The 247322-nt window shown below is 39.7% G+C and overlaps 4 protein-coding genes, 1 non-coding gene and 1 pseudogene across 17 annotated transcripts; 5 read left to right on the top strand and 1 right to left on the bottom strand.

The window, feature by feature from the left end:
• The first annotated feature begins 21882 nt into the window (after positions 1-21882).
• Positions 21883-110176, top strand: GRAMD1C (GRAM domain containing 1C). Of its 2 annotated transcripts, XM_055316302.1 has the most exons (18): positions 21883-21914; positions 27549-27698; positions 41408-41492; positions 50453-50556; positions 51158-51253; positions 56859-56939; positions 74221-74339; positions 77440-77572; positions 80787-80949; positions 88517-88654; positions 95129-95247; positions 96815-96957; positions 97725-97828; positions 99155-99331; positions 100425-100482; positions 102637-102747; positions 102963-103068; positions 108497-110176. In XM_055316302.1, the coding sequence occupies exons 1-18, from the start codon at positions 21888-21890 to the stop codon at positions 108575-108577; spliced, it is 1995 nt and encodes a 664-aa protein (XP_055172277.1). In that variant the 5' UTR covers positions 21883-21887; the 3' UTR covers positions 108578-110176. The 2 variants fall into 2 exon arrangements, with proteins under 2 accessions (XP_055172277.1, XP_055172278.1); XM_055316303.1 differs by lacking the exons at positions 21883-21914; positions 27549-27698; positions 41408-41492; ... (1 more) ...; positions 51158-51253; positions 56859-56939 and adding an exon at positions 70660-70965.
• LOC129504065 (small nucleolar RNA SNORD16) lies at positions 43761-43859 on the top strand. Its single transcript, XR_008663299.1, has one exon. It is a non-coding gene; the product is annotated as a small nucleolar RNA SNORD16 (small nucleolar RNA).
• A 954-nt stretch (positions 110177-111130) lies between the features above and the next one.
• On the top strand, positions 111131-123431 carry ZDHHC23 (zinc finger DHHC-type palmitoyltransferase 23). Of its 5 annotated transcripts, XR_008663264.1 has the most exons (6): positions 111131-111247; positions 111695-111966; positions 114164-114823; positions 116551-116718; positions 116890-117046; positions 118853-118972. XR_008663264.1 is itself a non-coding variant. In XM_055316477.1 (5 exons), the coding sequence occupies exons 2-5, from the start codon at positions 111806-111808 to the stop codon at positions 119118-119120; spliced, it is 1248 nt and encodes a 415-aa protein (XP_055172452.1). In that variant the 5' UTR covers positions 111131-111247; positions 111695-111805; the 3' UTR covers positions 119121-123431. The 5 variants fall into 5 exon arrangements, 4 of the variants coding, with proteins under 4 accessions (XP_055172452.1, XP_055172449.1, XP_055172451.1 ...); XM_055316477.1 differs by lacking the exon at positions 116890-117046 and having other exon boundaries at positions 116560-116718; positions 118853-123431; XM_055316474.1 differs by lacking the exon at positions 116890-117046 and having other exon boundaries at positions 118853-123431.
• An 821-nt stretch (positions 123432-124252) lies between these two features.
• Positions 124253-213885, bottom strand: CCDC191 (coiled-coil domain containing 191). 4 transcript variants are annotated; one of them, XM_055316479.1, is made up of 17 exons: positions 213750-213885; positions 211354-211392; positions 204089-204230; positions 199693-199836; positions 196356-196534; positions 194695-194918; positions 190247-190400; positions 178498-178688; positions 169861-170110; positions 164811-165250; positions 163920-164032; positions 161769-161851; positions 160733-160834; positions 140920-141063; positions 136833-136985; positions 135942-136087; positions 124253-125330 (listed from the first exon to the last, which is right to left on the bottom strand). In XM_055316479.1, exons 1-17 carry the CDS (start codon positions 213837-213839, stop codon positions 125186-125188), a joined length of 2739 nt encoding a protein of 912 aa, XP_055172454.1. In that variant the 5' UTR covers positions 213840-213885; the 3' UTR covers positions 124253-125185. The 4 variants fall into 4 exon arrangements, with proteins under 4 accessions (XP_055172454.1, XP_055172456.1, XP_055172455.1 ...); XM_055316481.1 differs by lacking the exon at positions 199693-199836; XM_055316480.1 differs by lacking the exon at positions 211354-211392.
• LOC129503960 (tubulin-specific chaperone A-like) lies at positions 144923-145248 on the top strand (annotated as a pseudogene).
• Positions 213886-214153: 268 nt separating the features above from the next.
• Positions 214154-238215, top strand: QTRT2 (queuine tRNA-ribosyltransferase accessory subunit 2). Of its 5 annotated transcripts, none has more exons than XM_055316490.1 (10): positions 214154-214248; positions 215092-215152; positions 219303-219523; positions 220297-220352; positions 222249-222325; positions 224117-224329; positions 229850-230049; positions 232644-232795; positions 235355-235472; positions 236586-238215. In XM_055316490.1, exons 3-10 carry the CDS (start codon positions 219324-219326, stop codon positions 236815-236817), a joined length of 1248 nt encoding a protein of 415 aa, XP_055172465.1. In that variant the 5' UTR covers positions 214154-214248; positions 215092-215152; positions 219303-219323; the 3' UTR covers positions 236818-238215. The 5 variants fall into 5 exon arrangements, with proteins under 5 accessions (XP_055172465.1, XP_055172468.1, XP_055172467.1 ...); XM_055316493.1 differs by having other exon boundaries at positions 214166-214248; positions 219300-219523; XM_055316492.1 differs by lacking the exon at positions 214154-214248 and having other exon boundaries at positions 215118-215152; positions 219303-219344.
• Positions 238216-247322: the final 9107 nt, after the last annotated feature.

Raw genomic sequence — 247322 nt, 5'->3', positions numbered from 1 at the left:
TCAAGTGTCAAGTTTATTTAGAGAAATACTTAAGAATTCACAGGAAAGTTTATTCATTATACAATATTTGGGTAATTTTTAGTCCACTTGGTAATATCCCGATATCTTCGGGTTATCCTTTTGATGTATTGCTACAGTATAAGAACACAAAGAAGGAAAGCAACTTTCTTAAGTGGGCTGTGATAAAATGCCCCTGAAGTTGTTCTAAGGGCCTCCTCTTAGTTCGTGTTGCTCTAGAATTGACTCTGAGAAAGTAGTTGAGTGCAGAGAGTTTATTTGGGATGTGATCTCAGGCACACACCAGGAGGGCAGTAAAGAATTCAGACAGACTGGAAGGAAGCCAATAAAAATTCATTATCAAAAAAGTTAACACTTTAGACTATTAAGCACAATGCTGCTCTAGAGTTTTGAGAACACCTAGCAATCTGCACCTCAGTTATCCCACCTGTGGTACAAGAGAAGTGGAGTACTTTCTGCAGCTCCTGGCAGTCATCCAGGGAAGGCTGTTCCCATAAAGACTGGGAAAGTCAATGCCCAGCACTTGCATAGAGATAGATGGGGCACTGGTGGCCACAGAAAACCCTGCAAAGAGATTTGAGTGCAGGTAGTTGGGAGGTTAGGCTGGTGTCCAGTGAAATGGTGGTCATGGCCAAGGAGATTTAGGTGAGGCGCTACTAGCAACTGCTTCTGGCTTCTTAAGAACCCTGGGGGATAAAAATCAATTAGTAGCTGAAAAGCCATTGTTCCGCAAAATAAGGAAGCACCTTGTAAAAGAATCCCAGGCAACCTGATTCCAGAGAGCATACTCTTAATCACACTACATTCTGCCTCTGTATTTGAAAAGTTTTTTGAAGAGCTGTACTTTAAAGAGGAAATAGTATACTTATTATGGTTATAAATAAGCAGATGTGGGATTTAATACTCAAGAAAATCCACTTCTTAGATTAATGAGGATTTTGGTCATTCATTCCAACCTTCTCATTAATACAGAAGAGGAAATTGAAGTCCCGAGAGGTTAACTGATTTGCCCTATGTCACATTGCCACTTAATATCAGCCTTCAAGTCTCCTGTTTTCTAGTGTCTCTTTGTACTAAATCATACTGTATATCTTTTCCTTATGTATGTTTCTTTCGAAACCAGGAAGCTGGTTTGAATAAATGTGATACAAAGATAAACCAGAAGAAAAGTAGGGAGAAATAACTGGCTGAACAAGGTAGTGTAGTCATAGACACTGTGATGACTCATTTTAAGAAGGAAAATGTGACTGAGAAACAGTTTGAGCCAGAGTTTAGGGAGGTGAGTCCAGAAATAATTTTTATCAAATTTTTTTATCCAAGTTACAAGAAGTCATTAAAGTGTGGAGAACAAGAATATAAACAATGACAACTTAATTAAAGACTTGAATCCAGAATGTGTAAAGAACTACAAGTCAAAAAAAGTATATATTACAGGGGCACCTGGGTAGCTCAGTGGTTGAGTATCTGCCTTTGGCTCAGGTTGTGACCCCATGGTCTTGGGATCAAGTCCTGCATTGGGCTCCCTGTGGGGATCCTGCTTCTCCCTCTGCCTGTGTCTCTGCCTCTCTCTGTGTGTCTCTCATGAATAAATAAAATCTTTTTTAAAAAATTACAGATCTGAGTAAATAAATGGGTAAAAGGCTTGAAAAGGCACCTCACAAAATGGCCCATTAATATATGAAAAAAGATGCTTAGCTTCTAGTCACCAGGGAAATGCAAATTAAAATTACAATGTGATACCATTTCATACACTAGAAGGACTAAAATGGAAAGAACAGGGTGCTAAGTGTTGGTGAGAATGTGGACCAACCAGAACTGTCATACATGTGGGAATATAAATTTGTACAATTTATACATGTGGGTAACTATTCTGGTAGCATCTACAAAGTTGAATTAGGAATACCTAATAACATAGGAGTCCCGGTCATGGGTCTATATGCAACAGAAATGAATACATGCATGTTCACCAAAAGACATGTACCAAAATGTTCATAGAAGCGGCTATCAGGTAATTCTCACCATGGAGCAACTTTTATGAAACCAGTATCTTTATTCGATGCTTAGACATGAAAGATAACAAAGGATACTTAAATAAGTAGTCTCGGAATGTTAACTAGTTGTGCCACAATCTCAGAAAATTTGAACCATGTGTCAAATTTAAGACATCCTTGTTACTGGCCTTGAACACCGCTCTGCTGATTGACATGTATTCTAATTGATTTAGATTCAGAATGGTCTGACAGTAGGACAAAGTATTCCAAAATCATGACCTTTGAACAGTAGTAATTGTTATGTGTATGGATTTCAAGTAGGATTGTTACTGTATTTATTGAATGGACCAGCAGTTTCTCTTCTACCCGTTTCTTTATAGGCAGGCGAACTCAAAAAGGAATCAAAATTCTGTGACATATTTGAATTTTGTCATATACAGGCTCGGTTTGTGAATATAATTATAAGAGTACAATTTAGCTCCATTTTTAAAAAACAGCATTTGTCACGGGATTCGAATTCTTTTTTAAAAAAATCCATTAAGATAATTTTTTAGTTTGATTTTGCAACCATCATCTGAATAGCTCTTGAAAACTTCCAAATAGCTAATGACCTCTAGCATTTACTAGATGACTTAAAATTGCACTAAAAGTTTTGGATACCCTGAATAAAAGCTGAACTGCCTTCAATCACATGAATCATATTCATGGCCTTTGTTTTTAAATTTCATGCTTTATTTTAAAGCCATCATGAAGACCTTTGACACCTGTCCTGAAAACACCATTTAGGACGGTATTTCCTCAAGCATGGTGTTGCAGGTTAGCTTCTCTGGAAACATGCTGAGACGGAGATGGGGATACACATGCCCTCTGAAATTGACCTTGAGAAAAGAAGGGGCAAAACAGGGTGTGCATAGTGGAAATCAAGATACCAAGCAGGCCTAACAAAGCCTTGGCCGCTATTGTGAGGAAGCTCTGGAGCAAATATTGCCAATCAGAGTTGACAGGCATCTGGCTAAAATGGCCAGCCTTTATTACTCCTCCTCCCTTGGACTCCAGGTTGAAGCTGTCCTGTGGGGACATGACCTCAGGAGAGGTGGCATCTGCAGACCAGACCTAGAAGGAGCTAATAGCAGCAGGCTGTCCGCTGAGCACTCCTGGCAGCTGGGCAACACATCATGTGTCTTTCCTCGAAGCACAGCTCTGTGTCCATGAGATGGTTTTCAGAGAAGGACATGAATAGTACACATTTTAATGTATAGAGGCAAATGCTTAGTACTTCATATCCAAGATCTCAAGGATCTGCTTAGGGAGGAAGCCAAACGGTAAATGTTAAAAATGAGTTATTGCTACAGAAAAATATTAGGTATAGAAAGTTATAGACAATAATAAAACATGACAAAAATCGTAAAGGTACTCTCCGAAGCAGAAATTTGAGCCAACAGTGCCTGTAAGTTAAAAGACTGATTATTTTAGTGTCTATTAAAATATAAGTGCTTGCCAAATACTTTTAAAGAGGACCTTTAGTAAATGTTGGCTTGAAACTCCTCATCAAATGCAAAACTCTTCAGGATATGACATTCAAAAAAAAAAAAAATATTTCTTAGCATTTGAATCATGTGACTGTTAACCTACTCAAAAAATTAAAATTAGGGATCCCTGGGTGGCTCAGAGGTTTAGCTCCTGCCTTTGGCTCAGGGCATGGTCCTGGAGACCCAGGATGGAGTCCCACTTCAGGCTCCCTGCATGGAGCCTGCTTCTCCCTCTGCCTGTCTCTGCTCTCTCTCTTTCTCTCTCTCTCTCTCTCTCTCATGAATAAATAAATAAAATCTTTAAAAAAAATTAAAATTAAATAGAATATCTGAACAAAGACACCATTTCAAATAGACTTTTTCCTATACAGCACCTATTGATACTACCTTGTTTAAATTAGTTCTAGGTGAGCTTGAGAGTTCATTCTTACTATGCTCTTTTTAGTGACCATAATTAAATAAACCCCGTTTCTTATAGAGCTGCTCAAGTAAGAAATAACACAATGTACATCTGAAGCTGCTTTGTTTCTTCGAGGAGTCTTTTGGGGTTCTCAATAGGAATTTTGCGTGTGTCACATTGCCTGTATTTTACCCTAAATTCAGTGATCAACTTTCTCAAACCCCTCATTGATTAGATGATAACTTTAGTTATAATTCTTTTTCCATTAAAAAATGGCCTGGGCAGCCTGGGTGGCTCAGTGGTTTAGCCCTGCCTTCGGCCCAGGGCCTAATCCTGGAGACCTCGGATCGAGTCCCATGTGGGGCTCCCCACATAGAGCCTGCTTCTCCCTCTGCCTGTGTCTCTGCCTCTCTCTCTCTCTCTCTCCCTGTCTCTCTCTCTCTCTCTCTCTGTGTGTCTCTCATGAATAAATAAATAATAATAAAATATTTTTTAAAATGGCCTATATGGAATCATTAAATTGTATACCTGGAACTAATATAATTCTGCATGTTAATTATTCTTGCATAAATTTTGTTTTAAAAAAAGACCTCTGTCACTTTACCATACCCTCGAAACATATTTTCATGAGAAGATTAAACTAACACCTAGAAACCTTGTAAACAGAAACATAGGCTATAGAGTCTGTACGTTGAGCAGAAAGGGAGAAATGCACCTGCATTTGACAGTAAATTGGGTTGAAGTATAAGTGATATGACTTTAAATGTTATGAACTGAAGATTAAATTATAGTTCATTGAAATAATTTACTCCACACACATGACAGGAGCTTGCTTTTTTTGAAAAAAGAATTCCTGAATTACAGTTAAAATAATACGTCTAACTAAATGTATGTGTATGTACATTTTTTATTACAGCTTTAAAATACAGCTGTTCTCAATATCATCCCCATCATCAATTGCTCCTGTTCCAGTAGGCTCTCTCCCTTCTGTCTAATAGCAGGGACAAAATATCATGGTCAGTAAGAGCACAAGATCTCAAGTTAGACTGTACAGTTTCAAATCCCAACTCTGCTACATACTAGCTGTGCAACCTTGGACAATTAACTTAGCCTCTTAGTTTTATCATCTGTAAAATAGGGATAATAAAAATAGCTACCTGTTAGGATTAGGTTTAATGTAATAGAAATCCAAAACAATATGATTAAAATTAAGTCAAAGCTTATTTCTTTTACATGAATGTAAGTATCCCAGGACTGGTAAAGTGGATAATGACCTTCAGGTACTCAAGTCTGGTTGTTGTTCTCCATCCTCAATACATGTTTTTCATCTTCAAGTCCAAGATGGCTACTCCAGCTCCTACCATCAATCCTACAAAGCATATTGCATCCATCAGGAATAAGAAGAGTATATCCTTTTCCTTTAAAGGCATTTCTGACATGTAATGGGCCCATACTTAGTGACAGGGTCATATCTATCTGCAAAACAAATTGAGAGATGTAACCCTTATTCCAGGCAGCCATGAACCAAGATCATGAGTTTCTTATGACGGTGATCTCATCATGATCTCAAAGATCAGAGTTTCTCATGATAGTGGCATCATCCCTAGGGACGTTTGGGAAATTTATGAAGGTCTTTAAAATTTGTCACAGTGAACAGGTGTGTGTGTGTGTGTTTGTGTGCGTGTGCATGCATGTTTTGAATGGGTACTACTTTGCCAGTGATACTTAGTGGGCAGGGCCAAAGACACTAGATATTTTGAAATGTGAAGGAATGAAAAGTCACCCTGTATCCTGTGTGAATTTCACATATTCCATCAGACATTCACATAGATTAAGCACTTGTTTATAGTGATCTGTTCCTACATTAATAGAATTTCTGAATTTTAATGTCGAATTTATTCATCCTTCATGATTGTACTTTTTTGTGTCTTGTTTTGAAAATCCTGGAATTCATGAAAGTATTCTCTAATATTATCTTCTGAAAGTTAAATTATTTGTCTTTTACATTTAGGTGTGATGGAAGGTAGAAGAATCCAATTTCATTTTTCCCCATGAATGCCCAATAGTTGCAGAACCAGTTATAGTAAAGCCCATCCTTTCCCCATGGCTATGCAGTATCATTTCTGTCATAAATTGAGTTCACACAAGGGAGGAATTTCTGGATGGTTTTCATTGCTCATATTTGTCTATCTCTGTACTATTCCTACTCTGCTTTTATTACTGCAGTCTTAAATTTTGAAACATAAAAGGACAAGTCTTAACATTTTGCTGTTCTTCAAAGCTTACCACTTTGCTGTTCTTATTTTGGCTGTTTTTAGCAATTCTAGAACAAGATTGTAATTTTAATTGGATTTACATTTAATCTAAAATATTTTTTAAATATTTTATTTTTTTATTTTTTTATTTTTTTTAATAAATTAATTTTTATTGGTGTTCAATTTACCAACATACAGAATAACACCCAGTGCTCATCCCGTCAAGTGTCCCCCTCTGTGCCCGTCACCCATTCACCCCCACCCCCCACCCTCCTCCCCTTCCACCACCCCTAGTTCATTTCCCAGAGTTAGAAGTCTTTATGTTCTGTCTCCCTTTCTGATATCTCCCACACATTTCTTCTCCCTTCCCTTATATTCCCCTTTCACTATTATTCATATTCCCCAAATGAATGAGAACATACACTGTTTGTCCTTCTCCGATTGACTTACTTCACTCAGCATAATACCCTCCAGTTCCATCCACGTTGAAGCAAATGGTGGGTATTTGTCGTTTCTAATGGCTGAGTAATATTCCATTGTATACATAGACCACATCTTCTTTATCCATTCATCTTTCGATGGGCACCGAGGCTCCTTCCACAGTTTGGCTATTGTGGACATGGCTGCTAGAAACATCGGGGTGCAGGTGTCCCGGCGTTTCATTGCATAAAGATTTTATTTTTTTATTTGAGAGAGAGACAGCGCAAATGGGTGGAGGAGCAGAGGGGGAGAGAAAGGGACAAGCAAACTCTGCAATCAGTGTGGAGCTCAATGCAGGGCCCCATCCCAGGTCCCTGAGATCATGACCTGAGCTGAAACCAAGAGTCAGAGGCTTAACCAGCTGACCCACCAGGTGCCCTTACATTTAATCTAAATTTGAGGAATATTTGACATTTTAAAATATTGAGTATTCGAATCTATGAACATGCAACATCGTTTCATTTATGTATTATCTAAAGTTTCTTAATATCAGGGCACATGGGTGGCTCAATCCGTTAAGCTTCTGCCTTTGGCTCAGGTCATGATCTCAAAGTCCTGGGATCAAGCCTAGTATGGGATCCCTGCTCAGTAGGGAGTCTGTTTCTCCCTCTTCCTCTGCCCCTCCTCCACCTGCTCATGCTCTATCTGCACCCCCCTCAAATAAATAAGTAAATAAAATATTAAAATTTTTTTCGTAATATCTATTTTAAAAATTTTTAAAGAAGTCCAGCACAATTCTTGTTAGATTTATTCTTAAGCATTTAATATTTTTACAGGCAATGCATGTATTTTGCTCTTTAAAATTTTTTTTTTTATTGGTACACTTTGGTGGCTCAGCAGTTGAGTGTCTTACCTTCTACTCAGGGCGTGATCCCAGGATCCGGGACCAAATCCCGTATCAGGGCTCCTTGCAGGAGGCCTGCTTCTCCCTCCGCCTGTGTCTCTGTCTCTCTCTCTCTCTCCCTCTGTGTCTCTCATGAATAAATAAACAAAATCTTTAAAAAAATTTTTTTTCATGTGGACATAAGTAACAGGGACTTGAACAGATATTTATTTACATACCTATGTTCATAGCATCATTATTCACAATCACCAAAAGCTTGATGTAGCTCGTGTTCATTGGATGAATGGATAAATAAAACGTGATTGGTATATACAGTAGAATATTATTTAGCCTTAAAAATGAAGGAAATTCTTCGTTTTTTAAAGATTTTATTTATTTATTCATGAGAGACTCAGAGAGAGGCAGAGACATTGGCAGAGGGAGAAGTAGGCTCCCCGCAAGGAGCCTGGTGTGGGGCTTAATCGTGGATCCTGGGAGCACGCCCTGAGCCAGAGGCAGACGCTCAACTGCTCAACCATTGAGCCACCCGGGTGTCCCAAAAATGAAGGAAATTCTGACACATGCTACAACATAAATGAACCTTGAAGACATTTTGCTAAGTGAAATAAGGCAGTCACAAAATGACAAGTACTGTAGCACTCCATTGATGTAAGGTTCTCATAGTAACCAAATTAATAGAAAATATAGTGGTGGTTGCCTAGAGCTGGGGGCAAGAGGTATGGGTGTCATTGTTTAATGGGTATGGAATTTCAGTTTGGGAAGATAAAAAAAATTCTGTAGATGGTTGCACAACAATGTGAATGTACTTAATGTCACAAAATTGTATACTCAAAAAAAGTTAGTGTTAAGAGGTATCTGGCTGGCTCATTTGATAGGATATCTGACTCTTGATCTCAGGGTCATGAGTTCAAGCCTCATGTTGAGTGTAGAGCTTACTTTTTTTTTTCGTTAAAAAAAATAGTTAAGTTTTATGTTATGTATATTTTACCACGACAAAATTTTAACAATGACAAAAACAAAAACAAAACCCTTCCAGAAGTTATACTCCACAAAAGCAATCACTTTTTTTTTTGTTCATACTTCTGGAAATTTCTCATATACACAAATATATACTTAAAAATCCTCAGAAGCATAACATACATGTTATACATCTGGTTTCTTTTTTATTTAATAACACAGGTTGGAGAGCTAACCATTTGCATGCATAAATGTCTATATCACTTTTTTAAGAGCCAAGTCAATGTTATGTTCAATGACATAGTTTTGCAACATAACAGCAACAACAAAAAGACCCAAGATGTCAGTAACTAGATTCAGCAGTTATTTATATTTTGCCACAATTTATTAGTTTTGCTAAACTATTCTGAAGCAAACCATACCTGTCATGACATTTCTCCACTAAATACTTCAAAATCTATCTATAAAAAGTGTTTTTTTACATAATCACAATAACTGACAATTGCATCATGCCATAACCACAATTCTCATGCCTAACAAATCTAATTTCTTAATATTACCTAATACACAGATGGTATTTACATTTCTGCAATTGTTTTTAAACAAACTCTTAGTTTTTTTTTTTTTCAAAACAATCCAAATGAGATCCACAAATCACATTTGGTTCTTATGCCACTTAAGTTTTTTAAAATCTAGGGTAGACCTCCTTTTTATTCATATCATTGATTTATTGATGAAACTGATAGCTTGTCTTCAATCCATATTCTGGATATAATTGCTTCCTCATAGATTGCTTAATTTTCCTTCTTCATCCACTTCGTATTATGCATGTCAGTATATATGGTATATCTTTTAATAAACTTCTTTTATTAAAGTATACAGACAGAAAAGTGCACGAATCTTTTGTGTACAGCTTGAGTTTTCACCAAATCACCACTCATAAGTAACAACCATGCAATTAGATCATTAGGGGCACCCATAAGACCCTCTGAGCCACTAACCCACCCAGAGCTAACCACTATACTGAGATCTAAAGGCACGACATCTACATTTGAAATTTTTTATGAATGGAATTATAAGAATGTTTTTCCTTTTTATCTGGTTTCTTTCATTCTGAATTATATTTGTAAGAAGCATCGTGTTTTTGCAGCTGGCAATTTTTTATTGTTATTTTATTTTCATCTATCTATAAATTTAATTGTGTGGATATATCATCAATTTTGCTGATGATAAATATTGAGTTAGTCCAATTTGGAGGTTACTGCAAATGATATTGCTAAAATATTCTTTCATATGTCTGTTGTTGTACATTTGATTGCATATGTTGGGCATAACCTGAGGAGTGAAAGCACTATGTCACAGGGTGTATTTATGTTCCACTTTAGTAGATGTTGACAGTTTTCCAAGTGATTCTACCAATTTACTCTTCCAACAACAGCAAATGAGAATTCCAGTTCTCTACATTCCATCAACACTTAGGATTGTCAATCTTTGTAATCTAGTACCTCTGTAGTTGGGTGGTGGTGTCTTATTATTTTGATTTGTCTTTGTCTATGGTTAATGACATCGAGTACAATTCCTATGTTTATTGGATATATGAAATACCTGTTCAAATGTTTTGCCTATTTTAAAATTGAGTTATCATGTTTTTTCCTGGTGACTTCTAGTTATTTCAGATTGTGGATGCAAGTCCTATGATGATTATATGCGTTTAAACAAATCCTGTGAGTTGTGATTGTGTATTAAAACCGAACATGGATGGGATGCCTGGGTGGCTCAGCAGTTGAGCGTCTGACTTTGGCTCAAGGTGTGATCCCGGGAGTTCTTGGATTGGGTCCCATGTCTCTGTCTCTCTCATGAATAAATAAATAAAATCTTTTTTAAAAATTTTTAAATTTATGATAGTCACAGAGAGAGAGAGAGAGAGAGAGAGAGAGACACAGGCAGAGGGAGAAGCAAGGCTCCATGCACCGGGAGCCCGACGTGGGATTCGATCCCGGGTCTCCAGGATCGCGCCCTGGGCCAAAGGCAGGCGCCAAACCGCTGCGCCACCCAGGGATCCCAAATAAATAAAATCTTAAAAAAAAATAAAACCGATCATGAGTTTACATGTTGTCAGCCAATCCACTGATTTTAAGGTTCTTATACTTCACCTAATAATCTTAGCAGCCATTGATGATTATTGCCTTGATCAAGATTGCCTAATAGAACTTTCAGTTAATGGAAATGATCTAAATCTGTGCTGTCAGTATGGCAGCTACTCAGTTGAGCCCTTGAAATGTAGTAGTGTCACTGCAGAACTAAATTCTAATATTAATTAATTTAAATTTATTCATTTTTAAAGAGATTTTATTTATTTATTTATTTATTTATTTATTTATTTATTTAGAGCACGCATGTGAGCAGAGGGAGGGGCAAAGGGAGAGAGAGAGAGAGAGAATCACAAGAAGATTCTGTGCTGAGCTCAGAGCCTGACTTGAGGCTCCATGCCATGACCCTGAGATTGTTACCTGAACTGAAATCAAGAGTCCGACGCTTAGTGGACTGAGCCACCCAGGCACCCCTTAATTATTTTAAATTTAGGTAGCAAATTGTGGTTAGCAGTTATTACATAGGAGAGCACAAGTCAAGGTTCATTATTTCATGGTTGTGATATCCAATTTCATCATCCCTTCTATACTTGTTAGCTGAGATTCTTCTAGAGAAAAGGACATCCAACATGGCTTTAAATAAAATTCGCAGTTTGACGTTTCTTTGGACCAATGAGAATGAATGTGGTCTGCAAAGCAGAATAATGATTGGTTTATAATTACAAACTTTCAGGTATGTGCTCCCCAACTACTTTCTAATTTCTTGCAGGTGAGAACATGGGAGGGGTTTTCTTCAAGTTCACCCCCTGCTTTTGCAGGAAGGTGGTTCCCATTAGCGTCTCCACATTGGATTTTATCTTCTGTTGTTCTCCTCACGGGGCCTTGAAAACTGAACCTTAGTGTTTGGTCAGGTTCCGGACAAAAGCAGATTCATTATGAGACTCATTTTTCTGGGTTCCTTAGATATTGGTTTGATAATTCTTACTATCTTGTCAGTTCTTTGATGATTTACAGAATATTTCTGAAAATTTTTCATAATGTATTTTTAGTTATTCCTAGTGAGAAGATTGGTCCAATGAGGTGACCCACTCTAGTTGCAAAACTAGAAATGGAACTCTGGCATACATTCTTTAAACTTTACAACAAGTCTAAGAAGGAGTTACTGTTATTGCTCTTTTTTCCCCAGATAAGTAGATGAGGCATGTAGAAAAACCTTGCACACAATCACACAGCTAGAGGACGTTGGAGCCAGAATTTAAATCCGTTTTTATTTTACTCAAGCCTTTTCCCTTAAACACCTAACTTATTTAGGTTGGATACTCATAGTGGCTTTTATGAAAAATAATTAGTTTTTAATTTTGCTTTTTTAAAGTGTTAGATAACAATGAACCCAGATGTTAAACAAGGAAGTATTTAAATATTAAAATCCAGTTTTATTTTTAACACATTAATGGCTACTACCAAGAAAATTCTGGAGATAAAATATGCAACTGAAATAAATGGTGAGTTGTTAGGGTAAAAGAAAAAAGAGCACAAATGAAAATATTATCTGTAGTTGTCCCAGTTGGTGAACCGGCCATAGCTCCTTTACCAGACCAACTGAGTGTTGGCAGCCAAGAACTCATAGCACATTTGTACTGAAACTTGCCCCCAACCAACAGGAAGTGGCACATCTGGCAATGTCTAGAAGGTTAAGGACTCCGTGTCTGTGCTCTCCCAGCCCCCACATCCAGTAGTCACAAGCCAATATAAGGGTGTCAAAGACCAATCCTCTTGCCTCAAGGAAACACTCTGTGATAATACTCATTCTCTAGAGCTCCCTGTAGGGTGAGGCTAAACATCCCTCATCAGTGTCTCCTCTCCTTCCAGCGTCCCTCACTTCCTTACACATTCCTCCAGAGCAGTACTCTCCTGGGGAAGTCACTCACATGATTCTTCCTCTCACACTCGACTTCCAGGAAACTGAGCTATATACATGACCTTCTGTTTCTTCCCTCTGCTCCGTTTTTCTCTTCCATAGAAATGCTCACTGAGTAGAAATAACTATTGTACTTTAATTTTTCCAGCCATGTTGAATAGGGTCAGACGAGCATCTTGTTCTGAGAATTTTTTCACTCAAAGCAAGCCTTCAAACTGTAGCCTTCCTTTCAAGGGAATTGAGAACTCAAGTCCACATCTTTTTCTTCTATGTTTTTCTTCTGTTCTAGGATGTGAATCACACATACATGCCATTTCCCAAGGGGTTGTACTTACTTGTAAGTGCACTGTTGTGTGGTCCAAGGGTAGTTACCCACTGATATTCTTAGTCTGTTTCCAACAAACATAGCCACACAAAAAAATATTACATATTTTGCAATTTGTTATGTATGTAGCATTGAGTTCTAATCATAATGAGCCGTTTCTACTCTTGTCTTTAGTAGGCAGAATTAACGCTTATCCGTGAATTATACCTGCTAACTTGCAAATGATCTCACTAGAGATTTTTTAAAAAATGTTACTCCTGTGGCCTGTTAGATACAATAAAATGGATAATGTAGTTTCTAAATATGTCTAATTTCCAGGAAGACTATTATATGAAAGAAAACATTATATCCAGATGTTTGATGATCTCTAAATTTAATTATACTATCAATAGTGTAAAACATTTGCTTCTATCTTTGTAAAAGCAAAGCATTCCTACATAAAAGAGCAATGCTCAAATTGCAAAGCTATAGATATAGTTAAGGAATAGGGATAGGAGAGGGATGAGAGGGATGGCAGGTCAAATTCAGGTATATTTATTTATTTAACATCATGGGTTATCATGCTACATTAGATAATTAATATCAGGCATCTCATTTCAGAAATTGGTTCCAGGTAGGTTTAAATAATTCACAGTTTGGTGAAATGCAATCTGGAAACCCAATACCTTTAGCAAATGACATAGCCAGTCTCTCAGTTTGCACTTCTCCCTTTTACCCCAACACTAGCTTCTATTTCACATGTATCCTTCACTTTGACCAGTCTCTGAAGTTGTTTTGTGCAGTGGATCTCTCCCTCCGCTCCCAGGAAATGTTATCCTTGCTCTATCGTAAACTTCTTTTGACTCTCTGTTAAACTTCTCTATTGGCTTTTCCCTTTTCGGTTAAAAATATATTTCAGCCGCTTGCATCTTACAAAAACTATTCAAATCAAAACAAAAACCTTTCTGTCAATCTCACATTTAACAAGCAACATTTAAATAAAAGGATAAGTGTTTTTAATTGTTCTTTTATTTACTTAAAAATACCATGAAACAAATCATACATACAAAAAATATATATAATATTTGATCGCACAATTTAACAATTTAACCATGTATGTATCCCTTACTCAGACTAAGAAATAGAACATTTAAGTAACATAGAAAGCCTTCATGTCCCTCCCTTGGTTGCATCCACCTTCCTTCCCTTAAAGATAAACATTACTCTGAGTTTTGTGTTAATAAGTTCTTTGTTTTAATTTATAGATTTACCCCCTACATATGTATCCCTAAATAATATATTCCTTAGTTAAAACAAAACAAAACCAAACCCAGCTGAGTAGCAAGCAGCAATCTTTCTGTATGAGGAAGGGTGAGGTTGCCACTACCAGATAATGGCTTCTAGGGAAAAATAGACCCCACAGAGCCTATGGGTCATGATTTGGCGTCAGATTCCCTGAGCATTTACAGAAACCTTTTTCTAGGGAAGTCAGTGGGGAAGGGCCTCCTGGCATCCTGGCGAGTGTAGGGCTTACCATAGTTTGGGCCCTTGGACTAGATACCAGTCATTTAGCAAAAGTATGGCCGGAGAGGGGTGCCTGTGTGGCTCGGTTGGGTTAAGTGTCATGATCTCAGGGTCCTGGGATCCAGTCTCACCACTGAGGCTGGGATCCCTGCTCAACAGGGAGCCTTCTTCTCCCTCTCTGCTCCTCCCCACCTCTCCATGCATGTGTGCTCTCTCTCTCAAATAAATGAATAAAATCTCTCTTTTTTTTTTTAAAGGTATGGTCATTGAGAAAGGAGTGCTCTCTGTGTTCTGCTCCTTCCAGTCCTCAAGAGAAAGTCAAAGTAGAAACCTGTGGAGCGAAGCAGCAGAGCTTGGAGAATAGGTCCTTTGCAAGCTAAGTACAGAAAAGAACCCGAGCGTGGCCTGTGAGGGGATTTTGTCCACAGTGAAAAAAGTAGAGGAAGAAGAAGAAGACGAAGACAAAGAAGAAGAAGGAAAGGAGGAGGAAGAAGGTGGCGGCAAATGACAACAAGGATTCTCGGATGCCAGTGCCAGCCCGGTCGTCTCTTGAGCTTCAGGGCCCGGGTATGAACTGGTTGCCTTCTGCATCGGGGCCCCTGCTGTCATTCTGGGATCTGCCTTCAGTCTCCTCTTGGGGAGTCTCCTCAACACTCTTCTCATTCCATTTCTAGTTTTTTTGTATCCCACATTTTGTCTTTACTGGTTTCTTAGTGGGCAGCCTCTCCAGAAGCTTCTTTCTCAGGTAGGGTGGCAAATTTGTTTGAGACATTTGCAATCACAAAGTTGCCCAGCAGCCTGGAGGTACAGAGATGACCTAGGAACCGAACTGCTTCTCAAACAGCCTTCACCCTAGTCCTCCTTATTTTAGTTACTATTCTACTCCTCCTCCCCCTCTTATTTATTACCAGTTCTAGGGGTACTTTGGTGTTACCAATTCCCAAGGCTTTTCAGGATTTTGAGGTGTAAGTTAGGTTGGTCCTCAGTGTTCCCCAATTATCGGTTGAGGACTTGGCTTTCTCATTTTTTGTTTTTAAAGATTTTATTTACTTATTCATGAGAGACGCACAGAGAAAGGCAGAGACACAGGCAGAGAAGAAGCAGGCTCCATGCAGGGAGCCCGGTGTGGGACTCGATCAGGACCTGAGCCAAAGGCAGACCCTCAACCGCTGAGCCACCCAGGCGCCCCTGGCTTTCTCCGTTATATAAATCATTTACCCTTTGTTCCACTGCTTTCTTACTTATGAAAATTCCTTGCCCTGGTGTCCTCTCCTATTCTCCCTATCTGTCCATAATTCTTCTTACTGGGGTTTTGGTGGATTTCAGGAAGAAACAAAATTCGATACGTATGTACAGATACATTGACTCACTATTTATGGGTTAGCAGCTCTAGAAAAAAATGATCGAAACTAAGAGTGGTATTTTTTCCAAGGATCTGTGCTCAAGTCAGTAATACTAAACATCTGAAACAATTGAAAGAATGAAATCTGTAAATTCCTTAAAATCCTAATAATAAAATATAAGTGCAAGAGTTATAATTCAGGAAAATTTCATTTAGCAAAGGGGCGAAAAGTAGCTACTTTCTTTTTTCACTTTCTCTTTTCTTTGTTTCTTTCTTTTCTTTTTTCTTTTTTTTCTTTTTGGCCTGGCCAATAGAACAAAAGTCAGAGAAAGGGAAAATTTGCTTTCTCTGCTTGAATGCTTGAGCTGAAACTTCAGTCTTCTGCTCTTGGACTGCGATTATACTGTTGGCTCTCATATTCTCAGAACTGTACTGCCAGCTTTCCTGGATCTCCAGGCTGCAGAAAGCAAATTGTGTAGTTGGTTTTATATATATATAAATTATATATATATATATATAATTTATATATATAAATGGTTTTATTATATATATAATATATATATAAATGGTTTTATTATATATATATATATATATATATATATATATATATATATATATATATATTCTGTTTCTCTGGAGACTAATATAGCCATCAAGACTAATCTGGTTAAAAAAAAAAAAAGACTAATCAGGTTAGTCTTATAATTTTACTTATGTCAGTCAGTACAAGACACCCAAGGTTTCCAGCTCCCTCCACCCCCAAACTCTCATTACCATGCAGCTCTATCCATCCTCTTGCTGTCTCCCCGACCTGCTCCATCCCCAACTCTCAAATTCCTTCGTGGTGGCTGTGGAATTCAAGATCAATCATTAACAAAATCCCCTATATTCTAAATTCTCAGAGGTGGATTTTTTTATTTTTCCTGAAAATTCTCTAGAACCTCACTTTGCTGTGACTGAAACTTAGTTTTCCCCTGAGGACACTTGTCCTCTCCAGCGGTGGCTCTTTTTCCTCCCACACTGTCACACCACTTGTAGGAGCTTGACTCCCAGAAGGCCCACAATGAGCCTGCCTTCCAGGAGTCATGCCTTGTAGACTACAAGGTCTCTTCCCATAGTGAATCAGACATGACCCTTTAACCCAAAAGAAGGTGGTGTATGTGACACCCACCCAAGGCTAGGTCATGAAAGGCATTGCAACTTTTGGCTTGGTCTTTTGCATCAACATGGTCAGAGCCCTGCCACGCTATGAGAGCTCTAGCAGCCTCTTGGAGAGTCCCCTGCAGAGAGGAACAGAAGCCCCAAAACAACAGCCAGCATTGCTGGTCATGCAAATGAGACGCCTTGAAAGTGGATCCTCCAGTTTCAACCAGACCTTTTGATGCCACGTGGCTACTGAGGGCAACCTCAGAGAGACTGTGATCCAGAACTGCCCAACTAAGCTGCTCCCAAATCCTAGACCCACAGAAAACGTGAGATAATGAATAGTTATTGCTGTTTTCAGCCACTAGGGTTTTAGGTGATGTGTCATGCAGCATAGTAGGTAACTGGAACATGACTGAGACCAGAGAAAGTGATTGACATGATTTTCTCCTGTTACTTCCAGACTCCTATGCTTCACTCTTCCCTAAAACCCAAGCTTCAAATTTCATGTCCGAAAATAATGCCACAGGGGAACCTGGTGGTTCAGTGGTTGAGCGTCTGCCTTTGGCTCAGGTTGTGATCCTAGGATCCTGGGATTGAGTCCTGCATCAGGCTCCCTGTGGGGCCTGTGGGGAGCCTGCTTCTCCCTCTGCCTATGTCTCTGCCTCTGTGTCTCTCATAAATAGATTAAAAAAATTTTTTTTAAATAGAAAACAATGTCACAGACTACCTCTCTTTATTGTAATTGTGTACCAATTCATTCATGTTCGTTTTTTTTTATTGAAGATATTTTTTCCTCGCTCACGGTCACTTTCCTTTATGCAGTTGCTTTTATACTTGGTGTCTTAGTCCTTTTGGGTTGTTATAACAAAATATTACAGGCTCGGTGGCTTATAAACAACAGAAATTTACTTCTCATCTTTCTGGAGGCTGGAAAAGTCCAGGATCAAGGTGCTGGCTTAGTTGTGCTTTGGTGACACCCTCTTCCTGGTTTATCCCTGGCACCCTCTCTCTGGATCCTTACAGGGTGGAAGGGGAAAGAGCTCTTGGAAGTCTCCTTGATAAGAGTACTGATTCCATTCATGAGAGCAGAGCCTTCCAAAGTTCCCATCTCCTGCTACCATCACCTTTAGGGTTTAGGATTGATTCAACACACAGATTTTTGGGGGGACACATTCAGACCATAGCACTTGGTGATTTCAATTTCCACTAAGATTATATCTCCAATCCCTGGCTTCTGAGTTCCTTGACCTCGCCCCCATCATTTTGTCTACTCTAGGCAACAACCCACTCTGAGGCTTATAGCAGAGAATTTATCATTATAACTGCAGTTTGTCCATAATCTCAATTACAAGCACTATTTCCTATTTTTTCTAACTCATCACCTCTAAATTTTTTTTTTAATTTAATGTTCTGGGGCTCCTGGGTGGCTCAGCCGGTTAAGCATCTGACTTCGGCTCAGATCATGATCTTGGGATCCTGGGATTGAGCCCCACATCAGGCTCCCTGCTCAGGTGCCTGCTCAGCGGGGAGTTTGTATCTCTCTCTCTCCTCCTCCTACCTCCCCCCCACTTGTGTGCACTCAATCTCTGTCTCTGTCCCAAGTAAATAAATATAATCCGAAAAAAAATAATGTTCTTATCCAGTGTTATGATGAGCACCAGGTGTTATATGAAGGGTTGAATCACTATATTGTACACTTGAAATTATATTACAGTGTATGTTAACTAAGTGGAATTTAAATAAAAACTTAAAAAAATTAATGTACTTATCCAAATGTATATGGATTTTGCCAGGCGAGAAACAGAATGAGCTTTTTGTGACACTGTTTACATACAGCTGACAACTCGTTTAATTGTAGCTGTCTAGTACCAGTTATCTTTCAACCCCAACTAATCAGCCTTTAATCCTAATATTTTTTTCACTTATCTTTCTTACTCATAACTTTGCTTTGCCTCTTACCCAGTTTAGATTCCAAGGACAATCATTACTGTCTCGCATACATGTACACTCATCTCTGCTCCCCCTTGCTTTAGCATATTCACCTGGTAAAAATCAACTCTAAAACCAACTCAGGGATCCCTGGGTGGCTCAGTGGTTGAGCGTCTGCCTTCGGCTCAGGGCATGATCCTGGAGTCCCGGGATCGAGTCCCACATTGGGCTCCCTGCATGGGGCCTGCTTCTCCCTCTGCCTGTGTCTCTGCTTCTCATGAATAAATAAGTAAAATCTTTAAATAAATAAATAAATAAATAAATAAATAAATAAATAAATAAATAAAACCAACTCAGCCATTTCTGTGCTTGCACTTGTGCAAATGCAGAGAAACACACACCTGTGCAGGTTGGTTTCACTTTATTTTTGACAGGTTAGTTTTTAATTTTATGAAGTAAGGAAAGTTGAAGAATAGTACAAAGGTTTCCCTTATACCCTTGACTTACATTCTCCGATTATTTTTTTTAAGATTTTATTTATTTATTCTTAATTTTTTTTAATTTTTTTTATTTATGATAGAGAGAGAGAGAGAGAGGAGAGCAGAGACACAGGCAGAGGGAGAAGCAGGCTCCATGCAGGGAGCCCGACGTGGGATTCAACCCCTGGACTCCAGGATCGCGCCCTGGGCCAAAGGCAGGCGCTAAACCGCTGAGCCACCGGGGCTGCCCACATTCTCCGATTATTAACAATTCTGTGTTTGCTTTATTTGTTTAATTATTCTCTCTCTCTGCACATGATTTTTTTGAATCATTTGAGAGTGAGTTAAACCTAAATACATGGCTCAAACACAAATAAATATATAGCACTACATTTCCTTGAGCAAGGACATTTTCACTATAGTATAATTATTAAAAATGGAAATTAGGGGATCCCTGGGTGGCGCAGCGGTTTGGCGCCTGCCTTTGGCCCGGGGCGCGATCCTGGAGACCCGGGATCGAGTCCCACGTCGGGCTCCCGGTGCATGGAGCCTGCTTCTCCCTCTGCCTGTGTCTCTGCCTCTTTGTCTCTCTCTGTGTGACCATCATGAATAAATAAAATCTTTAAAAAAAATGGAAATTAGTATTGAATAAATACTATCATCTAATCTGTAGACTTTGTTCAAAGTTTTCCAGTTGTCCCAATAATGTCCTTTACAGCAAATAATAATAAAAGAAAATAAAATCCTGGCTCAGGATCCAATCTAAGATCATACACTGCATTTAGTTGCCATATGTCTTTCATCTTTAATATGGAGCAATAGGAGCTTGATATTTCTGAAGAATTCAAGCCAATTATTTGTAGAATGTCCCTCAATTTAAATTTGTCTGATGTTTTCTCCTGGTTAGATTCATAGCATGCATTTTTGATATAATATGTAGTTTTGTTCTTATAATATATTTTGTAGATCATCCCATAATCAGTACTTAGAGTTTCCTTATTCTTTTTTTAGTCATTATTTTTCAAATATTAGCAACATTAAATTCTTTCAATCCAACGTAGATTTCTTGGCACAACTTCAATTAGAAAAATAGGCATTTTTGATTCAGCCTATTCTTATATACAGCGTTGAAAGAGAATACAACTTATGCTAAGTTTTGCAGGACAAAGACAAGAGTATATCATTTCTGATTTTCTTATTAGGTAATTATTCTTTAACATGTAATACATTTTAAAAATATATGCAGCATGTGACCTTTTGTGGAAGTGGATTTGACTCTCCCTCTTCAACTTCACATTACGATCATTTTCGAACATACAGAAATAGACAAAAAATAACTGAATAGTGGTATACCCTCCACATAGATGGAATAATTATTAACATTTTGCTCTCTTTCTCCTTATGTATAGTCTTAGTTTATTTAGGATGTTAGGACAAACAATACCATAGGTTAGGTGGCTTAAACAACAAACATTTCTCACAGTTCTGGAGTCTGGGAAGTTCAGGATTGAGACACCTGCAGATTTTGTGTTTGGTGAGAACCCACATCCTCTTCCCAGGCTGCAGTATTCTTACAGTGTCTGTATATGGTGGAAGGGAATTATGTGTCAACATATGAATTTGTGGGGGTCACATCAGCTTATTGCATCTGTATTCGTTGAAGCATTTGAAATCAAGTTGTAGGCATCATGACATGTCACTCCTAAATACCCGAGCATGAATTTTTTTTAATAATGAAGACGTTCTACAACATAACCACAAAGTATTAGTCATAAATGAGTATCAATAACTTTATCCACAAATTGTTACTTCTTCCATAACCTGAAGTTTCATATATATATTTCACATTCAATCTTCTTCAGTTGCTTCCGAATGTCTTTCATGGCTCTTTTTTGGGAGGGAGGGGACCTGGATCTGCAACATTCAACAGGTTTCTTTTCTTTTTTTTTTAAAGGTTTTTATTTATTAATGAGAGACAGAGAGAGAGAGAGAGAGAGAGAGAGGCAGAGACAGGCACAGGGAGAAGCAGGCTCCATGCAGGGAGCCCGACGTGGGACTCGATCCCGGGTCTGTAGGATCACGCCCTGGGCTGAAGGCGGCGCTAAAGCGCTGAGCCACCCGGGCTGCCCCACTTAACAGCTTTTTTTTAAATAGCAAATTTATCTATCTATCTTTATTTATTTGTTTGTTTGTTTGTTTGTTTATTTAAAAAAATTTTTATTGGAGTTCAATCTGCCAACATCTAACACCCAGCGCTCATCCCCTCAACAGCTTTTAATCAGCAGCTCCAGGCCCGTATCTGAAGGACCCCGACTGCCGAGCGCTCCACTCCCTTGCACGCCGGGGCGGAGTGTGCAGTGCGGAGAGCAGAGGGCGAGGGGATGCTTTAGGAGGGGCGACCTGTACCGCGAAGCCACTTCAGCACGGGCACCGGAGGCTGAGGTTGGGGGGCAGGCAGGTAAGGACGCCAGGGGCCCCGGGCCAGCGAGCGAACTCGCCCGCCTGCGAGGTAGCCTAACGCAGCTGCCGCCAGGGGGCGCGAGGCGCGGCGGCAGGAGCACAGGTGGCCTCGGCGGTCCGGCGGCGGCGGGGGCGCGCGGGGGGGGGGCGCGCGGGGGGGGGGGGCCCGCAGGGGGCGCGGGGCGCGCGTGCGCAGTTGCGCTGCGGCGGAGGGAGCCGCGATGGAGGGCGCCCCGCCGGCCCGCCAGGTAAGCGGCGCTCCTCTCCGGGCGGCAGGCTCCCTGGCGGTGACCGCGCCGGGCGGCCCTCTGCGCGAGCGAGCTCTGCGCCCTCGCACGGCGTGACGAGTCGTCCCCCCGGCCGTTTCCGTGGTGCCCCCGGGAGCCCTTTGGAAAGTTGTTAGCGAGGAAACGGCCCCCAGAGCTGCCCGCGGGCGGCGGGCGAGGGCGGGGCTGTGGGCGGGGCTGCAGTGTTGTGGGCGGGGCTGCGGGCGGGGCGGGGCGGGTGGGGCGGGGCTGGGGCGGGGTTGCGGGGTTGGGTGTGGGCGGTGCTGCAGGGCTGTGGGCGGGGGCGGGGTTGGGTGTGGGCGGGGCTGTAGGGCTGTGGGCGGGGGGGCTGGGTGTGGGCGGGGCTGGGGCGGGGTTGCGCGGGTTGGGTGTGGGCGGGGCTGCAGGGCTGGGGCGGGGGCTGGGTGTGGGCGGGCGGGCTGTGGAGCGAGGGCGGGGCGGGGCGGGCTGTGGGCGGGGTTGCGGGGTTGGGTGTGGGCGGGGCTGCAGGGCTGGGGCGGGGGCTGGGTGTGGGCGGGGCTGTGGGCGGGGCGGGGCTGTGGAGCGAGGGCGGGGAGGGGCGGGGCTGTGGGCGGGGTTGCGGGGTTGGGTGTGGGCGGGGCTGCAGGGCTGGGGCGGGGGCTGGGTGTGGGCGGGGCTGTGGGCGGGGCGGGGCTGTGGAGCGAGGGCGGGGAGTGGGCGGGGCTGTGGGCGGGGCTGGGGCGGGGTTGCGGGTTTGGGTGTGGGCGGGGCTGCAGGGGCTGTGGGCAGGGAGGGGCGGGTGGTGGGCGGGGCTGTGGGCGGGGAGGGCTGTGGGCGGGGCTGGGTGTGGGCGGGGCGGGGGCGGGGCTGCGGGCTTGCAGTGGCGGGGTCCCGCCGCCTCCCGGGCCCCGCCGCCTCCCGGGCCGCCTCCTCCCCGCCCGCGGGTGCGGAGCTCGCAGCGCTGGGCTGTCAGCCAGGCGTGGGGCTCGGCTGCGTGTGCTCCTCGCTGTTCCCGCCTGAGCTGATGGACGGAGGGAGGGACGAGCGGAGGAGTCCTCGGGAGGGCCTGCGTTTCTCAACACGATGCTCGTGCCTTTCACCTTGGTCGTGGGTGTGCATTTGCCTTTTAGAGGCTTGCAGCCCGTGGGATACGTTTTATGTGAGAGGCATTTTACAGTTTACAAAAAAAACAAAAACAAAACTGTAGAGGCATTCAAAGGATTGCAGGGCAGCCCGGCTGGCCCAGCGGTTTAGCGCCTGCCTCCAGCCCGGGGCGTGACCCTGGAGACTCGGGATCGAGTCCCACGTCGGGCTCCCTGCATGGAGCCTGCTTCTCCCTCTGCCCGTGTCTCTGCCTCTCTCCCTCTCTGTGTCTCTAATAAATAAATAAAAAATCTTTAAAAAAAAGAATTGTTGCACGAATGGACGCACTATTTCAGTGCATTCTCAAAACAGGACTATGAAATAGGCATGATAGGGATGAGTGAACCCAAACAGTTATTTTTTTTTTCCACCCCTGTGGCTGGCTGGCCCTGGGTGTTGAGATAAGATGGTGAGCAACAGAGACATGATCCCTGTCCTCCCTGAGTTGAGTGATCACGCCTACTGTAGAGTGGAGAAAAGAGATTTAGACAGACTGCCAAGGTCACACAATTAAAAGTTAGAGAGCTTGGATTCTGTTGCAGGGACTCTATGAAGCCAGACTGAACCTTCCCCCACCCAAGAACTTGATCTGGATATAGAATGATCACACACACACACACACACACACACACACACATCCCGTGAGTACATGAAAAGGCTTATGACTTACACATAATGGCTTATTATATCCTTACATAATGAAAAGGGAAGAGCAGGACCTAAATGACTTAAAAGCAGATCCTAAACGACTTAAAAGGGCAAGGAAAGGAAGTTAGATCTGGGTTTTTATTGAGGCCAGGGTGAGAGTTCCTGTGTGTGGACTGAGGCTTTCCTGGTTTGACTCTCTTACCCACACCAAAGATGCTTTCTTACCAGCTTGCCCATTTGAGGGAACCAAGAGGAAGAAGGGGGGGGGGCGTAATAGCTGTCAGCAGCTAAACATAACAAAATTGAATGGGACTCCTTATATAAGATGTTCAGCTAATGATGGAATTGTACTATTTTTCGTTTAGTTTTTGAACTTGTGTAAGTGAGCCATCATGGCTCTCTATGAAGCCGGTAGCCTGCACTCAGTAGAATGATGAAAGTTCCATTGATTGCCTTGTTCAAGAGCCCAAAGGCATATTTTGAGAAATAAAATGAGTGCCTTGGTCATTGTTAGTAATGTCTGGAACTCTAACAGGGATAAAGGGTGTTGGGTGAGGCCTTTTATTATGGCTTTGGTATATGTAGAGACATGTGATCTTGATTTATATTTTGAATATCTGTGAAACAAGAGGTTCCCAGAGTTCTTTACCCCAAGGGGTGCAGCTCCTAGGCAATGCTCCAAGAGTCTGTAAAAATGTGCAGATGGAGACAATTGTTGGCCCAAGCGTTCAGTGTTGACTGTAGGAAGTTCAGCCAGTTGTGCTGACCCTTGGGCCCTAGCTTTATCAGGGACATCTTGGTTAAGGGATGAAAAGCAATAAATAACCAAACTCTGTTGTGTATAATTGTGGTGATGCTTTCCACTGAACAGCACATTTGTCCATCAGACTTCAAATGGGAGTTTGAAATGTACAAACTCTGATTGCAGTTCACTTAGTTGAACCCAAGTCACTCAGGTTTTCAAGGGGTTCAGAAGAATGGTGCCTTCGTCCGGCACCATGACACTGACAAAAGAATGAAAGAATGAGGACAAGGGAGAGCATGTCCTTCTTCAGGTGAGATGTGCTATGTGGCCGAGAGTTGGTTTTATCCTGTAGCAAGGAGGCTTGGGTAGTCGTGCTGAGCTGCAAAGTACTGGTTCTAGGACCCAAGGCACGAACAGCTGGGTATGGAGGATCACAGGCTCAGGGCTTGTAGATACTCTATTTCCATGAGAGTCTTTTATGCTGTAACTAATGGCAAATAGTGTAGGTCTAGGGAGCTATTTTCTTGCACCAGAAGCCTCTGGACAACTTATGGCCACTATGGGTGGTCCAGAGATGCAGGAGTCATGGAAAGACGCTGCAAAAGTCTCTATGGTGAAGGATTCTGTGTGTGTGTGTGTTTGGGGGGAGGGGAATAGCACTAATGGGAGTGTCTGTTATAATTTTGACAAATTTTAGTATCTTTTTTGAGACAGGTCCTCATTCAGCATGAATGTTACTCATTTGGAAGTAACAGTGTAAATAGGCGTAAGTAAAATTTGTAAATGAGGAATAGTTGCTCTAGACCCCCAAAATGCCTAATAAATGTTGGGCTTGTTTTAATGTTGTGGATGCTGAGAGGGTCAATAGTAGTTTTCTTGGCATTGTCATGGGTAGAGTGGCCCCTGGTTTACCAAATAATTTTCAGGGATTTAACTAAGGTGGCAGTCCTTAAGCTATATTTGGGGCAATGGTCCATCTACTTTTCGTGAACTCCTTTGTGCATATTTGTAAGTCTTGGATGGCTATGTCAGAAGAATGTCTTCGGAGGAGGAGGTAATCATTGTAATGTCATACTTGTGCTCCTGGAGAAAAATGGATACAATTACAATATTGCCTGTAAAGGTTGCATGTGAAAGCAAGCCTTTTGATGCATCCTGTGGCTAGCCTAGGTAAAGGTATATTGTGTCCTACTAGAGGGGGAGGCAAAGTGTACTTAGAGGTTATTGTAAGACACATTAAACAGAGTATTAGCCAAATTTATAATAACAAATATTTACCAGTTTCTGATTGGATAGAGTCAATAATTTCGATAGTATAGGGGATAGGGACCTTCATGGGTAGGAGCACAGCATCAAGGGGACAGTAATCAACTGTGAGGCACCATTCATTTTTCCAACTTTAACAGGCCACATTAGGCTGTTAAATAGAGAAGCAGTAGAGATAATCACTCTTTCACTAATTAGGTTTTATATAATAACACCCAAACCTCAAAGGCCCTGCCTGTTTTATGTTATATTGAGTTGTATTTACTATTTAATTGGGGATGGGGGCGGGGAGTGGGAGGGTGGTCCATGGCGTTCCACTTTTAAAAAGCCATTTGTAAGCTCCAAAGACTCTATTTAAATTTTTTGTTGGGCCAGAGCAACCATTGCCAATATGGGATATTTTAGGGTGATGTGTACTGTACTCTGTTACCAGGGAGAATTTAGTCAAGGCAGTACTTCTGATGGTTAAAGTGAGGCATATCTATTTATGGTCCATTTTATGTTGAGTAATTCCCTTAAAATTGTAGGAAGTGCCTTGTTTAAATTTAGTGGGATCTTTTCGTGGGATCTGCAGGTGTAACTAGTTTGAGCCCAGTATTGATTAAAGCCATGAAGATATGCCACCTGATGCATTTCAGCAGCTGTTGCAGTTAATAAAAAACCTGTGCTGTAAAGATACAAAAGCCAATCTTTATCTTTTGTGGTATAAATTATTTTAACAAGTTTTCGATTTCCATCTGGGCCAAATTGTAGACTTCCCTCCCAGTTTCTTTTTGTTTTGTTTTGTTTCTTTTTTCTCTCTTAGGTTTTTGCTTTGTTTGTCTCTTTTTCTCTCCTTTTTGATGGTGAGTGAATATACTTCAAGTGGAAGGAGTCCTCTCTACCATTTCATGATTATAAATGTCATCCTTCAGAAAGTCTCAACTCAGTATCACCAGGTTTAGGGGCATATGGTGACTTCATGGAATTTAAAAATCCTGAGCTTAAGTTGAGTTTGGATTATTCCCTCGCTGTGCCACTTGAGTGCCATGGGGGCTTTCCTCTGTAACCCTGAGGATCAGGGTTTTTGCTATAAGTGAGGCATCGGTGGCAACAGCAGCAGGGCAACAGCAGGAAACAACAGGGGTGTTTAAGGGGCCTGGTGAGCTCTATGTGTTCTCATAATGGCTGCTTCCTTCCCTTCTCCTCTTTTCTCTCTCTCTCTCTCTTTTTTTTCTCTCTCTCTCTCTTTTTTTAAACTCTGCAGTAACTGTCTTTCATGAGTGACCACCCATTGGGCATCCTCTTTCCCCAGAATGCTCCTTAGATTTGGGGCCTATGCCTGATTCATTTGTTTTTAACTCCATTGTTTGTGTAAATCAGAGTTAATTTACCAACTTCTCACAAATGGTTGGTAAAGTTGTTTCCACTTTCTTAGTATTCCAAACATTGTTAACTCCATGTACACAGAGTTATAGTTTATACTCATTTTAAACCTTTCTAGGTATTGCAAATGACTGTCCAAAGAGATTGAACTAATGTCACTCCTGTTACTGGTTTTTTGCTGTTTAATTGTTCCTCTAGTGACTAGGAACTTCTGGAGGCTAAAAACTTTGTTTTATTCATTTTTGAATCCCCAGTCCCAACTAAACTACCTAACAAGTACTACTAGTTGGAGAAAATGTGTCTCATATATGAATATATGAACTGTAGGAGAAAAAACATATTAATTACTGTTTCCTAAAAGCTTAAATATTGCTTTCAAGTTAATTTATCTATTTTGAACACTAACTCTTCTTTTTAAAATGAGCATTTCTCAGTAAGTAATTTAAATCGTTTATATTTGTTTCCAGGTAATAAATGAAGGAGATTCAAGCTTTGCCACTGAGCCACAGGAAGAGATAGAGGAGAATCCTAGCCCAGCTGTGGATGAAAATAATATAGTGTCAGCAAAAAAACAGGGGCCGAATTTACATAACTGGAGCAGTGACTGGGGCTTTTGGGTAATATTTTTTACTTCTTATATGTTAATTTTAATCTTTAATCCAAATTTTCTTCAAATTTATAGCAATTCATATAATACTTACGTTGTCTCATTAGCTTCTAGATTTCAGATCTTGAAGTTTTAGACCAGAGTCCAAGATACTTCTGATAATGCTTTCCTTTGGCCACTAGAATGCACTGTTGTCTGGTTTGTGGGAGAGGAATTATCTGCTTCAGTTTCCCTGGGAGAAAACTATACCACAGAATTGGATTCCACTTATGTTGTTGTTCACTGTATTGGCAAGGGACTAACGTTATGCAGGAACCATATTTCTAAACATTACTGAGAAATGAGCCATTTTACATAATTTTGATTTAAATAATTAGTTTCAGTACCTAAAGGAAATTTAACAGTGTTTGACCTATAGTATATAATAATTAAACAGTGTTTGACCTATAGTATATAATAATTATAAGGTAAATTTTAAAGTTAGGAGTTTCATATTCTGTTTGCACTGTACTTTCTTGTTTGCATAACCTGAATATGGCTCAGGTTTCCCTACTGTAAAATGAGACTCCTGCTTGTTGATTAGGTGCATAGAGTCTTTTGGTAAGACCAGCATTTCTATTGCTATATGAATCCTAGCATTTATTATCTTAAAAGGCTTGTTCTAAATCTAGCAATTCCTATGAGATTTATGAGATATTTGACAGAATCAGCTATAATGCAACTATAAGTGAAACTTATATAAAATTATAAGGCATTTATAGTTCCAGTATTAATTCATTAGAAAGCTAATCTCTTGGCAATTAGGTATACTTGGTAGCAAATTTCTTATAATTTTAGAGTAGCCTAAAAAAAGACACGATATTAATAGGTTATAAAGATTAGTACAAGTACTATTATTCTGTTCATAAGTAGTAGTTCAATTATTGAATATTAACATGAATAGCTGTTTCTTTTTTTAAATATTTTATTTATTTATTCATGAGAGAGAGAGAGAGAGAGAGAGAGAGAGAGAGGCAGAGACACAGGCAGAGAGTCCCATGTGGAACTCGATCCTGGGATTCTAGGATCACGCCCTGAGTTGAAGGCAGCACTAAACCGCGAGCCACCCGAGGTTCCCATGAATAGCTATTTCTTAATTTCCTATTAAGAAACGTAACATAAGTTTTTAAAAACATTTTCTAAGGAAAATGTTTAATTGCTAAGAAACATAGCAAATAACTACACATCCTGAAAATTATGTCTTCTATATCAATTATATTATTTTTGGTTACATTCAGAGACAGTTTATGACTATTATAGTGTTTTGGCCCTTCTGCACTATGATTTCTGTATCTTTGTTATAGATTGGAAAACCTTTATAGTTCCAAAGGCTATCTACAGGGCTCAGTAGTCACTGTGGTTATTCTTTGGCAGACTTAAAGCAAAAAGAAGGGTAAAGCAAGAAAAGGAACAAGCAGGGAAATGAGGATTTAGTAATAGGAGAGAGGAAAAAATATGTATGTGTTCTAAAGCTTTGCAACTCCCAAGTGTAGAATGTGGGGCCAACAGACTTGGCATCACCTGTCAGCTAATTAGAAATGCAGAGTCTTGGGGCCCAGCCTCAGACCTACTGAATTAGAATCTTTATTTTACAAGAATTCCAGGCGATGTGTATGCACATTCACCTTTGAGAGGTTCTTGTTCAGAGTGTTTGAAGGTCTGCTTTAGCTCGTTTAGTTCACTATGCTGATTACAAGTACGTTATTTTGAGGAATTTTTTAGAGGAATTTTTATAGGAATTCACATGAAATAGATTTAAAGATAAATACAACATCTTAAAAGTTTTACCGACTTTTTCAGAGGTCACTTACCCAGAAACTGTACTATCAGAACTGAGAAGCAAACAAAAACAAGAAAAGCCTGAACAGTTAAAATCAAAGTTCTTGCTGATGTATCTTGTGGAGGAGAGTTCCTCAAGTCTTCATCTGGAATATTTTTAATAGATCTTTGACATATTTTTATAAGCCTAAATTAGTTGGTTCCTATTTTATAGTTGAATAGAATATTGGAGATAGGGGAATAATTGGTGATAACACATGGACAATAGGACGACATGACATCAGAAGCTCAAAAAGTGAAGCAACCTGGACCTCTTAATGAGGGGGCCAAAGGTCTATGCAGATTACATGGCTCTAATAGTATGGTTATTGGTAGAAGTGATGGTTAAGAAGGCTGCAAAATAATGCACTTTTTCTCTGTCATTTTAAATCCATCTCGTTCTACTGCTGACACCACGCTGTTACTGTTTTCACATTCTTCTGGCAATAAAGTTGGGATTGAATGAGCATAATAAGATGGCTGTGTTCACTGAGGGAATCCAAGATCAACACAAGAAAAACCAATACCAAAGCAGGAAAATATTCATGAGGCACATGACCTGGTAGTTAAACAAAAAATTGAAAAGGTTGTTAGAGCCATTTCACTGGAATACCCAACAGTCTTTTCACTTAGGGAAGGTTTCCACAAAAGGCATTGATAACTTTTTAAAGTTTTGGCCTTTAAAAGAGTTAAGCTGTGAGGACCTGAAAAATTCACTGGTGTAGAATAACTCATATTTTCTGGCTAACTTAGTTGTTCTACAGTAGTGAATATATTTATTTTATTTTTTTATTTTTTCACAGTAGTGAATTTAGAGGGCAGCGTGATATCATTGAATGAATTGGAGATTGGGAACAAAAAAATCTAGGGGAGAGTGTACGCTCTGTCCCTGGTGATTTCACCGTGTGGTGTTCTTGAGTATGTTGTTCAACCTGTCAGGTGCTTCATTTATAAAGTGAGAGATTGGGCCATAGTATTACAACATTGGTGTGTCTTGAATCAATATGAAAAAAAAGGTGGAGGGTGTGTTTGGTTAGCAAATGCTCATAACTTACGTTTCTGATAGCTGTGTGTCAGTCATAAAAAAAGTCTGAGCATATACAGTGGGAGTATGTTACATGGAGAACACCTTTTCCTTAAGAGCGGTTAAAAGAATTGAAAAGTACTGGATCAAAGGACCGTCTATTTGTAATTGGAAAATACGTTTTGATGATTCTCCATAAATAAAAACTGAAAACTTGACAAAATGATACAAGACAGTGAAACAGAGTTTATTAAAGGTTTTTTGCTTCTGAGGCTGGTTTCTTTTTAGACCCTATCCATTTAATCTTCTGCTGAACTGATTGCCTATTAAGTGTCTTTCTGACAGTAGGACTTTATTTATTTGTTTGTTTGCTTGTTTATTTGTTTATTTCCAGGGCAGTTAATAGCTAACAGTAGGACTTTAATTTAAAAGAAGTTGATTAAATCACCATAGCACCTGATAGTGAGATCAACAGCTGCAGATTTTCTATTTCAATCCTGTAATATAGAAATAGGAATCTTGTTATATTTGTTTTCTTTTCTATTTAAAAATGAAAATAGGGCAGCTCGGGTGGCTCAGCGGTTTGGCGCTGCCTTCCACCCAGAGCCTGATCCTGGAGACCCAGATCAGGGAGTCCCACATCGGGCTCCCTGCATGGAGCCTGCTTCTCCCTCTGCCTGTGTCTCTGCCTCTCTCTCTCTGTGTCTCTAATAAATAAATAAATAAATCATAAGAAAAGTCTTAATAACTTTTAAGTCCCAATGGAACAAAAATTATGTGAAAGGAAAAAAAAACTTGAAATAAACTTAATGGCAAATAAATATTTATGCTTTTGCCATTTAACTGTTAGTAAAAATACATAGCAAAAACAACAACAAAACCAAACTCCCAAAACTTATAAGAGAGAAACTCTTTTTTCCCCTGACTAAAATAATGGTATATTCCAGGTGGATTAATGCCCCAAAGGAAAAGCATACAGAGGTTTGCAGCAGATGCACTGATTTAATGTAACTTCTCTTAGTGATGTAGGGCTAGTAACTATTGAGAGTAGAAAAAAGCCTTTGAAATTTTCTGTAGCTTATAATTAGAAAATGACATACACTGGGGTACCTGGGCCGCTCAGTTGTCTAAGCGCCTGACTCTTGATTTCAGCTCAGGTCATGATCTGAAGAGTTGTGAGATCAGACACCACATCAGGCTCCGCACTGGGTGTGGAGCCTGGTTAAGATTCTCTCTCCTTCTCCCTCTGTCCCCAGCACCACCCTCCACACCCCTTGCATGCTCTCTCTTTCTCAAATAAATAAATAAATAAAATAAAAATAAAAAGTATTTTTGTTCTAAAACATTTTAAGAATAAAACAGGCCTAGATTTTGAACTAGTATACTTATGCTTTGTTTGAAAATAGTTTTTCTAGATCATAATCAAGGTTTTTCTAATTATACAAGAAATCATAAGTATTGACTCTATGCTTTATCATCGACTTATAGCATGATGATAGTCGTGTTATTCACAAGTAAACTTTTCTACTTATAAGTAAGGGATAAAACTTGTCACAAACCTGATTTAGAGGTAGGTACATCATGAGGATTAATTAATGTTGTACTGTTAAATAACAAAAACCCAAGAGGATTAATTAGTATATTTGTAACATACTTTGGCAACTTTGGAGAGGCATTTTCTGTAATCATATGTTGTCTTCCCCAGTGTATCTTGAATTTATTCAAGCTAAGAAGGATATTTTAGACTTTCACTTTGGTAACTGATAAGAATAAACTTACTTTCCAATTTCTGTTGGATTTGAAAATCATATTTTATCCAATTAAAATTCAATTATAGAAAGATAGTCTTTAAAAACCTGGATATATTAATACTTTTAGATTCAATAATAAGGAAATAGGAACTAACATTTCTGGCAATATGGAAAGAGGACCATTTAACTTAAAAGCTCTTCTGCTAGGATCCCTGGGTGGCGCAGCGGTTTGGCGCCTGCCTTTGGCCCAGGGCGCGATCCTGGAGACCCGGGATCGAATCCCACGTCAGGCTCCCGGTGCATGGAGCCTGCTTCTCCCTCTGCCTGTGTCTCTGCCTCTCTCTCTCTCTCTCTCTCTGTGACTATCATAAATAAATAAAAATTAAAAAAATTAGAAAAAAAAAGCTCTTCTGCTGCAAAGTACTTACAACTGCTGGATGAAATGTTACAAACATGTTTTTAAAATGAATGTCTGGGCTCACAAAATAGCAAGAGATATACCTAAGGGCTAAAAACGGAGAGGGAACTGATTACCTGAGTTGTAAGCACATGAGCTAATGCTGAGACAGCCCTGAGGAGTTTATTAGCCTCAGTAACAAATGCTTTAATGGCCACCCTGGGATTGGAGATGATTCCTTGGACTTGTATGAATTAGAACTGGGAACTCCTTATAAAGCCATAACTCCTAAAGAGTTATATAGTCTGTGAAAGGTAGACTAGGAAAGAAATTCACTTACATCTGCCCGTTTGAAGACAAGGAAGCTTATTACCTGTCTATAAACTTGTGCTTGGAGTAGTGGGGGAGGGAAATCTTCCTGAGAGTACACAGCTGTAGTCAATTTAGTCATGTAGTCATGAAGTTTTGGGACCTGAATTTAATACTTTATGAGTGAGCAGAAGGAGATTCAATAAATAGCATATTAGACCCTCAAAAGTTAGGATAAAATTACCAGATAAAAGCTATAAAATCATCATTTGATATTAAAGACTTAATAAAATGAATTAAGCATGTGATAAATAGATAAGACCTATTTTTGGACTTTTTTTTAATGGAGAGAGAGAATGTGCGAGCATGTGCAGGGGGAGTGGCAGGGGGTACAGGGAGAGAATCTCAAGCAGAGTTCTGTGCTGCACAGAGCCCAACACAGGACTTGATCTCCTCATGACCCCAAGATCATGATCTGAGCTGAAACTAAGAGTCAGACACTTAAATGACAGCCATCTAGGCACCCCTGGATAAGACATTCTTAAAAACACCATGCAGATTTGGAAAACAATCAAATACAACTTCTAGAAATGGAAAATATGGTCATTGAAATAATTTAAACATTCAAAGGACATAGCTAAAGAGGAAATAGCTAAAGAGAAAATAGCTAAAGAGAAAATCAGTGAACTGATACGTGAGGAAATTATTACATTGTACCACTGAGAGATACAGAAAAATTTGAAAGAGAATGGCTTAAGAGATAAGGAGAAAATTAGAGAAGTCCAATATGAATCTAATAGAAGTTTCAGAAGATCAACATAAAGGCAATATTCAAAAGGAATATGCCTGAAAATTTTCTATTCTTGATGAAAGACCAGAATCAAAAAGTGCAGTGAGTCTCTCACAGGATAAATGAAAAGAATATTGAACAGAGACATTAGTATCAAACAAGTGGCGAAGGCAGATATACATGAATTAAGATAGGAATAGCTTTCTTTAAAAAGTTTATTTATTTTTTAGTCATTTCTACACCCATCAAGGGCCTTGAACTCATGACCCGAGATCAGTAGTTACATGCCCTTCTGACTGAGCCAGCCAGGCACCCCAACAATAGTCTTAATAATTCATTTGAGAGTCTTCTATGCACTAGGCTGTTCTAAGTGTCTCTGCCAGTAGAGCTTCCATGGTGTTGAAAGATGAGTAGATACACATAAACAAATGTGTAATATATGTTTTTGTTTTAAGTTTTTATTTAAATTCTAGTTAACATATAGTATTGTTTTCGGGGTAATTTAGTGATTCATCACGTACATACAATATCCAGTGCTCATCACAAGTGCACTCCTTAATATCCATCCATCATCCACTTAGCCATCCCCTGCCCACCTCCCCTCCAGCAACCCTCAGTTTGTTCTCTATAGTTCATAGTCTCTTACGGGGGATCCCTGGGTGCCGCAGCGGTTTAGCGCCTGCCTTTGGCCCAGGGCGCGATCCTGGAGTCCCGGGATGGATCCTGGAGACATCGGGCTCCCTGCAGGGAGTCTGCTTCTCCCTCTGCCTATGTCTCTGCCTCTCTCTCTCTCTCTGTGACTATTACAAATAAATAAATAAAAATCTTTAAAAAGTCTCTTACGGTTTGCCTGCCCCTCTTCTCTCTTTTTGCAAATGTGTGATATGTCAGGTAGTGACAGAAGGCAAAGAGGACTGTAAGGTTTAGAGAATCACGTGGAAGGGAGTAGCATTTTCAGTTAGGAGGGTCTGGAAAAGCTGCTCTGAGGAAGTGCCATTTGAAAGAGCGGGACAAAAAGAACCCAGATGAATCATGTGAGGAAGAGAAAAGGGAAGTGGTATACTGGGGAAAGGCAAGAGGCAGGAATAAGACTGGCTTGACAGCTTACTGATGGGGTCAGATGTGATGAGTGAGGAAGAAGAAAAAGGTCAAGGATAATAATTCCTCAGTTTCTGATCAGTGCAGATAGGTGCGTAGAAGCATCACTTAGGAGAAGAGAAAAACAGCAGGGAGAAGTAGCTTTGGGGCTTGAGGAAATCAAGTTGGAGATGCATATTTGATATACAAGAAAAGAGTAGTAGGCTGTTGGATTTATGACTTGAATCTCAGGAAAGAGATTGAAGCGGGAAGTAAATTTGGGAGCCTTTGAGTATGGATGCTATTTAAAGACAGATTTATAAAGATTAGATGAGATCACCTAGGGAAAAAATATGGCTAAATAAAAGAAGTGGACTCTCCAATGTTTAGAACCTCTCTTTAATGTTTAGGTGGTGGAGAAGGAACTAGCAAAAGAAATGGATTTGGTTAATGAGATAAAATCTTAGGAAGTGTGGCATCCTCAAAGGCAAATGATGGACGTCTTTTAAGGACAGAATGATCTATTGTGATTAGGTAAAGTAAGGTGAGGCCTAAAAATTGACTACTGGATTTGGAAAGTAGAGGTTGCTAGTGATATTAAAAAGTACGGTTTGGGGCACCTGGGCGGCTCAGTCAGTTAAGCATCTGCCTTTGGCTCATGTCATGATCTCCAGGTCTTGGGATTCCCTGCTCAGCAGGGGGTCTGCTTCTCTCTGTCCTTCTGTCCCTCCCCTCCAGCTCATGCATGCATGCGCGCTCTTTCAAATAAATAAAATCTTTAAAATTTCTCATTGTCCTAGATAATTGAAAGAATATACTTAGGATGGAGTCTTAATTAATATCCCAATAACACATTACTATTTCAATTATTTTCCATATTCTGTCATTTATTAAATATGTTAACCTAGGTTCCCCAACAATGAGAAATTTTAAAGAGCACATAGAAACCATATCTCAAGTAATACAAAAATTCTAGCTCAGCATTCTTTATCTACCTTTCCAAAAAATCTTTTATTATATATGAGACATGAAGTTAGAAGCCATGGCATTGATCCTATGAGCCATATCTAAGAGTGAGTTTCTATTACACTAGTCACATTTTGCTCAATAATTAAATAATTTTACTTTTATTATTTCTCTGGTGATGATGTTATTAATGTAGAGTAGTAAAACTGCCTAAAGATAGTTGGTTGGAGGGAGAACAAAGAAGAATATGAAGATACAAATGGCCAACGGATGCATGAAAACATGCTCAGTGTCACAAGGTATCAGGGAAATACAAATCAAAATCACAATGAGTTATGACCTTGCACTGGCTAAAATTAACAACTCAGGAAACAACAGATGTTGGCAAGGATGTGGAGAAAGGGCTAACCCTCTTACACTGTTGCTGGGAATGCAAACCTGTGCAGCCATTCTGGAAAACAGTATGGAGATTCCTCAAAAAGTTAAAAATAGAACTACCTTATGACCCAGTGATTGTACTTGTAGGGATTTACCCCAAAGATACAAATGTACTGACCCAAAGGGGCACTCGCACCCCAATGTTTATCATAGCAATGTCCACAATAGCCAAACTATGGGAAGAGCTGGATGTCCATCGACAGATGAATGGATAAAGAAGATTTGGTATATATACACAATGGACTACTACTCAGCCATCAAGAAATGAAATCTTGCCATTTGCAATGACGTGGATAGAACTAGAGGGTATTATACTACGTGAAATAAGTCAATCACACAAAGACAATTATCATATGATCTCACTCATATGTGGAATTTAAAAAACAAAACAGGATCATAGGGGAAGGGAGGGAAAAATAAAACAAAACGAAATCAGAGAGGGAGACAAACCATAGACACTCTTAATCATAGGAAACAAACTGAAGGTTCCTGGAGGGGAAGGGAGTGGAGGAATGGGGTAACTGGGGTGGTGAACATTAAAGAGGGCATGATGTAATGAGCACTGGGTGTTATATAAGACCGATGAATCAATGACCTCTACCTCTGAAATTAATAATACATCTATGTTAATTGAATTTAAATAAAAATATTTTTATAAAGAATATGGAGAATGACCTCTGAATCCGCTTTAAAAGCTCTTTAGACATTGCCACTTCTTACGAAGAATTAACACATTTATTCTAACCCTACAAACTTTCTCCTTCTTTTATTTTTTTTTACTTTTAGTTTGAGATAATTTTATATTCACATGCAGTTGTAAGAAACAATACAGATAACCTGTATCCTTTAAACAATTTTCCCCCAATGATAATGTGTTGCAAAAGTATATACAATATCGCATTGATACACATTGATATCACATTGACACAGAACATTTTCATTATAGCAAGAATCCTCTTTATAGACATAGCTTTTTTGTATAGTGTCCCCTCTCCCTACTCAACCCTTGTCAACCACTAATCTATTGTCCATTTTTATAATTATGTCATTTCATTTTTTTAACCAATTTCTATTTATTTATTTATTTATTTATTTATTTATTTATTTATTTATTTATTTTTATTGGAGTTCAGTTTGCCAACATATAGCATAACACCCAGTGTTCATCCTGCCAAGTGCCCCCCTCAGTGCCCGTCACTCAGTCACCCCAAACCCTCGCCCACCTCCCTTTCCACTACCGCTTGTTCATTTCCCAGAGTTAGGAGTCTCTCATGTTTTGCCACCCTCACTGATCTTTTCACTCATTTTCTCTCCTTTTCCCTTTATTCCCTTTCATTAATTTAATTATGTCATTTCAAGGATATTATGTAAATAGTATTATACAGTAGTGACCTTTTCCATTTTTACTCATAATTCCCTGGAGATCCATCTATTTTGTTTTGTGTACCAAGAGTTCATTCCTTTTTAAAGTTTATGTTTGTATGAATATGTGTGTGTGTGTATATATATATATATATATGAATGTATGTACGTATGTGTAGATATACATATATATGTACATATGTGTTTTATTTTTAAAGATTTTGTTTGTTTATTCATGAGAGACACAGAAAAAGAGTCATGGCAGAGGGAAAAGCAGGCTCCCTGTGGGGAGCCTGATGCGTGGGACTCTATCCTAGGACCCTGGTATCATGACCTGAGCCAAAAGCAAGATGCTCAGCCACTGAGCCCTTCAGGTGCCCTATATGTATGTTTTAAAGTAGTCTCTGTACCCAGTATGAGGCTCAAACTCATGACCCAGAGATCAAGAGTCTCACCCTCTTCCAGCTGAGCCAGCCAGTGCCCGAGTTCATTCCATTTTAATGCTGAGTAGTAGTCCATGGTCTGGATGTACCACAGTTTTAACCATATACCCAATGAAGACCATCTGGGCTATCTCCAGTTGGGGGCTATGATGAATAAAACGGCTATAGATATTCTTGTACAGGTTTTTGTGTGATATGTTTTCCTCTCTAGGGGTATGTATCCAGGAATGCAATTGCTGCAGCATCATTAATAGTTGCATATTTAGTTTTTAAGAAATTGCCAATATGTTTTTCAGAGTGGCTTTACCATTTTACGTTCCGACCACAGTCTATTCAGTTTCTCCATATTCTTGCCTTCTTGCTGAGTGTTTTTATCATGAAAGGAGCCCTTCCGTGTAAATTTTGGAATCATCTTGTGTCAGATATTTTTTAGGATTTTTTTTAGGATACCATTTTAATTCTTTTTGATATTTCCATTCTGGTGCTCTTAATTTCTTCTTGTGATTTTGAATAACCATGCTGTCACATTTCTTTGCAGCCTGACGGATTCTTTTTGCAATTCTTTAAAGTAGGTTTGCTGTTTCCATTGTTTATGAGGAGAAGTCCGCCATTAATTGTACTGTTTTTTAATGATTTTTAAAAATTTATTTATTAATGGGAGACAGAGAGAGAGAGACAGAGAGAGAGAGAGAGAGAGAGAGAGAGAGAGAGAGAGAGGCAGAGACACAGGCAGAGGGAGAAGCAGGCTCCATGCAGAGAGCCTGATGTGGGACTCGATCCCGGGTCTCCAGGATCACGCCCTGGGCTAAAGGCAGTGCTAAACTGCTGAGCCACCCGGGCTGCCCCAATCATACTGGTTTTTACCTGTATGTGTGAGTCATTTTTCTCCTGCTGTTTCCATGTTCTCCCTTGTCTTTCAAAAGTTTAACTATGATATAGGTTTTTAAATTTTTAAAATTTTTTAATTAAAATTTTTTTTCAATTTTAATCTACTTTATATATATGTTTTAAGATTTATTTATTTGCTTTAGAGAGAGAGAGCACTCACATGAGTTGTGTAGGGGCACAGGGAGAGTGGGAGAATCTCAAGCAGACTCCCTGCTGAGCGCAGAGCCCAAAGCCTGGCTCTATCTTGTGACCCTGAGATCATGACCTGAACTGATATCAGGAGTTGGGCACTTAACTGAGTCAGCCAGGTATCCCAGAATCTCTTTTCTTTATCCTACTTAGTTAATTGAGCTTCTTCAATTTATCAATTAATGTTTTTCCTCAGGTTTTGAAAGTTTTAACTGTTGTTTCTTCACATGTTTTTCTGGGGATGCCTGGGTGGGTCAGTGGTTGGGCGTCTGCCTTTGGCTTAGGTTGTGATCCCAGGGTCCTGGGATCGAGTCTTGCATCAGGCTCCCCGCAGGGAGCCTGCTTCCCCCTCTGCCTATGTCTCTGCCTCTCTGTGTCTCTCATGAATAAATACCTAAAATCTTTAAAACAAAACAAATGTTTTTCTTCCTCCTTTTTCCCTTTTACTCTCAGTACATTTATTTTGAATCACTTAATGTTATCTTATAGGTCTCTGAGTCTATTCATTTTCTACAGTCTTTTTCATTTCTATTCAAATTGGATAATTTGTGCTAATCTATCTTTAAGTTCACTGATTCTTTCCCTGCCATATTGAATTTTTTTGTTCCTCTGGTGAATTTTTTGTTTCAGTGAATGTAGTTTTCAACTCCAGAATGTTCTGTTTTTCTTAAAATAATTTTATTTATTTATTTATCTATTTATTTATTTATTTATTTATTTATTTATTTATTTATTTATTTATTTTTCTTAAAAGAATTTAAAAAATATATTTGTTGAGATTCTCTACTTGTTGAATCATTGTCATATTTTCCTTTATTTTTTTTTTAAGATTTTATTTATTTATTTGAGAGCGAGTGAGAGAGACAGCATGAGTGGGAAGGGCAGAGGGAGAGAAAGAATCCCAAGCAGACTCTATGCTGAGTGTGGAGCCCAACTTGGGGCTTGATCCCAGGAGTCTGAGATCACAACCTGAACTGAAACCAAGAGTCGGATGCTTAACTGCGCCATTCAGATGCCCCTTCCTTCAGTTCTTTAAGCATGGTTCTCTTTAGTTGTCTGAACATATTTATAATAACTGCTTTGATGTTTTTGTCTGCTAAATCTAGTATCTGAGGACCCTGAAAGACTCTGTTGCCTGCTTTTCTCTTCAGTATAAGTCACATTTTTCTATTTCTTTGCATGTTTCTTAATTTTTATTAAAAATTATACAATTTAGATGATGTAGCAATTGTGGATTCTGATCACATCCTCTCTACCCCTAAAGCTTGTCATCAGTGGTTTTTGTTTAGTAACTTGCCTAGAGTAAATCTGTGAAATCTATTTCTTCTGTTTCTGCTCACCTTATTGTTGTTGTTTTTATTTTTAAAACTGACTGCCCAGTGGCTACCCCATATGTCAGCCGGTGATTGGTCAGAAATTGTGCTTAAATGCATACAGCCAGTAATATTTTTCCCTTCTGCTGAGAGATCTGTGTATAGGTTGGGGAATGCATTCAATGATCAGGATGTTTTCAAGTTTGTCTCAATTTTTGTTTTCTTGAGACTTATTATGTCTCTAGCCAGGAATGGTGGATAGTTTGGAAACGGTCTAGTCTCTACTACACCCGCATGCAGCTTTTCGTTAGCTGGGAATACAGGGGAAGTTTATCAAGCCCGTTTATGGCTGTCTCTCCTCCAAGATCTCTTTGTTAGGTCCCCTGCTGATCTGCTAGGATGCTTGTTTCTTGGCCCAATTGATATTAGCAACCTCACACTCTCATGGATAGTTTCATAATTTTTCCCTCTTACTTCTGGGCATAGCTTTTCTGCTCTCCACTCTGAATCAACTCATCCATCTCTTTCAGCATCCCCTAAGTTCAGTAGATTTTCATGAACAAATACTTCTTAGTTTATTGTATGGCTTTGGTCAGTTTCCAGTAATTTGAGATGGATATTTTTGACAGTTTTTTTTTCCAGTTGTATGTTTGCTTTTGCAGAGAAAATTTGCCAAACTCCTTACTCCAACATGCAGGGAGCTTCCTTTGCCTCATGTGGTGCTTTTTGAAATGTTTATATGTGGTTTTTCATATAAAAACATATGGAATATTGCATAAAAGCATGTTGTTTTACAGCCCATTTAATTTTATTTTTTTACAGCCCATTTTAAATTTATTTTCTAAGATACTACATTTCAGTTAATCTAATGAAGATTATAATAAAATGGAAATTTAATCTTATTTATTATTGCAGATTTCAAGTTCCACCTATAAAGACAGGAATGAGGAATACAAAAGACAGTTCACACATTTACCTGATACAGAGAAGCTGATAGCAGGTAAAAAAGTTGTAAAAAACACTTTTACTACTTCATTATCAAAATAGAACTGATGAGTGACAACATTTTTAGAAAATTTAAGCCTTTATGCTAGACAGAAGATATTTTTTAAGATAAGCAGCATGTTATTATTCATAATTAGACAATGTAAAACTAAGTTGTAATTTAGGGAGGAGTGATTTCTGACATAAAAATATTAAGTACTAGCTAAAAAAAATAGAACTAAAATTTATTGTCACAATTTCTTCTGGTGGTTATTTCATATGGTTTTGTAGGAGAAGTTTAAATTTGATGTTCAATATATATTACCTTTCCCTGGAAAAATGTACTCCTCAACAGATTATAGAGCAATTTTCTAGGGCTCTATTATTTTTGTATAATCTTTCATTTCTTTAAAAGTTTATTTATTTATTTTTCAGTAATCTCTATACCCATTGTATGGCTTGAAAATATGACCTTGAGATCAAGAGTCACATATTCTTCCAATTGAGCCAGTCAGGTGCCCCTTGTTTAATTTTTCAGATAGATTTTGTTTAAAATGGACTTTTAGAGAAAAAATCTAGCCAATTTTTCTTATAAAAGTACTTAATTTTTGATATAAGCTTAATGCAGATTCTGTATAATCAAAATATAGAACTAGGTTTTAATTTTAGTGTATATTTCACTTAAACTATGTATTCATAGAAATTTCTGATTTCTGGTATTGTTGGGCAATATTCAATACAGTGTAACTGAATTTCTAGATAGTTCAGCTTAGTACCTAAATATCATTATAATGAATTAAAACAACTTCTAAGAACATCTAAAGGAATGCATTCTCATGACAAAATATTCAAATGCTATATAAGGGCATTTAATGAGAAGTGAGTGGTCCTTCTGATCAAGATCACTGCAACATTCATCCTGGACTATATAACCACTTTGAGTAATTTCCTGTGTATTTTTCCAGAAATTTTCTTGTAAGTATTTCAAAAGGCATATATGAATATTCTTAACATAATTTTTTAAAAGATTTTATGTATTTGAGAGAGAGTAGAAGCGGGGGAAGGGGAAAGAGAGGGAGAAGCCAGCGCCACACTGAGCAGGGACCCCAATGTGGCGGCTCAATTCCAGGACCCCTGGGATCATGACCTGAGCCGAAGGCAGACTGAGCCACCTGGGCAACTCCCTAAGAGAGTTTAAATGGGAACATATTATGCTTACTCTTTGAACCTGTTTTTAGTTCCTTTTATTGGCATCACTTAAGGATCCACTTCATTCTTTTAATGCCTACCTGGTATTCAATTAAATGATCTTTGTACCGTAATTTATTTAACAAATCCTTTTTGATGGACATTTTGATTGCTTCTTGTCTTTTACTATTTCTGCTAATGTTACATTGAAGCTTTTACATTTGTTTTGACACATATGTGCACGCATATTGTGGGATAAATTTTATGAAGTGGAATTGTGGCAAAAAGGTAATGAATATTTAAAAAATTTATTGTTGCCAAGTTCCCTCCAAAAAAGGCTACACCAATTTGCATTTTCATTAACAGTGTATGTAAATACCTGTTTTGCCACACCTCGAAACTTTGAGTAAAATTTGTTTGATAGAAATGGTACTTAATATTGTTTAAATATGCATTTCTTTAATTATAAAGGAGGTTGAACATCTATTCATATGTTTATAAACCTTTTGTATTTCTTTTCCTGTGAATATTTCTCTTCATAAACTGCCCATTTTTCTGGTGGTTGTTTGTCTTTAATTTGTAGTAGCTTGCTGGGCATTTAAAAATTAGATCTTAAAAAAAATAAAAAATAAAATAAAAATTAGGTCTTTGTCATGTTTGTTGCAAATGTTTGCTAGTTTGTCTGTTGAAGTCAAATACTTATCATGGAAACCTTTATAAAATTTATTATACTTGTCACTGCCATCTTGAAAGAATTTAATCTGATGATAGTGATATATACTCATTATACAACATTAAAGCTATACAGAAAAATATAAAGCAAACAATTGAAAATTATTAATAATCCTAATACTTTGTTGCTTAATATTGTTTGGATAGCTTTCTAGGTGTTTTTCAGTATGTAAATTTGCTTTCAAAAATTTACATTTTGCAGTTTTTTCTCACTGATAACAATAAACCTGTTCATTATGTGAAAATATAGACTTTTACAAAGTAGAAAACTAAAACCACGTATAATTGTACCAAGCTACAGAGAGAAAATAGTTGATTATCCCATCTGATTAAAAAAAAACACTTGAGAATAAAATTATTCTTTTGCAATGATGTTGTAATTTGCGTCTTACTCTCTTCTCAGCGACAGTTGCCTGCTGTCAGTAAGCTGGTTCAGAAGGGTGATGGAAATTCTTACTGAGCAAAAAAATAAAAAAGAAAAAATAGAATAAAACTATTCTTAAAAGCCAACAGTGAGAACACAAACAACCCACCTTAAAAAATGGGTAGACACTTTACAAAGATATATATGGATGGCAAATAAGCATATAAAAAATGCTCAGCATCAATTATTACAGGGAAATGCACATTAAAAGTCAGGTAAGCTACATGCCGATGAGAATTGCTAAAATTAAAAACAATAACAAAACTGACAACACCAAATGATGATGAGGATGCAAAGCTACAGGACTCTCATACATTAGTGGTGGAAATGCAAACTGGGGCAGCTGCTTTGGATGGCAAGTTGACAGTTTCTTGTAAAGTTAAACATACGCTTAATCATATGACCTACAAATCCTAGTTATTTTTTCAAGTGAACTTTAAACTTATGTTCACAAAAGTCCTGTACATGAATGTTCATAGCATATTTATTAACAATTGGGAATAACCAAGATGTCATTCACCTGGTGAATGAATAAACAAACTGTGGTACATCTATATAATGATATACTATTTAGCAATAAAAAGGAGCAAGCTATTAATATGCACAGCAACATGATGATCTTCAATACATTTTTGTATGTGAAAAAAGTAAAACTCAAGGGTTACATATTTTATGATCCCATTTATATGACATCTGGAAAATGCAAATATATAAGGATGAAAAACAGATCTGTGGGTACTAGGAGGGGAGAGTGATTTCACAAAGGAATTTTTACAGTGATGGAATGGTTCTATATGATACTGGGGTGGTGGTTACATAATTGCATGTTAAACCTTTACAGAGGTAACTTTATTGTATAAAAATTAAATCAAGCAGGATATTAAGAGATCCCGGGTTGAAATGCCATTGGCAAAAAAAGAATCTAACTCTATTATAAATGAGTGACATAATTGTACTCAAGGTGGGTTAGCATATATACATCCATTCCCTACTTCTCTCTGTTGCTAGGGCCTAGAAACAGCAATACCCCAGTAAGCAGTGAGCATGTCTAGGACCCAGATAGTGGTCTCTAAATGCCATTCCCCAATAAAAGAAACGAGAGCTCCTTGAAGAAATGGTCCATTCTGGGGCTGGGACAGTGAAAATACAAATAATTAACTGGAGTATCTTATAGTCTTACTATAGTGCCAGAAAGTGATTTCACAAAGAATTTTTACAGTGATGGAATGGTTCTATATGATACTGGGGTAGTGGTTACATAATTGCATGTTAAACCTTTACAGAGGTAACTTTATTGTATAAAAATTAAATCTTCCTTCCCCTTCCCCCCAGCTAAAGAGACTTTGAATTTAGGGGGCCCTTGAGCCTGGAGAGGCCTTAATCCTGTGAGGAAGTGGGGGGAGCCCCCTCCCACCCCCATCCCCTTCTGAGAGTGGTCAATGTTTACAAGCCCCTGAGCCCCCGGGGCCCAGGGACTCCACCCCCATTGCTGTCCTTTTCCATCCGTCTTCCTGGGCCCCAGCTGCTCTCCCACCCTTCCTGGGTTGGGGTGGGTGCAGGGGCTGTTCTGTACTCCTTGTCTGCCTTGGACCCACAATCTCCCCTACTCCCACCCTATGTGACTCCCCTCTCTTCTACCTGCCCCTGTAAATATTCCCCTTCCCTCAATAAAACTTGGTGTGTGTTCTCCAAAAAAAAAAAAGGAAGTGCTTAAAAAAAAAAAAAAAGGAACCAGTTTGAAAGAAATCCCAATGGTCAAAGACAGAATAATTTGAGCAATAAAATGAATAATTGTAATACTGGATTATAATCTGAAGAATAAAATAAATATCCATTACTCTATATTGATATAAATGCTTAAATAATTAAATGCATGGGAGAGAAGACACAAATTTTCCTCCACTAGTATTCCCAGGTAATTTATGTGCACATTAAAGTTTGAGAAGCTTTGATCTAGGATAACACTAACGTGCCATACCTAATGGTGAAAGCTTACTAGGTTCTTATTCTCTGTACATATAATAATGATGATGAAGAGGATCTCTAAAAAATTTTAACCAATCCACGTGTATTTATACAACTGATTTCACCAATGTGACCTCATGTATAGCATCCAATATGCTGATAATAAACAGGCCACTGGTTTTGCTAATGAAAACCCTTTTTTAATGTGTCTATGCTAATTAGCCAAACATTTGTTGTTGAACAATAATAAAGGTAGCAGAAGGGTTTATAGTAGCTAGCCCCTGAAGGAGTGTAGTACTAATTGAATTGTTAGCTGACCTATCCCAAGTGTGAATCCCTGATTAGGACAACTATCTGTAGAATATTTCTGAACATCTGCTTTACCTGGAGTTCACATTTTTTACTCCTAATATTCATTTGTGCCTTCTTTTTTCTTGCTTAAACTTGGCCAAAGAAAATGTTATGTTGGGGTAATATAATTAAAAAGAAAATATCCAGAAAACTTCTCCACAAAGGTAGAAAAGAGAGAAAACAGTTTTATTATTGAATAAGCATTCAACTGGAATGGGATGTGCATCACAGGTAATCTGTAATAGAGATAGTGAAGAGGGACGCCTGGGTGGCTTAGCAGTTGAGTGTCTGCCTTCAGCTCAGGGTGTGATCCTGGAGTCCCTGAATCGAGTTCCACATCGGGCTCCCTGCATGGAGCCTGCTTCTCCCTCTGCCTGTGTCTCTACTGTTCTCTCTCTCTCTCTTTGTTTCTCATAAATAAATAAAGAAAAAAATCTAGGGATCCCTGGGTGGCGCAGCGGTTTGGCGCCTGCCTCTGGCCCAGGGCGCGATCCTGGAGACCCGGGATCGAATCCCACATCGGGCTTCCGGTGCATGGAGCCTGCTTCTCCCTCTGCCTGTGTCTCTGCCTCTCTCTCTCTCTGTGACTATCATAAATAAATAAAAATCAAAAAAAAAATTTAAAAAAAAAAAATCTAAAAAAAAAAAGAGATTGTGAAGACAGAAAGAAATCTCACTCTTTTATATAACCAAGCAGATACAACCCTTTACACATGTCCTAAAGATAAATGATAACTAGTCCTCAAGTAAGAGGACTTGATAGTACTATTTGTCATACACAGTTCACCATAAATTCACCTGATAATTGGGGCTACTATCTGTGTTAGCTAACTAACTTTATGCAAAGGAAAAATAAATCCATATCTTTATGACAAGAGTTAGTTTTGTAACTTGGAGCAAGATGCCCACGAAAGTTAAGCTCCTACCCTCTTACAGAAACTGGGAGATAAGGTTGCTATCTCTCTTGATGTTTACATTTCAGAGATAGGGCTACTTGGTCCTTGAGAAAACATTCCTGGATTGTAAAGCTGGCACGGAGGCTTATTTTGCTTTTTTTTTTTTAATTTTTTATTTATTTATGATAGTCACAGAGAGAGAGAGAGAGGGGCAGAGACATAGGCAGAGGAAGAAGCAGGCTCCATGCACCGGGAGCCCGACGTGGGATTCGATCCCGGGTCTCCAGGATCGCGCCCTGGGCCAAAGGCAGGCGCCAAACCGCTGCGCCACCCAGGGATCCCTTATTTTGCTTTTAAAAAGATTCACATGTATCTTAAAGGAGCAAGAAAGAACTTACAAATTTTCTAAAGAAAATGGTCAATGAGAAGTGAGTGGGGGAGTCTTTTTCCCATCTTGCACCAAGGAAAATAATTTTTTTTCTTTTTCAATTTGTATTTACCCCTACAGTTGTCTCAGGTAAAAAGCAAACAAAATAACACAAAAAATGTAAAGTATAAAAAAGGAGAATGGTTGGGGCACCTAGGTGGCTCAGTCAGTGGGGTGTCTGACTCTTGATTTTGGCTTCGGTCATGGTCCCTGGGTTGTGGGTTGGAGCCCTACCTTGGGCTCCACACTGGGTATGGAGCCTGCTTGGGATGCTTTCTATCCTTTTCCTTCTGCCCCTCCCTGCTCGCTCTGTCTCTAAAAAAATAGAAAACTAAGAATAAGGATAATGGTTTCTTTTATAATATAAATATTAAATTTGAGAACAATCCTAAAAATGTTCCAGAGAGTCTTTTTTAAAGCAATGTTGGCATTATTGGGCTCCCAAAGATGATTGCTGTTAGAAAAGAATACTTTGGGATGTGTGTTTCCTGATATGATTGTTCAAAAACACATTCCTTTAATTGACTGTTATCTCCCTTATGGATAGATATGCCTAAATTCTTTGATAAAACTCTAAATAGGACATCTTGTTTGTTTATTGTGCAATCTTACTCTAGTAGTATATGGTACTGATTCACTCCATCTGTATTTTCATAACACTTGGTACATATTTCTACTATAAATTTGCTGTGTTATAGTTAATAAAATACAACCTTAAGAATTGGAACCATTCAATTGTTCCACAATTGATTATGTAAAAGCTTGTAAGTTGACATCACAATGACCTATGTTGCTTGGTTAATTAATTTTATTCTAACTTTCTAGTCACTAATTTATAAAGTGATAAAATCCATAAAACAATTTTTGATAAACATTTTCTATTCTATTCTAGATGAATCACATTGTTATTTGACTCAAATCAGGTGGAATATTTGCCTTCTAAAATGATACTTATATGTTTGCTTATCAGTAGGGAAATTGGGAGTAAAAAAAGTAAAATCTCTTGGCTTAAAAAAAATTATTTTCCATTTCCTGAATAGGCCATATTGCTAGGAAGCCATTTTTTTAAAAAAAGTTTTTATTCAGGTATAAGTTTATTACAACAAAATATATCGGTCTTAGGACCCCCCCCCAAAAGATTTATTTATCCATCCTAGAGGTGGGGGGGGGGAGGAGCGGAGGGAGAGGGAGAAAGAGAATCTTCAGCAGACTCCTGAGTGTGGAGCAGGATGTGGGGCTTGATCCCACTATACCAAACTATGACCTAAGCCAAAATCAAGAGTCAGATGTTTAACTGACTGAGCCGGGCAGCGCCCCAGGGAAACCCTTTCTCAAACTACTGAAAAAAGTCTGTCAAGCTATGTCAAATAGTCTTCAGTTAAAATAATCAGTTGGTTGCTATAGCTTTGAGCATAGTTAATATAAAATAGTGCAGTGGTTCTCACAGTGTGGTCCATAGACTAGCAATGTTGGTGTTACCTGGGATCATGTTAGACAAGAAACTACAAACTACATCGCTCTATACGTGTTTAGTTAGAAACTCTGGGGAGGGGCCTAGCAATCTGTTTTTAAATAAGTCCACCAGGTTTTTCTGATCTGAAATGAGAGAAGCATTAAATTAATAAAATGTTTCGGTGGCTTAGATAAAAATTTCAGGACACCTCAAGGTGACCTTTAACCTTTAGCCCAATCCCTGTTTTAGAGATGTGTACTAGTAATGAGTAACTTAATATACTTAACTATTTACTAGGATTTTTGTTTGGGGGCATCTCAGTTTTGTTTTGCTGAAGGAAACATTTTGAAACACTGAATTTCTTGGCTCAGTTTTTAATATCTGCTAGAAATTTAACATAATTAAATTTAAATTTTTTGAGGCTCATAACCTCAATAACTTTTTCCTAAAATTACTAGTCACTTCATATAGTTTTGAAATTTGTCAATTAAACTAAATCTCCTCACGCAGCCCTTTATATCTTGAATTATTGATAATTTAGCCATACTATTTCCATTAGCCAAAAAGCCAAGTCTAAACCATGGTATTAATTTACTGGTGCATAGTGACACTTATCAGAGTACCCCTGATTTTGCTGGATTTTAACACTGAGGTAGAGAGGATCAACTTTGAAACTAATTTAAAATATATACAATTTCTGGAATAATTCTTGTCCCCTTCCTCACCCTTTTCCAATGTGTAATTAATTAATCACTAATTTCCCATCAGTACTACCTCTTAAATATCTCTGAATTTAATTACTTCTTTCTCTTAATACTGTCATCTCTTGGTCTGAGCCACTGTCAGTTTTCCCCTGGACTTCCGATTCATAGTTATCTGAATCCATTCTCACAGAGTGAAAAAATTAGTCCTTAATAATATACATCTGATCATGCCTGTTCCACTTAAAATTCGTCAATGTCAACAAAACAAAACAGAACAACTGTCAATGGCTTCTTTGTAAGGTCTACGGTCTACTATAGCCTGTGAACCTTCCATGACCTAGTTTCTTCTGCTTCTGTAGCCCAAGATCTTTGTAAAGTTGCTCAAATGTGCTTTTTCTTTCTACCACACAGTCTTTGCACATACTCTTTCCTCATGGTGCAGCTGAGCGTTTATTGACCTTTAGTTCTCAGTTTAAAGACTACTTTTTCTGGAGAACTTCCTGATATACTCTCTCCCTGCCCGATCCTCTCCTACGTGTTTACTCCTATTATATTCTCTTACACCTGTCTCTCCACTTTGATCATTATACTTATTTTTGTATTTGTTTATTGTATATCTTCCCTTCTAGACTGTGTTCTGCGAGGACAAGGTCCATTTTTGGTAACACTGGTTTCCAGCAAAATATCTGGTATATGGTACCAAAGTATCTGAGTGAAGTGAGTGAATCGACCAACAATAAACAAAGAGTGATGACTTTCCATGTGTTAAAGTAAGATAAGATTATAAAATTGCCAGATTTTTGTGAATAAGCTGTTCCTTCTTCTTGTGTATCTAGATTATGCTTGTGCTCTTCAGAGGGACATTTTGCTGCAGGGACGTCTATATCTTTCAGAAAACTGGCTGTGTTTCTATAGCAACATCTTCAGATGGGAAACTACAGTAAGATTTATTTTGATTTGATTTGTTGATACAAATAATTGCATAGGTAGCAATGTATACAGTCCTCCTAAAAACAATGTATTTTAGATTGCAAAGTAAATTTATATATTTGTGTATTGTACTTGTGTATACCTGTAATATATATATATATAATTTATATTAGAAGTTATAATCTTATTTTCTTAATACATCAAGCTCCATTTGTACATATTTAATGTAGTTGGAGAAAGAGATTTCAGGTTGAAAAAAAGCTTGAACATACATCCATTTGACTGCCAAAATCATGTCTTATGTGACAGACTGTCTGAATTTTGTTTGTGTGTGTATGTGTTAATATGGAACACGAACACCCACATGTCTTTTCACACTCTGTCCTAAACTTAGAGATAAGAGCTGCGGAGGAAATTACCAACGAGAGAGATTGTCTGACTGCTTACCCTGTTTTTCTCAGAGAATGCAAGCATGTGCTTATATTATTACTAACTCCTTCAGGCTTTTCAACAGAATGTTCTGGATTAGATTGATGTAATACTTGATATTTTGTGCTGTACATATTTCTGAAAAATCCATTTAATGATTTTTCATTTTTATGTGTGTTTAGATTTGTATTGCATTAAAGAACATAACCTTCATGACTAAGGAGAAAACTGCTCGACTCATCCCAAATGCTATCCAGATTGTCACGGAGGGTGAAAAGGTGAAAAACTTTTCTTTTTTTTTAATGTTTTTTTAAAATAAATTTATTTTTTATTGGTGTTCAATTTGCCAACATACAGAATAACAACCAGTGCTCATCCCATCAAGTGCCCCCCTCAGTGCCCGTCACCCAGTCACCTTCCACCCCCCGCCTACCTCCCCTTCCAGCACCCCTAGTTCGTTTCCCAGAATTAGGAGTCTCTCATGTTCTGTCTCCCTTTCTGATATTTCCCACTCATCTTTTCTCCTTTCCCCTTTATTCCCTTTCACTATCCTTTATATTCCCCAAATGAATGAGACCATACAATGTTTGTCCTTCACCGATTGACTTATGAAAAACTTTTCTATCTTTGCCATTACATAATGTGGAGAAAATCTGCATCATACTGATTCATCAGTGTTGGTAATGTAGGCAGTTCTTCTTGGAGTTAGGAATTTGTGATAGAGATATATTGTATTTAAAACTAGATTTCTGTATAGTTAAATAATTATTGCTAATTAAATGACTGCTAACATTTTTTGTGCTTTATAGTTCACAGAGAACTTTCTCCCATATATTTTACTTCATTATAAGAGGTAGGTAGGATAAGCATTAGTAAAACATCATAATTCTGAATACCCTAAAAATTCCATATTTAGTCAATAGTGCCTGCACCGTAGTAACTAATAAAAACAAATGGTTTTGGTGAACAAAGAGATTTGGGTAGCATACAGGTAAACACAGAATCACTATAAATTTTTTTTAGGATGGCAGCTAATTGCCATCGTTTTTATTATCTACCTACAATATCTGCCTTTTTTTTGTGGGGATATATGAAGAATCTTTTTGAACCCACCTGGAGGATTGATGAGGGCTCTGTGTGTGTGACATTAGAAGTAGAATGCTGAGAAAGAAGAAGAAATAAGGAAAAGAAGGAAAGTATGGAAGGGAATGAGAAGTAAAGGGAAGGAAGGAAGGAAGCACAGAAGGAAGGGAGGCAGGCAATGAACGAAAAAAGAGAAGCAGGGGAGAGAAACACTATCATGACATTGATTCATTATAATGATACTTCTAAATCTTGTAGTTTCTTTCAAATGTACTTTGCGTTTTATTTTTATTTTTAAATAATCTTACAGAATACTTCCCAGTATGGTACAAAAAGTTTCCCTTCTGAATTATTTGAGAGTAAATTGTCACTTTGAAGCTTCATCACCCCAAATATTCTAGCGTGTATTTTCAACAAAGACGTTCTCCTGCATAAGCATAACCTAACTATCAAAATCAAGAAGTTAACATTGATCATTGCCACTGTTCAGTCCTCACACCTTCTCCTATTCTTCTAATAATATCCTTTATCGCAAATAGGCACAGTTTAGAAATACATAATTACATTTACTTGTCAAGCTCTTTAATTTCCTTATTCTGGAATAGTTCCTCAGTCTTTTTTTGACTTTTGTGCCCTTGACACTTTTAAAGATTACAGGTAAGTTATCTTGTAGGATATCCCTAAATTGTGTTAATCTGATATTTCCTTGTAATTAAACTTAGGGTATGCACTTTTGGCAGAGATGACATGAAAATGATGCTCTGTTCTTTCCATTGCATCCTATCAGATGGCCCGTGATTTCAAAAAAAAAAAAAAAAAAAGATGGCCGGTGATTTCAATTTCTACCCTTGGTGATATTCACTTGGATCACCTGATTCAGGTGGTGTCTGCCAGACTTTACTATAAAGTTAGTCTGTTTTCCTTTGTAATAATATTTTGTGGCCAGCTACTTTGAAACTATGTAAATATATGATTCCTCATCAGACTTTGAATTTATGCATTCATTTACTTATATCAGTATGCCCTCATAGTTGCTTGTTTTATTCAGTGAGTTCTAATCTATTACTATCATTATTTATTTTGATGCTTAAATAGTTCCAAATTTGGGCAACAGGAGGTTGTCAATGTCCTTCTGATTATTCTCAGCATTACTTGAGCATTTCCTTGCTTTTTTTGGCATAAGATGTTACAGGCTTTCCCTACCTAAGCCCTGGAAACAGTCATTTCTCCAAAGAGTCCTGATTCCTTTTAAGGGGAGACTGATATTAGAAGCCAGTATGTTCATTGCTATTGGGGTATTACTATTTCTGAGCCTGCTAAATGGTCAGAATAAGGGTATATGTGATATATATGTAATTACATAATATACACACATAAATACCCACTTGTACATCAATGTCTGTCTAGTTATCTTTCATAAGCCATGAATTTACTGTGATATCTCTAATTCCTATCAAACACCACTTCATTTTTGTTTTCACTTTTTCCTATTTGTAAGTTCCTTCCCTGATTGGGAGAAACCAGGCTCCCATTATCCTCAGTATATTTACTTATTTGATCATTTGGCCTCTATGTAACCAGTATTCCTCTCCTTTGCCACTCCTTCCCCACATGGATGTCCCCCCTCTTTTTGAAAATATTTATTTGAGAGAGAGAAAGAGTCTTAAGTAGACTCTGTGCTCAGCACAGAGCCTGACATGGGGCTTGATCTCATGATCTTGACATCATGACCTGAGCTAAAACCTAGAGTTGGATGTTCAACTGGCTGTGCTACCCAGGTGCCCTGCAACATGGATGCCCTTTTATGTGACTTGGTTTCTGACACTTCAAGTCAGGCTGCTGCCCATCCCATCACAACACAGAAGCTCTCACCAAGTGAAAGCTCCCCTCACTCTACTTAGGCTGACGCTCTGTATTAAGTCCCTTCCTTGTATTCACTTTACCCTCTGCCAAGTCACCTCCTAAAGGGATACCCTCCATTCCCTGCTTGTGCACAATATTCTATGCTAATCTGTCATTGTATGTGGTTGCCCCCTTACCCCTTCATTTTCAGACCCTCCAGCACAAAACCACCCTCATGGACTCCATCACACTTCACCTCATCTGTCATGCTTTTGTAGGCTGCTCCCATTCATGGTCACATTCTTCACCATGCTTGGGCTCTGACACCCATACCAGGCTACCTCTTTACACCATCACATTCCGTGGGCTCTGACTTATGCCCATCACCCTGTTCTTATTCTAACGCCATGCTCCAGATCATCCTCATACATGGAGGCCCATCTTACCTACTTGGTCTCTGACACTCCACATAGGGTGACCCTTCTATGTGGACAACCTCCTGAACTTTTCTGGTTTTGACATTGTTTTGGGCTACTGCAGCTTCTTTCTCCCTATCTTCAACTCTACTGTAGATACCTACTTTTCTCTGTTCCACCAACAGCTTTAGGGCTGAACTGTTCAGGAAGGGAAGAAGAGCTAAAAATACGTATTCTTAATTTTGTAGTCAATACAGGAATACATTGCATTCCCCAACAAAGTCATCAAACAATTCTTAAACTAACATCTTCTTTCCATGCCTGTGGTCCCCAATCATATTGCTTCTCTAGAGGCAAACACTGTTATCAGTTTGGTATGTATCCTTTTGGACTTTTTTCCTTTGTGTGTCTATATGTGTGTGTATACACATATTTAAATGTATATATATATATATATATATATACACACACGCACATAGTTTTGCTTTGTTTTTAAAGTAAATGCTATTTTATATATGTTGTTTTTCAGTTCTCCTTTCTTAAAAAGAACATCTCATCGAGTCACAGGTTAGCACATATAGATGGAGCTATTTCTGTTTATTCATGTGCTATATATATTATTTCATAGAATGAATTTACCATGGTTTCCTTGACCGTTAGTTCACTTGCAATATTTTATTATTATCAACAGTGCTGCAGTGAATAGCCTGACTGTGCCTTCTTAAGCTCATGTGTGACTGTTTCTCACATATGTAGTGAAATTTCAGGGTCAAGCATTTTAATTTTAATAATAACAACAACAACTAGCATTTGCCAAACAAATACTGTTCTAAATACTGTTTTAAATTCTTTACAGATATTTTCCCACTTAATTCTCACAAAAATTTGTTATTATGATTATTCTTATTTTTCTCAGATGAGGAAACTAAAAAGGAAAGTGACCCAAAGTCATAGAGCTAAGTGGTAGAATGTGTACAAGAATGGATAGAATTGATAGCAAGTTGTCTAGCTTAAGAAATGGGAACTGGATGGACTAGGAGATTTTTCTTATCTACATATCTGAACAAAATGTTATAAGAATATTATAATACAAAAAAACAAAACTTTTGGTTTGGTCTAAGAAAAGGAAATAGAGGATAGTAAGTAGTCATCACTAGGCCACATATTATGTATGTAATTATATTTGGAAAATCTCCTAGCTATATCCTTGTTATGAAAAGTTTTGCTTTATGAAGAGTATTACATAGCAACATTTCAATTTATTATTTGGAAAATAGCACTTTAAAGTCTTTCTATAAAAAGTGTAAATACCCAAAATATTATTTCTTTGACATTTTATTTAGCAAATCAAATATATAACTGAGCTTTCTCATCCCTAAAAATAACTACTCAATCATGAAAAGTCACTAACTATGGGGTCGGAAGAGATGATACACTGCGAGACTGTATTTAGTGCTGTCACTTGTCAGATTTTCTCATAAAAGCCTATTTTAAAACATGACTTTGCAAAATCAATTAAATGCAGAGGAAGAGATGGGGCTAAAAGCAAACATAGAATTATAGATTGAAACATGCTATTTTTTTTCTATAGCATTCAAAGCAAAGTTAAGTTTTAACATGGCTGTTTTATATCTATAATTAGTTGAAATTAAGCATTTCTGGATTTTTTTAGAAGACTATGAAAGATGATATGATTTGAAATTAAGATCTGTAAGTTGATCTCTGAAATCCACTTGAATTTTTTAAAAGATTATTCATTTATTTTGAGAGAGAGAGTGTATATGAATGTGTGTGCGAGTAGAGGGATGGGGCAGAGGGAGAGAATCTTCAAGCAGACTCCCTGCTGAGCTTGAAGCCCAAGGCAGGCTCCATCTCATGACCCATGAGATCGTGACCTCAGCTGAAAAACCAAGAGTTGGTCACTTAACCAACAGAGCTACCTATGTGCCCCTACTTGTATTTTAAAAAAATTCTATATGTATACTTGGCTCAAATGATCGCCAAATCCTTTGGAAAGTTCAGAATTAATACAATTTATTTTTTTCATAAGTTTTTAAGATTATTGTAATAGTTAAATTATATCTACATAAATACCTGTTTCAGGCTTCTTGAAAATTAGATTTCCTGTAAGATACAGTTTTTAAAAATTTTATTTTATTTGAGAGAGATAGAGTGTGAGTATGTGGGAGAAGAGGTAGAGGGAGAAGGAGAGAATCTCAAGCCGACTCCATGCTAGTGCAGAGCCCAATGTGGGGCTCAATCTCACAACCCTGAGATTATGACTGGAGCTGAAACCAGAGTCTGATGCTTAACAGACTGAGCCATGCGGGTGATCCTGTAAGATAGTTTTTAAAGACACCTTGTTCATGCACCAATTACCTGTTTTTCTCCTATGGTACCAAAGAGTAAAACAAAAATAATATATGAGGTTGCTTTAACCATAGTAAGTGCCAACAGATTTTCATGATAGACACTCTGCCCTGCCCCCCACACCTGCTTTTTTTTAATGACACTAAAATTATCCTACTATTTTTCTTTGCAGTTTTTCTTTACATCTTTTGGTGCCAGAGATAGAAGTTACCTCAGTATCTTTAGGTTGTGGCAGAATGTACTGTTAGACAAGGTAAGTGTTCATCCCAGAGGCAGGTGCTTCTTATAATAGCAACCTCACAGTCTGTACCTCAACAGTGTGAGTTGAAAAGCTCCTTTTTATTTTTCTGGAGTTCATTTTGACTAGACTGTTCAAATTCTAAGATGAAACATGAAGCAAAACAGAATCCATAGTTAGGGTAAGATGTTAATTTTAGGGCAGCCCGGGTGGCTCAGCGGTTTAGTGCCGCCTTTAGCCCAAGGCATGATCCTGGAGACCCGGGATCGAGTCCCATGTCAGGCTCCCTGCATGGAGCCTGCTTTTCCCTCTGCCTGTGTCTCTACTTCTGTCTCTCTCTCTCTCTCTCTGTTTCTCATGAATAATAAATAAAATCTTTTAAAAAATTGTATAGTCTCCCCTTCAAGACCCACAGTGGATGTCTGAAACTGCAAATAGTACTGAACCCAATATATGTTATGTTTTCTCCTATACATCCATACCTATGATAAAATTTAATTTACAAATGAGGCACAAAAAGAGATTAATAAAAATAATTAATAATAAAATAGAATAACAATATACTGTAATAAAACTTATGTGAATGTGATATCTCTCCCTAAATATTTTATTGTAGTATACTCATCTTTCTTCTTGTGATGATATGAGATGATAAAATGACTGCATGATGAAGTGAAGTGAGGTGAATGACAGGCATTGTGATGTATCTTTAGGCTACTACTGACATTCTGATGGTATGCTGGAAGGAGGACAATCTGCTTCTTGACTGTGTTTGACTGTGGGTAACTAAAACCGGGGCAAATGAATCTGTGGATAAGGGGGAACTACTGCAATCCCCAGGGTAACCACAAGAAAATAACTTTAAATATATGGTAAATGAAATACCAATGTATATAGTACATTAAAATGGTACCCTAGAACTATCTATTTAACATATAAGAAGGCAGTAATGGGGGAATAGAGGGACAAAAAGGCATAAGGTACATCGAAAACAAATAGCAAAATGGCAGACATTATGTTAAATCATTAAGCATAAATAGATTAGGCACTTCAATCAGAAAGCAGAGGTAGGCAGAAAGAATGAAAAAAACATTAACTATATGATGTTTATATGAAACATGTTAGATTTAAAGATACAAACAGATGGGAAAAAATACACCATACAGATAGAAACCAAAAGACAGCAAAAGTGACTGCAGTAGTATCAGACAAAATAAACTTTAAGACAAAACTTTAGTAGTGACAAGGTTATGATATTTCATAATAATAAAAAGGGTCAACCCATTTGGAATTCATAACAATTATAAACTTATATGCACCTAATAACAGAGCCCTAAAATATATTAAACAAAACTAGCACAATTAAAGGGGGGGAATAGAGGATTCAACAATAATAGTTGGAGATTTCAGTACTCCACTTTCAATGATGGATAGTACAACTACAGAGATCAACAAGGAGATAGAAGATTTAAACAAAACTATAAACTAGAACTAAAAAACATCTCTGGGGCACTCCATTCAAAACAAAATATACATCCTTCTCATGTACACATGGAACACTCTCCAGACAGACCATATGCTAGATCATAAAAGAAACCTTAATAGATTCAAGAGGATTGAAATAATTCAATGTCATGAAATTAGAAATCAATAACAGAATTTGGGAAATTCATAAAAAATGAATATTAAACAGCACATTCCTAAATAACCAATGAGTGAAAGAAAAAATCACGAGAGAATTTAGAATATACTTTGAGTTAAATGAAAACAAAAGCACAACATATCAAAACTCATGAGGTACAGTTAAAGCAATACCTAGAGGGGATTTTATAACTATAAATACCCATATTAAAAAAAGAATGACCTCACATCAATAACCTAACTTTCCACTGTAAGAAATTAAAGCAAGGAAAACAAACTAAACATAAAGCAAGTAGAAGCAAGGAAATACTAAATACTAGAACAGAATGAATGTAATAGTAAAAAAAAAAAAAAAACAGAGACAATAAACAGAACCCAAAGTTCTTTCTTTGAAAATATCAATAAAATTGAACTAGACTAAGAAAAAAAAAGATTAAAATTATTGAATTCAGAAATGAAATTGATAACATTATTACTGACCTTTCAAAATGAAAACTGTTCATACTATGAACGTTGTATGCCAACAAATTAGTTAACCTAAGTGAAAGGGACAGATTTGTGACTAGAAAGTTATAAACCATTGCAACGGACTCCTGTAGGAATAAAAAATCTGAATTGACCTATACAAGGAAAGAGATTGAATTAGCAATAAAAAAATCTGCCCACAAAGGAAAGCTCAGGCCTAGATGGTGAATACTGGTAAATGTTTACGGTAGAATTAACATCAGTTCTTCACAGAGTATTCAAAAAATAGAAGAGGAAAGAACACTTCGCTGCAATTCAGTCTATGACGCCACTATTACTTTGATAACCAAGTCCAGACAAAGAACATCACAAGAAACCTACAGGACAATATTTATGTTCACTGTGTCTATGTTCATTTTGTCTATGAATATAGACATAAAAATCCTCAACAAAACCAAACCAATTTAACAAAGCAAATTCAGCAACATTTAAAAAAAGACTTTATGCCATGACTAGGTAGGATTCATACAAGGTTGATTGAACATATGAAAATTAGTATATGTAATATACTATATTAGTAGAATAAGGGACAAAAACCATGTGATCATCTCAGTCAATACAGAAAAGACATGTGACAATATCCAACATCCTCTCATGATAAAAACAAAACAAAGTAGGACTAGCAGGGAATTTCTTTCACATGATAAAGCTCACAGCTGACATACTTAATGCTTCCCCACCTTAGGTCGAGAGCAAGACAAGGATGTCCCTTCTTACCATTTCTATTCAACAGTGTGTTGAAGGTTCTAGCTGGGAAGATAGGGAAGAAAAATAAGTAAAAGACATCCAGATTAAAATTGAAGAAATAAAACTATCTCCACTGGCAGATGATTTGTTTTTGTATATGTAAAATTCTAAGGAAGTCAGTAAAAACCCATTAGAACTAATAAGTTCAGCAAGTTGCAGAATATATGATCAAAATACAGCAATCAGTTATACTTTATGCACTCACAATGAACAATGCAAAAATCAAAAAATTAGTTCACTTATAATAACATCAAGAAGAATAAAATACTTGGAATAAATGTAATAAAAGAACTTTAAGATGAACACTGAAAGCTATTAAATATTGTTAAAAGAAATTAAAGAAGACAAGTGAAAAAAAATCTCATGCTCATGGATCAGAGGACTTGATATTGTTAGGATGGTGATACTTCCCAAATTGATCTGCAGATTCAGTGCATCCCTATCAAAATCCCAACTGGCATTTTTTTTGAAAGAAATTAAAAAGCAGATCCTAAAATTCATATGGAAATGCAAGGTACCCAGAATAGTCAAAACAGTCTTGAAAAAGAAGAACAAAATTGGATTAATTAGTCTGTTATGGCTGCCATAACAAAATACTACAGACTGGTTGGTTTAAACAATGTAAATTTATTTTCTTACACTTCTGGATGCTTAGAGTCCCAGATCATGGACTAGGCAGGGTGAATTTTTGGTGAGACCCCTCTTGTTTTCTTGCAGCTTGCTCACTGTGTCCTCATATGGCTTTCCCTCTGTTCATGCACACTCCTGGTATCTCTTATATAAATACCAGTCCTATTAAGGTAGGGCTCCACCCTCACAACTTCTGTCTTAGCTCAGGCTGCAATAACAAAATGCTGTAGACCCAGCGTCTTAAACTACAGAAATTTATTTCCTCATAGTTCTAGAGGCAGGAAGTCTGAGATTGGGATGTCAACTTTGGTTGGGTTCTGGTGAGAACACTTCCTGGCCTTCTCATTGGGTTCTGACACAGCTTGGGAAGAAAGGAGAGAGCCAGAGCCAGAGCAAGCAAACTCTCTGTTATCTTCTTATAAGTACACTAATTCCATCATGAGAGTCCCACCCTCCTTTGCCTCATCTAAACTTAATTATCTCCCAAAGGCCCCACTTCCAAATACCATTACATGGGGAATTAGGGTTTCAACATAAGAATTTTGAGAGGACATAATCCAGTCCCTAGCAAACTCATTAACGTTAATTTTCTCCTTAAGGCCCCTATCTCCAAATATAGTCACATTGGGGGTTTAGGGCTTCGCATATCAATTTTAGGGGAATGTAATGCAGTCCATAACATTGAAGGACTTGCACTTTTTGTTTTGATGTTTACAAAGCTGCAATAATCAAGGCAGCTGGTATAAGTGTAGACATATACACTAATGAGATAGAATTGAGAGTCCAAAAATAAAATCTTACACTTATCAGCCCTAAATTGATTTTTGACAAGGATGCCAAAAACTGTTCTACAGGGAAAGAAGTCTTTTCACCAAATAGTATTGAGACACATACATTGAATTGACACATACAAAAGAATGAATTTTGATTCCTGCTTCAGACCATATACAAAAATTATTTAAAAATGAATCATAGACCTAAGTGTAAGATCTTAAAGTATAAAACTCTCAGGAGAAACTGTAGCCATAAATCTTCATAACTTTTGGATTTTAGACAGTGGTTTCTTAGATATGACACAAAAGCTCAAGTGACAAAAGAAAAAAATAGATAAATTGGACTTCATCAAAATTAAAAAACTTTTATGCTTGAAAGTATCCATCAAGAAAGTGAAGATAGCTCATGGACTGGGAGAAAATATTTGCAAGTTGTATATCTGATCAGGTATTTGTATTCAGAACATATAAAAAAACTCTTACAACTCGACAAGAAAAAGACAATCCATTAAGAAAAATGGGCAAAGGATTTGAATAGTCATTTCTCCAAAGAAGATACACAAGTGGTCAATAAGTGCATGCAAAGATGTGCAATGCCATTAGCCATTAGGGAAATATAAAACCACAACAAGATACCACTTCACACCCAGTGGGATGGCTGAAATAAAAGACATTAACAAATGTTGAGGATATGGAGAAATGGATTTCTCATGGGGTGAGGTTGTAAAATTTTGAAAACTTTGAAGAACAGTTTGGCAGTTTCTCAAAATGTTAAACAGAGTTATTGCATGACCCAGCAATTCCACTCTTAGGCTTTTACGCAGGAGAATGAAAAGTGTATCTTCACATAGAAACTTGCGCTTGAATATTCTTATTCAGAAAGCCAAAAAGTGGAAACATCCTAAATGTTCATCAATGATGAATGAGCACAATGTATATTGTATTCACACAACGGAGCATTATTCATCAATAAAATGAGTGAAGTACTGATACATGATACATGATGAACCTTGAAGCATTATGCTTTGTGAAGAAAAGTCAGGCCCTAAAGAACATTTATTGAATGATTCTGCTTTTATGAAATGTCCAGAGTGGGCAAATTCATGGAAGTAGAGAGTCAATTTGTTTCCAGGAAGAGGAAGGAATGAAAAGTGACTGCTAATGGATTTGGGTATCTTTTGGGTGGATGAAATATTCCAAAAGTTGTGGTGATAGTTATAAAGCTCAGGATATGCTAAAAACTTCTGAATTGTACACTTAAAGTAAATTTTATGGTATGTGAATTATAGTCCAATAAATCTGTCATTTTAAAAAAAATGGCTTGGTGGGGGTGGAATGGAGATTTTCAGCCAATGACAAAGGCTCCTTTAGGGACACCTGGGTGGCTCAGCGGTTGAGCGGCTGCCTTGGGCCCAGGGCGTGATCCTGGAGTTCCCAGATTGAGTCCCACTTCGGGCTCCCTGCATGGAGCCTGCTTCTCCCTCTGCCTCTGTCTCTGCCTCGCTCTCTGTGTCTCTCATGAATGAATAAATAAAATCTTTAAAAGAAAAAAGAGGGCAGCCCGGGTGGCTCAGCGGTTTAGTGCTGCCTTCAGCCCAGAGCCTGGTGCTGGAGACCCGGGATTGAGTCCCACGTCCGGCTCCCTGCATGGAGCCTGCTTCTTCCTCTGCCTGTGTCTCTGCCTCTCTCTTTCTCTCTCTCTCTCTGTGTGTGTCTCTCTCATGATTAAATAAATAAATTTAAAAAAAAGAAAAAAGAAAGGCTCCTTTGTTGCTGGAATTTAAACACCGCAGGCCAGAACTTTACCTCTTCTCCCCACTCTCCAGCTAAGCCCCTCACTGGAGTGGATAAATTGTGCCTCCATGGCTCTTAGAGTTGAATGGTTTTCAAACTTTGTGGCAGCTGCTCTGGTCAAGGACTTCTGAACAGTGTCCCACTGGGATGCTTTCACTTTCCTGGAGTGCTGGGGAAATGGAGAAGTGGCTTGGATGTCCCCAGATGGAGGAGGAGGTGGGGTGGGGGGTCCCATCCCTCAAGCCCAGTCCCTCCTCTCTCCTTAAGGGAAGAGACAGGCTGGCAGAGAAATACCATGTCCAAGTTTGTCCTACTTTCATGAGTCTTTCTTGGTATTTGGCCACCCTGGCTCCTTGGAGCCCCATGCTCCCAGCCTGGGCAATGCTTAAGGGTGGTGGGCCATGGGGTGCCAGGTCTGGTGGCCTTGGCAGCCACCTACAGGAGTATGGAGTGGCCTCACAAGGTCTTGCTGCCCTAGAGCCCTGCGTTGCCCTTTCCAGGTTGTGCTGGGGGAAGCCTCTTTTCCTACGTTAGGACTGCCATGTTCCGATGCATTGTTACAGTTACAGTGGGCTGCTCTTACTGTTGCCCTAGGGACCTGGCTAATGCTACCCTCCAATGCCAAGTTTTTTTGAGTGCTCTGGAAATCCTCCAGGTGCATTCGCTCATTCTAACAAGGATTTAAAGACTGCTGCTGCATTTGGGTATGCATCTGATCTGTGTGTCCTCCCCAAATCCCACTTAGTTCATCACAGGTGAGAAAGTTGGGATATATCCTTATGAAAACAAGTAACTCCAGGGAAGTGATAAAGTACAGGTTTACAGATGAGTCAAGGAAGAAACTGAAATCTGAACTTTAATGAAAAAAAATTTAAAAGCTCTTTGAAATGGAAGAAAGAAAGGTAATTCCAAGGTACTTCTGAGGCTACCGAAGCATTTACTTGCTGAGAATAAAATCTAACCCTCTTTGAAAAGGTCGTGATGTCACCTGTGTTCTTGGTGTGTACAAGAGGAGTATCACCATCTTTACCATAGTTATCTGTTTCAAATCTTTGATTTGGTTATCTTTCACATTGAACATGCAACTCTTTATCTCAAGTGGACACCATACTCTCATTTTGTTTTATTTATTTATTTTTAGATATTAGTTATTTGAGAGAGAAGGGGAGGGAGAGAGAGAGAGAGAGAGAGCACGGGCGGCAGGAGGAGCAGAGGGAGAAGCAGACTCTCCATTGAGCAGAGAGCCCAACTTGGGACTTAATCCCGGAACTCTAGGATCATGACCTGAGCCAAAGGCAGATGCTTAGCCGACTAAGCCACCCAGGCACCCTCCCCCATACTCTCATTTTAATAAACAGAATGGTAATCATTTTTGCTCTTTGCCAAAATAAAATCAATGTTTAAGCATATTGTATGTTAGTACTATACAGAACATAATGAAAGTTGGAGGTGAGATCTGTTTTAAAACTGCCCTAACTCAATTTTAAACATGTAGAATTCACCCAGAAAAGGAACTAGAAACCAAAAACAAAACTACCCTTCCTGTATTCTCCTAGTGACCTTTGAACATTTTTTTCCCCAAACATACTAATATCTGTAACAATAATAGCAATTCCTGCTTATGAAGTGTTAGGTGTCAGGCACACATGATAGGTGCTTGGTGCAGTTTTAGTATTGTCTGCAGTTTTACAGTCTTCAGTTGCCTTCTTGCTTTTTTTTTTTAAAGATTTTATTTATTTATTTGAGAGAGAGAGAGAGAGAGAGAGAGATGGACAGGGGAAGGGGCAGAGGGAGAGGAGAAGCTCTCAGTGAGGGAGCCTGATGTGGAGCTTGATCTCAGGACCTCAGGGTCATGACCAGAGCCCAAGACAGATGCTTAATCAACTGAGCCACCCAAGTGCCCCATCCTTCTAGTTTTTAAAAGTGATTTCTTGATCTTTTGTAATACTATTAAAAAAAGAAAAGCAAAAAACATAAAATATGCAGCATAACTATAAAGTTCTATAAAACACACAAGTCCTTTGAATACTGTCATATATATTCAAAATATTTTGAGAGTCTAAATTCAGAATATTATATTTATGATTACTTGTAATTCAGAATCTGAGAGTAAGAGTAAATATGGCTTAGCTTATTTCTTACATGAGAAGGTCTTAAAAACAAAGCACATTAATCTAGAAAAAAAATTTAGGTAAATGCAACAAAATGATTTTAAAATCGTGTGTATGTATGTTTTGTGTGTATTTTATTGATTTCTTCAATAAAATAGATCCACAAAAAGAGGGAAAAAAACTGGAGACAAATATGGTGCCTTTGAGAAAGAATGCTTTTAAAAGTACATTTTTTTTTCAGGGTACCTGGGTGGCTCAGTTAGTTAAGCATCTGCCTTTGGCTCAGGTCATGGTCCCAGGGTCCTGCTGAGCAGGGAGTCTGCTTCTCAGTTTCCCTCTCTGCCACCCCCCACCCTCCAACTCATGCTCTCTCTCTCAAATGAATAAATAAAATCTTTTTTTTAAATAAAAGTATATATTTTTTTCATTCATAAGGTTCCTCTGATGCACTGCTTCAGAAAGAACAGTTTATTTCAGATATTTGACTTAGTTTAACATAAATCCTCAATGTTTAGACATGTGTTTAAACTGTCACTGTGGTTATTTGTGCAGTAATTTATAGCTTCAGCTTTGTTCACAACCTTTGAGCTTAGTATTCTCTTTTTAGACAGTATATGGGGTGTCTGGGATTTGTGGGGCGAAAAGACAGTGGCAGCTACATTCTTTGATACAAACAATTCATTGATTCTGTCTTTTGTAAATAGCTATACAACCATGGTTTAAGATAAGACTCTAGGTCCTTCCCCACTCTCAGCAATTTTGTTTAGTTTAAAGTTCTTACTCCTTCCATGCTCTATATCAGAGCCAAACAATCTAGCCACCTGTTTCTGTATGGTCCGCCAAGTACGAATGGCTTTACATTTTTTTTATATTTTTATTTATTATTATTATTTTTTAGGGGTGTGAGGGACAGAGGGAGAGGGAGAGAGAGAATCTTAAGCACTAAGTGTGGAGCCTGATGTGGGGCTTGATCTTGCACCCCTGAGATCATGACCTGAGCTGAAATTAAGAGTTGGACACTTAATCAACTGAGCCACCCAGGGCCCCTGGCTTTACATTTTTAAACCATTTTTTAAAAAATCAAAAAAGGAATAATATTTCATGATAAATTCAAATTTCACTCTCCATGAATAAAATTTTACTGAAACATAGCCCTGCTGATTTGTTTATGTATTATATGGATGGCTGCTTTCACACTGCAGCAGCAGAGTTGAGTAGTTGCAACAGAGACCGAATGATCCAAAAAGCCTAAAATATTTGCTATATTTCACAGAAAGTGAATAATACTACAGCCACATTTATCTTTTTTTTAAAATGTATAACTGCTAATATTAGCTTCCTACTTAATACCCATTTCCCTTGGAATAAAAATCTAAAATTTTTTATAGAGACCCCATGATCTGGCCCCGGGCCACCACTCCAGCTTCATCTCAATACATCTTCCTTGTTCTTAAATGTTCTGCCTTTCCCCCCTACAATAGATCTTCAAACACAGTCTTTGTGCCTGTTTCTTTTGCCACCTCTAGTTTGAAGTGATGCTTATTAATAAAACTAATCAGGTCCATTCCTTCACCTTTCTATATAATATCTTGCACTTTTCCTCTGTAATATTCATTACGCTTATAATTCTTTGTTCTCCTTGCTTGACTATAAACATCTTGAAGATAAGGACCATGTCTGTCTTGTTCATTGTTTTATGTCCAGTGACAAGTGCAGTGTTTACTGTATAGCTGGTTTGCCATACATCTTTATTTACCCACTATCATCTGGCACTCTGTCAATAGTGCCCTTTATTCTCAAAAGTGGACAATAAGTTATAGGGTTATATTATAAATATCTGATGCTCAATAAATACTTTTTGACTCAATTTAGTAAAACCTCCATGATTTAGACTCCAGATAATCATTACATTTAAGTAACAACACTTTTTCAATTCTCTGCTCAAGGAAAATGCAAAATGATGGGGAGAAAACACAGGCATTTAGTTACAGAAACATCATTCAAGGTATGCCCTAAGTTGTTCATTTAACTCAGTTTCTTGAGTTAAGAACAAATGATTATCTTGAAACACTAAAGATTCCTCATTTGCCAAAGGAATGTTATTTTCTGTATACTTGAATTGTTAAGAAAACAGGATTATATATGATTATATATGATTCCTTTTAACAAGGCTTAAAACTTAAAAGTTTTTTTGTTTAAGGCTCAAATCTTAATCCTTTCATTTTCCCAGTGATACTATCATATTATTGGATTTAGGATTATTGATACAATAAAGACAGGATGTGCATAGACTCAAAATCTTTTTTTGACTATTTTTTTCTCAGATAATAATGGTTACTGTTGCCAGTACATGAGGGCTGCTATGAAGCTAGCTCTCCATGCAAATTTAAGAGTACATTTGAGAGTAATTATTGTTATTTTTTCTAGAGAGAGAGTGTGTGTGTGTGCATGAGAGTGGGGAGAGGGGCAGAAGGAGAGGGTGAGAGAAAGAATCCTAAGCAGGCTCCATGCTATGAGTAGAGCCCATCCTGGGGCTCAATCTCATGACCCTGAGATCAAGACCTGAGTCAAAATCAAGAGTGGAGCATTAACCAACTAAGCCCCTGAGGTGCCCTGAGGATGCTTAGAGAGTGGTTATTCAGTATGCTCAAAGGCCTCTTGAGAGCAGAAGTCTGCACCATTTTAAATTCTAAGGCTTAAAAAGAATAGCTTTCAAATTTACTCCTTAAGGGCAGAAGGAGGGGCATGTGTCAGAATTAGGGATGTAGTGATGAGAGGAGCTCTTCAGATGTATACCCACCCTTCCTCTCCAAATTATGATACCTGTCATTCCAGCTTCTGTTTTGGGAATTGCTAATAGGAGAATGACAAAAGGGTGTCCTGTTGCTCAGGTGCATTGGGGAAAAAAATGGGTTTAAAATAGTTGGTTTGACGGGCACTGAGGAGGGCACTTGATGGGATGAGCACTGGGTGTTATACTATATGTTGGCAAATTGAAATCGAACTCCAATAAAATACATATATATATATATATATATATATGTAAAAAACATAAAAAATAAAACAGTTGATTGATTGTGTTAGTATATATAAAGAAAGAATACATCAGTCTGAAAGGGACTTGGCTGGACTTAGGCCAAGACAGAAAAATAGTCACAGAGATGAATCATCAGGCCACACCAACATCACAGTTGGACCTTGAAAACTGTCCACCTTTGCTCAGATTCCATGCTTATCGTGCAAATTTCTGATTACTAATACCTGACTGCCAAGATAGATGTTGAGGCACCCAGTGTGGCAGAAGGAAAGATTTCTGACAATTAGAAAGGACTGTCCCCCTATTGTGCATTAGCCTGTTTACCACTGAGTGAATATATGTATGCAGTCTGTGAGTGTGGCTTGTTACAGTCAGCCACTCTGAGTGCAGCTCCAGGGCGCTGGCATGCTGAGGGCATTCTCAGAAAAGGGGTCACTTTACGAAGTTAATGTCAATTCTGAGACTTTTTGACAGAGTGTTATCCAGCCTTCTCCTGCAGACTCCTCACCCTTATCAAATCCCCTTATTCTTTCTTGTGCCTCTCCCCAGTGATCTCACTTCTTTTGGAATGACTTGGAAATCTAGAAGTTTTCCAGTAGTGCAACATTCACAGACCTACCTGGAAAAAATAAATGTAAAATTACTATTTTAGTCACATTTTCCATATAATAGCCTGGTGATGGAGAAGTGTTTGTATTCTTATATTGTTCCCTCTTTTTTATCTTTTTGATTAGTAGAACTCCTCTACCTATTTTCCTTTGGTCAGTGAAGCGTACCTCCTTCTACCTGGAAGGAAGCCAGAAACCTGGACATATCCTTGCGCCTCACCTCTTCTTTTCCAACCATGTCATGTTTTTCACTAACTAGCTTGAACCACTACAATAATCTCCGAATGATCTGTTTTTAATACTGTAATCTGTTACCAAAGTGATAATAGTTTTAAAGGTGTATCTTTCAAAAATACAGTTTTGGACTTTTTGCTTTTCTGCGTGAAACTAGTAGGTAGCTTTTTATATTTTAACAGTGTAAACTCCATGTTCTTCTGCAGGGAATATGAGGCTCCTGATGCTCTGGCTGCTTCCCCTTCCCCACTGATGCCTTCTTCTCCTTTCCCCACCACCAGTGCTAGTCATGGTGAGCTGGTTTGCCAGGCTGCTTCACTCCTTGGGACACTTGTACTTGCCATCTCTGTGTTCCTTGTACTTGATCTGTCAGCAACATTCCACTCTACTATACACTCCCTCCGTTTTGAAGCACCTTCTTCTCTTGATTTCCATGACATCATTCTTTCTGGACTTCCCTCTTAGCTTTCTGGTATTTCCCTCATTCTGTTTTTGTTGTACACTCCTCTTGTAGCTAGCCTTTTGCATGCCAGGCTTTCTCGGGGCTCACTCTTGGGTTCTACATCCCCCCTTAAATTTAGTACTAAATTTGCTATATACTCATCGTTTACTATAGGGATTTTTATATTTAGCAGAAGTATGTAAAATCATTTCCAGTATAGCTAATGTGTATTTTTCTCATAGCAATTTGGTTACCATAGTAGATAAGGATCTCTACTATAGTTTCAGCCTGTGAGAACTACCATAATATGTCAAAAGCACTAATTTTTAGACAGCGACTCTAGCCCCCATATGTGCCTTCTTCAGTTTGAGGGAGGGGTATTCTCCAGTGTTCTGGTCCCTCATTCTGCTATTGCATAAGATGATTAGGTTTTAGCAACCCCCCCAAAAAGATATCTTTCAGTTCATTGAGTAGCATTTGATGTTGTCTATACACCTTACTAAATTAAATGGAAAAACTAGGTAGAAATTGGGGCAAGCTTTATTTTTCATTTAGAAAATTTTTCTTTAGGGAAATCAGTTGTAATGGGTAGATGAAACTCTCTGTAGTGTTTATTACAGACCAGGTCCCTGCCAGGAAATTATTCTGCAGAAAGTAAAACATATTTTTAAAGGAAAGAACTATTGAGTAATGAAGATGTAAACTTTTCAGTGATGAATAATGTGCCGGGTTCTTATTGGAATGGCTCAATCTGACTGAATAGCTTGCTCTTCCTGCTATATATCCTGCCATTCCAATTTATAATACTCAAGAAATAACAATCTGTGATAGTTGTAAAGGATTAATGCACAAGTCTGATGGAGCTGCTACATCAATACTGAAGAAATGGCATATGAAGAAGTAATGATGACATTGCCAGAGTTGAATAGAGAATGTTAGCATGCAGACAAAAAAATTAACCCTTAATATATTTAATCTCTAAAATGAGATTGAAATAATATTGCAGTAGTCATCTTACATAAGTGAGCACAAGCAAGATATTTTCATTGGCATTTTATGGTTTCTATTGAGAAACTGAGAACTGTCCCTTTAAATAAAACCCTGTTTACCTATCCTCTTCTAGTAGGAGTGGCTTAGGAACCTGTAGAGTGAGGTTTAACTACCACTTGTGCATTCTGACCTGCAACCTTGGAAAGAGTGCTGATACTACCGACCAGGAAGTGACAAATGTGCTCTAAACTCTAGAACTGGTCTTTCATAAGGAAAAGCCTCTCATAACAAAAAGAGAAGATTGAAGCAGTAATTTCACATAGTTGTCATGAAATATTTGGAACTCTACTGCAGATACAGACTTTGCAAAATACTTAGAACACAAAGCTTTCTGGGCCAGAAATTGATCTTCTGACTTTTGAGTCTTATCTGATTGCTGCTCGGTTCATCTTTATTTTGTTCAAGTACTCTCTGCAAGCTGAACTGGGGAGAGTCTCCATTGTTTGCAGGTAGGTGGTCAGCCTTTGTTTAAAATTTAGGTTGTTTTTTAGAACAACCTATTTAGAGAATTATTATTCAGAGAATTATGAATATCAGTCTGGGTATATGTTTTAATGTTTAAATATTCAGCATGACTATAAATAACCACAGTATTTGTCACTTCTGATCAACTTTGTAGGAAAAATTGTTTTTAACAAATGAGCAGATCTATAAGATGGTGAATTTAAAAAAAGATGGTGAACTAAATGAGTTCTATTTTGTTTTCCATTAATTTACATATATACATACTTTATATATACTTTTATATATTCATATTTGTATATATAAATATATACTTTATATATAAAAGGTCATGTATGTATAAACTAATACATAAAATATATTACCCTATTTACTGTTAATTTCTTGATAGTATTTGATAATAGATTTTATTTTTTTTTTTAAATTTTTATTTATTTATGATAGTTACACACACACACAGAGAGAGAGAGAGAGAGAGGCAGAGACATAGGCAGAGGGAGAAGCAGGCTCCATGCACCAGGAGCCCGACGTGGGATTCGATCCTGGGTCTCCAGGATCGCGCCCTGGGCCAAAGGCAGGCGCCAAACCGCTGTGCCACCCAGGGATCCCTGATAATAGATTTTAAACATTTATTTATGTAGTCAAGTATGATTGTGTTTTTGTTAATATTTTACGTCTAAGTTTCATGTCTGTCACTCTTAGGAAGCAGTCTGAATATTTATCATTAGTTTATGTACTTCCTTAGTGCGTTTTTGGAATAGTTTGATATTTATTATTCCAGAGAAGTTTTTATAAAAGGTCAATCTTCCACAAGTATATTGAAATATTTCTTGTTTCTCTTTATAAAGTTAACCATCCATTTATGAACTGAAGGTATTTAAAAGATAATGTCTTTGTGGGATCCCTGGGTGGTGCAGCGGTTTAGCACCTGCCTTTGGCCCAGGGCACAATCCTGGAGACCCAGGATCGAATCCCACGTCGGGCTCCTGGTGCATGGAGCCTGCTTGTGTCTCTGCCTCTCTCTCTCTCTCTCTCTCTCTCTCTCTCTCTGTGTGTGTGTGTGTGTGTGTGTGTGACTATCATGAATAAATAAAAAAAATTAAATTAAAAAAAAAGATAATGTCTTTGAAAAATTGAATTATTGAATATGAACTAATTGCTAATCATAAATGCTTTTCTGGAGTGGGAGTCAGAAAAGAAATGTGTGGGGGATATCTTTAGGATCAAGGACAGTGGTTCCTTAACTTTCACTACCGCTAGTGACCCTTTTTATTTTTCTTTTATGGATGGTAGTCTTCAAAAGACTTTGTCATCAAACAAATGCTGTATACTAAATAATAAAATGTTAGAACATTATTGTTTATTAGACAAATATTATTTCTAATGAGTGTCTTATCAGCCTTAAATAACTACTCAAGGCTAATGTAACTCAGATCCAAAGAGCCTTGACATTTTAGTTAGCTAGAATAACTTTATTGTAGGTAACTGTTTGGATATTTTTGATTTTTTGAAGTATTGATAATAATATCTGAATTTTCATCAACTACTCTTGAGGAATTCTAGTAGTCTGGCTATGGCAAATTCGAAAGTAATGCAGAAATTTTATTCTTAATCTCTTTGAGTTTCCATGAAATATAATGAAGGTCATCTAGGGTAATGTAACAAACAAAGATTCCATAGCCACTAAATAGGGAGAAGAAACAAGGAGAAAGAAAAAAGAAGTGGCATTCATCAAGGGAAGTATCAGGGAGGGATTTAAGGCATATGTATGCTTTGGGTCCATTAAATCTCCCTATCTTTTATCCCTGTTATTTTCTGACTGAAGTTTTTTACTCCAGTTAGATAGAAAAACTATTAACTGACTTCTGAACAAGTATTACCTGGGGCACCTGAGTGGCTCAGTCAGTTAAGTGACTGACTCTTGATTTTGGCTCAGGTCATGATTTCAGAGTCCTGGGATAGAGCCCCAAGTTGGGCTTCACACTCAGTGGGGAGTCCACTTGAGGATTTTATTTCTTTCTCTCTCTCTGCCCCTCTCCCATCCATGCAAGCATGTGCGTGTGTTTTTCTCTCTAAAATAAAAATAAATAAATCTTTTTTTAAAAAGCAAGTATTACCTATGTTCTTTATTTATTCTGTATTTGTATGTTGGTTTCCCTCTCCCAAAATATCATTTCTCCACTTTCCCCATTCATGTCCTTCCTTCAGCTCTGCTGAAAACCCTCTCCAGTGTGAAGCCTTATCTGATCACCCTAATCCACAGTAATATTTCTTGCTTTTAGACTTTTAAAGTATGTGATTCTATCGGTACTTTAGTACTTAATATTATGGCCTATCATATTTAACTTAAAATCTCTCATGTTTCTTCAACTATATTATAAGTTGTTTGAGAGCAGGGAGCTTAACTAGTACATCATTTTTATCTTCCATCTCTAGTGCAGTGATAATGTGTTTGGTAGGTTCTAAATAAATAGTTGTTGAATGAATGAGAGAGATAAAGAATCTTGCCAACAGTTGCCTCAGGTGTTATGCTGTCTCCCTCTACCTTGCTTACTCGTGTATTAACCACCTTAAATGTTTCTAAAAATCAGACCATTGGTTATCATACTATTATTGTTTTTGTTTTGTTATGTGATGCATGAGTCTTTTGTATCAGTTGTTATGATACCTACAAAGAAAGAACACTCTGGATTTTGTTAAAAATAAATCAAAGAAAATACTCGAATTTTAGCCTGCTGCCTTTTATACTTTATGAAAATATAACTTACAGTTTACTGATATATAAGGTTTTTAAAATAGCCAAAATATTCAGATACATTATGAAGTAAGAGGATGGTTCTGAATTGATGATTAGAACTCTGGCTACTGATGCAGTGGTCATGGTAGACTGGTTGAATTGTAGAATTTAAATTGCAGATTAGTGACTGCCAGATAGCATGAACAAACTATTCTATGAAAAGGCCATTTTAAATATCTTACTTCCCATTTACAGTAGTTATTATGTTAAGCACTTTAAAATCAACATTTTGTCTACTCCCACTGTCAACCCTGTCAGATAAGTTTTGTTAACCCATTTTTTATAGATATAGAGAACTGACATCTAGAAAGGTCAAATAACTACCGAAGTTCCACTTTAGAATCTGTACAACAGGTCATTTTGACTTCAAAATTCATGTTTTGAATCACTGTGTTATTCAATCTTGTATTTTCCGATACTCAGTGTAATTTTTCTGTCATTTTAGAGCTTGACCAGACAGGAATTTTGGCAGCTGCTCCAGCAGAACTATGGCAATGAGCTCGGCTTAAATGCTGAAGAGATGGAAAACTTGTCTCTGTCGATTGAGGATAACGTGCAGCCAAGGTAGAGCAAAGTGTCTTGAAATTTCACAATTTATTAATCATTAATTAATGTAGAATCATTTTACACTCACTAACTTAGAATTTCTATTCATTCACCCTTGGGTGGAATTTGCCTCTTTGCAGTAGAATGCAGTGAAAAGTGAAGACGGTGAATAGTTTGCTAAATTGGTAAACAAATACAGGACATATAAGGAAATGTTAGTTTTGTAACTGTCATCTAGGATTTGCTTAAAGTTGTGGTTTTAGTAAAGCGTTTTATTAAGAATCTGGAGAAGTACCTAGTGACATCTCTGATCTAGATAACAATAAAATAAATTAGCTGGTAGGTATTTTGAGGGATACAAAGATAATGTTTCCTCAAGAAAAAGCTAGTGTAATGCTTGACATGTAGTTGGCACTCAGTAAATATTGAATATATTAATGAAAGGAGCTGATAGTACTCTGGGGAATGCAAATGATTGTAGTATGAGGTTGAAAATTAGATAAAGGCCAAAAGGAGCAATATATAATGTTATAAAGGAATTCAGATATGAGAGAGATTTGTGACTCATGGGGATTCATTTAGATGAGTGGACATTTTTATTAACCTGTACAAGTGAAAGTGCATTTTTGTCCAATGGTAATTGAGGTCATAGCAATAAAAACAACTAACGATAAGACATTAAAATTCTATAGTAGTCATTATAAGTGAAAGGAGTAAGTCACTAAAGACCACATGTTGTATGATTCTATTATATGAGATGGAGACCAGAATGAGTAGATCCATAGACACAGACAGTAGATTAGTACTTGCCAGAGTTTGGGGGAAGGGAGAATCAGGAGTTATTGCTAATGGGTATAGGATTTCTTTTTGGGGATGAACATGTTCTAAAACTAGATAGATAGTGGTGATCATGGCTGTGCAACTCTATGAACCACTGTATTGTACACTTTAAAGGGGGTGAATTTTATGATATGTGAATTATATGCTAATAAAACTCTTACTTAAAAATTCTATAGCAAATAGGGATCCCTGGGTGGCGCAGCGGTTTAGCGCCTGCCTTTGGCCCAGGGCACGATCCCGGAGACCTGGGATCTAATCCCACGTCGAGCTCCCTGCATGGAGCCTGCTTCTCCCTCTGCCTATGTCTCTGCCTCTCTCTCTCTGTGACTATCATGAATAAATAAATAAAATCTTTTTTTTAATAAATAAAATCTTAAAAAAATTCTATAGCAAATAAATCTTAAAATGGAAGTCTTTCAGAAGTCTCACTATATACACAATTTTTCCTTTGTTTAGGTAGCCTCTAGTTATGCTGATCTTCTTTCTACCGTTTCAGCCCAGCATCAATATTTTAGTCTTTTTTACATGTTTGCTCATACATATTTTATTAGTTTTCTGTAAAGTTAAAAATTTCCACTGTAATGCTCTTCTTGTAAAGTTTACTAGTCTCTCTTAGGTACTGGAGCTGGGTAGAAAAGCAATTGACATAATGCAGAGAGCCTTGGATTATGGTGAAGAAGATCAGGATTCTAGTCTGGACTTGGCCACCAAGTAGCTGCACAACCTCAACCAAATCTCTTAGCCTTTCTGATCCTCACTCGACTCATCTCTGAAATGAAGCTGTTAAATTAGATGGGCTCCAAGTTCCCTGCCAACTGAAGGAGTTTCTAGTCTTTGAAGAAGAGAATAAATATTTTTAACCAAATACATTATATGCTCTAAAGTCCAGGTTTTTGAAGTCACCAGAGAAGCTGCTGTTTTCTGGTGACTGCTTTCTCAGAGATGTGACCAGATTCTTATTCCCTCTTCTCCTTTTCCCTTTCTTCCCATTACCAAAAGAAGCGTATCTGTCTCAAGGCTTTATTTAATCAGCTCTTCTATCTTCTTTGTCTTCATTTTTAGTCTTTCCATCACTCTTCCTCCTCCTTTTTTCTTTCTGTATTCTCCACAGCTCACTCCCACCCTTAAAATACTCACATGCAGACACTCAGCTGCTGGGAGAGGCTTGAGGGGCCATTTTTCTAGTTTGGTCCTCTCAGCCCTGCTATTCCCTCTGGCCAGGAGTGACTTAGCAGCTAACCTAGATATTATTTGGGTGGGGTAGAGTAGAGGTATTCTTTCCTCGGGATAACATAGCTGAAGATATTAGGCTGCTACTTTATTTTAGAAAAGCTTTAAGTCTCTATGTAGCGATGGTTATGTAGGAATAATTACTTAATAAATTTGAGACCTGGACATTAGATCAGTTGTACTCCTTTTATGTTTAATAGATTTTCCTTTCTTTATGTTCCTCCCTGAGAGAGGAAAAGTAGGTCCCAGGACCTTTGTTGTAGTCACATACCTATGATCATTTGAAAGCTGTTCCTTAAACTTTGTCCTTAGGAATGAGAACAAGAAGGTGGGCATGGACTGATTGAATGGGGTCTGTGCTCAGATACCAGGAGTTACCCCCTCTGGGAGGGACTCACCACGTCAGCTGGAACTGAATCAGAAGGAAGGAGATCTGAAAGTGCCTTCTAGTGTTGACTGTCATTCAACTCAAACATCTACCCTGTACCTTTCAAAGCTTTGTGGTGGTCCATAACTGAAATTTAAACAAACTGTAATATCCATTGCATTAGTTGCTGTTACAGCTGCTTGTACTTGGTTAATTTTTTTAATGGTTTCTGAAGTTTATAAAAATCTCATATTTTGTTTTCAGAAATAAAGTCATTTTGCATGTGATTTAAGGAGATGGGCTTGGGGATCCCTGGGTGGCGCAGTGGTTTGGCGCCTGCCTTTGGCCCAAGGCGTGATCCTAGAGACCCGGGATCGAATCCCACGTTGGGCTCCCGGTGCATGGAGCCTGCTTCTCCCTCTGCCTGTGTCTCTGCCTCTCTCTCTCTCTCTCTCTCTGTGACTATCGTAGATAAGTAAAAAAAAAAAAAATTAAAAAAAAAAGAAGATGGGCTTGTTATAAGTGGGACTTATTTGTTACATTACAAAAAACCATTTGTTGTCGAATGCTTTACAATAGAATGGCAGAGGACCTCAGTGGGGAGACCAAATCACTTACTTGTACAGATGACTGATTATATTTCTAAAATTAAAAAATTTTTTAATGACATGTTTCCTATAGGAGTCCAGGAAGAAGTAGCTTGGATGACTGTGGGGAGAGAGATGAAAAATTTTCCAAGTCCATCAGTTTTACCCGAGAAGCAGTTAATCCGGTTTCAGAAGCAGAATCAATTGATGCAAATCCACCAAAAGGGGTTAGTGCATGATATCCCTTTTAAAATATGTCTGATGCTGCCATGTTTTAATCATAATGTGAGATCAAATAAAAATACACTGTACAAAATGTTTAAAAATTTAAGATGTTAGGCTACTCCTTTATCTTAGAAGAAAGGTTTTAAGTCTATAAGTAGCAGAGATTATATGGGAAAAATATGTGGTTTTGTTAAGAGCTGGATATGGTACAGAATTACCAGTTTCCTGAGCATTAGTCTATAAAGGGAATATACATCATTAAAAATATAATAAGATAGAGGAATTCATAGTTAGCAGAATTTTTCTCAGATTAAGTGGTATGTGTGGTAGAAAGAATCTGTTTTGAAGGGGGAGATGAGAACCCTACACTGCATGCTTTAGTAACAATAGGTGCTTCCTTAGCTGACTATGAAAGCAGGCATGTTTGGTTAATTCATAGTTCTGTTTGATTAATTCATAGTTCAGTTAATTCATAGTTACTTAGTTTCTTCCTTAATTTTTCCAGGTATCATTATAAGTCCATTGCTTTTAAAAAAATGTATTTCAATGAGTTTCTATCATTTGAGTCATTATTTATTTATTTGTTTAAATACTCAGTTTGTCTCCTCTGCCAATGGGAGCCCCTTTAGATTGGCTTCTTTGTTTGTTTGTGTTTTTTTTTAAATGATCAATAATCTTTCATGGGTTCCTTTCTTTCTAGCACAACAATGTGTCCTAGGCTCACTTTGTATACTTACTATCCCAGACTTAGTATCAGCCATTCTCCTAAGGGACCATACTTGTTAGTAAAGAATGGTATTTAGAGACCACATTCTGAGTGCTGAGAGTGCTCCTACTGTAGATTGCAGATGCAAGTCTGAGCCAAAGCTGAATTTCTTGGTTTAAAGCAGAGCTTTGGTTTCAAATCCTACCTCTGCCACGTGCTACCTGAATGCCCTTAAAGAAGTTAAATTAACTTACTTACTTAACATTTCTATGCTTTTTTTTTCAACTATAAGAAGAGGACAGTAATACCCCATAGGATTGTTTTTTTTTAATGAGGATTAAATGAATTAATACATGTGAAGGTGCTTTGAATGATCCCTGTCACACATTAAATATTCAATAACCATAAGCTATTATAATGGAAGGTGAATCTGCATATGGCCAGCAAGGGACCTTTTCTCCCCTCTCCCATGGAGCTCCCAGCATCTGTGAATAAGCGTTGGGAAAACACTGAAGCAGAATATTTAAAAGGCCTAATTTTAAAAAGTTATCAACTTGTTTCAGGCAACTGTCATACATCTATCCCAGTCTAATTTTGTATTGTGGATTTCTTGCAAAACTGTTCCATCTAGAGACCCTTAAGGAATTTACCACAGGGAGGTGATTCTAGATGCTAATTCCTTCATATGTTCTCATGGAGAAAAGCAGACTACTCAATTTTAGAGAGGTAACAGGACAGGAGATCTCTTGCAATCTCTTGATCCTTTTACAAAAGGCTGACTTTGAGGACTGGATTCTGAAAACTACTAATCTTGAGTCTTTCTACAACCACCTTGGCTTTGTCTTCTTCCTGCTCTTGGAATAGTTAATCCATTGGTTCTTGCTTCTAATTTGTCCTTAAAGGATGTTATGTTTCCTTTAAGGAAAAGGAATGGAATGTAGAGGAAGACTTTAATGTTTAAGGTTGATTATACATTCATTGACATTTAGTATAGATGTTTTCAGGTTATGGCATATAAGTAATATATAAATTCACTCTTTTTTTACACTCAAGTACAGTATGGTGAGATTCTCAGATGTCGACAGATATCATATATCACTTACTTTGTTTCATTTTTACTTCCAAGAAAGTTGGAAATAACAAAGGAAAAAATAACATTTTTAACATTTTTAAGATGAAATAGATCTTTCTTACATTATAAAATTAATATTCATTCTAAAAATTCAGGAAATACAGAAAAGAATATGAAGAAATAAAAATTGTCTGGATACCAACCACACAATTACTTTTCCTAAAAGTATCTGTCTGTATTTTTTTATAATAGGAACCATATCTTAATTACAAACAACAGAAGAAATATATGTGGAAACTAACTCTACTTAGCATTTGCTAAAGAGGTTCTGGGTCAGCTAAGTAAGCATGTTGCTTTGTAGTGTCAAATTCCCAAATAAAATCAAATCTCAATTTTAGCAGTAACCTCTGCTTGGAGAATCAATCCTCTGACTGGGGTAGAATAATCCTTTCATAAATTGTGTCCTGGGTCCCACTTGTTATTCTGCTCTCTGAGTGGCAAATAGAAACCTGTCTCCTCCCTGGAGCTTCTGCCCTTCAGTGCTACTCAAAGATCTCATGGGGCAGGAAGTGTAAGAATTAGAAATATGCTCTGTGTCATCTACTTACACACAGATAATGCAAGAAGGTACTTTGCTGCACAGTTTATATTTTTATACTGTTCTATTAAACCTAATTATAATACAGCTCTACTTGAATACTAACATGGCAATAGCATTCATATTTTAATGCCTAACATTAAATTTATTATAGAAATGATGTATCTAGATTCAATTATCCCCAGAAAGTATAGATAGTATCATATATTGAATATATTTTAATCCCCACCTCCTCAGTCCCTTAACAGCAAAACCAACTATGTTCTTACAAATTTGCTGTGAAATTAATGTTTCCTGTTAATCTAATCTCCTCTACTGTATTCTTATATGACTCTTACCTCTCTCTTTTCTTTCCCTTTCCCCTGTAGTTACTGGTCTTGAGAATGGGGGAATTCTCTTCCTTGAGATGATGGGGCAGGTATTGTCTGGGGGCACTAACCGGTTTGATTCCTCTCCTTTGCCCACCCCAAAGCATCTGCTGTTACATTGTCTGGGGGCACTAATCAGGTTTGATTCCTCTCCTTTGCCCACCCCAAAGCATCTGCTGTTACATTATTTTTGTCCTCTGCTCCCCTTTCCCTGTGCTTAAGTGATTCACTTGATGTTAACTGTGAATTCTTATATGATGTTCTTCATAAATTTATTGTTCATTACTATAAAAGAAGATGACTCTAGAATATATTATATTATTATTTACCAATATTTTATGGACTGTATTGGAAATGCGATGCAAACATAAATACATTTTTCAAAGAGCTGTATTTCAAAGCATCTATTAAAGATCTCACTTTAAAATCTAAGCCAATAATCTGTTTTTAAACTGGATTGTTTGCCTTTTAGGGGTTAGGGAAAGAGGAACCTCAAAGTGAGAAACAGATCAAAAAGAGTCCTTTACTAACTTCAGAAAAGAGGTTAAGAAGAATGCCGTCAAAATCACTGGACTTGAATAAAAATGAATATCTTTCTTTGGACAAAAGCAGTACTTCAGATTCTGTTGACGAAGGTAAACAATTTCTTATAAATTTTAATAAAATGTGTCTTTTAATGCTTATCTTTGTATTGGGTGAGTACAGATTGAGAATTTAGTTGTATTAGATACATTCTCACTCTATAAAGAACCAAAAGAAAGGTGGAAGTTAATAGAAAATAGGGGAAAGAAGCTGCTAGGTCTAACCCAGCTCCACTTTTCAGAAGACTAGAATTTGAAGATCTCTATCACATTTACCTTTTAAAGTTCCAAGCCTTAAGTCAGTGAAGATTGAGCAATGGAAAAGCAAATCTGAATACAAATCTGCATATTGTTATAAATACTATAATTATACTTTGAACTACCAAAAAAGAAAGAAAGAAAGAAGTGAAAGAAAGAAAAAAAGGAAGGGAGAGAGAGAGCTACAAAAGTAGAGAATATAATAAACCAAGTTGCTTAAATGAAACTTTATAAAAAATCATGTTCTCCATACTTTCTCTAAGTTAGTACCTGGGGCTTATCAGACTTATTAAGTGGGCATTTTGAAGAATCTTTTTTTTTTTAATTCTAAGATTGTTGACATCTGAAGTCTGTGAAGTGGGGAGACATTGGGAAAGATACAGTGGAGTGACTATTTTCTAATTTCAGGAAAGGGAGCAGTGCCAGTGGTTTTTGCTCTGTTCAGCAATGCTCAGGATATTAGTAATGGGGGACATTATAGTTGTTTGGATCTGTGGGATATGATTGTATTCGCTAGTCTAGTTACTGTTCAGATTAGGCCTGGTGTGGGAACCCCTGAAGTCTTTTACTATAGTGAAAACCAAATCTATAAAAACCAAAACTAAATCCAAGTCAAATTTAAAATCAAATCCAAATCTAAAAGCAAACTGAGGGATCCCTGGGTGGCGCAGCAGTTTGGCGCCTGCCTTTGGCCCAGGGCGCGATCCTGGAGACCTGGGATCAAATCCCACATTGGGCTCCCGGTGCATGGAGCCTGCTTCTCCCTCTGCCTGTGTCTCTGCCTCTCTCTCTCTCCCTGTGTGACTATCATAAATAAATAAAAATTAAAAAATAAATAAATAAATAAATAAAAGCAAACTGAGACCAAATCTATGAAAACCAAATCTAAATCAGCTTTGGTTTGGGAATACTATAGCAAGTATCTTTAATGAAAACTAAATCCATACTCTTTTTTTTTTTTAAATCCATACTCTTGAAAACATATATAAAAATTCAGTAGTTCCTAAAAATCACAGAATGCATTAAGAGACAGTCCTTGAGTTCTTTTGAAAAGATAGTTGAGAGTAAGTTTTTAAAAGGATTGCGCTCCATGAATGACTACACTCTCTTAGTGTCCTAACCATTCATGCTTTGGATGAATTAGTAGGATGAATTAGTAAGTAGCAGGATGAATTAGTAATCTCCTGCCTGTCTAAACCTCTGACTTTAGGAAGATCTACTCTGTCACCCAGTGGCCAGATAGGTAAGTGACGCCAAAACAGGGATTTCTTTTCCTCCTCTTTCTTCCCTGCTTTTTTACAAGAATAGTCCTTAAAAATAAGTTGCCTTATTGATCCTATAAAATTAACATTAATGATAAGCTTCATAAAGGATGATATTAAATCTCATATAAGCTGTGTTCATATCTATAAATAAAGAATGACAGTAGTGTAGTTGTTGTATTGCATGTGAGCCCTGATGGCATTTCCTCCCTTGCTAGTGTCCTTTTAAAGACTGATTTTATGGCAGTAAGACCTTACATGTACTATCCAGCCTTCTTTTGTGGATGTTTTCTTTAAGGTACAGGGAATGATCTTTTTCTTATTTGATTATCATTACATAACAAATCTTTTGCTTTCCCTAAGCAGATTTCAAAATCTCAGGCTTATCATACATATTAAGTGAGTATTATAATGAATCTATTTTTTTTATTTTCTGGAAGTTGTGAGGTTATGAAGACACTTGAAGTCAGTGAACTGGGGAAAATAAGAAAGGTCAAAAGAAAGGAATTTGTGTGTGGATTTAGAGGGAGTTAGGTAAATGGCAGATTATTTTAAACCCAACATCGTTTTTTTAAAACGATAGTATTTTGATCCACCATTGTGAGCATTCTGAGTGAGAAAATGAAAGGATTTCCTTTTTTCCTCTTTTCTGCCATCTATAGATTGTAATCTTCAGGAGGGGGACACTAGACCAGTTTGAAGTAGAGACTCCCTCTAGACTCATGTATCCCAGAGAGGAATCAGCAAAGCAGAGCATCATGAAATATCTCATGGAGGGACCTGAAACAACTAGTTCAGTCTCTTTGATGTGGAGTTTAACTGAAGCCCATACAGGGAAAGTTAGAATCTGCTTTGACTGGCTTCTTTTTTTGATGTTCTTATTCTATAGTAGGCATTTTAAAACCCACCAAGATTGAAGGGTGCCCTTTTAGGGATATTTCTGTACTTCCAGAAATGGGTTCTGGGCCACCAGCTCCTGAGCAAAATGCTAAGCATTATGTTTTAATCTGTTAAACCATATGCAAACTTAAAAATTTGGTATATGATACTTCACAGAATAAGCTGTAGAACCTTGTTTATCTAGAGTGTTGCTGCTGATAAGCTTTCCTCAGCTTAATAACTACATACCTGGTTTTGGGGAGTTCAGAGCATATGAGAAGGTGCTGGGGGTTTCCTGGCAGATGAACATGAGTTGACACAATGTATCCACATCTACAAGTATAAAGTAATTATGGCTATGTTTTTGGCCACAGATATATTTCTGTTGCTGTTAGGATTTACTTCTTTCACCTGCCCTGCTCTATCATATCATGGATAATCTGTGAAACATCTGCCCCGGGGGTACAGCCTTGAGTGGAAGCTGATGAACTGGCTTGATGGCATGAGACACCCGGGCTGTGTCATGACAGAGTTAAGTTTGATTTTATATAGCTAAGATTAGAATTTGGTGTGACAGGATTCCCTAGCCAAAGTCACTTGTGTTGAGAATGGAAGTAAAGTCAGGTAAAGATTAGGCTGGGGGAGGAGCACATAAGAATAGCAAAATTGGAATCCATGACCTGTAGCTGAGAGAACAAGATGAATTGGAAAGTCAGGCAAAGAAAAACAGAAATCAAGTATCAGGTGATGCTTATTAATTACTAAAGGTGAGAACAAGAAGACCTCTATCGAAAGCTGAGAAAGAGCCATGAAATAGTCTAGTATGTCAGGGAAGCAGCCATTAGACTAAACCAGGTAACTCTGACATAGTTACCTGAGTCACGTGTTTGAACAACACTCTCAAATTGAACTTGATCTTTTAGATGCAAAGAAAGCCCTCCATCTGAGTCAAGAAGATAGCAAGTCACCAGTTTTTAGTAGATAGAAGATAAAACAAATGGTGTGTCCTTACTTACTCAAAACCCAAATTATCTGCTGTTCTTGTACACCTACCTAGTACATTTTTCGTGAACCCTCAAAACACTGTCAAACATATGGTTTATTCCTTTATGCCCATGTTCTTCTCATATTTATTTATCTGTCTCATTTTCCCCATCATTTCCACTGACCACTTTCAAACTGATATGTTTGAATATTTTCAATTTAAGAAATATTTCTTATTTACTGGAAATAGTAACCTGCTACCAGGTTGAGTGATGTTCTTTTCCCCACTTGAAATACCACTTGCTAGTTTCATATGTTACAGCAGTATTATTGGTGACGTTACTTGGACAGGAGGCTTGAAAGTACTTGACTCTCATAATTAATGATCCTAGGTGGAAATAGTTTATTTCATGTCCTTACTTCTTTGAATTAATTTACATACAAAAGGTATTATTAATTTCCAATAGTAGTACCATGAATTCTATTTTATCAGTCATAATACAAAACAATTTATCTAACAGTGGAGTTGAAATGAAAAAATGAAAATGTATTGAAATGTTTATATGAGTGTAAGTTCTTTTCTTCATAAATGTGAACAAGAAACTTACTTTTGAAAAATTATAGTTTGAGAACTCCTTAGTGAAATGACTGCTTCTGGGGCTGAGATGGAGAATACACAAAATGAGGCTGGAGTTTTTTGTAGGGCCATAAATAAAGAAATGCTTTTTTTTTTTTTAAAGGAATATCAGAAGGGCATAGGAGTCAACCTGAAAGAGCTCCTAATGGCCAAACTAAAAAAATTTGATCAACAAAACAAATAATGATAGAACTGGTATAAACTAAAGTTAAAATAACTATTCATGAGTTCATACTGATATGAATGATCAAATAAATATGTAAATGAGGGAGAAAGCACGAGTCTTCCTTACAGAGGTTCAAATAATATACATAGATACTTCCCTTTACAGGAGGTGGAACTTAATTCTCCTTCTCTTGAGTATGGACTGAACTTAGTGACTCATTTCTAACAAACAGAACATGGTAACTTTACAGTGGAAGAACCTGCCAGATGCCACCTCAAGTGATCATGGTTACCATTGGTAACCACATAGTTGGTAACCACATAGTATTGTTGCAGGGGAAAGGTAAATCAATATTCTCCTAAATTCCCTGCACCTTTAGCAAAATAGATAGACAGAAATCATTTAATGAGGGAGCAAAAGCAATTATTGGGATAAAGGCAGAGCTAGAAGAATTTACCTGCCTTTACCTGACCAGGCTGCTGACCATAAATCACGTTGATACCCTGGATCCCCAATCCCCTGAGTTTGACGAGAAGGTCACCTTACATTTGTGGGCATTCTTCCCCAAATCCACAACCCCAGTCTAATCATGAAAAAACAGATAACCCTAAGTTGAGGGACATTCTACAAAATACCTGACCAGTGTTCTTCAAGTGTGTAAGGCCATTAAAAAACAAGGAAAGAATGAGAGACTGTCACAATTGGAGGAGAATAGGGAGATAAAAGAACTAAATACATCGTGGTATTTTGGATTTGATCCTTGTACAGAAAAAGGATATTACTGGGAAAGGGCAGGAATAATACCCAGCTTCATTAATTGTAAATCAAAAAATTATTCCCAAATAAAAAGCTAAAATATATGGCTGTAAAATCAAAGTCCTTTAAATAATAATTGATCCTAAGACACTTTTTTTAGCATCTTAAGTAGTTATTCATTCTTTCAAAAATAGTTATTTAACACTTATGTGCCAAATACATAATGTGTACAGGGGTTTAAAATTGACATGGTCCCTACTCACATGGAACTTAGACTCTTACTGGGGAGAGAGGCAATAAATAAGTCAATAAGCCAATAAACATATAATACAACTCAGGTTAAGTTCTGTGAGGAAAATGAGCAGGATCAATAGAATTACCTCTACTTGTTTTCTTTCTTTGTGAATATATAAATTATTTTTACAATGAACATATATTCTGTATCAGAAAAGTCTATTTCTCAAGCCTAATTGGGAAGTTATCTCACAAGACCTTAGCACATTACCTAGTTTCAGTGATTTATTTCTATACCAAAGAGCCATTATTTGAAATTGTCGTGACTGGCTTTTGCCTGCACATAGTATTGTTGCAGGGGAAAGGTAAATCAATATTCTCCTGAGTTCTCTGCACCTGTAGCAAAATAGATAGACAGAAATCATTTAATGAGGGAGAAAAAGCAATCGTTGGGATAAAGGCAGAGCTAGAAGAATTTACCTGCCTTTACCTGACCAGGCTGCTTCCCAATGATTTAATATTGACAGATGCTCTACGCATCTTAGTGCATGATTATCTGTAATAGGGGGAGCTTTTGTCACAGTTTTTATTCTGTATCAATGGAACATAATCCTTGAGACAATAAATAATCCCAGTCCTGAAATCATTAAAATTTCATATTGGATTGGTTTGCTCTATTTCTTTTACCAGACTCTTATTCCTAGCTATCTTATTTCTTCTCAACTTTTTTTCTTCTCTCTTCTTTTCTTTCCTTTTGATTCTTCTAAGTTAAACTCCTAGCAGTATAAAATAGAGGTTAAGTTGGTGTGCCCTGGAGCTGCAGTGAATCCAAGTTCCATTTCAGTCACTCACTAGCTATGGAGCTTTGGAAGTTCTCTCTTTCCCTCATTTTCCTCATCTATATGATGAGATGATGATAATACCATCCATCTTTCAGGATTGCTGTGAGGATAAGAGGAATGAATACCTGTAAGGTGCTTAGTACAGTTCCTGGCTTATATTAAGTACCAAATAAGCATGGGCTATTATATATAATGTTTCCAGGGAACGTGAAGAGAGATGAGCAGATATTGTTTCTTCATTTTCTACCAGCCAGTAGCTTTCAACACTATCATTATCAGGTTCCCAGAGAAATGTAATATTCCTTGACTTGAAGATTATTTTTCTGAAGGGTTTCTTAGTTCTTTTAATGGGTGGTATTGAGAATAGGTTGTAAATATGATGATGCTTATCTTGGGGCAGTCAGCTTTAAATCAGGCTGGAAACATTATTCAGGCTACCGAGTGAGTGAATGAGTTAGAGCCATTCGTGACTTAATATTTACTGAATGTATGAGCATTCAGAAATAGGACCTGCTAATTCCTGTGGTAGATACACCCCTGTGAGTCCCACTGTTATTAACCTTGTCACTTTTGAAATACTCTTTTGAGTGATATATTATGGGAGTTTGATATCATTCAGGTTATATAGTTTTATATCTTTTGGGTTTGATGACTGAAATATTGATCATATATAGTTTAATTAGATATATATTATGTATATTTGTATACAGTGCTTCTGTATATAATGCCAATTTGGAGTTTTAATAAAGTGTGTGGAATGTGCTGATCATTGTAATCACATTTAAAAAAGAATGGGGAAAATTAATAAGGCAGGAAACAACAAATGTTGGAGAGGATGTGGAGAAAAGGGAACCCTCTTACACTGTTGGTGGGAATGTGAACTGGTGCAGCCACTCTGGAAAACTGTGTGGAGGTTCCTCAAAGAATTAAAAATAGACCTGCCCTACGACCCAGCAATTGCACTGTTAGGGATTTACCCCGAAGATTCAGATGCAATGAAACGCCGGGGCACCTGCACCCCGATGTTTCTAGCAGCCATGTCCACAATAGCCAAACTGTGGAAGGAGCCTCGGTGCCCATGGAAAGATGAATGGATAAAGAAGATGTGGTTTATGTATACAATGGAATATTACTCAGCCATTAGAAACAACAAATACCCACCATTTGCTTCAACGTGGATGGAACTGGAGGGTATTATGCTGAGTGAAGTAAGTCAATCGGAGAAGGACAAACAGTGTATGTTCTCACTCATTTGGGGAATATGAATAATAGTGAAGGGGAATATAAGGGAAGGGAGAAGAAATGTGTGGGAGATATCAGAAAGGGACACAGAACATAAAGACTTCTAACTCTGGGAAATGAACTAGGGGTGGTGGAAGGGGAGGAGGGTGGGGGGTGGGGGTGAATGGGTGACGGGCACGGAGGGGGACACTTGACGGGATGAGCACTGGGTGTTATTCTGTATGTTGGTAAATTGAACACCAATAAAAATTAATTTATAATAAAAAAAACCATTTTGTGCAAAAACAAAACAAAATCTTGAAATTACCATTCTTTAGTTTCTCCCCTTTCAGTCCTGTGGTTTTTTTGTTTGTTTCCCCAGAAAATGTTCCTGAGAAAGATCTTCATGGAAGACTTTATATCAACCGTGTTTTTCGTATCAGTGCTGAGAGAATGTTTGAACTGCTCTTCACCAGTTCACGCTTTATGCAGAGATTTGCCAATTCTAGAAATATAATCGGTTGGTCTTGTGTTTACCTAATGATAAATAAGGGAGAATTTTATTATCCTTTAAGAGTTGAGCCTATTTATGCTGCCAGGGGAAAAACTAGGGTTTGATTTTATTTTGGTGATATATAAGCTGGTATTTAAGCATTTCAGTTAAATTTACATGCAAACATTGACTCATTGTTCAGTTAGATCCTACCTACAATTAAGTCAAACTCTTTGAAACTAAAACTCCATTTATTTATTAATGTAGCAGTTTGGTTGGGTGGAACCCATTTAAAAGAATTTCATTGTGGAACAATCGGATTCTAGTGGGGTATAAATTGGTACAGTCACTTTGGAAATGGTTTGGCAGTAAGCAGAACATAAAAAATTCTCTCTGACTCAACAATTCTACTAGTAGGTATATATCCTTCAGAAATGGAAACGTGTACTCTGAATGACATGTACTACAGTGTTCATGGCAGCATGTTTACAATGGTCTCAAAACAAAACAGCCCAAATATCTACCAATTACTAGAATGGATAAACAAATTGTGTATCTTCACACAAAAGAATATTGTACAGCAATGCAAAAGCAGTTGATGCTACTTATAACAATATCAGTAAATCTCACAGATTTAATGTTAAGCCCAAGAAGCCAGACACAAAAGAGTACATACTGTGATTTCTTGATACAAAGTTCTGAACAGGCAAAACTAATTTATGGGCACAGAATCAGCATAGTATTTACTGTACTATGTTGTACATAGTTAGATGGAGAGTTGGATGGGTAAAGAGTGGGAGGAAGCTTCTGGGATGTTGGTAAAGTCTATTTTGATCTGGGTAGTGGTACACATATGTGTTTTTTTTGTGTGTGTGCAAACTCCTGGAGCTATACGCCTCAGATTGCTGTGTCTGTGGTATATCTAATGAAAATACCAAAACAGAAAAAAGATTCCAGTTAGGAAATTAGTTATACTCATAAAAAGGATTTCATTGGTTGTGTGTTAAAAGTTCTGTTTTGGTAAACATCTCAAATGAGCTTATAGTTAGTTTGAAACTTAGTTTATCCTAAATATTCCAAAATATTTTATAAATTTTGGGAGCACATGGTTTAGCTTGCTATATAAAATTATAAAACAGAAGCATCAGAGATTCATATAAGTTGAGTCATTTGATATAGTCAAAGAGAAAGTTATCCTACAATCAATTTATAGTTGAGCCACTTTACTAGTGATGAAATGTTATTGTTTTTTGTGAAACTTTTATGTAAACATAACTACATATTCATAGGTTGTATCATTGATATATACAAAATTTTTTCTTATTCAGAGATAGCAAAGTGATTTCTCATTGATAGCTGTTGAGTCCTGTGATTATGTTAAGAATTTTATGTTTAAAAAATCCTTTTTTTTCTGTTCTAGTTTTAAGAATGTGGAATATCTAAGGGATATAAATTTTCCTCTTCGCTCAATAGCTTGTGTTTAACTGTATCTCTTCTGAATCTATTTTGTATTTTCTTGCTATTCATGTCTGTCTGGAAAACTTGACATTTTAGAAGAGTTGGATATGTTAATTTTCTTAATTTTCTAAAATGATGCCTATTAATATTGCACTGCCATTTTTATGACTGACAAGGCCCAAGAAGAACTAGCATGTTATTCATGCTGGTACAAAATGAAGTTTGTTCTTTTTTCTTTATTTCTTCTTTTTTTAAAGAAATATTTATTAGAGAGGGGAGGGCAGGGGGAGGGGCAAAGGGAAGAGGGGAGAGAGAGAATCTCAAGCAAACTTTGAGTGCAGAACCCAATGTGGTGCTTGATCCCACAACCCTGAGATCATGACCTGAGCCAAAATCAAGAGTAGGACACTTAACTGACTGAGTTAGTTTGTTCTTTGACTCACAACTGTATTAGGTGTCTGATATCATATCTAGCTTCAATGTAGATGACTGTATTTGCTATCTGATGTTCTAAATGGCTTTTGGAAGCAAAGGCTTCTGGCTAATTACAAGTGTAAACAATAATAGGAATGTTGCTATTTAGACTAGAATTAGTCAGGTTTGCTCCCAAAGAGATAATCTGTTTATGATTGATTGCACATCATTCTGCTATCTGCTGAACTTGCTATCTGGTCATCAAAGTTCAATTTCTTGAGAATGGGTTTCAAAAGTTTTTTTTTTTTAAGTTTTTTATTTTTATTTAAAAATTTTTTAATTTTAATTTTTAAAAAAGTTCTTTATTTAGCACAATGAGAGAGAGAGAGAGAGAGAGAGAGAGAAAGAATAAGCAGAGGGAGCAGCAGAGAGAGAGAGAGATTCCCTGTCAAGCAGGGAGCCAAATATGGGACTTGATCCCAGGACCCTGGGATCATGACCTGAGCCAAAGGCAGAAACTTAACCAACTGAGCCACCCAGGTGGCCCACAGAAGCTTGTTTTCAAGAACATTAAGAAATATTTCTTTTTTAACTGAAAGATTCGTGTATAGTCAATTGTTTGTGGGTTTAATCTAATTTCAGCACTAAGATGGTACTATTGGATTTTTTTAATTAGGAGCTTTTAAATAGGTGTTCATTTAAATCTTTGTTTACAGCTCTGTGACACTACTTTTGTAATTCAAAACTCAGTTTTAAGTCTTTCTGTTCAACTTTTTAATTTTGAAAATTGTAAACCTTCACAAAAGTTGCATGAATAGTATAATAAAACCTGCATAGCCATTCCCAAGATACACCAATTTTTTGTGTGTGTGTGTGGCAAAATGTACATAACATAAAATATACCACTTGAACCACTTTTAAGTGTTCAGGTCAGTGGCATTAAGTACATCCACATTATGCAACCATCATCACCGTCCATCTCCAGAACTGTTGCATCTTCCCAAACTGCAGCTCTACCTATTAAACCATAAGTCTCCATTCCCCCCCTTCTCCAACTGCTGATGACTACTATTCTCCTTTCTGTCTCTAGGAACTTGGCTACTTTTGGTGCCTCATGTAAGGGGAATCACCCAACATGTCCCTTTGTGTCTGGCTTATTTCACTTAGCATGTCTTTCAGGGTTTATCTATCTTGTAGCATGTGTCAGACTTTCATTCCTTTTTAAGTTGAATACTATTCCACTGTATATATAAAGCACATGTTGCTTATCCATTCATACATTAATGGAATTTTGAGTTGTGTCTACTTTTTAGTTATTGTGAATAATGCTGCTGTGAACACTGATGTATTTGAGTCCCTGCTTTCAATTCCTATGGGTATATACCTAGAAGTGGAATAACTGGATCATAGGTAATTCTATGGTTAGCTTTTTGAGGAATGGCCATACTGTTTTCCATAGTGGCCACATCATTTTACATCCCGCCCCCCCCCCAGGAATGCATAAAGGTTCCAATTTCTCCGCATCGTTGCCAGCACTTGTTATTTTCAGTAATAGTAACAGCCATTCTGATGGGTGTGAAGACTCAACAATTTAAAAACTTTATTACATCAGAGGATTCATAAAGTATTGTGCAATTCCTGCTTTTTATTACTTTAACTCAATATATCAAAATGGTGCATGTGTCCTTTGTATATTGTTGCCATTTTTCTTATAATTTCATCCCTGATTTTTCCTATCATGATGAGCTTTACTTAGATATTGGGGGTCTTGGCTTTTCCAAAATATTGTTAATTATATGATGTTTTGGTACATGATGTTCAGTAGGTTTGTTGGTGACATTGGTGACAATATAACTGGAAGACATACTTTTATCCTTGTTAATAGTTGCTTTGTTGAATAGTATGCAGGTTTTTTTTTTTAAGATTTTGTTTATTTATTCATGAAAGATACAGAGAGAGAGAGGCAAGTTTCATGCAGGAAGCCCAATGTGGGACTCGATCCCAGAACCCCGGGATCACGCTCCGAGCTAAAGGCAGATGCTCAACCGCTGAGCCACCCAAGCATCCCATATGAAATTTTAAAAGCAGAATTTGATGATATCTTAAAATTATGTTACTAATATTATATTATTACTAATATTTTATATTACTAATAACAATGGATTATTTGTATATTTTTCTGAAACAGACTGACATAGGACCAAAATAATTTTTTGAAAAGTAATTTCAGAATAAATTTTGTATCTTCTTTCATGTACAACTAACTAAATTATTTTTTAGAGCAAATTATATATGGTAGGGATGCCTGGCTGGCTCAGAAAAGCATGCAGCTCTTGATGTTGGGGTCCTGAGTTCAAGCCCCATGTTGGGTGTAGCAATCATAAATAATATATTAAAAAATTATGTATGGTAGATTCCGTGATTCTGCTTTTTTAGTTTAGTTTAAAGATTTTTTCCAGATACTCAAATGGCAGTTTTGGGGTCCCTCAAAAAATCTTGAGGCCTACCTGTATGAAAGAAGTTGAGTAAAATTGGCTGTATCAAAAGGCTTGCTTCATTTTTTTAATGATGGGTAATGGGTTAAAGACTTCTATATTTTAGATGTTGACAAACAGTAGTCAAGCATACTAATTGCTTAAATTCATGAGTGCTAACAGAATTTGGTGATTTAGTCAGATCTTTGAAAAGAGTTCACTATGCTGTTACCTATATATTCCTAGTCTTTGGCTTCTTAAATGATCTTCACTGTATGCTGCTATGTTCTAAAAATGTATTTCTGTACAATGTATATTTTTACTCACTGTGTTATTTTTTTTTTTTAAGATTTTATTTCTTTGAGAAAGAGAGAGAGAGAGAGAGAGCACAAGGTGGGGGCGGGTGGAGGTGAAGGGCAGAGGAAAAGGGCTAAGGAGAACCAAACTTCCTGCTGAGCAGAGAGCCTGAAGCTGGCCAATCTCTGAGGTCATGACCTGAGACCTCCAGATGCCCCTCATTCTGTTATTATTAAGCAAATAAGAGAGATTTTTAAAAAAGATTTTATTTATTTATTCATGAGAAACACGGAGAGAGAGCGAGAGAGGCAGAGAAATAGGCAGAGGGAGAAGTAGGCTCTATGCAGGGAGCCTGATGTGGGACTTGATTCCAGGATCCTGAGATCATAACCTGAGCTGAAGGCAGACACTCAACCACTGAGCCACCCAGGTGCCCCAATAAGAGAGAATTTTAATCAAGATGTTGCCATAAATACAAAGAGATTTTCTTACAGCTTTCTTAATATAGAAATATTATATAGTTATTTATATTCCACAGCCCCCTCCTTGATTAAAGATTTTGACAAATAAGCCATTAACATTACACATTTTCTCATTACATAATTTCTTATTAACATGATTTTTCCACAAGTTGGGATCAAGGTCTTATTTTTGCATAATGGAAAATGTCTTTCAAGGTTTTGTCCTCAATGATGGGAATGTTAAAGTGTTGTTCTGTTTGTGTTTGGTAAGGCAGGTGCCATTACTTCTTTTCACAGGTACTGGGGACTTCAAAATGAAGACTACAGATGAAACACCTTTTAATTTTCTCTTCTAAAGGAAAGAAAAAAAAGCGTATTAATAGACAACAATTTAGAAGTAAATGGATCAAAGTTGGGGAATATGTCACATACAAGAATAGTGCCTCACATTTAATTTTATTTTCCTTTAATGTTGAAATGATAATACAGTCATAACGAAGTTAGGACTGGCCAAAAATAAAAATTTAAATAATTAAAAACTACTTTCCATTAATCATCAGGGAAATGAAAATTAAAAGCACAGTGAGATATTACCTCACACTTGTCAGAATGGCTAGAATAAAAAACACAAAAATAACAAGTGTTGGCAAAGATGTGGAGAAAAAGGAACCATTGTACGCTGTTGGTAGGAATGCAAATTAGTGTAGTAGTCACTGTGGAAAACAGTATGGAAGTTCCTGAAAAAAATTAAAAATAGAATTACCATATGATCCAGTAATTCCATTACTGGATATTTACCCAAATAAAATGACATCAGTAAGTCAAAAAGATATATGCACCCCTGTGTTTACTGCAGCATTATTTACAATAGCAAAGACATGGAAGCCACCCAGGTGTCCATCAATAGATGAATGGATGAAGAAGATGTGGTATGTATGTGTGTAGAAATATATGTGATGGAATATTACCCAGCCTTAAAAAAGGAATGAAAATTTGCCATTTCCAACAACATGGATGGACCTGCGGGATATAATGCAAAGTGAAGTAAGACAGAGAAAAACAAATACCATATAATTTTACTCATATGCAGAATTTAAGAAAACAAAAGAAAAAACAAAGAACAAAAGAGACAATAAACCAGACCCAAATACAGAGAACAAGCTGATGGTTGCCAGAGGGAAGGTGGGGTGTGTGTGTGAAATACATGAAGGGGATTAAGAGTACATTTGTCATGGGTAAAGCATAGACTTGTTGAATCATTATATGGTATACTTGAAACTAATATAACACTGTATGTTAATTATATTTTTTTTAAAAAAATCTACTTCTGATTACATTTTAAATCATACTTTTCAGATTTTTAGAACCAACTCTCTTTTTATATTTGCTGTGATTAGATGTGGTGTCCACCCCTTGGAAAGTAGAACCTGGAGGTGATCAACTGAGAACCATGACCTACACTATAGTCCTTAATAATCCACTTACTGGAAAGTGCACTGCTGCCACTGAAAAGCAGGTATGTCTACTATGTCAGTATTCCTAAATTATCATGTGTGAGAAGAGAGAAGATGCTTGTCACACACACCAGCTTACAAGATAATTTTCAGAAATAAGTGGCAAAAAAATTTTTTAGAAGAGAGGAGAGACTGTCAGATTAAAAAGAGACTTAAGAGACATATCAACCAAATCAACCCAATCCTAATTTAAAGAAACAAACTCAAAAGATAGTTACAAGATTTAAGGAATTAATTTTTACATGTAACTACGGTATTATTTTGTATTATATTTTAAAGAAAAGAGTATTTTTTTAAAGATTTTATTTATTTATTCATGAGAGACACAGAAAGAGGCAGAGACACAGGCAGAGGGAGAAGCAGGCTGTATGCAGGGAGCCCAATGCAGGACTCCAGGATCACGCCCTGAGCCAAAGGCACATGCTAAACCGCTGAGCTACCCAGGCATCCCAAGAAAAGAGTATCTTTTAAAGAGACACAATGAAGAAATTATAAAGAGATACACTGGCATATTTGTGAATAAAATTATACTGATGTCAGGGGTATCCTTTAAAAGTAATCTAGCCAGGCAGAGCATCATGGTGGAGGGAGGGAATGTGGGGATAGGGTACAGATGAAGCAGGACTGGGCAAGGGTTAATGTTGAAGCTGGCTGATGAGTTTTTGAGGATTCATTATACTTCATTACTACTCTTGTGTATGTTTGAACTTTTTCATGATAAATGTTAAAAACACTACTTTGGGATCTGATATACAGGATCATATCAAGAGTTAGGGCCACATAACTAGAGGGCTACAGTAATGTACGGAAGAGATTATAGGACATTCAGTGCTCTGCTCAGTGGCCAGTGTGGTGCTGCCTTTATAGTGGAGTTTGTGTTTGACCAAATTGTGTTGAAGTATAGTGTATCTGTTCTGCAAGTAGTTAGAAAATATCTTAACATCTGAACTAGTTATGTTCTTGTGGCTTTCATTCAGTGTTAAAAAGGAATTAATTTTTTTTCCAAAAGATTTCCAAACATTTAAGAAAAGATTGGTATTTTTATATTGGAGTCTTAGATAAGCTTGACAAGGTATGGTTAAAATGAGGAAGGAATGGCCAGCAGCCACTCCAAATCTTGTTTGGGGAAAGCAGTGTTTTCTTTGTCCTCTTCTTTCACTTTTTTGTGAAGGGAGATTGTTACATTTTTAAGAATTTTGGAGTGGATCTTTGCTTCGTTCAAATTAATTTTGAATTGTTCCTCTATCAGGAACATTTAACATTCTTTATAAACTAAATAACATACACAAGAGACTATACGGTTCCTCTCTCCTCCTCAAACCTAAAAGAAAGAAAAAAAATAATTGTACAATGAAATGACAGAGAAACAGCAAACACTATTTCTGCAGGTCACATCTTCTCAATTCATAGATAGCACAGCCAACAGAGAGGCTCTTCTGGTCTGTATGTAGGTTTTTCATGTCTTTTATTTTTGAGAAGGAATTCTAATTTGTATATATTCTAAATTGGCAAGGAATTTAATATATTAAACTTGTACATGCAAAAATTTTTCTAATCTTATTTTGGCAGACACTGTATAAAGAAAGTCGAGAAGCACAATTTTATCTGGTAGATTCAGAAGTAGTGACACATGATGTTCCCTACCATGATTACTTCTATACCTTAAACAGATACCATATCATCCGATCCTCAAAACAGAAATGCCGGCTGAGGTGAGCTATTGTAAATGAGTGTTTTAGTCAGGCTAGCTGAGATTATATTCTGGAACATATCAATCCTAAAATCTTTGTAGCCTTACACAACCAAGCTTTATTCCTTGCTCAAATTACACGTCCACTAGTGGTCAGTAGAGGGATGGGGTTCCTCACTCGAGGTCGCATGCTGATAAGTGCTTTGACATCCTGGAGCTACACAATCATTCCTGTGTCATTCCTGTTCCTATAGGGAGAGTTGTAGAACTGTGTTCACAGTCCAGTGGCCAGAACTAGTAACAGGACCCTGTTTAAAGCCAAGGTGGCTGTGAGTTCTTGAGAAACACATGGTGAGCACATGGCTGCAATGGGAAATAAGAAATGTTGGTGAATCAAAGATAGTGACAGGCCACCATGTGCTTTGCCTGGTCTTAGCTATTGTAGTTACCCTCACCTAATTTGTGACCACTAGAGATTTTTTGTACAAGGCATTTAGAAAATTTAGAATTTATTTTGAGCTTTTATTGCTACTTAAGTAAAGAGAATTTAGGGCTAGAGAAAGAAATGAATAAAATGCCAAGTACTTAGAAGGAAAATCTCATGAAGTTTTTAGCAGCATGTAGTAATTTTTAAAGAAGTCATAATCAGTGAACAGATTTTCTTTTATAATCTTAATGACTTTGGGTCTTTTTGGCTTCCCATTCAACATAATCTTACACTGAATTGCAATGTTAACAGAACTAAATTCTTTCCTTTAAATAAATATTCTTTCCTCTTTATTATATTAGAGTTTCCACAGATTTGAAATATAGAAAGCAACCATGGGCCATTATCAAATCTCTAATTGAAAAGAATTCCTGGAGTTCATTGGAAGACTATTTCAAACAACTTGGTTTGTAAATTTCTTGATGTATCTATTTTGGTAAAGATAGTATTTATTAACAAAACTGATTGTCCATTTGGGTTAATAGCTGGAACTAGTAGACGATGTTGAATTGACTCCCACTGAAGTGGTTCTAACTATTCCCTACTTGGAATTTGAAAACTTTTCATTTTCATTCGTTTAACAAACACTTGTATTATGTTTATTATGTGCCAGACATGTTCTGTGTGTTTTATAAATGTCAGCCCCTCACAATCCTATGAGGTAGGTACTGATATTTTTTTTCCATTTTAATAAAGAATAAATATTGAAAGAGAAAGAGAGGTTAAGTGGCTTGTCTAAGATCACACAGTAAGGGCCTATCACAGCCTCTTCAAGGAGCCAAGGAAGCTGACTGCCATGAGAGACTGTAACTTCATCACAAATACGCCCTAGTGTTCCTTGGTGCCCGTCCCCCACCGCAATCCTTATGAATGCAGCTTCCTTGGGTTTATGCAGGCACACTTAGCAATGGTAGGTATCATTTACATCTATGGATTTGGTGGTGGTGGGTACTAGCCTGGAGAAGTGATATAGTTCTTTTTTGCATATTTCTTAAAATAAAACATGAGGAAAAAATATATACATACATGAATTTAATTCTGGTTAAAGAAAAGCTAGGGGTCAGTCATTCAGTTCAGGGTAAATTAAGGCTTCATCATTTAATTTGTTGATTATTTTCCTTGCTCTTCTCTCTTGGCTACTCATTATTAAACTCCTAATCAGGAAAAAAGAAAATGAAATTCAGAAATTAGTTTGGCCGCTGGATAATGAGCTTCTAATAAAAAATCTGGTGAAGGAAAGGTTGAAACAAATGACAAAAATGAGGTTTTTAGGTTGTTTGCAGATTTTCCTTAGCAGTATTTCTTTTTTGCAAACCCTTATTGAAAACTAGAACTATTATATGCTACTTCTTCCTTTGATGTTGACAATCAAGTGCCACAATCTATCTTGGAAATCTTTCTAATGATCCAATGTAAGTGGGTAGCCTGTTGTTTCCATAACTGATATCATTATGTTAATATTTAATATAGCACATGGTGAATTTGCTCTGATGATCCCATCATTTATTAATACAGATCATTCTTCCTAGAATAGTGAAGGCTCATTGTAGGATCACTTTACCTTCCAAAACTTTTTATTAAGAGTAAGTTTGAACCTAGGCCATGAGAACCTAAGTAATAAAGAAGGGTACCAAGGGTTGGCTTAAAAAACAAATAACAAAACACCCCTCCCACCCCTGTATCTTATAGTCAAGGTTTCTCTACTATCTAAAGATTTTTTTTTCCTTCTTAGAATCAGACTTGTTAATGGAAGAAACTACGTTAAATCAGTCTATTGAGGACACTGGAAAACTTAGCAGCTTGCGAAGGAGAAGGCGAACATTCAACCGAACAGCAGAGACAGTTCCTAAACTTTCTTCTCAGCGTTCTTCTGGAGATGTGGGCTTAGATGCCAAAGGGGATGTTTCAGGTAGCTGTTACCTGGTAAACAGAGATGGAAGATTTTAGTTTACTTACATGAAGTAGACTATGGGTTATATTTATTGACATGTCAGTTAGGAGGTCTCCCTTTTTCCTCTCCTTTTCTGATCATGTTTATCAAACTCTGCATTCCTTAAAAATAACTAATGAATAAGTGTAAAGAATCAGTTGTAAAAATGGCAGGCATACGGCCATCTAATGTATTTTACTGGGCCCACGTGATATTTTAAAAATTGGACATTTTGATATAAAAACTCAGATCTGACAGCTCTGGACTCAAATCCCTTCACAGCAACAATCAGTTGGAGCTTAGTAGTAGCTGCTCCATCAGACAGAGCATGTGCTTCCCAAGTCCCCAGTCCCAACCACTGTCCCTTGCTGCTGGATGACTCACTCATGAATTTCCTAGTCTTTACAGACATTTTATTTCTACCCTTGAAAGTACTAAACTGATTATATGCTTTAACCTTTATGTACTTTCAGGTCCAGCCCAGCAAATTGCAAAGATAGAATTTGACTTTTATTATCCTCACTCTCAATTTTGAAGACATCTTGCCTCTACTGTTATTCCCTCCCTCTCGGACCTATAAAACTGTTATACTTCTCACCCTTCTACATTATCAAATCCTCTTTTAAGGCTTATATCTTAGTGTGACTATGTATCTGCTACTTTAGCTTAATAACACTTTAGCTTTGGAGTTTATGAATTTGAGCAAAAGAGAACAGGTGAGGATTGTAATGCAAACAATGTACATAAACCCAGCTCAAATATTATTTGCAGAGATGGAACTTAGCTAGAGATCATACATGTTGTATTGAATTGCTTATTTTAGAGTAAATTAATCTGTAACATAGACCAAATTTGCAGGACTCGTGTAGATTTTCTTTTTGTAGATTTTTTTCAAATTAGTCAAGACATTAGAAATCAAAAAAGGGGGCTGGGAATTTACCCTACATCAAGTTGTCTTTACAAATCATGTAAAAAAATTTCTTTTCCAGTTCTTTTCAAATGAAATTAAATCTTAGCCAGTGTTAATCACAGTCCTGTTCTAATAGAGATTTTTGTGTGTTGTGATCTGCAGGAAAGAAAAAGGAAATGGAAAACTGTAACTTTGCCCTTATTGTGGTGATGAGTATTTTGTAAGTATTTTTTTTGAGTGCTTATTTTGGTTGTGTCTTCATTTATCTTTTAATAGTTTCCAAAAGGATTTGATGCATTTGTATGTTATTGTACAGAAATTGCCACTATTTGACCAATTTTGGTCTGCAAAAACATTAATTTTAAATGCTTCAGTCTGATAGTTTTTGGTTTTCAGGAGAATTATTAGATTTGAGGAAATACCCAAGTACACATTCAATAAACGTTTTTTAATTAATTAGCTAATTAATCCACACATGGAGCCCAATGCAGGGCTTGAACTCATGACCCTGAGATCAAGAACTAAGGTGAGATCAAGCATCAGACACTTAACCCACCGAACCACCCAGGCACCCCTATATGGCGGAATTAATCTGACTTATTTCTACCATCATAAGTTTTTATTGGAAGTCCTATAAATTTAAAGAGAGTATTTATATATGCAAGTGGGTGAAATCCCAGTAGTGCTGTTTTGCTCTATTTGATTAGACTAATGATCCTTACCTTTTATGGTTAATTTCCTAAAATGCAGATTTCTACACCCCAGTCCCAGATATTGAGTCAGTAGGCCTTGGGCAGAGATTAAGAATCTCGGAGTAGGGATCCCTGGGTGGCGCAGTGGTTTGGCGCCTGCCTTTGGCCCAGGGCGCGATCCTGGAGACCCGGGATCGAATCCCACGTCAGGCTCCCGGTGCATGGAGCCTGCTTCTCCCTCTGCCTGTGTCTCTGCCTCTCTCTCTCTCTCTGTATGACTATCGTAAATAAATAAAAAAAATTAAAAAAAAAAGAATCTCGGAGTATTCTATAGGAATCAATGCAGGCAATCATATGTAGGCGACTGTTATCTACATGGCTGTATCTGAGTATTGAGGTAGTCTATTAGATTTAATTGAATTGGTTCTGACTGGGGATATACTCTTGGTGAATATTTTCTGGAATGAAGTTCTTTTATCAGCTGCTTTTTCTAATTGTAGATTTCTGAATGTAGAAAACATTTTTTTAAAGATTTTTATTTGTTTATTCATGAGAGACACACAGAGAGAGGCAGAGACATAGGCAGAGGGAGAAGCAGGCTCCATGCAGGGAGCCCAATGTGGGACTTGATCCTGGGACTCTGGGATCATGACCTAAGTTGAAGGCAGATGCTCAACCACTAGCCACCCAGGTGCCCAGAAAATGTTTGATATACCTTTGAGTTTTATAAAAGGTTTTTATATCTGCTTAAGTTGGTTTGCTATGACAGTTTTGAATATGAAATATTATCAGTGATCTTTTGTATTACCATGCAGAAAACTTATAGTCAGATGTTGAAATGTTGGTCTGTATACTATTTCAGTATCATAATAATTTCATAGATTTGATTTTCTTGCTCCTTAGTTTTCATTTTTTAAAAAAATCCTCTTCTGAGTAGGTTAAGATGAATACTATATATTTTTAAGGGCAAGCCAATATTTTAACAGAAAAAATAAGAGAGATATGATGCCACCTATGTATTTGCATATATATGTGCCATAAGAAGTATATCCCTTCAATTGAAAGACTGCTATGAGAACCAATGAGTAGTTCATTTAGCATGTAACATTTTATATATGATACTATTCATATCTATTTGGGATTTGATACTTCCTTTATCTAAGTTGAACTAGAAGAAATTTTTGCTGAATAGTAATGTAAAAAATTTGGTTTTAAGTGGGAGTAAGGTGGATGTTCATCTACATAAGATCAAGTCCATATTGATTTTCATTTCCTTTTTGAAGTGCAGCATTATGGGTGTATATGGCTTAAGCCAGAGGCACCCAAAAATAGATCTCAAAAGCTTTCTTGGTAGATTTCTAAGCTGGTGGTCACACATCAGCACTGGGAAGATTCCTTGCAGAAAGGAGAGATATTAGGAACAATCCCAACCTGTTTTCTTTGAGGACTTTATTGTGACTCTAGTTACTTTCCAACTTTTTCCTCACTGTCCACTTAATTCCTAAAAGTGGTTGTTTCATACAATAAGGTAGGGATAGCTGATTTAAATAATATAGCAATAATTGGAAACTAGGCAACATACAGTTTTAGATTGTATGTACATGTACATTTAGAGTTTTTACCTGTATAGTCTACATGAGCAGTGCTTAAGGAATGGATTAACCAGGTATGCTTTACCCTAGTTTGCTGTTGCTAGTTCTGTTGAATGTGACGCTGTTTCTGAAGCTGTCAAAGATAGAATATGCTGCTCAGTCCTTTTACCGTCTCCACCTCCAAGAAGAGAAATCTTTACAGTAAGTCTGTTTCCCCCAACCTATTATTATTTCAATAATTCTTTTGTCGCAGAAAACTTAATTCTAGTTCAGAGATTTGGATCTGCTAACTGTTTTGTAGTCACAAACTTTTTTGTTTAATATTTTGTTTTGTTTGCAAATTTATAGGACACAGATGATTTCTGTAAATGAAAGATTAGAAGCTGTCCTCCTGATTTTTAAGATTTTTTTTTCAGTTTAACCTCTGATATGGTGTCAGGAGTGGAAAATATTCAGAAGAAAAGAGATCAGGCCCGTCGTTTAAAAGGAGTACTCCGAGACTCCGTCATGATGCTTGAACAGGTAGGCAACTCTGTACCATAGTACTTAGTGTTTTCATAGCACTATGAACCAGGTGCTCCTCTGGCTGTGTACAAATATTTCCTATACCATTATTTGAAGAAACCCCCCTCCTAGAGGCAATTACCCTAGAGTTTCTGTATTATTCAGAATACAGAATTTATGTGTACAGTCACTTGTATTTTTTTTCAAAATGGAAGCATACTATACACTGTTGTACACCTTCATTTTATAATTTGTAATATATATTGAAGATGTTTCCTTATCAGCATGTACATTTGACTCTTAAGTAATGGTGGAATTAGGGGGGCTGACCCTTGTATGGTCGAAAATTGCATGTAACTTTTGACTCCCCAGAAACTTAACAACTTGATAGCCTACTGTTGACTAGAAGCCTTACTGGTAACATAGGTGATTAACACATATTTTGTATATGTATTACATATTTTTATAGCTAGAGAAAGAAAATATTATTAAGAAAATCATAGAGAAAACACATTTACAGTGTTGTCCTGTAAAAAATCTGTGTATAAGTGGTCCCATGCCATTCAAACCCATGTTGTTCAAAGATCAACTGTATATATCTACCTCATTCTTTTTACCGATACTTCTGTATAAAAATTTATGCTTAATATTAACTCTTTTTATAGAGTTTGTAGATATACTATTGATTATTTTATCTATTAACCATGTATTTTGGAGATGCTTCCATATTAGCATATAAAGCACTTCCTCCTCTTTTAACAACTGCATAGAATTCAACTATATAAATGTGCTATAATTAATGATTTTATTAGTTCTCCATTGAAGAATGAACATGCAGATTATTTTGATGTTTTGCTATAGACATTTATCTGTTGAACACAGTGTCATCAATAAGTGCTGCTCAGTTCCATGAACCAACATTTAGGATCCCCTTTGAAAAAGAAAGATTACTGTTTCCATTATAATACGTTATCTGTGTACTTTTCAAGATTGAAAACTAGAGAGTGGTAGAAGAGACATTCAGACAGTCACTGTTAATACTTTGTTTCCTTCCATCCTTTTCTTCTATACATTGATTTGTTTTTTAGAAGATCCAGTTATTGAGCATTTCTCAGGGTATCATGTGGGGCATTCAAGGTGACACCTTCAGCTAGGCATTCTCCAGATGCACATTATCTACAGCTCCTGGTGACGTTCTCCCCCCCCCGCGCTTACCAAGAGTGGGTCTTACTTGCACTTTCCCTTTTTTGCCTCCTATTTCCCCAACTTTCAACTGATAACTCTGCCTCAAGGAGAAAAGAGTTTTCCTCTCCCTCTGCAGATCTTCCGATTGCTGCACCCTGTCCTCTTGTCTGTGCCTGTCAGAGCTTTGCTCTGCCTGTGAGGAGAGCCCAGCATGTGTTGGTGGGAAACTTCCTCCATCACCCTCCAACATCCTATTTTCCATCTCCCTCATTCAGCTGGATCTTTCCTCTCTGCACATGGCCATGCCCGCTGTCCATATCCTCTTCTGTCTGCCTGTCTCTCTCTGCTCACTTTCACAGCCTGGCTCTTTCAGAGTTGTCTGCTGTGGCTGTCCCTAGTTTATCCTTTATAGCCCATTCACTTTTTTAAGGTTTGGTATTCACCAAAGTCACACCTTCACATGGTTAACTTTTTTATAAGGTTTGTTCAGAAAAACAGCAGTCCTACCATATACTTTGCCGAACACAACAACCCTTAATTCTTTTAGTTTCTTTTTTGTGTTTACCCCATTTATAAACAACAAGCATGTATTGATATTTCTTGATTTTTCAGTTTTACATATAATCTTTGACCTCCTATTATGGAAGACAAGGGTTTTCTTTTCTTTCATCTTGTTTTCTTTTCTGATTACCCTATCTTCCCAAGGAAGTTATAATTTTGGTTAGATCAGTGTCCAGTGTTTGCTTTATTTTGACTAAGTTTGCTATCCTGAGCTGAGCCATGGAATAAACCATGACTACCTTTTCTTTTCTGTGCATTTTCTTATCCCTGGAATTATCTTATGATAGTTGATTATTATACTACTTATAAGTATCTCATCTCCTAAAGCTCTGTCTGTCATCTAAGTCTTCTCTCCTAACCTTCATTCACCTCAGGTATTCTGAGTGGAGCCTTCTGACTGGCTCTAGTCAGGACCAGGGACCCTCTCTGCAGGTGCACAGCTCTTGTCCTGGTCACTCCTGTGGAGTACCTCGTCTGTTTCCTATATCCAGCATGTCTTCTGCTTTCTTGGTTTACTCCTTTCTTTTAATGGAGCATATCCTCTAGTAGCTTTCTGAGAAAGAGAGCATGGAGGTAAATATTTTAAGATTTCATTAGTATGAAAAGTTTTTATTCTGTCCTTTCCCTTGATTAATAGTTTGGCTAGGGGGGCCCTGGGTGGCTCAGTGGTTGAGCATCTGCCTTCAGTTCAGGGCATGATCCCAGGATCCTGGGATCGAGTCCCACATCAGGCTCCCCACAGGGAGCCTGCTTCTCCCTCTGCCTATGTCTCTGCCTCTCTCTGTGTGTCTCTCATGAATATATAAATAAAAATCTTTTTTTTTTTAAAGTTTGGGGATAGAATTCTAGCTTGGAAACAGTGTTCCTTCACAGCATTGTTCCATTGTTTTTCAGCTTCTAGTGTTGCTATTGAGAATTTTGAGGCTGTTACCATTCCTCATCCTTGAATCTGGAAACTTGTACCTTTTAGTCCTGGGAAATAGTGACTTACACAATTGATGATCTCCTCCCCTCCAGTCCCTCTCTTCTGATTTTCTGTGGCTCCTGTAATTCAGATGTTGGCCTTCTTTGGGACAGGCTATCTACTCTTACTTTTTCTATCCAGCTTCTATCTCTTTGCCTTTTTGTTCTGCTTCCTCAGAGTTCCTTAACTTAATCTTCACATTCTTCTATTTTTCAATTTTTGCTAACAATTTTTTTAATTTCAAAGACCTATTCTCTGAATTTTTTATGTCATTGTGATCTAAAAAATTAGTATCTTTATCTCTCTGATCATGTTACTAATGCTTAATTTTTTTTTCCCTTCTTGCCCTTTCACTTTCCATCAAGATCCTTTCCTCCTGTTTTGATTTCTATCCTTAGAGCAAGAGGATTCCATTAGATGTCTGTAGTTTTTGGTTGCCTGCTTCTGTGGGTTAGAAGCTCTTATGCTCTTAACGTGGGTTGGGCTGGTGTACCCTGAACTTCTCTCTAGCTCTGGTTCAGCTATTGGTTGAGAAATCCTGATATCACTATCTTTAGGTCTTTCCTCTTAGATTGGTCAATTTCCATAGAGAAAGGCTGTCCAGTTTCCATCTGAAGGATTAAGGGCTGCCAGCATTTTAGGAGCAGAGTGAAAGTAGAGGGATGGAGGAGGGCAGGGCATGGGGGTGGGGGTGATCTCAACACTTTTTTGTATAATCCCCATTTTTAGTCCCCTTCTCTTTATTCCAACTTCCAGAGATTTCTGTCAATTCCCAAGACTTTTGAGGATTCTTCAAGGTAGATTTGGTTGGTTCTCAGCTTTCTCCACAATTAGTTTAGGATTCCACTTTGGTCTGCTAAGTCATCCATCTGCTTTCTTGTTTCTAACATTCTGTTGCCGCTTTTGCCGTTTCTGTTCTCCCTGTCCTCATGAATTTATGCCTTTTAAAAAAATCATTTTATTGTGCTTTTATGGGGTTTCAGGATGGAGGAAATTAGATGCCTGTATTAAGCCACCCAGTTGCTCTTCAGTTCACTCCTGTCTTGTTTTCTTCCCCATATCTTCCAGTGATATTGCTCAAGCTCAAGGTCCCCAGTAACCCCTGGCTTTTAAAATTAATATCCATTTTTTTAAGTTTACGTCTTAGAGTGAGCATTATCTAATTTTGCCTTCTTTTAAACCATAAAAAACCTCCCTTTATTGTGATATAAATGACATACTATAATAAAGAATTAGCATAGTCACAAAATTGTACAACCACCACCACTGTCTAAATCCAGAGCATTTTTATCACCCCCAAATAAGACCCTATACCCATTAGCAGCTCTCAGCTCCTATAATTATTAATCTACTTTTTATTTCTAGGTTTGCCCATTCTGGACATTTCATATAAATGGAATTATACTATATGGTCTTTTGTGACTGGCTTCTTTTACTTAGCATAAAGTAAAACTACCTTTTGCTCGTTAAAATCATCTCCTCTGCTGACCTCTTCCTGGCCTGGTACTCCAGGCTCTCTGTGTTAGATTCTCTTCCCTTCTTCTCTACATCCACTCCTCTAACTTGAGCCACATGTGCCATGAACTCCCAAATCCATCTTTCTTACCCTGACCTCTTCCCAGAGCTTCAGGCTCATGCAGTTACCTGCTGAGTTGGCATCTTCACCTGAATGCTAACAGGCCATCACAGATTGATCATGTCCAAAACATGAATTCAGTTTTCATCCTGAGCCACACTGATTCTCCTCTAACTGATGTATTTCAGAAAGCGATGCTGCCATCCTCCAGTCAAAAAACTTAATCCATTATGAAGTATGTACTTATTTTTGTGATGATTCATTTTAGTTCTTTATTTCTCACTAGTCTGTAAGCTCCACCAAGGCAGGGACAGTGCCTATTTGGTTTACCATTGTATACCCAGTGCTTGGCTTAGTACATACCCAGCATGTAATAGGGAAGTATAATATTTGCTGAATGAATGAACAAATGAATGAATTTAAAGAAGAATAAGACATAATTCTTGCCTTCAAGTTGCCTATAATCTTATTAGAGAAAACAGATGTCCATGTGTATTGTTAAAAACTATTTAGAAAGTACAAAGTTAAATGTCAAGTAAGTAGCAATGCTTTGGGAGTTCAAAGGCAGGATGATTAGGGAAGGCAACAAGAAGAAGGTAAGTTTTAAATGGGTGAAGACAAGCGTGAGCATAATAGCAAGCAAAGGGGGACCCCTGGGTGGCTCAGCGATTTAGCGCCTGCCTTAGGCCCAGGGTGTGATCCTGGAGACCCAGGGTCAAGTCCCACATCGGGCTCCCTGCATGGAGCCTGCTTCTCCCTCTGCCTGTGTCTCTGCTCTCTCTCTCTCTCTCCGTGTGTGTTTCTCATAAATAAATAAAATCTTAAAAAAAAAAAAAAAGCAAGCAAAGGCCTAGAGGTGGAACTTGAGTTGTATAGGAGATAGTAGAGAAACTGCTGCAACTAGAGAAGCCATTTAAGAAAACCACCTGTTGGGAAGCAGACTGTACAGCAGGCCAGTGCAGGGAGAAGTGCAGGACCAGGGCTGACTTCCTGTCAGGCACGCTGACACCCTAAGTAGCTAGGTGTTTTATAGATTCAGTCTTTTATTTGGGTATCGGTATAAACAAAACTATATTGAATATAAATGTAAACTTTTGGCATAAAAATAATCAGAAAAAAAGTTTAAAAAATCTGATTTTGGAAATTAACTTTGTTTGCAGTTGAAGAGCTCACTCATTATGCTTCAGAGAACTTTTGATCTACTAAATAAGAACAAGACTGGTATGACTGTCGAAAGCTAGTGATCTCAAGGCCTGAAATTGTAGAGATACTTGGAACTAAAAGAAAACACCTTAAAGAAAGCCAGAGGATGGAAGATTTTAATTGTCATGGGAACATTTCCACATTTTCTCATTATTGGTACTTCTAATATAAACATTATTTTTAATAACATTAATTTGATAACTAGTTCTGATGGCCTCAACAATCCATTCTTTCACTTCCTATACATAATTCTAAGCAGTGAATTTCTCCAGTGAAGCGTGAAATTTGTGGATTTGAATTTCTGATACAAAAAGAAAATGAGACACTGAATTGAGTAGTGTGGCCTAATTTTTACAGTGAGGTTTGAAGTCTGATGCTTTATCCATTAGCACAGAATCAGTATGTCTCTGGTAGGCTGCTTTCCCAGTTGAGATACATTCAAGAGGCTAAAGAAGACAATAGAAGAATGAACCTCTTTATCATTACTACTTTTGAAGGACCATTTTTCAGGCATATATTCTGACATTTCCAAGTTTGTGTACTGTAAGTATTTTAGTGTCTGAACTTATTCAGCATGCATATTCAATTGTCAACCTTTTGAGTCTGTAAGTTGGTAATTATTATCTGAAACATTCTTGAGCCATGTTGTAACTTTTTGAAGAAATAGTTGTTTCTTCTTTAGGTAGCTATCAGAGGTGAGATTTTCTTGTTTCAAATGGCAGGAGAGACAATTCTGAAAAAGGACACATGTAGGATACCAACAGTCAAAATGAAGAACCATGCTTTCATTTTAAAAACCAGATGATTATGTAAAAATCTGGGCATTTAGTGACATATCAAATGAATACTTGAACTAAGCTTGGCTTCAGCTTAGCACTCTTTCATGGTAGAAGTGAACCACCTTGTTGAAAATTGTGGATTACTTTTTAGTAGCCACATAATGTCTCCATTTATTCACTCATGTGTGTGGCTTGTTTCAGCGGGTAAGTTATAAGCAGACACAAACTTTAGCTCTTCAGTAAAAACTTTTGGGGTCACTTTGTCCCAATACTAGTGCACTGACTGACTGAAGTTTGAAGTCAGACGGAAGTTTTGGCTCTTTGATGAAAAGTTTTTAGGCATATATGTCTCGATACAAGTGATGTCTGGAACAAGAGAAGGACAGTGTGGAATAATTTGTGTGTATTCTTACTGTTTGGACAATGCTTGCCTTTAGTTAAGTGTTTCTTTCTTTCCCCAGAACCCCATGAGATTGCTAAAGTCATTTTTGAAATGCCTGTAGAGAATGACAGTATTGACTTGATTACAGGGAAATGGATTTCTCTGGGTGATTCCCAACAAACCTACCTTGGGGTACCAGTGTACTTACCTGGGAGTTTTCTGATTTATGAAGTGTGGCTGTGATCAAGAGTCACTGGACTATAAACTTGAAGACTTTGTTCTCTGTTAAATTCACAAAAATGATCAGTGGCAAGCTGAGTATTTTGTGATGCTTCTTTAAAAACTTGTACTTCGTAAATATACCTCAAAGACAATTACCAAAGTTGCTTTATAGATTGACTAAACATGTATGTAGGCAGAACTGAGTTAATTGTATGAGCCTGTTATATAAATTGAGTATCAATAAAACCCAAAATGTCTGAGCTGTAGTTTTTCTTTTTCTGTTTAAAAAGGAAAAAAAAGTTTCCCAGCATCTCCACCAAAAAAGCAAAAACAGAAACAAAAACAAAAACAAAAACAAACAAAAACAAAAAAAAAAAGGAAAAAAAACCCCAAGAAACAAAATAAGTAGAAACCATGCAATAGCGAAACCGTGTATATGGGCCTACACTCTTTAAGAAATTTAGTGCAAAAAAAAAAAAAAATTAGTGCAAAAATAAAACCCAAAGAGAACTCCCATTAGGGCAGTTTCATTTCAAATATGCGGTGCGTTGGAACAAAAGTACTAGTAGGCCGGCCGGTCGAGTGTAGAATCTGCTCGCCAGAAATCGTGGAAAGGAACAAGCTTTCCAAACGAACAGCTCAGGGACAGCGATGGGCCTTTAAGGGAAGGCTGGAGGATTTGGGGGCGGTACCCCGGGAACAATCTGCGGTGCAGAGCTCCACCTAAGCCTGTTGCCGGCGTCCGAGCGGGGACCGGCGCCGGGCGAATCCTCGGGCTCCCGGGGTCTCGGTCTCTCCGTCGGGCGCTCGGCTGCCGGGGGGCCTGGGGCCTGGGGTTCCCCGCCCACGTCCCGCCCGCGGGGCCGCTCGGGGGCCGGGCCAGCCCGCAGGTGCGGGTCCTCGGGTCCTCGGGTCCTCGGGTCCTCGGGTCCTCCGGGCGGCGGGGGCGGGGCCCGGGCGGGGCGGGGCCTGGCGGTGGGGGCGGGGCCTGGGCGGCGGGCCCGGCGGGGCGGCGGGCGGCGCACGTGCGGGCCGGCGGGCGGGGATCCCCGGCGGCGGGGGCGGGGCACCCGGAAGCGCGCGGAGCGGCCACGCGGGGCCGGCGGGCGGCGGGAGGGCGGGGAGGCGGGCGGCGGGCGCACCGCCGGGGCCGGGGCCGGGGCCGCGGCCGCCCGTGCGCACAGGTGGGCGGCGGCGCGGAGTCGGGGCCCCCGGAGCCCCGCGGAGCCGAGCTCTGCAGCCGCGGCCGCGCCTCGGGGGGAGCCGGCCGTGGTCGCCTCCACGTCGGCCTCGGGCTGCCGCCGCACCTCGGCCCCGGAGCGCAGGTAACTTCCCTTCCAAGGTCATCCGTGGGGCGGGGCGGGGCGGGGCGGGGCGGCGCTCGCGGGCGGCGGGGGCGGGACAGGGGCGCGGGCCGGACGGAGACCTGGGGAGCTGCGCCGCCGCCCCCGCCGCCCCCGCCGCCCCGGCCGCCCCCGCCGCCCCGGCCGCGCCCCCCGGAGGGCGAGTTTGCACCTGCGCGGGGCCGTCCCCGCCGGCGCCGGCAGGTGAGCTGTGGGGCCCGCGCGGTCGGCCGGCCCCGCGGGGAGCGAGGGAGCCCGGGCGCCGGCGGCCCCGCTGGGAAGGGGCGGCGGGGGGCGGCGGGGGCGGCCGGACCCGGGTCGGGCCGAGCCGAGCCAGGAACGCCTGGCGAACACGAGACCCCCTCCCCCCTCCCGCTCCCCCTCCCGCTCCCCTCCCGCTCCCCCTCCCCCTCCCGGTTGCTCTTTCAGGCGTCGGCGGAGAATCCGGGAGAGGCGTGCGTGTGTGCGAGATAGGAGCCGCGCTCTCGTCACCTGTACCTACTGCGGGCTCCTCGCACCTCGAGGCGGCAGGTGGGGATCATGACACAGAAGGGCGGTGTGAAGCCGGGGAAGAAAAACAAAGCCGAAGAGCCCGAATTGGAGCCCCTGTGCTGCTGCGAGTACATAGATCGAAACGGGGAAAAGAACCACGTGGCTGCTTGTTTGTGTGACTGCCAAGATCTCGATGAGGGATGCGACAGGTAAGGGCAGGGCCGCCCGAAGCTGACCCCGCCGCAAGCTCCCCCCCCCCCCCCCAATGCAGGACGCTGGATTCGCTCTTGAGGCTGTTTGCAGGGATCTAAGATTGAGAGAGAGCTGTGTTCTGCGTCAGGTGTGAGGATCTCATAAAGGTGAATTACTCAGGAGCTCACAACTGCACAGCGGTCTCTTCAGCTCAGTTTAGTAGGACATTATTATTTTTCACGTAAAGGGAGAAGCCGATGGGGAGAACAGGCAAATAAAGGGATAGTGGCAGGTGAAATGTATAAAAAAAGGAAGGGCAGACCAGAATCTGTAAATTTTATTTACCTATCTGTGTCTTTTTTTTTTTTTTAAGATTTTATTTATTTATTAGAGAGCGCGTGTGAGTGCATGGGGAGAGGGAGAAGCAGGCTCGCCTCCTTGAGCAGGGAGCCCGATCCCAGGATCCTGGGATAATGACCTGACAGGAAGGCAGATGCTTAACCACCTGAGCCATGGAGGTGCCCCAGAATCTGTAAATTTAAAATGAACACGTTACTACTAGGAGGTTCCTTCCTTCTCTGTGTTCTCAGCATCTAGGGATCGAGTACTCGAGGCTGGACCGCACCTGACCATAAAAGGCCTTGAGGGTTGAAAGATCATTTTCCTGCTGTTGGAATTGGCCTCACCCTTGTTCCTGGGGAGGCGATCCAGTCCAGAAGTCATGTCCTTGCCGTGGACTGGCTGTTTTCAGCACGAGCAGAAACGCTGTCTTGACCAGTATCATTGCATTTGGCTTTTATTTTCAAATCCATTACTCCAGGTGTTGGAAATTACTATCCAAAAAGGTGATATTTAATATCAGAGAAAAAATTTTGTACCGAACAGGAATAACGAGGTTTGGATCCATTTTCCAAATAATCCTATATCTAAAAATTGTTGCCATATGGAAAGCATAGTGTGGGAGGAAATAAGGATGTTGGGAACTTGCTTTTCCCAATCATAATTACTTCCGGTTACAAAAGCTCACTGTAGTGGCACCTTGCTGACTTAGAGCCCGGTGCATTCATCTAGACGTGAAAAGCACTTGGGACCACTGTAGTTCGCTAGCAGAGCCCTGCAGCCCCTATAGTTCTTTTGTCATTATTCCTTGATTGTGTCTTGAGTCTTTTTTTACAGGTATTTTAAAATTGATTTAGTCTAAAATCCATACGGAGAAAATGGAGCACTCTGCTTTAATGAATGGAAAAATGATGCTGTTTCCGTAACCTCCATCACTCGAGACCACAGCTCTTCCATTAACCTTCTAACTCTCTCTCCCTCCTCGCCCTTGAGACCTGGGCCATCCCTGAGCTCTTGGCTCCCTCCGTACTCTTCTCTGGAGAGAGGCTCCCAGTCCCCCTCTGTCCTGCTGTGGTGTGACTCCCGTGTTCTCGTCTCCCCCCGTGCCCAAGTTGTTGCCTTACTTTTCTGAATTGTTGGTCTACAGTCCAGAGTTACCATTCCTTAAACTGTTCATTGTCTTGTTAGCCTAAATGTGCAAACATGTCAGCAAATCCCGTGTGTCCACGAGGCTCAGGCATTTGGCTCTTCCTAGCTCGCTCTCCCCTCTTCCTTCTGCAGCCCCTGGCCCCGCTACACTGGCTCCTCCCTGGGTGCGGGACAGGTGTGTGCTGCACAGGTGCCGCTCCCCTGGGACGCACCCCCCCCCAATACCCGCCAGCTGTCCAGGTGTGGGGTGCACACCCCACCTTTTTCACAGAGATCCCTCTAATGACTCCACCCCATGGTGTCTCCTCTGAGCGCCTCACAGTGTTTGGCCACAGTAGTTCATGGGGCGGTTTTGCTGCTTTGTCTCTTCTCATATTTCCCAACCTCCCATGTCGTCTTCACGACCAGATGATGAATTGTTCTGAGGATCTTAAGTCTCTATAGTCAGCCGGGTCCGAACAGTACTTGCCCAGGATACGCCTGCATTCCTATGTATCTGCTTCGTGGAGAAATAGTTTTGACTGTTGTATTTCTAAACATCATCTCCCCTTTCGTGTTAAAAAGATGACCTGTGGTCCAAAGAGCTCACGTTTAGTAGTTTGGAAGTAGAGCGCTTGGTCTTCGGCCTCTTTCAGCGTGTGTCCTGCTGTTTGGCCTGCAGTGCTCCGTGGTTTTGAATTTAGCAAACCCAAGTGAAGTGCCTTCTCTTTGTGCTCTTCTGAATAGGTGGGTTACGTGTAAGTCGGTGCAGCCAGAGACCTGCGAGAGAATCATGGACACGGTTTCTGATCGCCTCCGAATTCCTTGGCTGAGGGGGGCCAAGAAAGTTAACATTAGCATCATTCCCCCGCTCATCCTACTGCCCGTCTTCCTCCGCGTGGCCTCCTGGCATTTCCTCCTGGGGGTGGTGGTTTTGACCTCCCTTCCCGTGCTGGCCCTGTGGTACTACTACCTCACTCACCGAAGGAAAGAACAGACTCTGTTTTTCCTGAGCCTCGGACTGTTTTCTCTGGGCTACATGTACTATGTGTTCCTGCAGGAGGTGGTCCCCAGAGGGCGCGTGGGGCCCACTCGGCTGGCTCTTCTTACCTGCGGGTTGTTTCTGATACTCTTAGCCTTGTGCAGAGCCAAGAAGAATCCAGGCTACCTCAGGAGCCCGGCAGGCAGCGAGCGGCCCGGGAGCGGCGGCCAGGACAAGGCCCGGGGGCCTCTCGGCAGCCGCGCGCCGAGGGAGGAGCTTCGGGGCCCCTCCGGGGTGCCGGCCGGGAGCCCCGCCAAGGTGAAGGAGGACTGGTGCGCCAAGTGCCAGCTGGTGCGACCGGCGCGCGCGTGGCACTGCCGGATCTGCGGCATCTGCGTGAGGAGAATGGATCACCACTGTGTCTGGTATGTCGGGAAAACGTGGAGGCTCGCGGAGGGTAAAGCCCCGTCAGCCGCTGGCCGAGCTCGGGCTTCTCCGGCCGCCGCGCCCTCCCAGCCGCACACCTGCACGTAGCCGGCGGCTGCTGGATGTGCCCACCTCGTGGGCAGTTCTCCCACTTCCCACACGTGGGTCGCTCAGTCGTTTCCTGAAGGCTCTTGTGGTGGTCGCTGTCGCTGCTGTCTTGCTCTTCTCTTCCGGGCTGCCCCTCACTCACTTTCTCCTCCGTAGAACGAGTCTCTGCAGTTGAGTGATATATATGTGTGTGTGTGTGTGTATATATATATATATTTTAAGAATGGATCAGAATCAGCCTAGGCATATCCCCCCCCCCCCCCCCCGTGCTGGGCCTTTTGAGCGCAGAGCTCAAGAAAGCATTCCCATATTTGTCGGGGACTTAGTCCCCTCATGTGCGTCCTTCATCACCCTGATGGCTCCCAGTCTGCAGGGTTGAGGTGAGGCCCTGCCACGTAGCTCCTTGTTTTGCTCTTTGCGGAGAAACGGGCTATTTTGGTACCTGCCCACTGGCCAGCGCCAACCCAGGACACAGGAAGGGCCCTGCCCTAGGATATGCAACTTGTAAAGACGATGTTGCTGCTTCACTGAGCAAATCTGAGGGAGGGTATAGTTAATTCAGATGCCAAGGCTGGAAGTAGCGTGCTTGCTACTCTGCAGCTCTTGGCTCTGAAGGCCCTTGTGGTCAGTGAGTTATGCCTTCTGTGGTTAGGATTCTGGTCACATAGCACCCCCCCCCCCCCCGCCGCCAGCCCACAGAAGGGGACGTGGGGGAGGGAGAAGGTGCAGCAAGGCCAGGAGGGCCTTGGAGTGGACCTCAAGGGGGGGCTCAGGCACAGGGATGCTTTTTTCTGGGGCTTGCTTTAGGAGTAAACAGGTATTTTCACTCTCAGATTTTGAGTCTTCGTCATATATTCGTGTGTGCACGTGTGTGTGTGTGTTCGTGTGTTTGTTGGGGGTGGGGGGTGGCCCATCGACAAGTGCTGGATTGTGGATGGCCTGACAGCTCCATGTAAAGGAAGATCTCTGCCCTACAAGTGGCTATGATACAGAACTCTTTCTCCCTGACCAGAGAACTGTTCTTCACCTCACACCCGGTTTCTAACCTCTTGGGAATCTTTGTATTAACATATGTGTTTAACATATATATTAACACACTATGTAATACTTGTGGTTTTAAAGTTTTCCTAACTGATGTCACCCTTTCCTTGTGGTGGTGGCTGCAGCATTAACACACTTCATAATTGGGTAATAGACTCGTTAGGATATAGAAAGATTCTTAGCTGGGTTCTGCTTTTTACTTGGTTACGTCCTTAAAAGTAATGATCTGGTTTCACTTTGGAAAGAGCAGAAAATATAAGGCTACGCCTCTCAGTGGGCAAGTTTTTAATTCCCTAAAGTTGAAAAATAAGAGAACCAACTTTTTAATTACTGAAATTCACGTTATCCCTGTTTTTGAAACTTCCTTGTTTATTATGTGAGTTATATGGAGAACTTTTTTTTTTCTTTTTCGTTGGACTGTAGTTGATCTACAGTGTTCTGTTACTTAACAGGTGCATGGCATAGTCGTTCAACGTGTATATTCATTATGAAATGATCACCGTGATAGCTTTAGCTGCCATCAGTATCAAGAACCTTAAAAAATGTCTGCTTTTTCTTCCCCCTATGCTGTTTTGAGGATAAATAGCTGTGTTGGAGAATCAAATCACCAAGCATTTATACTTGCCCTTTCGGTCTTCTTGCTCACTTCGGTGTATGGGATCACACTGACCTTGGACACCATCTGTAGAGACCGAAGTGTCTTCACAGCTCTCTTCTATTGTCCTGGAGTTTATGCAGATTACAGGTGAGATGCTACCGGGGCACGGAGCACAGAGACGAGGGAATGGGTGGGTGTTGCCGTTACCTAAGGGGCTGTGATTTGCTGCCAGGGTAGGAGTTTCCAACCAAAAGAGAGGACAGGCTGTTGGATGCTGGGTATCCTTGAAATGGCCAACAAAATTGTGCCTTTTTCTAGGGTGATGTCAGAAGGATCGTTGACCCTTACAGAGTGAGGAACTAGTACCCTCCTGCAAGTAGGACCGGGCTCAGTCAGGGACTTCCAGAGTCAGATGGCCACGTGCATGCCCAGGGTGGCAAGAGTGAAACTAAGACCGTAAACGAGCAGTCCCAGGGTACGTGTGCAGTCTGTTTTGTCATAAATCATCTCGGCAAGTCCTCACTTCATTGCAGCTTTCTCGTGCTCTTTAGCCCTATCTTGATTTATTGCTTCTGACCCCTTTGTGGAGCCTCACAGTTTCTATGACATGTCTTTACTTTCTAACCTCCATTGGTTTTTCCTGTTCTACTTTTTGAAAAATCACCACTCATGATTACTGTGGTATCTAGGTCAAAATTTCCTTAGTTAGGCTGGGGCACATTTCTGTATTGTAAAGATCTCTGTGTGCTTTGCTGCGTCAGCCCCAGCCAGCCCCCCCCCCCGCCCCCCAGATGGCTGCGGGCCCCTGCCTCTGTTCTTCATCTCCTCCACGGTCTCCGCTAATGCGGTGCTGTGTAGTATCTGTGCCGTACCCCCCCCCCCACCCCCAACCCGCTCTGAGCTAGGACAGCGCTGCCTTCGTGGTTCTTTTCTCAGAACAATCTCTGCTTTACCCACATAGCACCCCTGTGAAGGTATTTATTAGTCTGTGGACAGATCTCCCATTGCCATTATAGATCTAGATATTTGTGGGCATTATTAGAACAGGTTGGTCCTCCTCCTCAGGGTAAGTTCCTTTTTTTTCTGTATTGAGTGTGCTAGTAGGTTGTGAAATTCTGCAGTCACAACTGTGCATAGTAAATGTCCTCCAGCAGAGCATGACTGTATGTGGTGAAGCATGAGTTTTGTGGGCTTTCTGGGGGCCACTGACATGGAATGAGGAACCCAGGCTGCCATTGGTACCTACCCAGTGTACAGGTGCTTCACGTTGCCTTGTTGAGCCCTGGTGTTTCTCATCTTTATGGTGAGGTCATCACCTCTGGGTCCCTTTCACCTTAACAAATGAAGATTTGGGATAGGTTCATTTCCAGCTAGCTCTTCATTTGCAAATGTTTGAAAATAATCAATTGGCGGACATGAATCAGCAGCCTCTCCTGTCTCAGTAAGGAGCTGAAGGGAGCTTTCTTGTCCTGTGTGATTGTTCCGGTTGAGGAAGCCGGACCTGGAATGTGATTGTGCTTCTACGTAGAAGTGAAGGGAAATATGAAACAAAACGAAATCAGAGAGGGAGACAAGCCATAAGAGACTCTTTATCATAAGAAACAAACTGAAGGTTGCTGGAGGGAAGGGGGATGGAAGGATGGGGTAACCGGGTGATGGGCATTAGGGAGGGTCCTTGACGCAATGAGCACTGGTGAATCACTAAATTCTACCCCTGAAACAAATAATAACACTTCTACATTAACTACATTGAATTTAAATAAAATTAAAAAAAAAAAGAAGTCAAGGACTTGCAGTGTTGGGAGTTGTCTTCTCACTTGTGTTCACCAGCATTGTGCCGAAGAGAGCGGAGACAAATGCTTGAGCACCGTTCCTGGGTCCCCATCCAGGCTTCCTTAAGGATGTGTATAGCAGTGTCCTGGTTCCTTGATTTTCCCCAGTTAAGAATAATTTAAGAATTGTTCGTTCATTTGATAGATTCTAAATGCTGTTATGTCAGCTGCTGTGTTGGTTGTATGGGGGATACAAAATGCAGAAACGTCCTGGCTGTTCTAATGTACTAGAAAAAGAGCCCCCCAATAATTATAGCATGAAAAGGACATGCAAGTAGTCATAAGGTAAGCATTCAGGGTCCTGAGGGTAGAAAAGTATCCTCCGAGTGGGATAATTGGGGAAGGCGCCAGAGTCCTCAGTAATGGGTACCGTGTGTGTCCAGTGTCAGGATGGTGCCAGCTTTCTGACTGGAGAGATGGGCAGTCCTGACCCCCTCTTTGTCCTCCAGCTCGGCTCTGGCCTTCACCTGTGTGTGGTACTCCGTGATCGTCACGGCGGGCATGGCCTACATCTTCCTCATTCAGCTGATTAACATCAGTTACAACGTCACCGAGAGGGAAGTCCAGCAGGCCCTGCGTCAGAAGACGGGGCGCCGGCTCCTCTGCGGGCTCATCGTGGACACAGGCCAGTACAATCGGGGCTTCCTGCGGAACTGGCACCAGTTCTCCACGCTGGGCGCCCCCCCCTTCCACCACCCTGCCGAGGACATTGTCTGAAGTGCCTTCTGTGTGGCTCTGTGAGGGGTGGCCCGCCCTCTGCTCCCGTCCATCGAACACTTCAGTGTCCGCGCAGGATGTTCATTTTTATCCCCAGTTTCTTAAAGGCTATATAGGGCCACGCTCAGGTTTAGACACTGGACTGGGAAGAAATGAATTTTTCTGACTTCAACTTAAGAGATTTTTATATCAAAGCAGTGAAAGTAGAGCCATTCTTTTCCAGTCACCTTGTTAACTCACTCAGTCACCAGGAGTGGAAAAGGATGTGGATTGCTAGTGCACAGATTGATAGAAGCAATGCCCATCCGTTAGGGGAGAAAGAGTTTGCATCAGGAGGGTTTCCAGTCCCTCTTTCAGTTCCTGATAGCCATGTGACCCTCAGTTGAGTCGCTTCCCCAAGTCTCAGGTTCATCCGTAAGTGGGGTGCTGACGCCGGCTCCGGCCACCTCACCGTGTGAGGGTCATGCGAGGGACGCGGTATGTGGGAAGCACTGGGAAGTGACTGCAGCACCCAAGAGGGATGAAGTATTATTAGGAAAACTCAAAGACCGAGAGAAATGTTTGTAGGTCAGAGTACTGAAGCCAAAACTACCAGAGTAATCCATTTTCAGCATTTCAGAATGAAAGATCCTGCGATACCACATTGTACAGTTGCGGGAATCTCTCTTTCTGAAGTATGAGACGTTAACTACTCAGGATGGTCGGATGGACGCACACCGTCCCCTGATCCTGAAGGCACCGTCGATAAGCTACGATCGGTAGGATAATACAGTGGTTGTGAGTTTAGATGATGAGTCCTTATGTTTATCTCTTTGTTTCTATATATTGTTTGGATTTACACTAAATAGCTCCAAACTCCAAAGGCATTACTGTTTATTTCCTCTTTCCGTGTTTCACCTGGGAAGGTGCTAGCACACTTAGGATGAGGCTGGAAGAGGAGAACAGACACCCCTGTGGGGAGCACTTCACTCTCGCTCCTGGGTAATGTGGCTGATTAATAATCAAGGGCTTGATTACCTCCCTGCACCCCCAGGAAGTAATGCAAATGCCGTCAGTTATAGCACTCGGTTGCAAAAACCAGTTTTCTGGCGCAAACTCTCTGAGAAGTTGATTGACCAAGAGGTCAATCCTTGCACATGACTTCTCATTGACCTTTTCCTAGAAATCTCCCTTGGAGAGAAAAAACAGGGTATATGTGCTTTCCGCTAATTCATGGCTTATGGTTCTTCCCTGGCTCTTCCTAAGATCATGTTATTTTAATCATATCTTAAAACTGAAAACATATGAAAGATTAAATATTTGTAGAGAACGGGTCTGTTCTGCCATAGAGGTAAGATGAGGCACTTTTGGATGGGGAAAATACCCTCTTGAAATATTTGGTTTTATACACGTACTAATTTTGCAATCCCAAAGAAAATTCATGAGTCCCTAAATTTGCTTTGGTTTATAGCTTAATGTAGGGGAAATACTGCCAGCTGTTTCAGTCTGTGCGTGCATGCTGCTGTCATAAGAAGTTCATACGTGTTGCGAGGAAGTACTGCTACTTCCTGCAACTCTACCCTCGGTGGCTGGCACCATCCCTAGACCTGCCGCGAAACAAAACTGTCCTCCAGACAGTCACCACATTTTTATACAGGCTTGTCGCTGCTCTCCCCAGAGATGGATTGTTTAACCAGTGAGAGGCTCCGTATTCCACTGGGATGAGCCAAAGAGCAAGTCTGGGGATGTTAGCAGTCTGCGGTTTCTCCAGTGATGCCCTTGCTCTGGCCCAGAGTCAAGCATTCATTTGGAATTAATGTTGGATCCCATAGAACGAGTTCCTTGCTGCTAGGTTTGCGATAAGAGAGGAATAAGGTCAGGGCCAGCACATGTGGCCAGGAATCCCTAGTTGCGGTCTCTCGGATGCCAGATGTACCGCCAACTCTGATCTCCTAACATTAGATGATAGAATTCCTAGGAACAATAAGATAGTGATTTAGCCTCTTGCCGAATCTTTAACAGCCATCAAAACAGGACACGATAAAGATAAGTGGTACCCAGAAGACCACGATCAGGTAGGAGAGCTAGGAACGACTGCCAGTTTTATCACGGCACCCCCCCCCCCGATGGCTTACCTGCAGGAGCCCCGCTCAGATTCCCTCCCCTGTGGGAGGACTCCTTCTATAGGATTCCGGCTGGTTGGAATCAAGGTGCTTGTTTTCAGTTCCTTGAGGTCTTCGCAATTGGCATATGCAGGAGAAAGTCCGAGGGTTTGAAAAGTGCAGTAGCTGTGTGGGGGTAGAAGCCTACTGAAGTATTTGCAACCAACAAGGGGCTGTCTGGGAGCAGGGTTTCTCTAGGCCCTGGGACACCCTCCTACGTCTGCACTTCTAGATTCTTACATCTGTTTATGACCCGGAACGATTTGAGGGATTTTGTCCTTTTAAAGGACAAGGCTTGTGAACGACTGAGTCCCAGAGAAACCAGTGGTGGTGGTGGTGGTGGTGACGACGACGACAGCCGTGGGGACACTGCTTTGCAAACCTATGAGCCAGCAGTTTGTTGGCCATGAGGGCAAGCCCTCCGCCGCCCCCAGCATAGTTCCCTTTCCTCCCCCACCCTCCCCTCCACTTCCTCAGCCTGTTAGTAAACATAGGGATACGGAGCTCGGCAAATGATCTATGTTCTGACCTCCTCCATTACGGTCACGCCATTGTGTATAGTTCCTGGGAAGGAGAAGTGGGTCCTTTTGGAAGATTTAAGGGAAAAATAGTTGACGATCAGGATCGAATGAAAGGAGAAGGTCCTTCAGTATTTAAAATGTTGGTTTTTTTTTTTTTTTAATGATAACCCAAAAAGTACTTTGTGGTCATAGCTGGGCCCACTTGAAATGAAGTGACCAATAAGAAGCCTTAAGTGAGTTTTAGGGACCCTGCTGCTCATGTCACCTCAGCCTCCGCTGTGTTTGCTTAGGATACTGGGAACCTTGGCCATTCAAGTAGTGTTGTCCTTTAGTGAATAAAGTAATTGCTGTCTTCCACTGTGCCACCTGCCTAGCAGAGACTGCTACAGGCCTCCTCTAATGCAATAGCCCTTGGTACTCCTAATATTTTTAGTAAGAGAAAGTTTTCTATACTAGAATCTTCCACTGCCAGAAAACACAATGCCAGGATGGTTTCTCTGTAATACCAACCATCTGCTTCAGAGACTCTCTTTCCTTTGGGTAGGACGTTAGCTTTTTATTACAAAACTCAACTAACATAAGCAAAAATATGAAATCTAGAAGCACAGTTTTAACCAGGATGTTTAACAATGCTTTGTGACGTTTAAGGGTCTCTTTAAACGAAGTAAGTAGGTTTATAGGACTTCATTTTAGCCATATTTAGGTACCCTGCCTTTGCAAAAAAGAGAATTTCCTCAAACAAGCGAGGGATGATAGAGACTTTTGGTCGCAGCACCTGTTTGGAATCTGGTCTTCTCGTCAGCAGCGTGGCAAGTATGCCATTTTATATTAAACACTGCCAAGGTGATGCAGGGGAGAAAGGAGAGCTCTGCTCACCTTCGCGCGGAATAAAATCTCCTGCGTTCTCGTGGGTGTTTGCTGTGATTAATAGAAACGTTTTGCAAAGCCAGCTAAATGTGATCCTGTTGCTAATGGACTGTTACCCCAGTTCAGTTGGCACCAAGTGCTCTCCTGTAGCAGCAGCAGCAGCCAAAGACGGAATGGTTAACGGAGACCAATTTCTTAGAGGTTGTGGCTATTTCCAGCTATTTCTGAGTTGGGCTTTTGACTTACTGCCACTCTAGCCTTCCTGGTGGCACCTTCATGTCTAGAAAATTCATACTTTAAAGGCAAAGCTTTAAAACCAGAGCTTAGTCTATTCTAGTGACTGATGCACCAGACATCCCTCCCGTCTTTCTTCCCGGGGCACCGCTGACATGATGCCATGTTCTAGACCTTGCAAGCTCAGCCTGCTCTGATCCCGTGGCCTGGGGGATTCGATGGCTTACGTTGTTAGGGCTTTTGAAGATTTTCATTTGATTACATTTCTGGGTCTGATGTTAGGCTAAAGGAAGCCCGGGAATATTTAATATTAGATACTTAATGTAACTGGCCCAGCAACACTAAAGGGGATTCCCGACGCCGGCGCTGGAGGCTGCGGGCTAAACGTTTTGCACTGTTTTTATACTTGTATTCATATCCTCTTATCACCTCAGACTCAGACACAAGGCCTTTTAAATGGAGATTTAAAAAATTACTGCCATTTATGTAAAATAACGTACTGTGACCAAGTTGCTTAAATGGAAAATAAAGTGCTTTCTTTAAGGGAAGTAGCTGGTGTTTCTTCGTGCGTCTCCTGAACTCTTGCTTTGAGAGAAGCCTGTTAGAGCCGGGCTGCTCCTCCGCCCACTGGCGCGTCCCCATCCTGTGGATGGACTGCAGTTACCCCTTGCCCTACACTGTGCTTTTCCTGTGGTTGGTTTGCTGGTTTTGCAGGCCAGGGACAGTGCTTATGTGGGCATTTGGTTAGCAGGAATGTCTCCAGTCCTGCCTCTCGGGCAGCCCACCCAGCAACAAGTGCAGGCCGCTGACCGAGGGGATGTTCCTGTGGCTTCAGGAGGTCCCTTAGGGAGGTAAGAGGTCCCCACTGGCCCAGTCAGAATGTGGGTGCTAAAGACACTAACTGATGCTTGAGGTGAAGTAAAAATAAAAGAGCTTGAGAGAGAAAACTTAAGCTTTCTGAGGTTTCTTTAGGCCCCTGGCACATGACGTAAGGGAGCCACCCTTCCTTCTCTGGGGCCTGGCACTGACGTCTGGGTGCTGACGTCGCTGGGTAGCATCTGCTCCAGTAGCATCCTGGCTGTGGGAGGGATAAGCAGAGAGTGATCTGGATGGAAAGGGATTCAAGAGGAATTACTTTTAGTCCTGTTTTCATTAGCAGCTGTTAAATCGTTTTTAGAGGTCAACTGTATCATCCTATGAAAGGAAAAGACGTGTGGGGACAGGATAGAGAGGGAATAAAGTGCAGCTTAGAGTGTGGTGTCCTTTCTGAGTAAATCCTCACACGTGTCCCCCAGAAGGAGGACGTAAGTCACTGCAGATGGCCAGGCTGGATCGCCCTTCTGGGAAGTAAGGACAATCACAATTTATTGAACACACAGCATTTTATTTTACCAACTAGAATGGTCAACTTAGCAAACAATGGTAGTTGCCTCGGGGCTGCAAGGGACTGTGTCATACTGGGTACACTGGTTGGTTATAACAAATTCAACTACTAGACCTGTATTTTGGAATGAGCATTTTTTTTTTCTAGCAGGTAATTCAGACATTTCACAGAAGAGCATTTTGTCAGTCTTTATAGTGATCCGCACCTGAAAGATGGAATCGGTCTTGGAATTCAAGAGAAGTACGTGGAGGCGCGGCTCAAACCGAGCCGAGGACTAGGAGACGGAAGGTGTTGTCTGGAGTAGCGGCTGGGAGCACAGACAGACACCTCTGTGAACTGCTGGACCACCCGGGACAGTCATCAGCCTTTGGACTTCCCTCAGGCCTAGCAGGTTGTGCTGAAGACAGGGGCCTTGGGTGCCACAGTTTCCCTGAAATGAGACGGGGCTGCCCGTAGGTCGTTGGCTCCGTGGTGTCCCGCCTGCCGCGATGCCGAGCTGCTGGATGACTGACCCCCTGTGACTCCCTCTCTGCATACTCGCTGCCTCTAGTTTCTATTAAAATTACATCTGTCAACACCCCATGTTAAGCTGTAAGGACACATTTTCCTTCACAGACTCCGGCAGGCACACACTTGTCCTCTTAAAGTTTATGATGCTGAAAATAGAAGGGATGCATTTGAGTAGTGGAGCTGTACCCTGCTCTTCAAGGGACCGGCGGGGACAGATGCTCTCGTGAATGAATTAGCAATCCAAGAGAAATCAGAGGAGGAAGTCAAAGTCCCTGGAAGATTCCTTTGATCTAAGAAGTAGTGGACACAACGCGGAGCAGGGGGACGCATGCGTATGTGGGTGCCCATCCGGCGCCCCCCTGGTGCCCCACGGGCTCCTCTGGCTCCTCCGACTGTGCCCCCCAAGTCTCACGGTGGGGCGAGCAGCTGGAAGTCTGGGAGAATTTCGGCTACCTTCCTGCGGAGTTGCGCTCGCCTTTCTTCTTTTTTTCTTTCCTCTTTCATAAACTTCACAAACTTCTTCCAGGTCTCAAATGTGATCCAGAGAATCCTCCTTTAAACACAAAAGGAAAAAAAAAAAAGTTAAACACCATGGACTGGTTGATTTTCCGTCTGAGGTACATTAAAAACTGCAGAAGAGTAATTCTTGGAGTAAAAAGATAATGTTCTATAAAAGATGGGGAGACCAAAACTGGGATTCTACGAAGAAAATAAAGCAAAGAGGATGGAGGGACCGACAGGTTACTTTTATTTTCCATCGGGGGGGTCAGAGAAACCCTCCGTGAGGTGACACTGGGGCAGAGCACCCAGGGGCCCCCAGAAATGCAGGCCATGAGGCATCCCCAGGTCATCTGGTCACAGCCTGTACCTGTGCTCAAGACAGGACCAGCGGCCTGGAGGCTCCAGCAGCTGAAGCCCTGAAGGTAGAGATGCTGGGAGAGCAATTGCAGCATCAAGGTCCAGGCACTGGGGCCCAGGTGCTCGGACTTACAGGCATGTTTCACTGTGCTGCACTTCAGACAGCACGTTTTCTAAATTGAGCATTTGCCATAGCAGCCCTGCCTTGAGCAAGTCTATTGGCACCACCTTTCCAATAGCACTTGCTTATTTGGGTTTCTACATTGCAGTTTGGTAGTTCTCCCAATATCTCGGACATTTTCATTATCGTGGTATTTGTTACAGTGATTTGGGATCCGTGACCTTTGATGTGAATACTGTAATTGGGGCCCCACGAACCACACCCATATGAGACAGCAAACTTAAATATGTGTGTCCTGATTGCTCAGCTAGCCCTCCCCCAACTCTCCCCCTCTCCTCAGGCCTCCCTAGCCCCTGAGCTACAACGGTATTGAAATGAGGTCAGTTAATAACCCTGCACTGGCTTCCATGTGTTCAAGTGAAAGGAAGAGTCACACGTCTTTCACTTTATTATTTTTAAAGATTTTATTTGACAGAGTACAAGTAGGCAGAGTGGCAAGCAGAGAGGGGGAGAAGCAGGCTCTCTGCTGAGCAGGGAGCCCAATATGGGGCTCAATACCAGGACCCTGTGATCATGATCTGAGCTTAACCGACTGAGCCACAGCTCTCACTTTATTTTATATTTTATTTACTTTTTCACAGCTCTCACTTTAAATCAAAAGCTGAAAATGATTAAGCTTAGTGAAGAAGGCATGTCAAAAGCCAAGACGGGCCAAAAGCTAGACATCTTTTGCCCAAAAGCCAAACTGAGTGCAAAGGAAAAGTTCTCAAAGGAAATTAAAAGCGTGAATCCAGTGAACACACAAATACTAAGCAAAACAGCCTTATTGCCAATATGGAGAAAATCTGGATAGAAGATTTTCAAACCAGGTACGACATTCTCTTCAGCCAAAGTCTAATCCAGGGCAAGGCCCTAACCAATTCTAGGAAGGCTGAGAGGTGAGGAAGCTGCAGAAGGAAAGTTAGAAGCTAGCAGAGGTTGGTTCATAAGGTCTAAGGAAATGACCAGCTCAGTAAGATCCAAGTGCCCGGTGAAGCAGCAGGTGCTGATGTAGAAGCTGCAGCAAGTTTTCCGGAAGACCCAGCCGAGATAACTCGTGAAGGTGGCTACACTGAACAGTAGGTTTGCAATGTAGATGAAACAGTCTTACTGTGGAAGAAGATGCCAGCTAGGACTTTCTTAGGAGAAGTCAGTGCCTGGCTTCAAAGCTACAAAGAACAGGCTGATCTGTTAGGGGCTAAGGCAGCTAGAGACTTAAAGTTGAAGCCAGTGCTCCTTGATCATTCAAAAAACCAGGGCCCTTAAGAATTCTGCAAAGTCCACTCAGCCTGTGCTCTATACATGGGACAACAAAGCCTGGATGACAGCACATCTGTTTATAACAAGGTTTACTGAATATTTTAAACTCACTGTTGAGACCTATTGCTTGGGGAAAAAAAGATTCCCTGCAAGATAGGACTGCTCACGGATAATGCACCTGGTCACCCGGGAGCTCTGATGAAGATGGACAACGAGATTAAGGTTTTCATGCCTGCTACACAGCATCTGTCCTGCAGCTCATGGGCCAAGGAGTCATTTTGACTTTCAAGTCTTAGTAGATTGAAAACCTTCTGGAAAGGATTCACCATTTAGATGTCATTAAGAACATTCATGATTCATGGGAGGAGGTCAAAATATCAGCATTCACAGGAGTGTGGAAGAAGTTGATTCCAATCCTCGTGGGTTGAAGGGTTCAAGACTTGAGTGGACAAAGTGTGTGCAGATAGGAGGGAAACCGCAAGAGACCTAGAATTAGAAGTGGAGCCTGGAGATGTGACTGATCTGCTGGAGTCTCATGACACAACTTTAATAGATGAACGGTTGCTACTTACAGATGAGCAAAGAAAGTGGTTTCTTGAGATGGAATATACTCCTGGTGAAGATGTGAAGACTGCTGAAGTGACAACAAAGGATTTACAACATTACATAAACTTGACCAAGCAGGGGATGGGAGGATTGATTCCAATTTTAAAAGAAGTTCTGTGGGTAAAGGGCTACCAAATAGTATCATATGCTACAGAGAAACTTTATGAAAGGAAGAGTCAGTTGGGGCAGTAAACTTCGTTGTCTTTCTGAAGAAATTGCAGTCACCTCAACCTTCAGCAACCACCATCGTGGTCAATCAGCAATCATTAATATCAAGGCAAGACCATCGAGCAGCCAAAAGATTGTGACTCCCTGAAAGCTCAGAGGATTGTTAGCCTTTTTGAACAATTAGGTTTTCTTAAGGTATGTATATTGTTTCTTTAGACATAATTCTATCACACATTTAATAGTATAAACAAATTTTGTTAAGTACTGGGAAACCAAAAAATGCAATGGACTCATTATATTGCGATACTCGCTTTACTGCAGTGTTCTGGAACTGAGCCCCCGGTATCTCTGAGGTGCCTGTGTGTTGTTTAAAAAGCCCACTGGTAACATCACCTCCAATAATCCACCACCACCCCTGAATTTTAGTTGGGAAAAGATTACCCTATTGTCAAATTCCGGAATCATGGTTCTAGAGGGTCCCATGTTGAAGCGAGGATCACCTGCTGCCATAGGGAGATCTGCAGAGGCCTTTTAGGATAACAACTACCTTCACTAGGGCTGTGAAGCTAAGGCAGGTGGTCTCTGCACACTGGGAGAGTCAGCCTACTACTAGGCCATCAGGGCTGCCCTATTTTGTGAATCTCTTGACTGGTTTTTATAGATATACTTAATTTTACTGCTTTTATACTTCCTGCTTTTCTTATTCCTGTTTACTCTTGACTTTCCAAAGAGTCCCCTTTAACATTTTTGTAAAGCTGGGGGGCAGCCCTGGTGGCCCAGCAGTTTGACACTGCCTTTGGCCCAGGGGTGTGATCCTGGAGACCCAGGATCAAGTCCTACATCAGGCTCCCTGCATGGAGCCTGCTTCTCTCCTTCTCCCTGTGTCTCTGCCCCCCACCCCATGAATAAATTAAAAAAAAATTTTTTTTAATGTTTTTTGTAAAGCTGGTTTAGTGGTGATGAATTTCTTTAATTTTTGTCTGGGAAACCCTTACTTTCCTATTTTGAATGATAGCCTTGCTGGATATAATATTCATGGCTGCAAGTTTTTTCTTTCAGCACTTTGAATGTATCATGCCATTTTCTTCTGGCCTGCAACATTTCTGTTGAAAAATCAGCTGATAGCTGTAGGGGGTTTCCTTTATATGTAACTGTTTTCTCTGCTATTTTAAAAACTTGCTTTCACTACATTTTTGCCATTTTAATTACCCTGTGTTTTGGTGTAAAAAGACAAAGGAGGAGGACACTATGTAATCATAAAGGGAACAACCCAAAGGAACATAGAACAATTGTAAACAGTTATGTACCCAACTTGAGAACACTCAATACATAAAGCAGCTAATAAAGTAATTGATGGTAGTACAATAATAGGAGAATTTAACATCCCACTTATATCAATAGATCATCCAAACAGAAAATCAACAAGGAAACAGTGGCTTAGAATGACACATTGACCAGATGGGTCTAATAGAACATTCTACCCTAAAACAGGAGAATACACTTTCTTTTCAACTGCACATAGAACATTCTCCAGAACAGATCGGATGTTAGAACACAAACCAGATCTCAACCAATTCAAAAAGATCAAAGTCATGCCATGCATCTTTTTTGATACAATACCATGAAACTGGAAATCAACCCACAAGAAAAAAATCTAGAAATGACAAATACAAAGAGGTTAAATAACATGCTACTAAACAATGAATGGGTCAACCAAGAAATCAAAAAGGAAATAAAAAAATTACATGGAAACAAATGAAAATACAATAGTCCAAAACCTCTGGATGTAGCCAGAGCTGTTCCAAATGGGAAGTTTATAAGCCTACCTCAAGAAGCAAGAAAAATCTCAGAAAAAGAACAAACAAAACCCCAAACCAGTAGAAGGAAGGAAATAATAAAAACTAGAACATAAATAAAACTGAAAAAACAAAAACAAAAAAACTAAACCCCATATCCCCATAATAGAACAATTCAGTGAAACCAAGTTGCTGGTTCTTTGGAGGGAAAAAGATAACAAAATTGATAAAGCCTTAGCCAGACTCATCAACAAGAGGACTCAAAAATCAGAAATGAAAAGAGAAATAACCAACACCACAGAAATAAAAAGGATTATAAGAGAATATTATGAAAGACTAAATGCCAACAAATTGGGCAACCTAGAAGAAATGGATAAATTCCTAGAAATCTATAACCTCCCAAAATCTTCCTGATTTTGGAAATATAACCTTCCTGAATCAGGAAGAAATAGAAAATTTGAACCAACCAGTTACCAGCAATGAAATTGGATCAGTAACCAAAAAACTCCCAAAAAACAAAAGTCCAGGACAAGATGGCTTCACAGGTGAATTCAAATATTTAAAGAGTAGTTAATACCTATTTTTCTCAAACTATTCCACAAAATAGTAGAGAAAGAAAGTTTCCAAATTCATTCTATGAGGCCAGCATTACCCTGATACCAAAACCAAACAGACACTACAAAAAAGGGGCATCTGGGTGGCTCATTTGGTTAAAATCAAATTCAGGTCTCGATTTCAGGGTCATGAGTTCAAGCCCGGCATTGGCCTGCATACTGGGAATGGACCCTACTTTAAAAAACAAACAAAACCACCACTACGAAAAAGAGAATTACAGGCCAATATCTTTAATGAACATAGACACAAAAATCCTCAACAAAATACTAGCAAACCTAATCCAACAATATATTAAAAAAATCTGACTACAATCCTGGGGTGCAAGCATGGTTCAATATTCACAAATCAATATGATACATTAGATCAATATGAGAAAGTATAAAAACCATATAATCATCTTAGTAGATGCAGAAAAAGCATCTGATAATGTAACAACATCTATTCATGATAAAAATTCTCTACAACATAGGTTTAGTGGGAACATAACATAATAAAGGCCATATATGAAAGAAAGGAAAGAAGGAAAAGAAAAAAAAAAAAGGAAAGAAAGAGAAAGGCCATACATGAAAAACCCACAGCTAACATCATACTCAATGGGGAAAAATGGAGAGCTTTCCCCCTAAATCAGGAACAAGACAAGGATGCCCACTCTCACAGTTTTTATTCAACATAGTACTGGATGGAAGTCCTAGCCACAGCCATCAGACAAGAAAAAGAAATAAAAATCATCCAAATTGTCAAGGAGGAAGAAAATAAAACTTTCACTATTTGCAGAGGACATACTATTTATAGAAAACCCTAAAGACTCCACCAAAAAACTATAGAAGTGATACATGGATTCAGTAAGGTTGCAGGATACAAACTCATTATACAGAAATCTGCTGCATTTCTACACACTAGTAATGAAGTTCCAGAAAGAAAAAACGATTCCATTTACGCCAAAATAATAAAATACCTAGGAATAGCTTTAACTAAGGAGGTGAAAGATCTATACTCTGAAAACTATAAAACACTGATGAAAAAAGTTGAAGAGGACACAAACAAAATGGAAAGATATTCCATGCTCATGAATTGGGAGAACAAATATCATTAAAATGTCCGTACTACCCAATTAATCTAGAGATCTAATGCAATCCCTATAAACATTTCTCACAGAACTAGAATAATCCTAAAATTTGTATAGAATTAAAAAAGACTTTTTTTTAAAAAGATTTTATTTATTTATTCATGAGAGACACAGAGAATGAGAGAGGCAGAGACACAGACATAGGGAGAGGCAGGCTTCCACGCAAGGAGCCCGACATGGGACTCAATCCCAGGTCTCCAGGATCAGACCTTGGCCTGAAGGCAGTGCTAAACCGCTGACCTGGGCTGCCCTTAAAAAAGACTCTGAACAGTGAAAGCCATCTTGAAAAAGAACAAAACTGGAGGTATCACAATCCCAAATTTCAAGATACATTACAAAGCTGTAGTAATCAATACAGAATGGCACTGGCAGAAAAACAGACACACAGATCAATGGAACAGAATAGAGAGCTCAGAAATAAACCCATGATTATATAGGCAATTAATCTTCAATAAAGGAGGCAAGAATATGCAATGGGAAAAGGAAAGTCTGTTCAACAAGTGTGTTGGGTAAACTGGACCATTTTCTTATACTACACAGAAAAACTTAACATGGACTGAAGACCTAAATGTGAGAACCAAAACCATGAAAATCCTAAAAGAGAGTATCAGCAGTAATTTCTTGGATATAAGCCACAGAAACATTTTCCTAGACAGGTAAGGCAAAGAAAACAAAAGCAAAAATAAACTGTTGGGACTGCATCAAAATAAAAAGCTTCTGCAGGGGCAGCCCGGGTGGCTCAGTGGTTTAGCGCCACCTTCAGCCCAGGGCATGATCCTGGAGACCCGGGATCGAGTCCCACATCGGGCTCCCCGCATGGAGCCTGCCTCTCCCTCTGCCTGTGTTTCTGCCTCTGTGTGTGTGTCTCTCATGAATAAATAAATAAAATCTTAAAAAAAAAAAAAGCTTCTCCAAAGGAAACAATCAACAAAACAAAAAGACAACCTACTGAATGGAGAAGATATACCCAATGATATGTCCAATAAGGGGTTAGTATCCAAAATATATAAAGAACTTCAACTCAACACAAAAAAATAATAAAATTAAAAACAGAAAACACAGACTTTTTTTTTCCAAAGAAGACATATAGATGGCCAATCAGCAAATGAAAAAATGCTAAACATCATTCATCATCAGAGAAATGAAAATCAAAACCACAATGAGTTATCACGTCACACCTATCAGGGTGGCTGAAATAAAAACCCAAACAAACAACAAATGGCGAGGATGTGGAGAAAAAGGAACCCTTGTGCATTGTTGGTGGGAATGTAACTGGTGCAGCCACTGTGGAAAACAGTATGTATGTTCCTCAAAAAATTAAAAATGGAACTACCTTATCATCCAGTAATTCTACTGGGTGTTTACCTAAAGAATATCAAAACACTAATTCAAAAAGATACAGGAATCCCTATGTTCACTGCAGTATTATTTACAACAGCCACATTATAGAAGCAACACAAGTATCAATAGATGAATAGAGATGAGGTATATACAATGGAATATTATTCAGCCATAAAAACGAAATCTTGCCATTTTCAGTAACATCGATGGACCTAGAGGGTAATGCTAAGTGAAATAAGTCAGAGGAAGGCAAATACCATATGATTTCACTTATATGTGGAATTTAAGAAACAAAGGAGACCAACGCCCCCCCCCCCAAAAAAAAAACAAACAAACCTAGACTCTTGAATATGCAAACTGCTGGTGGTTGCCCGACAGGAGAGGAGTATGGGGATGGGTGCCATAGGTGAAGGGGATTAAGAGTGCACTTACTGTTACAAGCACTGAGTAGTGTATAGAATTGTTGAATTACTATATTGTACACCTGAAACTAACACTGTATGTTAATTATCCCAGAATTAAAAGACAATAAAACAAGGAGGGTAACAATAATAATAATTGCTTAATCATAGAGATGTCATTTATCCAATGCCATCACATATGTAAAATAAATAGAATGGTATCTATAGTATAAAAAATATAAGTAGTGGTTCATTAGAGAGGAACTGGACAAGCATCCAGCTGAGCTCTAACTGCAGAACTACACAGGAAGTCCTGATAATGAGACACTTGGGTCTGGCTGACATCTTGTCCTGCCAAGTATAAAATTCTAGATTTATAAAGTTATAAATCTGTATGTAATTATAAATTAATATATTGAGAAGTGATATAAATATGTAAGATTACACCTCATGCCCTTATTGGGATCATCTTTCCAAGTGTTACTGCACTTCTAAGATGAGGCCTCACACTAATGTCTCTCCTTCTTTTTCATCCACGGCTTTTCTAGACAATAAGCTTTCATTCATATAACACTGAATAAGAACTTTGAATGTCAATTTTTAAATGTTAAAGTTCCTTTTTAAAAGACCTGTGACTAATAGTGTGACTCCTGTTAAGAAAATCCATCCATTCATTTATGTACCGAGTATCTACTGTGCACCTATACTGGGCACCGTCACACCCTGAGAACCCAGTAGTGAGCAAGGTGTGGTGCTTCCACGTTGGGAGGGACAGATGATTAATGTGTAAACAATAAATTATATCATTTCAGAGAGTCTTCAGTGAAGGAAATTGAGCAGGACAAGGACAGACCGGGATATGGAGACGGTCAGGGAGGGGCACTGATCCAGGTTGTGGGAAAGCTCTGAAGCATACGTGAGGTTTATAGGAGGAACGCTAGGAGGCCAGTAGGGCTGGCCATGGAGAACGGAGCAAAGGGAAGCCTGAAGTCTCGGCGATGCTTTATCAACTAGACACTGGCTGAGAATTTATTTCTTGTTGAAGGCATGGATTCCCCTACTGATCTCGCAACTTCAAACCCTGAATAGGATCACTACCTTACCACTGGGATCTTAGAATCTACAAACGAGACTAAATTCGGAAACTGGGAAAAGAGATGGGCTACAGCAAGAAGAGAATGGGCTGAGGCCAGTAGGCCTGACTCAAAGCCCAGGTCCCACCCTTTCTTATTTGTGTATCTCAGGCAACTGGCCTGCTTGTAGCCTCAGCTTCGTCACCTGAAAATGGAAACATCTACACCGCCCCCTCCCCTTACTAGCTGTCCTGTGCCACATCAAGCAGCTGCCCCAGTGAATCTCTGTATGTGGCAGCTGAACAATAGAAAATAAAGGTGGACAAACAGGATGTCTGGTAACAACACATGAACGACAAGAAATAAAACATAGCTGTCTGTGGGGGAAGCGTGCGTTAGTGACGTACGACATTACCCTGGTTAGTCTCAACAACTCCATAACATCGGTTCTTTCGTTATCCTCACTTTACAAAAAAGGAACGGGGAGGCTCCAAAAGGTTATTTGTCTAGGGTCACAAAGACTCTGAGTCTTAAACTTCACCCTTCAAAGTGAAGCATTTATTCAAAGGCAAGTCCACTGAGTACCCTAACTCGTTGCTTATTTTACTTTAGACCAAATCAGAATCAAGCTGCTTATGTTTTCCCAGCCCACAGATATCAGTAACCTGTAAAGTAAACAAGGTTGAGCAGGCTTCGCTGGTGGTGGGCACCCTAGCGGCAGCACAGTAGGAACACTTTCGTAAAAACCGGACACTTGCGCAGGCACAGACACCCAAGCGAAAACAAAGCAGCAAACAGTATTGTGGGTGTAGTGAGGAGTCACTCTCCACCTCCAAAGCAGGATGCCCGCCTCATGGCTTGGAGGCATATGCCCACCACCATGTCACGCTCATAAGCAATGACAACTGATCATCAAAACCCAGATCATTTCTTTACTCTCAAAGGGAAGGACGAAATCAAATTTAGAGCATTTCTATCCAAAACACTCAAAACTAGAAAAATCAAGAAAAAGCATATATAGAATAACTTATTCCCCAAGGACACTGGATCAAATAAGACATCACTGCATTATAAATATTAATACGGCATACACTAGGATTCCACTTCTATACAGTTCAAACCAGGCAACACGAAATTACAGCCTTGAAGGCTTCATCCTTACGTCAAAGTGAAAAGAAACCCAAGGACATGCTCCTGGTAAAAGTCAGGATAGGGTGCCTGGGTGGCTCAGTGGTTGAGCGTCTGCCTTTGGCTCAGGTCAGTTGACCTTTAGGAGGGCAGAGCAGGGCTTGTAACTGAGAAGGAGCCTGTTTCTCGACCTCAGTGGTGATGACACGGTTCCCACTTGACAGTAACTCATTAAGATGTATCTGTCTGCTTTAAGCACTTTTTTAGATTTGTATTCTATTTCACAAAGTTAAAAACAATTGAACTTCAAAGATAAACCTGTACGACTATTAATAAAGTAGACCATGCACTTTGCTCAGGTGTGTTTCATGTATTTCTTACCATTTTACAGTCTGGACAGCCCCTGTGAGGCAGAGAAGGCAGCAGGCATCCTGCTCGTCCCCGTTTTAAGATGGGGGCCCTGGAGTTCTAGGGGTCACCTGTCTTGCCTTCACCCACAGAGCCAGCGGGTGAGCCAGGACTCCCCCCGCTGTCTGGTATCGGGGAGTGCCCAGCTCTCACTCTGCCTTTCAGCCAAAGAGACTCTGGAACTGCTGTGAAGTCTGAGCCAATTTCCTTAGAGATGGGCTCACCTGTCACTGTGCTCTGCTGCAGTCTTGTGCTTGCTTTGGGAATCGATTTTGGCTTCCCTGACCACATTAAACCAGGCCCCGAATATCTTCTTCTGAAGAAAATGTGCACACAGTTCTTGTGCTTCTTCCTCCAGATGAGTCAGATACTGGGGAAGAGGACAGGAACAGAAGTGAGACAGAGGGTATCACAAAGACTTAGGGCAAATGAATCTTTTTTTTTTTTTTTTTTAAGATTTTGTTTATTCATGAGACACACAGAGAGGGAAAGGTAGAGACACAGGCAGAGGGAGAAGCAGGTTCCATGCAGGGAGCCCGACGCGGGACTCGATCCCAGGACCCCGGGATCACGCCCTGAGCCAAAGGCAGATGCTCAACCGCTGAACCACCCAGGGATCCCAAGTCTTAGGGTAAATAAACAGTATGAAAGAGAACTGCAAAGGAAAAGGAAAAGGAAATAACTGCAACACAGAACAGAAAAACAAGAGACACTGGGGGCACAGAAAGGGAGAGAGAACATGGCAGCCAAGATAACATCCTGTGCCATGTACTCAAAGAACAATGGAGCCGGAGGTATAGAAACAGTTAAAAGATGGAGAGGGTAGGTTTTTAGTAAAATCACTTGAGCAATTATGGGACAAGAAACAAGAAATGAGTATAAAAACAAAAGCTGATGTAATGATACATTACAGTTTACAGTTTATGAAACACTGAAAAATGTTTTATACTAAGAATTGATTTGACATTTTCATATTCATTTCAAAGCAAGGAACTGGATGGACTATTCTATATTTTTGAAAAAACAATGGTTGTAGACATCTGGATTACATCTAATTTTCTTACGTAGGATTGAGCAGAGAGATGTATTTAAAGCTTCCATCCCTGAGGCCTTACCTGCAGCCAGTTCCGGATAACTCTCCTAAGCAGTATTTGGCAATAAAATTGATCAGCCCGGGCTGTCTTCTTAGTCAGGACTTCCTGACTATACTGGAACCAGGAAAGCAGGCATTTTCTCTGGAGAGCTAAGGAGTGATGTTCTTCAGCCACCTGGACAATTTTTTAAATGAGAAAAGGCAATTATTCCTTATATGTTTAATCATTTAAGGAAACACACACTACCTTGGCAAATGATGCTATAGATGACATGTGGGCAGTTATGGGAGTAATCTTAGGGACATTCAGACTATGTTCTAGGAGCTGTCACTCCTGACCTTATTTTACAGTGGTTTTAGATTCACATCATGCATAGCCTTTCTGCGTTGACTCCCTGAGGAACACAGCGACTGGCTGGTTATTAGGAAAATAGAATAAACCTCCAAAGCAATTATTTCACTTGCGTCAAGTTTTGAATTGTGTAGCTGACGACATTCTCAGTTTGTTCTCCTGGAGCTTGGACTCCATGATAAACCTCTCTATTATGTACTTAACCACCATATCTAATTGAGGAAATGTCAATATTGTCAATCAGTTTTATAGTATGAGCTGTCATCCACATTGCATTTCAGACATTATCAATAAACCACAAAACCATTTGATAGGAAAATAACATGAATAATTTAATGTCTTACCAACTTAAAAGGTTCAGAGAGCATCATTCTATCTATGCAAAATAAACACATAACTCAAGAGTTTATGAGTTTTAAAAGGTAACTTATATTCTTTCAAGAGGCAGGAACACTTCTCTCTCAATCCTGTCCAGACACAATGTTCTAAGCCTTGTCTAGCCACCCAGCACCGTGAATGGGAATGATCCAAGTGAATCTCTTGACAGTCTTATCTATTGGCCAGGATGATCATCCAGGAGGCCCCTTTGGTACTTGAGACTGGTCTCGGTCCTGACTCATCCCAGCCTGGAGCCAAAAGGCAAGGGGAGCCTTCTGTGCTCCCCATTCTTCATCCTCTGGGAAAACAGAGAACCAGGAAAAGATGACCAGAGGTCTCATGGAAGTGCTGAAAATGGTTTTTGGAATAAATATAGAGCACACAGGAGTTTAAGGGAAAATGCTAATTAACTCTTCTGAAAAAATGTTACAAATAAGGCAGGAACTGTTTATTTTTTTTTAATTTATTTATTTATGATAGAGAGAGAGACAGAGAGAGAGACAGAGACACAGGCAGAGGGAGAAGCAGGCTCCATGCACCGGGAGCCCGATATGGGATTCGATCCCGGGTCTCCAGGATCGCGCCCTGAGCCAAACCGCTGCGCCACCCAGGGATCCCAAGGCAGGAACTGTTTAATTGGACCTTTCTTTTTTTTCTTTTTTTCTATCCCTTCCTGGAAGCGAACTCAGATGGTAGATAAGCTACTACCCCTTCCTTTTACTGTCCTCCAGAACTTTTCCTTTTACTTATTTTTATTTTTTAACTTTCAACTGGTGGTTGCCATCTACATAAACACTCTGATTCTTGCACAGCTCAAGGGCAGGCCCAAGCTGGGCAGCATTCCTGGCAGACTCAGGTGCAGGCCACACTTCAGCTCTGTAACCAGTGTGTTATGTGACTTTAAGTAAGTCACTTCTCCTCTCTAGGGCTCAGTGCCCTTATTACAAATGGAAGGAGATGGAGAGGACCACTAATGTTCTAAAATTCTATTATGGCCACGTCCTGATCCCGGAACCTGTAAATATGTTACCTTACGTGGTATAAAAGGGATTTTGCAAATATGATTAAGTGAAGGATCTTAAAATGGAGAGATTATCTTGCATTATATGTGAGAGCCCTAAATGTAATCACAAGTATTCTTGTCAGGGAGAGGTGGGACGGTGAGCATCAGTACATGTGACCTGAAAGCAGAGAGCAGAGTGACTCAAGGAGGGAACTGAGAGCACTAGCATGCAGGTAGCCCCTAGAAGGTGAGAAAGGCAAGGAAACCAATTCCCCCGTCCCCCACCCTGGAACCACCAGAAGGAAACATGCGTCGCTGACACTCTGACCTTACTCCAGCAAGTCCAATTTTAAGTTAATAAACTTGTGTTATTTTAAGCCACCAAGGTTGTGGTACTTTGTTGTAATAGCAATAGGAAGCTTATACGCTTGCTATGAGCTACAGAGGTGATTCCCAAAATGTGGCACTCAGACCACTCAGAATCCCCTGGGCTACTTTTTAAAAATGCAGATTCCCTGACACACACCAGCTAACAATTCATACCTACTGAGAATACCTAGAGGTGGAACTAGGAGTGTGCATTTTCCTAAGTTCTCTAGATAAATAGAAAACAAGTTTTATGAACAGAAAAGTTTGGAAATGGTTTCATATCTGTTTTCCTGTTTTTATTTTAATTGGGTTTTTCTATATCTTTTAAAGTCTATAGTTGTCATTTTGAGCTCAAACTCCTGTTTCTATTTTTATATTCTAATAAATAAATTAAAACAATTTTAATTTACTTATTCGCCCCATAGATTCAACTTTGGTTTAGAATTTTCTACCTTTTTTGATTTTATCCAGTCAAAAACTAGGATCAAAAAAGAAGAGCTGATATGAATAGAAGAATGAATCTTTCCATTTCATCTGCTTTTCCTTTGTATACTAATAAATGAACCCCCACCCCAAATATACGAAAGTCAGATAAAACTAGAAGCATTCAAGTTGGATAGCAAACAATCTTTGTAGTAGTGTACTATAAGAAGAAAATTTCAATTCAAATGTCAAATTTCATTTCCAGATTCATTCACTCAGAAGACAGAGTCAGCCCTCCCATCTCACTACTTGGGAAAAAGCCAAAGCAAAATAGCAATGGCTTGGGGGCACAGATGGATTCTCTTGCCCTCAGGCCTGATCACCACAAATGGGCTCCTCAGCTGGTTTGGAATACTCAATAATACTGGAAACAATAGTAAGGATGCTGAGGACAAAAAATCAGGGACAGAGGAAAAAACAGTGAGAAGGGTACTTGGGAAGGTGAAAAGAAAATGTAAGAAACAGGAAGAGAACACCGAGAATGAAGAATGAATAGAAGAAGTAGGGAGGGGAAAAAAATGCAGCCTAAGTCAGGTTCACAGAGGCATAACCTGCAGCATTACTCAATTTAGTGGGACTCTTATGATATTTGGTTTTCATAACGCAAAATGCTAGTTTTAACTATTCTGTATTAACTGGGCCAAATACAGAAGAGTGGTCATAACTAGATTAGATTATTGTACTTATTTTTAAGCAGAACTCTTAAAATAACACTTCATCTATTTTGAGCTTCTGATCATTTAGAATGCCTTGCCCTATACACTGGGTAAATTTGAAGTTTAATGTTATTTAATTTTATATATCTCTGTAGCAGAGTAGGTTATTGGTACCTATAATAGGATTATATATCCTTACTCTTTGTATATGATTTCATAATACCTCTCAATAAAGTAGATGAAATTTTTTTCTCCCCTAATGACCTTAAATCTGGCTCTATGATTTGCTTTGGCTAATGAGATGTCGGTGGACATGATATGAGCAGAGGTATTGTGTGGGTTTATGTCACTGGGTTTAGTTATTGTGCTTAGACATCTGCCAGGTGAAAAGCATGGCCTGAATTTCCACTGAAAGCAGATAGAGGCTGTGGAGAGAGACCTGAATGTAATCCAAAGCTGGCCCACAGACATGTGAGTAAGAAATAAATGCCTAAATTGTGAGCCACTGATTTTTGAGGGCTGTTTGTTATGTAGCTTTATTGAAACAGAAACCTAATACTTTATGGCAATTATTTCTTCTTTATGAGAAACATGGCTAAAATTGAGAAAGGCCTGTATTCATCTTACTTTGAAAGTCTTTAATAAAAAATCTACTCATACTGTTTCCAACCTATCCAGTTACAGAAATCTTTCTCCATATTTGAAGACCAAATTGGAACTCTTATCCAAAACAAAAAAATACATACACTCAATTAGTTTTTATTTTTGGCTTTTAAATCGCCAAACCACCCTCAAATCCGAATTGGGTGTTTTATTCCATTTGAAAAGTCCATTTTGTAATCTTGGAAGGAAGTGTGTCACACTATACCTGGATGTTTTGCTTGCTTTGCGTTCTCAATCTCTTCCAAGGCTCCAGGCCTTTTTTTCTTAGCAACACTCTTTCATAATGTTCTCTGGCTACTGCTTCCAGCTGCTGGTTCCTCTTAATTCTCTGCTGCTTCTCTAGTTCTTTCTGGGAAAAATTAAAAAGTAAAACTGCTGAGGAGGGACCAAGGTGGTGACCCAGGAGGTCCTCAACTTCCCTCCTCCCTTGGATGCACTCAAATGTATAGCTACAAATGAAGCATTTCACTCTGAAAGAAATCTAGAAATGACCTGAGTGACTCTTCCCTATCAAGTGAATGAGAAAATACCCATATCAAAGTGGGTAGTGCAACACACTCTTGACATAAACCCAATCCCTGGCACAGCACCACACAACAGGGAGGGAACTCCCAACTCAGAGCTTCTTTCTGAGGAATGAAGGATTTGGACTGCACATCCAGCACCTCAACTTTCAAAACCACCACCCAAAGGATGGGCCCCTAAAATGACTGGCTCTGAAAGCCACTGAGGCTTGTGTCCATAAGATCGTAAAACTATAGGAAACAGAGAAATGGTTCTTCAAGGATGTGTGAACACTCCCTATGGTTATTGCCCTAAGGCTCAGCCCTGAGGAACAGGCAAATTAGCCCCACTCCCAGTCTCTCTGAAAGGGGTTTGACTTATACCTTAATAAACTAATGCCTATTAGCTTCTAACTAAGCACACATTTAGGGATTGGCTGTGGTCCTCCCCAAAGGGAAGTGCCTGATGGACCCTTCCTCTGCCTTCTCCCTCTAGCCAGTCTAACAATAAAACCAGACCACCAGCATCTCTCTGGAAGGAGCAAGGACACAGTCCATTACCCACATTTGTGATTACCACTGAGGGATGGGATCCTGGTTTGCCTGACTCTGAAAGCCAATGGAGCTTATATTCACAAGTCCTACAGGGGTGTAGGAGTACCCCTCTCCTCTTGTGGCTATCCACCGGGGCTCAGTGCAGAGGGAGCAGACAAACACATCTCACAGTTTCTCCCTGGAAGGGGCTTAGTTACCTACATTCCCAGTTGCTGCCTGAGGGTACAGTTTTTAATCAGCTTACATCTAGGTGCTGACTGAGACTCTCCCATTTGGACAGTGACAGGTGTTGGTACATGCTCAACTACCAGGAGTTAAGAACAAGGACAGCAGATTGGATGATCACAAAAGTTTGAGAGACAACCAAGAGCCTGAGCAAGGCTGACTACAAGGTTTATCTCCCACATGAGACCACTATGTCAAGACTAGGAGTGGCTGCTTTATCTAGGGTGCAGAAACCAACAGGGAAGCCAAGAAAAATAGAGAAACAGTGGACTGTCTTCCAAGCAAACAAACAAGATGAATCTCCAGAAATCAATCTTAATGAAATAAGTGACTTACCCAGTAGACAGTTCAAAAACAGTGATCATAAAGACGCTAACTGAGGTCAGGAGAGCAATGCATGAATGAAAAATTTCATCAAAGAGATACAAAATATTAAAAAACAAACATAAATCAGATAGCTGATGATTACAGTAACTGAATCGAAAAATTCAATAAAGGGGTTCAACAGCCAAATATATCAGCAGAAGAAAGGACCAGTCAACTTAAAGACAGGGCAGAGAATTCATCCAATCAGAGGAAAAAGAAAAAAGAATGAAGATAGCCTAAGGGGTGATGTGACACCATCAAGGGTACAAATATATGCATAGAAGAGAGAAAGGGGCAAAAAGCTTATTAAAATAAATACTGGCTGAAAACTTCCCTTCCTGGGGAAAGAAATAGACATCCATATCCAAGAAGAATACCAAACAAAATGAATCTAAAGAGCCACACGCTAAGACACATTATAAATTGTCAGACATGAAAGACAAAGAGAGAATCATAAAAGCAGCAAGAAAAAAGCAACTTGTTACATATAAGGGCACTCTCATAAGATGATCAAGTTTTTCAGCAGAAACCTTGCAGGCCAGATGGAGTGGGATGATATATTCAAAGTGCTAGGAGAAAAAAAACCTGCTATACAAGAATACCCAGCAAAGATGTCCTTCAGAATTGAAGAAGAGATAGAAGAATTTTCCAGACAAACCAAAGCTAAATGAATTCATTACTACTAGACCAGCCTTATATCATACTTAACACTGAAAAGGACTAATTCAAAGGGCATGTGGGTGGTTCAGTCTGTTAAGTGTTCGACTCTTGGTTTTGGCTCAGGTCATGATCTCAGAGTCCTGAGATCAAGCCCTGAGTCAGGCTCCTTGCTCATCAAGGAGCTCTCTTTCTCTCTCTGCCCCTCTCCCAACTCGTGCACACTTTTTCTCTCTAAATCTTTTTTTAAAAAAGACTTCAAGTTGAAGTGAAGGACATTAATAACATGAAAACATATGAAACTATAAAATTCACTGGTAAAGGTGTTTATATAAATAGTTTAATCAAAATACTCTAATATGGTAATGGTGGTAGGTGAATCTCTTATAACTGAAGTAGAAAGGTTGAAAGACAAAAATATTAAAAATAACTATAGGGCAGCCCGGGTGGCTCAGCAGTTTAGCACTGCCTTCGGCCCAGGGCCTGATCCTGGAGACCCGGAATCAAGTCCCACGTCGGGCTCCCTGTGTGGAGCCTGCTTCTCCCTCTGCCTGTGTCTCTGCCTCTCTCTCTCTCTCTGTGTCTCTCATGAATAAATAAATAAAAATCTTAAAAAAAAATAACTATAAAAATAACTTGTTAATGCATACACACTATAAAAGATGCAAATTGTGGGGCACCAGGGTGCTGTAGTCAGTTGAATATCTGACTCTTGGTTTTGACTCACATGGTGATCTCAGAGTTGTGAGACTGAGCCCCATGTCGAGCTCCTCACTCAGCATGAAGTCTGCTTCAGATTCTCTCTTTCTCTCTCTCTCCCCTTTGCCCCTCCTGCTCATGCTCTTGCTCTCTAAAATAAATAAATCTTAAAAAAATTTATAAATTGTGACATCAAACACAAACTGGGAGCAGGAGAATAAAAATGTAGAGGTTTTGTATACTTTTTTTTTTTTTTAAAGATTTTATTTATTTATTCATAGACAGAGAGAGGCAGAGACAGAGGCAGAGGGAGAGGGAGAAGCAGGCTCCATGCAGGGAGCCTGATGTGGGACTCGATCCCAGGTCTCCAGGATCACACCCCAGGCTGCAGGCGGCACCAAACCGCTGCGCCACTGGGGCTGCCCGGTTTTGTATACTTTTAAGTTATCAGCTTAGGGATGCCTGGGTGGCTCAGCAGTTGAGCATCTGTCTTTGGCTCAGGGCATGATCTTGGAGTCCCACATCGGGTTCCCTGCATGGAGTCTGCTTCTCCCTGTAGGTCTCTGCCTCTCTCTGTGTCTCATGTATAAATAAATAAAATCTTAAAAAAAAAATGAAGTTATCAACTGAAAACAGACTGTTAAAACTACAGGGTGTCTTACGTAAGCCTCAGGATAACCACAAAACATACACCTATAATAAATAAAAAAGGATAAAGAAAAAGAAATCAAAGCGTAACACTACAGAGAATCATTAAATCACAAAGGAAGAAAGCAAGAGAGAAAGAAAGGAACAAAGGAACTACAAAACAGAAAATAGTTTAAGTGGTGATAGTAAGTCCATGCCTATCAATTATTTTAAATGCACACACACTAAATTCTTCAAAAAAAAAAACAGTGGTGAATGGATGAAAAAAACCAGGACCCAACCTGCTGCCTATGAACAGCTCATTTCAACTTTAAGGACACACAGAGACTAAAAGTGAAGTGATGCAAAAAAGATATTCCATGCACATGAAAGCCAAAAGACAGTAGGAGTAGCTAGACTTAAATTAGACAAAATAGACATTAAGCCAAAAACTGTAACAAGAGAAAAAGAGTCAATTCATCAAGATAATATAAGAACTGTAAGTATTTATGCAACTATCTTCCTCCACAGTTCCCTTGGCTCTCTACCCCTCCTTCCTGTGATGCTCAATGGATCATGGTCAATCCTCAAATAAGGCAGGTCAAGATCAAAACTGGCATGGTGACCGGATTGGTCAAAGAAAAAATGATGTATGAAAAAAGAAACAAAACGACAAGATTAAAAAGAAGAAGAAGAAGAAAGCTAAAGATTGTGAAAATTATCCAATTAAAAAGCAGGTAGAGATCCTACAAGAGTCGTGGATGATTCTAGATTGCTAGCACAGGTTGGAAGCTGCATATACTGATTTTCTGCAGTTAGTAAAGAGTGAAAAAGACTTGCAAGAAGCTTACGGATATAAGGAAACATGTTTAGTACTGGATTTGGTGAAGTTAGAAGCCTAAAGTTTTCTGTACAGGGTGTTTTTTACATTAAATCTTGGGATCCATTCCATAATTCATTATTTTGACCACTGCTATATGTTCAAGTAGTATGAGAATGTGCTTCTTTTACTCAGCTGCATATATTTTTCTTTGCCTAATTTAATGGATCAAATAAATTAGCCCATTAATAAAAAAAAGTCACTCACCCAATTTTGAATCACCTAAATACATAAAGCAAATACTAACATTCTGAAGGGAGATATAGACAGCGATACAGTAATAGTAGGCAACCTAAATAGCTCACTTTAAACAATGGATAGATCATCCTGACAGAAAAATCACTATGGAAACATTGGACTTAAATTATATGTTAGACCAGATGGACCCAACAGACATACACAGAACATTTTATTCAACAACAGCAGAATACACATTTTTCTCAAGTGCACATGGAACATTCTCCAGGATAGATCATATGTTATATGCCACAAAACAAATCTTAATAAATTGAAAAAAAACTGGTATCAAGCATCTTTTCCAACCATGATGCTACAAAATTAAAAATCAACTACTGGGTGGCTCACTGGTTTAGCGTCTGCCTTTGGCTCGGGTCCTGATCCCAGATTCCTGCATCGGGCTCCTTGCATGGAGCCTGCTTCTCCCTCTGCCTGTGTCTCTGCCTCTCTCTCTGGGTCTCTCATGAATAAATAAATAAAATTTTAAAAAAATCAATTACAAGAGGAAAACTGGAAAATGCACAAATATGCACAAAGATTAACAATATGCTTACAAACAACAAATGAGTCAAAGAAAAAATTAAAAGGGAAATCAGAAAACATCTCCAGGCAAAAGAAAAAGGAAACAAAATATACCAAAAGTTATGAGATGCCTCAAAATCAGTTTTAAGAGGAAAGTTTATAGCAGTAAACAATTACATTAGAAAAAATAAAGATCTCAAATAACCCAACCATACATCTCAAGGAACTAGAAAAAAAGAAATAACTATGTCCAAAGTTAGCAGAAGGAATGAAATAAAGATTAGTACAGAAATAAATGAAATAAGAGACTAGAAAGACAATAGAAAAGATCAAAGAAACTACGAGCTGGTTTTTTGAAAAGATAAACAAAATAGAAAAACTTGCGGCTAGATCAAGAGAAAAAGAGAGACTTAAATAAAATCAGAAATGAAAAGAGATAACACAGAAATAGTAAGGATAACAACAAACTACTATGAACAATTATATGCCAAAACTTACATAATCTACAAATGGATAAATTCCTAAAAACATACAGCTTTTACTAAGACTGAATCATGAAGAATTAGAAAATCTGAACAGACTGATTACCAGTAAAGAGACTGGATAAATAATCAAAATCCTTCCAACAAAGAAAAGTCCAAGACCAGATGGCTTCACTGGTAAATTCTACCAAACATTTCAAGAATTAATACTAATCCTCTTAAACTCTTCAGAAAAAAATGTAAAAGAAGGGAATACTTCCTAAATCATTTTAAAAAGTCAGTATTAATCTGATGCCAACGCCAGTCTAGGACACAAGAAAATTACAGGCCAGTATCCCTGATGAATATAAGTGCAAAAAAATCTCAACAAAATATCAGCAAATCAAATTAAACAGTACATTAAAAGGATTATACCTATGATCAAGTGGGATTTATCGCAAGGTGCAGAAAAAGTATCTGACACAATTCAACATCCTTTCATAATAAAACCTCTCCAGAAATCGGGTAGAGAAGGCATGTATCTAAATATAAAAAAGACCAAAACTTGAGAAGCTCACAGCTAACGTCATACCCAACACTGAAAAGATTTTCCTCTAATATTATGAACATGAGAAGGATGCCGACTGTCACCAATTTCATTCAAACTAGTGTTGGAAGTGCTAGTCAGAGCAATTCGGCAAGAAAAATAAAGACATCCAAATTAGAAGAAATAAAATGGTCTCTCTCTGCAGATGACAAGATATTATATATTCAAAACCTTAAAGACTCCACCAGAAACTGTCAGAATAAACAAATTTAGTAAAATTGCAGGATACAAAATCAATTTACAAAAATCAGTTGCATGGCTATAAATAATAGTTACTGGAAAGAGAAATTAAGAAAAGAATCCCATTTACAATAGCATTAACAAGTAAAAACTACTTAGGAGTAAATTTAATCAAGGAAGTAAAATATCTGTACACTGGAAACTATAAAATATTGGTGAAAGAAACTGAAGAAGACACAAATGTTCTATATGGATGGATGTTTCTATGATTTGTCCTGCATAACCAGCCACATGGACCTGCACATACGTAGGCAGGCTGAGGAATGCTGTTTGTGAGACTTGTGCTGTGTGAATAACCTTGGGAGCCTGGTTGTTGAAATAGATTATCTGGCCTCCAGGTCCGAACTGGCCCTTCTCTTCTGGACACCAAGATCTATAAATCTTGTCTCACCCTCCCCTCCTGCTCCAGACTGGGCTGGATCCCCGGAATGAAATCCAGGGCCATTCCTGGATGGCAAACCCACATAGCCCAGGCCCCTTGAAAATATAAAAATATGATAACAGAGATGTAGCTCACTCCAAACTGCATGTAGGCAAACAAATGTTTAACTTCAAACCCTGTTATTTGCCCTATAAAGATGGGGATAGTCAGTTGGAAGTCTCACCTGAGGGAGGACTGTCCACCCAGACCTCTCAATCAGGACTCTATCCCGTCTGTTTCCACTGCGCTTCCCCAGCTAATGAGGTTGGATGTTGTAAGTACCCAGTTTGATGTAACTTTGCCTTATTCTCATTTATTGCCTACTATTACCTTTATCTGTGTGTAGCTTGCTTTCCTCTTTTGTTTCTATAATAACAAAGTTTTCTTTCCTTTTTGGAACCAAAACATGGCTGTTCTGAATCTTTTCACAGAACAACAAATAATTGGAAGGATACACCGTGCTCATGGATTGGAAGAATTAATATTGTTAAAATGTCCAAACCAGCCAAAGCAATTTACAGATTCATTGCAATCCCTATCAAAATTCCAGTGGCATTTTTCACAGGAAAAAAAAAAAAAAAAAGCAATCCTAAAATCCGTATGGGACCATGAAAAATCCTAAATAGCCAAAGCAGTCTTGAGAAAGAACACAGCTGGAGGCATATTTCTTGATTTCAAACTATACCACAAAGCTATAGGTAATTAAAACACTATGGTATTGACATTAAAAAAAAAAAAGACACATAGATCAATGGAATAGGATAGAGAGCACAGAAATAAACCCATGCATATATGGTCAATTAATTTTCAACAGAGCTGCCAAGAATATACAAATGGGGGAAGTTAGTCTCTTCAATAAATGGTGCTGGGAAAACTGGATCGCCTCATGCAAAACAATAAAACCAGACCTTTACTATACACCATCCATAAAAATCAACTAAAAATGGATTAAGACTTCAATGTAAGACCTGAAACTAAAACTCCTAGAAGAAAACACAGTGGGTAAATTCTTTGATACTCGACTTAGAGATAAGTTTTTGGATTGAACACCTTAAAACAAAGGCAACAAAAGCAAAAATAAATAAATGGGATTACATAAAAAAAAAAAAAAAGCTGAAAGAAGCTAAAAAGCTTCTGCATGGCAAAGGAAACCACCAAGTGAAAAGGTAATCTATGGAACAGAAAATATTTGCAAACCACATATCTAATAAAGGGTTAATACCTAAAATATAAAAGGAACCCATATAGCTCAATAGCAAAAAACCCCAAATAGCCCATTTAAAAAATGGATAAAGAACCTGAATAGACATTTTTCCAAAGAAGACATAAAGATGGTCAACAGGTACATGAAAAGGTACTCAATATCACTAATCACCAGGGAAATGCAAATCAAAACCACAATGAGGTATCTATCAATCACCTCACAACTACTGGAATGGCTATTATCAAAAAGACAAGAAATAAATGCTGGCAAGGATGTGGAGAGGGATCCCTGGTGGCGCAGTGGTTTGGCGCCTGCCTTTGGCCCAGGGCGCGATCCTGGAGACCCGGGATCGAATCCCACATCGGGCTCCCGGTGCATGGAGCCTGCTTCTCCCTCTGCCTGTGTCTCTGCCTCTCTCTCTCTCTCTCTGTGACTATCATAAATAAATAAATAAATAAATAAATAAAAAAAAAAAAAAAAAAAAGGATGTGGAGAAAAGGGACCCATTGTGCACTGCTGTTAGGAATGTAAACTGGTGCAACCCCTATGGAAAAAAGTTGCAGGTGCCCCAAGAAATTAAAAATGGAACTACCAAATTATCCAACAATCCCAGTTTGTTTTTGTTTTTTAGGATTTTATTTATTTATTCACGAGAGACACACAGAGAGAGAGGCAGAGACATAGGCAAAAGGAGAACAGGCTCCTCACAGGGGACTTGATGTGAGACTCGGTCCCCGGACCCCAGGACCATACCCTGAGCTGAAGGCAGACCCTTAACCACTGAGCCACACAGGCATTCCCAAAAATCCCAGTTCTAAGTATATACGCATAGAAAACAAAATCACTATCTGAAAGAGATATCTGTACCCCCATGTTTATGGCAACATTATTCACGGTAGCCAAGATATGGAAACAACTTTAGTTTCATCAATGGATAAATGAATTTTTAAAATATCGTATATACATACAGTGGAAGATTATTCAGCCTTAAAAAAAGAAGGAAACCAGGCCATTTTTGACAACACAGATGAACCCTGAAGACATTATGCCCATTTATAGGCCAAGTAAAATAAGCCAGACAGAAAAACAAATACTAGGTGGTGTCACTTATCTGTGTAATATTAAAAAAAAAAAAAAAAAAGGTGAACTCTCAGAAACAGCGAGTAGATGTGGTTGCAAATACTTGAGGGGTAAATGGGAGAAAGGGAGATCCCAGAGAAAGGGTACAAACTTTTAGTTGTAAGATAAAGGTAGCCTGAGGACCTAATGCATAATACGGTGACTGTAATTGTTAATACTATACTGTATAACTGAAATTTACTGGGGTGCCTGGGTGGCTCAGTCAGTTAAGTAGCTATTGTCGGCTGAAGTCATGAGCCTGGGATAGAGCCCTGCATCGGGCTCCCTGCTCAGTGGGGAGCCTGCTTCTCCCTGCCCTCTGACTGTGCTCTCTCTTATATAAATAAAAAATCTTTAAAAAAATTCACTGAGAGAACGTTTTTCTTTCTCCAGATTTTTTAAAAAAGATGGAGAGTGAGCAAGAGAAAGGGGAGAGGAGCAGAGGGAGAGGGAGAGGGAGAAGCAGTGTCCCGACTGAGCCCTAGGACTCTGGGATCAGGACTTAAGCCAAAGGCAGACCCTTAACTGACCGAACCACCCAAGTGCCCCCGCTAAGAGAGAACCTAAGTGTACACACAAAAGGTAAATATGTGAGGTGACAGATGTGTTAATTCAATGGTGGGAATCCTTTTATAATGCATAAGGATATCAAATCATCCTGGTGTATATTTTCGGTACCTTACAATTTTGCAAATTATACCTCAGCAAAGCTGAAAAAAATAAGTATAAATGCCATGACCAAAACACTAATGAATTTCATTTCAACAAATAGCTAATTAACTCAACTTGAACATATAACCACTAAACAGTAGGCTAATCACTGGAGCACTACCCTGGAGCATTAAAGAAACAATTCAGCCAAGCCGGTGAGGCAAAGGGGGTCATGGGTACAAGAGTGAGCGCTGTACATATTCTCAGATTCAGTGTTGTTCACACATGATTTATACCTAAGTTACTATAAAGTATCTAGTTAGGAGAGTAATCAGTATTTCTCACCTCATTATTATGGGAAACCTAGCAAGACAGTCCCTTCATTTAGATTATAGGGTAGAGAATTTTATGTAAAGAACTCTATTTAAATTTAAAGTTTCTCCCTACTTCATTAAAAGCCTAGAATAAGGGATGCCGGGGTGGCTCAGTGGCTGAGCGTCTGCTTTCAGCTCTCGGCGTGACCCTGGAGACCAGGGATCCAGTCCCACATTGGGCTCCCTGCATGGAGCCTGCTTCTCCCTCTGCCTGTCTCTGCCTCTCTCTGTGTCTCATGAATGAATAAATAAAATCTTTAAAAAAAATAAATAAAAAATAAAAGCCTAGAATATTGTTACCCTGGGCTTTTTAAAAAAGTGATGAACAAATAAGTCCAGAAAAAAGCTAAAAGTATTTGATGATCATTAGGCAGCCCTCCCTCCTCTGAGGAGGAGAAAGATTAACCATTCCTGGTAATACCCTGAGAAAAGACACTCCCCAGCTCCTCAAAGAAGAGCTGCACCCCTTGAGGGGCCGACTGAGAAAAATGACAGAAGCTTAATGGTTTACTGTAAAGCTATCATGATTTCTTTTAAATAAAAATAGGCCATAATACAAGTAGAGAAAAACTAAAAAATGGTGAGTGGTAGCAAGTGATACCCCTTAGGAAAGTCACAAGAGCAAAGCAAAGACTTTAGACTGTCTTCACAATAGAAGTCATCTATGTCATATAAGTACAAAACACATATAACTTAACATCTCCCCCCACACACACATACACACAATTTCACTTCAGGAAAAGTGTGGTGAATTGGCTGATTCTGACAAGCTATTAATTGCTAAGTCTTCTGCAAGAAAAAAAATGAGAGCACACTGGGATATTTCTAATATGGAAGGGAGATTTGCCCTAATCTGACAATCCAAACAACCTGTTTCAGTACAAATTCCTCAAGATGAAATGTCCACACTAACCCAAAATTAATCTTTATAATCCTTATTCCAGACACCCGAGATGTTGAACTGGATGGCCAGAAATAAAAATGTACAAGACTTTCTTGTGAGTAACAAGGACCAACTGAGGATTATGGGAGGCAGGGCGGGGGGGGGGGGGTGGTGGTACAGAAAGTAGTCATTTTCACGTCCATTGAAAATGTCCCTGTAGCAGTTGTGACTTATAGACAGGAATCTAACACAGACAGTAAGCCTTCGGAGAAACTCTCAGGCTCTCCAACCCTGTTCGCATGCACATCTAAATTACAGTGTAATTCTTTTCCTAGAATTACACCTCTATGGCTATAGGCTCCAAAGGAAACCCATTTTCCGATGCAGTGGGGGAAAAACAGCCTATTTAAGTCTACTTTTCCATAGAAAAAAATAGAAAAACATTTAATAGAGATCTGCTTGAGCCAAAATTTTATATTATACAGCATTTTAAGTATATATTCTATCTCTTGATAAGGATTCCTCAAGAGTTCACTTTATTTCATTAATATTACATTTTCATTTCCTTGTGCATAAAATAGAGGATTACATGAAATGATGGTGTCTGCTTTGAGATGGCCCTTATACTGGGGGCTCTATGTTGCTAGGGTTTCATAGAGTATAGTTCACTCAGGCTAAAAAGGGATAAAAAAGCGGGCTATCTTTCGGATTTAAATTATTCAACAAATGATATGCAAGAAATAAGACTAATCTGAATGTGTATGGGTGCACGTATATAGATCTCCACCACTACAACTTTGAAAGACCAAGTATTATAGCAAGAATTAAGAAACTTTCTGCGTTCTGTCCACCCTTTCATTGTGCTCTGGAACATATTCCTATTTATATACTCCTGTAATTTATACCCTTTGCTCCAGGTATCATGAATTCCTCCCTCACTACTGGATCATTCCCATCAATATGCAAATATGTGCTGGTATCTTCCATCTTTAAAAAACAAAATAAGCCAGAAAAAACAATCACTAACTATAAAAGAATTTTTTTTTGATCCATGTGATCCCGATTATACTCACATTATCTATTTCCTTTTCTATTTTCTCAACTCACTGGAATAGAACCTCCTTACCAGCACTCCACTGAAAACATTCTTGTACAAGTCATGAATGATCTCCAACTTGCCAAATCAGAGACTCATGTCTGTCCTCCTTTTAACTGAACTCAGCAGCATTTAGTCTAGTTAACCATCAGCAGCCCCTTCCAGAAATACTTTTTTCCTCAGATTTTCAACAAAAGTTTCTTCTGGTTCTCTTTCTACCTCATTAGCTCTCATCCTGAGTAATTATTCATATACTTGAGGACTGGTTTTAAACCCTCATATTTTCTACCCAATCTCCCAAGTTGATTTCATTCACTTTCAGAGCATTGATAACACTGACATTTTAAAATTTTATTTGAGAGAGAGAGAGAGAGAGCAGAAGCAGGGGGAGGGTCAGAGGGAGAGGGACAAATGGGGGGGTCATAGTCATAGGGACGTTCCCACCGTTTTTGCAGTCTTTTGCTCTAGGAACTCAACTAGGCTCTCACAGAGACTATCAGAGAGAATCCAGATAAAGTTCCTACCATGGTTCTGGCTGGTGGAAAGGAACAACCACTGTAAAATCTGTAGACCATTCTCCCTTGAGAAACAAAAGCCTTCATCTGCAAGTGGCCCCACCTGAGGGCACTAGTGGAATCCTACTGCTGCTAGGGGGAAGGGTTACCCAGACTAGCCACCCATCTCATCTAAGTGGAGAGGGAACCTCACAGAGGGAAGGGCTTTAAGGTTACAGACTACGCCAGTAGATACTAAAAGAAGACAGAACAGAAGAGTAGGAGGAGAAATTCTTCTGACTGCCCAATACTGTACTCCAAAGACTCAGACTTAATCAGAATGTTATAGAATGCTTTCCCTCATCTATACCCCACCAGCATGCTAACAAACCTCCAGTAATAACAGTGGGGTACACCTGAGGGACCTGCAAGAGTTGGATAATCTCTGGGGAACAGCACAAAGGGAAGACCTGAAGCCAATAAAAAAAAAAAAAAAAAAAAAAGAGACAAAACAAAGTTGCTAGTGTAAATTGAAGTCTATGGTGCTCTCACAGCAACAGCAAACCTCAACAATGGGAACCATGGCAACCACAAACTTCAAATGTACCCGAACTCCTGGCTACTTTAACACAAATCTCCACACCAAAGGCCTATTTATCTCAGTTTCTATTGCCCTGCAAAATAAGCCTGGCTTTCAACAAATTGCAACAACAAAGGCATACCAAAGACAAGCAATAAACACAGTTTAAAAAAATAAATCTTTAGAACCAGACTCCGATATGACAGAGATGTTGGGACTACTAGAGAGGGAATTTTAATTTTTAAATAACTTATAATAATATTCAAGGCTCTAATAGGTAAGGTAGTTATTATTCAAGATCAGATATGTAATTTTTACAGAGATATGGAAACTATAATAAACAGTCAAATGAAAATGCTACAAAATCAAAAACATGGTAACAGAAATGTCCAGAGTTCAGGGACACCTGGCTGGCTCAGCGGTTGAGCATCTGCCTTTGGCTCAGGGAGTGATCCTGGAGTCCGGGATCGAGTTCCACATCTGGCTCCTTGCAGGGAGCCTGCTTCTCCCTCTGCCTATGTCTCTGCCTCTCTCATGAATAAATACATAAAATCTTAAAAAAAAAAAAAAGAAAAGAAAAGAAATGAAGAGAGTTCAAAGGGCTCATCACTAGACTTGGTATAGCCAAGCAAAGAATCAGGTAACTTGAAGTTAGTAGAAATTACACAAACTGAAAGGCAAAGAGAAAAAAGAATGAAAACCACAACAGAGCATCCAAGAGCTGTGGGATAGTATCAAACCGTGTAATGCAAGCATTACAACCTGCAATGCAAGCATTGCGACTGGAATCCCAGAAGGAGAAGAATGGAACAGGTGAAATATTTAAAGAAATAAGGGGTAAACATATTCCAAAATTAGTAACAGTCACAAAGCCAAGTATCTAAGACACTTAGAGACCACCAAGCGGGGGTGGGGGGGGGGGGGACAAAGAAATCACACTTGGGCATATCATATTCAAACTGCTGAAAACCAAAAACAGAAAAAAAATCTTGATGGCAGCTGGTAGAAAAGAACCCACCTTACCTACTTTATAGACTAAATGTTTATACTCCCCCTCTAGATTCATGTTGAAGTCCTAACAACCAGCATGGATGTATCTGGACATGGGGTCTGTCAGAAAGTAATTAAGGTAAAATGAAGTCCTAAAGGTGAGATTAGTATCCCTATAACTCACTAAAAGAGCTCATGTACTCCCTTTCTCACTAGGAAAGTTCACGGGAGGATACAGTGAGAAGGTGGCCATCTACAAGACCAGAAGAGAACCTTCACCAGAAACCAACCATGCTGGTACCCTGATCTCAGATGTCCAGGGCTGCCCTGTGCTCTCTCTCTTAAAAAAAAAAAGTGAAAGAGAAATAAAAACCTTCTCAGACAAATGAAAACTAGGGAATTCACTACCAGTAGACCTATCCTATAAGAAATGTTAAAGGAGGTTTTTCAGGCAAAGGGAATATGATATAGGTTAAAATCTTAAATCTGTACAAAGAAATAAGGAGCATCAGAAATGAAAAACTATAATCTTCAGCTTATTTTTAAGATTTATTTATTTGAGAGAGACTGAGTGTGAGAGGGAGGGGAGGTTAGGGGGAGAAGGGGCAGAGAGGGAGAAGGAGAGAGAGAATCTAAGAGTTGGGTGCTTAACTGACTGAGCTCATCAAGAGTTGGGTGCTTAACTGACTGAGCCACCCAGGTGCCCCTAGCTTATAAAATATAATTGTTTAAAGCAATACAGGTAAGAAGGTGTTGGGTATTTATAGTATATATAAAACTAAAGTATATGACATATATGATGGTAAAGATGAGAGACTGAATCTTCTCCCTAAGGTGTGGAAGAAGGCACAGATGTCTTCTTTCACTACTTCTATTCAACTTTGCACTGGAATTCCTAGCTAGTTCAATAAGGCAAGAAAAATAAAAGGCAACAGATTGAAAAGGAAGAAATAAAACTGCCTTTATTGGCAGACAACTTATAGAAAATTCCAAAGAATCCACAAAAATAACTTCTTAGAACTAATAAGTGAGATTAGCAAGGTTGCAGAATACAAGGTCGATATACAAAAATGAATTGTTTCTATATATTAGCAATGAATAAATTGAATTTGAAATAAATAAAACCCCACCATTGATAATAGCACCAAAAAAGAAGTACTTAGGTATAAATCTAACAAAACATAGTCATGAAAAACTATAAAACATTCACGAAACAAAGATCTAAATCAATGGAGAGATATTACCATGCTCATAGATTAGACTCAATGTTATTGTCAATTCTCCCAATTTGATCTATAGATTCCATATGATCACAATCAAAATCTAAAGGTTTTTTTTGTACGTGTTGACAAGATTAGCCTAAATCTTACATAAAAAGGCAAAGAAACCTGAAGAGCCAAATCACTCAGAAAAGGAAAAATAAAGTGGAAGAATTCACACTGCCCAATTTCAAGATTTACTATAAAGGTACAACAGTCAAAGGCAAGTGGTATTGGCAAAGGAGTATACGTAACAAGCAACAGAACAAAGATCCAGAAACAGACCCGCACAAATATATTCAACTGATTTTCGACAAAGGTATAAAGGCATTTCAGTAGAGAAAAGATTGCTCTTTCAACAAATGATACTGAATCATCTGAATGTCTATATGCAAAAGAAATAAACTTCTTACAAACAATGGAAGGAGGTGGGGAAAAATAGAAGCTGACTTAAGTGATTAGAAAACCACATTAGAAACTTTAATAAAGCAAAAGAAACTATATAAATACTGTACTCCAGTTGGTAAATTTTCTCATGGGGGGTACAGTTCTGAAATTGCTTTACATGTATACTGGAATTGAACAAGTTAGGTAAATGGATGGTAAATTGTGGGAACCAGATCTTACACTGTCAAATAGGGGATTTACAGATAAGCAAGAAGGAAAGGGCTCTGATGCAGGATTAGAGCCAGAGATTTAGTATGATCTTGGGTTTAGCTTAATGTTTATTCAGATGGACAGATACAGAAATAATTATGGATAGGTGTGTACATGGTTTAGTATACATACGTAGATTACTTGGCTCTCTCTGCTGAGGTGCTAGAATTAACGGCATCCCAGAAGCAAGGAGTACCCTCACTGCCCAGATCTTGCTTTCCAAATACCATTTAGAACCAGGGCACCTTGGAGAAATGGCTGATTCCAACACACAGCAGTGAAAATACAAGATGAATAGTGTTGGAAAGTAAAATACCCACCAAAAGGATGAAGGCATGGCAGAGGGACACAGGAGCCAACATTAAAGAGCTCCCCATAGCCAAAGTGGGAATAATTTCAGCCACATAATAATACTTTTTTATAACTCAAAGTATGAAATAAATATACATGAGTCCACACTGATATAAATGATTGAATAGATAAACAAATGGAGAAGGAAAAAAAAAATTCCTCACAGAAGAATCCCTAATAGTATGTGTGGATACTCGACCCTCAAGGAGACAGAACTTAATTTCCACTCCTCCCTACCTTGGGAGTAGACCAGACTTAATGAAATGCTTCCAAAGATTAGAGTATGAAAAGGGAAAAACAGTAACTTCACAGTGAAGAAACTTGTCAAACACTGCCTTATACAAGTCATCATAGCATCACCAGATGTCATCTTAATTTCATATATCCCTTGCTGTGATGAGATTAGAAGGGCCCCTCATCTAGGTAGCATTCTTAAAACAAAAACCATAACCCCAGAAGAATTATAAGAAAAACATCAAACCAAAAAAAAAAAGAAAAAAAAATCAAACCAACACAAATTGAGGAACATTCTACAAAATACCTTATCAGTACTCTTCTAAATTGCCAAGGCCATTAAAAAAACAAAACAAAACAAAACAAAACAAAACAGAGAAAGACTATGTGCTATGGTTTGAATGTGTTCCCTCCCAAATTTGTATGTTTAAGTCCTAATGCCCAGTGTGGTGGTGTTAGGAAGTGAGGCCTTTGGAAAGTGCTTAGGTCTGAGGGTGGAGCCCTTACGAATGGGATTTGCTGTAATAAAACAGACCCTGTGGGGATCCCTGGGTGGCGCAGCGGTTTGGCGCCTGCCTTTGGCCCAGGGCGCGATCTTGGAGACCCTGGATCGAATCCCACATCGGGCTCCCGGTGCATGGAGCCTGCTTCTCCCTCTGCCTGTGTCTCTGCCTCTCTCTCTCTCTATGACTATCATAAATAAATAAATTTAAAAAAAAAATTAAAAAAAAAAAAAACAGACCCTGTGAAGCTCCTTAGCTAGCTCCTCCTACCATGTGAAGACACAAAGAGAAGTCAGAAAAACTGGAAAAACTGGTGAAATCTAAATAAAGCCTGGTTTTCACAGTAATTTACTAACGTTGGTTTCTTAGTTTTGACGGATATACATAGTAATATAATATTAAGGAGAAACTGAAACTGTGTGAGGGGTTTAGGAAAACTCTTAGTACTACATTTGCAACTTTTTTGTAAACCTAAGTAAACCAAAATAAAAAGTTTATTTTTAAAATAATGAATATTAAGGAGGGCACTTGTTGAGATGAGTTTTGCATGTTGTATGAAAGTGATGAATCGCTAAATTCTACACTTGAAACTAATATTACACTGTATGTTAACTGGAATTTACAGAAAAACTTGAAAAAAAATGACCTTCAATATATAAAGGTTTTGAAGAATTCTGGATGACAAGTGAAAACACTCATGAAAGACTCTTAAATGAAAAAAGCAGACTAAAAACTATATACACTTCCACGCCAATTATCAATTTATTAAGAGAGAGCTACTTAGAGAAAAATATACTTAGATATTTAGTTACCTCTTAGTGCTGAGCTCAGATTTTTTTTCCATTTTTTTCTAGTTCTCAAATGTTCCACAATGAATAATAATATAAGATATATTGACTTTGTATCATTGTGTTTAAATATTTTTAATTTTACATCACAATATTTAAGTTATGGGATATCAATGAGAAGGATAAACATCACTCAAGGACTTTATCTCCTCTTCTGGGGAAGGGGAGTTAGCACGTTTTTGGTTGTATGCAGGATAGTTGCATCATGTATTATGATCTTCTTGTCTTTATTTGGAGATTAAGTATGGTTTAAGGAGATGTGTATGGGTGCCAAATTGATAAAGGGTAGACTCGTGATGGTTAATTTTATGTGCCAACTAGAACGTGCGACAGGGTGCCTAGATTAAACACGTAGGGGTGTGTTGGTGAATGTGTTTTGGGATGAGATTAGCATTTGAATCCACGGACTCTGTTAGACTGCCTTCCCAAATGTGGGTGGGCATCATCCAATCCCTTGAGGGCTAAACAGGACCCAAAAGACAAAAGGAGAAATGTACTCCTTTTTTAATTCCTGACTGCCTGCTTGAGCTGGGCCATTGGTCTCCTGACCTTAAACTAGAGTTTTACTATCAATTCAGACTAGGACTGGAATTACATTGCTGCTTTCCGGGGTCTCCGGTATGCAGAGGCAGACTGTGGGACTTCTCAGCCTCTATAATCATTTGAGCCAATTCTTCATAACAAATCCCTTCTTATACATACATCTTATTGCTTCTATTTCTCTGTAGAATCCTAATACAATTCCCAATTTGAAGCTCTTTTCTATGAAAATGTCTCTAATATTCCCCCAATCTTTATAGGTCTTGCCTTACATGGCTCTCTTGATCTCCTTTGGTGTTTTTAAAGATTTTTTTTTTTAAGATTTATTTATTTACTTATGATAGACAGAGAAAGGCAGAGACACAGGCAGAGGGAGAAGCAGGCTCCATGCAGGGAGCCTGATGTGGGACTTGATCCCAGGGCTCCAGGATCACACCTCGGGTTGAAGTTGGCACTAAACTGCTGGGCTGCCCCTTTGGTGTTTTTTAAGTAGGCTTCATGCCCAGCATGGAGCCCAACACAAGCCTTGAACTCATGACCCTGAGATCAAGACGTGAACTGAGATCAAGAGTTGAACCCATAACCGACTGAACCACCCAGGTGCCTCTTCTTTGGTCTTTGAGGCACAAGACAACATATGCTGTACTATATATTGTCTGACACTGTGCATTTTTAGGCCTTATCTTTCCAACTAGAACTTAATAATCTTGAAAGTAAGGGTTTTATCTCTTATTTCTTCTGGGTGTATTTTCTTCCATTTGTTCATTCATTTACTTGCTTATTCTGCAAGCTTGCTGAGTTCCTACTATATGCCAGGGACACTGCTAATCAATACAATAGTGAGCAACACCAGACTGCTCCCTTTATCTTCCAGGAGATTCTAGTTTTTAGTTGGGGATGCTGAAATCATTAAGACAATCACAAAACATATGCAGAATTATAAGCCCTGGTAATGCTGTGAGGAAATTTATTTCAGAGTCCATATGGGGAACTTAACCTAACCTTGGTTGGAGAAGAGTGTAAAAGGCAAGAAAAGCTAATCTGAGAGAAGATTTCAAATCTTCAAAAAGCTTCGATCTGAAGAATGAGCATGTTTTTCACTAAGGTGGGGAAAAAGGGTGGAGGTGCGAGACATATGTTCTAGAGGGAAGTTGGGGGATGGAGAAGGTGCACAGGGCCACGGTATTGCACACAGTAGGCTTTAAGAGACAGGTGATTGGCCAGACTCTACGAACCATTTTCTGTAGTCTCTTCTCTTCTCGTTTTTTCTTAAGCTGAGCCTCCTTTTCTTCTGCTTCCCTCTTCTGACGCTCCTCTTCTTGGGCCTTTAACTGGGCCTGGTCAAGATTAGGGTCGGTAAAAAACAAGAACACTATGTTTGTATGGAAATAAGATTTTTTATATTGAGGAAAGTCAAGTATCTACTAAGAGTGCCCACCCTGTCTCTGAAAGAAGCCTATACTTCGTGATAAAAGTAGAAACTCCAACCAACAGGTGGTCAGTTGTGTAACTTAAAAGTTTCTCCAAAAGAATCCTCTTCTACTTGTGAAGGTGATATTAAGAACATTAATTTCTCATCAAAAAATACTTTTTTAGTTCTTTTCACCTGTGAAATACTAAGTCCAAACTCCAAACAGCATAGGAAATTTTTTTTCTTTCATTTCACACACAAAAAACCCCCCAAACTATGGGAACTATTTATTTTTTTCTTAATAGATACAAAATTTATTTTTGATAGTCTAGGTCAAAACTGTCTAAGAACTACTCACCTTTGCAACTTACCACGTTGGACATCTAAACCTAAATGAGTAAATCTTCCCAACTGTTGGCTCCCATCAAGTTTCATAACATATCCTTCCTGCTAAACTAATGGAGTCATTGTTTTCTCCCTTTCTTTTCCTAACATCTTCGGAGTTCAGGCCAATGGATAAAAAGCTATTACCAAAGTTGATCTAGCTCCATTGTCTCAAGACACTTAAACAAGCTAGGCTTCATTTTTTTTTTTCTTTTCTTTTTTTTTTTTTTTTTTTAAGAGGGAGGTGGGGATGCAGGAGGAGGAAAAGAGAGAGAATCTTAAGCAGGCTCCATGCCCAGCACGGAGCCTAATGCGGGGCTCTTGATCTCACCACCCTGAGATCATGCCTTGAGCCAAAATCAAGAATTGGGCACTTAACCAACTGAGCCACCCAGGTACTTCTAGGCTTCATTTCTTTTTTAAATAAAGACCTATACAAATCCTTTTTCTTGCCTCAGGTTTCATTCTTGATTTACCAATTTCTCCTCTTCTTGTTTTTTCTTCTTCTCTGCCAAGATCCGCCTACGTTCAGCTCGCTGAACTGCTCTCTCTTCCATGGCTAGAAAATAGTAACAGAGTTCCAATATCAAAAATATAAGGAACACTGCAAGAGAAATGTCTCCAGATTTTATAGCAGAGTTTAGTGTTATTGCTAGGGTTTTCTTGCAAATTGAGGGTTCACAATTTCAAAAACATTTTTTTACTTGTTTATAAATATATAAATATAAAATGTCTATTTAAAAAATATTAGTTGTATTTGTAAATATATAAGTATATATATGTTATTTATATACCCTCTACAGGTTAAAGACCTACGATCCTATCCTCAGTAATGATGAATAATTTGAAAATTATGTTTTTTACTTTTCTATTAGAATAATTTACTGCTTTAAATAAGACGATGTGCCTTGATGATACTTTTATTACTGAAACCCAGAAACCAGAATTTTAATTTGATAATTTCTTTAATGAATGGAGAAAACTTTATTACAGCTAACAAATACTTTGACAATACAATCAATCCTCAAATCCCACTGAGTCTGCAATTTTTCCCTGGGTCATTATACTTATGTCTGTATGTGTAACAACAACAACAACGAACTAAAGTTTAGGGTCACGATGAATACATTAAAATCTAGTTTTAAGGCCTGGATAGATATCCAGATGGGCAGGAAATGGAATTGTACTAGGCATTTGGAGAACTGGCATCTGAACGAATTCAAGTGTCAGACTCCTGTTCTTGACAGTCTATTAAATATCGATCCAAAAGCAGCAAATGTGCAAGATGGTCTGATAATATGACTCTGTCATCAGTCGGGGCTTTTACAGGAAGAGCGACACGGGTAGGAGGAGTATCAAGTTCTGCTCACCTAAGTCAGCCAACAGTTACTGCTTTTGCTTCTTTGTGCCATATTATAAGAAGAAAATATAAGTTCAAGTTTCAAGAATTAATGAACAAAAAACTCACAAGGCTATTTCTTACAGATATTAAGTGCTGCATCGCTAGAAAAAGAAGTGTGGGGGTGCCAGAGATGGAGGCAGTGAGGCTGTCTTTAAAGAGGCAGAAATAAACTAGAGGATTAAAGTGAAAACCCTGAGAAACAGAGTCTCTGGTAATAAGTGCGTTCCCCATCTCTTCTAGAGCTAATCATTAAAGACCACTTGAAAAGTAGCCTGGAGTTCTAAAATATGATTAACTCGTTGAGCAAACAATTTTTTAAAAATAGTCCCACTGGAACTGGGCATTTCCTGATCATTCTCAATGGTAGACAAAGATGGCATAAACTGCTGTCCTGGCAGAGAGTCAATGCAGAGACTGCTAATTTCTTCATTAAAAGGAATGGACTTCGGGCATAGTGTGCTTCGGCTGACATCACTTCTTGTTAGGGCAGCAATCTTGCCAAAGGTGAAAAATCAGATTTACAACCACAATATAATTGCCAACATGCCTACCTCTACACAAACAAATGTACAGTGCCTGACTACGTATAAAGTAAAAACAATTAGCAGACTCACTAGGTAGCAAATGCTTTTCTTCTCATAATATTGTCTGTTTTAGATAATGATTTCTACATGCATCAAGAATGTTATTAGATTAAAATGTCTGGTTTGCAGATTTCATTACTAAAGGCATATCATCAAGGTACAATGCATAAAATGATGTGGATTGCTATAAATGGAACAATATTTTAAGGTTATCAGAATATAATCATAGATCATTATCAATTTTGTCCTTACCAGCTACTCAGGAGTTTTCTCATTTGTGTAACTGTCCCATTTTTTTCCCCATAATCTAAACCTCAAATTACAGGAAAATGATATACCCTTCAGCTAGCTAGCTAGCTAGCTAGCTAGCTAGCTAGATCTATCTATCTATCTATCTATCTATCTATCTATCTATCTATCTATCTATCTATCTATGGTATTATTTGGGAAGGCCAAAACGTTTGGCAGAAAAGGCAGGAAAAAATGCATGGAACTCTGGTGCAATGCACTCCTCACATGTCTAGCCATCTTTGACCAGGATCTGCCAAGTCTCAAAACCTGAGTGCCAGGATACAGTCCCAGCACGTCCTGTATCAGGAAGGAGGATAACCACTACCAGACCACCACCAAGTCCCCCCTGCCTTTCAGTATGGGATGGGGTGCCATCAGCTGCCTTGGAATCCTTCTGGGTCCAGAGAGAGAATTCTGGGAGTCATTTCCTCTATGGTCGGTCCCAGGGGAAGCAACGGGTGAACTGGAGGTCAAAGAAAAAAAAAAATTAAAGGAAAAGAATTCAGACAAATAACCAGCTTTCTCTGAAGTTCTCGAGCCTGAAGAACTCAAAGCATTTCACAAAATTTAATTAGTTTTTACTCTCAGCTATGTATCAAACCCACTCAATAAATTGTTGTTATGTGGAGGTGGAAAGGTTGAGTTACTGGCCTGAGTCTGCAGTGAGTCGGGGGCTGTGACTCCCTTCCCGGTGCTTCAAATCAGTAGGGATCTATCACCCACTTCTTATCGTACCGTTTATCCCAGGTACTGAGTAGGTCTCAAACATGTCTGAAACCATCTGAGAAATTTGGACTTAGTCCAGCCTCAAAGATGTTTACTTGCATCCAGAACAACTACAAATGTAAGCTAGGTAATTAGCTAGCCCAGGGGCTGCTCCATCTGCACCTGATACTGTACAACCTGGCTTCTCAGAACTAAACGTAATCAGAAACCTTGAGGTAGAGCAAGTAAGCATTTTTCTCTTCAACTGGTATAGTAACAGAGCTCCTCCGAAAGGGAGCACCACACATGTGCTAACTGTGCAACTCAGGGGCAGCCAGTGCCTCAGATACCTATTAGTACCCGTCACCTACCACTCACAATGTAGGGGGGCTTCTTTGTTTGGAAAGTACACAATAAAAGAAAGGGAGAGATCACGGAGGCCTGGAAGCTGGGCAACCGTTCAGGGGCCTCTCGACCACAACGTGAAAAACCCCAAATCCTGAGTCCAAAGAATGTTCTGACATTAGTGGACATACTTTGGAAGCACCTGGCCGGTTCTCGGGGGTTCCTTCCCTCGGGGCTTTGTCAGCGGGCAGCTCTGTGCTTCTGTGGCGGCCGCGGCCCGCTCTGCTGCCCACCGGGCCTCCGCCAGCCGCTGGCTTTCCTTCAGCTCCAGGATGGTTTTCTGCTGTTCCTGAAGCTGCTTCTTCTGCTTTTCGATCAACTGTTGCTGGAAGACATGGCGGTTGTGGAAGTGACCCCTGCAGATGGATTCTGCTTTCTGGCTCGTGGTTCTGAGCTGCTTGTAGGCGCCAGGCTGCTGGGGGGGCTCGACCCCTGGGGTCTTGGGGTGCTTATCGTCACGTGTGTTCGGAGGGACATGCTGGAGGGGAACCTGCAAGTGGCTCTTCGTTGCTGTCCCCAGGTGGGGGCTGGGTTCGCAATCTCGGCTCCCCGAGGAAGGCCTGGCAGGCACCTGAGAGAGGAAGAGCAGGTTACGCTCAGCTACTTAAAGGACTGTGTTGGCGACATCTCGCCTCATCTCCTCAGCCTTGTTTGGCCCAGTGGCACAGCCGCCCTGGGCTCCCCGCAGGGCTACGTCAGAGGCTAGCAGCCGTAGCTCTGGGAGTTCTCCTCAGAAGGTGCACTGCGGTTCACCACGGCAACTGCTTGGCTGAGTGGCTGCAGCGCAGACGATTGCCATGGGCCAGGACCTTTGCAGGAGGAAAGCTGTGCTCTTAGAAATTTCTAATTTGGGGATGCCTGAGTGGCTGGCTCAGTGGTTGACTGTGTGCCTTCATCGTGATCCCAGGGTTCTGGGATCGAGTCCAGCACCGGGCTCCCTGTGGGGAGCCTGCTTCTCCCTCTATGTCTTCCTCTCTGTGACTCTCATGAATAAATAAAATCTTAAGAAAAAGAAATTTCTAATTTGGATAGTTCAATTTGTGAATGAGGCAGGATTACCTCAGTTTTATATTACAGGAATTCTAACCTACACGAATTAACTCTGAATTTTGTGGGGAAGGATATATTCTCCCTCAAGAATGTTTGAGAACTGGGCAGTCCCGGTGGCCCAGCAGTTTTAGTGCCGCCTTCAGCCCAGGGCGTGATCCTGGAGTCCCGGAATCGAGTCCTGCATCAGGCTCCTTGCGTGGGGCCTGCATCTCCCTCTGCCTGTGTCTCTGCCTCCCTCGCTCTCTCTCATGAATAAATAAAATCTTTAAACAAACAAACAAAAAAAATGTTTGAAAACTAACAAATACCTTTACAAATCAGTAATAGCTCTATTCTCTCCATGCCTCTCATGTCACTAATAAATTAATCCCAGGATATGTACAGATGTGTGTATGTACTTATTCACTCACTTGACTCATTCATTCACTCCTTCTCAGGATCAAAGCCTGGATTAAAGCTTACAGGTCTCCAGACTATTCCCCAACTATCTGGGCAAATATCTGCTTACATAAGAATATTATCAATAATATTATATTTTAGTATATGGCTTAATAGTTTTCAAAGCTTTATTTTTTTTAAAGATTTTATTCATTTATTCATGGAAGACACACACACACACAGAGAGAGAGAGAGAGAGAGAGGCAGAGACACAGGCAGAGGGAGATGCAGGCCCCACGCAAGGAGCCTGATGCAGGACTCGATTCCGGGACTCCAGGATCATGCCCTGGGCTGAAGGCAGGTGCTAAACGCTGAGCCACTAAGGGATTCCCTCAAAGCTTTATCATGTAACAGATCTCACTTAACAGACTGAGGTATCAGACTCAATTTTAAGTTCTATATAGAGGGGGAGGAAACAGAATCCTTAATTGGAAAAACTTATCCTGGCCAAACTAATGCAACTTAAAATGTCTCTCCTAGAATGGTTTGACTGTATGGCCTAAGGTCTGATCAAGCCAATGAACTATATATCTTAGAAGTTTCTCGCTCTAAGAGAGTACCGTACTAAGGTACTCAAAAATATTCTTCATGGTGATAGAAATAGTTCCTATAGACTCAGCTGAAGTGAAAAATGTGATATATGGGAACTCTGACATGCTAAAGACTAAAAAATAACCTTCTATTTCAGAAATGTCAATGGACATTTATTCATGAGAACACCCACTTAAGTAATTTAGCATCAAGCAGGGTCTATGTTTTAGGCCCTTTTAAACTTTGTGATAATGATACGTTATTAACTCAGCAAGACTGTAAAAGCCTTGAGTATAGCCAAAGATTTCTTTTGGATCACGGTAACTTTTCAAGATGAAAATAAGAGAATGAAAGGAAGCTTAATGGTACAGATTGTACTTAGCAGAACAGGACGGAACAGCTTGGCATAATTAGCGAAAGTCATCTATTAGCTAACTGATAATTTTGAAAAATTTCAAGGTATAACGTATGCATTGGTGGTACATGAGCCCCAAAACTGTATAACTAGTGGCCATCTAACTAAAGATACCATATTTTATTTGTTCATATTATATTTATACTCTGGAAAAAGAGTTTATCTAATAACCTAGAGAGTCTATTATATACCTTTTTATTTTCACTGGTTCTATTTTTTATATCCTTTTCTAATAAAATCCTTTTCAGAGTTCTTAATTTCAGAGATTTAAAGGCTTTTATTTCTTGAGTCATATATGTATATATATGTAAATATATACACACACTATATATATATGCTTATATATATAAACATACTATATATACACACAGTAATTTTTCTGTTTTCTGCAAGTAAAAAATACTTTGTTGACTTTTTTTCAAATTTACAGATAACAACAGTTTAACTTTGTAAAGTAAAAAGTTCAGACAGCTATTTCCTAAGATAGAAGACTCTTGGGTCTTAATGGAAACAAAATTATCTGACATAAAGGTAGATAAAGTGCTTAGAGGAAGGGACTAAAATGTTACATAAGTTCCAATAAACATCATGATACCCTCTGCAGAGAGACTAGGCCCGAATTAAAACCAGCCTACTTGCTGGCAGTAATCAAGGTAAAAAGCAAGATTGCAGTACTTCTGGTGCCCATTTTAATTTTACATGTCTAAGTTAAGTACTCAATAACATTATGTGGTGGGGTCTGGGGTGAAGGTTAGAGGGTAGAGGATCTTCCCCAAAGGGTTTTTCAAATATGACAAGCGTAATTATGAAAGAAAAAACTGATAGGATTCACTTTATAACAACTCTGTATAGTATCAAACCCCAAAACTTATCCAAAAAGGCAAATGAAAAAAATTTTGCAAAATATATAGTAATGTAAGCATCAGTAGTCTTAAAAATATAAAGAGCTCCTATAAATAAGAAAAAGATACATAATCAAATAGAAAAACGTATAAGGGCATGAAGAGACAAATCATTAAATATCTATCTAGAAATAAACCACTTTCACATACATATATATATATAAATGGCCATTATAAAAAATGTTTAGGGATGCCTGGGTGGCTCAGTGGTTGACTGTCTGCCTTAGCCCAGGGCATGATCCTGTAGTCCCGGGATCAAGTCCCACATCGGGCTCCCTGCATGGAGCCTGCTTCTCTCTCTGCCTGTGTCTCTGCCTCTCTCTCTCTCTCTGTCTCTCATGAATAAATAAAATCTTAAAAAAAAAATGTTTAACTTCACTAATTAAAAAATGCAAATGCTGAAGCAATAAGATGATGAAAATATTTTACCATCAACTTAGCAAAAATGAAAATTGTGTTACCAGGCAGGAAGATAGGCATTTTTTTGGCATAACCTTTCTGGAGGGCCAATTTGGTATTATTCTTTAAAATGTGCATTCTATTTTTAGGTATTTATCCTAAGGAAAGCATTTAAGTAAAGTGGATGTGTGCAAAGATTTCTTCATAAGGATGATCACTGAAGCATTGTTTGCAATAGTGACAAACTGGAAACTTAAATATCTAGCAATACAGAAAAAGATAAATAGATTCTAGCCTATGGCTCATGATAGAATATCCTACAGCCATTACAAAATGATGTCACAGAATGGTAGTCTTTAATCAAAGGGTATTCATCAGATTCACCCGTGAAACTTAAAAAAAAAAAAAAAAAATACAGGCGCCCCACAACCAGAAATTTTGATTTAGCAGGTCTGATCTGTGGTTTACTGTCAGCTGAGAACTAATGTTCCAGCAGTAAATTTAGTGATATAGAAAATTCTCAGGTTACATTGTAAAATTGCATTTTTTTCCAGAAAAACATGATAGTTACATTATTAAAAAAATGGCCTTAGTTTTTCTGTATTATGTATTATGAAAAAGCAGATACCCTCAATAGCTTGACTGAAGAAAGTTTAAAAGCTAAATAAAATATTAAAGAGAAAAATCTGCATATGCCTGAATAGAGAAAAGACTATACAGCTATTCAACATGTTACTAGTGGTTATTTCCAGATGATAGAATTATAAGCTACTTTGCTTTTTCCTGTCATTTTCTCCTATCAAATTACCAATTAACACAAATGATTTTTCTTATTAGAAAAATAAAAACTTAAAAATTCCCCGTGTGTGTGTGTGTGTGTGTGTGTGTGTGTGTGTGTCACAAGCTCATTTAGACAAGAAATGTCTGGTGATCAAGTTAGAGGAGTTAAAGAGTAATAAACAATGCTTTATATAACTGTTCCTGAAGGAGTCTTTCACTTAGTTGTTTTAAGTTCCTTCTCTATATTATGTCCCTCCAAGTCTCAAGAATACCAAAGTTCATATATGCTATACAAAAAGATTTGGGGGATGCCTGGGTGGCTCAATGGTTGAGCGTCTGCCTTCAGCTCAGGGCATGATCCCAGGGTCCTGGGATCGAGTCCTGCATTGGGGTCCCCGCAGGGAGTCTGCTCCTCCCTCTGCCTATGTCTCTATCTTTGTGCGTCTCTCATGAATAAATAAAATCTTAAAAAAAAAAAAAGAATTGGTTCAAGAAAATAAACACTGACTTAAAGATAACCTCTGTGTACCGCAAACAGCTCACATCTTCTAGATAGTCCAGGCAAGGCAATCTGACAATGGCTAATATAACCCAGGCTATACCAGTGCAGAGCGCAAATGCCAGTGTTTAATAAGCAGAAGACCAAGCAAAGGAAAAACAACGTACCTCTCCATTTCCTCTAAGTGGATTCACCATAGTTGCTGCCTCCTCAAGTAGAATGATGCCTGATGACCCATTTGTGCTGAGTTTCCCTAGTGATGCTGCCTCCAGCAGCTCATTCATTTTCTTCCTAGTTTCCTCCTTTGTCAGGGCCAGCTCTCTCTTTAGGATTTCCACACGGTGCCAACGCTGCCATTCTGTAAAGTGCTGTCGGAGAACTTGTTTCCGGTTATACTCAGTGGCCAGTTGTTGTTTTCTAAGCAACAGAGTATTTCCATTAAAAAGATGAAGCCATTTACAGCTTGTTAGCTGATAACATATAAACGAAACACAAGTCTAAAAGAGTCCCCGAAATGTTCCATCTTAGATCCAGCATATCCTTTTATTTAAGCTAAATAGAATCGCTTTATCAAATCCCCTGGTGCAAAAGGTCTGCTTGTAGAGGACGTTGGCACCTTAAGAGATTATCTCAGAATTAAGAGTTCTATCACGTCACAGAGCATATTACATTTTTAAAAATTACCATAAAAGAGTTTCTGAGAGCTTTTGGAGGGGAAGGAGCAAGAGAAATCGGCATATAAAGAACTACTTTAAAAAAGATGAATGTGTGAGGGAGATTTCAGCCATGTCTGCAAATGTGAGGAAGACAGAGGTTTGGGAGAAAGGGAATGGAACAAGATTTAACAAGTGAGCTGTCAATAACGAATTAAGTATAAGACTTATGAAACTTCATAATGTTAGAGGACATCAATGAGTGAGGCTGGGAACTGCTTGCTTTATTCCCTTCCCAAAGGGGACCCCCATCAGGAGACATTGTTGGGACAGCCAGTTGAGAATTCGAGCATGGAGGGGTCTAAATTCTATCTATAAGTGGATGATTATTGTCCCTGAAGAAGTAAGCTGTAGAGTATGGAACTTTTTATATTAGATCAGGAATCAGTTTTGAGGTTGAAAATCTACCATTATTTAGAGAAAACTACTACTTGATTTCGTCTTATAAAGATGACTCAAGTTCTCTATAATACTGTTTGGATACCCATTTCAGTTAAACATCCGTAATGCTTAACTCTCCTCATGGACTCTTTGGAGTTGTATGTTAAAAAAAAAAAAAAAAATCAAAGTTCTTAAGTCAATGGGTCAGGAGAACATTTCTAGAGTTCTTTTTTTTTAAATTTTTTTTAAATTTTTATTTATTTATGATAGTCAGAGAGAGAGAGAGAGAGAGAGAGAGAGAGACATAGGCAGAGGGAGAAGCAGGCTCCATGCACCGGGAGCCCGACGTGGGATTCAATCCCGGGTCTCCAGGATCGCGCCCTGGGCCAAAGGCAGGCGCCAAACCGCTGCGCCACCCAGGGATCCCCATTTCTAGAGTTCTTAAATGCTTAAGGGACTTAAAGCTTTCCTGACTGGCATCTATAATAAGAAAAATGTTACACTGTGACACAATATACAAGTTTATGTGTGTATGTACAAAACAAAAGTATATGTAATTGAAACAAAGGTCTTGCCAAACAATATCTAGGTGCATTCTAGCATTTCTGCTCTGTTCCATTTCTTTACAAAATATAGCTCATCTGGGCCTCATTTTAGGACCCGTTAATGGGTTAAAACCCTTAGTTTGAAAAAGACTACTTTAAAGTCACAGAAGTTAACCTGTGTCAGAGAAGTTGGATGAAACAACCAATTAGTGAGAGTAGAGTCAATTGAAATAGTAAAATTCAGGATAAACACTAACAACTCTGCCAACAGCATATTTCATTGTATTTAATTGCTTCCCTCTACTGTATTAATGATAGGTACTCAATTTGATTAACTGATGTTTTTGTAATAAAAGTACAATATAGGTGCTAATATAAATATTTATACATGGGATTTAATCTGATGGAAATAAATTACCTAATATGGGACTGAATAACCATAAAATAAAAATTTTAGAGGAAGTAAGGATAATAAATCAGGTAGCAAAGAAGGTAAGAAAAAAGTTCCAAATATATCAATGTTTAAATAGTGAAACAAATAAAAAGCCTATAGCACTTTTCTTAAGTGAAAATAATAAATTTCCACTGGATAGAAGACGTATATTGCCCTCTCTGATTAATGTGAAATTCAATTTACATCAATCTGCTCAGGAAGGGGGAGTGTGAAATTTACCTGATGTGTTAATTTCATGTTTTTATAGCATAAACAGCCAAAAGGAGCACTAGGGTTTCAACTATCATGGAAGAGATAATTTGGACACTATAAAAGACAAAGAGAAAAATATTTCGGCAGCTATATCAAAAAGACTAAACAGTAAGAAAATGGGTAAAAATTACATATTGACCATAGTGTGTAGAGCTGACTCTCTAGTGGTTATGTAGGGGATTTCAAAGTGTATTTAAAATATCTACATTTGTGCTTTGAGATGGAAAAGTAGAAATGCAGAGTCTAGGGATCCAGAGACAAAGCTGGTCTTACTCCTGTTTCTGCAGTGATATTCCAAATAAGCTAATTTCCATATTTTTTAAAAGATGACACTAAAAACATAAATATTTCTGAAAGTGAAAAATCACTTAAACTTCCTAAAATCTCAATCTGATGCAATACTTAGGTATGCTAACCAAAAGAAATGGTTTCAAACACAGTTCCCAGCTAATCATAAAATGAAGGACAGAGTTCCCTTATGGAAAACATCTTGTCCCAGTATGTCTCCAAGCTGAAATCTGGGAAGTTCTGGCATATAAATTGATCATCACAGTTAAATAACTACATGCACAGAAAGGCTGCCCCTAAAGACCAAATATAGTGGAAAAACTGTTTTCCTTCCTATGTAAGGAAAAACCTGGTTCTCCCCCCTACTGTGTGTGTCTCCTGTGTGTCTCCTTTATCTTTTCTTAGAATACCTCACTTCTGGCACTTTGATTACAAACGTGTGAAGATTTTTCCCCACACCAACAGCAACTCTTGGACACCAAGCAGGATATCCAAGAATTAACTCAATTCTGATACTATCTCCCCAAAGACAGTGTCAGATCCCACAGGCTAAGGGCTCAGTCCCATAAAAGTCTTCCCATTCTCCCCACCCACCACCTTCAGATGCTAGTCACAAACCCAGGTTATCTATCACCCATGCTTCTGATCAATTGGCTACAAATTAGAGATTCCAACTACCCCCTCCTGGGGTTTAATTAATTTGCTAGGGTAGTTCACAGAACTCAGGGAAACATTTATGTTTATCAGTTTATTAAAGGATATGATGAAGGATACAGAGGAACAGCCAGATGAAGAGATGCATACGGTGAGGTCTGGGAAGATCCTGAGCACAAGAGCTTCTATCCCCATATATGTGGGGTGTCAATGTGGATGTGTTCACCTGCTGGGAAGCCCCTTGAACCTTGCACTTTGGGATTTTATGGAGGCTTCATCATGTAGCTATGATTGATGTTAACTCCATTTCAGCCTTTCTCCTTCTTCAAGAGGATGGGGAGCAAGGCCAAAAATTCCAAGTTTCTGATCATGGTTTGGTCTTTCTGGTGACCAACCCTCATCCCAGAGCCCTCCAGGAGCCAACCCAGAACTCTCTCATAGGACAAAAGACACTCCTATCACTCAGGTAATTAGCAAGGAGTTAGGTGTCAGGAGCAGAGATCAAAGACTAATATTAGAACAAGAGCTGTTCCTAGTGCTATCATCATTTAGGAAATTACAAGGGTCTTAGAAGCTCTGTTCCAGGAACTATGTGTAGAGACCAATATATATTTTTTATTATCTCAGACCTAAGAGTATAAAATATAAAGGTTTAAATAGGAATTTAAATAATCAACCATGCTGTTTAGAATCAACACCTCAAATGATGCTTAGTGATCAGTGCATGTTCTAGAACCTGTAAGAAGAATACTAACTAGACAGGGGACACTAGATTAAGTGCTTGGAAGCCTCAGTTTTCTCCTTAAAAATGGGGTCACCCTAAAAAAAACCCAAACCAAACAAAAAAAACCCTACACGTTGTGTATCTTTTTAAAAAAAGATTTCATTAAACACACACACACACACACAGACACACACATCTGAATATGTAGACAAATTCTCATGGAAGATAACACTATCTTAGGACAAGACTACCAGGTACTAAAAAGCGTCTTGAATTTTTTAAAAAAGGAAATGAGAAATGACAAATAACCACACACTCGTGATCTGATTGAGTGCAGAAATCTGGCACAGAACATGAAAACAGCAGCGGTATGAACAGCTGCATTTGGGATGAGCAGGAACGGGGATGTTAAGCTAATGCATTCAAGTAGCCCCTAGGGAGAAAGTGGAAGATGACAACGGTTCTGTCTGAAAGAGTTTTAAAAGTGAGCCAGGCAGTGCAAGTCTGGGCCCCCTGCCTGTCTCACAGACACACGACGAGCTTGCCCAGCTTCAGATGCCCTGCACTTTCTGGCCTCTCGCCTGGATACCCAGGTGTGCGTGGAAGGAAGGGCATCGAACATGATTCACTGAGGGGCTCCATAAGTGATTGTCCTAAAGAATGCTCAAATGAGGAGTGGGGATATGGGGATACCTGACAGTCTATTTTCAGCTCAGCTCCCCACCCCCAGGCTAGCATGTGGGCTCACCCCAGCCCACTCTCTCACAAGCTGCTTATGTGCTGGTTTACCAGTTTCCCCCCACCCCCGAACTGAAAAACGCCCTCTTCTACTTAGCCACATTCTCCCTCTCTCTCAGAAGATGGGCCCCATGAATTCCTATTTTTAAAAAGCTCCTCGGGGGATTATAACGCATGATAGCCAAGTCTATGTCACTCCTAAGTATTTTTCTTATGGTGCCTTCTGTCGCAATTATTTTTAGTATTTGGGTACCGTTTTTCACTTCACTTAGACTGAAAACTCCTAGAAGGCAAGTATTTAACACTTTTTCTCAAGTCCCCCTCCCTGTGTTCAAGAGAGAGCCCAGTACTCAGTAAACATAAGTAAAGCTGGTTGGTAAAAGAATAAATTCTATTCGACAGAATGAAAGAATGAGTGAACGAACGAATGCCCTGGCTGGAGGGCTACCAAAGGGCCAGTTTGTCCCCGGGCCTGCCACAGTACCCTCACACTCCCATCGCTTCCGTTTGCAGACACCACCTGTGCAAGTGCAGAAAGCTTCCCAAGAGGAATAACATCAATTGATGGTCACAGGGAACAGTGTGAGGGGCTCCAGGGACAAAGGAAAGGGATCAAAGCATACTCCAGGAAAGGCCCAGAGCTCCGGTGCAAGGGAGGGCAAGACTACAGGCAGTGTGGGGGTTACTGAGGGAAGGACCGAGAAATCAGGGGCTCAGAAGGGCTGGGGGTGGAGGATGCCAACAATGAACTCTGCTTCTTCCTCATTTTGTCCACGGCTGGCCATAAATGGAAGAGAGGGAGGGAGAGAGGGGCAATAGCAGAAGCAAAGCCAGCTTTGAACATGAACATGCAACGCAGATTAAAAATTCAGTTCAAATGCCAATACGACCCCATCAGAGGATCTAACTTGGTGTATGCACCAGGGTTTTGTGGTGTTACCTAAGTGACTGAATCCTCAGGGTCTGGGAATACTTGTTAATGTTGAGATTGTATCAGGACACTGTATCAAAATTTTATAATACCATTTCTGTAACTACTTTTAAAAGAAAAGAGACAGATAAAAATAGAAGAAAGAAAGAAAAAGAAAGGAAGAAGGGGCACCTGGATGGCTCAGTGGTTGAGCACCTGCCTTTGGCTCATGTCGTGATCCTGGGGTCCTGGGATCCAGTCCCACGTCAGGCTCCCCACAGGGAGCCTGCTTCTCCCTCTGCCCAGGTCTCTGCCTTCTCTCTCATGAATAAAATAAAATCTTAAAAAAAAAAAAAAAAGAAAAAAAAAAGTAAAGAGAGAAAGGAAGAAGGGAAAGAAGGAAGAAAGAAGCCAGGAAAGCTGGGCCCTGTGTGGGGCGATAGGCCGGTGAGGAAAAACCCCGGGTATCAAAAACAAATGTGGATGCAGGAGCTGGCGCATGAGGACCAAATGATTTCCACGTCCAGGATAAGCCACAGAACCACCTGTGTTTGCCAATCTGGTGAGAGTTTCTACAGTGAGTAACCTGTTATATTCCTTGAGCTCATTAGTAGAAAAAAAAAATGCTTGAAAACACTACCAAGTTAAATTGCAGGAGAGGAAGCAAATGAACTCATTGACTCACTGACTCACTTATTATTCAACAAATATGTATTTGGTGTCCACTGAGGTACTAGGAGAAACTCTGATGAAACCAGGAAAGAGGCTCTCCAGACATCCTCCATCCCACTGATATTTCTTGGTTTCTGCCCACAGTAGCTACCTCTGAGCTCTTTCCCCAACTTTAATATCCCAACCTTCCTTGAACAAAATCACCCAACTTAATTTCTAGAACAAAGAAAAACATGCAGAGAGCCTGGGATTTGTAGGAAAGCAGCACAAAGGATGGCTCGTATTTAATAGCGCCTTTCTTCTCCTTCGTTTCTAGCACAACTTGTCATTTGTTGATTACTGCTTTATTTTTCATCCACAACCATTTAAAATTGCCATGTAACCGAAAAATACGGCTGTCTCAGGGAACCACCACCTACATACAGTTTAACATTTAACACAGAAGCAGTGTGGTATAGGAAAAAGCATCTGACTCAATCTGAAAGACCAGACTCTAGTCGTGGACTAGCTACTCTTACCTTCATGACCTCGAGAGAGTCATTTACTCTCTCCAAGCCTTGCTTTTAACATCTGCAGAATGACAGACAGGATCAGACGATCCTTGAGATGACTTCCTGCTCTAAGATTTTCCTGCTGTAATATTTTGTAGTAAAAAATAAAATAAAATAAAATAAAATGATTGTAAGTTACGTATTTTCTAACTCTGGCACTTTAAAGAAATGTAGTACCCATTCTGAACATTTAAAAATAGACACCTGAAAATAAGTCACAGATACGAGACAAAAAGTTCTAAGATCTTAAAAAAAAAATTGGCACCTCATGCTATTATGAAATCCTCATTTAGTGATTTTTATATTTAAACAGTTTAATTGGAATGAAATTATCAAGTTCTTCAGATTTTTCTTCTACAAGTTTCTTTCAGCGTGTACACTTCACAGGCCACTTTTAATGTCAACCCTCAGTTTTCCACACCCTTTGTGCCCTCACTCACATTGCTTCCCCTTTACAGCACCTCCAGTTCCCCTCCTTTACCCAGGAAATCCTGCTAGCCATTCCTTTTTCAGTAAGCTATTGTCCCAATTTCTTATATCAATCGTTGGGTCTTGAGAACTTAGAAATGAATTATGGGAAAGAGTTTTCAATGCTGCCTTTTTTTTTCCCCCACTGAAGACTCCCGCTAGCATACTGTAAAGAAAGGGAAATTGAGTAGGACATCCTTCTACTTAAAAGCTGTCAAGAACTTAAACAAAAAAAAAAACAAACCCCCCCCCCCACACACACACAGAGTCAAGAATTCACCTTCATTTCACAAAGAATTCCTAAACTCCTTGTCTTGGCATTCAAGGCCTTTTACAAGCTGAGAACTTGAGAACCACATGCTTGATGATCTCCAGCCAACCGGGATGGCTATCCTAGAAGCCATTGCGCCTCATCTCCCCATTCCCACTGAGGAACGTCCTACTTACCATACAGAGTCCAGCTCACCACCCACCTTCCTGATAAAGCCCTTCCTGGCATTTTGTAGGAGCCTTCTCAATCGCCGACACTTCTTCTGCTAAGCTTTCAGCAGCAGAGGGGATGCATTACACAGTTTATCATGCCGCTCAACACCTGTCCTGTTTTTAGACCTTGTCTTCCCCACCAACTGTGAGGCCAATGCGTCAGGCTCCTGTGTACCCACCCAGGCCTGATGGTGTCACAGGGCCACACAACTCTAGAGGGCACCCTTTCCTCCCACGTAACAATGATTTCACACACCATTCATTCAAATTTTCAGCCTGAATGAGTAACAGAATTGCCAGAGGGAGAGGTGATTACACATCAGAACATAAACTGTCCTTGCCCCCTAAATAAACAAATGGATCCTTTTAAAGCCATGACTGGGGTTCCAGGGTACACAGCTGCACTTGGTAATTTTAAGATGATGGGACAAAGTTTTATTTGAAGACAATTTCTGTGTCATTCCCAAGTACAAGAGGACGCTGATACAAAGGTATCAAAAACCTCTAAATAAGGTGTGGAACAGAAGATGGAGGAAAGGAACAGAAGGTGGGAGGAAGCACCTCGGCAGGTCTGCCCTCCCGGATGCATGGTCCCTATGCCCCTAATTAACATTCTGCGTGCAGGCAGGGATTTCAAACATCAATGGGAATTACTGGCATATTAAACAAACTCTGTCTTCCGAATTGTAAGATGGTCCAAGGTACGATGCTACGACTTCAGGGGACAGGGAAAAGGTAAAGCAGTTGTTTTCTTCACAAAAAACATATACATTAGTATTTTTGAATTAAAATTTTCTCAGTTAAAATTTTCTAGTTTGGGATGTTAATGCAGAAAAAGCAGTGATCCCCACATTTTATAATAGATGAGATGATTCTAGTGAATAGAATTTTTCGAGTTTACTTCAGGATTCCTCAGGAGGAAAAATGTCCTAAACACACCAGAGGGGTTTTCGTGATCCAAATAAAAGTACCTGTTTGCTTCTCGAAGGTCATTTTCCAGGGCTTGGGTCTCCTGTGCCAACTTCTGGGATCTTGTGTAGTCTCTCCAGGCTCGCAGGACCTTCAGTTGAAACTTCCAGTCGGACAGGGTCCCAGCTTTTCCCAGCTTAATCCTACGATCAAGGATCAGACTGTGCCAGGCAGAGAAATACCGTTTCTGACACTGCAACGGAAACGTAGAAAATCACCACTGACCAGCTTCGGTGTCTCTAACACCTAACACTGGGAGCTGTCCCCTCAGATTTCCCCCACACACTTCTTCTAACAAATCTAGGGACTGTGGTCTTGATGAAGGGGAACAAAATATAACTGCTTTATGTGAATAATGACAAAAAAGTATTCAAGTCACGCAGCTGAGGTACCCAGGCTCATTACCTAAACTGTAATACTTAGTTCTCACTGTAAGGCATCGGTCCTCTGGGGGGTTGGAGGAACAGTCACATCTAAGACCCAGGTTAAGTGACTTGTTTGAGAAGCTTGAAATACCTGCTTCCTGTAGGACTGCCAGCTTGTCTTGGGAGTTTAAAATACCAACTGATTAATTAATTCCTGTTACAAATATTGCTGATGTCCTGCACAAAGGAACATGGAAGATCCCATGAGGACAGAATAGAGGGATCTCTGGTCCTTGGAAATAAGATAGCTAAAACAACAGTGACAGCTGAGCTACCACTGACCACAACAGAGCTTCGGTGAGCAGGCCTAGAGAGACTAGGTGCTCAGGATGTTTGGGATCTTCTGCTACTTGCATGTGATCACAAGGGAGAGAAGTTCCACTGAGCCTACGGATGTCCCCAGAAAAGTTTACTTATGGTCCTAGCCTAAGAAACTCTCTGAAATCTAGTCCCTGCCTACATCTCCTACCTTCACAGTAAACTAAACGTTTCCACTACATCACAGAACTTTCAGTTCTTGCCCCTTACCTCAACCACACCTTTTAGTTCATTTTTTTAAAGATTTTATTTATTTATTCATAGAGACAGAGACAGAGACGGGGGGGGGGCAAAGACACAGGCAGAGGGAGAAGCAGGCTCCATGCAGGGAGCCCAACATGGGACTCGATCCAGGGTCCCCAGGATCACACCCTGGGCTGCAGGCAGCGCTAAACCGCGGCGCCACCGGGGCTGTCCTCAACCACACCTTTTAACCTTTCCTATGTGCATGCTCATTTCTCAGTCCTCCCTTTCTGCCCTCTCTTTGACTACTTCAGGACTCCCTTCTTTCTGGAAGTTCTCCTGTTACCAACCATTCTCCCCAAATACAAGTGTCCTTCCACTGTGTTTCCAGAGCAATCTCTGCTTTCTTCCATCATAACACTGATTATACTGTATTACGATCCCCGGTTTACTGGTTTCCACTAGACTACAAGCCCCCAGAAGGAAGGGACGGGGTCCCATGAATGAAAATGGCAAATCTGAGAGTTGTATCAAGTGTTGGTAGCAATAAAACAGAATGTAACCTCACAGAAAGTGACACTGTGGCCTAAATGACCAGCCTCAACCACTTGCTAGCCCTGTCAGGGTCAACTGTATTTACTGCTTCTACCTGTAATAACAACCATTTTGCTATTTCAACATTTAGTAAGCAGCCACCATTGGATTTAAATTTGGGAACTCTGAACAAAGATTTAATCTCTCCTTTTGAGAGGTTATAGGGAAAGAGGGCATATAAATTAAAAGACTAATATTGCAAGTAAGCATATGCTAGAATTCTTAGAAATAGCCCTTTTGGCAAACAATGTTTTTTATGCAAGTGCAAGAATTCAGTTTTATTCCCATTTAGACAAATTACAAAATCCTCTTTATTATTATTTAGCAGGAGAAACCATGGCAAACTTTAAAAGTTCTCATTCCCTTTCCATTATGTCAAATGAGGGCACACTGTCTAGACCTTCATCTTAGATCCCATGAAAGGGAGGGAAGAGAAGAGAGGGAAGGAGGAAGGGAGATTTGCTGAATACAGGATATACCTCCAGTCATAAAACGGGAGACACACAGCTGCTAGATAGAATTTTTGCATTACTACCTGCCTGTCTAACCCACAAAATAGAGCATGGGAAAAAAAATTAACTTGTGTGCCATGGTCAAAAGAAAACATACTATGTCTACCAGAATCATTTAAAGGACTCTTGAATGACTTGAAATATTCTATGTACAGCTATCTCTAATTTAAAATCCTAGACTATTTCTAAGGATGAAATAATACAAACATAACCCACCTTAGACAATAACAACACTATTAATAGTGTCCTTGGCTTTCTACATTCCCTGTCTACAAAGTTCCAAGCATTACTGTAAGCACAATATTACGTGCACTATTAATTTGCAGACCATCATTACAATATAGAGAGACTGCAGATATTATCATGATTTACCTTACCAAGCTAAACTTCAAGTAGAGAAGGGTTAATGATGAAATTCCCAGAGTGAAAAGTTAGTGGTACACCAAAGGCTAATACTGAAACATTCTGGCATCCTGATGACCCAATCTATTAGGCAAAAAGTCTCCAAAAAATGAAGAGCATATTCTTTGCTTCTTTTATCCCACAAGAGAAAGAAGTCATAGTGATAACTGACAATGGTAGAGTACTGCTAAAGCATATGTTAATTTAAGAGGGGAAAATTTGAGTTAATAAATGCTACAGTCAATATATTTTTTTAAAATAGTTTAGATTTTGAAAGCAAAATGATCAGTTTTAAAGGTCTATAATTCAGTTGCACTACATAGAAGGAAGTAACAGCAAAGTGATGGACTCAAATCAACTTATTGGTTTTTCTTGTCTAATCAAAAGAGCAATCCCATTAAAACTTAAAATTAACATGTGAACCAAAAATAGCCAGTTTTGCCTTTTTTTTTTAAACACATTATTTTTTTATTCATGAGAGACACAGAGAGAGAGAGAGAGGCAGAGACACAGGCAGAGGGAGAAGCAGGTTCCCTGCAAGGAGCCCGATGCGGGACTCGATGCCAGGACCCCAGGATCATGACCTGAGCTGAAGGCAGACGCTCAACCACTGAGCCACCCAGGTGCCCCACCACTTAGTTAATCTTGATTCACAGCAAACATTATTTAGGCAAACAAGAGTCCCATAAATGTACTTGGAGGAAAATATTCTTAGTCCCTCTTCTCTGGAAGATGCTAGCACTCTGCTTTTATTTAGAAGAGATGAGAAGTGGCATACTTCCATGGTCATGATCTATTTATTCTATTACCTCTCCCAACCCCCCCCCCCCGCCCCAGCTGAGTCCCTGCTGTTCCCAGGCCTGCTCCTCCTCTTCAGTACTAGATTCTGGAACTACAGCAGTGCTCTGTCCTTTTGCTCTTTGAAACAAGAACTACTATTGAAAAGCACAACTGGGTTGGAAGAGGAATACATTCTGTCTAATACATTCTATTTAATAAATTCTGTTTCAGAATTTAATGTTCTAAAAAAAAAAAAAAAAGAATTTAATGTTCTAACTAGCCAGACAACTAGCCTGACCTCCCTCTATTTCTTACCTACCTCCTTTATTTCCGTACCATGTTTTATTTCTGATAGGTTTTCCAGATATAGTCATGGATTCTTAATTTCCACATCTCTTTAACATAGTAGTGGTGAAAAAGGCTTCGTACAGGTAAGTAAAATCCTGAAAATCACGGTGGGAAGAACTGTTCCTAAATACATTATCTGTAATGATTTACAAAATACTACAAAGTGAAATTTAGAAAGTTTTAAGGGAAATGCTCTTCTCCTTTCAAAATCTTCCACAAGACAGCATTTGATCGTTAAGGATTCCACTCAAGAGAAGAAATGACAGCTCACCCTGCTAAATTTATTACCTGCACTGGAGTTGCCCTCGTTCTGTTGGCAAGAAAAGCTCTTCCCTGAAGTGTAATCACACTGCTGTCACGGAGAATGATTGACGTTAGGTGGAACAGCAATTTGCTATCTAATCTTCATTGTAATTCTAACCCTGTCACTAGAGATGCTTGTTCTGATTAATGAAGTGGGGAACTCATCAAAATTCCTCAGCTATTTCCCTTTTGTCAGAAAGCTCAGTGATAATTGCATCAAAATTCTCAGTCATGGAAAAATAAACAATGCATTGTAAAGAGGACAAAAATGTCAACAAGTTTACAATTTATTTCTGCCGAACAGAACTAACGGTGGTGCAACTAGTGGTCGAGGGGAGCTGGCCAAGGTTTGCCTCGATGTCAGCAAGAAAGCTACACACACACACCCCCCCCAGGACCCCAGGTGACTCTTTGCTGCTCCCTGGCCAAAAGCGAACAAGCACTCCATAGCTAGCTACATAAGGAAGTACCTTTTTCCTTTTGGGGACCACTACAGCTAGGCAAAAGCCCCAAGGAACCTATGCAGTCCCTGGGGGTTGGGGAGAGGAGAGGAGGATCCTTATCAAGGCAAAATGAATGAGCCTGGGAAGGAGTAACTTGTGACCCACCCTACTCCTGATTTTCATAATTATGCCCCAAAGAAAAGAAAGGAGTCATTGTGCTCTCTGTCTCAAAGCATAAATATCCCTATAACTGATTACATTAAGGAAAATACATTCGGTTCTCTGCACACAGTGCTAAGACCTGGACATGCCTGGTTCCATGGAAAGCCCAGAGGCCTAAACTTTGACAACCACTGCTGTGCAAAATGTTAACACTGGTTACAGACAAAAAGCTATTTTTGTTATATCCCAGAAGATGCAATGTTTTAATTTGTGTTTTTTTCTCCTTCCCCTTTTAAACTTAAAACAAAAACACCATCATTACAGATTTTTTTTCATTACAGAAATTTAACAAACATACTCAAAAGCAGAAAGAAGAATAAACGCCTCATTCAGCTTTAAAAATTATCAACATTTTGCTAATCTTGTTTTATCTCTCCATGCATTTTTTTTTCTGGAGTATTTACAAATAAATCCCATACATCAGACATCATTACACTTCACTCACAAACGCGTGAGTATGTATTTGCCAACATAAGGACATTCTGTAAATTCTTCTTAATTCTACAAAGAACTTTAATCAATAATACTGCTTATTAATCTAACTCTGCCTCACTTCAGAAATACTACAATTTCAGAAAGTAATTGCTCAGTCTTAACCACATAGTAAATTCTTAACCAGCAAAACACTCTGGGATCTTTTAAAGATGAATAATTATAATACAGCCTATAACCAGACTATTCATTAGGACAGTGCTCTTTCTCCAACGTAGCTTAGACCAGTTTTCAGGGCCTTGTGTCTTTAGGGAAGGCAGACCTGCTGCTTCCCATGTCCTCTCTCCTTTCCTCTTTCTTCCTCTTCCAGACTTCCTTCCCCCCTCTACCAATGCACTCCCTGCCCACTCTCCCCCACCCCCAGCCACACACACTCGAACTAAGCCAAGAGTACAGCTCATCTCAGAATATATTAGATAAATGTTAGGTTCACCCCCAGGGTAGCCTGACAGTAAGACAGTGATGTGATGTCATTTGTTTCTACGCATATGGTTCTCAAGATCCTTATAAATATTCACCTGAAATGTCTAGTATTTAGGGGAAAAGATATTCTACTATAAAATTTTATAGAATGGGCTCCATTTATGCCAAAGACTCTTACTTTTTTAAAAGCAGAATTTAATCAGTTACTTTTATCAAAAGACAAAAAAAAATTACTTATACATGAATTGGAACCTTTGGATCAAAAACAGCTTCATGGCATTCTGAAAAGCCAAACATCAATGCGATTTTTTGGTAAAATGGCCCTCACTGTCCCTTCCTTGAGAATGGGACATGCGAGGGACTCATAGGGTGAGGGTAAGGAAAAAGAACAAAATAGACAAACAACCTCTTTACTGATAAAATTTTACTTGGAAATTTCTTCTTGGAATTAACTGTATGAAATAATACATAATTATGTTTCAAACCCCTCCTAAAATGCATACCACACATGGTCTTTGGCAATAAGCGTAGAGGGGAGAGTTATAAGAATCTCGATGTCCAGGATCCCTGGGTGGCGCAGCGGTTTGGCGCCTGCCTTTGGCCCAGGGCGCGATCCTGGAGACCCGGGATCGAATCCCACGTCGGGCTCCTGGTGCATGGAGCCTGTTTCTCCCTCTGCCTGTGTCTCTGCCTCTCTCTCTAGCTCTCTCTCTGTGTGACTATCGTAAATAAATAAAAAAAAAAATTAAAAAAAAAAAAAGAATCTCGATGTCCTTCATGTGTATGCCTGACATTTCTTTCTCTACAGTTTTATTTGCAAAGAGGCTCTTCCTTCATTTCCTTCCCCAAATATAGACGACATTACTGAAAGGATGGTTGCTATGTTTCTGCTCAGAAATGGTTTTCCTTCAGTGGCATGTAGGCAGTCCCAACAGAACGGAGATCTCTGGGGATGAATCGTGCTATATAAATGAGGTACTTAACTATAGTTTTTATCACCTTGTCAGAAAAATCCAGGCTTCCTTTCCAATAGATCTCCCTGGTTTAGTCTGGCGTGGCCTTTTGGAAGGTGCTATGCCGTAAGCACAACATTAACAGTGATTCCTTTGGGTCACTATTATCTTACTCTCTAACAGAAAAACTCAACCAAGTAAGTAAACCAAAACCTTCCCCCATCAGGATTAAGATTTAAGTTAGTATTAGGCCATCTTTCATGGTTCTCTTCAACTTTCACAAGCAGGAAAGATCACAGACTTTATTATTTCCTTAAGAAAACATAAAATGTATTTCAGAACAGGGTGGGAATTAAGAAGGACATTTGTATAAGAGTTTCATAGTTAATCCCTTGTTGTTTCTGCTAATTAGCAATGACATGAGGATTGCTGAATCTCCCCAAGAGATTTCACTGCAAGATCAAAGGGAAAATAGAATAGAAAATGGAAGTAGAAAGTTTCTATACAAAAACAGGTATTTTTGATAAAACAAAGATACCTGGTAATGAAATACGTGGGGAAGATGCATGCACAGTGCCGTACCTGAAACTGTTTGGATGGGAGGGCCTGCTCAGTTTCTCTCAGAAAGTCTATTAAATAACTTGGCCTAAATGGGATGTTAAGAGATTGTTTGGGGGAACAAATACGATTCAGAGTCAAAGCACAAAGAATTATAAGAATTAAAGGAGCTTGAACTAGAACTCCTCCTAGAAATAGACTCTTCAGAGTCTTCCTACAAATCCTCTATATAGCCTGCTGTTGGGTTTGTGCCAGTGAATCACTGCGAGGGTGCTGACAAGAGTTTCTTGTTATCTAGCCGCTCACTGCAAGACAACTACGCCTTTTCCCCCTTTCTGTCCTGCCATCATATTTAGGCTGCTGAGTGTTCAAGTTTCAGTATCCAAGGGCAGCTTTGGGCTCCTTCAAGACCCAGGGTAGGAATGTGGCCTGGGGTCATGGTAACAAGCCCAGGGGGCCTGCTACTTTGTGGCATTTATCAGAGGACCTTCAGGTCTCTAGCCAAGTTCAAGTAAAAACCTGAGGAGTCTGGTAGGTGGGTTTTCTCCATGTCTCAGTTACACTCCTACACAGGGGAAACCAAAATTACAGATTTACTCAATATTACAAATAAACATAAGCAACACTGAGGGGAAGGGAAGAAGAGGACTAACATAAATAATAACATTCTGGCTGAATGAGACTAGAAATGAAAATAATGTACAAATATCATGCTCTGGTTTTAGTGAACTTGTTTACACAGCAGTATGGCTAGCAATTCTGAAACTACTTTTATAGTATATCAGGATTAAATAAATAAATATATTTTGGATAATGAGTGCCAGGTCTCTCACTGCTAGAGAAAGGAATTATAAATAATCAAAGGGGGAAGGGCATTCTGAAACCTTTGGCACTGGATTAGGGTTGAAGGTATCTTTATGAACTCATGAGTATTTTAATAAGCATACAGATAGTCACAGAAGTAAGTTATACATAAGGAAGAGGGAAAGCTAGCATGACCCCTGCATTACTGCACTGGAGTTACAGATGTCAGTATGAACTCATGGATTTTAATAGGTATACAAATAGACAAAGAAATAATATGTGTACATGTGTGGGTTAGTATACACCACATATATTTCCCAGCTCTGTCTACTGAGTAGTGACACCCCAGGAGCTGCGAGAGCATCCTGTATTCAGATATTGCTTTCTAAATACTATTCTCTCATAAAGAAACCAGAGAAGTGGTTGATTCCAGGGCTAGGACAGGGAAAACACAAGATGGGCCTAGAATGTCCCATGGTGTCAGAAGAAAAGCAGTGCTCAAAAAAGGATGGAAGCATTTTGAAAGAACAAAGAAGTCAACCTGAAAGACTGGCTAAAGTTAGAACAATTTGAGTAACAGTAAAGAATGACAGGAAGAGATTATCACCCACAGAATAAAATAAATATCCATGAGCTCATATTGATAAAAGAACTGAATAACTGAATAAATAAATAAGTAAATGGGGAGAAAGGACAGGTTTTCTTTCTGTAGAAGAGTGTCAGTTAATAAATGGAGAAGAAAGGAGGCGAAGTACAAAATCATCATAAGATAAATGCAGTAATGTTGCCGGCAAGATCCTCCAATATATGCTAAAATTAATAAGTGAAAGTTTAAGGAGAAACAAGATATTTGCAGAGTTTTACAATATCTCCTCTAAGACATTCCAAAGGAGAAACAGTAACTTTATAGTACAGGGGCACCTGGGTGGCTCAGCCAGTTAAGCATCTGATTCTTGGTTTCAGCTCAGGTCATGATTTTAGGATTGTGAGACTGAGCCATGCTGCAGGCTCTGCGCTGGGCATGGAGCCTGCTTAAGATTCTCTCTTCCCACCTGCCCTCTCCCACCCACCCCTCCACTCACGCTCGCTTGTGCTTGATCTCGCTCAAAATAAATAAATAAATAAAATAAAAAATGAAAACTTTACAGTACAGAAATCCAGCATACTAACAGTATGTACCCTCTGATATGACTGAGAAGGGCACAGTATCACTTCTTGTAATAATCTGGCCAAAAATGCATAATCTCAATCTAAGCAAGAGACAATATCAGAGAACCCGAATTGAGGGACACTCTACAAAATATCTGATGAGTACCCTTAAAAAATGTCAAGGTCGGGGAGCAAGGGTGGCTCAGCGGTTTAGCACTGCCTTCAGCCCAGGGTGTGATCCTGGAGACCCAGGATTGAATCCCATGTCAGGTTCCCTGCATGGAACCTTCTTCTCCCTCTGCCTGTGTCTCTGCCCGCCCCCCTTCTCTCTCTGTGTGTCTCTCATGAATAAATAAAATCTTTAAAAAAAAATGTTAAGGTCATAAAAGACAAGGGATGACTGACGAGCTGTCACAAAACTGGAAGAGACAAAGGAGACATGACATCTATACAAAACAGAATTATGGGGCAGCCCGGGGGGGCTCAGCGGTTTAACGCCTCCTTCAGCCCAGGGCGTGATCCTGGGGACCCACGATCGAGTCCCACGTCGGGCTCCCTGCATGGAGCCTGCTTCTCCCTCTGCCTGTGTCTCTGCCTCTCTCTCTCAGCTCTGTGTATTCTAATGAATAAATAAATAAATAATCTTTAAAAAAATAATAAAAATAAATAAAACAGAATTACGGACTGAGTCCTAGGTATACACTCCTAGGTATACTCTAACATAGAATCATGGGCTGAGTCCTGGACGTTAGTGGAAAAACCGATGACCTTCTAATAAGGTCTATAGTTTAGTTAATGGTATCTAATGGTATTGTACCGAGGTTAATTTCCTAGATCTGATAATTATGATATGCTTACATAAGATGTTAACATTGGAAAAAGCTGTGCGAAGCGTATTCAAGTATTCTCCATATTGTTTTTGCAACTTTTTTATAAGTCTAAAATAAGTTCAAAATAAGCACTTAAAAACAAAGTATAGGTTTAGATCAAGCAGATCTCTATGGAGTAGAGATTATTTATAATCTCGCATTTCTAAATTACACTGGCTGGTCTTTTTAAAACTGAATAGGTAGACCACGAATTTTGTACAACTCTTTACAAGTGTCTAAAATTCATAGCTAGCCACTTCTATCTAAAACATGCATTAGGGGATCCCTGAGTGGCGCAGCGGTTTAGCGCCTGCCTTTGGCCCAGGGCCCAATCCTGGAGACCCGGGATCAAATCCCCCGTCGGGCTCCCGGTGCATGGAGCCTGCTTCTCCCTCTGCCTGTGTCTCTGCCTCTCCCCCCCTCCCTATCATAAATAAATAAAAAATAAAAATAAAAAATAAAAAATAAAAAAAATAAAACATGCATTATTTCTTCCTGTACAGTGAACTTCATTGAAATTTACAAATTAAGTTTCTGGAAAAAATGTGTCTTACTCATCTCTCATTGGTTGGATAACATTTCTTGGCATGTTTTCCTCACCCCTTCTCTAAATGGTCCCCTGAGTACTCATCTCCTTTCCTATATTCCTTCGGAAATCTGAACTGTTATTGTAGGAGGGACATACCAATTCCATTGGTCTCCAAAAGGATGTAGCATTTTAGAGTCCTTGCCAATCTTTCTCAAAATGTTAATCCCAACTCTTAACATTTCCTCCTGCTACTCTTCCTTCTCTATTCCTAAAGCAAAAACTCTAACCAAAACCCTTGTTTTATATCTCAATAATTATGACTTCTTGCCCATCAGTCCAAAATGCCTCCACCACATTTTTTCAAAAATTTTATTTATTTATTTGAGAGAGAGAGAGAGCATGAGGGAGAGGAGAAGCAGGCTCCCACTGAGCAGGGAGCCTGACATGGGTTCCAACACAGGCCCCTGAGATCATGACCCAAGCTGAAGGAAGATGCTTAAGTGACTGAGCTACCCAGGCACCCCATGTCTCTCTCCTTTTAAATTTCTTAAGACTACTGTGGTCTCTTGTTCATATCCCACTTCTCAATATTATATTCAAATTCCTGTTATGATTTCCAGGGTTTCTATAAGTCTGTACTATATTTATCAAGCTCCCTCAATACCATCGTGACATTGTCCTTTCTCTTGTCAAATCTGTGCTTTCCTGCATTCATTCCACTAGCTCTCATTGAATTTCAGCAAAGCCTAAGGCTCTGGGTGGGTGTTATAAAAAATATAAAATATCCATATTTATCTTTTCTCAGCCAACCCTCTCATTTTACAAATCTTCCAAGTAATCCCTTTCACCTGAAATGTTATAAATCCCAAACGCATACTGCTGTCAATCCCACTTCACTGAAAGAATCTTCTGCTTAAATGGACTGGAGAGGATCCTCATTTGTCAATAAAAAAATTGACCAGTAATTTTTACAAAAAGTGAAAGTAAAAGAGAGGGAGAAAAGAGTAAAATAAAATGCACACCATGAAAAGGAGAAGTGTATCATTGCTTTAAGATCCTAGCTATCAGAAGGAAGTGATTTTTCTGAGTAATTCTTCTGAATAATCCAGAAGACTATGGAAGCCAAGCTTTCAAAACCTACCAGAGATCTACATGAGTCATTAGTTACATGCTATGCTGAAAAGGGTAATTTAGGAAGCCACCTCAAATTAACACCCAGTCTCCCAAGATCACACGGAGTAGCTATAGGAATAGACCCCAGACAGGAGAATGGAGCACTGCCCCATGCCCTAGGCCAGCTGGGTAGCACAGAACAAACAGCGTGGGCTATTCGGTATTTGTGGTGAGGTTCCGTTGGGCTTCATGTGATACTGGCCCACCTCTGATAGAGCCCTCTGTCATTTATGCCACAGAATGCTGAACAAAGAGAAGTTATAAGTCCCACCTGACAATTTTCCTTGAATGTTTGGATTAACAACGCTCTCAGTTTCTTCTTTTCTTCCTTTGCCATTTTTTCTTCATGCAGAAGAACAGAATCACTTTGACACAAGCCTTTTTCTGTATTTTTTGGAGAATCTTCTTCCTGCTTTTTCCGCTCTCTGTTAACAATTTTAAAAATACATGTATGAACAACAGACTTAACGACGGGTAATTACAACGTACTATTGTGGAACAAACACTGCATTTTCCATCAGAAAACAGATTTTTTTTTGAGCCTTAGTTTATTCCTTCAAAAAATATAGATTAAATAAGAGTGTTACACTCTGAAAAGTAGAAAGCCCTATAGATATTTTGGTAAAGTACTTTTACTGAGTTTACCATTGAGTGATACTTTGATAAAAATTTGAGAGTTAACAACTCCTAGGTATGCTCTCATGTAGACATAAGTTCTCTCTTTTCTTCGAAGGGAGTAATAGAAAAGGGCCCTCAGATAAGGGATGAAATTTTTGCCCCAAGGCTTTTACAAGGTTTCTAGGGAGGAAAAATAATGTAAGAATCAGGTATTCTTGCATAAGGAGACAGTGGAATTTATATTAATTATAAAATAGCTGAAAAGAGAAAAAATAGAATTTAATAACAAAAAGGAAAAAGCTTTCAGGACGCCTGGGTGGCTCAACAGTTGGGCATTTGCCGTTGGCTTGGAGTGTGATCTTGGAGACCAGGGATTGCATTGGGCTCCCCGCAGGGAGCCTGCGTCTCTCTTCTGTGTCTCTGCCTCTCTCTGTGTGTCCCTTGTGAATAAATAAATAAAATCTTTTTTAAGAGGAAGAGGGGGAAGAGGGGGAAGAGGGGGAAGAGGGAAAGAGGGGGAAGAGGGGGAAGAGGGAAAGAGGGGGAAGAGGGAAAGAGGGGGAAGAGGGAAAGAGGGGGAAGAGGGAAAGAGGGGGAAGAGGGGAAAGAGGGGAAAGAGGGGAAAGAGGGGGAAGAGGGGGAAGAGGGGAAAGAGGGGAAAGAGGGGGAAGAGGGGAAAGAGGGGAAAGAGGGGAAAGAGGGGAAAGAGGGGAAAGAGGGGAAAGAGGGGAAAGAGGGGAAAGAGGGGAAAGAGGGGAAAGAGGGGAAAGAGGGGAAAGAGGGGAAAGAGGGGAAAGAGGGGAAAGAGGGGAAAGAGGGGAAAGAGGGGAAAGAGGGGAAAGAGGGGAAAGAGGGGAAAGAGGGGAAAGAGGGGAAAGAGGGGAAAGAGGGGAAAGAGGGGAAAGAGGGGAAAGAGGGGAAAGAGGGGAAAGAGGGGAAAGAGGGGAAAGAGGGGAAAGAGGGGAAAGAGGGGAAAGAGGGGAAAGAGGGGAAAGAGGGGAAAGAGGGGAAAGAGGGGAAAGAGGGGAAAGAGGGGAAAGAGGGGAAAGAGGGGAAAGAGGGGAAAGAGGGGAAAGAGGGGAAAGAGGGGAAAGAGGGAAAGAGGGGAAAGAGGGGAAAGAGGGGAAAGAGGGGAAAGAGGGGAAAGAGGGGAAAGAGGGGAAAGAGGGGAAAGAGGGGAAAGAGGGGAAAGAGGGGAAAGAGGGGAAAGAGGGGAAAGAGGGGAAAGAGGGGAAAGAGGGAAAGAGGGGAAAGAGGGGAAAGAGGGGAAAGAGGGGAAAGAGGGGAAAGAGGGGAAAGAGGGGAAAGAGGGGAAAGAGGGGAAAGAGGGGAAAGAGGGGAAAGAGGGGAAAGAGGGGAAAGAGGGGAAAGAGGGGAAAGAGGGGAAAGAGGGGAAAGAGGGGAAAGAGGGGAAAGAGGGGAAAGAGGGGAAAGAGGGGAAAGAGGGGAAAGAGGGGAAAGAGGGGAAAGAGGGGAAAGAGGGGAAAGAGGGGAAAGAGGGGAAAGAGGGGAAAGAGGGGAAAGAGGGGAAAGAGGGGAAAGAGGGGAAAGAGGGGAAAGAGGGGAAAGAGGGGAAAGAGGGGAAAGAGGGGAAAGAGGGGAAGAAAGAGGGAAAGAAAGAGGGAAAGAAAGAGGGAAAGAAAGAGGGAAAGAAAGAGAAAGAGAGAAAGAGAGAAAGAGAGAAAGAAAGAAAGAGAGAAAGAAAGAAAGAAAGAAAGAAAAAGAAAAAAAGAAGAAAGCTTTCAGGCAAGTGACAGGAATTGCCCAGTAACTTTGTTGCTCATCTCTCTGGTCATCCTCTATCTTACCCACCTATTCATTCTCATCCAGGTGTCTTCCCCATGACAACTCAGGCAAGCTCACAGTCACTGCTCTCTTACTGGAGTGTATTAAAGTATATGTATGTGTATTTGTGTAAGGTATATATACCACCAATGCTAGAGTAAAAATAGCACCTAGTCAGCAATCAGGATTCCTGGGCCTTGGCCACAAATCAGCTGTGAGAGCTCACACATATCACCTTGTCTTTCTGAATTTCACTTTATACTTGTGGAAATGAAAATTGAGAGAGGGATGCCAGAAGCGTCTACATGTTAAACCTCACATACATAGAGAGGACATACAATGTTACATCTTATTATTGGTGAGGTTAACCATTACTTGGTTAAGGGGACTTCTCCTGTATAAAGTTGCCATTTCTCCCTTTGTAATTAATAAAGCTCTTAGAGAAGATACTTTAAAACTATGCAATGATGCAGATTTAGGATAGCTTACAAATAAGTTAAAAAGCCCTATCAATAATAAAATTGTACTGATTCTAACCAAATGCCATGACGTTGTTAGATAGTTATGGGCAGAGCATAGTGGCCATTTAAAGAAATACAGTTCTAAAATTATGGATCTGATTTTCTAAAATAATATTAAAATATGTATCTGTCATGAAAGTGATAGCTGCTCACTGTGAAAAACTGGATATAAAAGCCAGAAAAAAAACAACAAAACACTGACATGTCAGTGCTGTCTCATCGTATAACCATTTTCATTAATTTCTCCAGTATTTATTAATGTCCATTATAAATAATATCTTGATTATCTTTGTGCACAAATTTTTGTCTGGATTTCTGACCATTTTCTTATAGTTTTCCTAATATTGGAATTTCTAGGTCAATCGTAATACCATGTTATGTCTCCTGTTGTTTATTACCCAATTGCCTTCTGGAACATTTAAATCAGTTCATGTGCTAGCAGTAGAGTGTATTATCCACATCACTGGCACTGTGGATAAGATCCAAACTTTTAAAAGGAATGGGTGGGCAGTAAACATTTGTTGAGTGCCCACTATGAGCAGAGCATCCCATTACCATCAAATGTTACTTGTTTTCACAATTTATTTTAGGTCAGCCTAGATTTTTCAGGGTTTGAGAGCAATCTGAAAAGTAAGGTCGACCTTAGCAAGAACTCACTAAAACACTGGTGATTGTTTTCTGAAAGGAAGGGGGTCTGGAGGAGGCCTCAGCCTGGCCCTTGAGAGAGTAAAGCACATGTGCACTGGTGAGCTGTTTTAAATTGGATAGACAGAGTAAGAGCAATCAGGAATTCCGGCAGAAAAGTTGTGTAGGCTGATGGGGGTGGAAGGGATTATCTAACAGGTCTTTCCGGCCTCTGTGTTTGAGATTCAGTCACGTCAGGCACGTTGCTCCAAGGCTTTTGCAGGTCATCCATCAGTGCTGTTTCTCAGCATACATACGTTAGTTATTTCATTTAGAAGCTCATTTTCTGCATGAAGCTACATAACCGTACTATATCCTATGAGGACTATTTTGATTCTCCTCTTATGTCAGGTATTCCTGCTCTTCATCAGTGGTTGGAAGGTAATGGTAACACTGTATGATTATCAGAAGATAAGACACTCACAGGATTCACGTAGGCTGAGGCACAATTAGCAAACGTGCGTAAGGAAACATGTTTAATCTTAATGTTTGGGTAACCAAAGAAATGCAAACTAACATAATACCTATTAAAAGCGCAAAAATATTGAAAATGATAGTACTCTCCATGCAAAGAAGAATGTGGTAGGTAAACTGGCCCACTGCCAACAATAGTGTAAATAAGTACAACCCATTTGGAAAGCAATTTGGCAATATTTCAAGAGTCGTCAAAAGGCCTATACCATTTACCTCAGTAATTACACTCCTAAGAAAATAAAAAGCTCTATGCTTAAGGAAGCTCACTGTATTATTATATGGTGAAAAATTTGAAATTGTTGAAATGCTTATCAGAAGGGGGTAAGGTTATTACATAAATTATGGTCTAGGAACTCAACGGAGAAATAGTAGAAGACCTCAGGACTCTGGGCAATGTGTTAATTACAAGAAGCAAAATAAATTAAATGTACTTTATGGTTGCAATTACGTATGTAAAGGGATCAAGACCCAGAGGAAACAGAAAAATGTAAACAGTCAATTTGTTAAGATCATGAAATAGTGGGTGATTTCTCTCAGGTGTTTTGTTTATCACAATGTCCATGTTTTTAAACTTCCAAGTACTTCCAAAATGATCGTTTAGACAAAAAGTCTACACTGCTCACCACGGCTGGCTTACATTTTCCATGCTTCTTCCACAGCAAGTCTCCTCTCAATTAGCTCCCTCCGCAGCTTTACCATCTCCCTTTGAATCTCCTCCTCCTCTTTCTTGGCCTCCAGAGCCTTCTTTTTCTTTTCTTCCTGTACCAAACATTGAGCCTCTAAGAAGACTGATTTTTTCTGGATCTTTTCCATTCTCTGGCGCTCCAGTTCTTTCTCACGTCTCACGCGATTCTCTTTCACCTTAAAGAGAATACAATGAGGGTGAAATGCAGCCTTCCAATAGAAAAGGATATGCAAAAGCTTAGAATACATTTTCAAGTTCACGATATGCCCAGTTTGAAACATTCTGGCCCAGAAGCCCCACTGTTCATTGGAAGAATAGGAAGAAATCCCTTCTTTGCTTGGGTAAGAACCAATACAAGTCTAGATGAGGTCAGGTAAGAGGGCTCCCAGCACTCTGGGAATGATTTGCATCATGAAAAAGTCGAAAGTCTAGTGTGTCAGACACCAAGTTCTGGATTCTTAATAATGACTTCCCACCCCTAATATTTTCCAAGGTGTACACTACTGCTGTGTGCACTCTGATTATAATTTAAGAAAGAATATGGATATTCTGGGGAGGCTGCATCGTGAAAGATACAACAATACTTTAGTGCCATGAGGAACACCACTCACTTTTATCATTATTTAAATATATCAACGATTCTGGTTCATATTTGGAAGTCAAAACCATGACTTTCAGATATTTCTGAATAAGCAAAATTTTTCAAACCTATTAATTCTGTAGAGGCTTTTCTAGCTATGAATTAAGGAGGGCTCCTTTCCCTTCCACTTCACTTACCTTCAACTTTATCTTACTCTCCAGTTATGATAAGACTTCTAGATACTGACAATCTCTTATTGAACCTCCTCTCCTCCCTTTTATCACAAAGCCAAACTAGGATCATACTTCTATCCCTTCTTCTAACATCCTCAGTGCTTTGGCATACCTTAATATTTGAAAGCAATCAGAAATTCAGTGTTTTGAAAGACAACATACAATGTACAGACATCCGTTCTAGTTCAGGCTTAGTTCTGGACATGTGGGAAAGACTTGGTCATTCTGATTTCCTGAAGCTTCCCTACAAAGAGTTGAGATGCATCTTTTTTCTATAACCCACTATTTATTCCCTTTGAAGAAAAGAAAGTTCCCATATGCCTTTCTAATTCTAAACAGCTGAACTAGATTTAATTCAGATCTGTCCTCCCTTTCAAATTATAATCACAAAATGAGTGAATTTTTCAGTTGTCTGGAAAAGAATTATCATTATAACATTCACTGGAATATTCATGATATTAATATTTTGATGTCACAGTTCAAAAATCAAATTCAAGCAAAAACCAATCTACATATTTATAATAGTACCATATACAAACTAATAAAATTTAGTTCACCACTCCATTGTTCAAAATCAATTATTCCTTTTTTCGGTTTTCTTAAATAAATTGTTTCCTGTCCTCAGTTTATGAGCATTATTTTTCTTCTGAAGTTCTTATATTTTATTTTTATTCTTTCTAACCAAACCACAGATGGCACCCTTTTTCATAATAAAGCCTAAGTCTTTATTTAAGCTTATTAAATGTGCTACACAAAGATTGCTTCCTGTTACCCATTTTAATTTTGTTTTTCCCTCCCACCTGCTTATGTCTCATCTCCATGGTAAGACGAGGATCCTTCTGCTGCTGCTTGTCTTGGTTTCCATTCATTCCAAGATCTTCCAACATTCCAGAATCTACCACTTCTTGATGGAGCAGATGGTCTATAAATTTTTGAACAGTGGTACTTTCCTCTTCTTCCTCCAAATAGCCACACAACTCTGGGGGAGACAGAGCAACAACAAAAAAAGGGAAAATTTTTTAAAATTTAGTACAATTTCCATATTTATATAAATAATCCTGGTACAATAAAAATACAAAGCTGTGAGTGTTCAATAAATAGTAACTGATAATGCCAACTGGATGAGGATAGCCCTGAGCAATTAACTACCTTCAACTGAGAGGAAGAAAAAAAAAAAAAAAAAAACAACCCTCCACTCATGAGGAATTATCCTCACCCAAGTCACTAAAGACTCCTTCACTGCCAAATGTAAAAGCTACTACTTCAGTCTAAACATCCTTGAAGACTACATGGCTTTTTCTTTCTTTTAATGGATTTATTGAGGTATAATTGATGTACAATACACTGTAAATATTTAAAGTCTACCATAAGTTTTGATATATACATCTACCCATAAAACCATCACTATAATCAAGATAAGGAACATGTCTGTCAGCTCCAAAAGGGTCCTCATGCTGATTTGCAGTCTCCTCCTCCCACTCCTCCCCATGTTCTCGGTCTTATCCCAACAACCACAGACCTGCTTTCTCTCACTATAATTTACATTTTCTAGAATTGTTTTTATCAATTAAATCATACACTATGTACTTTTTTTGATCAGGCTTCTTTTACTCAGCATAATTATTTCTGAGATTCATTATGGTGTTTTATCAATAGTTTATTACTTTCTATTGCTGATTAGTATTCTACTGTATGGGTATAGCATAATTTAGTTCATTCATTCATGGATGGACATTTGGGCTGTTTCCAGATTTTGGCTATGACAAAGTTGTTATAAATATTTGTGTACAATTTTTTATATGAACATATGCTTTTCTTTCCCTTGGGCAAATGCCTAGGAGTGGAATGGCTGGATCATAGAAGTAGCTGTTTAACTTCTTAAAAACCTATCAAACTGTTTTCCAAAGTGGTTACACAATTTTATATTCTCCCCAGCAGTACAGGAGTGTTCTAGTTCCTCCACATCCTCATCGATAGTAAGTATAGCTAGTCTTTGGATATAAGCCATTTTGATAGGTAAGTATGTACCTACTCAAGGTAGTTTCAATTTGCATTTTCTCAATGACTAATGATGAAAACATTTTCCTTATTGATGTTCTGTTTAGTTCCATACATTACTGAAAATGGGGTATGAGGTCTCCAGATAATTTGAAGAATTGTGCAATTATCTATTTCTCCCTTCGACTTTGTTAGTTTTTGCCTCAGGTATTTTGGGGCTCTTATTAGGTGTACATATGTTTAGACTTGCTGTGTTTTCTTGACAGTGGATCCTTTATCATTATAAAATGCCTTTCTTTGGCCATTGTAACAATTTTTTATCCTAAAGCCTATTTTGACTGATATGAGTAAGCTGCTCTCACTTTCTTGTGGTTACTGCTTGCATAGTATATCTTTTCTCATCTTTTTACTTTCAATCTGTTTGTGTCTTTGAATCTAAATTGTGCCTTATGGACAGCATATAGTTATGTCATATTTTAAAATTCATTCTGCCAATCCTGTCTTTTAATTGGAATATTTAATCTATTTACATTAGATGTAATTCCTGATAAAGTATTTTGGTTTTTGTTTTCCATAAGTCTTCTTCTGTAAATGCCCTTTGTCAGGTTGAGGACTCTACCTTCTATTACTATTTTGCTGTGTGTTTTTAATCAGGAATGGATGTTAGATTTTGTCAAGTATTTTTCCTGTGTTTACTGAGATAATCACATGTTAATATTTTCAGTAAACATCCTTTTTAATGGCTACATAATATTTTTGTTCAATTTTGATCCAAAAATACCAAGAAAATAAAACAAAAAACTCTACAAGCATAAGATGAGTGAGGCCTGGTATGATATTAGATGATAATTGCCAATCTAAGAAACATAACTACATCTACTAGCACCATCTGAAAGTAATAGTTCACTATATTCCATATATGCTTCAGAATAAATATGAAGTATGCAAATGCCTCAATTTAATAATGATATTGATAAATAGAAAACATCTAGAAGATGGCAACCAGCATGATAAGATTAGAAACAATGTGATACGAAGAACTGTTGAGTAAGCTGGTATATTTAAGCTAGAAGCACGACATATGAGATATACAATTATATCTCTCACATGAAAAACCAATATATTTTCTCTTGCACTAAAAAGTAAAAGTTTCGGAGGTCAAACTCCTTATTCTCCTGGGAGATAATGTATGAGGATTAGAGCCCCATAACAACTGACTGGGCTCCTCCTATCCTGGGAGATGTGCTGGCAGAGATTATATCAACCCATGTGAGGGATACTACAGAAGGATCTCTAGCTGACGAAGTGAAGAGGGGAGATCCGACTAGGTGTTCTTGAAGAATTTCTCTAGCTAAGAGCTCAAGACTTTGTCATTCCTGGGCTGGGGATTTTGTAGATTTCTGTAGAGTCCTAAACATGGGGAATACTGCCAGAGGAGTTTACCAGTGATGTAGGAGTCACACATGAGGAGCAGCCTACACCATTACTAGGCCTACCTTTATGCTGAGTAAAACAAATCAAATTCTGAGTATATTCGAGGAACCCTCACACACTAGTTCTGTGTACAAGCAATAGACTCCTAAGGATATGAAACATTTTATAAATATAAAATGTTTAAATATGGCCCCCTTCAAAGTAAAGAGTCATCTAACAATATATGGGAAGAGATATTCAGAGCATTAATTGCTATAATAATCATAAGAAGAATTACAAATAGAATATTTTAACTTTAAAAACACCATGAACTTACTGAGGATATAGATAATTTATATTGAACCAAGAAAAACTAAAGCCAATTATAAAACTAAGTAAGGGATCCCTGGGTGGCGCAGCGGTTTGGCGCCTGCCTTTGGCCCAGGGCGCGATCCTGGAGACCCGGGATCGAGTCCCACGTCGGGCTCCTGGTGCATGGAGCCTGCTTCTCCCTCTGCCTGTGTCTCTGCCTCTCTCTCTCTCTCTCTCTGTGACTATCATAAGTAAATAAAAATTTAAAAAAAAAATTAAAAATTAAAAAAAAATAAAACTAAGTAAAACCCAGAAAAGTCAAATAATATATCATTTATTTTTTAAAACCATTAAAAAGACCTCTTAGATACATTCATTAGATTAAAAGCTTAGAACAATGAGACAAGTTCTTACCATCAAACTTGTCATATTTCAAATGTCCACTGGCTTCCAGCACAGGAGGGATATTTGACACAGTGTCTTCAGCATCACCTTCACCATCACTTACTAGTTCTTGCTTAAGTTTGGTATCTAACCAGTCATTGACTAGCTCCTGAGCTATCAATAAAACAGAAAAAGTCTTTTTAATATTACTGTTACTTCAGAGACTTTCTTCATTCACTCAGTCAATATTAATTGAGCATCTATTATGTGTCAGGTACTGTGCTAGATGCTGGGAATAGAGCAGCAAACAAAACAGGACAAATAAAATCTACCACCAATGAAGTTTACATTCTAATTGGAGAAGAGAGACCATGAGTAAATAGGAAAAACAGAGTAGGCAAAGGAGAAATGGTGTGTAAGAAATAGAAGGTGGGTACTGACAGTGGGTACTAGGGGTTCAAAGAGGTCTGACTGAGAAGACATTTAGGTAAAGAAGGGAAGAAAGTGGGGAAGTGAGCCTATGAATATGTAAGGAAATATTATTCCATGCAGAGGGAAAGCAATTGCAAAGGCCCTAGGAAGAGAATGTCCAGAGTGTTAGAAAAAAGGCAAGGAGGCAGTGTGACGGGAAAGGAGTGAAGGGGGAATAAGAGGAGATAAAATAAAGTGGGAATGTGGGGATCAGGTTTAGAGCAGTGGTTCTAGATCAGGGATGATATTGCCCCCCAAGAGACATCTGGCAATGTCTGGAGCCATTTTTGGTTATCACAATAGGGATAAAGGATACTAACATCTAGTGGGCAGAGGCCAGATATGCTGCTAAACATCTAATAATGCAGAGGATAGCCCCCCAACTGCCCCCAAAATAATTATCTGGCCCAAAACATCAACAGTGCTGAAGTTGAAAATCCCTTGCACAGAAGTAGTGAACATCAATTGAGAGACAAATGTAATAATCCAGGAAAGAAGCGATAGTAGCCTGGATCTGCAGAGGAATTATTAAAATTAGTCCAATTTTATTTTATTATTTTCTAAGATTTTATTTATTTATTCATGAGAGACACAGAGAGAGAGTCAGAGATATAGGCAGAGGGAGAAGGCATACGTTCAACCACGGAGCCACCCAGGTGCCCCCCAAATGATCCAATTTTAGAAAGTATTGTTTTGAGGTGGAATTGATAGAATTTGCTAATGTAGTAGATATGGGAAGTGAGAGAAAGAAATCTACAAAGGTTTTGTTTGGCCTAAGCAACTGTAAAAATAGAGATGCCATTTACTGAGATGGAGAAGGCCAAGGGAGAAGATCAGGAATTCAGTTTTAGACTAGTTTGGTTTGAAATGCGGAGACATACAAATAAGAATGTCAAATAGTGGGGCACCTGGGAGGCTCAGTCGGTTAAATGTCTGCCTTCAGCTCAGGTCATGATCCCAGGGTCCTGAGACTGAGCTCCACATCATGCTCCCTGCTCAGCAGGAACCTGCTTCTTCTCCCTCTACCTGCTGCTCCCCCTGCTTGTGCTCTTTCTCTCAAACCAAATAAAATCTTAAAAAAAAAAAAAATAAGGGATGTCAAATAGGTATTGGCTTATACCATTGTGGATTTAATGCCACAGAAGTGGATGAGAGTACCAAAGGAAGAAGATGGATAGAGTACCGGTTCTAGGAGTAAGTCCTGAGGAACTCTGGTATTTAGGGATTGAAGAGATAAGGCCGAACCAAGAAGAGACTAGGAAGGAGAGGCTACTGAGGTAGGAGGAAAACCAAATAATGTGCTATCCTGGTAGCCAATTTCTATTTGGATTTCTTCCTTAGTGATATTCGGAAAATCTTCTTAAAAGTATACGTATGGGAGAAAATGTCTACTTTAGCAATACCTTCATCACTATCCTCATTATCCAACAGCTCTATGCAAAGGGCATAAGGGTTTCAAAGAAGAAAAGTATGTATTTCAGCATTAGCTTCATCATTGTTACCACTAGCACATAGCTCTGAAGGAATGGAATGTTTCTTACATTAAATGATGCCAAAAAGCATTTAATATAGATAGGAATGTAGGAAATATAAACTAAACAACAATGAATCAAGGTAGTAGGAACCAAGTATAAAAAGTATACTAGCAACAAATGTGGGCTTTCAGAGGAAGGTAGAAAAAGCTGACAGATACTTACCAAGTAACTCTGTGTGCAGTAATTCAGACATTTACATGTATAGTAATTTATATGTAGAATAATTCAGATCTACTAAGTGCCATTCATTAGTAAATAGGGGTTTTCTATGAAGTACCCCAAAAGAAAAAAGAAATAGAACTTCCATTGGAGGGTTCAACTGGAGGAATACCTCCTGTTAGATGAGAGGCTCTAAAGGCTGCATTAAAGCAGAACTTCTCAAAGTATGTTCCTCAGAACATTGATTCTTACTGAATTTTTTTTTAAAGATTTTATTCATTTATTCATGAGACAGAGGGAGAGACAGAGAGACAGAGGGAGAAGCAGGCTCCATGCAGGGAGCCTGACGTGGGACTCGATCCCGGGTCTCCAGGATCACACCCCTGGCTGAAGGCAGTACTAAACCGCTAAGCCACCCAGGCTACCCATGTTCTTACTGAATATTAACAGATGATGGAGGAGAGGAGAAAAAAAGGATATAAACCTTCGAAAACCATGTTCTTCCCATACACTAGTACTTTCTAATATAAATCACTAATTCTTCAGGATATGAATATGGATTTCAGGATACAAAGAGTTTCATAATATAGAAAGCTTAGAAAATGCAGTAAACATTTTTTAAAACAGCAGAATTTCTCAGAAACTTCAGGAGGCTAAAGTATATTGTGTATTCCCACTAGTGGGCTGGGAGATGGGGTCGGCAAGACATAGCCTTGCCAATTTCTGAACCAATCTCCTTTCTGCATCTCCAGTTCTACTAACCCCCCAAGACCAAGGGCCATTATTGCTCACCCAGACCACTGCACCAGCCTCCCGCTGATCTTCCTCCTCCCTTTTTTCTCCCCTATAATTCATTCTTCACATACTTAAAATGTTGTACAGTTGTACCTCTGCTTCAATCACTTCAGTGATGTCTCATCATACTCAGAATAAAATCTAAATTATTTCCCCAGGCCTATAAGGCCCTATGTATGTAATATGTCTTCTGCTCACTCCTGCAAGCTCATCTCCCCTGGGAAGCTCCAGCCACACTGGCTTCTTTCCGTTCCTCGAGCACCTCAAGCTTGTCTGTACTTTAAGTCTTGATGCTACTTTTCCCTCTTTCTTGGATACTCTTCTTCCATCACTGGCTCCTTCTTATTATTCAGGTCCAAACTTGAATGATTTATCACTACTTAATTATTTTAAGTTTTCTTTATTCCCACACCAGAATATAAACTCCATGAAAGCAAGGGCTTTCCCTCTCTTGTTCAAAATCTGTCCCTCCAGTGTCTAAAATAGTACCTGGCACAGACTAATAATTATATGATAGTATATACATATATATGTATGTATACATATGTATGGGTGTGTGTATATATACACGTATATATACATATATTACAAACATGTAATTTTTATTATGAATAAATTATATATATGCAATTATATAAGACAATAGTTATATAATACATATTTTTTTTTGAATAAAGACATACTGTGAGTAAATGGAAACCTAAATAATCCAAATGGAAGCTGGCTTCCAGGACATGGTCATTCTGACTGTCCTCCCACCTCTCTTGCCTCTCCTTTCCAGTCTTCTTTTCTGGCTTCTCCTGATTTCTTCACCCCTAAATGCTGGAGTTCCCAAGAGCATTAAACACTAAAATACTAAATTCCAGAGGAGTAAATGTTTTGGGGAGATATGAAAGATCAGTTTTAGACTCTCTTCATAAAGAATAAAGTGGATTTACAACCCAATGGTCAAATTATTTCATAATATTAGATCAGATTATTATGCTGCCCTCCACGCCACAGGACTGATACCTTATAACACTGACCAGTTAGCTCTATCATATCAAACTGCCTCTAGATGGGATTCCATTTCAGGAGACAAAATGGACCTTAAATATAGCCTTACCTGTAATATATATTTTTTTAAGATTTATGTATTTATTTATTCAGGGGGGGGGGCAGAGACACAGGCCGAGGAAGAAGCAGTCTCCATGCAGGGAGCCCGACGTGGGACTCAATCCCGGGTCTCCGGGGTCACACCGTGGGCTGCAGGCGGCACTAAACCGCTGCGCCACCGGGGCTGCCCCTTACCTGTAATATTGGAGTTCACTCCAGAGTAAATTAGTTTCAGGGAGGTTGAAAGACACAAAAATTAAGAGAAAGAATAGTTGCTGTTCTGTACTTAGAAATGCATTAAAAAGTTATGTTTAATAAGCTATATTCTAAAGAACTGTCAACACTGCAACAAAAAAAATGTATTGCCTTACCTTCTGCATAGACTTCATCATGATCCTCTATTTGCTCCGATGTTTCCAAATCTACAATTTGGTTCCAAAGCCTTCTGGACAAATGGGGATTTCTAGCAGAAAATGCTTTCGAAACTGCAAATTCTGAGGCTTTCTCCACCCTCTTCAATATAACAACAACAACAACAACAACAAAGATCCATTAAGATGACACAACTTTGTTCAGGGCTAAGGAACTTTTCTCCTACTCAAGAAACTTTTTTTTTTTTTAAGATTTTATTTATGTATTCATGAGAGACACAGAGAGAGGCAGAGACATAGGCAGAGGGAGAAGCAGGCTACATGCAGGGAGCCCAATGTGGGACTCGATCCCAGGACTCCAGGATCACGCCCTGAGCCGAAGGCAGACATGCTTAATAGCTGAGCCACCCATTGAGTCCCAAGAAATGGATTTTCTATCACCTACTGAGCTACTTCCATTTTTCCATTTTTTGAAGGAACTCTGAGGCTTAAACACCCCAAATAATTTCATTTTTTTAAACATGAAATGAATTCCAATATTTTACCAAATTTTATTTTATTTTTAAGATTTTATTTATTTATTTATTTATTCATGAGAGACACACACAGAGAGAGGAAGGCAGACACATAGGCAGAGGGAGAAGCAGACTCCATGCAGGGAGCCCAACCCAGGACTCCATCCTGGGACCCCAGGATTATTTTACCAAATTTTAACATGTATTCGCAACATTTATTTTTTTTTTTTTTTTTTTTTTTTAAAGATTTTATTTATTTATTCATGATAGTCACACAGAGAGAGACAGAGAGGCAGAGACACAGGCAGAGGGAGAAGCAGGCTCCATGCACCGGGAGCCCGACGTGGGATTCGACCCCGGGTCTCCAGGATCGCGCCCCGGGCCAACGGCAGGCGCCAAACCGCTGCGCCACCCAGGGATCCCGCAACATTTATTTTTGAACAAAAAGTTATTTAAGCTTTGGATAACTTTTGTTTACAGCGTAATGGGATCCTGACACCTGGATATTTTATTTTAAACAGAAAACAGTGTTTTATTAGTTACCAATGTCACTACAATTTGCATATGAATATGAAGAGGCAGATTAGCTATGCTTCTTCAAATTACTAGCCCCTAAACGAACCTCCCATCATACAAACAGTAGGCTCAACAAAATTGGGACAGAGTTGCTGAACTGTCGTCATCCAGAATGTCTTAAGTCAACAATAAAAATATGGCCTAATTCATGGGATTGGTGGAGGTGTGCAAACTGTGTTGGCACTTTGGTTCACCTGCACGGTATAAAAGAACGTATTTTAAAATTATTCCCGACTTTTTCTCTCCCCACAAACTTGCTTTCCTCCACATCTGCTGTGTTCCCAAGCTTCCAACCTGGGCAGTTACCATTCCACTTTTTCAGTTCTCGGAATGAAAACCTTGGAGTCTTTCTTGGAGTCCTCTATTCCTTCCCTCCTACCCCACAACTAACCTATCAGGAAATCTGTTGCCTCTATTTTCAAAATATATCCGGGATCTGACCCCTTCTTGTCACCTCTACTGTCATCACCTGGTCCAAGGCACCCCGATTCCCTGACAGGTTTTCTGTGATAGTCTCCCACCACAGCAGACAATCCCTTTGAAATAAAAACCAGATGTAACTGCTCAAAAATCCTTTAACAGTTCTCTATCGCACACAAAATAAAAATCAAAGTCCTTACAATGTGCTTCAAGGCACTGCACCATCAGGCCCTCTGTGAGCTCTCCAATCTTATCTACTATACCCCACGGTCACTCGACTTCAGCCACACTCACCTTGTGCATCCCTCCTCAGATATATGCCAAGCACGGCCCCATCTCATGACCTTTGAGCTTACTTCCTCTCTGCTGGACTGTTCTCTCTTGATGGCCATACAGCTCTTTTCCTGGCCTCCTCTTGACCTTACTCAAATGTCACCTTCAGAGTAAGGCTTTGTCCAACTGCCCTACAGGAAACTATAACCACCCTCCTCACAGCTCTCCCTATTCCCCTTCTCTGTTTTCTCTATGGCACTTAAGACCTTATAACATATTTTACCATTTATCGTCTCCCTTAGAATGTGAGCAGGCATGTTTATTCTCTTCATGCGTGAAACCCACAGTACCCATAACAGTGCGTGGCAGTGCCCCATAAATGTTAAAAAAAAAAACAAATACATGTAAAATTTATTTTTTGAAAGCTGTATTTGAGAGAGAGAGAAGCAGAAGGAGAGGGACAGATTACCTGCTGAGCAGGGACCTGACACAGGGCTCAATCCCAAGACCCTGAGATCACAACCTGAGCTGAAATCAAGAGTTGGACACTCAACTGACTGAGCCACCCAGGTGCCCCTAAAACTTATTTTTATTATTTCTTTTAAAACTTATTTTTAAAAGCTGCACTTTCCCACAGTTTATGTTGTTGCCTGACCTATTTTGAAAATGATTTTTCCTCTTGCCCTTCATAGAAAGGCTGGTAGTACCTCTGCCAAAACTTGCCAGTGGCTTTACCTTATAAATTCTCAAGGGTTTCACATATTATGTTTGAATTAGAAACAAAGGAATAAAGTTGAAAAGCCAAGGGTAATTTGAAAAACATGTAGAAAACAGAACACACGGGAAGAGATATGAATCAGAAAAAAAAAACAAAACATGATCTAATCAAGGTTAGAATAGAGAAAGTATCATTCACTCTTTATGAGGTCACTCTGGAGAGATCTGTCTCCCACATTATTTCTTGGCCTCTGATGTGCCCGAATTGATGACGGTCGATATGCCATTTATTGTATGGTCACAAGATGCTTGGCACATAGTCCTTCCCTTTAGGGTTTTCAAATTCTAAGACAGTAAGTTGAATTTCACATAGATCACATGTGCATGCTATATACACATATATGTAAATGATGTTCAAATAAATAGGTCGGCTTTCAGTTTTTAAACCAACACTCACAGGGACGCCTGGGTGCTCAGTGGTTTAGCACCTGCCTTCAGCCCAGGGCGTGATCCTGGAGTCCTGGGATCAAGTCCCACATCGGGCTCCCTGCATGGAGCCTGCTTCTCCCCCTGCCTATGTCTCTGCCTCTCTGTTGTGTGGGTCTCTCATGAATAAATAAAATCTTTTTTTAAAAATAAATAAAATCTTTAAAAAAAGCCAACACTCACAAACAAAAAATAAATAACAAAAAGAGGATTGCAGACTTAGTGTCTCAGGCTACGAGTGAAAGAAAAATCTGTAGGATAGGTTATGTCACCTGAATTGCAATTGGTAGATTCTTGGCAAAGGAGGCAGAGAGAGAGTTTGGAGGTAGGGAAAGACTTAGGTTGGTTCTAAAGAACTTGGTCACGGGATGGTTACAAGGAAGGGAGTAAGGAGAAATGTCTGCTTGGCTCTTACAAAGCAAGTGTTTGGGATATCCCTTAACATGAAGATTTTGGCAAAAAAAAAAAAAATACTAGATGATATTAAGGATTAGAAAGTCTCTATTTCCTTGTTTAAGCTATCCCATCCTAACCATTTTTCTTTTTTCTAACCATTTCATACAAAGTAAATATGTGAGATATAGAAGGTCTTACATTAAAGTTCAATAAAACAAAGTGTGAATTTAACACATTTTTTAAGCAAGTTGACTGAAGGACTGAAGGCTACTGAGGGGAAAACAAAACTAAAAATGACCAAAGAGTTCCCTTTTATCTACCTGCCTACTTAATACCTACTTATTTACTGTGTCATGTGCCACGTGTGCAAGAAACCACTCAAGAATAGCTCTAAAGTAACACAGGGGGATTAGAAAGAAACCCCGAATACCTTCAAAAGTTTACTACTCAGTAACTGTGTTATGTGTAAGTATATGATTTGTAAAGGAAGCATCCCAGTTATTCCCATGATCTTATAAATGCTCAATATGAGCTCCTCATGTCCCACTATGCACATCAATCCCACTGTCCCACTCAGTGGCAGAAACAGCAGGTACAATGCACTCCTTCATTTCCTCAAGGCTGGGAGGTAGAAGCACAAGTTCCTTAATATGCCCTCAAGGGCAAACTGCCTGTTTATAAATAATAGTTTTGGGAGTAATAGATTTTTGAAAGTGCCCAATTGTTTTTTCATCACTCTATACAAGCAAATGCTTGACATGGTCTCTGTTATGTATGAATGGCAAAATAATTCTGAGGGGAAAAATGTTAGAAGATGGGACTAGGTGGTTGACGTGGGCGAGGAGAAGTTGTTCACTGAGAGGGGCATCTCAGGCTAAGCCTTAAGGGAATGATCAGGATTGGCCTCCCAGAGAGGAATGGTATTCCAGGTTTGGGGGATCAGTGTGAGTCAAAGGGAAGATAGGGATGCAGGAGACTGGCGTGACAAGAGGCACACAGAGTCCCAACAAAGGGGTCGTTACAGGTAGACTGATATCATAGTTTGACAGAGAACCTTAAATGCCCATCTAGAATTTACAGTTTCATTGGATGGCATACAAAATCCCTGAAGGTTCAAGAATAGAGAATCAATGAAAATGTTTAGAAAGCTCAAGTATCAGGGCAGCTCAGATGGCTCAGCGATTTAGCGCCGCCTTCAGCCCAGAGCGTGATCCTGGAGACCCGGGATCGGGTCCCATGTGGGGCTCCCTGCATGGAGCCTGCTTCTCTCTCTGCCTGTGTCTCTGCCTCTCTCTGTGTGTCTCTCATGAATAAATAAATAATCTTAAAAAAAAAAAAAAAGCTCAAGTATCAAAGTAACAGAATGCATAGGAGTAAAGATATGAGTTAGTTTATCAAATCAGGATGAGGATAAATTATAAATTATGGTGAACTGTTGCATTTTGGGTGAGCTTCCCCACAATTCACAGTTCTACTCAAGCATCTGTCTAAGTGACTTCAGTGCCCCTGAGGAAGACTCACCAACAATTGAGACTCCAGGTTTGCTTGATCTACTATATTCCAATGGTCTTTCCTGCTACTGTACTTCAGCAACTCACTGACATGGACATCACAGAATTTTCCATTATTCAGCCCCAAAGCTGATAACCCCCACCCCAACATCACCCCCTGTGCATCTCCCTCTTTTAGTCCCCCTCCTCCACTACATTAGTGTTGCACCTAATCACATCCTTAGTCACTATGGGTCTCCTCTTCCCAACCTAGGAGTCCTTAAAGCATCCTCTCCTTCCTACTCTGCGTGGATATTCAGCTACAGGAGCCTCAGATCTCTTCTCTCTTTGCCCCTCCAGTGAAAACCTTCAAGCCTGGATCAATCTGATCTACCATTTTTTGCTACCACATAAAATTCTGGTTACCAACTTCAGCCAAAGTCCCCAGTGCTGCCCTGGTAATCTTTTCTGTTCTCCAGAAAGCCCTTTCTTGACCATCAACATGCTCCACACCCCTTTCATATTCTCTCCCTTGTTCCACGTAATCAGATCTGAGCTGATTCTGAGAGAGTGGTGCACTCAAAGGGATTTGGAAGTCTTAGTTCCAGAGGTCCTACCTGTTTAGGATGCACCCAGAGTGGGATAGGTCAGGGAACAAAATCAGAAAAGATGACAGCAATGAGCAAAAAAGTAAAGGAGAAAAAGGAGAAAACACTGTTTTAAAAAGATACTGAAGCAGAGGATTTCTGGAATAAAAAAAAAGTGATAACTATCAAATGAACCTTACACAAGTTCGGGATGAAGAACAGATTTGATCAGGAAGTCATTTCTGAGAGCTGTTTCTGTGGAGTGGTGAGAAACAGGAGTAGGAAGAAAATTCCTATAGACACCAGAGGATAGTAAGATGCAGGGGCAAGGAATCTAGGCTATACTCCCAAAGACACTGGATAAGAAAAAGATGCTGCACCATAATCAGAATGGACCCGGCAGGGTCAAGTAAGGACTTACTGATTTTTCTTTCTTTCTTTTTTTTTTTTTTTGAGATGGGAGATTTGAGGGCATAAGGGAGACAAAGCTACTGCAGAAGTTTTAGAGGAATGATAAAAGGAATGATAAAAATCTGACGGGTCAGGCTGACAAGTGCATAAGTCAGAGCAGAATTTTAACCTCTTTCACTTAGAGGCGGTAACTAAATGTGCAATTAAGCCCTGCAGGGGGTTGGCATTGGGACTCTCAGCACTGACATGGAAACTAGGCTTAGGAGGCGGCTGGGGAGTGGGCTTCCCAGGGGCTGGCCTCCACAATGGCAGATCCATTCAGCCCTGCTGCAGAGCCAGGAAGCCTTCCCCGGCCTGTCTGCATTAGCGTCCCCCACCACATGCTTCTATTACATCCTTTATTCTCCCGACGGTTTCAAGTAAGTTGTTTAACCTCCACTGGACTATAAACTCTGGGAAGGCAGGAACTATACCTGCCCCCAGCACTGTTTTATCTTCAGTGTCCAGTGGAGAGGGCGAACACTTAGAAGGCTCTTAATAAATACCGGCTGGATAAATAGTTAACATTGATTACATCTGGCCTAGGTTCCATCTGGCCTGGTGCTTATAATGGCTGTCAATTTAGATAAGTAATAGCTCTTCAAAATACTACCAGGCAGAAAGATATTTTCCCAGGAAAAGGCTGCATGATTTGGAAACATATGCTGCACAAATGAATTGATTATGGCAAGTTGCCAAACTGACCCTCAGCGGCATGCACCTGAAGGAGTTTAATAGTACTTTCAACTCAAATGGTACTTGGACTCAAAAATACAGACCTCAGGCCTGGAAGACAGCTCAGAAAGTCACCTAATTCAATCCCTGCACCTCCCTCCCCCACCCCCACCCCGGGATGCTCAAACATATTCTTCATTAGTCCTAACATTAAGTGGCCATTTTAGAATCCACTTGAATACCTCCATTGCCAGGAAATACAGCTTTTATGAGGATGTCCACTCCATTTTTGGACCTCTCCAATTATTAGAAAATTCTTATCATGCATGCACAGCTTTCACCTCATGCTCAGGATGCACTGTAACTATGGTACAGTCCTTCCAGTATCTGAGGGAGGCCACCACATTCCCTCTTACAGCTTGCCCTCTGCTCCTTTAGTCCTCTTCATGGGATCCTCACAGCATTTCAAAGAGCATGTCTATACCCATTTTCTTGTCATTCATAGTTCCATGAGAATGAACAGGATAATGCAAACAAAATACTACAGAGTATAAAACTAAAGTAACCCAGATGAGAATAAAAATAGCAAGACATGTGCAAAATGGAGATCTATTAGTATTCCTTTCCATCAGGCTATGTCTGACTTTTAACTCTCTATTTTAACTAGGCTGTAGCCTTACCTTAATCCAGTGTTCCACATTGTCAGGGTCAAAGGCAGGCTGGAGATAATATATACAGAATATTAATACACAGCAATAACTTTATCAACTTTGCCAATTTAATCTATCCCTCTGACTAAAGCATACGGAAAAACGTCCTTTTTCTTTCGCCAAGCCATTTCATCAGCAAGTTCAGCAAGAGCACAGAATGATGGTCAGAGGAAGAAACACGAAGCCTCACTCTGGGACTTGTTTTTATTTCCTACCTAGGCCCACCTGGAGATTCTAATTTAATTGGTCTGGAATACTGCCCAGGTGTCTGCTTTTTTTTTTTTTTTTTTTTTTTAAGGTCTCCAGAGGGGCACCTGGGTGACTCAGTTGTTATGAGGCTGACTTGATTTTGGCTCGGGCCATGATCTCAGGGTCATAGGATCAAGCCCTGCGTCTGTCTCTGTACTCAGCACGGGTCTGCTTCTCTCTCTCCCTCTGCTCCTCCTCTCATGCTCTCCCTCTCTCTAGTAAATACATAAAATCTTTAAAATAAATAAATAAAGCTCTCCAGAGCCAAAATAGAGGAATGCTAGATATACTCCTTATAAAAACCCAAATAAGTACTGATTAGCCAGTTTATTCAAATGTCATGGAAGCAAATGTACTTGGAGAAGGGTATGCCCTTTTCCTCGGTCCCAGTTTTCAAGAATAACTTGTAGTAAGGGGCTTTACTATCTTACCTATAACAGGAATATTGTTTGGTCCAATAGTAACTGGGGAGTGGGGTGGGAGATAATCAATCTTCTGTCTTACAAAGCAGAAAATGAAGTGAAGATCACATAGATTTCTACCCAGGTCGGTCTAATAGTCACTTAACAAATAGAAGTATTTGCTTTGCTAATATTTCAGGTGGGTCTTTAAAAAAGGGAATATCTAAACTAGCATGCCGTCACATGGAGGAAGGAAAGGAATAATACTCTCTCACATGACACTTCACCTTCAAAGCACCTTAAGATAACTAATTAATGCAGCTGTACAGCTGATTAATTTTTGTCACTGCAACAAAAAAAGAGCTGATCGTATTAAAACTCAACTGAACTTCAAGAAGCTCTAGTGCTTTTTCCTTTTTATCCCCTAGGCAGTAACAATGAGCACTAGCAGGGAAAATCCTTCCTTTTAGAGTCTCACGAAATTGTCCTAAATTTTCGCCTTCCATCATCAAGTCTATACCCATAACCTATTTGGGATCCAATCTATTGCGGCACAAGTTACATTACAATTGGACCAGACTCTTTCCAACTCTAATGCTCCTATCTACATCCTCTGGTATCTGGGGCAAGATATTTACCAAGTGGAATATGTCCGGTGCATTATTTAGCTGGTATATTTAGAATATACTGCAAGCACAGTTGCCTAGAGCCCTAAGAGAATGCCACATGTCTACAGATTTTTTTTTTTTTTAAGAAAGTGTAACTTAAGGGTGAAAACAGCTGGTGAAAACTGCTCTGGAGCTGAAAGCTGAGAAGCCACTCCATTTTGGTACTCTCACTTACATTTAAAGCATTTATTTTTGTGACTGTTAAAAAGGTGGTCTGCGGAAAGCACACACCGTGTGACTGTGACTTTGCACACAGCATTTTTGTACGTTTTTAGGTTCAAAACGGGGTTATCAGTTTCCCGGGTCTTTCGGTGCTGATGCATCCAAGGAGGTAACAGATATAAAAGGGAACTGTTGAATTCAGAAAATTTCAAGTAAATCAAGTGTTGATACCTCCAATATCCACTTAACATTCTTTTTTTTTTTTTTAAGAGATTTTATTTATTCATGAGAGACACAGGCAGAGGGAGAAGCGGGCTCCATGCAGGGAGCCCCACGCGGGACTTGATCCCAGGACCCCGGGGTCACGCCCTGGGCCGAAGGCAGATGCTCAACCACTGGCCACCCAGGTGCCCCCTCCACTTACACACCTGATCACGTTCCTTTTTGACAACTTCATGGAAAATTAGAAGAGGAATATGAGGAGAAGACTAACATGAAGATCTCCCCTCTCCAATAAAGATTTAAAATTTGGGAGACGTTTAGAAAAAAAAAAAAAAAGTGCAAGAACTTTCCTAAAATTGTGGGGGGGGGGGGGGAGGGGTATGGGAGGCCAGGGAGTTCGGGAATTCTCTTCACCGGGATGGGCACTCCCAGCCGTCTCCCGTTCAAGGAACCATGTGATGGAGACAGATCTTCAACTACACAGCCCACCAAAGCTATAAAGTAGCCAGACCCCAGAGCGCACAGGCCCCCTGCACCAGGGCAGCCGAGGCGAGAGGGAGCCAGGTAAGGATGCCCCTGGGGGAAGACGGAGGTAGCGCAGCCCGGCCGGCGGGCCTCGGGGCCGGCGCCCGCCCCCCTAGAGCTCCCGATTCGGATGGATCACCTTGGGACTCGGCTTCCTTGTCATTCGTTTCCAGCGATTCGGCCCTGTCCTCTTCCTCGAGGAGCACCCTTCCTGGGGCGCCAGCAGCATTTTCCAGGTTCAGGCCCGGACCACCGCAAAGCTGGAACGAGCGCTCCGTTGCCGAGCCTGCTTCCGGGTCTCCCTGGGAGTTGTAGTTCCTCCGGCCGCAGGGAAGGCGTGTGTGGGGGCGCCGCGGAACCACCACTCCCAGGGGGCTTTGCGCGGACGGAACGCGGTAGCTCCGTAACCCATGGCAACGGCAGCGCTCCCGCGGCTTCGCGGTCCCCAGAGCTCGCTTTCCTATTACCCTTGCTTTTTTTTTTTCCTGGCGCCGGCTGATGACGCAGCGCTCCCTGATTGGCTCTGAAGCGGAGGCGGTGGTTTAGGGGGCCGAGAATGCTGCAGGCCGGACACGTGGTAGCGAACTACGAGGAGTTTTGAGGGGTCTCAAGGCCAGAATAAATCGGAAGGGGTGCAGGTAAGTGCCCCGTTTCCCTGTTAGAGCGGGTAGGGGGCGGGGCTGCAGTGGGTGCACGGGTCGCGCCGCGGCCAGGCGCGTTCCGGTTCTGTGGCAGCAACCGGGGCGCTACTCCCTGACTTGTGTCTCCTTCCCGGTTCTGGCTCTCTCCTGGTGGATCTTGGGTTCTCGGAGTCCAAATTCTCCCAAATCGTGGAAGCTTCGCTGCATCTCTAAGGAAATAGGGCCTCCTTCGACCGGCCTCTGCTCGAGAGTCAAGCTGTCAGCCGGAAGTGTTCTCTGGCCTGCCCTGGATGCTTGGGAGGCTTGGGGCCCCCTCGAATCCCTGAGCCGAGGGCTGCGCGGGGACCAGGCCGCTGGAGGGGGCCTCGGGGCGAGGGAAAAGCCATGTTTACAGACTGAACTTATTAGATGCTCCCGGAGACTGTACTTGCAAAGGATACGTGGGTTTGTAAGGCAGGGCAGTGGTCTGCACAGGGAGCTTTGAACTCAGCTTTGTGGCCCCAAGACCCGAGACTCTTAGTAACGCAGACCCTCAGTTTACTTACCTGCAAACGGGAAGCGATGGTACTTAAATCATCGGAGGGCTGTAACGGCGAAAAATCAACGTAAACCTAGCGCCCTGCCAGGAAACCTAGACTAAACTGGACTTGAGATTGGTGAAAATGAGATGAGGGAAGCCGTGCCCGCCCTCATACTCTTGCAGAGGTCGTAGGACTTGCCCCGTCCCTCGAGCGTCCATCAGAAGGGTGATGGTTGAGCAAAGGGTGTCACATCCGAGCTATGTAATACCTCGACGTAGTTCTTTTAAAACGGTGAGTTAGTTCTGTGTCTCTTCTGCAGGAAGGAGATCCATTTTCCTCCTGCGGGAAAAAGCAAGCTGCAGAGACGTGCGTACACTGGGGTATGTTTCCGTTTTTAATAAAAAAATAATAATAATAAAAATCCCCCACCCCCATATATGAGTATGTTTAAATGTTTGTACGAAGTGTGGAGAAAGGTTGTGGAGGCTGGGAGGATGGATAGAGGCAGAGAAAGAAGAGAAGGGAAAAGAAAAACAATGACAACACCATAGCAAAATGGAAAATACGACTATGAAATTGCATATTAACGTTACAGTTAATGTGTAATCACTGCGTATGTATATGGACAAGATGGGGCTTCTAACAGGCTGTCAGCCTCTAAAGCCGGACTTCTGTGATTCGAGTCCTGGCTTGACGCTTCCCAGATGGTGACTCTATGACCCTCAATTTTCTTATATTAAAATGCACTTAGGCGGGGGATCCCTGGGTGGCTCAGTGGTTTAACGCCTGCCTTGGGCCCAGGGTGTGATCTTGGAGACCCAGGATCGAGTCCCACGACAGGCTCCCTGCATGGGGCCTGCTTCTCCCTCTGCCTGGGTCTCTGCCTCTCTCTCTCTCTCTCTTTCTCTATGTCTATCATAAATTTAAAAAAAAAAATCTTAAAATGCACTTACGCAGTTGATATAATGATGCGTTTTACCAGGGTTAATATGTAAAGGACAGTAGATGCCCAATAAATGTTAGTTGTTACTAATTGTCATTATGTAAAGTTGTTGACTTCTATTGTGATCACTGACATATTTGACTTCTACCATCTTATTTTGTATTTTCTCTATTTGATGTGCTTTTTGATTTCTTTTCCTTTTTCTTGCCTTTTATTCTATTAACCAGTTCTTTTTTATCATCCCCCATCCCTCACCAATGGGATCAGAAATTAAGCATTGCTATTAATCTTTTAGTGCTTCTTTTAAAATTTTTGACACACATACTTAATACTTGACGTGATTCATTATCCCTCTCCCCCTCCCAAATAGTGTAAGGATTTTAGAATACTCTACATCTTCTGTTACTGTTTTCTAGAATTCTAAAGTCCATCATTTCTGTGTCTTTCTAACTCAACTCAGGGTGCCATATTGTTTAGAAATCCTTCAGACTTTCTTTCTTTCTTTCTTTCTTTCTTTCTTTCTTTCTTTCTTTCTTTCTTTCTTTTTTAAAAGATTTTATTCTTTCATTCATGAGGGACACAAAGAGAGAGAGAGGCAGAGACACAGGCAGAGGGAGAAGCAGACTCCATGCAGGGACTCGATCCTGGGACTGCGGGATCATGACCTGAGTCCAAGGCAGATGCTCAACCACTGAGCCACCCAGGCATCCCCAGACATTTTTCTATGCATATAGAAGCATTGTGGTATATGGGTGTACACGTGTTTATAAATACGTATCCAGTTTTTCTTTCACAAAAAAATGTGCTCACCTAAGCTTGCTTTTTTCCCTTAGCATGTTATAGTCATCTGCCATGACAGTCTTTAGAGAATTCGTATAAAAAACATTTAGAGATCCCTTCTTTCCTGAGGGAATGCTGGAGAGGTGGGGCGGGGAATGTGTGGCTCTAGAAGTGTTAGGACAGGTACAATGCTACCAGAGGTGGGGGTAATCTTTGTTAGCCCTTGAGAAGACCTAGATCCACTGACAGCTTATTAAAGTTTTTTCCATGAACCATTTCCAGATAGTTTTTTTTTAATGGTTTTTCCTTAAGACTTTTCCAGAAATTCCATTTGTGGAAGTGAAGTGTGAATGTATATTTAGAAAAGCATAATACCACAAATCTTAGAAGATACCTACAGTGAGTGACCCACAGGGAAAAGGGTGATGATGAGGGGAAATAAAAATTAGTTAACATTTTGGAGACTATTGGTTTGTTTGAGAAATTTGCTTGGTTTAGATTATATCCCTCCCAAAGCATGTTTTAAAAAACATGTGTGAGAATATATGTTTATGTGTATTTATACTTACATTACTCTGTAATAAAATCTTGCTGTATTTGAGCCCTTAGAAAATGGGTGCACTTATAAAAATTACCATAAACTCACAGTGAATGGGGAAAGAAAAGTGTGGTTCTTCTAGCTCTGGGCAAAGTTGCTTGTTATTTTTTTTTAAATGTTGATTTCCAGCATTAGAAAATGCCTTCTGATAATTGTATTCATTCTCACAATACAGAAAATCACTGACAATAGCAATTTATCTATTATAATACTCTTTCTTAAATGCAGCTGTCTACTTTTCCTTGTTTGCTTTTTTCTTTGGTGACATGTTGATTTATCATCATTAGGATGGGACTCTTAAGAAGCTCCAAACAAGGGTGCCTTGTGTGGCACAGTCAGTTAAGGCATGTCTGCCTTCGGCTTAGGTCATGATCCCAAGGTCCTGGGATTGAGCCCGACATCGACTCCCTGCTCAGCAGGATAGCCAGCTTCTCCCTCTCCCTGAGCTTGTGTGTGCTCATGCACGCTCTCTCTCTCAAATAAAAAGAGAGAGAGAGAGGAAGAGACCGAGAGAGAAGCCCCAAACAGCAGATGTGAGTACATAGCATTGGAGTCTTACACTGTGGAGAAAGCCAAGTGGATATTCCTCTCCAGTTGACCTAGTGGGTTCAGTATAATAAGCTGAGGATTTTGAATTTTATCTTTAAAAATATGGGCGTTAAACCCTTGTGCATTGTATCACAGGACAACCCATCTCTGCATCTAAGAACATGGTGGCCCATGTCTCTAGAGCAAATAACGGACTTGGAGAAAAGAATGAAGAAAGCTATTTCTTTCTTCTCAGGGGAGATAGAATATGCTTTCAGAATTGAATGATCAATCACATTTGAAGCTCTTTCTATTAAAATATGGGGACTCCTAGAACATGTTCATTGTTTCTTCCACAAGGATAGGTCTAAGAAGTCCCCAAGAGGAAGCTAAGTCTTGGAAGCCAAGAGTCTGGGCTTCCAGATTTAGCTGCTGCTTCCTTCTTGAACAATCCCTGTGTCTAACCTTGGGGAATCTGAGTTTGGTTATATTAGAGAACCAGTGAGTTTCCTTTCAGTTGTCTTTACATATGTAATCATTACTTACCCTTCCAGATAATATCGTGTGGCATTTAGATTCCTGTGCAGTACCCCATAGGGCATGAATACAATAACTGGTCCTCCTTCCATTTTTGGTTCTCAGATTAAATAATGTGCATTCTGATTTTGTAGTTCAGTCTCTGAGATTGTTTTGTTTGAGCCTGACTCTGAGAGTGGATCTGTGCTAGGTGTATGTACAAGATCAAGCTCCAGGGCTTGCTACACAAAAGGACTAGGGACTAGTCTGCCAGGATCCCTGATAAAAGTAATGCTGAATTGCTTATGAATTGCATGTATGTTTCATGTGGTTTCTCACCTCTGTTTGGACACCGTATAAGAACAATTGGAAAATAACCTCACTTCTCAGAAAATCTCTGTATATCTTTTGATGTATATTGTTCCATATAGTTTAATAAACACCAGGATACCATTTTGGAACCTGCTTTCTTTGCTTAATAACATATTAGGAGAAATTGTTGTGTTGCCTAGTATTCTCTCAAATTAGAGAAAGGAAAATTGGATCAAATCAGTAATCAGTATGGCCTAAAGAATGTGGCCTTCTTCTATATGCATTTTCAGGGCTGAAAGCTAGCTTTTGGCAAAAGAGTACAGACTCTTTTGCCAAAGATTAGTCCTGGGGCAGCCCCGGTGGCTCAGCAGTTTAGAAATGCCTTCAGCCGACGGTGGGATCCTGGAGACCCAGGATCAAGTCCCACGTCGGGCTCCCCGCATGGAGCCTGCTTCTCCTTCTGCCTGTGTCTCTGCCTCTCTCTCTCTCTCTCTCTCTCTCTCTCTCTCTCTGTCTCTCATGAATAAGTAAATAAAATCTTTTTTAAAAAAAAAGATTAGTCCTACTCTTGTCCTTCCTTTGATTTTCATCAGCACACATAAAAATTGCATGACTGAATTTTAATGTGGCTGATGTCATCCTTTTGCTCTGGGTCTTTGGGGAAAGGGGTCTTATTCCCTTGTGTGTCTTCTCCCATTTCCTTCTTCCTGATATCTAAAACAATCATCCACTGGAAGTAGTAATAAACATGTTGTCATTTATCATCGTGTAAATCGTTTACTTTCTTTGTAAAATGCTTAGTTAGCCTTTAGATGTCATGTAACTCCTGAGTTTACTGTTCTTTTCTTAGCAGGACCTAGAGGAATCGCTTAGGATGAAGCTGAATCTTACCAAGGTAGTTAATGGCTGTCGCCTAGGAAAAATAAAAAACCTGGGCAAAACAGGGGACCGCACCATGGACATTCCAGCCTGCCTTCTGTACACCAAGACCGGCTCTGCCCCACACCTGACCCATCAGACACTGCACACTATCCACGGGGTTCCTGCCATGGCTCAGCTTACACTGTCCTCATTGTAAGTGTTAGATCCGATCATTTAAGTATCAACTCTGGCAGCAGCTTAGATACCTTAATAAGGTACAGTAAAAAGAAAGACTTTTTTGATTATATGCACAACATTTATAGATTTTCAGAATGAAATTAGGAGATGTCAACTATTAGACATCCTCTGGCCCTAATCTGGAAGCCACAGGCCAGACCTGCATGTCAGAGCTGCATCACTCCTCCTCTGATTCAACTGTGCCAGCATGGTGACCCTCATTGCCACCACTACCAGAGGTGACAGAGCAGGGAATGCTCTGTGAGAACTAAACTTGGACTCTAGAGGCTGTCTGCACACACCAGCCTCACACCTTTCTCTGTATCTGCACACGTACTTGGTACTACCTTATGAAAACAAAACTAATGGAGTTAGATCATTTTTGTAATGTACATACTGACTTTATGCTTAATTGGAGAACCTCTGCTATATGATGAAATAACTTTGTGATACAGTCTTAATCACAGTGATTTTAAACAGGAGAAGGGAGGAAGAAAATCAGGCATTTGAAAGCACTCGATCTTTGCCAGTTTCTGTTCTCACAGAACTACTTGTAAGTTGAAGACCTGTTTTCTGGCTGAAGAACACAGCCTAGTGAGTTGGGACTCTTGAATACGGGCGTACTTCGTTGTACAAGACTATGTTTACCGTCACGTAGCTCGTTTGAGTGTAGAGAAGTGGGTGTCAGCTGTCGCAGACAGTATGTGTAGAACAATTCATTTTTATGCATTTTTCTGTTTTGCTTTCAGGGCAGAACACCATGAAGTCTTAGCAGAATATAAGGAAGGAATTGGAAAGTTTATAGGTAAAACTCGTGTTATTTGTGTTTGCCTTATGTATTAATTTGAAGTGTGGAGGTGCTGTTGACTGATCTTTCATTCATACATTTACTTGTTCATTAATTTAATGAGCGTTTATTGGGCATCTAAGAACCACATATTGGGGATTTAAAGATGAGTAGAACTCTTGCTTCCCCAATAGAGCTTAGAGCCTGTCTGGGATAAAGATAAATAATTGTTGTAGGGTATAGTGACCACATTTGCAGGATTAGGGATGTGTACATGCACATGAGAACCCAGAGGGGGAGCACATTACTTGCTGTAGGGTAATGGTGGAAGGAGGTCAGACTAAAGAAAGGATTCTTGAGAGAGGAGGAAGAAGTGGTCCCTTATCTGAGTCGAGGAAAAGTAGGACTTAGGCAGGTTGAGAGGTGGGCACAATGGTGGTGGTGGACAGGTGTGGATAGACATCCCAGGCACAGAGCAAAGACCCAGAGGTAAGAAACTGCATGGGACATATCTAAGATCCAAAGCAGTCTAGCCGTGTTTGAGCCTAAAACATAAAGCAGAAGATGAAGTTATTTATATATAGCTATCTTCTGGTATGTTAATACTATCTTTTGTTCTGGAAGTAGGATTATATATGCAGATGAATGTGTCCATTTGTTTATAGGAAAAGCATAGCAGGGGCACCTAGAGAATCCATTCTTCTGTAGACCACTTTCTCCTGAGCTTTCTTCCAATATCTAAGAGTTACTTAAGTGAATGAGAATTCTGTTTCCATTGGTTATTCAGTCCTCTGCTCCTGAAGGAAATTGCATGATGGCTTGTTGGTAGTCACAAGGCCCTGTTTTTAAGTAGAGGAATTTATGTAATGTTTTCCTTGGACTGAAACCAGCTTTAAAGTATACAAGCATATAATTAAGTGACAATAGCTGCAAAAGCTTTCTAGAGATAACTGTAAAAATTGAAATGGTGGAAAATAGGTAGAGAACTGCAGAATTGTTTTTTGTTTTTGTTTTTTAGCTTGCTTTATTTTCTGGGTCTTTTTTTTTCCGTGAAATCCTTTTTTTTTTTTTTTTTTAATTTTTTATTTATTTATGATAGTCACACAGAGAGAGAGAGAGAGAGGCAGAGACACAGGCAGAGGGAGAAGCAGGCTCCATGCACCGGGAGCCCGACGTGGGATTCGATCCCGGGTCTCCAGGATCGCGCCCTGGGCCAAAGGCAGGTGCTAAACCGCTGCGCTACCCAGGGATCCCTTTTTTTTTTTTTTTTTTTAATGAAAATGTAGGGTAGCATAGGAAGTTTAAGCACATATGGTCTAGTAAGCATTTTTTTGGGATTTTTTTTTTAATGACTATATTTTTGACTAAAGAACCTAAGAAATTGTCATCTTGAGTCAATGAAACTTAAAGAGAATTTGATCCATTTTCAGTATGCTGTAGCTTTCCTTTCATTCTGCTCCTAGGTCCCATGACATGGGATAGTTTTATTATTAATAAGATTACCTTTTGATCATATCACTTTGTTTTTCCAGTAGCTAGTTCCTTTGGATGGTACCTACAATGAACATACTTGATATTAAGTTTTTCTTCAAATCAAGTAGGGTTAAGATGCCACTAAACACTTTTATTCTACTTCATACTTTAATGTATACTATTCCTTTGTCTGTTCCTTTGTAGCAACTCATTAGTCTTTAGAAATGAACATTCAATCCTTTTTTCAGATGAGTAGGTTTTAAAGGGTCTTTTCATTCATGTCGATAAGGCCTCTCAGAATTCTAAGATCGAGTGTGAACAGTTGAACATGTCTAGAGAGACTTTATCCAGCAGTACACATATAAACTGCTCTCTGTTACAACACAGCATAATTGTTAATATAAATGCTCTCAGGAGTTCTTTTTTTGTGTGTTTATACAGGCATGTCCGAATCGCTCTTGTACTGTTCCCTGCATGATCCGGTCAGCCCCTGCCCAGCTGGTTATGTCACAAACAAGGTGTGTTCTCAGAAAGCTGTCCAAGGCTGCAGCTTTGTCCCAGAAAGTCAGCCTGTTGCATCCTTCCAGTGCTAAATCCCACTGCCTTGGATGCTAGCGCATTCCTGACCCCTTTATACCTTCTTATTTATGAATAGCCCACTACATAGAGTGGTTTATAGGAATCAAAGTAGGGCTACCTGCAGATAGGGTTAAGGTAAGGAATATATCCTCAGCATTTTCATTGTTGCAAAAAATTTGGGGATGAAGGAGGGTCAAGTACATGGCAAAAAAAGAAATTGCTATGATGGTAGAAAGCAATATTTTTTTTATGCCATGCTTTATTTGCAGTTTTAACAACCTCAGGAAGCGCTAGGAAAGTTGCTGATGAGTGTTATCACATGTATAACTATATATAGTAGAATCTCGGTGTAATACTGCTTGCTTTTAGAACAGAATTTGAAAAGCTGGGTGCACAGCCAGAGATTTTAGCTAGTGAAGAACAGTATCAAAAAGACTTCATTAAAAGTTTCCACCTGAGACATGACACATTGGTCTTGTCCCTGAGGACTACATTTTGGCAAGCCCTCGGTGTATGCTGCTGCTTTACAAATGCAACTACTTTTCCTGCACCCATTTTCATGTCTACTATATCTATTAATCTTACCTAAGTATTTTATTTTATTTTTTTTTAATTTTTTTTTTTTTTTATTTATGATAGTCACAGAGAGAGAGAGAGAGAGAGGCAGAGACACAGGCAGAGGGAGAAGCAGGCTCCATGCACCGGGAGCCGATGTGGGATTCGATCCCGGGTCTCCAGGATCGCGCCCTGGGCCAAAGGCAGGCACCAAACCGCTGCGCCACCCAGGGATCCCTTACCTAAGTATTTTAAATTATTCTTCTGCTTTAAACTTTTTATTTTGTAATTTTAATCTGAAAGAAAATATTCTTACCTCAGTTATCTACCCCATTTATAAGGGAGAAAGGATTCATCTGAACAGTGTTCTTAAGCGTTAGGCCAGAATAAAGACTGTATCCGGGTTCCCCATTTATGTCCTTGTCAATCTCTTCTGGGAAGAAAGATAATATAGAAGAAGGAGTACCCAAAGAAAGAACATTATATAGAGATGCTTATGTATGTATCTGACTTCTTTATATCTGTATTTAACTTAATCTAGTAAACACTTATTAATCTTCAATAATGTGTGATGCCCTAGACTAGGCTTTTGGGACACAAACATAGATTGGGATACTCTATAGTCAGACAATTGTACAATGGTACAGTTATAAGTACTATCATTTCTATAGAAGAACTAAGTACAAATTGCTGTAAGAGCTTGGAAGAGTGAGTGATGGATTATGCCCAGATAGGTTTTTGGAGCACAATAGAGTAGATAATATTTGAACTTTGTCTTGAAAGATGCATGGTATTTCACCAGACAGAGAAGTAGGGAAGGGCATTTCAGCCAAAACGAACAGTGATTGAAGACAGAAAGATCAAAGTGTATGGTGTATTTAGGGACAGCATGTGTTGGAATGGGGTCTCGGAGAATGGAAGACTGGGCTGGAAAAGTATAACAGAGAATTCTTGGAGCTAGCTTGGAAGCTGGCTGTGCAGCCACTGAAGGGTCTCTATGAGCTATAGAGAAGGTCCTTGGAGAATTAGAATATAGTCCGATCTGTCCAAGATAATGAATTGCCACCATCTGTTTGTAAAGAAGAATTAAATTCAGTATTACTTTATCGTTTTATTATTCTCTTTTGCTTTGCATATTCCTCTTGCTGATTCCTAATCATTTTGTTTCATGGCAGTCTGTGTCTGTCTGGGGTATTGGGGGACGAGTAGAAATGACTGCTTCCAAGTTCATGGCAATTCAGCAGGCCCTTCAGCCAGACTGGTTCCAGTGTCTCTCAGATGGAGAGGCATCTTTCGAGGAAGCAGCTTCCATAAAAAGGGCCAGAAAGTCTGTTGATCGATCGCTTCTATTCCTGGATAATTGTCTGCGGCTGCAGGAAGAGTCAGAGGTAAGGCTGCACCGCCCACCACGTCTTTCTGTTTGAAGCTCTCATACTACCACCTTCTCTGCTCCTCCTCCTGCTTCTCACTTCCTGGTGTCTTTTACTCTCCTGTTTTCTTTTCCTGAACTGTAAATATTCTGACTGTCTAGGATTCTGCCTTAGGCTCTCCACCCCACTTTGGATGTTTTCCCTGAGCAGCCTCCCCTTGGTTTTAATTGGTGAATAATTCTGAAATCACATGGGTAATCAAGCTCACTTGGCTTAGCTTCAGAATTACATCAAGTGGACTTCAGCTGGGTTCTACAAATGCATCCCTGACGTGCGCCTCGAACTCAGTGGTAGCCAAACTCAGTATCTGATCTCCTCAGACCTGTTGTTTTTCTTTCTGTCTCTGTTCATAGCAGTCACCATGTTCCTCAGCCCAGAAATTTGTGTCTTTCAAGGCTCTTTTTTTAAAAGAAAATTTTATTTAAAATCAATTAAGTAACATATGGTGTATTAGTAGTTTCAGGAGTAGAGTTTAGTGATTCATCAGTTGCATATAACACCCAGTGCTCATTTCATCCCATGCCCATTACCCAGTGACTCCATTCTGCCACCCACCTCCTCTCCAGCAACCCTCAGTTTGTTTCCTGTAGTTAAGAGTCTCGTATGTTTTGTCTCCCTCTCTGATTTCATCGTATTTTATTTTTCCCTCCCTTTCCCTATGTCCATCTATTTTGTTTCTTAAATTCCACATTCAAGGGTCCTTTTAATACCCATTTAAAATCCAATTGTTTACTCCTTCTGGATTCTATCTCCTTAAATATATCTAGGATCTGCCCCACTTCCCCATCTTTCTTATCACCACCTTGAGGCATAACCTCCTCATCTCTTAAGTAGACAATTATCCTTTAAAATAATTCCCTCTGTCTCTTCTCATTTCTATGCAATCCATCTTCAGCCCTGCTATCTGAGAGATCTTCTTAAAACACAAATAGGAGCCCATATCCACTTCCCTACTTTGTCAACTCGTATGTGGCATGGATGGGCTGCTGTGACCTGGCCTCTGCATGCTCTTCCAGCCCAGTGCTTACTGCTTTTTCCTGTGGCTAACACCCTGGCCCCTCTGAGTTGCCTGCAGTTCCCTGAGGTGTTACCCTATTTCATTCTTTGGATGCTGTACAGGGACTTCCGTCTGGATTGTTTCTTTTCTTATCTCCAGCCATATTCCTTCTCTTGCTTCACATTGGCTCATCCCATTCCATTCATCGATCTAGAGAACTGTCTCTGACCCTTCCAGGAAGTTCTGTTCTTCCTTTGCTATACCCCTTTAATTTGTACGTGACTGCACTATAGCTCCAGTTATATCCTAATGCAATGATTTCTTTACGTGTTTGTCTATATTAGATTGTGACTTCCTTAAACTCCATTTTTGAGTGTCTTTATTTTGTATCTCCATCACGTAGCAGAATACCCTACATACGTAAGCCCTCAGTAAATGCTTGTTGATGGTGGCTGGTTATAATGGGGTGGGGAGGATGAAACTGTGCCAGTAGCTCAGAGATCATGGTAGCAGAGTGAATGAAGCTCAGAAAGAATGCTGTCACTAGGAGAGACCAGAGCTGGTGAGAGAAGGGAAGGTGTGACCGAAGGGGAGAATTCAAGGTTGAGATCATTTATGTGGAGTAATCCTGAGCAATGGTGACAAAGCGTGTTGAGGTTGAGGAACATTGTTATCTTGAGTGTGCCAATAAAAAAAATGTAATTGGCTAATTAAGTTAGTATACATAAAATGATTAGAAGAAACTTAGTTGTCATACTGAATAGAATTCTCAATATCTGGAGTGAGAGTTCAGCGTGGGGACATTGGGACATTGCCGTGGGTCCTAATTGTTAGTGTTACTCACCAGCAATTGTTCCGCGCCAGTAATTATCATTGGAGGATGAGTAATGTTTACATGAGTAGAAAGGAGGACAGGGGGTATGACAGCATGATTATTAGAACTGCCGGATGAGCCTCAGGTCCCTCTTCTGTGGTAATCAGCCTTACCATTTCACATTATTGCTGTGTGTTGGTCCCTCTTTCTATCCCTATGATTATACTGTTGTCTTGACATTATTATTTAGTACCGTCCCCCTTTACTCTTAAATGTGTCCCTTTTTTTTTTTTGAAAGAGAACTTTTTATTACTTTTATGTACAGAAAACTCAAGAACGCACACTTAATCCAATTTGGTGGCCAGTTCTTTAGCCTCTGCCTTTTTCAGGTTGACCACGTGAACCACTGACTTTGGGCCCAGGACGTTGCCTACCCAGTGATGGCAGATCTCATCATATCCGTCATTGTAATTGTTTCTGATAGCTTCCAGCGGCTTTGCCCGAGCTACTGTCTTCTGAGTTAACCTGTGTGAAGGCAACAGTGGTGCAGGTTTCCTGTGGACCAGACGTCCCAGCCTAGTCTTCCCCCTGATAATGTAGTAGGGAACCCCATCTTATGATACAGGATATGCAGGAAAACAACCAGCTCAGTGGGATCCACAGCATGTGCAATCACTACCAGCTGAGAAATTTCTGTTTTCCACCAAGATAGTGACAATATTCACCCCTGCTTGAAGGACAGGTGGCATGTTAGTGGGGACATCCTCTTTGCTGGCAGCTTTATTCTCAGCCCTGGCCAACAGTGTCTACTTCTCTTGCTTTGTCTCTGGTTGTGTTTGTAGGTCAGCTTAAGCAGTTGAGTAGCTGTTTCACAGTCTCAGGCCAAGGTCTTGGGTGAACTGGTTAATTGTAGGAGGTATTTTCAGACATTTATAGAGAAAAGCCCTTTACCGCTGCAGCTGGATGTAGTGGGGCCATTTGACAAAGCGGGTGAAGTCCCTGTTGGACTGGATTCCTGTTGAATGCCGAAATTCTTAGGCTTTTCTTCAAACAGGATCGACCACCTTGCCTCCTGCTTCATGACAGCGGGAGCTGGGGCCACCTTGTTCCCCTTAGCCTTCTTTCCTTTTGGCATCTTGGATGGCTGGTGGAGAGAGCACATGTGTTCCATTTTAGATAGTAAGTTGTATGATTATACTTCTTAGTCCATGAAAAGGGGTTTCCCATATAGATAGGGCTGCGCCAGTCATGTAAAGGGGCAGGCCCATGAAACTTCCTGCTTTGTATGTCTGCATACATCTTTTCATTTTCCTATGATTTCTTCCTCTTTTACTCACTGGATCCTCTTATCCTGAATGCCCTTAAATACTGAAGCTCCCCAAGGTTCTAGTGTTGGCCTTCTTTTCTTCTGTATCTCCTAGGCCAAGGATGGCAAAGGGGTTTCATCCCAAGGTGCTTGGAGCTGTGCCTGGGTGCAGCAGGGAGAGAGTATCTGTCAGCCCTGTCTGCCGTGGGAAGTGGCAGCAGTGTGCCAGGTGTCTGCTGTTCTAGCCTGGGTAGTCACATTTGTATCACACATGTCCATAACTTTAGGTCCGTGTACTCAGCTGCTGATAACCTCAAACTCAGAATGCACAAAACAGAATGATTATCTTGTCTCATCCTCCACTATTTTCCTAGGATTCCCTGTCTTTGCTCTTCCCATTGTCTCTCCGGACCTCCAAAATAGGAGCCAGGAATCATCCTAGACTTTTTAACTTCTCCATGGCCACTTGGTCAAGTTTGTTGATTGTACCTTTTTTTGCTCTTTTAAAGATTTTATTTATTTATTTGAGAGAGCGAGCAAGCAGGGGAGAGAGAGAGAGAGAGCACAGGATGGGGGAGTGGCACAGGGAGAGGGAGGAGCAGACTCCCTGCTGAGCAGGGAGCCTGATACAGGGCTCTATCCCAGGACCCCAGAATCATGACCTGAGCTGAAGGCAGACACTTAACCTACTGAGCCACCCAGGCGCCCCTGTTGATTATACCTTTTGATGAAGTTTCAGATCCTGTCCTTCCCCTTCTGCCACTACCACTGCCACTGCCTTAGCCCACGTCCTCTTTGTCTCTCACCTGAACTGTTAAACGTTAAACTTGCTTCCTACATATCCTCTAGCCATACTCCTAAATCATACTCCACACAGCAGCCCAAGCATTCTTTCTGATTGTGACTCTCCTGCTTAAATTGATAAGTGAGAGTCCCTCTTCACATTCCAGGCTTCCTTCCCATTCCTCTCTCCTACCAGAGAGCCACTGTTGATTTGCGTTTTTCCTTGGAAGCCTTACTTTTTAGTTGCATACACATAGTTTTTACATACATACATACTGTATGGAGTTTTCATTACATGAATATGATCAGATAGGTGATCACAAACACATTCAGAAATGTGTTTATTTTTAATCAGTGATCTCTCAAAACTCCTTGTCAATGTGTATATTGCTATATCTACTGCATTTTAAAAAAAGATAAACACCTGTGTGGGAAGCCATACTATGAATGTATCATAATTCATTTAAGCCTTTACTCTATTGATGTCTGTTTTCCCGTTTTTCATCATTCTAAACATTTTGTAAATATACCTTGATGCATATGAATGAATATATTTGTAGGAGAGATTCTTAAAAGTGGAATTTTAGGACATAAAGATAAAAGCATTGGCATTTTGAAAAGTATTGTCTACCTGCCCTTCCTAGAAGCTGAACTAATTTTTACTGTTTTTAGTTACCAGAGTATGTGTCATTTCTCTAACACTTTTACCTCCATGGCATTGCTATCTTTTAATTATTTTGTCTAAGCAATGTGCAAAAGTGGTATCTAACTGCTTCCAGTTTGTGTTTTCTTCCTGGTGAGGTTGAGTTAGCTCTCCGTATATGTACAGGGCATTCACATTTATTTTTCTGAAGTTTATAGTCACATATCTGCCCAGATTTCTATGGGGTTGTCATTTCCTTAGAAGATTTGTTGGAGGTTTCCTGTAGTATAAGTATTTGTCTATTCCAACAAGCAGCAAACTCTCCTTTGCCTTTGTTGAGAGTTATTTCACTAGAGAAGTTTTGTACTCAAATAGGTTAGCCTTTTCTGGTAAGCTTTAGCTTGCTTAAGGAGGCCTTCCTTACCCCAAGATTATAAAAACTTGAATATACCTTTTTGATACTTGTGTAACTCTTGTATGTTTTAGATTAGCCATGTGGGATTTATTTTTGTGGGTGGTATGCAGTGTAGTTTTATTTATTTTTTTCCAAATGGATAGTCAGTTATCTCAACCACAAAGTTCTTAAAGTTATCTCTAGCTCAGAGACTTGGAGGTTGCCTGAAGCAGGGCTAACAAATGAAAACCCTTTTGTCCTTTCCCTCTCATACTTGCTCAGCCTGTGTTTAATTTAATCTAAGCTCAAACATGACTCCACGTGTTGATCAGTTTCTCCTCAGTCTTTTCTCACCTATCTGAGTGGCTTTCAAGTTGTGTTTTTTGGAGCCCTAGAGGTTCTCGGGGAGGAGAGAGCCCCATCCCCTTTTCATGTTCCAACTGTAGCAGCTGCACTGAGATCTCTGCCATGTGAAGTTCATTTAAACAAAGGTCTCTACTACTGGAAACAGTTAAAAACATTCAGTCCTTTCTTCCCTTAGGTCCTTCAGAAAAGTACCATCATCGGAGTGATTGAAGGTGGAGATGTGATGGAGGAGAGACTGAGGTCAGCACGAGAGACGGCCAAGCGTCCCGTAGGTGGCTTCCTTCTGGATGGCTTTCAAGGGAATCCGGCAACCTTGGAAACTAGACTGTACTTGCTGTCATCGGTCACTGCAGAACTGCCGGAGGACAAGCCAAGGCTAGTGTTCAGTTAGGATGCAGGCCACACCTTGTGGGCTGCAGAGCAGGAGTGCTGGTGATTGTGTATTATGTGGAGTCTCTACACTGGGCATGTCTTTTGATGATCTGATTATGTCCTTTCTGTGTGGAGTCTGCTAAGGCAGCTCACGGGAGAGTTTCCATCACAGATGTCCTGCCTTTGATTTCACAACATAGATGAGTGCAATTGCTGTGTGAATTAGTTTATTTGATCCTCTTAAGTGAGGGCAAGTGTTATACTGTTTCCCCTCATTTTTGTGCCAAATGCCAATTTTATTCTTTATTCATTTTAACATGGTGCCTGGGAACAGGTGTAAAATCATGTGGAACTCTAGCCTTAATCAAGGAAAGTTGAGGACAGATCTGGGGTGCCCAGCAAAATGAAGGTGGGCTGTAGTAATAATAAGGATGTTGAGGAAGTTCTTAGATTTGAGGCAGGTAGTTAAGTCACTTTTTGAAATCAAGAGGACTGGCAACATTGACGGGACTGGTTCTTTCCTTACACACAAGGTTCACTGTGTACTTACTGGTGTAGAGAAATGATATGCAAGATTCAGAGCTCAAAATCCCAAAGTTCTGAATGCACTGATGTCTTATTAGACTACCCACGTTTTTCTTTTTTTTCTTTTTTTGTTTTCAATCCTTAGTTTTTCATACAACTTGGTATGAATATTCTTGCTTTTTTCGTATAGATCTATCAAGAAGTTTGGTTATAGAATGCTACTTTATGCCCTCGGGCTGTTTAGTATAGTATATGTCAATTTTACCACTTAAAAAAAATCCAGGTATAACTTGCAATAAAATGTATGAATCTTATATACAGTTTAATGAATTTTTATGTTCATATGTAACCCTGAAAACATCAGCCAGAATGGGCTACTTCCAGCAGCACTTGGTCCACAGTTTTGACCTAGCTCTCCTGTGTCCTTTGCTCCCCTTCCTGTGCTGATTTTGTTCTGGTGCAGATAACAGTTCAGCACTAGTGTTTCTAGTCATTTTCTGAACTTCTTTGAGCTAAGTACTCACAGATGTCTGTTACTGGATTTGAGGGCTGGGATTGTTTTCATTCTCTACGTGTGCAGAAATGCCAGCTTCAGTTGGAGAGGACTTCTAAAACATTACATTAGTTGAAGGAAACTGTAGTCAGAAAAACCGGCATCTATTTAAGTGTTCTGGTTGTTTAATATTACATAAGCCTTTTTTGGACATCTCCTAGAAATCAGGGAGTCTGTAAGCTTTTCTCTGCCAGTTCATAAAAGGGACTATGGGTAGAAAAACAAACATAAAAAAATAGCAGCCAGCCAGCCAGCCAGCCCTGATCTAGAGCACCTCCCCCTCTTGTTTCAGTGGCAAAACCTAGTTGAGTGGCATGATCACTCCCAGAATGCCTTACCTATTACCTCTGAAAATACCATCTCGTTCCACCATGCAGACTTTTTATTAGTGGAGAAAATAAAAGAAGAATAAAGAAAGCCAAGTAGTCTCAGATCTTACGGGCAGAGTTGAAATTCTGAGAGCTGGAGTTGCTTTGTAACTGAATCTATGAAGACTACAGTAGATAAAAAAATGTCTTTCTTTGAACCAATTATAAAAAAGAATTCCTAGGCAAAATACAGTTAAAACATGGAAAGTTTTGAAAGGGGAAATAAAGCACACAGCTTTGCACTCTATAAAAAAATTTTTTAAAAAAATTTGACATATAGTTGACATATAGCTTTGTACCCTCAAAAAAAATCTGTGTAGTGACAGATAGGCTATAAAGTTCAGTTGAAGACTAGAGAGGTTGTTTAGAAGGAATGGGAGGGGAAAGGAAACTACATTGCACTTCTCTTTGGGACCCAAAACTCCACTGTTTGCTTTTTCAAATATCTCCTTAATCTTCACAACAAATCTTTGAGGTCTGTATTACTGCTCTTTTTTTTTTTTAATCTTTATTTATTTATGATAGTCACACAGAGAGAGAGAGAGAGAGGCAGAGACACAGGCAGAGGGAGAAGCAGGCTCCATGCACCGGGAGCCCGACGTGGGACTCGATCCCGGGTCTCCAGGATCGCGCCCCGGGTCAAAGGCAGGCGCCAAACCGCTGCGCCACCCAGGGATCCCCCTGTATTACTGCTCTTGTTTCTAAGATTAGAAAACTAAAACCCAGAGTGGTTAAGAAACCTTCCCAAAGTAGCACAATAAGAGCCCAGGTCTCTCTGTTGCCAAAATCCCATGTTCTTTCTACCATACCTTATTATCTGTTACGTGCCATGCAACTGTGATTGGTGGGCTTTGTTATTACTACTTTTTAAAAAATATTTTATTTATTTATTTGAGAGAAAGAGAGCATGAACAGGGGGAGGGGCAGGGAAAGAGGGGAAGAGGGAGAAGCAGACTCCTCGCTGAGCATAGAGCCCAACTCAGGGCTGGATCCCAGGATCCTGAGATCATGACTTGAGCCAAAATCAGAAGCTTGGCCAACTGAGCCACCCAGGCACCCTCATTATTACTACTTTTAATGCTCTCTGGAAAGCCTCTGCTTCTGTTCCTGGCATTGTCCTCATGTCACTGTTCTTGTTCTTTCTTGTATAGGCTTATCTGTGGAGTCAGCCGGCCAGATGAGGTGCTCGAGTGTATTGAAAGGGGAGTGGACATATTTGAGAGTTTTTTCCCTTATCAAGTGACAGAGCGGGGATGTGCCCTGACTTTCAGCTTTGATTACCACCCGAACCCTGAAGAGACACGTAGGTCTTCCGAAGTTAGTCTCGGTGTTATCCTCAAGTTTCTTCTATTTCCGTTTCATTATTGCCTTGAGTCACAAGCCAGAAATATGTGCATACTATAACACCAGCCTTTTATAAAACTACATGTTTATTTGTTGTCTGTATGCTCTAGCATGTCGGCACACAACACTGGTACTTAGTGCTATACCGTAGCTCATCAATACTAGGAAGTCATTTTATGGTGAGCAGAACCAAGAAAAACAACCCTTTCTATTAACAATATGAAAAAAGAACATTCAGAGTGAATAGTGATGCAAGTCTAAGAACAGAACACCTTTGAACTACTTAGTAAAAGTTAATTCAGTTTTTCACAAAAGAGCTCGTCTGCTTTTTGCAAACCACATGCTATCAAAATACAGAGTCTCACCCCTTCTGATCCTAGTGTTACTTTTGCTTTTTTTTTTTTTAAAGATTTTATTTGTTTATTCATCACACACACACACACACACACACACAGAGGCGGGGGGGGGGCAGATACAGGCAGAGGGAGAAGCAGGCTCCATGCAGGGTGCAGGGAGCCCGACGCAGGACTCGATCCCAGGTCCCCAGGATCATGCCCTGGGCTGAAGGCAGTGTTAAACCGCTGAGCCACCCAGGCTGCCCTATGCTTTTATGGGCCATTTATTTATTTGTTTGTTTATTTCACAAAGAGGTAGGAGAGGTGTTTTCCTCTGCTAATATTGCTTTTCTTGTATTGCTTATTCCGAAGTCAAGAAAATCAGTCTCAAAGTGTGACATTTAATTGACAGTAGAAAAAGAATTGGGATGTGAGCTTTGGGCTGGGATCCCTTAGAGCATCTAGCCAGTTTTTCTGGAGAACATTTGCACGCCCAGTCTGCCCTCTGGCCTTCACAGGTGTGCTTTCCTTTCCTGCTTCCTGTTGTCCTTGGAACTCTTTATTACCGCCGGCCCTACGTATAACTTGGGCCAGAGGCTTCCTTAAAGATTCATTTTATTCCCCACAAGTTATTAAAATTTCATCCAAAAGATGTTACAGTTTTTGTAAAGCCCCCTAACCATCAGTCTAAATTGAATTACTTCTGGAAACAAAATCCGATTGGTCAAATTATTATATATAGGAGGTCAGTTTTGCTGTCCTTTAAATTGACCAGAATATAATGTATATGAATAAAAAAGCATACCACAAACACTATAAATGTTCATTTATAAGCTTACTTATTTCCACAAGGACTTGGATAACTGTTAGTCATTCTGTACCGTGAATATTTAAAACTTAACAACCTGATATTGAGTTCTCTGGAATAAACAAATTCCTTTTTGGCTAGAGAAAGCTGTTTTCTTCATGATTAGGAAAAATGAAATAGTTTGAACATTTTCCATTAGAGTAGTATTGTTAATCATATTTGTGTGTATATATGTGGTAAATTAAAATCTTTTGCCAATTACAAAGTGAAAATTACAAAAGAATAAGTTGCCAAATACAGGAACCAATATAGTTCCCCCTACTGACAAGGATTTTCCAAAAAGCCAGGGCATTATTGTGGTTTCCCACATCAGCATGCAAATTCATGGCAGCAAAGTTAAAACAGCCCAGTGCTCAATGCTCAGGTCACGTCTCTTTTTCCTTTGATCTGGACAAAATTACCTTCTTAGGACTGTCTGCCCATTCTCTTTGGGTCGACCCTGAGTTTGTTATTACTCCTTCCGATAATACTTCTCTACTTGCCCCTGTTCAAGACAGCTGGCTCTTTGCATAGAACTGGTGTTTCCCATATATATCAGAAGTGTTCTTTCTTAAAGAGTTCAAGGGAACAACCCAAGTCCCCATTTAGTTCTGGATAATCTGAGTTCCCTGGAGGCTAGGGTCTCCAAATGGAATACATAAATTAAAACCATATTCTTCTTTAAAAAACAAAAAAAAAACAAAAACATATTCTTCTTTTAATCTATTTGGAACATAAGTAGTTACAAAGCACAATTAATTTGCCTATAATGATGAGAAGGCATAACTCCGATATACACACACAAATTTATCTCTCTCTCAAACACACACACACACACACTCTTACACTCTCAACTGTTTTTTTTTTTTTTTTAAGATTTTATTTATTCATGAGAGACACACAGAGAGAGAGAGAGAGAGGCAGAGACACAGGCAGAGGGAGAAGCAAGCTCCATGCAGGGAGCCTGACGTGGGACTCGATCCCGGGTCTCCGGGATCAGGTCTTGGACTGAAGGCAGAGCTAAGCTGCTGAGCCACCTGGGCTGCCCTCTCAACTATTTTCTTAAAAAAACTCCTTGACAGTAAGATTATATATTATGTACTAGTAACCATAATTTGCTTAGACATTGTTGAATCTCCCAAATTGTGATATTATGGAGAATATGTCCGTGATCATCTTGGTCCATATTACTACTTTTCTGGTGTCATTTCCTTAGGATAAATTCTTATGAGTGGAATGACAGGGTCAAAGAGCATAAAATGTATGTAAAATAATCTCCCAAAAGCCAGTCTTTATCTGATTCTCATTCAAGACTTTTTATTGGTTTGTCCTTCAGTATTACAACAAAATGGGACACAGGAAGAAATAAAATATGTGGATCAGACAAAGAAAATTAAAACAACCAGTTGCAACCAAGAAATGACATCATTTGAAATTAATCTGAAGGAAAAAAAGTAAGGAATTTTTTTAGATTTTGATATCTGACTTTGTAATTTCAGTCTGTTTTAAAAGTTTATGTAACTGTTCCCTTTTCAGTTTATGACTTCATAAAATATTTATAGTTGAATATTATTTGGGCCTTCTTAAATTCAGTTCCAGAAACTCTTTTTTTCTGCAGATGAATTTGTGTACTTTGTCCTGTCAGAAAACCAAGGCTAGATAACTGTTGTTTTAGAAGGACTGTCAGAAAGATTAGACCAAATCCATTGTCTGGTGTCTTTTACTCTTTCCGATTACTTTAAATAATGTCAGAGCAAAATAAAGATTTCAAGATAAAAAACAAAAGTGTTTCAATTCTAAGGAATTTAAGTTATCTTAGTTATATACAGGTTATAAATCTTAATAAAATATTTTCCTCTGTAAAAAATGAAGAAATCTTGTAACTTTGTATTTGGCCCAAAGTAGTAATTATTAGTGAGCCACTGAGTAAATTTTCTGTGAGTTTAATATTCTCACTTTTGTGCTGGAGTGTTTTTGACTCACCAAAGTGAGTTATGAGCTGGGCATCATACCTAGGCACGGTAGCTCTGGAGCCCTTCCTCTCGACCCTCCCCCCCAGGTAAGTCTTCATTGGGAAATGACAATAAAAATGCTTGTTTTCAAAGATGGTTGCAGAGATTAAGTGAGACAGTGTATGTCTGAGTGCTTTGCAAATCACGAAAAGCTCTGCAAGTAGAAGGCTGTACCATGTCTTCTATACTAGTTCTGGTGGCGAGTGGGAGAAGTGTGTCATTCATCAGAACAGCATTTACTGCCATGGTGTGCCATTCCAGTGTGACTAACGAAGCTCAGCATGCGGGAGTGACCACGTGACTCTCTTGCTGCTCTTGTGTAAGCCTCAGTCCAGGAGGTTATGTCTGTCAGGGGAAGACTCCCGAATCTCCTGACTTGTTGTGCTCTAGGTTAACTTTTCACCACACTGTCATCCTAAGCAGGTGACCAGCGCCACATTTGCCAGTGATGTTATTAATTATTGGTTATGTACCCACAGAATAAATAGAGAGCCTAGGCTGTGGGTTTCTCGTATTCCCTATTTTCTGGAGTATCACTGAAACTTCTTTTCTCAGGTACCAGGAGGACTTTGATCCACTTGTGAGAGGGTGTTCCTGTTACTGCTGTAAGAATCATACTCGTGCGTACATCCACCATCTGCTGGTGACCAACGAACTGTTGGCTGGGGTCCTGCTTATGATGCACAACTTTGAGCACTATTTTGGATTTTTCCACTCCATCCGGGAAGCACTAAAAAGCGACAGACTGGCACAGTTGAAAGAGCTCATCTGCAGGCAAGCATCTTGAGACCTGGCATACGCAAGTCTGACTCTTCACACTGAGCCTGTCCCACTGTTATAATGTGGGAAGAAGGGAACAAGAGATGATCTTAGCTTTAATCATTTATATTTGAGAATAACATCTGCTCAAATAAGGAACGTTTATACCAGACTCTGCCCACATGAGGCAAAAGAGATTTCTTCTAAGGATTTAAGTGACCCCCCACTGATAGAAAAAATTGAACCATGACCTTTAATATTTCAGTGCTAACTCTTTCAGTCAATGGAGATTCATTTAGTCAAAGACAAAAGCTTTAGTTGTGAAGAGACAGCCTTGAAGCAAGGGTGATGAGATTGTGTGGGTTTGCTGAGTTGGATTAGAGCTTGGAAAGAGATGAATGGTCATGAGAAGCATGACTTCTGTAGACACATGGCTGTTGACTGTAAAAGGAACCTGGCTGATTTAAGAGTTTCCTAGTTTTAATCCTTATATTCTCAGGAGTGTCTTGGACACTTCTGCTTTCCAATTGCTCACTGCTGCTGTCAGTCAGAAAAGGCTCTTGTGACTTACCCAGACTCGCATCTTCATGGAATACGGGGCTCACTTGATGCTCCGGTGTTCAGTTGGCCTTCATTTGACCACATGACCTGTGTGTGACTTGACTCCCGAGAGCCCATCCAATTGCCTGTTATGAGCTGCAAGTTTGCCTAGATGCTTTCGTCCAGTAGTGCAGATCCACGGTGGTCTGCCCTTCAGGCTCATTAATAGTCTAAGCACATAATAACTATAGCCCCATCACTTGGGGAGATTCATTCACCATGTGTTCACTTGGATGGAGCCCTGGCCTGGCAATTGGAAGACTGGGTTTCAGCTCTACTCAGCTGTGACACCCGGGCAAATCACTTAACCTCTCCGTGCCGATTTCCTCCTGAACAGACAAGGACAGGCAGGGTGGGTAGGACTACATGAACTTCCAAGATTCTGTATAGCTGTAATGGGCGGGGGGCGGGGGTGGATAAAAAACTTTAGTCGTAGCCTCCTTGTGTCCTTGTTTACTGATCACTGTTGGCCTGGTGAAAAATGCAGTGGTGCCAGGAATCAGGCAACAGTAGAGATATTTGAAAGCCTAGAAAGAGGTTTGGCCTGTGAATTTTGAAGTGGTTGGTGAATTGGCACCAGCAGATCCTGAGGCTGGGAAGACCTTCCTGGATCACCTCTGATTCTATGAATTTTTTCTGCTCTCACCAAAGAAGTGACATACATGTTGATAGTGTGACAGGTGATTTTTATTTTCTTTGGGCTTTTCTATGTTTGTCATATTTTCTGTAAGACTTCATACATAAGTTTTTGTAAAAACAACCAACAGAACCAAAAAATGCCTTTGTTTTTTTTAGGAGCGTGTAATATATGTGTTTTGCATTCTTAGGCTATGTCTTTCTGTCTGGTCATTTCAGTGGGGATTACTGAACATTGTTTTTAATTATTATGTGGTTGCTATATTTTTATGTGTTAGGTATCTATATGTTTTTCTTTTCTTGATGGTTTAGGTATGTCCATGACATTCCTATAATCTCTCCTCCACGAATGGCAAGGGTAGTTATGAAAGAGTTTCTGCTCTCAAGGATCTGCTTGCTTTGAAATAAATTGGATTAGATTTGTTCATATGTTTATATTCCTGTTCAACGCTAAATCCATTGTTGGAGGAGTATTAATATCCCAGAATCCATATAAAATTTATGAGTTTTATTTATGTTCAAAACACTGAACAATGTTCTGCTCAACATTGTTCATTTTTATGGGTCTTTTTCTTATTAGCACATTTGAAAAAAATGTTTTTTTTCCTTTAATGTAAGCCTATTAAAGTCGATAGCCAATAAACATTTTTAATTAAAAAAATATACTGTCTTGTTTCCTGTAAATAGTAGCAAGTCTATTAAATAAACTATTAAATTTCCATGGTACTAGCAATGTTCTCCATTGGAAGAGAATTTTTTCCTACATTTATTTCATCTGTGGTCATTGTTTTAAGTGCACTCACACTAAATGCAGAACCCAAGGAGATTCAGCAATGTACCTGTCTCTCTAAATTATAGAAATAGGGGCCTTAAGGCCACGTTAGCATATAATAAAAATAATAATAACCATAACCTATGGAGAGCATTTTTAATGTACCAGGCACCTTAGTAAACATTTTCCATATAGATCTCCTTGACCCTCAGAGCGTGGTTATGAGGTGAGGTGTTGTTATTATTCCTTTGTTAAGCACTGAGTTTCAGGAAGGTTTAGGAGCCTGCCTGAGGGCCTACCAGAACTCCTGGAAGGCTGAGTAGTTTGCCTAAGGGCCTACCACTAGTCAGCTAAACTTTAGCTGCATCTGCAACTACTAAAACTCTGCAGTTAACCATTGCACTAAATAGCCTCTTGTGACTTGCCCCTGGGTTGAAAGGTGCTAAGAGAAAGGAGGAGAAGATACAAGCACCGTGTGACCCTGAGGTGTGGGGTGCTTCTGGAGCTTCACTGCAGCTCCGCTGCCTGGCACCCACTCCAACAGGGAATGGCTGGCCCTGGCATGTGTAGCCCACAGTTCCCTGCTGGCACCTGTTAGGTGCTCAACATGAGTTGCCATCCCACATCCCCGTTTCTCCCACCCCCAGTCTGGGGACTATAATCACACTGCGTGGTGGTGAAAGGGTTGAGGTCTGTAGTCAGTTCAAGTGGACTCAGGGAATCAGTGGGAGGTGCCCTAAATGCCTTGAGGGAGTGATACTTTATTATTCTCTGGGAATAAAGGGAAAAGATTCTTCTAAAATATTTTTTGAGCCAAAGACTTGCGTAATTAAAGCATTTTCATAAAAATTTCAAACAAAGACCATCAAAAGGTCAAGATTAGAGTGTGTAAGCAACTATCTTATCCAGGATTTTTTTTTTTTTTTTTCCCTGTCGAGGCAGCTTGGAGCTCACTGAGAAACCACAGAGTTAAATGATTATCCTGTGCCTTCCTGATTAGGAACAGGCTGCTCTCTGCAGTTTGATTAGTCTCGCTCGTAGCTATGGGATTACAGCTTATTAAAACTGACAGTGCTGTGGAGGGCAGGGAGCCGGGAAGGTCAAACTTACATGCTGAGCCAGCCACCAGCAAGGCTCTGCCTTTACCTGAAGGTTTTGTGTAATTGGCATTCATTTTAATATTCTTTTTCATTCCTTTCCCTTTTTTTCAACTTTGAGATCTCATCCTTATTTTACACCTTTTCTCTCCTTCTTTCTCAGGAGAGTCCCTGACTCATGACCACATAACCCAGATAACAGTGGGCAAAAAAGAAAAGCAAGCCCAGCGTAAGCAACATGAATTAGGGTAACCATACGTCCTCATTGTCCCTAATAGCCCTGATTTGTGTCTGTGCACCCAGGCATAATTACCAACAGCACCCTCTTTTACTTTCAAAAATGGCCTAGTTTGGATGACAAATTATATGGTCACCATTATGAGTGGTAGAGATGGTCAAGCCAGAGAGCAGGTGCCTCCTCTAAATGGGACAGCTGCTACCCGCCTCTCACCACTTGCTGACGTGGGACCATTGCTGTCTTATCGTCCCATCTCTCAGCGAAGCCCAAAATCTGGATTTTCAGAAACTTAACAAAACCCAAGTGTGCCGAGTTTGCAGCCTCAGGTTTAGAATTTGGAGGGAAAGCTTTCTGACATCGTTGGCTTTTGGAATTTTCTCAGTGACTCGTCACAACATACAGAAAAAGCACCTCTGGTTTCTAGCTCCTGCACTGATTACAGATCCCCACATTAAGAGATCCCCATGTTGTCCCGACTCCACGGCACGATCCCCAGAGAACTCCCAGCACCATTCTAAAGCTGCTCAAAGGGAAGGAATGCATCATCCTCTTCAGCCAATTTTATGGATGAGAACTGCTCGGCCTGGAGAAGGAAGGGCAGCAGTCAGTGGGTTCTTTCCTCTCCAGGAGTTTAAACAGACACATGTTTCTTTCCAGTTAACAACTTTGGCTCTTCAACATCTAACCCTTCCGGGTCAGTGATTTTCCCAGTACTCACTTTCCAATGATCCTTTCTGACTCACAGAACCAGTTGGTACCAGGACATCAGGGCTGCTATTGCACCTTCCAGCATTAAAGGCAATAGTCCTGGCTGACACAGTGAGAGCTCAATTATGGTTTGTCAAGTGAACAGATATTCTTGGAGCAGCTGAGGCCTTCTCTTCAGACTGTAACCAGCTGAGCACTGGTTAGAAGTGACTCGCACGGCAGTGCGTGGTGGGACCTGGGCTCAATGTCTTGTCAGTGGTGGCTTTATCTCGCCCTACGCCAGGCAGGCTCCCAGTGACCTGGCACATTTTTTTTTCTTCTTTTACCTGGTTCGCTTTCTACCATTAGCATCTCCCAGTGCTGGTCTCAAAGCAATTTCCCCTGCTTTGACAAGAGGAACTCGCAGTGAACTTTTCTTTTGTTCTCATTCCTCACGATGCACTTTGAGACCAGGCTGCAGCTGCCAAGGAGTTCAAACGGCCCCGAGCCTCCGCTGGTACGATTCAGAGGGATTAGCACGTCCTCTCTGCACACTCTCCCTGATGGCCGCCTCCTTCCCTGAACCACTGTCCCCTGCTGTCTACTCCTTTGTCTGAAAAACACATTTTCTCTTATTATCACCTAGTTCCCTGCCTGCTTCAGATGGCTTCAGCTCGCCTTCTAACGAAATCAAGATGTTGCTATTAATGGTCTCTTTCCTAACAGCTTAGAGTCACTTCTTTTTATTTAGTCTTTTCCCTTCCCTCCCAAGCCACATACTCATCTTCGCTTCAAATAAAAATGTCCTAACCCTTTCATAACTACTGCCTTAGAGCTATTACCAATAAGGCACAAGAGGGAGGAGATAAAAGTAAGGGGAGAGAACCCAAAAGGTGAGGGGGTGAGGGATCCTCTAATAATTGAGAAACAGGGCAAGCATCTTCAGGAGGCTTCTTGAATGAAGAAATCAGGCAAGATTGGCCCTCCAAGCTGAACATGATAAGCCCGTGGTCTGGTAAAGTTTTCCTCTAGTTTTTTTTTTTTTAAGATGTTATTCATTTATTCATGAGAGACACAGAGAGGGAGAGAAGCAGAGACACAGGCAGAGGAGCCTGATGTGGGACTCGATCCCGGGTCTCCAGGATCACACCTGGGGCTGAAGGAGGCGCTAAACCACTGAGCCACCCGGGCTGCCCTTTCCTCTAGTTTTTATGGGTGGAATGGAAGATGGTTTCCCCTCTGAGGATTTATCTTCCTTCCAAATAGTTAAAATAATGCTTGGCACCATCCTAGTATCATTTATATTAGTCATAAATCCATTTATAGGTTCTGGTGACCTAATAGGTATAAGTTTTTCAAATCATGCCCCTTGAAAAGTAAAAATATTTACCCACATAATCCAGCATTTTGCATTCCCTACTCACTTATTTTTATTTTGGTGTAACAAACTTATATAACATTTCCATCATAATTCCGTTTATCATTTCCCATGCTGAAGAAAATACAAGCTATGCAAATATACTCAGTTCCCCCACATGGTAATTTACACATCAAAAGAGAAAAAAGAAGAGTGACAGAGTATGTTCAATTTTTTCTTTTTTTACCCTCTATCTGATTTTGGTTAGACTCTCCAATTTCATGTTGTTTGAGTAGAAAAGTTGCTTCTAGTCATGTTGAAAAAGTCAATTCAACTTTACTTTTCTACTTGAACATTCAGTTATTACCCCAAATCCCAAGTGCCAAGAATCAGATTTATTCTCTGTCATCAATCACACTGGTTCTCAATTTCGACTTCTTTACCTCTGTCAGTGGCATCTGCCTTCCACTCAACCCAGCTGGAAAACCTATTCCTTGGATGAATGATATAGTTCCTAGAAGGAGTGGGGATGAGATATTTCAAGGGAGAGATCAACAAGACTTGATAACAGGCTCAAAGGCATGATTGATCATAGATTACCACCTGTCCTGCCCTCATCCCCTTCTTGTCCTCCCTCACTCCTCTTTCCCTCCTTTATCTTTATCATTCACTGCTACTCGGCTAACCTGTCATGAGTATTATCTTCCATAGGATACTCTTGACTCAAAACCTTCAATGGCTCCCCAGTGCCATCCAGGGCATGAGTGGTTGGCCAATGAATTCCGAGGCCTGTCATAATCTGACCCTATCCAATCATTGTGTGGGTTCTCCCACTTTTACCCAATGGTCTTATCCTAATCATATCATTCTTCAAGGTCCAGCCTGAGAACTAAATCTTCCATAAAAACGTGGTTTTCTGGGGATGCCTGGGTGGCTCAGCTGGTTGAGCATCTGCCTTTGGCCCAGGGCGTGATCCTGCAGTTCTGGGATCAAGTCCCACATTGGGCTCCCTGCATGGAGCCCACTTTTCTCTCTGCCGGTGTCTCTGCCTCTCTCTTTCTGTGTCTCTTGTGAATGAATAAATAAATAAGATCTTTAAAAACAAAACAAAACTTGCTTTTCTGAAATCCTAGACTCTCAGGATTGAAAGAAGAGGGACTTTTATTCTGGTTTTCTTTGTTTATCAAGGCACCAACAACCAGTGCTTTGAGGCATTTGGTTTGCTCAGGTCTTTAATACTGTAAGCCTCATCTTTAACCAGACTATCAGGTCTGTGAGGGAAGGATGATTCCTCACAGAGGAATATTTTCCCTGTCTGCGTCCTCACCCCTGCCCTAGCAGCAACAGTTGTGTCCACTGAAATAATTAAAGAGGAGTGTGTGACTAGTTTCCTTCCCACTACATACCTGTGGTGTGCCTTCTGCTCCTCTGTCTTAACATATTGTTTGTCTCATTCCTGTTTGCATCACAATTGGTTTAATAATTCCTCTGCTTTATAGCATATTGCCTTCCTTACTGCTCTGGCAGACCTCTGAGATTGATATGCTCTCATTTACAGAGAAGAAACTGACTCAGAGAACTTAAGTGACTTGCTCAAGCATACAAAGCAGGAGACCCAGAATTTGAACCAGGGACTATGACTCTAAAGCCCAGCATTTTCTCATTTCACTCCCTGACCTCCCTAATTAGTGTTTTTCTTATATAGAGCTTCTGCTCTACTTCAGGAACAAAGGCCAGAGGTGGATGAAGCCCTCTGCCAAACAAAACTTCCTCCTGCGATAGATCACCTCTCCTGGTTGTCCTCGGGGCTACCCCTAGAGGTATTCCAGAACTGGTAAGTCAGGATGACTTAGTAACTGTTTTCTTTTCCCTTTTTTTTGTTCCCAGAAATTTGCAGCTGCATTTTAATGGTGAGAGGGCTGAGGAATGACCCAGAGATCATAATTTTGTTTTGGTCAAAGACTCATACATTTACATATAAATGAAAAGCAAAAAGGCATGTAAATTGTAGAAAGGGGGAAAAATTAGCTTAGCCTTTCTCCTCAGAAAGAGACTTCTTTGATGACACAGAAAATATAATTTTAGAACCTGAAGGAATGTTACAGATCGTCTATTCAACTCCCTCATTTTACAGAGGTGGAGCCCAGGCCCAGACAGAGAGTATGACTAACCCAAAGTCCAATAGGACATGAGAAGCAAGACTTCCTTTCTCAGCCCCAGCCCTTCTCCCTGTCCCTACCTTTTGGTCTGCTTGGATGTGGCCTCTGTATTCTATAGCTCCTTCATCATTTACAAGGTGCTTAATTAAGATGGTTAATTTTATATGTTGACTGGGCTAAGAGATGCCCAGAAAGTTAGTAACACATTATTTCTGGCCATGTCTGTAAGGGTATTTCAGGGAAAAAATTAGCATTGGAGTCAGTAGACTGACTAAAGAAGATGCTATCACCAGTTCAATGGGCTTCATCCAATCTGTCAAGGGCCTGAATAAAACCAAAAGGTGGAGGAAGGGTGAATTTGCTCTTTTACTAGATCTGGGATATCTATCTTTGATGGATCGAAACTCCTGGTTCTCAAGTCTTCAGACTTGGATTAGAACTTTTACCATTGTCTTCCCTGGTCCTCAGCTTCTCTGGGCCTCCAGTTTGCAGATGACAGATCAGATCTTGAGATTTCTTGGTTCCTAGAATTGTATGAGCCAATTCCTATAATAAATCTCTCCTATTTATCATCTATCTATTTATCATCTCCCTTCTCTGGACAGCCCTAACTAATATTATTTCACCACTCAGGTATTGGCTATAGCCTTCTTAGTTGCTGAGATAATAGTGATTCTTGAATATAGAGGTGGTTAGGGTGACTGGGAACACTGGTAGCACAGAAATGCACAGAGTGGAGCAAGAAGCAGGATGGAATTTATTCTCTTTCCTAGGGAGGAGAGGGGCCAGACATCTAGAGAAATGCAGGTCCCCAAGTTTCTGTATGGCTAGGCCTTTTAAGGGGTCTTGAAGGATGTGAGAGGGTTTTAGCTGTGCCCATGCGGGAGAGTATCGGAAGGGGGTTGACTCTTGGCCAGGTAGAGCTGGAGATGGCAGGTTTTTCAAGGGGCTTTGTCTGGGACTTATTCAAGATGTGAGTTGTGGTCAAACTAGAGAAGAATATATTTTGTAGTTGTGGTCTATTCTCTGAGAATGTAGGGTCCTGTGACCTAGAAAAACAAAGAGTTAGGGACATGTACAGACATCTGTGAATTTTGTCTGTCAGCTCGGTTGGAGGGTGGGGGTACTTTAGAGTAGATTCCTTTCTGAGGTTATTGTGTTTGTAGATACATTTTTTAAAAACTTCATTGACCTCCTTTTGACTGTGGACATCATGGAAGTTGGCAAAGTTGTCTCCAACCCTTTCCAAAGTATGATGTCATTTATAATCCCCTTTGCCCCTCCCATAATTATAAAGAGCCCACCAATTTTTGTGGGTTGCTGGTTTGTCTTAGGAGAGGGGAAGGAGGGAACAGTGGTGCTCCTCTTCCAGGGCCCCATCTGATGACCCTATCTTTTTCTCATGGGTCCTTGATGGTATATGGAATTTAGTCCAGCCAATCAGTATATAAAAACCAATGTCTTGATCAGGGACTTCCCATATTTTGTCACCAGAGATATTGCTCGGTCACATACAACCTCCTTACCCTAATTCTCTTTAATTCCTAGTATTCATTCTTGTATCTAGTCAAGAAAAAGTTATCCACTTCCAAATAAGTGTCAGGCACTCTTGACACTTAGGATTCAATGACAAACATCCTACCCACAGAGAGCACCAGCCTTCTTGGAACTTTCAGACCAGGAGCAAACTCCAATATTACATGTATTCTACAGAATTAGAAAGTTTACTTTGCTCATATAATCTAAATCATATCCCAACTACAGAAGATTATAAAACTGTCCTCAGAGATGAGAAAATGTGGGAAATCACTAGATGACAATATTAGTAGATAAAATCAAAATGTCAGAAATTTTTACTGTTCATCATCAAAGGAACATAACTATGTGCCAATCAGTGAACTGAATTTGCCTCTGAGCTGGTGGCTGGGTCACTCATACTAATTCAGTCTGCATTGTATTCTTAGTAAGGCTCCCAACAAATCCATAATCTCTCAAAAAAAGTATAATTACCCCCATTTTATATTTGAGGAGACAGGATGAAACAATCAAATAACTGCTTAAAATTACTTTGATTTCAGGAATATCTGGTTCTGAAGCCTATGCTATTATTTCTACCCCCACCTCCTCTTCACTCACTGGTGCTTGGGCCCAGGTAAGCCGCTACAAAGGGTATAAAGATAATATAACCTGCCCACCCTTAATAAACATGTTTCAGGGCACCTGGCTGTCTCAGTCAGTGGAACGTGTGACTCTTGGTCTTGGGTGTGAGTTTGAGTCCCACACTGGGTGTAGAGATTACTTGAAAATAAAGTCTTTAAACAAACAAACAAACAAACAAACATGTTTCTATGGAGCCATGTCACTGATTTTTTTCTAACAAATTTTTGAAAAAGTAATTTAGTCTTGATGTCTAAGAAGATAATCATGAGAAAAAGAGACCTTTTCTAATGACCCTGCGATTACTTAAAACCTTTTTGGAACAACATCTGGAAATCGAGTTTGGGAAAGGAGTTCAGACCAGAAAGCATTATCAGTGAGTATTTATAACGAAAACACTGTATACATGCTTTGAATTTTAGAAAATAACAAAAGGTCATTTAAGTCCATGTTTCATGAGAAGGTCAAGCTAAGTAATTCTGGTCATGATTTTTTTAAAGGGTGTGGGTAGGTCACTGCAAAGTAATGTACTGCTGGTTTTCTTGTGTGATGTTGAAGTCCATAACAAGATCCTAGCCACGTAGCAGCCTTTGGAGATTAAGAAAGCACAAAAAGCTGCCATTTCATAGCATTAACCTGTTTAGGTGCTCAGTGATATTTGTTGATGAATGACCTATTCATTCTACAAACATTTATTGCCTGCTCATATATCCCACATTTGCTACATGTTGGAGATTCAAAGGTGAAAATGTCAGGGCTTTTGCTTTTGAAAACACAGTTTAGTGGAGAAAATAAACGCTTCATTGCAAAACAACACAGCAATCACTTTG

This window comes from Nyctereutes procyonoides, unplaced genomic scaffold, assembly GCF_905146905.1.
Source record: "Nyctereutes procyonoides isolate TBG_1078 unplaced genomic scaffold, NYPRO_anot_genome, whole genome shotgun sequence".
NCBI classification, from domain to species: domain Eukaryota; kingdom Metazoa; phylum Chordata; class Mammalia; order Carnivora; family Canidae; genus Nyctereutes; species Nyctereutes procyonoides.
Note: the sequence above shows the minus strand (reverse complement) of the source record. Positions and strands in the feature narration are given on the sequence as shown.

Excerpts from the sequence above, each read along its gene's own strand:
- ZDHHC23 (XM_055316474.1), top strand. The coding sequence starts at position 111,806 with ATGACACAGAAGGGCGGTGTGAAGCCGGGGAAGAAAAACAAAGCCGAA. Across the intron at positions 114,824-116,550 it reads ATGGATCACCACTGTGTCTG|GATAAATAGCTGTGTTGGAG; the intron begins GTATGTCGGGAA and ends TGCTGTTTTGAG. Across the intron at positions 116,719-118,852 it reads GGAGTTTATGCAGATTACAG|CTCGGCTCTGGCCTTCACCT; the intron begins GTGAGATGCTAC and ends TTTGTCCTCCAG.
- GRAMD1C (XM_055316302.1), top strand. The coding sequence starts at position 21,888 with ATGGAGGGCGCCCCGCCGGCCCGCCAG. Across the intron at positions 51,254-56,858 it reads TTGTCACGGAGGGTGAAAAG|TTTTTCTTTACATCTTTTGG; the intron begins GTGAAAAACTTT and ends TTTTCTTTGCAG. Across the intron at positions 103,069-108,496 it reads CCGTCATGATGCTTGAACAG|TTGAAGAGCTCACTCATTAT; the intron begins GTAGGCAACTCT and ends CTTTGTTTGCAG.
- CCDC191 (XM_055316479.1), bottom strand. The coding sequence starts at position 213,839 with ATGCTGCTGGCGCCCCAGGAAGGGTGCTCCTCGAGGAAGAGGACAGGG. Across the intron at positions 199,837-204,088 it reads TGATGAAGTCTATGCAGAAG|CTCAGGAGCTAGTCAATGAC; the intron begins GTAAGGCAATAC and ends TTTTATTGATAG. Across the intron at positions 170,111-178,497 it reads GACCTTCGAGAAGCAAACAG|AAAACAACAACTGGCCACTG; the intron begins GTACTTTTATTT and ends TCTGTTGCTTAG.
- QTRT2 (XM_055316490.1), top strand. The coding sequence starts at position 219,324 with ATGAAGCTGAATCTTACCAAGGTAGTTAATGGCTGTCGCCTAGGAAAA. Across the intron at positions 220,353-222,248 it reads AGGAATTGGAAAGTTTATAG|GCATGTCCGAATCGCTCTTG; the intron begins GTAAAACTCGTG and ends GTGTTTATACAG. Across the intron at positions 230,050-232,643 it reads CTGCCGGAGGACAAGCCAAG|GCTTATCTGTGGAGTCAGCC; the intron begins GCTAGTGTTCAG and ends TTTCTTGTATAG.